Genomic DNA, 238360 nt, shown 5'->3' with positions numbered 1-238360 from the left:
GTACTGAGGACTGTATGCCTCCATGTGCGTTTCCACATACAGACTACATATGTTAGGTTTAAAAGTTGGACCCTATATTTTTAAAAAGAAAAGTAATGATGATTCTGAGGTAACATTAGCTGTACTAATGAGTACATCTTTTGATCAGCCTAGAGAATCATGTACTAATTTTAAAGGCTGGAGAATCAGGGACTTATTAAAAGCAGAGTTTATAGGAAGCCTGTAAACCATGCGTGGCATTACCAAGCACTGACCTTCCTTCTGGCCTCAGGGGTTTTAGCCTTCAGCAAAACCTGGAATGTAAAAGGCAAATTAATAGCTTTTTTTAATCCTCTTCTCTCACTATCATTAAAAAACAATAAAATTAAAATAAAAAGCAATGGCAGTCAAGGGGTTCAACAGATGCAGCTAAATACTTGCAGTTTTGGAGGATCAAGCAACGTTTCTGTAGGCTCCTTATGAAGAAGCCTGCCCTGCACATTTCACCGACAAAATAATACTGACATGGGCCTTCAGATGAACTGGGGGACTCTTCTGCTATATGTTCACCATCCTCCCCCCCTCTGCCTGGCTTCCTTCCAGGGAGATTCCCTTCCTCTATAAATTCCCCCCTTCCTGGCTTCCTGTCATATAACCCAGACCCAATTACTTCAAAGCATCCTGAGTGCTGTAGCTTTTCTGATTTACAACAGTCAGTACCAAGGCAACGTCATACAGTGACCAAACCTGCGATTCATTACAAATGAGGCCTCAATGAACCAGCAGGAAAAGCAGAAATTTACAGGATTTGAGTTAAAGCAAGGACCTGAAGCAAGCAATTTGGCGTGTATGCATCTAAGGCCCCTGTGTAATAACACCACCCCATACCTCTGCTAGACTGCAGTATAGAATGGCATTCATTTAAAATGGAAACAGCAGCACAAATTGCCCACAGGTAAAATTCTAGACAACATAAACATTAATTAACCATGTAGTCCTACAGTGGTAACCATATGACAACAAGCTGCAGGAGTTGGAGTTTGTTAGTTTTATTTATCCTTTGTGGAAAAGCAAACGTAATTCTGGAAAGATCAGCGATGCTCAGACAATTTTACAGCCCCCTCACCGTTGTTATCACAACCCTTTAGAAAGAGGAAATTAAAGTTAATATTCAGGCTGTGTGATAAAGCATGGCTAGTTCTCCTAAAAAAAAAAATGCACTAACTGTTCCACTAAATCTGAATCTACAGCAGAGTGAGCTGATCTAACGCAGCTGTACTCCTTGTATTTTGTCACAAACTACTAAAAATTAACATATTCAACAGAACTCCTCTGGGATTGAAAAAAAATAGAGGAAAAGGTTTGATGTATCTTACAGTGATCATCCATTCTAGATTTTTTTTCAAATAGAGAATCCAGTCCTTCCAGGTTATTTTGTAGCCTGCTGTTAATATCACCAATCTTTTCCTCTCGATGTTGAATTTTTGTTGCTAGGGCTGTCACTGCATTCAGAATTTCCTGCTCGTTCTCCAGAAATTCCTGTAACAACATGGGATAAAACTCCTTTTTTCTCAAAATGAAAAAGACAAAACCAAAAAACAACAACAGCAACAACAAACAAAAACACAAACCACAGAATGCTGAGAAAGTTATCTTATCTTGTTTTCTCACAGCTTGACTAGCCACCAAACCACCATTTCCAAAGGAAATTTTTCAATAATGATCCAATCCTTGCATAAGAAAAAAAAAAAAGGAAGAAAGAAAAAAAAAGTTTGCCTTTCTAATGGAAGAACTTGTGAAAAACTTTCTTACATGATAGTTTGGTTTAATTCCTGTTGAAAATAAGCCCATTTCCAACTGGAAAAAAATTACAAGGTTGATGATCAGCATGTAGAAGCAAGAATGTTAGCAGATACAGGGAGACTGCACAGGTTTAAGAAAGGATCGAAAAGACAAGCAAAAAGAACAGTACCAGGAAAAAATTCTATAACATTAGAAACCACAGGTTTAATACTTTGCCCCCCCATGAATTCAAAAATTGCAGTGCCCTATTTGCAATATGAAATCATTTTTACATCACAAGTGAAACATAGTTATGCAAAATAGTATGACAGAAAATTGAAATTCACCTTTTGAATAAAGCTGTCCTCTGACCATGCCTTCAGAAGATGATCTACAACAGAGTCAACAGTTAAACTACAGTAGATTGTTCTTCGAAAAAGACACAAGGACTGAAAGATATTATTTAAAAATATTACTTTTTGTTTTGACATAGTAATTAACATGTTACCATGAAGCACTGCTAGGTCATTCAGAATTTTGACTGTTGCTGACTTGTGGTTTTCTGCTTCAGAATTCATTGCAAAAATATCTTCTTTCATCTGCACATTGCACTGTAAAAAAATAATTACAGCTGAGTACTTGTCGCAGTTTCCAACTTTTCTAAATAACTTCTGAACAGTTTCACTGTTTCTAAAGAAGCCAGCAAGAATAAGCTGATGTTTAACTTACAGAAATACAAAGGTTAATGTATTCCTCTGGACATGCTTCCTCTCAACAATAGCATCCATTCCATCTTTCTGATTCAATTTTAACAGTTGTCAAAATCAACACAAGCCAGCTATGTCTATGCTACCGAGTAAAATGGGCTATGATGCTGAAAACAGCCAGAACAGCCCAGGTAACATCCAAACCAGGACGCTTTCTTCATCTCTTCCCCAAAATCGTGTGGACTCATTCACATTGGATCAATACTGGCACTCAGCTTGTGCTGTCCCAGCTTTGGCTGAAGTGAGTTAGCCCAGGTCAGACACAACAAACAGCACTTTCTGGTGCGATACAGGCATCAGAAAAAGCTTCTCAGCTTCTGTTAGTCAACTGAACATAAGGAGAGGGAGATTTGTAGCGTAACCAGGGGTTTTGCCTCTGAGTGAAGCCTTTTAGTCCAGGAGGCTATAATCAGAGCTACAGAGTCACTGGTACCCAGCATCTGCAGCGCTAGCATGCACAGATTCACTACTTGCAGCAGTAGAGCTCTCTGCTCACAGGCACCAAACAGTGCGCAGGGTTAACATCATCTCAGAAATTCAGTCCACATGTCTGCACAAATGTGGATTCAAGTCTGGACGGCAGCCTGAAAACAGCTGGCAACAAGACCACTTTTACGATCCTTCATGTGTTTTACAGGGAAGGAGACTCTACTGCTCTGATAGCCCAGGGTCTGAAAGGTATACAGAAATCTTCCAAAAGCATGTATTCCAATCAGCACAGGCCTATTCTACATCTCACTTCCATCTCATGTGGCAGGAAGGCTTTTTCCTACAATCCCTGACTGAACGCAGCAGATACATGATACTGATTATGTCTTAGGCAGATGCCTTGCGCTTGGGTATTCCTCTTTGTTTCCCTCCGAAGTAAACACAGATCTACGCATTCCTTTACAAGACAACGTTTTCCCTGTTGTTTTTGTGTTTCATCATCTTCCGTGGATAGCTCTCTGTGAAATAAAAAATGAACAGAGAACTTCATATTGGGAATAAACACTGTTAAGCTTCAATATACTCACTAATTTGAATCTGCAGTTCTCCGTGTTCACAATGTCAAGTTTTCTATTGATCTCATAGATGTCTCTTTCCAGCAACTTCATACTCTCTGTGTGATTCTTCAGCTGACTAACTGCAGCATCACGCTTGATCTGCAGCTTATTCCTTAGCTCCAGCTGTAAATAACAAAATCTTCACTGCTACCTGACCTTTATACTGGATTTTTGTACTTAAAATGAAAAGAGTTTTTACTACATGGCACCTTTCATTTAAAATTTTCAAAGTAACATCTGAGATAGGTAGCTGTACTCTCTTACCAACAAGTAGGAAGAGATACAGAGAGGGTAAAAGATAGCTCATGGTCCTCAAGAAAGGAACCTGCTCTGACATGAAGTGACCTTCATGCTGCAAGGCCACCCAATGACAGAAGCATCACATTACTGTCACTGGATGTTTGGGTGTACACAAATGTTTTGTTGTGCTTCGCTATTCTAATATGGTTGGAGAAAGAGGTCTCCCTTCTCTGAACGAAGACAGTTTCTGTGTTCACATGGCTTCTATGGAACAGTCATCAGAGAGATTTGCCCATTACCATTACTTGGGCATGGATCCTACAATCTGATCAACTTCAAAACAGAGCCTTTTATGTAGTTTATCAAGTTTCTCTCATGCCCTTCAGTAACTAAACACATTTAAATTCTTCCCATTAACACCAGAAGATGCAACTACATTCCTTTTCCACCTGAAAGTGTTGTTCTGCCAGAGAAACAGAAAGCAAAAGTAATCTGACTAGGATGTATAGCTCACCTGAAGTTCTGGCCAGGCTGCCTGATGCCCACAGCCCTAGACAAGTGGCCCTGCTACACACTGAGACTGGTTGTGCATGCGCTGTAAAAATGGCCAGTGAGGGCTCTGCAGGTCTGATGTGCACTGTGGTACTGTGCTCAAACTCATCAGCTGTACAGGTCTGAAGGTGGCCGACAGGCAGATTCACTGTGCAAGCTCTGTAGGGACACTGCTCAACTGCAGAAGCTCAACAGCAGAAGCTCAACAGCTTCTTCTTGGCCTGTTCATGTGCCTAGGGGCTGCAAACTCAAGCTTAAGGCTGGCTTGATATAAATGCTGGGCCACACGCTGAGCTGAGGTCTTAGGCATCCACCGGATAGGAACATGGCAGGACAAAGGAAGGCACACCCCCAGCCTGTCTTCCCATCTCCATGGGTGCCTGCTTTTTATTGGGAGGAAAAAGCTGCTGGTGGAAAGTTTACAGAACTAGCAGTTAAGTTTTAAGCTGTTACCATGTCCTCCTTGAGCTTCCTAGTAGTCTTGATTGACTGCTGAATGGCTCTTTTGATTCTTAACTCTTCATCTTTCTTTTCTACAAAGCAGGGAAAGGGTTTTTAAGACAGTATAATTACAGTACATTAAAGTTAAACTGTTATAAAGAAAACTAGGTTCTATCAGTAAGTGAGCTGTTTGACTGGTCTGGCATTTCAAAATACTTCATATTTATGTTATAGCCATGTCTATGGATTCTAACTGTTGCCAAGAGCTCGGTTTATACTTGTTTCATAGTTTACCTGAGCTACAGGCAGACAAAGGGCTATGACATGCTCTTTTCAGAAATACCAAGAGAAAGCCCAGCTATGTAAAGGAGCTACTTAACACTTACCTAAAAATGATTTCTTCAGTTCTTCATATTTTGTATACTTCTCTTCTTTTTCTTTCTGGGTTTCTTCCAAGGTTAGCCTGCTTGCATTTAATTCTTGTTCTTTTTTAAGCAGATTGTCAGTTGCAGTTTTGATGTCATTCTTTAATGAAACTAAATATCAATCAATAATCTTTCTAAGCAGCATTTAATGCATAAATAATTCAATGTAACCAAGGGGGAAAAAAAAACACAGAGAAAGGAATACTGGAAGTGATCCCAAGAGGTCATCTTAGTCCATCTCTCTGCTCTACAGCAGAATCAATTAGACCTAAGTACCCATGGCAGATGTTTGACTTGTCCTTAAAAACCCTAGTGGTAGAGATACCGTTTCTCAGACAATTGATTCCAGGGTTTTGCAATTTGTGCTGTCAGTGTTTTCTTAGGCCCTAACTTTTTCTTAAGTTAAATCTACTCTGTTGCCTGCTATTTGTCTCAACAAGTGGACAAGGATGTCATATTGCTATCAAATTTTATTTGTTTGGCAGCTACCGTCTTTTCTTAGATTTACTTATTTTAAATGGAAAAACTGCACATTTCTTCATTTTTTTTTCCTGATCATCTTTGTTGAACTCTCCTTGGATCTCCAAGTAATCTACATCCTCCTTTAAATTAGGTGATCAATACCAGATGATGTGTTTCACCTGTGTCCTACCAAAACTGTGTGGAGCTGCAAGCTTGCATTATATACCATGCCAGTCTATATGCCACTTTGTAGAGACCAGTTCGATATTTCTCTTTTTCATTACTACATGTCTTTGCTGACTTATGTTCAAATTGTTAGCTTTAATCCTATTTATCACTGCTAGGCTTGAAGACCTCCCCAGTGATGAGTTTGTAAAGAACAACTGTTTCCACCTAAACACACAAATACACATTTTTTATCATGACTTTTTTTTATTCGCCTTCTTTTTGTTCCCCTAAATTACTGCTCCAATTTGCTAAAATCATTCTGAATTCTAGTTCTGTCCTGCAGAGGGTGCTCCCACTCTTATCGAGTCTGTCCTCTGCAGATGTGATAAGCATTCACTCGGCCCTATCACCTGAGTCATTAAGGAAAATAGAGATTAATTCCAGTCTGAGAGAAAACTCCCTCAAACTAACTGAGAACATTATTCTGTTCGGTCAGTAAACAATGGGTAACTATTATGTGGGATGATTTTTCCAACCGTTTTTGTACCCAGTATTCTTCAGCCCTGAGAAGTGACAACTGAGGGGACATACAATAAAAGGTATGTAAAATCACATGCCTTTGCTGGAGAAGATGAGTAGACAGCAGCTATTCTCTGTTTCTCAGAACATAAAACTGCAAGATGTTGATAAACATATAAGACAGCAGGTTTAAAACTGAAGAATTTTTTTGTCCTTATTAAACGAATTATATGTTGTGGAGGATAAATGTATACGTGAGCTAAAATTATCAATCAGTGACAGAAGAATATTACTCTGGAGATCGAGCACAGCATAAAATTCCATCAAAAGCTATTAAATGCAGATACCATCATCTCCATCCGAAGAAGTTCCTGACACTTCATTTGTCATAGAGATACTACAGAAGAAGGGCTGTTCTATATTTGACTCTTCTTACATTACTTTTCCAAGCAGCTCTATTGTTCACTGCAGAAGACAGGCTCCTTGTAGGATCAACTTTGTGTGTTACCCAGCATGGCTATTCTGGGAACTGAAGATAATGTGAGCTTCACCTGCTCTTGATGTGCAGTTAAATAATGAACAGCTCTGAAATGGCTTCTGCAACTTAACTACCTGAAAGTGAATTTTGTCAGACTTGGATGATCTGAAGACATCTGAGTTCTCTCGGTACACTTGCTAACTGGTTCCTTCCCTATCCTAGCCTGTGGTGTTATCTTTCTGATACTAGCATTATTTATACTAAATGGCATTGGTTGCACTAGGCAATTGATTCTGCTAACCCATAAATGAAGCAAAATGAATGCAACTTTTTTTTTTCCTTTTATCATCAATATGGAGTGCTTTCATTTATTTCACAGGTGCTTTCCTGGCAGTATTTAATTCTGCAGCTTAACATATCACATGTTGCTTCATGCACAACCATAAGCCTAGTTTTTATTCATATTAATGTTTGCTAAAGACAAACGTAATGCTGCTGCTCCTGAATCTGACGTGTACATCCTCCTACAACAGGGCTTACCAGCCTGGAAATCTTGGCGCTGCTACACCAGTATGGGGAAGGAGGACTATCAGGCCTAAAAGACTGAGCAGATCATCACCTAAATACCATTAAAAATGTGTACATTTTAATCCTTTTCTGCCTCATTCCTTAGCTTTTTTTTTTCCTTAAAAAAAAGACATTGGGTTTTAAAGCAAAACAAAAAGACTAATTCTGGGTATGGGCATCAATCAGCATAGTGGAATCTCATCTTGGTTAGGGCAAAAGGAATGCAAGTCAGGAGTTAAGTTACTTTTCAGTAGAAAAATACATCTATTCTCTTTTGCTGCAATAGGTATAAACAAGGAAAGGGAGAACAGGAACATCCTATATAGACAGAAGGACTTGAAGAACGATGTTAAGAGAGAGACAAGATGATACACGAGAAATAAAGCCATACTAGAAATTAAATTGGGCCCAGGATGTGAAGTAACATTGGGACACTGAACTTGTTTATTTACACGACATTCATGTCAAATGCTGCACTACATGTTTTTGGTCCCTGTGAGACTCTGAAGTCAGGAAAATCATATCCAGTTGTGTAATATAAGAGTAGAAATACCAGAAAAATCTCAAAGTATTGATGTTTGGATATGCTCATAAGTTTTGGTGGTGGTGGTGATTTTTGCTGTTTTTTTTTTGTTTATTTGTTTGTTTTTTTTAAACGGACTGTAGCAGAAGGATGGATAAAAAGAATGCAAAAAAATGAATAGTAAGGAGGAGAACAGACGAAATGGAAATGGCACCCTTAGCGTATTAAAAAGGCAGAGAAAGGAAGGTGATCTAAGCCTCATTTCTACAGAATACTTTGACACCATGCATCACCATGATGCTCCTGACAGAGCAGAATAAATCAGCATAGGATCTGTCATTACTCTTATAAAGGAAATTATTCCCCTTACACAGACTGCCTCCATGAGACAACAGTCAAACAGTCATTTTACAAGTGCAAGAAAATGCTTGAAAGCATTTATAAAGGAATTTATTACCCAAAAGGAAAATAGGGAAAAAAACAAAGCAGCTACAATTGTTTCATCAAAATGGTAGGAAATGAAAGCATAGCAGAAAAACAGTTAAAAAAAAAAAAAAAGGAGAAAATGGTAGAGTGTATCATTGAATGAAAATAAGTTACAATTGCTCCAAACCTGCTTTGTCCAGGCCAGGAAGGAAAGGGCAACCCTCTGATTATGTTTTCCTCAGCACTGTATTAGATGTAGGAAAAACTCTTTTAGTGTAGATTATATTAAAGAAAAGACAGAATGGGAGTCAATGTATATTTAGCAATGACTTTGTATATTCTGAATAGTTCAAGTGCCAGAAAGAGTGGGAGAATGAATCCGGCACAACTATTTACTTATCAGTGACAATCTCAGGCCTGTTTTTTAGGGAAGCTTCAGTAACAACATGGCCCTAACTGTCTTGCATGATATGAAGTCATAACCTCTCCACCAGAAAAATGAAGATCCCCAAGGCCTTCTCTAAATATACCTTTCTCACATAAGATATATAGATACTTCCTACACTCCTGGCATCAGATTCATCCTATTTCAAATCACACTGTTGACCAAGAGTCAGACAGTTTCCCTGGGGACAGAGCATATGCTGCATAGCAAAGATCGGAGAAGCACTTGAAATTTCTGAAAGCTCTGCATAGTTCATATTCAGCATTTCCGTGCCCTACTTTCTTTGGGAAAGAAAGCTCATCAGTGTTTTAAAGAAGACCAACAGTAAGTAGCCTCGGGTTATGTATCGCACACCACCAATCACTCCAATAGATTTGCAACAGCAATAATTCAGAGTAGAATTTGAACAATGTCTAAAACCAAGCTGTCGTATTTCTACATATGTTGGCCTGTTTACCCAAAAATGACAGAACAAATTCTACATTAACAAGTTACACATCGGGTAGCTCACAATAAAGCTAAACTGGATGCATCTCATGACTGAATTGGTCCTGCACATATATTTATTTTAAAATGGGAGGCAACCATTCTGAGAAGAATATTCACTGCATGGCATTCTATTGAGATTGGTGCCTATATTGTACATGAATATATACATATGGGTGTGTGCTGCTTCCAGGGTCTCAATAATCTGAGGGTCTCATCGTAAGTGCTTTTGAGCATTAAATAAACAATCAAAAAAATTCCCAACAACAAAAAAAGAAAAATAAAGAAATTTCTTGAAACAGTTACTGACAGATGGGTCACATTGAAGTGTAGCTATTGGAGCTATGCCCCAACGTGATACATCAAACACTGCCAATTCATCCACCAGAAATCTTTCCAAGGTAAATTAAATAAATAAATAAAAACAGCAAAGCTTACCTCCAGACATTTTATTTTGTTAGTGAAATCTTCATTATAATTCCTGTAATCATTTTCCCTCTTATTTGCTTCTTCGCTCAGTGCTTTGATTCGGTTTTCAGACTGAAGAATTTCTTTCTCAAGGTCTTCAGTCTCGTAATGGAAAACAAAACAAAGGTGAGTAATTTCTAAAATACATAGTGTCTACCTGGACCACTAGGAAATAAGCAATCAGAACAAAATGACAGCAGTCTGCATTTAAAGCACAATATCTGCTGAGATAAACAATTGCTTTTAATTGTTATTAATTGGAGTTAAGGTCAGATCACAGAATGGTTAAGGTTGGAAGGGACCTCTGGTGGTCATTTTGTCCAACCTCCCTGCTCATGCAGGGCCACCTAAAGCCAGTTGCCTAGCACAATGTCCAAACCTGTCTTTAGATATTGAAGATAATTAGACCTGATATCGTGTTTAATAGCTTGCAATGAACTTTAGAGGCTACTTACGTAGGTACCAGTTTACTCCCAATGTACAGCATGAAGTTACTATAACATTGAATGTCACGGGTTTATAAAATCTGCTGTTTAACATACCTTCAGAAGTAGTTCAGCACACCTTTTTTTAACAGCCTCTATCCATTCACTCGCTTTTCTGCTTATATTCTCCTCCTCTGAGAAAAAGAGTTTTCTCTGCTTTTTTAAGTACAGTAGCTTCCACTGAAGCATTACTCTAGTGACAGATACATAAGCAGAAATAAGTTGAAACTGGGTGAAAAACACTGAAGGGAGACATAGCATTATCAGAGGCATAGCAAGCCTAATTTAAGATATTGAAAAACTCAAACATATCTACTGTAACTTCAGGACTATGATCAAAGCGGTTCAGCAAGAAATCTGGTATCCTGACAGAATTTAGGAGAGATGCATAAAAAGACCAGAAACAGCAACAACAACAAAAACACCTCTGAATTTCTATTTAAAATTGCCTGTACTGAACACACAGGAGGACTCTTAAGGTGACTACTCTCACTTAAGTGCTTCTGTAAGGTACTTAAAATTAGTTTATGCAAGTCTGGACCATATAATTTGGCTAATTTTGCTTAGCAAGTTGCAAGGCTGGAAGGGACATGATTTCATGTTCATAAATCCCTAGGGTTTGTAAACTATGAGAAGGATAAAATGACAACACTGATGTAGAAACAACTATCTACATCAAAATGCAAACTAGATGTCATGACAAAAAGATTCTTGGCTATCAAAAGAGAAAGATTTTAGAGTAACTTTTTCAACAATATCACCGGATATTTACATAGTGAGGCCTTGGGTTTATAACACTGATATAAGAGCCGTAACAAGGTGTAGTAATTCATTAATATGCTATTTGTTTTTAAGGACACAATGCCCAATTACTAGTTAGCTGTACCTCATCTTATTTTCTGTCTTCAAATCTTGCTCTAGAGATGCCAGTTCCTTTGCATACATCTCCTTTGATATTCTGGGGAAAAAAAAGGGAAACTTTCAGAAATAATGCTGAACATTTGCTGAGCACGTTATCTCAAATTTTTAGTGGCGTTTTTCAAAATTTCCTTCCCACCAACCAACCTCCAACACTCACAAGTTGGAGATAGTACCTGTGGGTCATATCTCAAAAATACATACATACTAGTGTTCAACCATAGCTGTGTGTTACATATTGTTTCTCTGGTTAGAAACATCAACGTAAAATTAAGAGTGTCTTGATAGGAACCAAGCCAAATGCAGGAGACTTTTTTCAAGCCAGAAACAATAAACAAATCCAAAAGCACAAGAGCAGATGTTTCAGAAATGAACAATTATTCTAATGTATTAGTAGTAAATAGTAAAAAAGAGTACGTTCAGGAGTAGAACTTTCAGCCAGATGGACAAATCAATTTATTTTAATTTCTTAGTATGCATTTTTTTAGTGTATTATGTGTGATAAAAAATAAAATGCATGAATTTTATATGTGTTCAATACATTCCAAGAGAGTGCAATGCAATAAAAAAGGTCAGCAGTGTGAAAACAGTGATTCTCACTCCTTCAAGACACAAAGGTGGTGGGAAGCACCCGCTCCAAACCCTAAAAGCATTTACAAAGAGGTTGTATAGGGATTTCTTCCAAAGGTCTTATTGTTCCAAACGCAAAACTTACAAGTATCAAACCAGCACTCCAAGACATTTTAACAGTAGTGAGATGTGCCCCAAATATTCTTTGGTGGTCCTGTAAAATTGACTGGGAGGTCTGTGTGTCGTATGTTGAAATTAAATTATTTGGGACTTGATATATTGAGATGCTGTTTCTCATGAGGCCAGTGAAGAGTCAAATAACAAGTCTACTATATACAAACATAAAATAAAAACCTAAAAACATATGACAGGGACTGGGAAAAGGGGATTTTTCAATTAGTTTTTCTAAGAGGTCAGAGCTGTGGTACATTTTGCATAGTTTGATGTATTCCAGTTTAAAAGTCTGAAATTAAGAGCTGACTGACTCTGGGAGAAAACTCTTAAAACCCTTTCCTTTCCTATCATTACTGTAGATATCCAATTAGTGTCAAGATACTATGTGATGATTATTCACCTCAGTATATTTTTAATTTAGTTTTATATAGTGTAGAGTTCATTGCACTCCACTACAAGTTCTCATCCTCTTCAGCAGTGTATGGCTACCTCATGGTCTTATTTGTATTCCACATTTACATGGCAACAATATCTCCTTTGTTAGGAAAAATGAAGACACTGCTCCTATCAAAATAGAAATGTACTTCTTTTCCTACAAAACAGAATGAATGTATTGTATGTTTTCGTGTTCAGTATGAAAAGGGAGGTGAGCAATTATTTTCTTACATTTCATCTATAATTATATTCATAAGAAGGACAACTCCATATTAACAAAAACATTCCTCAGGAGGATTTAGAGAGAGAACAGAAAGACCCTAGGAGCACAGCCCCTGTAGTGCCACACTATGAAATGCTGCACAGAACCAGGACAACTGGTGGCACTCAAAATACAGAGTGTATGCAAACATTTGGCACTGCTATGTTTGGGGGACATTAACTGGCTGAACCTTTTCCCTTTATATTGCAAAGGATGACTCTCCAGCAGAGGGAAAAAGAAAAGCTCTCCCCATTGCCAGCCTTACCCTTCTTACATGAGAGAATTTGATTATTAGAGTATAACGTTCAGCCTTCCCGTCCTGATTCTCTAGCAAATAGGCAAACCGGATCCAATGCAGCATGCCCTCACCTATGGCAGCAAAGTCCAAAATCTCTTCCACCAGCTACAGTGCTTTGACCATGCTCCTCCCAGCCATATATCACTGCACAGGGCACAGGAAATCAGTTCTGCTCTGACCACACTCCCAAAGATTTCTTTTTCAGGGCACTTTTGTGTGTGGTGCAAATCTGTGTTTATTTAGATTTTTCTGAGTAAAAGCAGATTTTCTCAGATACCACCACAAAATGGTAGTGGCTTGGACCAAGACCTGGTACCACTGTATGGAGTTTGCAGTCACAACCATTGTTTGTGAAGTTTTACATTCTGCACTGCTTCAGTATTCATTGTTATTTGTATAATGCCTCACCTGGTGATAAGAAACCACAGATTGAATTAGTATAACTGGCAGCTGTATGAAGTTTCACACCAGCCTGCTTGTATAGTTCATAAAGCCATTTAGCTTCCCTACTGAATGTTACATTTCTGAATCTCTCACACCAGCTTTGCTCCTGAGTAAATGGCACTGAGATAATTTAATACTGTCAATATTGAGAGATTACATACAGCAGGCTGTCCTCAAGATTTTCAATTTCCATCTCTAGGTTCTTCTTTTCCATCACAAGATTTGCCAGAAATTCAAGCTTTTCATCCAACAAAGTGGATAATCTCTTCAATCTACCAGAAGAAAACAAAAAATGTTAGATTCTTCATCCGAAACATGATCTCACAATGTAGCAAGAAAAGCATTAGTCATAAAATGACAAACTTAAAATATCTGTATCCAAAAGCTGACAGTTGAAACCTACTTTGCCTCCATCTCGTCCCTTTTTCTAGCCCAGTGTTTTTCTTCTTTCAGTGCTTGTTCAAACTTTTGGCGTGCAGTTTTATTTTCCGATTTAAGTTTTTTATTCAGGCATTCAGCGTTCTGTAGATACTCCTTAGCCTAGAAATAAGGACATGCATATCATAAAATAAGGGCATGCAATATCAAAGTGGAGGGAAATCACAGGTCATGGCTGAAGGAGAATGGACAGGAAGACAAGAGAGAAAGGAAGTAGGAAGCAGGTGACTGGGGTTCTGGCTTGTGCTGGTAGAGTGCAGTAAAGTGCAGGAGAGGTGTGTATGGGATGGGGAGAATGTGGCTCCCACCTACACTGCCTAATGCCAGTAGGGCTGAGTTTTTAATGGACTGACACCTTGACCGCCATCCTCCTGCATACATCTGCCTGCCCATTCTCTTACTGTGCATATACTCGCTCCCAAATTAACATCCTAATCTCACAAGCCTCTATATTTCATTGCATCCCAGCTCACAAGACCACACCTTCAAGTTCACCCCACCTCTTAGTGCCCCCTTAAGTATGTTAACATACTTAACATATAACTTAACATACTTAACATAGTCTTGGTTGAAGAGCAGATCTCACCACTACCTCTGGCACTACCCCCAGAGTCTGGAGCAGAAGGCTACATGTCCTGCAAATGTTTGTGCCTCTTCTACCTGCTTGCACCTATCAAACACAGAGGTATGGCCAAAACAAAGCACCTAAAGTATTTCATGTCACACTTTGCACAGGCCTGTTATTGAAAGCTTTATCGAGACCTAGCCTAGTAAGAACTCTGAGCCAGAATAAAGATCTCTTACCTTCTTAAGTTCCTTATCAAAATCTTCTTTTTCTTGTGCAATTTTTGATTGTAAAAGCAATAATTCAGAATCAAGCTGATTTCTATTAAACAAAGCCAACATGGGCATATTTAGGGGGGGTATTAACACAAGATTATTAAAAATCACACATTCTTATTCTCAGGCCCCTCACGTGAATGTAAGTTACATCAATGTCTGCATGCATTTGAGCTCTATTCCATTCAGATATTCTTATTCATTACTTCCCTCTAATATATCTGATGAGAGCAAAACCTGGAAAGAAGGTAAGGACATACAGAACTACTAGGCTCTCTATTGCTAGATCTTAAAAGACAATCCAAGGAAGGCTTGTGGTCAATATTTTCTACACGCAAACTGATAGAAAAAGTACTCAAAAGAGCAAGCAGACAGGCCTTCCAGTAAATAAATCCTACCAGCAACAGTCTACAGGTTAAAAAAGGAAAGTTTGAGCATGGATTTACAATCTTACTTCTGATGCATATTGTGCAAGTATGTTTTAGTGGATGCAGTTAGTACAAGTGATACTAATTTCCTTTGCCTACTATACAAACTGGGAGCCATGCAAGAAGCACGAGTCTACCTGAAAGAAGTGCTTCAAGAAAGGAATCTGATACAGAGGAAGAGAGGAGAAGCAGCACTGGAGCTAGCCTGCATAATGCTAAATTGAGGATCTCCACACTGAGCTCCACGTGTGTAGTAAAAAAGCCGATAGAATGACATTCAGATTATTTTGCTTATTCACATCATTTGCTACACTTTGCACCTCAGGGAACATACAGAAAAAATAGTCTCTGTGCCATAGCAAATAAGTATTCTGGCTGACAGGAAGATGATAGCATGTGCAGAGAGCAACAGCTGACACATCCACCACATACACTGTACAACTGAACACAGCTCTAGTCCAAAAGGCACTGTTAGTGAATATTTGTTCCCTGATAGCTAATTCAGATTAACCCCAGCCATCCTCTGAGTCTTTATGGTAGAAATATATTTAGAAATATATTTAGAATATAGAAATAATTAATATAGAAATATAGCTAATAGAAATATATTTATCAAGAGACACCTTGGATTTGTTAGCTATTTTACAGTATAAATAGTTCAGATGCTTTATAGAACATGGCTGGTGCAAACTTTTCCAGTGAAAACACCGATGCAGGTAGAGCAGAAAGATCAAATCAAATCATCATCAAATTCTTACTTCTTTTCCAAGGCTCCCAGCATGTCTCTCTTTTTAAATTCCATTTTTTCTTCCAAATGCTCACTCTCTTTTTTCAGTTTTGCTACGAGAATTCTCTCATTACATATAGCCTATAAAGAAAAACAAAACAAAACAAAACAAAACAGACTATACCAAAATAAAATAATTTTCAAAACAGCAGATAATGAATCCCTTTACTACCACTGGTCTTTTAAAAAAAATTAAAAATAAAAAAATAAAAAAATCTTAACATCTGAATGTGATTCTCCTCTACTATTTTCTAGCTAGTCTGAGATTTCGTAGTCAAAATTTCTACTGCCTGCAAAGCAAGAATGTTGAGGAAACAGTGGTTAAGGCTGCATTTTTTGCAATTAATCACTTAAAGGGTTTAAAAAAAATTAATCAATGCAGGTTGGTAAGATAAGAAACTTCAAAAAATTAGCCTGTGAAATCTGTCATTTAAGGGCACCTCAGTGCACAATTATGTTATTTTCACTAATGTGATAGGCAGAAATGACTGTTACTGGAAAGGCAGCAATGCTTCTAACAGAAGTTGGCAAAGCTAGGGCAGAAAATGATGCTTTAGTCTCAGTTTGGATCATCTCATCACACAAATTAAGTTTTGTAGTATGGTTGCTATCAGTAGTGCTCAGGTAACTCAGCAGATGTTAAACTGAACGCACACAGTTTGAGCTAACGCTGCAAGAAATCATAAAAGGAAAGATAAGGACACTGATCTATCCTTACTTTTCTCTGATAAGTTATCCCACCGAAAAGGGAAAAGCGGTTCCAAAGTAGGCAGGATTGATCTGGAAGCCAACATTAAATAAGTGGCAGACAAAGAAAGCTTAGTTGTCTTTTAGCACTATTAACTTTGACTGTCCAGATCTTGAGCCTCCTTAAAGTTATCATGTCCACCACTGTGGACTGCCTTGTTCTAGTCAGTGCATTCAGATGAAGTTCTGTGCAACCGTCACCACGAGCTCCTTGCTCATTCCAATTCCTACAACACCTTCCAATGCAAATTCTTTCATAACAGTTGAGCAAAGTCTTTTCTAAATTTCTTTCCCTGATGTCAGCCTTGAACTACTATAAATAATTACCTTTCTTTTTCACATTTGTGCCCACCAAATATCTCAACTGTCACTTTTCTTTTTCAGCTAGCTCCAAATAGCTGACTTGAGGGTCAAGTAACCCTCTCACTGAATCCTTCCCCTCTCCCTTCCCCTCTTCTTTTTTTTTTTTCTTAAGTTCCCCATAAGTCTGTCCTGATGAATAAATCAACCAGCACAGAGAGTAGCAAACTATTTCATTGTTGGTAAAAACATTCTATATGGATCTTCTATTTTTAACAGAGACTTATAACTGAGTAGTCAATAATGCCAGTCAATTATATACCATATAAGCTCATTTTTCTTCTTAAAAGGTAGTTTGCATTTTACTCTAAACTCCCCTCACTTTGACCAGTTATGAAATTAAATTTTGATCTTTGCACTAACAATTAACCAAAACTATTTTGCATTTAACTTACTGTTGAATTCAGACTTATCAAATGTTGTAGGTCCATTAATTTTATATTCAAGTTTTCAAATTCATCCTTTTTTGCTGAAGTTTTTGCCTTCTGAATATCAAGCATGTTTTTCATTTCTCTGTTCTACATTAAAAATAATACAATTAATTCACCCTGAGCAATTAACTATGCATTGTTTAAAATTTAATACTAAAGAATCTGGAGCCTTTCAAAATTAAGCACTAAATTTACAGTGGAAGAAAAAATTCTGTAAAAAAAAAAAACAAAAACAAACACAGCTATGTACCTAATGAATAAATTCTTTAAGAAAAAGAAACAATAATTAATAAAAGATGCAAATTAGGATCTGTTCTCTCAAAAGTTTTTGTGATTTTATTTCAGTGTAGGAAACAGATTATACCATCCTAGGAACACAGCTACAGTTCCGTTCTGCAGAAAAATATTTTCTACTTGGAAGTTTTCTTTTAATCTATTCTTCTATTTTTATGTTAGCATTCAGAAACGATACCAAATATATGCAACTGAAAGTAGGGCAGAAAAAAATAAATAAATAAACAGTGAAAACTTATCACAGAGTTTGCTGGTAAATATAGGTACCTTTATTTTAAGAAGTGTGTCTGGAGGGGTGAAATTCCAGCATATGATTATTTATCCCACACCCAGTAAAAACGAGTACAGACATGACATTCTGAGATGCGCTACTAGGAAACAAATTCCATATACCATTCGATTCTGATGTACACATTTTTGCGTGTACATATACACCCCTCACGCACAAATACACAAGCACATGTATGCAGAAGTCAAAACAGTCAGTTTGTGCATGTGCACACGCAATGACAAGAGTCATTTTTGTGTTTGGCTGCTATGGAGATCTAAGTCAGCTCTGTATGAGAAAGCTAAACCCAAAATTCAGCACAATTTCAAACAGCATTTCATTTTTGGCACTATATAACCATCTGTAAAACTGTGAAATACATTTCAAAACCTTTACCTTTCCATCACATTCTTCATTCTCTTTCTCAAGTTTACTTATTTTTTCAGCTATTTTTTCTTTTAATTCCTCTAATGCTGCCTTTGCTCTGATTATTTCTCTTTCTGTCTCCCTTGTTTTATTGTAAGTCTCAATTAACAGAACATTTGTGTTAATTTTTGTTGCCATCCTTTCATTCAGCAAGTCTACTCTTCTTTTATGCTGTGTCTGCAAGTATTCTTGTTCCTCACTGAAAAAAATAAAATAAAATGCATATAATACTTCCTACTATTCATTCAGATATTTGATTCAAATGTTTGTTGAAATAATACTTGTCTATCCATATGTTGGCAACTCAGTCCAAGCTATAGCCCTATCTATATAAAGGGCTGGCACCCACTGGCACCATCTAAGACCTTTAATTCTAATGGAACAGCTTTCAGTTATTTATTGTAATAGTTATGCAGTTTTACTTTTTCCAATGTGATTATTTTCCATGAGTTTTAATAAAAATGGAAGGGCTGTTTTCAAGCACCAAACGAATGAAGAAGACTTCCCCTAAGAAAACGCATTGTGATTTATTTTTGAACAGCTCTATAGCAGCATGCCAGAAGGTGACAGTAACATGAAATCCGGCAGGGAGAAAACAACTATCTCCCAAGTCTCTGTATCCTCTTCAGATAACTCTCAAAGAGGAAGAGGGATCTCTATCACAGTTACTGATTCAGAGTTCCTTCCACATTTTTTTTTCAAACCTGAAAATTACAATCTTTGTACTTGTTCCTTAACATAAATTGTTGAAAGAGAAAATTCTCCCTGCCAGTGTGAGAAGCAAAGTTGCAGCCAGTTTTCTCCTAGCAAGCTTATCAGGGCCACAGTGGGCAGGCAGCAGCAAGCAGGCTCTGCTGTTCAAGAAACAAGATCTTAAAAACCACGCTTGCTGCTGCAGCGAAGAGTTGCCTAGAAACATTTGCGGCTAGCTGCAGGGGTGAGGGACAAGCACTACTCACCATGTTTTGATAACATTTCAATTCGCCTTAATCACCTTGCCAGTATGGTTTTCCTTGTTCAAATAAATACATACCACAGTGCAGCGTTCTGTCTTTCACAAAGGGTTTGTTTCTCATCCAGTAATTCAATTTCATAAGCAATGCTCTTCAATGCAGACTGCAGCTGATTTATCTGAGCTGCACTAGATTCACGTGCTGCATTAACAAGAGCTACAAAATAAATAGCAAACACACAGAAGCCTCTTAGATATAAAAAGGCATATCAGAGGTAATGCATAAAGGGCCTGATTCATAATCTTTAGCTCACTACTATAGATACTGTCACCTGGCAAGGGATAGCTGTGATTCTAAGAAACTCACTCAATAACATCCCCTAAATCACACACTTTATTTCAGCAGTTTAGTCTTATCACATTTTCCTTAAGTCATCTGCATCTATCAACAAGAAAAAATCTACTGTGTTCTCAGAGAAAAATTGCTCTTTTTCATACTATATGTCTACAAAATTCCCTAGATGTACAGTGAGCTGATAAAAATTACTTCACTGAAAAAAAAAAATCTCCTGCACAACCAGCTTTAGCAGCCAGGAAGAAGGAACAGGAACACCTTGCTCAATATTCAGTAGCATTTCTCCTCAGCCACTGCTTTGTGAAACTGAAGAGCCTGCATGAAGAGGTGCTGTGGATAAAGCTCTTCTGTGCATGGGCGTTGTACTACAGCATCTTTTCAGCTTCTGAGATAACAGCCACATTAGTGTACATCCACCCACGCAAAAAACACTCGGTGCAGAATGGCAGCAGCTAGTCCAAACAACCGACTGCATAGCAACCGGTGCTATAGGCAGAGAGAAGGGGAGGGAGGAAACTTGCTGTAAGAAACTAACCAACAAACACAGAATGCAGCTGGAAAAAAAATACCAAAGCTCTGGCTGCTGTTTCACAATGAATCTAAAACTGATATAACTCCATAGCACACCAAAAGAAGTCCTGCTCCCCCTGCCTCGTTGCCATCCCTCCCCCTGAGCCCCCACACCTGTAACTATGCAGCCTGGTGGTTATCCAGATACACAAACCCAACTCCCTTGCTTCTCCCCAAAAGAAGAAATCCCAGTATTCATCTAGATCAGTTACTTGACCACTATCCTTTGGGACTGCAGTTAGAAAGAGGTAGCAAAGCATGCCTTGGCATATTCATCTTAAAAGTGAAACCACACCTGAGAAAAAGAACAGATAAATAGAACTCAACCTTTATTTCTTTTAGACACCTGCATCTGAGCTATTGTTTTAGCATCCTTTCATAGCCAGTGGAGAGAATGAGGCACTTCAAGTTCATGATTCTTCTGACTTGCTTTAAATATCTATTCTAGGATGAGATGAATCATGCCTCCAAGTGCCTCTTTCTCTTTACCAACCATATGAGCCAATTGATTAGCATTTGGTCAGATGAACCCCACCCAATAGTGGGGGATCATTATTATGATTATTATTAATGTCACCTCATTATTAACCCTACAGGAGGGAACTCACAGCACAGAGCACTCAAGTGCTCTATCACAAGTACCAGAGAAAGGCTGTAGCACAGCTGGGATCAGACCTGAATGCTGCAGTTCCCCAGTCACTCCTCCAGTGCTCATGCATGGTCTTCAGTGGAGATGCCTCTCATTTACACTGTTTTGTAGGAGAATAACCCCTTACGGCGTCACACATCAACAAACACCCATCTTTGTTCATTAAGAAGTTACTGAAAGCAATTTACCTTTAGTAGTAAGATTCATTTTATAGTAATACTTCAAACATGTTTAAGTGTACAGAAAATTCAATTCTCTCCTTTTTCACAGCTGGTTGGGTCAGTACTACCTGTCATCTCTGCAGTAATCTCTCTTGGAAAATTCTGCAATCTGAAGCGAAGATTGCTGTTTTTTATAGTCTCTTCTTCTAGGCATTCAATGGTGTGCCTTCGAATTTCTTCCTGACAATTAACAAACCCACAAATGAGAACTAATACAACAGCAGATGAAAAAGCACTTCTTCCTTACAAAACCATTTTTTTTCGTATTTGTTTTTAAGCTATTTGATACTGAATATTTTCCACACCTAGATACTTTATTTCCCTTCCTCATACTTGCTCTCTTTCCTCCTTTCTTTCACACTTCAAAATACAAGTAACTTCTTTTACAGGTAGCTGGCCAAACCTATGTAGCTCTAGAAACGTTTGGCTTCTGACTGTTAACAATCTTCAGGAAGCTGTTGCCCACGTCTCTGCTGCAAAAGCTGTGCTGGCAGGGAAAGTTTTAGCTGTCAGCTTCTGCCATTGTGAATGAAGGGTGTTATTAAAGCAACAGAAGAGCCTTATTTCCATGTGGCCTGAAGTGATACTGAAGAACGGAGAATACAGCTGGCCTTCAGAAACACCAGAAAGTCATCTTCTGGTTCATATTTGCTGGTATGAGAAGGGTCACTTAGGGTGAAGGTGGAGCAAGAGAAAACCTGAAGACTGCACCAGTGGTCGGAGGAGCCCTCAAACAACTGAAAAAAGACCCACAAAGGTGTGTGACTGAGAATTGTAGGTGGATTGTTAAAGCCCCCCAATGTCTGGGAAAATAAATCAGTTCTTAAATGGATGCTGCCAAGGGCACCACAGCTTATGCATAAAACTAAACCTATCTTTCTCCTTCATTTTTATTAGCAGTTAAAATCACCAGCTAAGACACTGTGGGAAGAAAAGATGATGTTGAATTTTCTGTCTGCAGAGCAAATTCTATATGCATGCATATAAATTACTAGCCCTTCCTTGAGAAAATGAAATATTTAGAGATATATAATAAATGTGTAGAAGGTTTTTAATTTTGTATGAATTACATCCTCAATTAGCTGAAGCAGTGAGAAAGAAAACAGCTTTATGATTTCAGCATGTTATGTAAAACACTCATAAGACTAATGCAGAGCTGGTCTGAAATAGATGATTTAGAGGCCTACTGAAGGAGAAGGGAGAGTTTTTACAAGATTTACACCTACCTAGACAAACACGTTATGGAGATACTTGTTAAAAAGCCTTCTGCTTGAAGCTATTCTGGCTTTAATGACCTCTGAGGTCTTACAGCAAAAGTTAGTTACCCATGAACAGCCACCCTTAGCTGATAATTGCTGTAAGATCTCTTACTACCATATACAATGCAGTTGTTTCAAAAAAAGGCTAGCTGTTCCAAAACAATCCCTTTGGACCGGGCAAACCACCTCCTTGCTGGACCCTGTACCATCTGCTGAATTCACTGACATCAGTGGGTGTATGCACCCAGTATCCCCATGAGAGAAGCATTCATTTTCTCCCTTGCACAGATGGCATTAAGACCCTTAGGACGAAAAGGCTCCATACAAGCTGCCTTCAGGTGATTTTTGTGATGCTACTACCAAGCCCCTGGGGGTCTACAGCTTCCATCTCTTGAGCAAAAGCAACCTATGAAGACAGGACAGAGCTTGGAACACGCTCCTACCCCAAGTCCTAATTTACTCTGCTGAGTATAAGTCCCTTCCTCTTTTGACTTCAACACAAGTCTGGGTAGGCCTCAAATTTCACTAGCCCCTAGTGAAAAAAGGCATCTACTGGTCCCACATTAAAACACCAGCAGGTGAGCTGAGGCTTGGAAAAGCTGTGTGATCTACTCCACTCAGGTTGGTTTGTTCGATTACAGCCACACTTCTCAGGCAGCAAAGTGCATGTGGGCACCCACCAACTTCACCACAAACTGCCCTTCTCTCTTGTAAGGTAGAATATAACTTACATAAGAGAATACTCATAAAATTACAACTGTAAAAGACTGATCTCATGGTTACAAGCTATTTCTCTGCCATATATCTAAAACTAAGTATGATGTTTTCTTACCAATTTCTTAATAGCAGCAATAGTATCTTCAAGATGCTGCACGATTTCCCCACTGAATGTATAGTCTTCATTTTTCACGTGTTTTTCTAAATTGAAAATACAGTAAAATAAAAATGTATGTTTTTTTAAGGTTCAAGTGTTACTTTACAGTTCTGTGAAAATAATTCTGAAATAAGGATTTGTTTTAAAATTATTTACTAAAGCTCTTTTACCATGTTCTAAAGTTGTCAGTGTCTTTCACACTCCTCCTCGTGCACAGAAAAGGCACATGCACAAGTGGCATATGAGGTCCATGGGACTTGATAAATTTTTCAGTCATAAAATGGTTGTAAATTAAATTCTGCAGAAATAATCTTTTAAAACAGTAATTGAGAGAAGTTTGCAGAGGCTATTAAACTACAGTAAAAGTTGTGGATCAAAATAATTTCCCTTTAAGTAAGATGTAGCTTATCTTTTGAATTTTTCCAAGTAGCCATGGCTTCATTATATCTCTTTCCAACCAAAAATACTAATCTGGATTTATCAAAGTCTGAAGTGATGTTTATGTTACTACAGAAGCTACTCTTTGTGTCATTAAATTTAATTTAGCTTGAGCTAGAATAACAATTGCCCAGAGAGGCTGTTTTTCCCTGGAGATATTCAAAAGCCATCTGGACACAATCCCAGGTAATGTGCACTAGGGGAAGCTCCTTGAGCAGGGAGGTTGGACCAGATATCTCCAGAGGTTCCTTCCAACCTCAACCATTCTGTGATTTGAATTCATCCAAAAGATAGTTGTACCTGTTACAGTGGCACAACATTTTTTTATACCCTCATTTTGTAAAAGAGACTAAATCCTCATGGGGGCAGGGGAGTGCGGAGAGAATACTTAATCTATGCATAAGTGAATTTGTAGTGAAGACAAGGCAGTCACCCTGCTGAGAAGAGAGCTCTGTTTTTAGTTTGACTTACTGACTTGTTGTACACTGGCAACTGTCTAATTTCACTAGGCTCTTTATCCTGAATTAGTGTAAACAAAGACCTTGTGCAGCCACTACCCCTGCTCTACCTGCCCATCTTCAACGCCTGATGATGATCACTTATGAGCATAGGTGATCTGTAATTTATGATCTGTAACAGATGATTCTGTAACTTATGGCTCTCAGCAGGAGAGATGTCAGAAAACAAATCTATGTATGTAGCAAGCAGTAGAGTGGATTGTTTAAGGGCAGAATTTGCCCCAGCTTTGTCATTTAGTAGTAATTCTAGACAATTCTTTCTAATGACAGCAGTCTGAAACCACAGTCTCTTTACCATCTTAAAATCAACAGAACTATTAGCTATTTTCTTCAGAAATATAATTTAGGGCACATTGTGCAAAAATAAAAAAATCCATGTTAAAATCTATGTTTTCCTAGTGAAGTTTTTGGTTCGTTTTTGTTGTTGTTTTTTGTTTGTTTGTTTTTTTCCTTGTCCTTTAGGTCATCTCTCTTCTAAACCCCCTCTTGATTTTTTTTTATTTATTTGATTTTCTCTTTTGTTCTTTTACTTGCTCCCTCAAAACCTGTTTCCTAGATGAAACACCTCCTTCAGAAAGAAATGATGAGATATAGCATTCAGATATTTTCAATTTCCTCCCATGCCAGTTATTAAACCAAAACTAAACACCAAATGTAAACCGACATTAGTGATGTATAGTTTCTCATATACAGCTTTTCTATCAAAAAAAGATCCTTCTGAGAGGTCTTGCCATTTTTTTTCTTACCTGCTGCTCCCAAATTCACCTTTTTATGACACCTACTTCACTTCCAAAACTCTTTTCATCAAACCTTTGAGCCTTTTAAAAGTGTCAAGCAAGGCGACATGCAAAAAATGTCAGCTATCTATTTTCAGCCCCTCTCCCGACCTCTCTCATTCAGTGCCACAAGCACAAGCTTCTCACTCCAAAACAGCGTCAGTCACAGTTTATCCCCTCCACACAGCAGTGTCACTGCTTTGTCACACCTGAAAGCCCTTCTCAAAACCCCTGGTTTCTTAGGGCACGTGATGGACTGCAGCCTGGCAGTGGCAAGGAGGGCAAAGTACTGTGACCACAGGCATTCACTGGTGGAGTATTCCACATCAAATTAGATCTCTTCCTATGGCTTATGTCACCCCAAGCCATTCGCCTCATCTGTGCGTGGCTTTTTCTGACCTCTAGGTTTTAAGCTCTATTAGGAACATAATATCTGTACAGCCTTTGAAACTAAGCTGTTGAGATAATGCCCTAAAACAAATCTCAGAAGTAATGGGGAAGCTCAGGCCCTTGTTCCCTCATCTGACAGCTCAAGCTTCCAAAAGTGAGTTTTTGCGATATACATCCATAACCACAGGCTGTGCCCAATCCTGGCTATTTATAAGAAACCAGTTTTAATAGACGAAAATAACTTTCCATCACAGTTAAACAGACTTGACAGCAATGGAAAGTTTTGAATGTTCTGAAATGGGAAAATTCGAAGTGATAACCAGAGGCAATGTCCTCCAGCATGGAATCCATCCTTTGGGATTGCTCAGCCTTAATATGTCTGCCCCTGCTTCTCAAATAGGAGTGCTCTGGACCCAGATAAAACGTGTTTGAAATCTATCTCCTGTTAGTTAGTTTATTTGGTGCTTTTTATCTGGAAAACTATTACTCTTAGCACAATTTTCTTGCTTACACTTGAAGCAATCCTTCTCTTGCAATATGATTAATCTTTCCTTCTAAAGCAAATTGATTCTGTTTTTAGTCATGGCTTCATCTCCTTTGTGAAGACCTTTGCACCAAGTTGCTGATTGCTGAATTGTTCCAATTCTGCATCTCTGTAATCCATCCAGCTACCCTGAAAGCAAGCTGTATTTCCTACAAGAGGGACCATGATAAATGTGATTCTATAGGTGAAATTTATCATCCAAGGCGGCCCAACAGCTCCACAAGCAGGTTCTTGTCTGATACAGCCCAAGAAAAAATAACATTCAAGACAATTCAAGGGTTTCTAACCTCTCAGGAGCTGAAAAGAATGAGTTTGTTATCTACGCATATTTAAAATTTCTTTCTTCCTGCAGATACTATGCCACATTCTCACTTTGGAGGCTGAGGGGACCACAAGCATCTGTCTCGCACCACCTGCCACAGTGCATTGACATGCCTGACCACTGTGCAAAGCGCATTTTTTTTCTTAATGTGCCACCAGACTGCTGGTTGAACAAAGACTTTTCTCAACACTGCTCCACAACATCAGCACTGTGAGGAGGTTTGTGTTACAGGTAGAAACTGTAGCTGTCAGTGAAAACTCTTTTTAAGCAGTGTTTCCAGAAATAAGATGTAGTAGACAGGCTTAAAGAAAAGCCCTAGACATCTTCTCATAGGTGCTTGCCAAAAAGTCTTGGGAGTCCCACAGAGGAACCAGATGGCCACATATGTGATAATAAAACCAAAAGACAAGGAGGAAATGCATTAATAACCATGGCAGCCATCTCATTTAGAAACACACAGCCTACACAAAGCTCGTCTCCACCAAACACTTGCAGTGTCTCTTTCCTTTAGATTTTCCATCTCCTGTACCAACCCTAGTAAACCAGGCTGCAGGTGACCAGGAAGACAGTCCATGGCCAATGCAGCCATGGGGATAACATTAGCCATATTTTCTTAGGTGGATATTTAAAATGGTAAAAGTGAAGCAAAAAATAATAATACAAATAATAATAATAATAATAATAATAATAAAATCTGCTATTAAACCCCTATCACAACAGTACAAAATGTCGGCATTATGCCGTGCCAGGTTTGGGGCTCTCCCTGCTTCTGCCCATCCTGAGCTGGGGGGGCGCAGTCCCCAGGGAGACCAGTCCTCCTTCCATTATGGCAGAACCCACGTCCTGGCAGGGTGGACTGGAGGAGCCTCAGCAGTCCCCCAGGCCTTGCACTTGCTCACCGAGGCTCTGCAGGCGGTGGAGGGCAGCTGGTGCCACTTCAGAGGGCAACAGCACCACAGGGCCTGGCCGAGGCCTCAACATGGCAGCCGGGCTGGGCCTCAACATGGTGGCCAGGCCGGGCCTTGCTGTTGCCAGGCAAACAGGTTCTGTAGACCCAAGGCCACCCGCTGTCCCCTCAGCCCTGGGCAGAACTCCATGGAGCTCAGACTGGATTCTGAGAGAGATCAAAATATTGCGATAAACCAAGAAGAGTCTTGGACCACATATTAAATGGCTTTCTTGCAAACCTAGCACATACAGTACTGTTAGGTGCTCGCAGTTAAACTTGATAATTACTGGCCTTGGAGGCTTTGCTGGCATCCCAACCTGTCAAAACTTTGAAGACTTAAACATATTAATAATAAAGTTTAGACTCTTTATTTGTTGTTCTGAGCTACAGTTGAGTTATGTTTTGAAGCTTTCCTACGGATCTGTGATATTTAAAAACTATCTTTTTAAATGCAGTTATCTGTGCTTGCCTTATCACTGTAAAAACAGGGTAAAACCAACAAATATCGTCAATTCAGAACTTAAGACAGAATAACAATTGCACGAGTGAATATCAGGTGGCATTGCTGATTATTTCTATGTGAACTAAGCTCAAAGGTACAAATAATCAGCAGGGTAACATCTCTTCTTTTTAATTATCTAAAAGTCTAATAGGAAGTGCTGCAATTTTCCCCTGGAGATAACCAGCATGCTAGGAGATGGCCCCTTTCTTTCCTGCATATTTATGGCTGCTGCCACCTTGCCAAGCTATTACTGGAGACCTTCTTCATTCACAATCAGTATCAATTTATGGCTCAGCAAGGGACAATCAACAAAGGTGGTGCCACCCTTCACCTCTGGTTTCCTGAGAAATTGCTCGGGAAATTGAACCCTGCCAAGAACTACGATATATTAAATGATCTGCTGTTAACCCTATATGTACACTTGCAGGACCTGATCCCAAGCGAGATGAGTGTCTTCTTCTCTTGATGCTCACAGGAGATGTGGGCAGTCAGTGTATGCTGCCTTGCAAGCTGTGGCACACTTTTGGTAATGCTTTTGTGCAGCTTGAATGTGCAAAGTGCCTCCAGTCATCTCCTAGAATAGGTGATAATTTCCACAGTCTTCATTTCTCTGCAGGCAGAACAACAGTATGGCATTGTTTGGTCGTCCTTGGACTAGTAGAAGACCTATCTATAGCTTCTAGGAGACCTATCCCATCCAGCTAATAAAAAGCCATCTGTACATTGCATGACAGCTAATTTGTTAACTACAACATAAAGCCTTGTTAGGAAGAAAGGAAGAGCCCTCTTTTTCTGAAAACCCTTTGAAGTCTTAGGTTTCAATGAACTTACTGGTTCCAGAGAGTAAGCAATTTGGTACCTGGCCAGCAGCTGAAATTCAGGCACCTCTGGGCCAAGTAAACACAGTGATTTCTATAATGCTAAAGTACTGGGGGAAAGTTCTCAATTCTCTCAGTGTATTTAGCCCCTGAACTGGAAATTATACTTGCGGAAGAACTAGAGGTTGTTTTCTTTTCAGGCAATTAAGCACTTCTAGGTATTATTTTAACCATTCTTCCTGCCTTTTTTTTTTTTTTACCTCCCAATATTATGTCCTGCAGTTCTGGTGATATGTATGGTTTGGCAAAATGTATCAGTGGAATTACAGATTTTAATCTAAAAATAATACTAATTTTTCTGTTTCCTAGTAAAATATAACTTTTTTTTTTCCCCTGCAAAAACAGCCTCAGAAACAGGACTTCTGATGTGAAATAGTAACTTCAGTTCCAGCAGATATTTCAAAGCAGGGCTTTAGCAGAATTTAAAGCACTTCTGCTGAGTTGCAAAGGACTCCAAGTTCTTTCAAACTTAATAGAAAATTTCTAGTGGCTCAAGCATGAAAAGTCCTCCACAGGGTTGTCTCCTTTCCTATAGACACACCTTTTTGATTGCTGTCATGCTGCCCGTGCTAGTCCAGAAAGACCTTATCTGCAAATGTTGCTTTTGAACACCTGTCAAAGATGAGTGTGGTAAATGTGGTACAGACATAAAAAGCACATGCATGAGGAAAGGATAGGTCATAAATTAGGATGGTTTTACAACCACAGCAGGTCTTTTAAGCTATGAGATACTTTGATTTCTAGCTCTAGACTTCTAGGAATATATTGATGCCTTGTATCAGAAACAAATTCAGCTACTGTATTGATTACCAAATGGGGAAAGTCAAGTCCCTGCCCAGCTTTATGGTAAGAAGAACAAGACAATGCTTCACCAGCTTGCAAGAGCTAGAATAATAGCTTGGGATATTAGGCCTGAGTAAGCAGAGGTAGTGTTGTCTAGGAGGATCTGCACCCTCGTTCCTTTTACTATTTCAACATAAATGAAAACTTTATATCTCAGAAATCATTTGTTTATTAGAGGGTAAAAACTAAGAAGAGAATTCTAGTAGATTTTCCCTCATATTTGCATGTACCAGGAAAAAAAAAAAAGAAAAAAAAAGTTTTTCACTCATTTCTCTTATTCTATCCATAATAACCTGGATATACTCTAATCTGGTTTCCCTTTTCCCTGCACACAAAAGTATCATAGCAAACAGGATTCATACAGGGAAACACAGAACAGCCTTTCTTTTTAGCATCTTCCTGACTCCCAGGAAATAAGGGGAGACATGAAGCCCCATGTCTGACGAGCCTTTAAAATTTTGTCAAAAGTCTAGTGATGGCTTCACTGGTGTGTGATGTCTCTGCTGAACCTGAAATACCTTTCTTGGGATCAGAAAGATTTGTAATTAATATTAAATGGAAAGACAATCTTTTCTTCCCAAAGAGAGTAGGCCATGTGTAGACTGCTCTGGCTTCAGCAGATCTACTAATCTAAATCCAATGAGCATCTGTTATATTCTCTTCCTGCTAAATAAACACAGGACTTACTAACTGTTAATGCATTAGTGCAATAATTGCTGGGAAAAAAAAATATGTGTGCGAGTCCTTGCAATCATCTCTTGTAAACTCACATTCAGCACAAAAAGAGCCACATGGGGAACCGCCATCTGCTGATTTTATCAACACAGCAATCAGCATTGTGTGTAAACTATATCCTACCTTGGATGACTCTTAGATTCACAGTGCTTGTTTTTCACTCCTCTTTGGGAGTCAGTATTCCTCACCAATAATTAATTTTAATTTCCAAACAAAAAGCATGGAATGCAATTTCTCTTCCTGTATCAGCATTAAACATCTTAACTAAGCCCTAGCTTAGACAGAGTTCAGCCTTAATGGTGTTTAGCCTGATATACATTCAGAGAGCAAAAGTATCCCCCTTGCCAGCCTTCATTTTGCTAGTTTAATGAAGGCAAACCCTTCTGAGCTCCTTTCCTGTGATGGTCCCTACATTCTCTTGAATACCCTAATAGCACTTCTCTGCCCCACTGAGCACAATCATCCTCTGTTCAGCCCTCTGTTAGGCCACTGAGGGTTTTCTTGTCAATACTTGTTTCTAACCAGTGACCTTGTAGCCAACAAGAGAATTTTCTATTATCAATCAAGGACATGTCTTTGTATTTGCAATGCAAAATATCATCTTATTTTTAATGGGCTTCAAGACTGTCCAGTTCCTTCCACGTGGTATCCCATTTGTCCCCTGATACTTCACTACTTTGTATCTTTAACAAAGGTAATTAACATCCTCTGCAACTGGAGTAGTTTATTTCTTTTTCATTTTATGTATAAAAAATTGAAATATGTCTTGTATTTGGGATACTTCACTACTGACCTCTCTTTTTTTTTTTTTTTAATACTATCAATTGCCATCTGCTCCAGAAGATCTCCTTAAAATCTTCTATTAGTCATCATTTTATCTGGTTTACTTGTAATTTCTGTCATGGCACCATATCGGAGACTCGAGGTACATGACTCTGTAGCACTTTCTCTGTCTCATTTCTTTCACAAAACTTAGGTTACAATAACATAGTTCAACCTGCACAGAGTCCACAGCATTTCACTATAGAGAAAGGAAGACTGACTCAAGTTTCTTGTGACTGGAGAGCTGTAGGAGTACCTTTGGCTAAATGGCAGTAGACACAATGTTTTCTTTTAATTTTCACTATTGGCGTAGTATCTGAGTCATAGACTTGTGATTGCCATTGCAAAAGTGGGCGAGATAAAACACTTGGGACTAAGAGAGATTCTTGTTTATATCCTGATGTCAGAATTTAAATTTAATCTTGTTCCTGAAAGTGTTCAAAAGTGACACTAGTAGTATCAGGGTTTTATGCTCCTTAAGTTTTTTAAGGTGACATGAAAACTTGAAGTATACTTTCTGATAGTTTTGTTATCGTTAGTTCATCACAGCTCTCGATTTCAGATGAAAAAGCTTTTAACTCTCTAGGTTTTGAGGGGCAGGAGAGGTGAGGGAGGTTTCCAGGACAAAATTTCTGACTAGAAGGGGTAGGAGAGGTGCTTCCTCAAATGTGTTCTTCTGAGAAAGTCTGTCACCTCTTCCTAATTAAGTGCTGCAAATTTGCTGATAAATGACAAATTAAGCTGATGTTCGGCTGGTAACCATTCAGTAATTACGTTTATTCTGTGCCAGAGGTGATACTTTTTCACTCAGCATAACAGGCTGAGGATGCTGCTTTCTCCAAGCAAGCATCTGTGGAATTAGGAGGAATGAAATTGGGCCTCATGTCTAACTTGGCAAGTGAAGAATATTTTGTATGAAGACATCTACTATTCGAGTCACTCCGCTGCCTGGATATTACTTTTTTGTTGTTGTTGTTAAAGTTACACCTATAAAATACAGACTTTTTTGGCTAGTATGGGCTACTTTACATCACTTTGGCTATATTACAGGGCTGTAAAACGAAGCAAAAACATAACTAATATCCTCTTTATATCTCCCCCAGAAAGGAAATACAGGCAAAAGGGCCTTACTGTGAATGACGATTAGCTTCACTGGGCTGAATTATTTTGCAACTTAAACAAAAAGAGCCATGAGGCTGCATAAATTGCAGCCTTGAGGGTGAGTCACTTTGATATTCATTGAACACGAGCAGTGAGTACGAGTTGCTTGTTCAGCTGCAGACATGAGGGAGCAGCAATAAAAGCACGTCAGGCACACTTTATCTTTTGGCTTTTGTAGATGAACTCTTTCTGCAGTTCTTTCCTATCACTTTGTTTTCATCCTGCTCTCTTCTGCGTCCCCCAGCATTTTGGTTGAGGCAGAGCAGGAATGAAAGGCGTGACAAGAAGATGGGCAATGCAGAGATGAGCAGATCCCAGACAACTGGGGCTTGCCGGAGTGCTGGTCAGTCTACCCACATACCTGCCTGTCCATGTAACCTCAGCTTGCTTTGCACACAGATGGTGATTTTCCCCTGCTTATAAATCTGACCCTCATGTAGCTGCAGCACTCTTTTCAGGGGAGCTGCAGAAGTGGTGAATATAGCTGCAAACTGCAGCAGGTTCAGGGGACGTCCTGGATCTTCAGAGCCCATCCTGCCCCACTAGCAGCTACCAATATGGAAAAGAAGGTAGAGCAGTTAAGTGGCACTTCCCAGGCATCAGACTTGCTAACCTGCAGCTACTTGGACTAGAGGCTGACCAGAGGAGAGCACCAGTAGCAGGGGAGCTGACTGTTCACTCACAAGCAAGTGCCAAAGGCAAGGAAATGCTCAGTTCAGGTAAGAACGAGATCAAGCCCAAGTACCTGCTTATGGTCAATTCTCATTTCCATGCGGATCTGTGGAGGATTGTCCAATTTGAGTATCTTTCCCCTGTCCTGCTGTAAAGCAGGGTTTCGCCACTCTCCTGTAAAGGTGCTGAGCAGCAAGAAAGCCCATCAGAAAGAAAGACTGTTCATTCCCCCCCTCCCCCCCCCCCTTTTTTTTTTCAGACATGGAAGCTACCGACTCTTCTCAGTGATTGTCTCACCCTTATCCAAATACTGTACGTCCCACAGTGACTGTGTGTGCCAGCCAGTGCCACCAGCCTCCCTCACGCCAGCAGCCTCACTCCACCGATTGCCTGCAACCCAGAAAGCTCGTATGCAAGGTCAGTGATGGAGCACCTTTTAATTCTGTGCCTGAGAAGACGACATTAAGAAGATTTGGGAAGAAATACAGAGGACTTGCTGTTTGCAAAGCTGCACTGGGTAAACACAGAAGCTTGCCACGTATTTCACTGGGCCCATATGGAAAAGGAAAGGCTGATGGGCTTACAGTCGACCGGCTTGTAACCCACCAGGACAGGGATGGGAGCCAGCTGCCATCTGAAAGCGTGCAGGGAGATAGCAAAAGCTGCAGGGAAGGAGATGGGCTCTCTTTAACTGGATTAGCTGCTCACAGAATATTATATCATTCTTATCTCCTTCAAATTCCGGGGTTTTCCTGACACTAATGTGTTTTGTGATCCTACTCTAACTAGATTAATATTAAAGAGCAGAGGAAGCGTAAAAGAGATCAGCATCAGCTCAGAAGTAAATAAATAGGCTAGAAGAGTAAAATAGTACTAAGACACTGAGAAGCAGGGAATCAAAGCTAAAGACATTAGAGTATTCCCACTTTGCATTAAATCACTGATGGAGTATTCTTTTCAAGGTACAGACACATATTCAAGTGACATAAAGCACTGACAGTTCTTCTGTAACTCTCAAACCTCTCCTTAATAGGTAGCATCTTAGGAGAAGGCTTATACATTTCCTGGAAGATACAGGTGAAACCACAGAGAATGTGTTTTAAAGTCATGGAGCCTAAAAAAGCTGCATTTGTAGGTGTAGAAGTTCTAACAATGTTTTTCTCCCAACAGCATGCCATTTCTGATTTCACATCCCTAAGCCCAAATTAAATTTACTTTAGTTCAAATGTAGTGCAGTCACTTGGGCTGGCTTTCAAAGGCAAGCTCAGCAAGTTTAGCAGATCAAAACACGATTCCTTATATTGGCCAGCCACTCCCAGCCACAGAAGGACTTCATTCAGACCTGTCCTTACATAGAAGGAAGCCTCACAGCTGAAATACTGACTGTAAAAACCTCTCTGCCTCTTCTCTCTAAAGGGAGTATCAGCATCTCAAACCGCCCAGAAGCAACAGGTGAGGGACACTGCTTGGGTGAGGCATCCAGCACACATCTAACTCCAACCACCTGAGCAAGCTCACTTACCTTGGTGGGTCTTCAAAGCATCCATGCACTTCTGTACCTTGTTAAGCAGCCTTTGGACTGGGGACCAACCTGCCCCCCAGAGCACTAGTGCTCTGGTGTGATTTCCAGGTTCCCCTGACAAGGAATGTTTGGAAGAGACAAAAATGGTTTAATGTCCACACACACACCCTCCAACACACATTTTGTCCAGGTAGTGTAAGCTGCTTCCCCAGCTTCACCTGCCTAAAGCTCTGGCAAGTTTGCTGCTTTTACTTGTCAAGCTGTTCTTCACTTTGAATGCAAATGAATTGAGTCACACATGTCTTTGAGTCACTCGGGTATCTTCAGCCACCCATGGTAATCATACTGAAATATTTTAAAAACCAACCAAACAGAACCAGAGCTCAGTGTTGTTGTTTTCTACTTGTTTGAAAATAAAAAAGAGATGTCAGTACAGCCCCTCCCATTATCCCTCCCTATATGCACAGGGCCTCTGTTACTGCGAGTTGTATAGCAGGACCAAGAGCTAGCAGAGGTTTGCAACAAGTCTTATGGAAGCTTTGGGCATGATGGCTTTTTGCATGCTCCCATCATCAAAGGTATCATGGAAACTCCTGCTGTGATCCCACTGCGGTGCCAGTGGCTGTGGGCAGCTCTAGCAGGCAGCACAAGCAGTCCGAGGTCCTCTGCTCCAGTACATCCCAGCATGGTCCTGCAAACTGCTTCCACCCACAGCACAAACACCTCCCAGCTGCTCAGCACCACTTGCTGATTTGCAGGCCGTTACTGCCAAATATATGGAAAGTCAGGATGGCTGCAAAGAAGCTTGGGTGCTGGTTTGGAGAGGTGTGGTGTGAGAAGAGAGAAAAGTAAAGAGGTCATAGGGGTGACTGCAGGGGTGCAGTCAGGGTGATGGGGCCTGGAGCAGAGGGCTGGGGGTTTTGACAGAGGGTGATGCTGGAGGAGACGAGAACGGGGGTCTTGAGCTCTCTTGATTTGAACTCTGCTATAATTTTCTTTTGTTTTATTTTATTTCCAAATATACAGGAGATTTAGCCTTTAAATCCTGCTTAGGATTCGGTATTGTAAAAAGCTGGTCTTGGGAACAACTGAATTGATGGTGCTAAGGAAAAACACATTTATAGGACCAGTGGGATGGGACATTAAATGTGGTCATTGCCAAAGTTATACATCGTCCATTTTAATGTAAGAGGCAGTTATATCTGGGGACAGGTGTTGAATTTTAAGTCCTGCCTGCAAACTACTCACGCTAAAACAAACATATTCCATTTGATCATAAGCAACAGGTGTCACATTGAGGTGTTCAAATAAGAGCAAAGAAGAATGTTTAAATATAAAACTTAAAAGAAAATAAGGGAATCTGAGACATATCACAAGAATTAACTAGCCTGCAGCCAAACCAATTTTTCTGCTACCTCTTCTTATGCATTTTTGTGATACACTTGTACATGGCCAAATAGCACTGCAGCCTGACCTAGGACAAATGTCACTATGTCCATGTGGAACAGATGAAGGTGAATTAAATGAAGAAATGCAAGAGATTTCAATTCAAAAAGTTCAGATAAATGTTTAAGGATCTAGTTCTTTGTGGGAAAAAAATGTTCTGCATAAAAATGTTCTGTGTTAGAAAATACATAAATGCAATTTGGTGGAAAAGGTTTTGATGTTCATATTTTATTAAAAAAAAAAGAATAAAAGATTTTCCACAGGTATGTTCTACAAATTGGAAAATCATTCAGCACTTAACCAATTTATTTGTTTTGAAGCACTTTATATAGTGCTGACATTTAAAAGCCTTCACCTTTGTACAAGAGCAAATCTTTATTTCAGTTCTCAGCCTCTGGGCTTAGAACTTTTCCTAAGATGTACTAAGATCTTTTTTTTAATTTCTGTTCTTTACTTATCGAGATGTGAAACTGAGGAATAAACTATGTAGTGCAGATGATTGTGTTAGACTGAACCATTTTCTGAGGCAAAGCATTTGTGGATGTGTCCAGTTTGCAAACATCAAGATAATCCCATTGGCAACAAGAGGGAGAACTTTTTACATTTAGTAACATTTATTTCTGCATTCGGTATCAAGTACATAAGTGCAAATATTCAGAGTCCATAATTAAGTCCATTAGGAACTACAGAGAATGTAATACAAATTGTAATAAATTTAACGAGCTGGAACTTTCCAGTTACCATACATTAAATCAGCCTGTCAATCCCTTACGACAAAAGTACTGGGTTTTGTTTTCGTTTTTTTGGAGTTATACAAAACTGATTACCATAAGTACCGATTACTGTTTATTTTATTTGTGCTGGAAAACACTAAAACATCAGTCTACAATTCTATATAGTTAATAAAGATGAATCCAACCAGCAACCCAGTGACGTAGAAGCAATTTTAACTATTGCATCAGTGCGCTAAGCAGGAAAGCCCCTAGCCACATATAACATTAAAAGTTATAGAAGCAATGCCAATAGAAGAAGGAAAAACACTAAAAAAATAAAATAAAAAAGGTCAATATTATTTAGGCTCTCACCATCATGCACTTTATAAGCAACACAAAAAACCACATCTAGTACACTTTTCTCTTTACTATACTTTAGTGCTTGACACAAGTGATTGCAAATATTCTAAGTGCAGAAGCAGCAGGGGAAAAGCACTGCTTCCGAGTTTTATCCTTCTAATATTATGGTGTCGAGAAAAAAAAGAACAATAAATTTGCAGTAAAGTGTAAGAACAGAGCTGTTTCACTCCAGATTCCCCCATTATTCACTACTGTAGGTGATGAATTCTTGATGTCTGCTTTACTCTGCCTTTCTCTTAGCACCTGGGATTTTAGCCTGAATCCTAGAAATAAAGAAAAGAAAAAGGTTTATATGGTCACGCAGCTATTTCATTCCAATGGATCCCCACTTGGAGTCTTAGCAAAGGGTAATTTTATTAGCTTGCATTTTGTGTGTTGTTGCAACAGGTGGGCTACAGTCTAATAAGAAATAGAGATGATGTCCATCCATGTGCTCCTAGAGGCCCCGAGTTGTAAATTCCCCATTTTTTCATGGGATATCCTCAGTGGTATTTTCCCACCCTTTTTTATCCTACTGTGGGCTATTGTCTACTGGAAGCCAGGAATGAAGTTAAAAAAAAAATTAAAAAATTAGTACAGACTTTTAGTCCTTCCTAAGGCTATGGGTTTGCAACATCACAAAAATACTGTCTGGAAATGTGCCCTGGAAGCCTCTGAATCAATCTCCTACCTGAGGCAGGACTATCGCCAATGCTAGATTAGGTTGGCCATGGCTTTGTCTTGCTTTGAAAACCTTCAGGGAAGGAAGTTCTGGCACCTCCCTGGGCGGCCTGCTCCAGTGCTATATTAACCTCCGAATGAAGAAGTTTCTCCAAATATCCAGCATCAACTTTCTAAGCTAGATTTGTGTTGTTGCTTCTTGCTATAACTTTTGCCACTACTGAGAACAGTTTGGCTGCATCATCTTTTAACTTCCTGTCAAGTAATTATAGCCTGCTATGACATAACCACTTAGCTCCCACTCTGTCAGGCAAAACAAACCCAGTTTCCTCAGCATCTCCATGTGGGCCACTTGCTCTCTGTCCCTCACCATCTTGTAGCCTTCCATTGGACACCTGTCGTTCAGTCAACTTTTGCAGAGCCATGTATTCAAGCTGCTGAGATGTATGGATGCACCTTTCAGTAATTCTCAACTGTTAAGAACTATGCTGAGACCCTCACTCTCCTCTTATGGATCCCACAAAAGCTTTTGCTAGGCAATGCATTAGGCCCCAGGGCAGACTACATCAACAATTTCATTCAGTTCTGACCATTTTGATGGTTTGCGACACTCAAGGTCATGGTGATTCCAGATATTTGTTTTCTCTAACAGGGTGCTGTTCTAATTCCCACTTTGTTTATTAACATTATTATTAACTCTAATGGACAGCATCCCTGAATGCAAAAGGGCAGGCTGGGGCAGTCAGTGAGGAAGAGTTAACACATTCCTTGTGGTGTGGTCGGTCCTGGCCAGGTATGGACATCAGACCCTGTTTGGGCTGCTCCATCCTCATCCCTCAAAGGGCAGGGGAGGGGAGAGAAGTTTGCAGGATCACAGCTCTGCCTCAGCCTACACTCATCTGAGAAGGACCGTGTTCCTCCAGGGATCTACCCTCTTGTAGGCTCCTTCATGCCAGGAGCTGGGAGGACATCATTCACGGGACACGTTGTCCCCGGGACCACCCAGCTCTTAGCTACCCCAGCATACCACAACCTCGCAGCAGGACACTTGGTCAAGTCTGCTGCTGAACTCACTTTGCCACAACAGTGTTTATGTGGGTCCGCACAAGTCCCAAGTATTGATCAATCTGTGCCTGCAAGGAGCAAAAGGAGACAAAGTCAGTGGGGCATCAAGAATGTACAACCACCCATGCACCCGAACTGCAGAGCTGCAGGTGGACTTACCTGGTATTTGTCATATACAACAGGGAGAGTAAACATAGACACCACAGCTGAGGAGAAAAAGAGCACAGTGTTAAATTCCTGCTGATCAGATTCCTCCAGAGAAGAGACCTACTTCGAGCAGGGACACACACTTATCATGCCACTTGGTCAGCTGATCCACCAGGGATCTTCCTATTAAAAATGAACTTTGCTCAAACCTTCCAAATACGGATTTTCCCAGTTCTCTGGGACTAGTAGATACAGACGCGTAAAATACAAATTGGTTCTAGCAGGGCAGACAACAGAATAGGAATAATGAATAAGAGAAAATACAAGTTGATGGTTTAACTGTGGGGAAGGCACAACAAAGAGAGGCTGTTTTGCCTACAACAAAATCACCAGGGAATTAGAGTTAAAAATAGATTTAAAAAGAAATGATAATTTTTACCCATTATCAGAAGAGTCAGGCCATTGAAGAGGGCTCCCACATAAGTCAGCAGCCACATTAGTACTGCAAACTAAATTAAGGACAGATCATTACATCACCTCCAGTGTCAGCATAAGAAGGAATGAGTTCACTTAACTAGCTAATATAATGGCACATTAGCCTTTTTTAATGTGTAAAGGGACTTGTTAAGTAAGGCACATTAAGAACTAGGTACGTTTTCTGAGTGTATAAACCCATTTTCCCTCCTGCAGATCACTGCTTCATACTCTCTTAGCTGAGCTTTCACGTATATTTAGTGTTTAATTGCATACATTTAGGACCCTGCATCCAATTTTGATGAAGGCAAGGGTCATCCCACACAAGTTAATCACAACCCCACAGTGATAATCCCAGTGACTGAAAAGCCTTGAGGGCTGGGAGATGGGTACATTTTTCTAAAAACCTTTAGTAATTTAGCAGCCTAACCCATGTCTGCTCCCTTAATGATCTTCCCTTTGCTCTGGAGAACACCTGCTTGGGTGTAAGGCTGAAAATAAATTGCTACCTCAGCAGGGAGGGAAAGAGGGCATTCCTCCACAGCAGGAAAGGCCACCATTATAGGAAAGCCAGATCGCCAGAGGGATTAGAGGGGAACACGCCATTTTGTGGTAAGGTCATAGAGAGCACAACACAGAGATGCTTCCAGACCTGCCGTGGTATTTAGCTGGTCCTGCACCTTTTGTAACTCCTGTATTACGGATAAATAACTTCAACTGCGGATTGCCAAACCTCTAAGCTACTGGAAGCAAGCAGATTGGAAACCAAGTAGGAGAACAACTTTAATATCTAGCTACACAAAACTAGGTTTTATAAGGACAGTGTCAACAAGGGAAGCAGCACTTTGAAATGTAAATTGATCCTCCAGAGAGGGGTTAAAAATATTTAAAGCAATCCTACTTTTAAAGAATCCACGAGGTCCTGAACGAGAAAGAGTCTCCTCAGCTCTTTGACTGTGCTGTTGACGTATAGCTGGAGACAGTCTGTGTACTTCTGAATCTGGTCCTGTGAGAGATTCATTTCCATATCCAAGTAGGCTCTGCCAGAAACACAGGTCTGGTTACAAACCCAGCCAGGTTCACCTGCCTTGCACACTTGTACCTGTCTCCCCATCACTCCCTCCTCCCCAGCCCTCATTTCTTTGCAGCTGGAGCAATGTGTCCCCTTCCTGTGGGCACAGAGCCACCAGCACACACCATTTTTGCCATGCACGACCTGTCTCCCTGGGCAATTGCTGTGCTGGGTCTGTTTGCCTGCAGCCTTGCCCTGTCCACATGCAGAGCCCAGTTTGGATGGTCTCTCTCTTTACTATTCCCAAAGGTGGGGTACAAATCCTAGCTGGGGTGGTTCCCCACAAGTCTGACCTGGTTCACAGGTCACTACTCATTGGCACAGCAGAGGAGAAAGCATCGCTGCTCTGGGGGGACAAACAGCCCAGACCCTGCAGAGGGTGGGGAGAGCTTAACCAGCACCAGCACCCCACAGTGATGCACTGCCCCATCACGGCCTAGCAGGGCTGGAGAAAAGATATAAACAGTTCCCCTATGTGCCCAATAGAGCATGCCCTGAAGCAATACTCTTTCTACTTGCAGAGATTCTGTATCATCAGTAGCTCTAGTGAAACCCCTTTTCTCCATTTACTTATAATTTTTATGATCTTTTGACTTTGAGGAAAAAAAAAAGCCTGTGTCTCAGAGGATGATTGCTTTTGTAATTGTTCTTTCTTTTTTTTTTCTTTTTTCTTTTTTTCCCCCAGAATCTAAGCCAATATTGCCTTACAGCTCTCGAGACTCTGGACAATAGCAAAAAATATTTCCTCTGTTATGAGCAAGAATTTTATCTGGTATAAAAGCAGCAGCTGAAGAAACATGAATTGCCACAAGGAATGGATCCTCCACAAGATAAATGGCCCCCAGCCATGACTATAGAGCACTCACTTGAAGGGATGGCCCTCATCCGTCTTCTGCACGGCCTGTAGGACCGATTTGTAGATTCTGAAGCTAATGGTGGCCGAGAGGCCGGCGAGGGCCAGGTAGGCCACGACGCTGACAACGCTGAACTGGGTCAGGGAGAAGAGCAGCAACAGGAGGCTGCCGAACACGATCCCTGTCTGCTTGATGTCGCGCCAGTACAACAGATCGATAGCTGGGGAGAGAAGACCAACATGTTAAAGGCGGGAGCTGGGAGGGTATCAAGGCCGCTGCGATGCTTGGGTCCTTCGCTGGAGGAGAAAGGGAGGAGAGATGGTCCTGCTCACATCTGTCACCTGGAATTTCCTTTCCTGAGAGCAGCTCAGTGACTTCAGGGATGCATGGAGGAAATGAGGATTGATCACCTGCTTGAAATCCTTGTATTTCATGCATTCGTGTTAAAGGTGGATGATTATCCCCAACCACAGCATGGGGGGTGTCTTGCGAGGGCAAGGCAAATGCAAACTGGGGTTTGTGTTGTTGGTAGGGTTGTATGAAAATTTGCACCCCAACTTGCATTTACCTACTCTCCGACTAAGAAAAGTACCTATTGTACATTGAAATTTCAAATTATTATTATTTGTTTGGTCACAAGTCCAAATGCCAATTTTTTTTCCACTTCTGGATCAAAACATGTTCAAGTTTTGGTTGTTGATAAATGAATGAGATAGTTTGGGGTTAGCCACAATAAACCAGTTTCCCATTCAAACTTATGACAATATAGTTTTGTTATTTCTTTAGTTCTAAGAAAGGAAAAAACTCCTGGTTTTGCCACCTCTTAACAGTTATGTGTGTAGGAAACCATTTAGTTACATGAGTAAGAAACAAATGTGACCTTAAAATGCAGAATAATTCCTCTTACTGCTGCAAATCTGAACATCTCAGAAATATTTTAAAAAACTTTTCTATTTTGTAGATAACTTTCCTTGTCTAGATACATGGGAGGTGTTAGTTAGAACAAAACAAGCATAGAAAACCATTTTCCAACAATATATTTTTACATCTGCAAAAGAGTTCATTTTGACCATGCTTTTTATTCCATTTGTAGAGCTTATCCTAGGCACTCCAGCAAACTATCCTACTGAAGGAATGCGCACTATAAAAGCAAAACGTTAAGAAATTATCATACATGTCCAGTCCACAAAGGTACATTTAATGCATTTGCACCGATAACCTGTTTCTAAGCGACTCCTCATCCAGCCGAAGAACAGGCTCATGACAATTTAAACAAAGCAGCTCTAATTTCACACACTGTCCTCATGAACAGCTTGAGCACAGCACCAGCCAAACAGATTTCAAAGATGCCACTTGTCAAATAATTCTGAACAAAGAGTAAATTCAGGAAAAATGCAATCTGTCAAAAGAAAATTCACAAACACAGAAAGAAACAAAATTAATCCAGCGTAGTAGTTCGTATCATCTAATCTCCAGAAACTGTGATTCACCACTGCCTGTTTCCCTTGAGTCAATGAGCCATTACTCATTACTATTACACATATTAGCATTGCTTTTCAAAGTAATGGGCTTGAGTGCAGAAATTGCTATTGTGTTACTGAACTCTGTTCCCTTCACGCAACATTCACGTCCTACTAACATCCATACACTACATCCACAGACACATCCATATACTACATCCATAGACACAATATAATAACTCTTTGATATTTCTATGTGTCAGCGCTCGACACTGGACTTGTGATCACAAGCGCGCACAACGAGATGGGTGTCATGTGTTGGAGTCCTGGGTGTGAGTACAGAAAATAGGGATCACACTTTCCAGTCATATGGCCATGTCTCCTTCCTGCCCATACCCAGGGAAATGGACTGGTCGATGCTCCAAAAATGCACTTATAGCCTAGGGCATGCACCAACACCAGGGAGGTGCGCAGCAGACCCAGCTGTGTCCACGCGGGCAGCTGGAGCTCCACAGGTTGCTTGCAGGGTTACAGGTTGGAGAGTGGGGCTTGCAAAGCATCCTTACAAAATGGCACCCAGAAGACAAGTGTGTGGTATTTACCGCTCTTGGCACTGTTTTTCAACGAGGACACTGCAAAATTCTGCAGCACAGCACAGTAACTGGTGTGCTTTCACCAGCAAGCATTTGGACAGGAGGTATTATTCACAGCTTGATCATTTTTATGCTTAAAAATTCCTGTCAGAAGATAGCATTGGAAATTTATGCAAATCTCACATTTTGAGGTACTTAAATTTTGTCATAAAATACATTCATATTAAATGAAGTGAGCACAGGTGAGCCAGCTCAGGATGCTGTATGCGGAATATCATCTGCTGATGAAACAAAACAGTCACGCACCGAGCAAGAAGGCAGTAGACAGGCAAACAAATGAGAGCTGAGCCAAAAAATTCCAACAGGCCATTTCAGTGGAGTTCCTTGAGTTATTAGCAATTGCTGATAAGACTCAAAATGTGCAACTAAGCACTCTCATCTTCTTTCTAGGATCTTCTACCTCACATCCCCTCAGACTGGGAGATTTTCTAAATTGCATTTTCTCATTCCTCTCATCAGGGAAGATGCTGAATGACCCAAGAGAGCCTTGTCTGTGTGTGTGGATATCCTGCAACCTGCCCCTTTCCTGCTGTGAGGTGACTGGGGTATATACTAAGCTGTAGCAAGGAAAGCCTCGCCACCACTCCGAGCGAAATGGAGAGAGGCCAAATGACACAGTTCTGGGGCTGTGTGCATGCGTGAGAGAGGAGATGAAAGGCAGCTGGCCTCTTTCGCCAGCCAAATGAGACCTGGGAGAGAGGGATCCTGTGTCTTTTAGACCTGACGCGAGTATTCCCATGTGCATGGAAAAAATTATGTGCCAACTGCTAGGTGGGAAACCTCAGGAGGAGGCAGATAGGGGTTTAAGGGTTCTTACGCAGCTGCCCTGGTTCCCAGGTAGTACCTGTCCCATCACTGTCTGGCATTGTCAACAGATGCCAAGAGGCAAAGCAACGAGAAATCTTCTCCTTCACCATCAGGTGAGCCCAAGACTGGATATATCAACCTCCTCCACACCCCAGTGTTCTGAATGAGGATGAAAATGAAAGGTGAAGTTGTAAGCCACATTTATATGTCTGCTTCGTGTTTCATCTCATCCTATATTCATACAAAATGACTCAGACAGCAAATGGCGTCCTCAAACACTTGCTGGCCCCATGGGTTTACTCCCTTCAACAGCTTATGATGTACAAATGGTGGTCTGGGTCTTTGAGAAAGGGCAGCTGCCTGTTCATCCCTACATATGCCAAATTACTGACCACCCAGGCTCAGACAGAGAGTGCATGGGGACACAGAGAGTGTGAGCTGAGCTGGAGCTGCTCATCTACACCCACCTCTCTGCTTGGCCAGGCTGCAACAGGCTCCGAGTCCAGCTCTCACATGGGGACATCAGTCCCCAGGGAAATCAGAGGAGAGGGCATGAATTAATGAAGTAATAATTAGATGCTTTGGTCAATGCTTAGTGAAAAATTGGCCCACAGGGAAAGAATACAAGGTCCTGGTGCAGGCAAAGGTCCTGCAAGCCTTGGGCATGTTGCAGACTGTGTGTGTGGGTGCGTGTATGTGCCTGTCCTCAACTACAATGGCATGATTCTGAGTGATGCACGCTGAATATGCATGAAGCAGGAGGCTGATGCCATGTGAGCCTGTCGATATGTGATGTGCATGCAATTGGACAGCGGGTCAATCTGTCTGGCTAAGCAAGACACATTTCTGACAGCCAAAACGCCGACTTCAGAGCACCTTTGGCTTGCAGCTAGTATTTGCAAACAGGGGTTTGGACAACAGGCACTGAAATCAGCCTCAGTTTCATTCAAAACCTTCTTTTTTGAAAATCCCAACTCTAAAGTCTGGAGCATGCCCATTAACATGCAGAAGCTGTTCAGTTGTAGCTTTCCATGATCTCCCTTCAACCTCCTGGAATGAGGGAAGCAGAGTCCCTCCTTCGGTCACTTTGCTCTCTTTCCAGCACAATGCACCAGAGCTCTGGCTCGTTTGTGGAGGTATAAAAGGACTCTGGGTTTTGCCAGAACAGTCTCAGACTCAGAAGTCTTTGTATTTATTACGGGGGACTTGCCAGAAATCTCTAAGAAAGCAATGTTGCAGAATGATGCAGGTCACTGCAACCGTCTTTGAAGAGTGTTTCTGAAGAAATGCATTTTGATGAACTATTTATCTGAAAGCATTGCCTGTCCATATATTTTTTTTTAACTGACAGCAGATCTTGTAAAATGTTACTCGAGTAGCCTTGGATTTGAAAGAAAAATCTTTCAAGGATGCCAAGCAGCATCTTAGCTACAATGCATAGTATAATTTCATCTCATTAAATGAATTCTGAGTTCTCCATTTGGGGCCATCCCCTGGACTAATGATGCACAAAGACAAAACTCTCTGATACAAGCAGCCACCTGTTAGTATGAGCAGCCTGTGTTTACGAGGCAAATTAAAAGTAACCTCTCAAATATAAGTAACAGCAGCAGTGTGCAATGCTTGCAATGCCAGCAAGGAACTGCTTGCGAGTATTGTGCCTGAAAGCTCACCCAGCTCACATCACGGTTTTCAGCAGAAAACATTTGGATATTTGGCATCACAAAAGCCAGAAGAGAGACTTCAGGGATGGAAAGGGCAGTGCTGGACGCAAGGGGTGAAAGGTTTGAGATGGCTGAGGGGGCCTAAGTAGTGATGCTTCTGAATCCCTTCTTGTGGGAACAGTGAGGGCTGGGCTGTGGTGGTTTACGTGGTCCCCAGAAGCACCGTGGTGTGGGGAAGCTGCAGCACAAGGCTCCTGGGAGATGATTCCAGAGAAGGCAAATCCAAACCAACCTGTAGCTGAGATGCCCTCCCCTGAGACTTCTGCATGATTATGTTTTTGAAAAATACTGTTGAAAGAGAAATGGGGATCTTTCCATTCCATGTCTTGAAGTGAGCATTTTAAAATGAAAATTAATGGAAAATTAATTGTGCACAGACTGGCCAATTTGCATCTTCCACAGCCTCTCCTTGTCTTCCTCTGAAAATCTTTGTTCTCTCCTTCTGACTTTGCAAGTTGTTCTTTGCGGCAACAACTGAATGAAAAATAAGCATGCATGAAGCAGCATTCACATGGAAGTAAGTATAAAAAGTGTGTGCAAAATCCTTGTGTCCAGCCTTCAAATGAGGCCCATGGACCTTGAGGATCAAATAAGGTTATATGCTTCCAGCATACTAATAAGCCCTTGGATGTGATCAAGTTCCCCTTCCTACAATGGAGGTCCCATTGGGCCTCCTTAGGAGGTAAAATCAATGGGTTGTACAGCTTCGTTCTTTATGTAATATTAGTATTAATGAGAAGTGAGAAAAAGCTGTCTATATACAGCCTTTAATTCTGTATATGGTGCAGTATAATATAGAGGCACTTCATAATTCGCTTCTCAAGCCTACTGGCAGTGAAAAGCCTGGGAAACCCAATTTAAGAAGGGCAGTCTCATTTATAGCATTGTTGTAACAATATTTGTTAACAAACGGGACTACTAGAGATGAGTCTTTGAATTGAAGTAAATACTGCTCATGCTGAAAGAAATGTCATTTTGCAGCTTTCACCACAGGCTGCAGAGCCAGGCTTTCCCTCTTCTCCCCACTGGAGGATCCAATGTGGCCCTTCCTCTGCTCCCCATGACAGATCTGATTCAAATGTAATACAGATGGATACAACATTTAATGAGCAGTCTGGTGCCTTCAGGAGACTGCTGTAATTAACAGCAGAGCCAAGACAGAGTATCTGTGCTGTTTTATGAGGCCTCTCTCCTTAGTCTTTATCTCCAGCCCTGAGGGATCTCTCCATACTTCTACCTCTTGTACACATTTTGTCCATGAACTTCCCATCCTCAGCATGGCTTTATATCTTTATCATCTCTCTGCTCCAAAACTCAGCCTGAAAGTTCAGACCTTCTTGGTCCCCAATTCCTGATGAAAGAGGACCTGGAGATGGGTTAGGACCAGGGAAAAGGAAATTTTTGATACGAGATGCTCTCCAGGTAATATCCTCCTCCATCTGCAAGATTAGGATTGCCTTATGTGAGCAAAAAAAAAGGATTGCTTGCCTTAAGTGAGGCACCAGGCTGGGCTTGGGTAGACAGAAGAAAGCACAACAGGGCTGGCAATAAGGAAATCAGCCCTGCAACCTCTCCTCACGTAAGTCTGCTGTGACTTGCTGTTATTATTTTCACGTGAGAGAGGATTGAGACCAGTATTTAACCCAGAGGCAAGAGAAAGCCTCCTTCACACACCTTCTGCTCATCAAACCATATCACTACTTGCCTTTGCCAGCTTCCATGAAGGATGTTATTGCTCTTACCTTAAGAGAGCAGAGAACAAGGAGACCAAGCAGAGTCCTTGAATGCACTCTCTGAATGCGCATGATGCTATGGAAATGTTAAGATTGTTCTGAGTTACTCCTGGACCAAAATAACAGAAGCAAACCCCTTCGAACTCTACCTAAACATTTGAAAATCTGCAGATTTTCAAAATCAATGTTTCAGACCTACTTCAGTTATAAGAATGACATGGAGAGATTATCCCTTCTGATGCCAAAACAGCCCCATCAAACCCACTGTAAAACTTCCTAGAGATCTGGTGAAAGCAAAAGCAGCCCTCCGGCTACTTCATCTTGCTTCAGCTACTGCCCCATCATCACCCTCTTGATAGAGCTTAAATTACTCCTTAAGGAATATCTTAAAATAATCTTAATTTAGGGGAATGTTCTCCTTATTTTGGCAATGGAAGAATATTGTTTATCTATTCTTAAAAGAAAAAAAATACACTCAGACATGACCCAGGATGTGTACAGAGCATGTTTTGGCAGAGCTAGTGAAATCTCACTTTTGATACCACCTAGGTCAAGATGTTTGTTGGGATGGTTGGCATGAAGCTCATGTCTAAGAGAGTTTATCCTCTAGATTTAAGCTCTTGATCTTGCAGTCCTGTTGGTAACAACAGGAATGTGCTTGAGGAATGACTGACAAAAAAATGAAAGCAAATCTGAAAGTGGAAAAAAGATTGACAAATTTCATTCAAATTTCACAGGAAATCAGCTGTGAAATCAGGAAGTCGATTACCCACAATTTAGTGCAGTTTTTGTGAAAATATTAGCTAAATTGGTTACATCAAATGATAAATTCATTCCAAGGTTTTAGCTTTACCAAGGTCCAACAAAAGAACCAACTTCTGGGACAGATCTTTAGCTGCTGCAAAGAGGGAGCACTCATTTGAGCTAGACAAGGTGATCCCAGCTGAAAGTTCAGCCCACAATACTTTCAGGAAAGCACTGAAGGTATGAAGGTACCGACTGGCTGAAATTATGCTTTTATGGTGATAGCTATAATTAAACAGACTTCAGAACTGTCAATAAGATTATACATTAATAGAATGCATCCGTATTATTGCTATTGAACTTCTTTGTCACTCTCGAAGTGGGGAATGTTGCCATGAATAGCTGGTGTAGCTTCTTGGCACTCTTTAGAAAGCAGTCGGTATCTCAATCAAGAAAGGAAGCCGGTTCCCTGGAAACAGCTGTCAAAAAAACACTACTCAACTCCAGTTCCAGGGGAGTTACGTCAGTTAGGTGGACTTGATGAAATCTGCAGTCCTTGTCCACATTAGTTTATAATCATAATGCGGATAATATTTAGGATCATTCCTATGAGCAGTTCACAGCCTTTTTCTCTTGATCTTTGAGATTTTCTTTCCTAATACGTCTTGTGGGATGGTGACGCTGCAGGAACAAGCATGGCACTTATGCAGGCCACCCAACAGCTGACATGTAGAAGAAATAGTGGAAGAGGAAATACTTGTGGGGACCAGATAACTGGCACCAAGTAGCTCCAACAAGCTGGGGTGCCAAGACCTTCCTAATCCAGAGAAACCTCTCCAGCAAGGCGTGGGGCTGAGCCCTGCGGAGCTGGGCCTAGTCCACAGGCAAGGCCTGGAGACCTGCTGCAGCCTCATGAGCCCAGAGGCCCACCTCATCCTGCAGCTCCCCTCAGCAAGCTGGGCACCATGATGTTGCTATACAAAGGTCCACACTGACCAGAATGCCCAGATGGAGACATTTCTCCGCACACTCATGCAGTATGCATGGCTCCATCCCGGCCTACTTCAAACACACCACCTACCAGTGCGAAAAGATGGGTGTGGAAGTCGGCTGCAATTCCCCAAAGCCTCCTGTGACAATATTTTGAATGAAGCAGATGCCCGGCAGGGACGATTTACTCTCCCGCTCTCCCCGAGGGGCTGTATCATGATCTACCATTGACACAAACATGCTTTACTTGATGTATGCGTCACTAAAACACATTGCAATATTTTAAATGTATTTAGCAGCGCCATTTGCTTCGTTGCGAGGAGAGTAATGGTATGTAGATTCAGTGGGGCAAAGCCAAAGCCTCACCAAGCATCCCTGCAGCTCCTCAAGAGCCCTACCGATTTTTACACCAATTTTCAGTAGTGTAAGGGCAAACCAGTGATATAGCTAGTCGCAGGCATGATTGTTTATTAATTAAAGCTTATGTTAACCTCAACATTTTATTTCCATAATTTCAGTAAAAATATGCTCAGTATTTACTGAGGTCTGGGACTGCATCTGTTACGTTCACAGCCACATTCCAGAGTTTTCAGGGAGGAACCATAATTCCATTGATAATGAACTTGGCAAAATTATACAATTCCAGATTTTCATGAAACTGGTATTCTGGGTTGAGATGGAGAGCACATGAATAACAGATATTAAAAGAATCAGTGAATTGAGTCTTTAGTCTTCATTCCCCTGAATTTTAAATTTCTTCTATTTTATCTGGGACTAATCAAAGAATTTTGGTGGCAGAAATAACACTCTGTCTATTTCGTGTTTTCTGCAGGATCATTTTTAAAGCGTAAAGCACCACCCAAGAAAAAGAAAGATATGCAAATGATGTGGAAGTGAGGCAAGTGATTTATTTCAGCTGCGTTGATTTTTTTTTCAGATCTTTTTTTTTTTTAAATCAGCATGGGTCAGATTGTGTCATATAATTTTCAGCAAATCTGCCTCTTGATTTCAAAGAGGAGAACACAGAAGGAAAGACTACTATTATTATTGATTAATAATTATTAATTAAACAATAGCAGCACACCCTTTGTTATCCCCCCTTTTTTAACTTAATGAATAAATATTCATTTTTTCTACTAAAAAAGGAAAAGATTCAGTCTGCCTCTAAGTACAGGTGGTTCAATAACCTGACTCAGCAAATTAATATTTTTAGAAGGATCAGCAAGATACTTAGCCTTTTTGGAAACAAAACAAACAAAAACCTGAACCCCACCTAACAAGGAAGTTCATGTTTAAATCTCAGATGAAAAGGCTCCCAAGTTTGGCTGTGGCTCTCCTGTATAAGCTTAAGGAATCACACAATCCTATAGAAAACCCTGGCCCTTAATTAAGGTATGGAAAGCCTGAGCTGCTGCAGGCTGGCATTTAACAGGTGCATCTGTTTACATTCCTGCTACTCATTTTCCTGAAAAAACCCTCTGACCATAACCGAATTAAGATTGCAAAAATATCAAGATCTCTAGAGACAAGAGTCTGTCTGTATGTCCCCCCCTGCCTCTCCCCACCCCAAACCACCTTAGGAAGGTTTTCTGGCTTCGGTTACATGTCGCTGCCTTTATGAAACTACGCCTGAAAGCATCCTGGATGATGCTACAGAGTCTCTCTCCCAGGGACCCTGCTGTGAGCACCATATACGATCTATTCAGTGTAAACATGCACCTTAAAATTATAAAATATATTTAAAGAAATCCTGCCCAAAGCAGACAGCAGGCTGCCCGGCAGGATCAGCCGCTAGCTTTTCTCCCTCTAATCTGCCCACTGAGCAGCGTCACAGAGACTGTCTTTTATCAAAACAAAGGCTGGATGCTGGCTAGGAAGTGTGAAGCTGACTAAAAATGGCTGAAAAGCTGTCCAAGGCACCCCGGAAGGTAGCCAGCCCCACCCAGCGCAGCCACCGACCTGCTCCAAATAAGCTGAAAATAAGCCCAAAAGGGAGATGCTATTGTTCCCCTCGCCTACGCGGCAGCAGACCACACCATCACAACATTTTTACCCCGAAAGGGGGCTCAGCAGAGTGCTCGAAAGCACAATAAAGGCTTTTTTTTTTCTTTTTTTTTTTCTCCCAAAGCAACTCTACAGCATATTACGAGGTGGGTGGCGATGCCACGGTGCTATCGCACGTCTCGCCGGGGCTGCGTTTTCTTTGTGTCGACGCTAGGCTAAGCCCTGGCCATGGGTGTGTCCGTGGGCAGGAGGCACCGAGGCGCCCAACGCAACCGCCTCGAACCCTCGCGAGCCCCAGCCGGCACCAATTCACCATCGCCCGGCTCTCCTAAAGCCCAAAAGGTCTGAAAATCCTGCCAGAGACTCCGGGGTGAGGAATGACACCGCTAACGGCAAGGGCGGATGCTTGGGAAATGAGCTGTGAGGTGGGAAGGAAGGTCCTGTATCCTGGATGCTTTCAGGGCGAGACAGCTGGAGATGGGAGAAATACATTCAAACAACACAATTAAGGGCTTTTTCTTCCTTTCCTTCTTAAATTACCCCCAAATAAAAGCTTCGCGGGAAGGGAGATAAAACAGCATGCAAAGGCCCACAGGTGAACAATGCAAAAAATGGATGGATCCTGCCTTTGCCTCCTCTGACATGCAGTCCTTCTAGCATGCAACACTCGAACAGATATAATACCCTGACATTTCCAGTTGCTCCAAAGACAGTCCATCTTGGTGGAGTCGGCGCTGGCTTGCATCTCGGAGGGCTGGGGAAGGGCCGGTCCTGTGGTCGGAGGCACTGCGTTGTTAGCAGTCAGGCATTCCCGAGCATGGGTTGGGTTAGCGGGTATCGCTCCCGTCTCCCCGCTCGGCTCCGGACTGATGCTGTAAGCAGCACAGGCGGAGGGGGGAGGGCATATTGTACGCGCTGCGGTCTCCACTGCAGCAAATCAGCGGTGTGATGTGGTTGCCCTAGGGAGCAGGCTCCTTTGAAAAAGGGGATGCGGTCCCCTTTCAAATCAAAAGCTTGCGCTGGCTCGGCGGCTTAGCCTCCCGAGCCATCGAAATGGTTAAGGCAACCTGACGGCAGAGAAATAAAAACAAATTCGGTGTGGGTGGAGGCGGGGGGGGGCACCGTTTCCTATACGGCTGCACGGTTGTGACTATTCATGTTCCAGAAATTTCTTGGGAGTGATGAAATCTGGTGTTTTCTTCATTTTTTTGGGGAGGGCCAAATTTCCCCGTCCACCCCCAAGTGGTGGTGCCCCCTCTCCTCTGCCTGGCTGGGTGAGGTCTTGGAGCAGGCAGGAGAAAACCAAGAGCAGGACCTGATCCCATCAAAGCAACCCCCATTTTGCTATTTTTTTTTTCCAAAACTATTCCAGAAACAGCAGGAAATAGCAGAGTACCCACACCCCATGCACCGAGCCCTGCCACGGTGGGATGCTGCACAAAGCAGGCTGCTCCTGGGCTGGGACGCGCGGGCTGCAAACGCTGCCCAAAATGCTGCATACACCAGGATTCGAGGTGTGAGACAGCAGGTTTATGGGACAATTTATGAAAAAGTACTCTGTAGTAATTCAGCACACTGCTGGCTGAATTTTAACACGAGCCCTGGCACTCCTGCCTCAGGGAAGACGCTGGCCCTGCCTCAGTTTCCCTGTCAGCAAACTAAAAAGCAGCCTCACGGGGATGTCACAGGTAAGCCATGGCCACATGGTGCATGGCAAACACTGGGAAGAGAAATGCTTTACATTCACCCAGCTTGTTTGCCTTTTCAGATTTCTGCCAGCTTTTACTAATCACAAAAAAACTCCCCAAAGTCGCCCCATTTCACTGAAGAGTGATCCAAGGTACAAGGTATCAGCTTTGGTCTGGTCCCCATCAGCAGCACGATCCCACTGGAGCCCTCTCAGCTCACAGGCCATATTTAATCTTTCAGATCATGCTAACTTATTAAATATTTTTTATTTTAGCCATATTATATTGACTTTATGTTTTTAATATGGAAGTGGGCAGCAGCACAGAGACAGTGGGTCCCATACACATTAGCATGGGGAACCAATTTTGAACGTCTCTGTGTTTTTGGCTCCCAAGCCAGAAGATTTTTAATGCTTCAGTTAACAGAGATCTCCCCAGCTGGCACTACCGGGTCACTTATCCCTCCCTCAGGTAACTCATCCCCCAGAAGAAAGCCAGAATTTAAGGATCAATTGACCACAGTCAGATCCTAACCTTTACCTAGGAAGGTCTGCTAGGTTTATGGAGGGCAGCAGCTATTGCTTGCGTTTCAAAACCATCTCTGAAATCCCAGAAAGACTTGAACTCAGCTTAAATCGCCTAACAGAGAAATAATTAACTAATCGGTGCAGAACTGGCTTCAATCGTCATTGCATGTAGTAAGATTAAACAATCTACAGACAGTATTACAAGTCTTGATTTTGCAGGCTTCCTGGCTTAGTTAAAAAAGGAAGAAACAGCTTGGCAAGGGATGATTTCCCAACATGGTCTGATTGGTTTAGAGCCTTCACAAAAGCAGAAAATATCCCTATTGTTGCTTTTTGCCCTACAACAGGGTCCCCAGCACCAATCCACAATACGAGGTATTTACAAGCAATGTATATGAAAACCACACATATGAAATTCCTAAACCCTGGAGTTCCTGAAATAAAAAATAATAATAATTAAACAAACAAACAAACAAACAAAACCCCACAAATCTCCAACAATGATTCAATGAAACTGATGGCTATTGTGCACAGACCACCAGCAACACTGCAGTGAGAAGACACAAAATCTCACTGTAACCTGCATTTCTTAGCCAGGGATGAAAGACTAATTAATTCCATTTGGACAGATGAGTGGTCCTTGTACATTTAACACCCCGGTCTTGTGGTGATCTCTCCTTTCCTTCATTGTTGGTAGAGATTTTCCTTGCCCCAGACTTCAGGTCTCCACCTCCGTCTTGTCCAAAGAAGGGCTATGAAGCTGGTGAAGGGTCTAGAGAACAAGTCTTATGAGGAGGGCTGAGGGAGCTGGGGTTGTTTAGCTTGGAGAAAAAAAGGCTCACGGGAGACCTCGTTGTACCCTACAATTACCTTAAAGGAGGTTGTAGGGCTTACCTACAAAGAAGGTTACCTTAAAGAAGGCTGTGATTCTGTAGTAAGGTGGGGATTGGACTCTTCTCCCAAGCACCAAGTGATAAAATGACGGGAAATGGCCTCAAATGGTGCAGGGGGAGGGTTAGGTTGGATATTAAGAGAAATTTCTTTACTGAAAGGGCTGTGTGGTGGTGAAATAGGCTGCCCAGGGAAGATGTTGAGTCACCATCCCTGGAGGTCTTCAAGAAACGTATAGATGTAGCACTTAGTAGCATGGGTCAGTGGTGGACTTGGCAGTGCTAGGTTAAAGGCTGGACCAGATGATCTTAGAGGTCTTCTCCAACCTGAGTGATTCTGTGATTCTCCAGGCTAGCAAAATGAACCATACCCTCAGTTTTCCTGCTTCAGTCCCTGCTTCCCATTGGAAAAATGTCTCTTCAGACCTGGCCCACATAGTTCCTGTCCCACATAGTTCCTGTCCCACACTACTTCCAGAGCTATTTTAATTCATGGGCACCACAACCCGCTGCTTTATCAACAGTGACAAGAACACACTCGTGTCAGAACCAGAACCCAACCGGTGCTGTGAGATGAACCAAGTTAGAAATAAAGGATAAGAACATCTTGCGGTGTACACTAACTTACCCGGGAAGCTTCCAGTGCCGAGCTGGGTGAGGGAGAGGGGCAACGCCTGACATTACACCGTATGTGTGTCTACCTAGACTAGCACACAAAGTTTAACAGGATCACAGTCAGCAATGGCTGGATCCAGAGCTAAAATGGCAATTGATAAAAAATGCATCTCTATAATGAGAATTTAAATTATGCATTCGGTAAGAAGTGAGCCAGAATTAGGACTAAGCAGTTGGCCATCACGAGACCGAGGAGCTATTTCCTAGAACTATTTCCTTGCAATAGAGCTAAACCAGGGCCACCGACTAAATCTGTACTGAGCAGAGCGGAAGGCACAAACAAGCCTGCCTGGATCTGAATAAGGCAAGACGTGCACAGGTCAGAGCTATTGGCACGAGCCACTGGATAGTGCAGTGATGGAGGAAAAGGTTTGCTGTCATCATGAGCAGAAGCAGGATTAAAAGCACTAGGTGGAAGTTCCCTCCCTTCAGAGCACGGTCTATGGCAATCCTCCTTCTGCCGCAGGACATTACTGAATGATTCAAGATCTTTAGATGTTTTAGTGAGGTCACCTGAAGTTTAATGTTGATGGCACAGCCGCAAGCCAAGTGGGCTCATCAGTATTTGCCTGTTACATATCTCTGCTAGAGATAATGACCCACGTATGACGGAAGTTAGGGGGAAGGACTGAGTAAAATGAAGTTACCTGTATACTTTCAGCTCCTCGTAACCTCACACTGAGAGAAACCTCAAGTACTTCATGCGTAGGGGACAGCCATCTGCCTCATCTCTTTCCATCCCTCCAGCCCCACCAGGGAGTGCTGGACGAGGTGCAGGCTGCAGCTCAGCAAGGGCACAGGCACCCTGCCACGTGGATGGGGACACGGCAAGCCCTGTGTCAGACCTGGTTCGCCAGCCCTACCTTGCTCTTCTCTGGAGGTCCTTCCATTTTCATGATGACCAAGCCTGCCTGCACCCAGCTGATGAGCTCTGATGAGGTCAGAGTTAGCAACATTTATGGCTTTTTTGGTAAATATAGTTGAATCAACATAAACCATGAGAGCTCAGAAGCCCCCACTGTGTTCTACCACGAGAAGGATCAGACACAGCCTTAACCTCCAGGGCTGTCCCTTAACAACCCTGCTGGAGGACTGGGGTGGAAATCAGCACCGATTTCAAAGAATATTTTACAATAACAAAATCAAAGATAGAGCTAAAATTGTCACCGGTTCTGCTCGAAGTGCAGTGACTTTGAAGACACTTCGGACTGACGATGCTTTTCAGAGCAGAGCTCTGCATCACTCCACGTCAGCACATTGCGGGACACATTGAGGGCAGTGCCGGAGCTGCAGCGCGGTGCGGGAAGATCCCGATGCTTAGGGGAACAAGAGCATTAAGGGAGCTCTCTGTTGTTTTTTGGTTTGTTTTTTTCCTAGACAATTTGTTCTTAGCATTTGCAACAAATATAGAGAGGATGCTATTTTAAAAGTCCCATTATTACACCTCAAAGCTCTAAAGAGCAATGGGGAATTTTTGCCGGAGTGCTCCAAGCCAAGGGCAGCCAGCAATCACATTTTGGCGAGGAGGCTGTCAATAGCGGAGGGATGGGCCAGATCCTGGCTCTGCTGTCTTGCTCTCATTCGTGCTCAACACATTTTCTGGGCTGCAGAATTGCTCAGAGGCAGCTCAGGTGAAAAGGTCAGGAGCTGGGAGATGCTGCTGGCTATTCCAGGTCCATCACCACTCGCAGTTTAGGTGGTACGTGGACAGCTTTGTCCTTGTGTCTCTTGCCCTGGGCTTTGATGTTTCTCTTAGGAGACATTATACAGTGATGAATTACTTATTTTCTCAGCTCTTTAGGCCACCAAAGGAATCAATAAGCTGTTAAAAAGACAATATGGTCTCAAACTGGTGAAATGTATGTCTAGAGCTGAATGCTCGTAACAAAAGAAATGCCATGCTCCAGCACATCACATCATGTTCCAGCTTCCCTGCATTTATTTTTTTTTGAGATACCTTGAAGTGCCTGGGTTTATCAGGGTTTTTTAAGTCATCAGTCAAAATATTTGGGTGGTTCGCAGGGACAAGAAGCGTGTTTTGAGGTGTGTTGCTAAGCTTCTGCTCTGCTGCCTGTTTCACTCTCTGCTCAGCACGACTGCTCTTCATGCCCATTTCTGCTCCAACTCTGAGATTATCGTAAGGCATTTGGCAACAGCCCTGTGACACAAGTCAAAAGAGTGGGTGAAAAATCACGTGAAACACACTTTGCACTTGCTTCCCTGCCTGGGAGCGAGGCAGCCTTCCTTTGAATGCTAGTGAAAGAGCCATGTGGGGGGAAACCCTGAGATTTGGGTCTATTATTAGGAAGCAGTTTTCCATTTTGGATTTTGAACCACTGATGGGAACGGATCCTCTTCACCGACCATCCCAGGGATGCTGGCACCCCTGCAGTGCCACCAGAGCTTGCTGACTAATGCGGGTGACAGCACATCTAAGACGTAGGAATCAGTTGTGATTTACTCCTGGCTTTTCAGCAGTGGATGATTTCTCTTAGCTCTTTAATGCTATTTTTGAACCAGAAGGATCCTAAGAATGAAGGCTCTATTCCTGCCATTGACCTAGAAAAGTCTTTTGATTCTTTCCAGTGGGACTTCTTTTTGCAAGTGCTGGGAACCTTAAAATTGGGCATCTCCCTCCTCTGGGGGAGGCAATTGGTACGTCTTCATTCCTTCTTCAAGATGTGATCAGTAAAGCTGCGGAGACCCCAAAACTCTGGCTGACCTACTGCATTCCCCCGTCAGAGCAGGCTCGTGCACCGCTTGCAGCCTACCCCTGTCTCCAAGTCCATGCTTTTAAGTCTAGGCTGCTAAATTTGTCTCCCTTACAGCATTGCTGGTGCTGCAGCTGGCATTATTAATTCCATTTCATTAACTGATCTTCTTAATGGACTGGAAGACAAAAGAGAAGACAGTCCTGAGACCACAGCGTTGGCTGGGCCTCGGGAGATCTATGTTCAGCCCTCACGTCTGCCAGAGGCTTCCTGCGTGACCTTGGGAATCCTCTCTCTTGGGTCTCTGGGTCCACTTGGTCTATTTAAATTTGGGTCATCATCTGCTTTTAAAGCTTTATTTCTGCAGCACCTGGCACAACATCTGCTGCTCGAGCGAAGCAGCCTCGTGCATTTTTGTAAACAAGCTGCAGGCAAGTGTTGCTGGCTGGCGTTCTTGGGCCAGTGGAGACTAAGCAAGATGGTGAAGATGAATTGGGGTTGCATGGCTCTTGGAAGGCGTGAAATCCTGCCCAGTGCTGGCAACAGAGGAGCCTCCCCTTTGGCCAAGCATGCCTGGCAGAGGAGGGGAGGACATTATTATTATTACCTCCCAAACTGCCTCATCCCATGGGTCTCTCCACCACCATTTGCAGATGAAATGGTGCCCAGGACTGACGCTGGAGCTACTGGGGTACAGCACAGCCATCCTCACCCCCAGCCCAGTGCTGATGCCACCAGCCCCTGGCACGACCTGCACTGCCGGCCCGCTGGCACAAGCCACCAGGGGCCCTGCCCCTGCCCCGCCTCATCTTTCTGGCTGTCCCCCAGCGATTCAGGGGCTGCAATGCTGTCCAAGTGCAAATACAACTACAAACTGTGCAAACATGACTGCAAATTAAACTGACAGCCTGCGGGCAGAGGCTCGGGAGACAGAGGTTTATTTTGCAGCGGTGCCACAAGCCTCTAGTTCAGGCTGGCATCCTCGCAGGCACCCAGGGGTGCTGGTGAACGGGCTGTGGTTTGCACCGTTTCTGCTGGCTCCTGTACCCACCAGCCCTCCTGCCAGCCCGACCCCAGTGAGCAGGTAAAGGTGCAGAGCATCATACCCGAGACCTCAGCTCCCATTCCCAAAAAAAGCCATTTTCTTTGGGGAAGGGAGTCATTTAACAGGCCCTCAGCTGCCCACCCCTCTGCACCGCTTCCCCCATCCACTGCGTGGGGGCAGGCGGGATAAATGCGCTGGTGCCAGAGGTCTGCAGATGCTGTGGCCATGCAAGCACCACTCGACCATCCCACAATTGTCACGGCAACCCTGGCTTTCCCTGGAAAACAGCAGCAGACCATGAACACGCTGCTGGATGCAGCAGCCACAACCAAAGCTTATCCTGTAGCCCTGTTGCTGCCTGCTCCGTGGCTGCGATGCACCTGGGGATGAAAATGCTCTCTGCACAGGGAGGGATGCTGCTCGAGCCCATTCTCAGGCTGGGGGGATGCACAGGACTTGGCTGTTAGGCAAAAACGTGGCTGAGGAGCGGGGAACAGGTCAGAAGACAGCCAGTCCAGGGTAATCAGAAGAATTGCATCGGGAAACGATGTGCCAGGAAAGTGGTCAGTTGTGTTTGCTGGGGAAAAGTGCAGGGAAATTGGTTTTGTGGGATATTTTAGGCTATCATCTGGAAGAGCAGCTACACAGAAAAGCAGCCATGGCTTGAATATGGGGGGGGCTGGCCCTGCCCTACACATCCCCCACAAGGGGCAGGGGGAAGGGGAGTCAGAAGGTACCGTAAGGAAGGTCAAGCAAGCTTCCAGCATCACATCTGCAAAATATGCAGCGCAAATCCAGAACCTGGAGCCAGCTCATTAGGGACTTAACATCAGTCATCCCTAAAACTAGGCATTTTATACATGGAGATATAAAATGAGGAAATAGAGAAGGAAAATAAAATGCAGAGTCCAGAATAATCGACTGAATTTGTGGAAGTGGGTTTCTCTCTGAAAAACAGATTCCATCTCTGAGTACTCGAATAACACGCATCCTCACTCCCCCTCTCTGCACACAATGAGAAAGCCTTGATTTGGATGCTGATGTCAAGTATCTGAGAGAGGACAATTTCATTTTCCATTCTCAAGGCCGAAGGATTAAAGACACATTGGCAAAACCATTTCCCGTTTAGAAAACCCAGCTAAAAGGGCTAAGGAATTCAGATATGCCCGACAATGTCTTTAAACACCACACACCACATTTTCCTGATTGCTTCTGCAAAGGAAAGATAACCCTCTACTCCGGATGAGTGTGAATATATAATAGGAGGTATTGAGTGAATTTGAATATATATGTAAAATGCAATTATTTTGCCATCTTTGTGAATTAACAAGTGGGATGGAAGTTCTTTGTGAATTAATAGGCAGCAGGAAAGTTCACTGGACAAAACTGAAAAAGGGAAAACACTCCCCTTGTATCGCAGGACATCTAACCTCTCTGCTTCAATAATGAACAGCGTGTGGGTATGGCAGAAGTAGCAGCAATTTCAGAGTGGCACTGTGGATATACAGGGTACAGAACCAGCCCTTGTCCCAGCGCAGTGCATGTGAACAGTGCAGGGTGGAAGAATAACATACCGTGTTTTCTGTATGAATAGTGAATTCCTTGCCACAGGTTTAGCTCTTGCAGAAACTGAGTAATTCCAAAGAAAATAGCAAAATAGGATGGGGAGAGCGTTGCAAAAGGTCTGCGGGGACCTAAGGAGCTGCTTCCCCCACGTCTTTCACTCCTTGCAAGCATTTTAGCGTGGGAGGCTTTGCTGAAACTCCCCAGCTCAGACAGGTACCACCGAATACCCCTTCATACTTGTAACTTATTTCACTCTAAACAAAAACATCCAGGTTCTGAAATCATCACATCCCTGTGTCCCATCCTAGGGCTCTTGCATTTCACATGCCAGATACTTAAAATTAATTTATTTTTTTGCAAACAGAGAGAAAACATAATGGCATGACATTACTTTTGAATCGTGATAAATTCAAGAAAACCACAATCTTTGTATATGCAAACAAACAAACAAACAAACCAAACCCCAAGTGGTGCATTTCACTTTGGATGGACCTCACCCATCACAGGTAGGACAGGCAAGGGCAGCTGCTGCTGAATGCCATCCCGGTCCTGGGCCCCACTGCTCGCCAGCACCCGCGGCTCTGGGCTTTGGAAACCTCAACCTCTGAGCAGCCCCAGCACAAAGCCAGGAGATAATGGCCCCCTAGACTAGGATGTCTGGTGCTGGGGCCAGAAGAGACGAGACAAGAGACTTCATTTTGGAAACAGCAGCTGTTACCTTTTCCAAAACTTGCTTTTTAATTTTTTTCTATTTTTTTTTCCAGCTTGTCTCGCATTCAACGCGATCAAAGTTTCCTGCGAAGCACAGCCTCTGAGTTTCAGATAAATATAGCCACGCTGCTCTGCGTTTGTTTGTTTTCCCCAGGTTGCAAACCTGCAGACGAGACCTACTTATTTCGGAGCAGGGCGTGCACAAAGCAAGGGGAGGCATGATGCACGGAGACCTGCTGCTTGCAGGGCTGCACGGAGGGGAGGATGGACGTGGCCATGGCTGAGTGTGTGTGACGTGCCCAGCCCATGCCACCACACAGGAGGACAACCCCAGCCCTTCCAGCCGTGGCAGACCCCTTGGGCTCTGGGTGAAGCCACACACAAGGGCAGAAAGGTCCCAGCCCCGATCCCCCACCCACCCCGGGCACCTCCACTCATCCCACCACAATTTATTTCGGCTTTCCAATTAGCCGGGAAGTAAACGCAGCAATTACTTTGCACGTCTGAAGTGTCAGAACTCTTCTGGCACATTTCCCTGAAGCAAAATAACTAACGAAGGGCTCTGATTAGTGCGGAACCAGCAGGTAGTGTGGACCAACATTTATTTTTACCTCTTGACGCCTGAGACAGAGCTTGGTGAAGAGGATGGGCTTCCCGGCCACTGCAGCCAGAAGGACTTGGCGTAGGGGTAGTCTCAGAAGATGATGTTCCACCCTGTTTTGTCCTTGGGCTGCCACTGAGAGAGGAAGCCTTCAAAATCTGGACGCTTTGCATGTGATGGAGGATAAAACACAGCTTTTTCCATCCAGGAATGACACCCCGCATAGGTCCCACTCAGCACCTCCTTCGCCTCCATGCCTCTCCGAGGGTTTTTGCCCCCTCGCTGGCAAGCAGGGGTGAAGTAGGAGACGCTTGCTGTGATGCTGCCAGGGCTTGGGCTCAGCCCCTGCAGACCAGCAGGACCTGGGGTCCCACAGCAGGATCAGTCCCCATGGAGCTGTGCCCACACTTACCCAAGCCCTGGCAGCTGCAGCTTAAGGCCCTTTTTCTCCCAAAAGCTTATTTTTTTCTGAATCGTTTCTCCTGCAAAACACACCAGCCACCTGTAAAAGCTGTCTGGAGCACAGACTGTGCCATGCAGGCTTGTGTAAACCCCCGCCCTTTCCCCAGCCCTCCCTTGTTTTGCCCTCAAACCGCAAATAATCTGTTTTTCACCGTGACCCGTGAGGGGAGAGGCTGCCCAGGGGATGCAGGGAGCAAATTGGGTAGCTTCAGGGTGCCGAAGTGCAGAGCAGAGGATGGTTTCCACCTCCCCAGGGAGGAGATGAAGGAAAAGCGAAGGGATTACATTAAAGCTGAACCCTCCCAACCCCAAATGCCCTGGCCATAGGGACAGCAGCTCCAAACCCCTCGTGCATTGGGTGCTGAGCAGCAAAGGGGCACATTCACGTGCTCGGGGAGGATGCTCCCAGCCCTGCGGCAACAGCAGCCGGGCACCTCGGAAAGTTGTCCCTTTAACCAGGTTTCCTCCTCATCCAAATTTTTGCACAAACAGGAGGTGCATGACTCCTTGCAAGGAAAAGCAACTATTTTGGAAATCATCTGCTCTAAGCCTGTGCCTGATTTCGCCTCATCCAACACGTGTTTCCATGGAAGCAGAGGAGGGAGCGGGCAGCCTGCGGCTGCAAATCGCAGCTAGTTCACCGCCTGCTCCCGAGCCTGAAGAGATAAACGGATCATTAAAAATAAAACAAAATCAAAATTTTAAAAAAAGGCCCTTCAGATAGCTGATAGTCAGTGCTGCAATGGTGCTTTTGGGGTCCAAGCACATTGCAGCTGCATGAGACCGAACTTTGGCTCATTCTCAGAGGAAATGGAGAATGCGGCGAATAAAATGATTTGTGATCTTTTGTTGATCGCATCGGTGTAATGATTGTGTGAGCACAGAGAATGGCAGCGCAGCACACAAAGGGAGTTATGTAAATGGATTAAAAAGATGTTTTCGGTATGGTTTGAAGGACTGTATTGCAGAGAGAGATCGAAACGAGGACGGTCTGGGAAATAAGCGTGGTTTAGGAAACACGGTTTATCTGCTGATCCAAACCTGGTTCAGACCTCAGGAGTGAGTCTCCTCAAGTCACTCAGTCTTATCGATGACCTCAAGCAGAAATGTATCATAAAATCATAGAATTATGGCTTGGGTTGGAATGGACCTTAAAGATCATCCAGTTCCAACCCCCTGCCATGGACAGGGATGCCACCCACTAGATCAGGTTGCCCAAAGCCCCATCCAGCCTGGCCTTGAACACCTCTAGGGATGGGGCACCCACAGCCCCTCCGTGCAACAACGTGACTATACGTGACTGTAACCACAAACACAAAGTTTTCCTGCCCTTAACTAGCGTCTCGAGGTGTAACTTCATTCAAACACGCCATTCCTAACAGCCCGTGAGCACGCTGCATCATGCTGCTGAGCCAGGCACTTTGCACTGGGAGCAATTACCGCACCTCCTCGGGTAAGAGCTGCCTCCTGCCCAAAATGCTGCGCCCTCTCAAGCGATGGAACTGGATGTGCCCGGGCACCTTGCCGGCTCCCAGCAAAGCAGCGGCGCTGATACATGTGCAGCCATTACAGGAACAAATGCAAAATGTCCTTCCTGCATTAACTCCCCCCTGCCCAAAAATATATCCATTTTATGGCAGTCTGCCTTCTCCCTAGAGGTAGCAGAATTTCCCACCAGTTGTTTTCTTCTTTCTTGAATAGCAAGCCTAATAATAATGATAATAATAATAATAAATTAAGCAGACTTACAAAAACTACAAATTACAAAATATAGTTGCAGACTCAGCTGAACGGGTTCGGAGTTGTTCCATAGAGCTGCCTGAACGCTGAATTTGTGAATACTGCGATCAATACTGTATTGAGCACTGATACCTCTGATCTAATGACAGCTCTGGGTAGGTCTATTACTTAAGTTCAGTAGGTGGTTTTCAGGGGAAAAGCAGCAAAATGGAAAGAATGAACCAAACCAACTTGAATCTGCTAGATTCTACATCCAAACAGGGAAATAGATGAGATGAAGGTAAATCTGTTGGGGAAAATGAAGTGCTTTAGCTTCGTGCAGGACTGACCCTATTTCAAGAACACGCAAAGCTCCAAGATAACCCTGTATCAGCAATTCCCAATGAGAAAATGGCAACGTCACCCAAGGTATCATTCTTGCCTTTTCTAACCTTGAAATTCATCTCAAGCCAGCAGACCCAGCCAGGGCAGGGCCCCACAAACTCCTCCATACACAAGCTGGAGGCAAACTTTGTGGTGGTGCTGAGTACCAGTGTTGCAGAAGGATCAATGTGCAGGGAGCAGCACGGGGTTGGTTTTCACCTCCAGTTAGTGCCTGGTTTCCTTCCGCGTCCCACCAAGAGGAACAGGCTGGTGGTAGCAGGTTGTGCCAACCTGGGGATCCAGGACTTGTTCATATTTTTAAATAGAGCCATCAAATTACGAAGCTTTTCCAGTTTTACAATGTGTAACTCGGAAAAGGAAGAACAGTGCACCCGATTTCTTGGACCAAACAGGAACCAACTGGAAGGCAAGAGGGAAAATGGTGCGGGTGATTCCGGAGGATATCAGGAAAGCGTTTGCCTCTAGGCAGTGCAGGAGATCGATTTGCAGAGTCACACCACAGCACAAGCCGGACAGGAGGCAGCCAAAATGCAGCAGAAACTGGCTTGGGGAAGGGGAGAAAGCTGTCAATGAAATAAAGCAGGGAGGCACAGGGAGGAGGCAGGAGGAGAGAGGCTCGCAGGGCAGGTAGCGCTGCAGCCACGGGCACTTACCTCGCGCTGCGTACCCGTGACCTTGAGACTGATGCCATTATCTAACGGTGCCAAATTGTAGGAGGCACAGAACAAATTAATTACAAATGGGAGATTAGGCTTACGGTCTGATAAGCAGCTCACGGAGTTCAATGAAGAGAAGTTTTAATGAGATTAAGTGACAAAGCCATCACTTAGAAGGAAGCATTAAAAAGGCTACAGACAAGGAGAAGGAACTGGGGGCGAAGGCAGAGAACTATTAAACCCATCTGTGTTATGAAAAAGAAGAGTAAACAAGGCCTGTGTCTCTCAGAGAGAAAAGGGGATGGCAGTGAGCGTGCTGGCACCGCCATGGGAACTTTTCCCCTGGGTACACAGCGGCTGAGTCAGGCTCAGGGGGAATCAACGGCACGCAGCAAGGGAAGCCCAGCACCCATTTGGGACCAGCACGAGGAGCAAAGCACTGGCTGGCTCTCATGAATTACTGCAAGGAACAGGTCTAAGGGGTGCTCCAGGAGGGCTGGGGTTACTGGGGGTGGCAATGGGTTGGAGCTGGACTTGATAGAGAAGACCTTTGACCTGGCCTGCTTCAAAAGTGAGTGCAGCAGGATGGCAGGCGGTAGCAATCGAGGAAAGAAACAGGCTAGCAGTTATTACTTCAGACCAAGAAGGGTATATCTTAAATAATAATAGCTGCTTCTAACGATGAATAATTAAAGCAGACCATTTGGTCCGCCAGCCCTTACATATTTCCATCCCTCTAATGTACAGCTGAAGGGCTGGCTGTGCTTCACCTCCTACCAAAACCACCCCATCCTTCTACATGAGGTGTATCTGAAACTGAGTACAGGCGTAAGGAGAAGCTGAGCATCTTCAGGTCAGGCTGGTGAGGGACCTGCTGAGTAAATGCAGCCCTGATTACTGCACAGCAAACAGCCGGGCAGCTCTGTGCAAGGTTTGCAGGTAACATCCCCTGCTCACATTGCCAACAAGAAATGGGCCAAAAGGGATTGCGCGTATCTTGGCCAAACAAAGGTCCTGATCGTGACTGGGCCTCCAGACACTACAACTGAAATAAGGTCTGAAAACAATAACTGCAGAGGTTGCTATTTCCTTGTGAAGTCAGGGAGCAATTTGTGTGTGCTAACAAACGTGCCTAGCACAACAGCCTTTCAAAGTCACCTGCTGCTCCCCTGACTTCTCTTGCAACGCAGGTTATCCAAACGTGTATCCCTGGGTGCTGTCCAATCCACAGTTCTAGTAAATATTTACATCCCTTTCCTTCCTATTCTCATTTAGAAATGCGCTAAAAGGATGCACGGGGGTTACCTCAGCATTTTACAGATTCTTCAGCTCTGTCAGCGAAAGCAAAATCCCACAGGATTATGCAGCTGAGAGCATGATGCATTCTCCCCTTTCTGGGAAGAATCCAACTACCACAGTTAAACCTTGTTAAAAAAGAAAAGAAAACAAAACCCATAAAGCCAAAGTGTGTGGCAGAATCTTCTCCCTTGATTTAATTTTTCAAATCTCATTGCACTTCAGTGGGATCAATTGGCTAACAGAGATGAACTCTCTACATTTCTTAGGGTCTGTTCCTGAGGAGGGGAGAATACCAATGGGGAATCACTGAAGACTGGGACTCTTCCATCTCTGGCAAGATACAGCACCCATGAGATGCTCTGGAGGCCTAACAGAGGCAGAGCTCACACCTGGGGACAGCACCAGGAACCCTCCCACTGAGCAGGCGCAGAGCAGGCAAGAGGAGATGGGAAGGCTTCGGTACCAAATTATACATGTAGGTATAGTGTGTGTACACGTCTGATTCAGACCCATGAATAGTAACTGCAGATTTAACTCCACCCTTGCCCACAGAGCAAAAGCAAAGCCTGCATCTGAATAAATCCTGACTCGGGGCAGGAAATCTCAGTTGCCAGCATTTCCAGGTCGGAGCAACAACAACAGAAGCTGAAGCCAAGTTCTCTGAATATTTTCTTGTGGAGTACCCAGGAGAGCTCAGCTATATGTAGCAGAGCCATTTGTGTGGTGTTTGAGGCAACATTTCTGTCTTAGCAGACAGAGAGGTGCCAGGGAACAATCCTGCTCTGCAGGCAGGGCTCAAACCACCACGTAGGCAGGTTTGTGAGCCCATGATTATCCCACTGATCTTTTTTGCCTGCCCCACGTGGCATGAAGCGTGTGCTAGATGGCAACTGCTCATCCCAGGCACTCCTCTTGCTGCTGCTGTGGGTTGCAGTGAAGTGAACACGAAGGGGCTCTCACCTGCAGGAGGAGCACGGGGAGAAGATGCTGCAAAACTGGTGACTGACTTTTAACCAGTGGGGCAGGAACAGCAGAAAGTGACTCTTTTAAAGGGAATAAGGAGAGACGGCAAGTTCTTCAGAGAGATGCAGCAGACAGGAGTTAATCTTTGACTTCATGGCTCTGCTTGCTGCATTGCAGATGCCCTGTCAGTGGGGCCAGCCCCTGCTCCTTGCAACACCTCCCTTCAAATGAAAGTCATCCCACCACAAGGAGAGCTAACCCAGCCCCACGAGCATCACTGAAGTCACACCTAAACGCATGGCCAAAATGTTCACTGTGCAAATGACTTGCACCAGGCAGCAACCGGCACTGAAGGGGTGAGATCCCACGCCAGGTCCTCCATGAAGTCTGTGACACTCAGCCGTTTGGCTGACATGTCATTTGGCATTTTCTCTCCAGCACCCTCATTTATTTCCCTTTGCAATGTCAGCTTGGCCAGCCAGCTCCATGAATAATTCAGTGCCATTAAGCACGTGTCAAAGCCGCTCCGGCACTTAGGAGGATTGGTTCTTTGGCTCTTTTCTCCATTTAACTGCATTCCAGCATAATCTCCCCTTCACCGCTGCTGGAGGAGCAAGCTCTACAAGTGGAAAGCACATTGCCACAGATATATGGAAATACAGCTGTATATATGGAAATTGTCCTTTGATAGTAGTGGTGTGCTGCTCACCATTCTGCTCGATGCATGGTCACTGCCACTTTGAACGATGGTGAAACCTGCTTTTTTTTTTTTGAAGACATCCAGTGGATGTAAGGGTCAATAACCAGGCAATAAGGATGAGCTCACAAACCAGGATTTGGAAAAAAGAGGGGTTGTTTCCCAGTTCTGTTGTGTATTCATGGTTTTATTGCACCGAAATCAATTCACCTCACTCAATGAACCCATTAATCATATGATAAATTAGTCATTCACAATCCCTTCCTAACCAGCTTTCTTAGGCAAAGGGGCTGTAAGACGGGTGTGCACGTGTTTCAGCATCCCATCTGTAAAATAAGGGTAATATCATCTCCTTTCTTGCTTTGTCTGGAAATTTAGGTTGTTTCACTGCCAACCTGCAGCACCAACAAAAGCAAGGCTCTGAATAGAGATAAAACCCACTAGCACTGTCACCGGGACGGAGCCATCTTTCAGTCTGCCAAAATTGCTCCACTCAGACCCTTTCCCTGCGAGGAGTGCAGGCTGTTTCTCTGAACGCTGAACATAATTGCCCACGCAACTTCTGACCTGGATTGTGTGTGCAATTACCATGTCTGAGAGCACCAGGCAGCACAGTCAGCACATCACATCCAGCCGCAATAACTGCTTGTGCAAATAAACCGTATAGGTGAGTGCTCATTTCAGAAGGCACAATTGCTACTACGGCTTTTATTAAATCCCACACTTTACAACTCCCTGGCTGGAGCAGTAAACCTTGTGCTTTCAGCTAAGGTTACGCACGAGCCTGCTGTTTCAGCAGCAGCAAAGCTCCAGCAGCTCCAGTGCAGGCGTCTGAGACAAGCCATGGATGCAGCCTGTTCTCTCCCTTTTTTCTCTAGGGAACCTGCTTTGGCAGCGGGGTTGGACCCGAAGATCTCTCGAGGTCCCTTCCAACCCCCACAATTCTGTGATTCTGTGATTTAGGAAGTGACTTCCATGCTCTGGAAAAGCTGCTGCACTCAGCCTAAGCAAGTAAGCATAGCTGCTGTTGTCTCTATGATATATTAGCCGGCAAAGTGACCCTCAGAAATCCTGGCTATTAATCTCTGCTGGCTTTTCTATAAGCTCTTGTACCCTGCTCCTTGCTGGTTGCCCAGGTACAGACTTTGTTTTGTGGATGTTGACAGCATTTCATTAGGATGTATGCAGTAATTCCCCCCTGCCTCTGTAAGGAGCACTCTGTTTCTGTAAAAGAGAGAGCAGAAAGCCCTGTCTGTGCAATGCCTGCCTCTGCCAACAGCACTCACCGAGCGAGTGCAGCTCCTAGGTTGCTTATAAATAAGATGCTGTGAAAACAGTGCCTCCAGGACCGTCAGAGGCTGGGTTTTGATCTTACACCACTGCGGATCCCAAGGAACTCCGCACATGGCAGAGGTTTATGCCAGCCAGGCTTTGGGTGCTGTCAGACCTGAGAAACCTGCAGTTGTTTTTTTCCCTTAAATCCTGCAATCTCATTGCACCTGCTGTTCAGAAGATAGGAGGCAATTTTAAAATATTCCATTTTGCACATTTATATGAAATGTGCTGCTCTAGCAGTGTTTATATTTAGCCAGATGTGATGTAGCAATGCCAAGACCTGTTTCCCTGACAAATTGTTCTTTAGGGATCCAGTTTGGAAGGGGATGCTCTTTACTGAGATTCCTACTTTACCCAGCAATTTGGATGGTCTAATGTCAAAGCCTTAATGCAAGCTAAATTTGCTGCCTTGAAAGCCTTCCCTTTCTAAGACACAGCTTTTTGCAAAGGCAGTACTGATTATCTGTATCCTTTCTGTTCCTCTCAAATTACCTGAGCTCTAGAGGACTCCTGAGGTCACCTCTCTGCAGTTTGCACTCTTATGACCTGAGCTGTGGATTGTGTCCATATGAACTGTGAAAAAGCTGGCACATCTTTTCCAGAGGCATTGGGGAACCGCAGGAAAGTACTGGAGGACTGGCAGCACCTGGGACAACTTAATTAGTGCCCACCTTACCTCCTAAGGGGAGCTGTGGTGTAAGGCAAACTCCAACATCAGCTGAAAACTTTGGACGAGATTGCTGATGCCATATAAAATAACACGGCACCAGGTGGGAAAGGGTTTCTGTGAGCAGGTGGTATCAAAGGGCTGTGAGTCAAGCTGGAGTTGCAAGGAAAATAAACCCAAAAAGGAGGCTTCTGGGAAAGCAAAAAGCAATCCAGCTGCCGGGGGTTTTCCTCATGAAATATTCACTGCCACCTGATGTTGCTTGCAAAACACTAATGTTTCGTGTCTGCTAAGCCCTGAATATGCAGAAGACAAATGCTCAGTCCTCTTGAATGGAGAAATGCCTGCCGCAGAAGCATGAGGATCCAGGTATGCCTGGTTTTCGTCAGTGATGCTTAGCAGAAGCCTCCCAGCCTCACAGCACTTGTGAAATTTGTCATCGCTGCCAAAATGACAAACCTTTATTGTCATTGCTAGAGCTGATTTCAGTGACCTTGACATCACCAAATGTCCCCACCACAGCCAGGCTAGCCTCCAGCAGACCCGTGGTGCAGGTAGGTGACTACTGCCATCCAAAGCAACCTGTCCTCTTGTAACAGTAATTTCTTCCATACCTATTTGTATTCCTCACACACAAATGAAGTGCTGTGAAAGCAGAACACCAAAATGACGTCTCGCTGCTACAGTTCTCCAGTAACCACTGAGCTGCTGTCAGAGACAGGGGGAAAAGAGAGGAAATCTGTGATATCTACCTGTAAAAAAACAGTGGGCAAAATTACCTGAGTTGGGTAAAGGTCAAGAGAGTTAGAAAAAAAAATCATTGCAGAGAACTAAACAAAAGAAAGTGGAAATCAAGATAAGATTAAGAGTCAAAATGACAGAAAGACCAGATGCTGTTTCTTTGGAGAACAAATCAAGCCCTTTCAATTGTTGGATCTCTGTGTATCTCTTATTTCCTATGTGGTTCTGAATTCATACGAACACAGCAGCCTCCCCAGAAAATAAAATCCCCTTTTCAGTCAATATGGCCATTATGTCCCAATCAGCAATGCACTCTCAGAAGCGAAGGAAAAGTACCGGTAAAATCAATACCCACCTCCAGGTTTTATTCCCAGTGGAAGAGAGCTCCCATCACACACTCCCTTCCTTCAGTACAGTCAAACACATCAATTTTAACCTCATGCTATCTACCAGACAAATAACAACATCCAGGGAAGTCCTTATTCTGCCTAACATCTGAAGAATTACTGGATTAAGCCTGAAACAGGCTGAGATGTTCAAAAGCTGATATTCCACCTCATCATGAGAACTAGGGTTGTATTTTATACCACCAGACCTTAATCTTAAATTTAAATCTGACCTGAAATGAGTCTAAACATTTCATTAGAATTAATCTATAAAACTGGTGAAAACCCGTGATTCCCAGCTCACAAAGCATTGCAGAGGTTCAGAAGCAGCATTTCTGGCAAATAAGAAAACAAATTATGCCGAACATCTCCTACAAAACACTACATCAAAAAAAATCATTTGAACAGGCAAAATATCCTGTGTTAATAAAACCAAAATGGTATATTTTGATTTTTACTTCTCCTAATTTCTGTTACAGTATATAAACTCCCCTAAGCACAGTCAGAGCTAAAAGCATCAATTGTTATGGAGAAAGCTCTTTAACATCATTTACAAAAAAGCCTCGCAGGTGGTATAACTTCTCCCCTTTTATATGTTTTTTTTTCCTTTACAACCAATATAAATATTTTTTCTTACCATATATATAGCCACAGAAAAGCTATCAGTAAGTGCTAGATTTCTCTGTCAGTAACAAATCTCTGAGATCTGCCCAGAATATCCAGGCAAAGCTTTGCTATACCAAGGCATCTGGGAAAAACTGTCACTGCGATCAGATCATCAACGTCGCAGCCACAACAAACAAGCAACTTGGCCTTAAAAAATCACCTTGCTCAAAAGCTGAGTCACTGCTGATGCCAAGAGACTCCAAAAGGGACACCGTGTCAAGATTTTAGCTTATAAAATTTGCTTCAGCTGTGAGCAACTCTGCAGTCGAGGCTTGTCCACAGGAACAGAAAATCACTCGTGAGCAGGGTGGTTTTCTCCTTGAAGCCCTTCCCGGGAGCAGGACTGAGCCATCACTGGGTGCTCAGTTTGGGAAGGCATGGACATGGACAAGGGCAGAGCAAGCAGTGGGTTTGTGCAGCCCAGCCTGCAGAGAAAGAGACCTTCACATGTGAAGCATCTTTACTCCTTGGACCTGTTCTCATCAGGTTCCTGTTTATATACGGATACCCTTGGCTTAGACTCTGTCATTCATGTCTCTGATACTGACACATTTGACGTAACCACCCAGCACCTGTATACAGTTGCACAAGTAGCTCTTTTTAATTTTATTTTTTACTGGTCAAGAGGTAATCTCATAATCTTGACCTTACAGAAACATTTATAAACTCTGTTCTGTGCCATATCTTTCAGGAAGGTCTGCATACCTGTGTTTGAGTGCTCTGACTTTTGATGACTCTTCAGAGGCAGTCCTTTGCTCTAAAAGGGAAGATATATGAAACAGGAAGGATAAGGTCTGTAAATTTTTATAGCTCTGTACTTAGCTCACGCGCAGGCAGTAGAGTAGATGACAGTCCCGAGAGAAGATATATGATCTTCCTACATTAAGCTACATCGAATTTTAAAAGCACCTCTGAGTATCCAGCCACAGTGTTTAATATGCTTTGGCACTCAGGCATTGAAAGTTTGGCCTTACTCAACACATGGGGATAAATCTTCAAGAGTACAGCCAAAAGTCAGGGAACAGGTGCCAGAGGTGCAATGGTTCAAACTGCTGAAGCTATGGACAATACTAGTGGAGACCTGAAGGACGTGAGACTTATTGAGATGTTTCTGAAGGTCATATCAAGGTCATGCTTTGGTGTACGTGTACTGTGCTGGTCACAAGAGGACATCATTGCCCCACCCACGTTTTAGGAGAGGAATGAGTTTGGCTCTGTCTGCCCTCAGGAGTGTTTGCAGACATTTCTTCTCAGAAAGAGCAGTTAGGCATTGGGATGGGTTGCCCAGGAGGTGGTGGAGTCACCATCCCTGGGGGATGTTCAAGCCTCAGGAGCGAGACACCATGGATTGAGGCCATCTGAATGCGTCTGCAGAGTCTGTGCCATTACAGCTCACTGCTTACATCTTCTCAGGTGTTCAGAGTCATTTTTAGATTCCCTGAATGTAGCAAAAGCAGAATTGCAAAGCAACTGGTTCTCAAAACCACCCTGTCTACCAACCTACTGCAAAACCTCCCAAAATATTAAGAACACACTATGGAAAGATGGATTACTGGTATGAAACAATTTGCAATAAGAAAATCACCTCTTACTCCCAGCTGTAGGTCTGCATGCTGAGATACTTTCTCTTAAAACTATCCTCTTACTCTTTATTAGTTATTTTTAGCCATTTTTACCGTAACTGTAGATTGCTAAGCCACAAAGCCCAGGAAGAGCAGAGAGACAAAAGCAGACTGGAGCTTACCTTAACTGCATTGTCTCCTACCCACTGCCTCAGTCTTAAATTCATCCCTGACCTCACATCAGGCCAGTCAGGCAGAGGTATGGAAGGAGAAAACTGGCCTGGCCAGCAGACTGACTGTCAGTGCTCCAGGTGTGGCCCCAGCATGGGGTTTAGCAATGCAGGTGTCATTTCTTCCTGCGAGACCCTCTATATTTAGATGTTTCACTGAGCTGCAACTGCAAAGGAAGAGGAGGTTTGTGAACAGAGTGGGCTGTGGGGTCAGACAGCCTGGGAGGAAAAGAGGCCATTTGGCTCAGGGAAGGGGTTTGGAAGGAAAAAAAAAAAAAAAAGGTAAGTCATGTCTGTAGGACCTCTTTCACTCAATATCTGCTCATGGTTCTTGGGAAAGAGCATGGCCAAAAGTCTCAAAAGCCATTTGTAAAATGCCAGTCCACCCTAGATTCATCTGCTCTGCATTACCCAGGCAAGCCCAATTCAGCTGGCATTCAGCCATCTGAGCAGGAAGTCACTCAAGTGCTCCATGTCTTCGAAATCATAGAATCACACAATGGGTTGGGCTGGAAGGGACCTAAAAGATCACCCATTTCCAACCCCCTGCCATGGGCAGGGACACCACCCACCAGATCAGGTTGCCCAGGGCCTCATCCAGCCTGGCCTTGAACACCTCCAGGGATGGGGCATCCACAGCCTCTCTGGGCAGCCTGTGCCAGGGCCTCACCACCCTCTGAGTGAAGAATTTCCTCCTAACTTCTAATCTAGATCTCCCCTCTTTTAGTTTAAAACCATTCCCCCTTGTCCTAGCATTATCTGCCCAAGTAAAAAGTTGCTCTCTATCTTTTTTTGCAAGCCTCCTTGAAGTATTGAAAGGCTGCAATGTGCAAAGATAATCATAATTATTAGATTATCATATCATGTTATTAGATTATCATAATTCATGTCATTTTTTCTACTTGGGTTCCCCAGCCCCTGCAAAAATTCCTCCATGCCCATTTCCATGCAGAAAATTAAGAGTCCAATGAGTCCAAGCAGGGAAAGATGGAAGAAGTTGGAATTGTTTAGCCTGAAGTAAAGAAGGATGAAGAAGGAACGTCAACTGCTTTCAATAGACGCTTGAGGGCTGGTGGAGGATGTGCCAGGAGAGGCCTATCCAAAGGAGCTCCAAGCATCTGACAGGAGCGCTCCGACACTGCTGCTGGCTGAGGGCCAGGACGGGCTCTATGGGCCTTGAGAAGTCCCTGGCAGGCTGGACTGCCAGACATTTCCATGCCTGCTTGCAGCTCCCGGTGCCGACGTAGCATGACAGGACCGACCCAGACTTGTAGCTCCGGCCCACCCCCAAACATCTGCCTTTGCCCAGAAGGAGCAGTAGGCCAGGCCCTGAGCAACCTGACCCCACTGCCTTGAGGAAGGGGTTGGACTAGAGACCCCCGCAGGTCCCTTCCCACCTAAATTGTTCCATGTGCGAAGCAAGTGCGTAGAGGTTCACCGATGTACTCCAAGACTGTGAGGCAAGGCCAGGCCTAGATCAAAGTGTTCACCTCTCCGGGCACGTTCTATGAGTGAAAACGCTCCGGCTCCAGGCCCAACATCCCTCTCCACCACACCTTTTCCAAGCAGGGATTTTTCAAAGGCTGCAAAGCTATTGCAGCCCCATAAAAAGCAAGCTGAAACAGGCAAAACAGATGGGCCGGAGTGTGGAGGCACTTACAGCAGATGGCACTAAAATATTAAACTAACATTACCGTATGCTTAAGCCGTGGCCTGGCTTGCTGCTGATTGCAGAGCCAGCCTGGTGAAAACATGCAGATGAGAAATGAGCCTCGTCTCACTAAATTACCCTGCCGAACATCCCCTTCCCACAGAAAAATGCCTCACCAGCGACTCCCCCAACAGCAGGGATGTGCTAACACGATGCAGGCTACGTTTTGGTGAACAAAACCCATTCAGAATAACTTAAGGTCTCTCCCAGATCCCTGCTGGAAAACAATCTCCTTGAGAAACTGGGCTTGTCTGCAGCAACAAGCAGAGGTGGACACAGAGGGAAAAAGCCCAAATTGCTTTGTGCTCGTCCACTGCGACAGCTCTGGGCAACACGGGGTGACACGAGAGGCACCAAAGAGGATGGGAACGTGCTCTTCAACCAAGGGCATTTGTGTCACCCCAAAGCCAGAAGTGGTCCTGACTGTGGCTTGTGACACTCCCTGGGGGCCACCAGCCTTGGGTGGCCATCAGCCTTGGTGTCCCTCATGGGTGTTTGGAGCCAGAGCAGCCACAAAGGGTGGCACACAATGGGTGCGTCAGATAAAATTCAGCATTTAAAATGCATTTCCTGGCTGGGGACCCTGCCTGGAGCCTGGTCCTGCCCGTTGTGCCATCTAGTGTGTGAGAAACAGCACGACCTGTGTGGTGCCAGGAGTCGGACTTGATGAACCTTATGAGTCCCTTCCAACTCGGGATATTCTATGATTCTATGACCGTGCAGCTCCAGGCCAGGGGTTCCCTTTTCCTACACTGAATTGCCATAAAGGAAAATAGACATAGAGCATTATGATATCCCTCTGCAAGCCAGAAGGTGAACGTGGTCACACTAGAGGTACAATTGACCTCTGAAGTGATAACAGCAGACACAGGTGACCCTGTAGATTTATTTAATTAGTATCTTGCAACTAAATATATCACCCAAAACCACAGGCAGCTTCTGTGCATGGCCACTAACTTGCACCACAAGCCTCCGCTGGGACTGCACAGAAGAGGGGCTTGGGGCAAATTCAGAGACCAGTGGATGGTCAACACCACACATGTTCATACTACTCTGGCTGTGCTCCTGGTCATTCAGAAATAACCAACCGGTTTTGAAGAACAACTCTTGGGGCTACGATATTTCCAACAGACCCAGGCAGTGTCAGCCTCTTTGCACCACAGGCAAACCTGTGCACGGCTGTCAGAGAGGCCCGCTGTATCCCCTGCAGGTTTTGTGAGCCCAAGCATCTCAAGAGATGCCCACAGCAAGTTTCAAGTGAATAGTCCTGGCTGACCACAGAACAGCTGAAGTGCAACAAGAGATTTAATTTTTCAAATGGTAAATCTAAGTGCAGGTTGCAAATATGTTCCTATGCATGGTTAAATTATGCTCATTTATACACTGGCGAGTTTCTGGGACCTTTACTATGAATTCCCACATTATTTTTTTTTTAAACCTGGGCTCAGACATTTGATCTGAAGGACAACAAGCTGCTGCATGTTCCATTAAACCGATCAAGCAGAAGGAATAACACTGTCATTGAAGCAGAGGCTGGAGAGAGACATGATGCCCCAGCCCCAGGGAGATCTCTGGCCAGGACAAAGCCCCCAGGCTGTTGGACACCAGTCTTGGGTGAGCCAGGCCACGCCGAGCTGGCACAGAGCATCTGACAGGACAGCAAGAGAAGAGACAAAAGCACTCAGCCAAAATGCTGCTTCTCTGTCTGCCTTGGTCCAGGCTTCTCTCAGGCTTCTTGCAAACTGCCCTGCTCCAAAAGAGACATGCTCTCAGGAAAGCAGGTCTTTTCTGAAGTTCCCCGCGTGCCCAGACCATGTGCAAACCCAGCCTGGGCATCACCTGAACTAAGCAGTGTCACGGCACTGTGCAGGCCGTACCAATCAGACGTGTTATTTTCCAAAGTTTGTGAAAATCTGTTGCTTTTCTTAGAACAAACCTAAAAATCCACATCGCTTGCTCTGGCTGCTGGAATGCACAAATACTTCTTACTTCTTACTTCTTTGTGGCTCAATATTTAAAAACAAAAAACACACACAGAAGAATAAAGCTGAGCTGGCAACCTCCTTCCCAGAGAACCACAACCAGAGAGGCTCCAAGCCCTGTTGGGTATGGGCTGTGTCCACCTCTGGGAGGAGATGTGGGGGCAATGAGAGCTGAGCAGCAAATGTTTTGCTACAGCTCTGCCTTCCCCTCTTTGCTTTGCAGGAGGCAGGGGAATTGGTAATGCTAACGTAGGCAGTGACTGCACAGCTCCGGCCAAAGCAAAGCCTGTGTCGCAGCAAGGATTGCAGCCTTTCTGACCATGTCAAAAAGTGAGTGAGACTGACTAGCAGCTAACAGCACGGGAATAGCTCCATCCTCTATTTCAAACTGTGTAAAATGGAGGCAGGCAGCCACTGCCCGTTTTTGTTATTGCCACTGGATGGCAACAGATGTTAAGCAGAGGCACTGAGATATCACTGCGCAAACCTCACGTCCACTTGCTGCGCTCTGCCTTGATGGAATCACAGTATCACATGGTGAGACAGTTCATACTTACACATGAAGCTGACAGCTGGCTACTTTTAAATTTCATATACCTGGCTACGAGCCAGCCAAGGGCCACGGAAAGATCTGAATTTGGGTGTCCAAAGCACAGCCAAGAGTGTCGAACAGTTTCAGCTGATCCATCGCATTCTTATGAATCTCCAGAAATGCTGGGCTTGCACTTACCAGAGCTCAGGTGGGACTTGCCATGGCCATAGGGGGTCAGTCCCCACCCCGACTCTGTGAACCTCACTAAAACCATTTTGTTTTAATGACAACGTGTGGCAGTGGCACAGCACTCCCGAGATGACAGGTAGCAAGGCGGTAACATGAAACATTGAAGTTTTTGTTTTCTGTCTTTTATCTAAACAGTCCCATCTTGCTAGTCTTCTCTTAATGATAGATACCTATAATTAAGATAATTCTGTTAATGATGATACTGTTCGTTCTTTGGGTGGCATTGTTCTGCTGCACTTCCACTGAGTGGCACTGCAGCATCTCCCTCTATTCTCATCACTCCGGCTGAGCCTGGTCCATGCCAAATGCCTGGCGGGTGAATCGAAGCTGGCGTATGGCATGTATTTGATGCCCCTGTTGAAAAGCTCTGCCTAGACTTCAATTCAGTGCTACGAAGGCAGTCACTGCCCCCTCGGACATGCTCTGCCTTGACATTTTTCTGCCAGCTGATGGAGCCTGGCGGGACACAGTGGGGATGCTGTGGTTCCACCAGGCCCCAGTTCACCTCTGATGACCCTGAAAAACAGCTGAAGAGTTTCATGTGAATTCCCGTGAATTCTCCAAATGAGGAACAACCTCTCCTTTCCCAGGTCAGGAAAGACCCATGATCTTCCTTCAACATAAAAATTTAACTGGCACCCAGACACGTGACTCACGACAGGAAGGTGATGTAAGCCAGACCTCAAGATCATCCACGTTTTCAAACCTTGAGCCCACCTCCCCCTACCTTTACACCTGTTTCAAAAAAAAAAAAAAGTTTTAGCAATAATCTTCTTGATTGGTTTTCTGTTCTCCTTGGTTTTAGCACCAGAGCATTGTGAGGGAGAAAAGCACATACTGTAAGTATGGTCCTTATGCACCACCGAACAGTCACCAGGTGTCTTGCATCGTCCTGGCAGAAAAGTTCCTGCCACTGTTGACCTACGGGAACATAGGTAGGAAACACAGACACACTGTGACACAGGGAGAACGTCATGTACACGGGATTTTCTCTGACCACCGCATGGGAACAAGCCTCTGCTAGCATCAGATTAAACAATGACAGAAAGTAAACGAGAGGCAAAAGTTAGGCCAAAACCCATGAATATGATCAAGGGGGACTGGATTCGTACCGTGTGTAGCTGCACTAAGCTTTGTAAGGCAGCAAGAGGGATTTTTCAGGAAAGCCTGTCTGTTGATAAGTGTACATATCCCTGCAAATTTTATTAGGCCCTGAAATTGCAAAATCTCAGGACAGAGAAATTAGCTGCCCATCTGGTATTCCCCAGCTACTTTCCCCAAATCCAAGACCAACTCGTTAGTCATCTGCCCAGAGCAGCACGCAGGACATGTCATGGTGCCAGACGTCAGCTGGGACCCAACGTCGGGCACTGCAGGAGGAGTGTGCAAGGGAATTTCACCCAGCCCTGTAGCTTTGAGGGTTTGGGCAGTGCCTGGGCAAGTTCTGCGAAAGGAGAATTTGGGAAGAGAGGAGAGAAAAGACTGGAACTCACCCATGTGTGAAAGAGCTAAGAGATGCACAGCACGACATTGTGTGCTCTGAGAGCCTGGCAGGAAAACATACCAAAAAGCAATAATCATGTTTCTTATTCAGCCTATTAATGTCATCAATTCATTATCGCTAGGAACATCAGTATTTACATACCTAATTGCACTGCAGCTCTTGCAGTAGGCTCCCCAGCACATTGTGAAAGCTCAGGCTGTTTCCTTACTAGACTTGCACGCTTGGGTTCACAGCGCTAGATAAATCAGTTGTAAAAGCATGCCCCAAACGTGCCCGCCATGTCTCCAGGCCATCATGTGGTCAAACATCTGCACAAACACGGAGGGATGACAAAGATGCTCGCAGAGCAGCAGGGGAGGGGATCACCCCCCTGACCCGTATCCAGCTGTTTGCAGGGAAGCTGCAGCTCTCTGACCTGCAAACCCCAGCTGACGGAGGAGCTGTGGACAGCCTCTGTCCTCCAGCCCAGGCAGGGGGACAGCAGAGAGTCCCTCCCTGCTGTGCCAGCCTGCAAATCTGGGGGCACACGAAGGTCCCAGCTATTCAGAGCTGCTGTACTGCAAAGAATAAAATGCTTTTTTTCTGTCGTGTGCTTTGTGAACTGAGCCAGTCATGGCTGCTGGGACCCCCAGCAGTGCCAGTGTGCAGTGACCGTGAGCTGCCACTTGGTCCTCAAGATTCAGCTCAAGATTCACCAAAAGCTGGTGGTAGCTCTAGAGGTTTGCTGGGTCCAGCTGGACCTTGGTGCCTGGCTCAATGCTGGCTTTGAAGGCATCCTGTGGGGAGCCAAGCGCCCCTGAGCTCACCTGAGTACCAGAGAAGTGTCCTGCTGGTCCCCTCCCAGAGCTGGATTAGGCTTTCAGAGGCCCCCAGGATGTTCCCTGAGGCACACAGAACTGGAGCAAGCTCTCCCAAGTTCCCCTCCTCTCCACACCAGCCCATGAGTGCACACAAACCCCTGTTTATTGTGGATGGAGGGGGTCAGCCACCACCACAGAGATACTGAAGCTCCACCAGCTTCAGAAACACCCAGACTCACCAAAGCCCAACCCCTCTCCTCCTCCAAATCACCAGAGCCTGACCCTTGCATTGTCACAGGCTTTAAGATGTGGTTACCCAGCGCCAGCAGCATCCCCAGGTCAGCAGTGCTAACACCTCCCCTGCAAGGAGCTTCTCCCTCCTCCCCCTTCTTCTCAGCAGCATTGCAAAAATCAGCATAAATATCTGCATTTACCTCTCTGCTTATTTAAAAACGGCAGTAGGGGTGAAGCCAAGGGACTTCTTTTCCCAGAGTCCTTGGAAGACACTTTGCTTTGGTTAACAACAGTTTCTTCGATGGGTTTCTTCAGGATTATTCTTTCCTTCAGCTCCTCAGTGCTGACGGCAGAGGTCGGGGGCTCAGCACTTATTTTCGGGGCAACAAAGGAGCATTTCAGGTAGGACGCGGAGTCTGCCAGGTTCTCCCTGTTCATCCTGCTCTCCGTCGTTTTACTGGCTTCGTAATCCAAGGCGTCGGCGCGCGAGCCATTCTCTTCCTTGATAATGTCCATCGCCATGGGCTTCATGAGCGGGGAGTCCTGCTCCCTCTTTGGGCTCTCTTCGGAGGCCGACGAGGCATCGCAGGACTCGATGATGAGCTCACTGTCAAGCTCAGCCTCCCGCTCCTCCCGCAGGATGCTGTACTGGATAGAAGGGGAGGCGGGCGACGGAGGGGGCCCTCCGATGTGGCTGAAGGTCATGTAGTTGGAGTGCAGCACCTCCTCGGCGGCCAGCGGGTCCTCCGACACCAGCTCGATCTCCGAGTCCCCTGACTCGGCGCTGCTGGCTTCGTTATCCAGCGGCGCGGGGACAGCGGGGCGCCCAGGCTTGCCTCGCTGCTCTTGCTTCTCGGCGGAAAGGGCTGGCGACCGCTGCGCCTCTGGGGTCTCGAAGGAGTAGCTTTTCGCTTCCTTAATGGCGCTGATGAGCTCGTCCTCCGACAGGCTGCCTTTGCCCTGCGACTCTGAGCCTGACGGTTCTGCCACGCAGAAAGAAAGGGAGAAAAAAAATAAAAAAATACAAATTACATTTTCTGGCTGCTTAGGCAACCAACAACAGATTTCACACCAGCACGGAGCCCTCTAGCAGGGCTGGTAACACAGGCAGAAAGTCTCCCCGTCTGTGATGACTAACAGTCATCAAGTTTGTCCTTACAGAGCATTTCCCATGCACATTCTCATTACAAAAGTAGTACCATTATCATCATTTAGTGAGGGACAAGCTGAGGAACTAGGAGGTCGTGGTCAGTGCTTGGCCAGTGGCTCAGCAATCCACCCTTTCACCAGGAAAATCCCCAGGTGTGAGGAACTCAGGGTCTGGGGGGTTCCTGGCACTCCTGTTTGAGACAGCCCACGTGCAGTTACCAGTAATGTTCTCAAACTATAGTTAGGGGGTGACTTTTTTGGGAGTGAGGGGTGATGGCGAATTCTCTCTTTGGTCTTATCACAGCTGGGTTTGAGAATGAGATTCAGATTTCTACTGTAATTCATTAATATTATTCTAAAGAGATGTTAGCTGTTCAATTAAACCTACAAGAAAAGAGCCCCTCGTGTTTCCTTGGTAAACAGAGAGGTTTTAGTGACGGCAGCTGAGCCATGACGTCCTGCTGGGAGATGGGCAAGGAGAATTACCTCCTCTCTGCCCTCCAAGAACTTTCGGATTGTGTGATCTGCTAACACACTTCCATCGGTACTGCCGTATCACGAGCAGGTCTGCAACCCTGCTGACATAACAGCTCGCTTGTAACACACCCATCTCATACGAGAAAGTCCCTGTCAGCCAGGGACAGGCAGCAGAAAGGATTAAGGCGTTTGGGACTGCCAAACCACACTGCTGTCCAGATGCCAGGAAGATCCTGTTGCATCCGACGCGCTAAGCAGGAGCCCACGCATCCTTTCACTCCAGCTGCAGGATGCCTGCGTGAACCATGCAGCTCCCCTGCATTACACCATGTAAAGTACTCGCTTCCTGAGCTGGTGTGAGATGATTTAATCCAGCACACATCCAAACAGGAATGTGACCATCAGCCCTCATAGCACAGCAATGCCCCGATCCTCTGGTTCACCCCAGTGTTGCCCACGCAGGCAGATTTCTACTGGGTAGAAATGGTAAGGGCAGGTTTTACATTTCTTCTTCATTTGTGGAAGTGGAGTCTGGGTGCAGGAAGGGGTGGGCATCCAGAGAAAAAGCCCTGCAAGAGCCAGCCCCTATGGGACGATGCCTGCTTTTTTAGGCGATGTTTTTGGCCTTCCAAAACCTCGATGGGACATGGTGGTGAGACTCTGTGCTGCTCAGGCAGCACTGGGCATCGGCTGTGCCCATGGAGAGCAATGTTTCCACGCCACCAACCAGACAGGGCACGCCACGTGCCGTTCACCCGGTACGATCAGATACAGTTATCAAGTGCCATTCAGTCCTTTTACAGCTGCCAAGGACTGCATAAATAATAATTAGTGCCTGAAGTTCTTAATTGCCTCTTAGTGCCAAAAGTGTAAATCAATAAAAACTGGAATGCTGCAGATGTAGCATGTGATGTCACCCAGCCAAAAGAAAGAAGAAAAATGTGATCCTTTAACAGCTATTTATTACCTAAAGATTCTGGCTAACACAGGCAGGATAAATTCAGAGCTGCTGGGGACTCCTTCAATCTTTTTTCCTGAAAGTGTGCAAATGCGCGCTCAGTTCTGGAAGGTGTTTCTCTAAGTGTAGGTGTTAGTGTGGGTGGAAATCCCAAGCTGCCATTTTATGGAAATCCCACTTGAATTATAAATGCTCCAAGAATTCATCAAAGCAATGGAAATTTCAGTTTCAAGATGGTCATTGTCAGATATCAGGGGTTTGATCCAGGATGCTGAAATTTAACTTCAAGTCTCAAAACTCTGCTTCCTGTCACAGAATTTTATTCCTTTTTCACCTGCTATACTGCTCCCATATTTTAGTGGTGCAGAGCAGTGTATAATATGGGAAACAAGGAACAAATATCATATACCACTGCAGTAATCAGATGATAAGAAAATGTGTAAGAGAGGATCTTGGTGCCTTCCACCCCCACGCCCAAGAGTAGAAATCAGCAGCCTCTAACAGAAATTGGCCCTTTGTCCCTCTGTAAATGAGATGACATTTCCCTCACCAGCATTTTCCAAGAGCAGCACTCGCACATGCAAGCAGTGCTCATTTTAACATCCCAGTGCCCTGCTAGGGCAAAAAGGCATTAAGCAAACATCAAAATCTAAAAAATGAACCCAGCCATTCACAGCACCCTGGTCCCATATGCCCCATTTCTTCTGTGGAGCATGGTCAGCTGGGGTGACCAGGAGACCCCAAAATCACAGGAATCTGACCCAAACTATTGCCTGGCTGATACCAGCCTTGATGGCACCCCTGCAAAGAGGTGCAAGAGCAGAGTAGAAACACCTCCACCCATGAGACATTACAGATCCCACAGCACACAGGGCTAACATTGCAGCCACTTGCAGAACAGCAAAAAAAAAAAAGGTGCTGGTGGCAGCGTTACCTGTGCCGGAGGATGGCGGTGTGACAGAGCCCGGGCTGTCATCTTCTGGCTCCGACACCGTCACGGTGGGCACCACCTCATGGCTCGGCTTCAGGCCGGTTTCGGGCTGAGTGGGACTTGCCTCTTTGCTGGCAGCTTCCCCGGTGCTGGGTATCTCAGTCAGCGTGATCTTGACAGGGGTTGTCACCAGCGAGGCACTGTGTTGGTCCCCAGACCTTTTGTCTTCAAGAGGGGCTTGCTCTTCGGGAGTCTTTGTGCCCTCCAAAGTCGGTGTCCTCTGAGGTTCGGCAGCGTGGCTGGACCCGGTGGGTGCTCCCCGGTACTCATCGATACGGTCCGGGCTCTCATCTTCCGAGTTTGGCTCATGTTTTTCTTGGTATTTTATTTCTTCTGATCTACTTATGTCCATGTATTTATAACCTTCTACTTTCATGGGATCTGCTAAGGTTTTGTCAACTTCGGTAGACTCTGCAGGAGTCATCTCTATTCCCGAATCGGAGCTAAACAAGCCGCGGGACTCGAACCCAGTCACGTCTTGAACAGGATGCCCCAGCGTGTTAAACCCCTCCGTGCTGCCCGAGCAGGGAATGGGGCTGTTCTCCTGCTGGTAGATCCCTGTAAAGTAGGTGCTGTCCCGGGGAGTGGTGTAGTGGACGTCGGAGATCAGAGAGGTGTAGAAGGAGCTGTCGGCCCCGTTGGCGGCGCTGGAGCTGTAGTCGAAGAGGTGTGACGAGGCCATGACACCTAAAGCAAACACATAAAAACGACACAGTGAGGAGACGAGAGCCATCAGTCTTTCTGCAAAGCCACACACGCCCACTGCTGATGTTAGACTGAGTTTGTGCACCAGGCTTGGGTTTGCTTGCAAGCTTTTTGGGGCTGTCACTTACTCTGCCTTTGGGCAATACAGTGCACATCTGGCAGACGAGGCTTCCAGCTGCTGCTGCATCTTAAATAGCTACAGCAATCCTTAAAACTGCTAGGAGAAACCCTATATGGGACTGAATCCTTCCTCTCAGCTCCCACATCCCAGCAAACTGAGCAATGACCGTGCTGGTAAAGACGCCAAGTCCTCCAGCTCACCCCTTTTCCGCAGGGCATGATCAGCTTGACCACGTTGTTCCTGGCCAATGCTTGCCCAGCCTGTGCATAAAAATCTCCGGTGATGGCAATCCCACAGCCTCCCTCACCTTCTGGCCCAACTTCTGCTCATCACCCTGCAAGAGATACGGAGCTCCTGGCCCACTCCACGTGTCCCTGGTCTACCAAGCACAAGGCAACCTTCACAGCAATCCTAAGGGATGCTGCTGCAGCTGCAAAGCCAGAAACTGTAAAATATCAGCAAGAAAGCTCCAGAGCTTCTTGCACGTGTTTATTTTCTTTCTCTTTGCACATGCATAACAACACCATCCTTAAATACAGTTGCAACTACTTCTGTCCCACTGCACTCCATGCATTAGGCACGTGCAGCTCATACAGTGAGCCCTGAACAACATTTTTTCTTCTTAGCACGACTCAGCATCCAACTACAGGCTTTATTTCACTGCACAGCCTTGCTGGATTTCACACGCACAGTCCCAGCACTGCACAAAGGAGGAATGACCAGCTCCTTCACGTGTGTGTTCGTGCTGCTCAGTGCTGTGATGACTTGCAAGCAGCACGCAGTTCCTCCTCCCCAGGCTGCCTTTGCAGCTGGAATGGCATGCTCCCCCTTTTGCGAAGGGAAACCTGGCAGCATAGAGAAAATGCAACCTGAAAGTGCCGTGCCTCACTTTTTAGCCTGCCTACCCTACCTGTGAGCCCATCGCCACCGACTTCAGGTGCTGGGGTGCTGCTGGTCCCCCCCAGCCCTCACCAGTCAGCTGCCACCACGCGCTTTGCCTTCTGACCACTGCGGAGCCCTGCATTGAATTTCTTACAGAAATTAAGCCAAGATCTTGTTATAGAGCAGTGAGGGTCATTGCAGAGACTTTTCCCATGCAAATGGAAGTTCTTTCCTTTCCACCCAGGTAACTTTGCATTTACCTACTCTAAACACCTCGCTCCATCTCCCTGCCAGCTCCCTCAGGGCTGCACGACCCCTGTGCAGCTTGCTCCTGTCTTCACTGCTCAGGCCGATCAGCAGAGAGCACAAAAACAAAGCACAAACAGAAAAACAGTGGAAAACCCCAAGAAATGAGGGCTAAGGGGGGCTGCCCAGCACCCCATCAGGTCCTACCTGAGCTCATTTGGTGCCTCGGAAGGACAGCTCATCCACACAGAACACCAAAAACATTTCAAAACCATCAGTAAGCAGAAAGGGACAGGTTATTTTTCTTGCTCGTATTTTTCTTGCTGAGCTAGCCTTTTTGAAAATTATCCATAAACAGGTCTGGGTTTTCACGAATGTGTTGGTTAGCTGAAATTATCTGAGGCATTGTTTATGCCAACATATTTCAGGCTGTGAATTGCTGACTGCAGCCTATCCGTGCCTGTTGCTGCCAGTATGTGCTGTTTGTAATTTACTGTTTGTACAGGGTGAGTGGCTGCCTAAATCATGAGGTTTCAGGGCTGCTCTTTCATCAGCTGGTTCCTCGGTGCCTTCTGGGGCTGATCCAAAGCCCACCGAGTTCACTGGGAAAAAACAAATCCCACTGATTTTGTGTGGCTTGGGATCAGCTCAAGATGGCTGGGCAATACTTGGTGCTCTGGGTGCTCACAAAAAACTCACCAGCACAGCACCAGCACCAAACATAAAACCTTTTCTACAAACATCCCGAGATTCCTAGCAAGGAGTAGGCACAAAATTAGTCAAAGGGAATTGAAGTTGCCTCCAAACCAGCATTCACAGATGCTGCTTGCAGCTTTCGTTTAGGCTTTATCCGCAGTATGAAGGTGCCAGAAGCATGGGCTGTTGGAGCACTTGGCAATGCTGATGGACAGAGCAGAGAAAGGGTTTGGGAAGTGTCTGTGTCAGGTGCTTCATCGCAGGAGTCACAGCAAGTCAGGGCTGCTCGCAGGACAGCCACTGTCACACGGACAGCCTAGGAAAACGTCATCCTGGTCTTGGTTGCTCCTGAGCAGAAAGGAAAAAATACGCCTGCAATGGTCTCTGAAAGAAACATCACAGTTACTAATGCTAGGAAAAGGCATGCTACAGATTTTATCCAACACAAGAGTAGACTTAAAATAGACTCAGTCATAATCCTTTTTTTTTTTCTTCATTGCAGCGGGTTTGCAACCACTGGCGAAACGATAAACGTGTTTCTTTCTGGGGTTCAGGGCAAAGAGTTCAAGGGTGTGCGAGTGTGTCCTTGCACACACGTGAGCAGGGACGGCTCGTGTCAGCAGAACGGATCGGTCCTGGCTCTCAAGGCAACTGCAGAGTCAAAAGCTCTAAGACAGCTGAAAGTGCCTAATTACGAGGATTTAATGCAACTCCGTATTTCCACAGGGAATGATTTAAAGCCATCGGTAAAAAATGCCTCTCAGTGGTGAAGTGTGAATACATCAGCTATTAGGCTGGCTATTAAAGACACGGAAACCTGAAATAGCTGAGCATATTTTTGCTGAAGAATGGTGTGTTCAGAGCCCGGTGATTCAGCAATGCCCTCCCCGATTTTAAGTTTATTTAGTTCAATATCCGTGGGAAGGAGAAGCCTTGAATAGCACTGCTGACGGGTGGCAGTATCAGCTCTGAAGTTACCCTTGTTACAAAAGGTTTTTTTTAAAAAACTGCACGTCCCTCAAATGTGCCCAAAAACTTGCCTGCCAATTCAGGTAAAGCAAAGCTATTCAGTGCTGAGAGCAGCCGCCGTGTTTGCTTGTAACACAAGCCCTCGGGAACTAATTTCACTTCCTGCAGGCAGCGAAGCAGTAATGGTCTGGTTCAACCACTCTGAGCACAGCTGAGATCTCAGTAAGTTGCACGCATTTTCATCAACTGTAAAGAATTCTTTTTTTTTGGAAAATGATTGTTTTCTTTCCTCGGAATAAGAAATTGAATGCTCCAGAAGTCCCCCCCTACAGCGTTAGATTTAGACTTTAGCAATTGACACATGAAAATAAAATTAAGAAATCACTGGCTCCACGCAGAGTAACTCTTAATTTAAGGAAGGGAGCTGAAGGCCGGCTGGGATCAATGAAAGCTGAGGTGCTCCAGCACACTGGAAGAAGAAATCGAGAAGTTAGATGAGGTTAACAGACAAGGAAAACAGCTAATTTAAACGACAATGATTTTTTCCCCAAAAAAATAAGGGTACGCTCAGTCTTCTTAAAATTGATCACTTCCAAGAATCGTGTTTGATTTCCTGAAGTCACCTGGATGCCGAGCAGTCCCCGCGTTGACCTGCCTTTCCTAACCACCGCACACAGCCCCAGGGACCTTCGGTGGCAGGGACAGACCGACATGGGACATGGCACTTGGCAACCCTGCAATGCAAGGCTCAGTGCTTATTGTGCCAGTGGTTCGGTCAGAATTGTTCATTTCTCAGAAGAGGAGAGGGGGAACTGGTCTTTAATTAGCTGATGCTATTTTTACAGCCTGGAGCTGCACCAGGAAGCCGAAGGATCTTCAGGTGCACTTTGAGGAGTCAAGGTTCCAGTGACCTTTCCCAGATAAAAGCAGAACAGTGTCAGCACGAGGCTTCCAGCAAATTCCCATAGGTCTTTTAAACAGTTGGCTCTGACTTTTGCTGTGGATATTGAGCCTCAGGAGCAGGGGCTCCAGCTCTGCCCCGTGCCCACGCGGATCACAGCCTCCTTGCACCGAGGTCCCTCCGTCCCCTTTGGGCAGCCCCCAACCTGAGGCAACTTCTAAACTTGAGACAATAACGCACGAAGTCCCATGAAGAAGGGGACCGCTGCTGTCAAATTCATCCAAATGATGCCAGGAGGTCTCTCAGGCCAGGTGCCACAGCCGGGTCCCAGCACCTTTCGGTGTCATGCAGAGGCTTCAGACAACTGAGCTGCCAAAACCACACCATATTTTCCTTTCCAGCACGGTGACTCTGCTGTGCTCCAAGACTCCCAAAGGCAGCACAGAGCTCAGGGATATGCTGTGACTTCCCTTCAGCACTCAGCCTAAAGCCTGGCTCTTAATTGGATACCCAATATTGTCTTAGAGGCTCAAGGAGATGGCTGAGCGCTTCACAGAATCACAGAATCACAGAATTGAAGGCGTTGGAAGGGACCTCGAGAGATCATTGTGTCCAACCCCCCTGCCAAAGCAGGTTCCTTAGAGCAGGCTGCCCAGGTAGGCGTCCAGACGGGCCTTGAATATCTCCAGAGAAGGAGACTCCACAACCTCCCTGGGCAGCCTGTCCCAGTGCTCCGTCACACTCACCGTGAAGAAATTCTTTCGCACGTTGGTGCGGAACTTCCTGTGCGCCATTTTGTGGCCATTGCCCCTTGTCCTATTCCCACAAACCACTGAAAAGAGGTTGGCCAACTCCCTCTGTCTCCCACACCTCAGGTATTTATACACATTGATGAGATCCCCTCTCAGTCTTTTCTCCAGGCTGAACAGGCCCAGGTCTCGCAGCCTTTCTTCATAGGGAAGATGCTCCAGGCCCCGCATCATCTTTGTGGCCCTCCGCTGGACTCTTTCCAGGAGAGGACTCTTTCCAGGAGAGACTCTTTCCTTTGCCAACCTGTTTGTTGTACCATTGCCCTCTCTCCTCAAAAAAATGACTTCAAACCAAGGCTGACTTTGTCCGACACCAGGGACCCATCACAGGCCCTCAGTGCACCCCCAGTCCCTTTGCCAGACCTTGCCACCACCTGAACGCCTGCACCCGGAAAACAAATCCTTGCTCAAGCTCCTCTCTCACATCAGAGACATCTTCCTGCTTTCTTCCAAACACACAACAGAAGTAGCTATTAGGCAGTCCTGCCTCTTCTGTACCAACCTTACAATTTCGGCATCAGCTGCAAGCCACAAGCCTGTGTTTGACCTTTGCTTCTTCTTATTCCTAATGCTTCCTTGCAAAAAAATAAAATAAAGAGGATAAGACTTCCCCTATTCTTTTGACCCTCATATATGATGGTTTCTTAAAAAAAAAAAAAAAATCCCATTTACCTCCATTTTTCAAATTTATATTCCTATGTTCTCCTGTGTAGAATTTTTGTACAGACATTCAATGTTTCATCACTTTCCCCCATCTTGCAGTACCCAGACAGACTGGTAGTCCCAAGTCTCTCTCCAAATTCAAAGCACACACCATCATCTTAGATCCACACCCAGCTGCTTCTCCCTCTCTGCTTGGTTTCAAGTCCAACCTCAAGCCTCAGGAAAGCTGTGGAGATTTCCAGATGCCCTTCACTGGTCCTGCTCCCAGCAGGACACCCCAGTGGCAGACATCCCTCATCCCCGTGCCAAATCACACAAAGCTTTGAAGTGAGCTGGGTACCCCTGGGGATATCTGAGTGCACCACTTGGGAGCCACACGCTCGATTTTTACGTGACCCTTCTCTACGAAATTCTAACCCAAGACACGTCAGCGTCCAGGCAAACCTCACAAACACTTGGGTGCTTGCAGGCCAGTTCAAACAGAGCATGAAACCCAAATTTCTGAGAGCTCTTCTATCACCGTACCGTGGATAACTCTTAAATCAGCCTGGATTGGCCTTCATGGATAGCCCGAGCCAGCTGCCAGCCCCGAGCTGTGCTACCTGGAGATGCTGCAGGTGAGGAGCTCAGAGGGCTCCTTGCAGCCCAGCTTCCCCCAAGCACAGGCGGTGCCGGCCATCCCCAGCTGCCAGGAGATGGTGCTCTTTCTTCTAGCTCAGGGTCTGCAAAGCCAGCGTGCAGGTTGGCAACTTCTCTTCCTCCAAAGCTCTCCTGACGGGGGAAGAACACGGCTCTGCAGCGCACGGCGTTTGCAAACGTGAGTGGCCGCCTTCTGAAAGTCATTTTGGGACTCCTTTGCATCACAGACGCTACAAAAAAAATGGATGTACCAGAAGGATGCATGCTCCTATTCTATTAGTATTTCCCCTGGCTCTCTGCATGGGTCCTGGGAGGGGGTCAGGGCATCAGCTGGGCAAGTGGCTTGTCCTCAGGCCCACATCCCGCAGCAGCCCAGAGGAAGGCACACGGAGAAGCAGCTGGCATCTCCTGCACAGGTAGGAGGGCAAAAGGACAGGGTGGAGAGTGGGAACAAAACCCCAAACCAACCAAACAGAAAACCCCACAGGCTTAATTCTATTTACATTCCAGTTACTCCACTGAATTCATTGGCACCACCTCAGATTCATTCAGTCTAAGACGGAAAGCAAGCCCTCAACTCAAAGGAATTGGTTTGGTGATGCTGAACATCCTCAGCCCCCACGGACACCCACCGAGCTCGCTGGTGGCGCTCAGCGGGTGCCCCAAAGCCTTGCAAAGCCTTGCAAACCCACAGCAGATGATTTAGCAGTTCCCATCCCCACGTGCCCTCCAGGCTTTCTGCTTCAATAAATAGCTTCAGAGAGCTCCCATTCGACCCAGCAGTAAAAACCTTCACTGAAGTCCCTGACGACCCTCCTCCAGCATGAAAAATGAGAAACACTGAAAAAAAGAACCTTTAGAGTAGCATAAAACCCGTTAAAAAGCTCACACGGTTGCATGTGTTCCCGCTAGAAGTAGAGCTGCACCAGATCTTCACAATAGGCAGACCAGGATACAAATACCATTTTGTAATTTTTAACAAAAAATCTGCTTCAGGAAGAAAAAAAGACACAGGTTGCTGCAGTAGTACCATGGGGAGTGACATGACTGGTCAGTAGGGTTCAGTGACACTGAGGCACTGCCTAAGACGCTATCAAATGCGCTTTGCTAAGGCTTATTAAAGCCCACTAATAAGAATAATCCATTCTTATTTCACTGAACTCACATTTCCCCTGCAAGATCAAACTCCACCGAGTCCCACAACAACAATCTTCCGAGCACAGAGTGAATTAGCACCTAAATCACGCTTTCCAAAAGGCTTGAAACGAAGCCCAATTCCCTCTAGAGCACTAGCCGCAGAAATATCTGAAAATCTGGATGCGTTTGGCCAAGTCCCATTTCTCTACAAGCTCTCAAATACTGAAATTCCATTTCAGACATGATAGAGGAACTTCAGCTCTTCACTGCTTTTATCCCCAGGCAGTCAGGGGATCACCAAACCCAGACCAGGTCATCCCTTGATGGCCTTGCGGAGACCCCCGTCCCCTGGCCAGCCCCAGCCCCAGGCACCTCCAGGCAAGCCACAGCAGCACGGCTGCGGATTCAGACTCTGCCTGGAAAACACAGAAATGCCCATACTGGCTGCTTTTGATGCTGCAATAAAACCGGGACAGAATTCGTTGCCCTACAGCTTGAGGCTCTTCTACAGCTAGGGAAAGAGGGCTCGGTGGCAGGGGGGTAAGAGCTGGCACTGGAGAAGGGCTTGTGCTGAAACACGAGTCTTTAAGGCAGAATGTGATACACACCGCTGGGTTTTCACTCAGACCCGACTGCAACATCTCACAGAAATCCCACTATTAAAAATGAAGAAGAGGAAGAAAGGAACATCTTGCACTTGGGCTTGGCTCCCTGTGCTCCAAGGCTGCGGCCGGCCCAGCAGCACAAATCCTGCAGGGAGACAGAGCGACGGCTGCAACAAAGTTCAGCTGTGAAGAAACCACTGAGAGCTCTCGAGAGGAAAATTAACTTTGCAGCAACGCATAACACCTCCAGCGATGTGTCAGGCACGATAATTCGGGGAGAAATCCAGCTGGCAGGCACCGAGGGCTGGGGCAAGGCAGGAGCAACGCCACCAAAGGCAGGAGAGAGAAGCCTGCAAGAAACTCCCTGGGCAGAGAAGCACGAGGCCCTGGGAGCCAGCAAAGAGCATCAGAAGACAAGACGCTATGAGCCACAAGTCAGGATCAAGTCTAATTTTCCATGGAAATCTAGGTCTGAGAGGACACAGCAGCATGAGGCTGATGCAGGCAAAGAGCTGGGGCTCAAGAACCCCCCTCCTATTGTCTTTTCACCCAAAGTTTCCCCATCTCAACGTGACCTATGCCAGGAAGACCAGAGGACCGGTGCATGCCGGCTCCTGGTGGCTTCTGGTATTGGCAGCAATAGATGTGTAGAAAAAGATAGGAGAAAAGACAGTAGAGCCCCAGCTAGGATCCAGACTCTATAACATCAAGGACTGAAGGTATAACATACGAGCAGCATCAGAAAAGACTCAAAAAGAGACACTGCAGAGGTTCTGCTGAGGCAGGGGAGGCAGCAGGATCTGATCCAAGCACTAACGTGGTTTCCTTCTCCATTAAGTGATTTCCTCCTGTTTCTAGAAGGTGGGGGCACCCCGGGTACGTCTGAAAGTCAATCAGAAAGTTATCAAAAGTGTATTAAAAGTTAAAGCTCTCACAGCAGCGCAGAATATGGGGCAGAGCCACTGCAGTCATAAATCAGCATCAACCTGCTGGCTCCAGCTTATGCTTAAGGAGGATCGGGCCAGATGTGCTATAACTAATGCTATAAATGTCCTCGTCTTCAAGGTCTCTCCTGTATTTACCTGCCACCGTGGCTCTTCTCCTGCAAAAGATGAGTTTATGCCAAGCAGAGACGGGAAGAATCCTCCCCAGACATCTCACTTCCCTGAAGGACATTTTCAGAGACTTATCCCATCCCTTGCTCTACTTCATCGAAGAGCCGATAGGACTACAAACCCGATACAGCTACAAACCCCTCCATTTCCTGACTGCAAATACGTGGCACCTGGAGACCCCACCAATATTTGCCCACCCAGGAGACCAACATCAAGTTTGAAGTCTGTACTTTGAGTGGAGGCATAATGATGATTTTGGGGGAGCACTGGGAAGTTGGTCTGCCCCCTTCCCTGAAAGCTCGGGAAGTTCCTGCTCCTTCCTTAGCTTCCTGGCAGCTTCCATCTCTTTTCATTTGTAAAGCCTGAAGTCCTGCGAGGGTGACGTGGACCTCTGCGGTGAGCTGGTGAGCTCAAGATGCTGGCTTTCACCTTCCACGGACAGCTTGGATGTCCCCTCGGCTCCCTGCTCCTGGAGATGCTCACGGGCAGGGAGGAAAGGAGCAGCTCCTCTCCCCTCTGCGGGCTCACCTGGGATAAGAGCAGGGCAGGGACGGGGCAGATGCTTTGCTGTAGGGCAGACGGCTGCCAGTCACTGCTTTTCTGGAAGAGATCAAAAGCAGAGGCAAAGCCGTGCCTCTGCTGCTGGCAGGGAGACACAGCTCCCTGCGATCAGTCGGTGGCTAAATCACAGCCTTCTGCTGATTTAGGGACAGCGGAGGCTGGGCTGACGAAAGCTTTCGAGGTCGTGGCACAGCAACCTCGATTCAAACCATCCATTTGCTGGGATGGGTGCTGTTAAAGCAGGACGGAGGCAGCAGCTGGACAGCAGAGCCAGGACCAGCCTCTCCACACTGCATTCAGCAGCACAGCCTGGTGTTGGGCTTTGCAAGCAAAAAAATGAGGATAATTACCCAGATTGTGAGGCCTCATGTAGCTTTCGCAGAGTCCCTGCCACGTGGGAGTTGTTGGCTGCCAGGTGACTGCGGAAGCTGCAGGGAAAGGCAAGGGCAGAGACCTCTCCTCCTGCTCTCCTCCGTGGCCCCATCTCTGATCCGTGTGCTGAAGCTGCTCCTGTGGTTATTGCACACCTCAATTGCAAGTTTTCTATTAAAAGCCGCAATGAAAACTTTGCTTTTTCAGCCAAAAAGAGCCTCCAAAGCATGTCCCATCCCCCAGGGGAAGGTCCAAGACGCCAAACCTGAAAACATCCCGCTTTGCTCCCAACCTGACCTCAGAAGCAGCAGAAAGCACTGAGAGTTTCCTCTTCAGCCTGGGAAGGGTTCAGATCCTAAACTATCAGGAGCTTTTAAGAGAAGTTACACCGGTAACTCCTGAATGCTATGGGTGCAGAGGCACCTACACCCATAGCTTACAACCGATGTTAAACAGAAAGAGCAAGTATGGCAAGAAGGCTTTGTTTTTAATGCCGTGTTTTCAGAGAGATGGAAATGTAAGGCCAGAAGACTTCACGGTGAGCAAAGCACTACGTCCTCTGGGGAAAGCCCATTTTGAGAGTCTACCAGAGCGAGTGAGCCAAAGGGCATTTGGAAGAGCAGCACACGATTACTAAGATTAAGCACTAGGTTGTGCTTAAAAAAATCATCTAACAGCCTTCTTGGCTACAAGCTTGGTGTTAGGAAGCAAAGGAAATGTAGTGGCTGGGGGGTAGCCCACTTTCTCTTGTGTTTTCAGCATCCAATCCTCCCTGGTAGGCAACTCTTAAAGTACGTATGGAAAATGGGTTAAATGGGCAAAATGGTAATGAGGGAATTAAGGCATTAGGGAGGCAAGAGGCAGCCCAGGAACAGACAGCAAGAGAAATACGAGCTGATGGAAGCTGTTGCTTCTCTGCAGCATGAAATAGAGAAGGTTCCACACAGGGACAGGGCAAGGAGAAGGGACTCCACTACCTGGCCATAGCTTCTCCTCTGGCACAAATGAACCAAAAGCTGGGTACTTTTGTGGGTTTCTTCACTTAGAAAAAGCACAGAAAGGTGCTGAGAAGCTACAGGAGGAAAAAATGCTGACGGCATAAGAACTGGAGGGCAGGATACCTGGGACCAGCATGGAGGAGGGAATGAAGGAGATAAATTTATATTGTAGGGGGGAAGGGAAGGGGAGAGCAGGATCAGGCTATAAATACTCACAAGGTACTGACTTTGGTGAAGGGAGGAATTAGTCACAGTCTTAGAGGTTGGGAGGAAAAAGCAAGAGCTTGAAGTTAAGATATAAAATTAGGCTACGTGTCAGGGTGTATTTCTTGATGGAAAGGAATGGAGGAGCAGGACAGGGAGCACAGGGTGTGCCCAGGCTCAAGCCCCACACTACACCACGGATGGATGGATGGATCTTAGCAGGGAACGAACTGCTCTGCACTGGGAGCAGGTTGCAGATGTCTGCGTGGCACCACTGTGGCTGGCCCGATTTTGCCTCTTGTACAGCAGCACTTGAGTTGAAAGCTGGGCAAACAAGAGATGCTTTGGTCTGCCAGGAGAGAAAATTAAATGGAAGTAATTCTGCTTAGTACCAAGCTGTAACAGATTTTTTAATGATTTTTTTTTTTCAGTCATACAAGAAGACAAACCAATAAAAAAAATCATTTTAAGTCAAATCAATTTAATCTGACCTGAGGCTAAATGTCACAGATCTGGTTTACAGCAAACCCCCTTTGAACCACGCACCAGGGACCCTCCTGGAAGCACACAAAATGCAGCACACGTGCCATCGACTTCCCTGCCCCTCCTGGGCTGCAGCTCCCTTCAGAGCCAACGGAGAAGCATCTTTCAGCTTCTTCCCTAACTTCTTCCCAAGTCCAACCACTTAGGGCTAGCACCCGCACAACCAAAGATCGCAGGCAGTCCTAAATCACGCTCAGAGCCATTTTAGCTCCCAGCATTTTGGATTCGAGCCCACGACATTATTCACCACCCCATATAGTTGCTATAGTAACACCATATCGGGTATTATTAGAAATCACCGTCCCCAAATTCCATATATTGAAGGGGTTGTGCAGCAGGAGCCATCTTTGCGTGCACAGCTTTCCCTTTCCCTCCCAACGCCGCTGGTGGATGCGGTGCATTAACCGGGCTCTCTCCTACCCCAGCAAATTCAGCTGCAGCCCTGGGCTGTGCAATCCAAACAGCAGCGTGCACCCCGCTTCTAGTTGGTCTCACTTCCTCAGCACAACTTGTTTACACATTTCCTAGGAGTGAATGAAGAAAATACGCTCCAATTTAAACGCAGACAATGGGTTGTTGGTTTGTTATTTTTTTAGCACAAGCAAACAAGGAAAACCTGCGCCGTTCCACTCTGCTGTTCGCAGGACTTCACAGCACGACCTTGCGGAGATTAAAGGTGCAGTAGACTTTTCTGAACATTTCCCGTTTGGTAACGAGAACTACCAACATTTTTTTTCTGCAGTTTAATGCCAAAGCAGTGCACATTCCTTAAGAAATATGAAATTAAGCTAGTAAGGGGCTGAGGATGGACAGAGAGGACTTGACTGGGGAAGAACCAGGCTGCACCTTGCTCTAGGACAAATATCACTACATTGCTCCACTAAGCTCCTCCTCCAAGAAGCAAGCTGTATTTTGTATTTAACTGCTGGAATTCAGTCAATTAGGCAATGGCTTTCCACAATAAATTAGAGATTTCACTGTAGAAGGGCAGGCCTCAGAGTAACGCACTAACAACGCTGCAGTGGTCACAGTGGGAGGTGCAGGCTGATCCCGGTCCCCTCTCCATCCTCCCAGCTGCCCTCCTGGGGTCACCACTCTTCCCAGCACCAGGGGGAGTCCCCCTGCATCAGGGACTGATGGGGTGTGGGAGTCCTGGACACTCACCTTGACAAAGCCAAGCTACTTCATTTCAATTTTAGATTCTAGTTTTTCAGTTTACAAACTCTCACTGGCATCCATTCTGCTCCAGATTAGGAAGTTAAAAAAGAAAAACAACAACAACAACAACAAAAAGCATTGTTTATAAGCACCTTTTTATCCAAACACCACCCAGCTCAGGTGCAGCATCTCCTCCTAGCCCCGAAGCCAGCAGACATCCCCACACCACCGTGGGGACACAACACAGAAAGGGCTCCTGAGGGCTGCACAGCTCCCAGCTTAATCTGAAACAGCCCAAAGACAGTAACTGGTATTTTGCTCCTTTAAAAATTGGTAACCAAAAAGAGGAGAGGCTGCGCGGAGAGTATTTCCAACGGGCTATTTATACCACGACTGGCTCAGCTTTCCCTTACCCTGAAGCCATTTAACACTGCTTCGCCTTCGTGTGGATGAGCATTCAGGTCTGTCACTAAGGCACTCACAACATATGGGCAGACTCTTCATTTTTAGCGTTTTCATCCACTTAAATGCATCAGATAAAGGCTCCGGGACTCTGGGCCTGCTTTTGACCAAGACAAGTGTAAATAGGCATTCTGGGGAGATTTCTGTCCGCACGCCCTGGACACAAAGAAACGTGTCCCCAGGCTGCCAACCCAACTCCCAAACCAAAGGCTGGGCTGGCAACACGCACCAGGCTCCCACTTTTGGGGGAAAACAGCCCCCATCTCCCACCCGGACCTCTCTCAGCTCCCACCCAAGCCATTCTTTGCAGAGGACAGCAGAAATAGGTTTTCTGTCCTAACCACGGGTGGTCACCTTGATACAGTGCGCTCCATCCCCAGCCCAGGTCACCCAGTCTCTGAATTTTTTAGCTCGCTCTCAGGTTAACTAGAGGTTTTGGTCATCTCCGTACCGGGCAGCTAAACTGCACCAGAGATCATCGCTGGTACCTGCCTAGGGGCTGCACTGATTTTGGCTTGTGGTGAGAAGGAAGCAGCCAGGAAAGGAAGCAGAAGGGATCAGAGAGAACAGTGCTAAGAACAGGGGAGAGGAACTGGGAGAGAGGGATGAGATGGGGCTGTGTGGGAGCAGGGTGGAAAGGACACTGATGCGGTGAGAGCAACGAGCAGAGCAGCATGAGAATAAAGAGAGCGATGCAGAGAAGGGGAAAAATAGCAATGGGAACAAAGGATGAGAGAGGTAAAGAGGCAGAGACTGAAGTATGAGATGGGGATGAGAAGTTTTAGACACACATACCTGTCTCTAGGCAGTTTGAAGGTTCCTACACCCAAGCTGTATTTCCCTCATTCATGCTTACCCATCACGTGTTGCTGGGACACTATTTTTAACCACATACAGAAACACACTAGGAGCCTTTCTCACTTCCATTTTGGAGGTAGGGCCAGGCACTTCCCAGGCACAAGGCAAATCTCTTTTTAGATTAAATACAGGAAAACTATCAGAGCAAGCCCAATGCCTATGAATAAATAACTCCGTTCCTGCGGAGGAGGCTGTGGTGCGGAGCTATTCTCAGATGTGTGCGCAGCCCCTAAAGAAATATAAGAGGATGTTGAGGAAGGAACGAGGAGGTGGTGGCCTCACGCCCTGCATGGCTGCAGGCATTTCATCTGCCCCCTGCAGGGAAGGAGCTTTTCCAGTCTGGACCAGCAAGGAGCACAAGAAGCAGCACAGGCACAACAGCAGAATAACTTGAGCCACCTGCAAGGTGTTGCGTGGGTCCCCCTGCCCAGACCAAGGTGGCTCCCCGTTACAGAGGGCCAGGGACGGCTGTGGTGTACGGATGCCACACAACAGGCTCCACAGCACCAGCCAGACACTATTCTCACTCCACCTCAGGAGTGAGGATGAGGATGGAGAAGCCCCGCTGCTGGAGGGAGCGTGCAGGCAGGAGGTTGTTGTCCGCAGCAGCAGGGCTGTTGGGCCACAGCACAAAACAGGATTAAGGCAGAAATGTGCTGAGTGAAGGCTGGGCCTTTCCCAGCGTCACCTCCATGCCCGAATCGGCCAAATCCAGTTCCCTGTAGGTTCCAGCTGCTCTGCCCCTCACCACACACAACACCCCAGGTTGATTTATCCACTTACAGGAGTAGAAACCGAGGAGTTTTGCTTGCAGCACTGATCCCTTGTTGGGCACAGCCACAAGGAAGGCAGGGACTGGTTTCTTCCCTTTAGGACTGTTTGTGGTTGACAAAACCTCACCCTGTCTCAAGGCTGCTCCAACCAGCAGCACGTGGAGTTGCACAAAGCCATTCCCACCTCCTGTACGTTGCCCCCTGTGCGATTTGACCATACTACTCCACGCACGCAGCCTAGTTTGCAAAGCATCTCCCCCCACCCTGGGATGTGGCTGGGGACAGCCCTGAGCTGAGCCACAGAAACTAAAACAAGGTCTGGCAGTACTCATGCCAACGCTTTCTGAGTATCTATTTACCTTCCCCCTCCCCTCCAGAAGCTGTATTTCACTGATGACGTGTTATGTAGCTTTATTCACCTGGGAGCACGTGAACGACATTGGTACTTTTATGAGGTGGCCCTGGATGCTTCATTTGCATGAGAGGTGGAAAAAAGACACTTGTCCATCTGCAATCTGACTTTCTTGACTCCTACAGCAGCTGGGCTGTCAAGGATGCATCCTCCTGAGAGCTCTGACACTAAAAGTACCCGGGATGTGCACCAGTCTGAGTGCTGCACAGTTTATACTCAGTAAAGTGATGTGAGGCTCCCAAATCCCTTCGCTACTCTTCCAGAAGACAGATTCTTGCTTAATAACCGGTAGGTTCCCCAGCTCTGGTCCATTCCCGAAGTTTTTGGAAGCAGAGCCCCAGAGGCCTGACCGCAGCGGAGATGCTTTAATGAAGTTACCAGGCTGGGCTGTGTGCCAGGGCTGAAGGCAAGTGCCGGAGACTCCGGGAGCTGTTAGGAGGCAGAACGGCATCAGCAGCACCGGGCAGGGCTGTGGGGCAGCAGCAGAGGCTGTGAAGATGCAGAAGTGCTGCTCAAAGCTTGGAAGAACAGGACACTGGTGACTTCAGTCCAGAAAATGGAGAATATGCACATGTCCAGACGGCGATCTGGACCTCCCATGGCACTTCTGTCCCCCACCCCATGCAAAGCCACAGAGAGCACAGGCAACACAGGGACAGAACCACAACAGGGCTGGAGACGTGGCAGAGATCTGTTGCAGAGATCTGTTGCAGACTTGCAAATGTTCTGTCTCAACGCCACACCTGAAGGAGCCTGGATGGCCCAGATGAGGCTTGGTGCCACCCTTAGGGATGACTGCTCAGCCTCAAAAATAATCCTATTCCCTACCACAGTTCAGGAGGAGTCTGGAGTTACCTGCATTGCTGGAGGGCACAGCAGCCTGCTCAGGGGGCTAACGGCAGTAGGGTCAAAGCTTCCCAGGTGTGCACAACACAGTTCAAGGGCAAACGAGACAGCTTCAACAAAATGTAAAGCTCTCAGTGGGGATCATTTGGACCACCGAGTAGAGCCACCCTATATCCCAAAGGGGAATACTTTGTTACAGGGCCCTTTTCAGGGCATCGATCTGTCTTAGGACATCTGACTCTTGACTCCTTGTACCCGTCACAAAACTCTTCCAGAGCATGACTGCTCTGGTGTTTAGGAGTCTCCCAAATTTCCAGCCTAAATTTATTCGTCACCAACCTACATCCCATAGCTCTGTCAGCAGCGCCCTTTGCCACTTGAAAATATTTATAGGAAGCAATCGCTCCCTTGCAGCTCTCATTTAGTGAGTCTGAGCAAATTACTCTCTCTCATCTCCTAAGGAAAGTTCTGCAGCCCTCACCCTAAATCTCCTGAAGAGTCTGGGATGCCTGGTGCTGCACTGAGAATTTTATTCTACTTTCCAAGTTCTTCTTTGGAAACATCTTAAGGGTGCTTTAAAGCACACAACAACGCTCTGATGAGCAGGGCAGACTCAGACTGTTATTCTGTTTGGCTGGGGCAGCGTGAAAACACCCCGGCAGCAGTAGGTCAGCTTTTGAAGCATTATTCTTCTTGGTCCAACCATCAGTTTCTGCTCTGGTAGCACAAGAGAAAGAAGAACAGCGATCAGGTCTGAAGCGATGCAGAAGCATCAAAGAATCAAACCCTGAGCATATTGCAAAGCACAGCCATGTGTACGTGTGCACACCTCTTTTCTGAGCTGAAGTCATCACCTCTGAGCCTCTCAAGGTTCGGGGAAATCGCACTTCTGGATGATGACCATCCTGCTCAGCACCCTGGCCCAGTCCCCGCATTGCTGTATGGAAATGGAGAGCTCTGTGCAAGTCAGCACGCTCGCGCTGAACTTGAGCCAGAGCATCCAGACCCAGCTGGTGGAGATTAGGACCACAACGGAGCAGAGCATTAATAAGTGATCCGCAGTTCCTACCCTCCTCCACTTTGCGACACTGGGGAAAAAAATATTCCCAACACCAGAACGCACTTTCAGCAACAAATAATGATAATGATTTGGTTCAGAATTAAGCGCACAAGAAGAGTTTAATGCAGAATCTGAGCACCAGTCTGTCTCACAAGGCTATTGTGCCGGCATGAAAAATTATGTAGGGCTTCGTCTTTTTATTAGATGAATTCAACTCTTCAGCTCCTTCGACTGCTCCCGTATATCCTGTCTAAATTAAGTTTGGTTTTCAGTACCTGCAGCTATGGCTATCCTGGGTATTTTCCTGTGTATTCCGCTGTGAAAATCGTGATTAAGTTCATTTGTCATAAAACAAACATGATGCCACGAATGATAAATAAGCAGAGCACGCTGCAGAGACTGGCAGAGCAGCTCGGTTTTCTCCGTGCTCAGGGGGTGGGGAGGGTTTTGGAGTGGCTCGTGTCCGAGATTAGAAAGCTTCCTAATGAAGAAATCTGCCTAACAGGTGATGTCATTTCTGGCAGAGCCACAAGCCTCATTTGCAGGGAAAGTGCCCAGCGACCCCAGCACCACCTCCCCGGGTGCGCAGAGGAGCTGCCTGTGCTAACTGCATGGCGAGGGAACAGCAGCAGGGGCTGCTTGCCTGGCTCCTGCCCCTCGGTCTGAGCTGTTTGCAGGTGGCACCACCCTGGGGTGTCCCACCCCAACCAGCTGGCTGTGCTCCTCGTCCCCTTCCATGTCTCAGGCTGCAGGAGGTGCCAAGGCAGCCTGGCCCACCTCCAAGAGAGTTGCTTCACCAACCTGAAGAGATGAAGGGCACGGATAGATGGGATCCAGGCCCTCAGCTCCCCGGGCAGCCAAGCTCTGCACTCACCTGCAAGCTCCTGTGCCACCAACCTCACCTGCGGGTGCTGCACAGGGCAGCCCCATGTCCTTGTGAACTGGGTCTGGGGGACAGACTGGGTAATGGTGACAAAAAGCATCTTGAAATTCCCTCCTCTGCCTCCAGGTCACCTCCAATTTTTCCAGATTGGCCTGGAACTACCCATGGATTATTTAAAAAGGTATTTTAGCATGTGTGTGCATATACAGTTGCTTGCCTGGGGACTACTGCAAGCACAGTGAGCCCTGCACGGAGGCAGGGTGACATTATCATGTTTTGCACCAAGTGCTGCAGTATTGCTGCTTGGGTGCAGCAAGTTACTGACTACGTCACACTGCTCCGAGCTTAGAAAAGATCCCCGGAAGACCAAGTGAGCTGCCTCTCGTCACCCTCCCAGTTCAGCACTTCAAACCACAGAATCAAAGTGCATTTTCTTCATCAGGACAATTTAACGTGGGACAGACGCAGCGCCAAGCTCAGACTCAGGAGGCATTCAGTGCTTTGTGGCACCTGGGCTGGAAGGTGGGGTGGACATGGGCTGCAGCTCTCCATCTGTGCTGCCCTGCTCCTGCTTCCAACCCTTGTGGTGGCGTTCCTGCTTCCATAGCCTTTGTCTGCGGCAGCTTGCTCGCTTCTGCGGAGCACTCGGATCCTGACTCAGACCCCTTAATTGCATGTTTAACATAAGAGACAGGAGGAGCCAGAACATAAGCCCATGTTTTGTTAAAACAGAGCCAACAGAGCTATGACCCACCGGCTGAACTGAGATCTTTGCTTCCTACAAATTGATCCTACCCAGTCTTTTCCTTCTCTATTCTCAGCTTAGGACATTCCTTGCTCTCAGCACTCTATTTCCTCACCCAGCAGGCCTCAATAAAAGCATCCTCCCCCTGAACCTCCCCCATTTTCACTGCCCTTCTGCTCCAGAGATCACCAGGCCCACTGACATACCACTTCCCACCAACCTCACACCCCAAGACATCCGAGGGTATTTGTGTTCACCACCACCTCTGGCACAGAGGGATCCTCAGCAAAAACCCCGCAGAGGCAGCCAGCTACAGACCTGCTAAAAGCCTGCAAGCCAGCTCTGTAGTACTGTATAGTACTGCAGCCACGGGGATGGAAACCCACAGGAACAGCCTCCGGACCCAAGGCAGCCCTCTCTATTTATGAAGGATGAGACTGAGATCAGGATCACCTAGAGAGAGTCAGAGCAAGTTCCTGACCTCCTCTGTGGGTTGTCTGAGCACCCCCTCTATTTGATTGTAGGCTGATCCTGCCACTTTTACCTTATTTACAAGCACCACCACAGCGTTTGCTTCACTCCTTAGTCCTTTCCACTTTGTGTTTCACAGCAGCTCAAATTCAGCGTTCCCCATCCCCAAAAGCCTTTGACTTACTCACTTCGTAGCCCTGTCACCTTAAAAAGTTGAGCTGCAGCTCGCAGCTGTTCAATACCTTCCCATTAATGCAATATTTTTCCTTCCATCCGTAATGGCAGCAAGATGCAAACACATCCTGCTTCCCTCTCCAAAAGCATCATCTCCTCTCTCTAGAGCCCATCAGACCTCTACTTTCATGCCTTTCCGACACGCTGATTGACAAGGTTATCCTCTCTCTCTCTCTCAGAGCCAATTGCTCTAATTACACGCTGTCTGCTGTGACCTGAGGAGCTGTAAATAAAGAAGCAGTCACAGCATCATCTCACCCATACTGTCCTCCAAAGCGGGCCCCGCGGTCTCTGCTTGCAGAAGCTGGGCGTAGATTTTGTGCGGTGCTACCTAGCTGCAGGTCTCTAACAGAAAGAGGCAGACGATACCAGCTGGGGCATCCTGAGGCCACAGCACTGGATTTAGCTGACTGTGGACTCGTGCTGTATGACCAGACCTTGCTGCAAAAATGATTTTGAGGAAGGAGATCGGTTTTGCAAGTATTCACTTATTTGCGAGCTAACTGAGAATCCAACGAAGCCAGAGCGAGTTGTTTCCATTTAGCTAAAGATCTCCATCAGGTCACATCCAGCCCCGACAGGGACAAAACAGGGCAGAAATTAATAGGTTTCTGCAGGTATTATCCCAGAAGTGGTACAAAGACATTCTAGCTACAGGACCCCCTGGGACGATGTGAACAGCTCAGAGGCAGCCAGAAAACCCGCGCTCAGAGTTTGGGAACATTCCCATGGCCGTTATTGACCAAGGAGAGGAACTCACAAGGGGGCACGCTGCTCGTTGAACCCAGCCTCAGGAAAATCCACCCTGGATCAATGCTGCGTCTCTGCTAAGTGCAGAGTGGGAGCTCCCTGAGCAGCCGGTAATTGGGTTTGTCGGAACAATCGAGCTGGCAAATGCATTTCCAGGTGTCACCGAGCCATGGGTAACTGCAGTGAGAAAGCCGGTTAAAAAAGCTAACAGCCTGCTGCTCAGCAAGCGCGGTGAAGGCAGCGATGCACGCAGACACCCCCAACACTGAGCCACACAAAACCGCAACCAGGTTCGGGGGAAGTCGCAGCTGTTTGAGGCAGTGCCCTGGGTCTGAATCCCCTCTTCCCGAGCTGTGGAGCATTTGCGGAAGGAGGACTCCTTGCAGCCACAGAGCAAGCACTGCTGGGGCCCTGCATCTATTCCAGGTCCTGAAAAAGGCAAGTTTTAATTTCAAAACGTCTCTTAGTGCATAGCTCTGGCATTTAGATAAAGCAGCGGCAACGGAGAAGGGGTTATTGAGTTTGGTACGATTAAAGCAGAGGTTTTTCCCCCCAAAAAAGGAAAGCTCTGGCACCACCACTTAAAAGTGGAGGTGAATGGGCTCATAGCAAAGCAGCCAGCTCCTCAAAGCAGCACAGACTTTGTAACCCACTAACCTGACATATGACAGCAGAACAATAATACCTGGCTCTTAGGCAGTCCTTTGCATCAATAGATCTAAGCAAGCCTAAATGCTGGTTGTGTCTGCGTTTGTGTCTGCCAGGAGAATAGGAGGGGAGCAGCGAGAGCTGTTTCAGAAGATCGCTTCGGAGCTCGAGGTTTTGATCAGCGCCCTCCTGCAACGGGAAACCCGACTCAAAGGCTGCTCAAATTCCACACAGCCATTACACGGGCTTCAAGGGGACCCAGAGCAGAACACCGGGGGTTACCGTAACTTTTACTACGATCTTTGCACCAATGAAGCCACACGACAGTGAGCCTTACATGCCTTGCTTGCCACGTGCACCCTCACGCGTTCAAGAGCAAAGAGCGATCCGTCGCTGGCTGCTCCCACGGGCACAGCTGCAGCACTGCTCTAGGTGTCGTACATCGAGCTGTAAGCAGTGCCACGGATCCTGCAGCGGGCTGAAGAAGCTCTAAGAGTCCAATTTGCAAATTTCCTTCTGAAGGTCCAGGGTTCATCAATACCTCGCACAGAGCATTCCTCAAGCCATTAGAGCGAAGCCGTCTGTCACGATGCCACTTGTCCTGACCTGACTTCAAGGATGCGAGAGTTAAAAGCACCTCAGCCCCACTCAGATTTCACACCTCAGTATTAAAGCAACAACCAACTTCAGCAAATAACTCACACAGATCATGATGCCCATTAAGTTTGCTGCCTTTTTTTTTTTTTAAAGGCACAATATCACACACCTGCGTGAAACCCGTTCCTGACAGAGAAGAGCAGATACACCCTTTGGATGCAGCAGGCCCTCTGTCTACATTTTCCTTTCAATTATATCTGCAAACCAATGGAGAAGAAACCCTAATTTTCAGGATACCTTAACTACACAGGCTGCGAGCAGCAAAATAATTTTAGGAATACACACGTACTGCTGAAGTGATGGCTCTTTTGCAAGGAAAATTAAAACCAACAGCGCCCTTAAAATCACATCTGCCACTTACCAGCAAGGCTGGCAGGGGAGACTGAGCCATCTCCAGCCAGCGTGACCACAGCCACCAGCAGTCCTGGTGGAAAGCACCCCATAAAATACCCCACACAGAACGGGAGCAGATTTGCCAGGATGCATTTCCTTGCTGATGAAGCGTGGGGCAAAACAAAACCAAAGCTTTGGTGCTCATCACTTTAGCTGAGCCCCACGCTACAAAGGCTCTGTGCTGATGTCAGGGGAACAAGGACAGTGCCCAGCATGGGAAAATGCATCAAAAAAGGCACACAGGAAAGCAAGCAGAATCTGCAACCAGCCAGCGCACTTGGAAGCAGAGGCACGGGCTCTGCTGCCTGCTCCAAAGATCACTTCATACATCTTTCATAGCTTATAAATAAACCAGCGTATGAACAGGGACTGAAATTCAGGCCCATGGCCCCAGAGGCCTGCCTGAAGCACTAACTCCCTCTGGCTTTGCACCTCCCGTCTCCAACCCACTGCTCACAGGTGCGTGCGCTCACCCCAGCGGGTGCGGGTTGTGCACAGCCCTCCTGAGCCCCCAGCACGGCACCAACACCCGGGTACAGACCGATTCCTCAGCCCAAACCAGCTGCACTACCAACATCTGGGTTTCCCAGGTGGCCTCGTACCAAAACCAGGTGAGCCCAGCACCTCCAGAGGCCCCACGGTGCTGGATCTCCGGGTCCAGAGACGCAAGCAGCCCCGGAGGAGCACGAGGCTGGGAGCACAGCTCTGCTCCCCATCACGCTTTCATTACGACGTCCTTAAAGCCAGGTGGGTGAGGCAAGAAGAGTAAACAGGACGATGCATTAAGTGCTTTTACCAGCCCCGTGCCAAGAACAAATTAATGAGCATAGTTCTGCAGACAAGTAGCACACAGCACATTCCTACCGAAGCTAAGATTTTTTTATTCTGATGAATAAAATAGTAAGCTAAAAATGGCTAATTTTTAAATCAATACGAAATTCACTCCCCGGCACGACTGCATAAACGATAACTCTTCGGCTGAGCCTTAAATATTACATGAAAGTGGATGGAAAACTGTCTCGCTGAGGATGTTCTCCCCCTTTCCAAGCTTCAGGCATGCAAGCGCTCGGTGCGGGACCTCCCCGGAGGAGGAGAGCAGAAAAGTCACCGAGCACAGCGAGACGCAGTTCACAGCACCATGCCGCTCTCTAGGACGAGTCCAGTACAACCAGTATGGCCCTTCCCTGCCATGTCCAGTGCAGTGGCACCAACCTGCCCAGGAGGAGAGGTTTGTGGCACCAACCTGCCCAGGAGGAGAGGTTTGTGGCACCAACCTGCCCAGGAGGAGAGGTTTGTGCACCGGTGCAGGCAGAGGAACCATCGGGGCACCAGGTCCTGGGGTGAACCAGGAGCACGGGAAGCAGGGGCAGGGTCTTGCCTTCAGCCCTGGCACGAGAGCAGCAACCTCACCAGCCAGCTCCTGTGATGCTGAGACTGTTTAACCAAGAGAAGCGTTTCAGAGAAAAGCCATTCCAAGCCAAGAAACCCCTTACACTTACGCCTGCTTTATCAAGTAGCTGCCCATCCCTCAGGCAGAAAGTCACATTTATTCCTCTGCTCTCTCATCACCCAGAGTATAGCACTAAATAAAACAAGAACCAAGTCACCGCGCAGCATTTGCCCTGTGATTCCTCTTAACCCATCTGTAGCCAGAGAGATTTTTGGGTTTAACCTCTCTTTGCAGAGCATCTGCCAACACGAGCACCGTGCCACGCAGCAGAGCTCCAGGAGCGCATCACCTGAGGCTGCACACTCAGAAGGGTGACAGGAGGGCACCCAGGGTGGCTGAGGGTATAAAACCATAAAACCCTCTGGGCTGGAAGAGCCCCCCAGCCTTCCTTATCTGATAAAGGTTAAGGTGACCATACTGCATGTATCCATCACCTACCTGGTCACCGCTGGGCAGGAGTTTCCTTTGGATAGCAGCAGGATAAAGGGAATTGTGCAGGTGTGCTTTGACTTGAGGCACCAGGTGTGCTACCCACGCACACAAGCAGCCAGCAGCACACGGACAGCACTGCCTTGCTGGGCTCTGCTCCCTTCTGCAGCGTTATGAAGAGCACCCAAACCACCTGGAGGGATAAATCCCAGTTCCCTTTCACTGCTCTGCACTGAGCAGACAGACTTTTCCTTAGAGGTAAAAGAGCATAAACATATTTGGCCCCCCAAAACACAAATTAATGAATTGAACTAACACAAAAGAAATATAATAATCCTCACAATTTAAGGGAGCGATTGAAAACAAAACAGTTTGCTTTCTGGGTGTACCTCATTGTCATTTGTCTGCAGACAGACCTCATTCAAACACATTAAACCAGAGCATCAGCTTTTGAACTACTGAAGTCAGGCAGGATGAGTACTACCCCACAGCACAGTATTTGGGGTTACGAGCGCACCGGTGCACGCAGGATCTGAGCCAGGCCACAGCTGGGGCTCCCTAGGAGCACCCAGCACAGAAGAGCAGCGCCCACGTTATCAGCGCTCCTCCCGGCCACGTCCCCAGCCGGCAGCAGGCGACAGAGCCCAGCCTTAAAATAGACACAGATGTAGGACACACTCCATTTCCCAAGGCAAACTAGGAGCAAAATACCATGGCCAATATTAAAAAATACATTCGTAGCAAGCTCAAAGGAAGGAAACGTGTTATGAATAAGTCAGTTGCCACAAAGACCTAGTGCAGGCACTGTCCAGCTCAGGCTTCAGCCAACAGCCTAACCCAGCCCAAGGGCAAGTTCAAAGCATGCAGAAGTGAAGACACACTATGCAAATCTCCCAGCAAAAGCTTTTCCTGGCTCCTTCACCTATATCCCTAGCTCTGGGCTCTTCACGAGCTCAGAGGCAGCTGGGGGAGGCACTCCCATTCGGGTGCTAATTAGATAAAACTGAGCTAATTAGCAAAAACTGGCATTCAAGTCAAAGGCTGGGCCCAGAGGGCTGCAGAAGAGGAAATCCTGGTGTAGATAGATGAGTGCTGTTGTCCTGAGCAGTTATGTTATTTCTGTGCGCGTTTATATCACTTAGGTTAGCCTGATGGAGCCGCTATATCTGGCAGAAGCGGGTAGGGTATGGGGCTGAGGAACCTCCTGTGGCTATGGCTGCTGCAGTGCTGCCTGTGCAGGCGCTGGCCCCTGCACCCCAGGGAGATGCCGGCTCCCCTTGCACGCAGGCAGCTCTGCAAAGCTGAGACGTGGAGCTGCAGATGCTGTTGCTGCTGAGGAAGCCCCACGTGGTTGTGTCCCAACAAAGGCACCTTTTGCTTGCGGCTCCGTGGACCCAAACTGCAGCTTCTGCATCGGCTGTTTGCAAAGCTGCACGCGAAAGCCTTGGTGCTGCAGTCTTCTACCAACCCAGAGCCTCCCTGCACCACCACAAGGCACCTAGAGCTGCCACAGAGCCTCTGCATTTGAACAGCAGCTTCTGCTGTGCTTCCTTTATTGTGTTGCTCTGTGCAATGGCTACGAGGTGTTTTCCAGTGTGATTTCAACACCTCGAGTACATTGATGTGTGCAGAGAGCCACCGAACAGACAGGGACGCTGCCTCTATCATGCAGCCAGCACGGTCGCCCCAAGTCACGCAAGTAAAAGGTGGATGTCTGGGAAAAGAATCAGCATGTTTAAACCCAAATAGATCATATGCATGATGCACTACGCCCTATGAGGTGTATTTTATTAAATATATATATATGAAAAAACGAAACCCAATACAGAAACAACAAAACCCCAAGAAATTGTATAAGCAAGTTACTGAACCCCAGGACGGGGGGTTTTGTGGAAGCAGCATGTGGGAGCCCCCCATAGGATTCCCAGCAAGCCCCACAGGCTGGACAACAGTTGTAAAGTCCTGCGTATGTTATCTTGAGATTGTTTAATTCAAGTATTACGCTGCCAGTCTGCATTAATGCCAGGATGTTAATATCTAGGGAAGGCAATCTGACTAAATAGCATGCTGCTCTAATGAGCAATTTTTCTGTATTCACCAGCAGTAAGGCTCTGTTGTCAAAATGTATTTCTCCGTAATTAGCACCCACTCGTCACACTGCTGTGAGCTGGTGTCTGAAGGCAAAAATAAGAAGGAAAGCCTCAAAAGTTGGAGTGCTCCTTTAATGATATCTGTATTAGGGATAAAGATGCTTTATCTCCCTTTTTAGCACAGAAAAGGGAGAGGGATGGAGGAAGAAGTGAAGGTATCTCCCAAAGGATAGGGAGCACCTCAGCAGAGTATATATTAGGCTGAAAAATGCAGCTGTCCCTTGGAAGCTGTGTCTGTAGGTACCTACAACGTGGGCACATCCTCTGTTTTCAGCTGTCAGTTGGGTTCCCCGCTCTGAGCTGAGGAATCCCAGTGATTCTTTCCTCTCCTTGTGACGAGGGGTTTGGTGGAAGAGGCTGGTAAGCAAATGAGCCCCTGTACCACACAGTTCACCTGCAGTTCCCAAAGGTTTTACAACGCTCGTTAGGACAGAGCACCTTTAACAGGCTCTGGCTGACCCCTGGAGCGGGTTGTTGCACGGCTCAGAGGCTGCTGGTAACAGCTTCGGACGGTTTTGGTCTCAGGTGCTGCTCGAAGCAGAGCTCATACGAAGCAGAGCTCGTGTTCCTCTCCTCTGGAGCCACACCGAGGGGTACAGAAGTGCTTGGCCTGAGACGCAGGGGGAGAGAAAAGAGTTTCAAGAAAGGGAAGCACTCAGATCCCTTTGGCTGGGTGGAAGAGGTTGCGCAGAACCGCTGGCCCCAGCACTAGTGTGCCCCCTGCTAGCCCCCGTTAGCCTCTCACGCCCTCCCTGCCCTCGGTCTCTGAACACAGGAGCCAAAAACACTCTCATGGATTTTTCTCGTTCTTTGAAGATATTTTCTTGAGGTTTTTAGAAACAGCAGCTACAACATAATAAAGCAATCTGCGGACCGGTAAGCAAATGCTCAATAGTTTAGACATCTTTTCCCCCAGATCCCTGACTCATTAACTACTAAAAAGCTCAGGCTGAGAGAAATTATTGTATAACCAAATGTGGCGCTCCTTAACACTGCTGAAGGAAAATAAAGGACCTAAGATGCTCTTTAAGGTTTCCAAGTTACAGGACTGAGTGAAGGGGACCAGTAAATCTGAGTGCAGCTCCATCCACAGGTGATGCATTGAAAACATCAGCTCCCCATTTTTGGCAGCTTTGGCACTTGTCCTGTGGAAAACCTTCCCCCAAAGCCATGCTGTCTCAACAGCACCCCCATCTGAAGCCTAACAAGCCAGTGAAGGACCAGGCACGTGTTTGGGTAAGCTGTGAGCTTACCAAAGCCGGGTGTAGCAGCTGAGAGCTGACACAGCAGGACGTGCTGAGTCCAGCCCCCATTTAGCCCAATCTCCAACACGCATGAGACCAGCCAAGTCACCATCTGTAAAGGAGGGAAAGAGCTGGCCTTGGGTAGTGACATCAAATACTTTCCAAGCAAAAACTTGCCGTGCTACAGGGTAGTTTAACTTCCCCTGATACAGCCCCAGTACCGGGCGTCTCAGTCCTCTTGGTCCTCTCCTGCAGGTCAAGGTTATAAAGCAGACAAAGAGGTGGAAGATCAAAAATCAAATCACCCTCTTGCTTCCCCTCTCCACCCACATCCAAAAACCCGCACCAAAATACCAAGTTCCAGAAGATCATAAACGATTTCCCTCCTGTGAAAGTCAGGGACAGAGGAGATGGAGGGTCTGAGGGAGGCAAGAGAGGCGCTGGTGGCACGGCCGGCCCCAGCACTGAGACACACGTGGACCATGGCCAAGAGAAGCAGCGCAGGAGGGGTGAGACATGACTTCTTTTTTCTGTCTCTCTCCCTCTCTGCAGTTGCCTCGTGTGAAACCAATGTCCCCGAGTGCCTCCGCTGTGCAGTCATCTCTTGGCCTGATCCTCTCCTTACTCATGTCTCTCGTTCAGCAGGCATTATGCTCGTACATTCATAAAAAGTATTTATAACTGCATTCAAGCATACATCACGCTATGCACAATGTCACCATTCAACTGGCTTTTTTTTTTTGTAATGCTGTCTCTTGTACTATTTTGCTACATTTTCTACTGTTTTGTGATAACTCCAGACCCCCATGAAGACAGATGCATACCAATGGGGCTAAGATACACACACCTCTCCTAGCAGGACTAAGAAAAGCCCAGAGATTGCCAAAAAAAACCCTCCTCCTATCCCTTACTAAAGCAAAATAGAGAAAATAAGCTGCTTGTGAGCCTGCCCCCATCAGCCATTTGAACTCAAGTGGGCTCCTGATTTGAGAAAACAAATGAAAAAAGGTTTCTCCCCAGGAATGCAAGAGCATCGTTCACTTCGCTGAGCTTGAGGAGCTGGTCCTTTATCCCTGTCGGCAGGAACTTTGTGCCCTGAAGCTGCACATCCTCGTTCTGAATGCCCACGATGCTGGAGATGGGCCCCTGGCAAACAGAAGGAGACACGAGGAAGTGCTTGTGCCCGAGAGCCTGTCTGCTTTTCCTACCAAATGTGATTTTGCTGGTCCATTAGAAGTTGTTATCTCTCCTCACCAGTCCTGCCTTGTGTGTCCTCAGGCCACCACAGCTGCAACACTGCTGTGACTCTGCAAACAGCTCTGAGGGCCAAGTTAGTACAGATGAGGTGTTAATAATGACATCAAGGCTGGCTGAAGGGGAAGGAAGAGTAAAAGTGTTTCTCAATCTGTGCGTCATTTTCCAGACCTCACTGAGGTTGCTGTAAAGCTTCACAGGACGATATTCTCATCATGTTTCTTGTTGGTCTGATTGGGATTCACTTAGATGTAGAGCTTAGTGATATGGTTTAGTGGAGGACTTGTTAGTGTCAGGTCAGAGGTTGGACTAGGTGATCTTGGAGGTCTCTTCCAACCTAGATGATTCTGTGATTCTGTGATCACTTCTTTCCCAACAAGAGAAGTTTGAGCCCTTCCTTCATCCTGGTTGTTCCTCTGTTTGCTAAAAAAAAAAATATAAGCTGCAAGTTTTCTCTCTCATTTTTTCACTTCAACCACCAAACAAATAAAATCCTCCTCTTACTCATACCACATCCAACCAAAGAGCTGATAGAGGCAGAGCTTGCCATATGGAAAAAGCGTTCAGAGCATAGACATGCCTGTGGGGACCTCACGGAATCTGGAGAATAAGAAGAAAATTTGTTTTTTGGAAGACAAATATCCTTCGCTCCCCATCAGTGTCCTCACCCCCGAACGCAGTGTCTGTGATGACGACCACGACCTATGCACAGAAGGAAAGAACATCCGGTGTACTCAGCAAGGAGCAGAGAAAACTAAAAACAAATGCATCATCCTGAGAAAAAGACATCTGGATCCTCTTAGGAGAGAGGCAAGAGCAGTGTTTACTGCAAAGCAATAGTGGCGCTTGCAAATGCAAATGTGTGTGTGTGACTCTGAAAAAGCAACAGACTGCAGGAGCAACACGAGTGCGTGGGATGCGACACAGCATTAGCTATATCTGCTTGAGGGTTTTTTTAGGGATATGGAAAGAAAAAGTGAGTTAGTAATGCCAAGGGAATTCAGCACACTAAGCTTTGTCACTATAATGATTGATTCTGGCTTGGGTGTTAAAAAGAAAGCAATCATCCAACTAAATCATTTATCTTTCACCTTGAAGACAACGGCTGTCACCCTGTCAGGTGTGGCTAACGTCTCTTGATCAGCCCGGAAAGACTTGCCCATGTCCTAAAAGGTGAGGTGGGAAGTCCAAAAGCCCTTCCAAGGCTCTGCTGCGCTGACTAAAAGGGGAGATGGAGCAGTAGCAATTGGTGTTGTTGATAAAGGTGAGATACCGCTGCACCCCATTTGTGCTCCACCACCGTGGATTGCAAGTGTTTGTTGTCACATCCAGTGTCAGTAGGACATGAGAGCTTCACCTACCTCCATACAACACTGTTCTTTGGATTCGTAAGTAGGGTGCTCAAAACAGGTTCATAATGTTGTGTCTTTTTTTTTTTTTTTTTTTTTGGTCAAATAGACAAGCCTGACTCTCAAGCCACAACTTCTAAAGAGAAATGCAATCTGCTGCTCTGGTGCACCAGGACCTGAAGCCTAGGAAAACACATGCACTTGCACACAAGCACACTACCCGTTAATTTTGGCTTGCATACTGTTATTACTAATTACGTGAATTGTAATAAGCTCTAAGAGTCCCAGTGGTGTCTTATACTCCTATATGCTGAATGCTGAGCAAATGCTGGTCTTTCCCCAAACAGCTACAGTCTGAAAAGTCAGAGTCAGATACCAGAGGAGGAAAGGGGATCTCTAAGAAGCCGTGTCAGTGGAACTGGGACCATTTGATGTTTCATTTGTGTGCACCTCAGAGAAAGGCTCTCTCTTACTGCACGTCTGTAGAGTAGCAACCTCAGTTGTGCCTCGACCTTGATTGATGTTATAAGCTCGTTAGGATACGAAATCTGCCAGAAATATGCCAGAAATATGCTGAATACGTGCTCACCTGGCATCCGTGTTTTTCTGAGGGCTGGACGAAAGAATCAGGCATTGCCTTGCTTAAAGCTTGTCAGCAAGAAATTTGCTTAGGAGGGGACTGCATCACTTGTGCCAGATGAAAGGGCTGCGTCGCTTTTAACCAGACGCTGAACAACCATGGCTCTCCCAGGTGATGTCCTCCCGCTGTTTTCAACAGGACCTGCAAAAGGCTTGAACTTCTGAAAAGCTGGGAATTTCATCTGAGTTCCCAACTGGCATATGTACGTTTTAAATCTGGATCTCCTTTACTATCATATTGTTAGTTCGGAATAAATTATCCAGACACCTGGGCCTTTTTATTGTCCCTCAGTAGCGCTTTCCATAAATATGCTCATTATTTGCGTGTTGTCACTGAACACTTAATACTCTCTCTCCTGCGGAGCTATGGCAAATTGTTGGTTTGGAATATATACACCCCTCATTAGCTGCTGGGGAACAGAATAATTAACTCACACGACATCTCCTTCAACGGATGATGAGAATAACCGGCAGCAGATTATGAATAACAAATCTCCCTATTACGGAGGCATATCCCTGTACAAATGGAGGGAAGCTTTGCTCTCGTGCTGGTGCTCGGGGGTCTGGATGATCCGCCCAGCACTTGATGAGAACTTGAGCCGGCCCTCACAGCGCTGCTTCATCCCATTGTCCTACCTGCTTTATTTTTAACCGCAGAAGTTGTCAAAGAAGATTAAAAGGAAAAATCACTTCCAGCTTTGAGGCAGAGAGCAGAAGAGGATAAAGAAAAAATTCCTGTGCATGGTACAGAAGAGTGATGGGGTCAGTGCACAACGCAGGGCTGCAAACCCTCGTGCTGTGCCTGGTTTGGGGAAAGCCGTGTAGCTTTGGGCACCCCACTTAACTTCTCCATCTGTTTTTTCAGTTGGTCGTGGTACTTCCACACCTGCTAGGGGAGGGGGTATCACGTGTGAGTCACAATCTGTATGAAAATCATGGAATCACCAAATCAATTAGCTTAGAAAATACCTTCCAGATCATTGTCAAAGAATCACACAAAACAGGGGGGTTGCTTATTTCAAATACACCAGACACTGGGAAGAAAAGAAAAGGCTTCTTCTCTTTCCCATCCCTCTCAGATACAGACATGCACAGAAGCACACACCTACTTCCAAGGTAACACCTGCAGAGTTTGACCTTGCTATGGCACCGTAAGAGGAAATCTTTAAGCACGAGTTCTGGGGGATGTCAGGTTAGAGGATCTAATGTTTTCTTTTGATTTAAATCCATGAAGGCACGTTTCCTTCCACCAGTAACCCCCCATCCATAAAATGCAGCTGATCTTTAGCTTCATCCTCCTTTTTTTTCCCTTCTCTTCAGGTTACTCCCCAGCCACTACAGTGCGTGCAGAAGGCCATGTGCTCATCGCCTGCTCCGCCATCTCATCTCTGCTGTGTCCCGAGCCCCCCCAGTCACGCGTGGCAATTCCCAATGTACTTGCAGCTGTCCTGGATACCTTACCTCACCAGGAAGGTAACTGCGTCTTGGAGCTGTGTAAACCTGAGCCAAGGCCGCTGCACTAATGCACTAGGGCATCTCAGGGGGAGACCTGCCGCGGCACGTTGGTTATTGCCTTTCAGTAATAGATGGACTCTGACCTCTTCACGTGGTTCTTAAGAAGGAACGCTGCTTTACTTTATCAAAATATCAGCAGCTATCAAGGCTACAGATGTTAGCATGTCATTATCCACCTGTAACACGGCCCAGGCAGTGCGGTCTGCAGCACATTAATCCCACCGATGGTGTCAGCCCCAGCCCAAGACCCACAGGTAAACTCCGTCCCCATGGGCATCACCACTGCACCTTGCTGCTCTGTGCTCCCTGGCTCAGCCCCTGACAGTGACAGAAGTGCCCCAGAAGGACCCCTGAAGGTGTGCTGGGACGCTGCAGGGTGCTGGTGGCATCTGTGACTCACTCAGGTTGCACTCGCAGCTGATGCCAGCAGAGCCACGTGCTAAAAATGCATCAAAAGTCTCAGGCGCCACAGGACTGTTTGGAGTTCTCACCTTGAGCTTTAAGAGAAGTTACGGATATTTATTGCTTACACGACTTGCCCATGTCCCTTTCATCCCACAGCAGTTACAGTCCATTACTGGTCCCCACCCCAAGGGCAGGATTTGGGTGCCACGTTGCAGGGATTTGGGCTGAAGACCCAGCAGGAGCACAATACACCAGCAAGGGAAGGAGCTGCTCCAGGCAGGGCAGTCAGGCATGCTGTGATGACAAAAGAAAGAAATTCCACCCAGGTATCCTATTAAAACTCCCTTTGTGGCTTTAATCTGGTCGCAAAGCCTGCTTCAGACCTGCATACAGCCTCAGAGCCAAAAGAATAAACGGTGTTGGTTTGACTTAACGGGGAGGTAAATCCCAACTCACCCTTTAAAACCACGCTAGGGACACATCCGCACCAAAAACCAGTACGTGAGACAGCCCGTAACGACTTATGCACGAGCAGCAGAGGTATTTTACACGGGGGAAGAAGGGTCTCAGGTGGTTCTCATTGCAGGTGACCACATTTTGCTCTGTGTAGAGCTCTCCTGCTGTTTGAAGCGGACGTGTTACTGCTCTGATGCATGCGGTCAGCACCATAGCTCCGTGGCACTGCTCCTCGGGCAGCTTAACGTTGCGCCGCACAGCAGCAGCTCCAGAAAAACGGTGTCTTTGTTTTTTCCTGCTTGCTTTGGTGTCAAAGCCTCTGTCAGAGGAAGCTCTGGATGCCTCGTGCACCAGCAGCAAGTGTTTATCTGAATGTGCACTGCAGACACACCTGGTGTTCCTCGACGTCCAGTGGCCGTGGCAGAGCTGTTACAACCCGCGGGCTGCCAGGTGTTCGTGTGCATCAAATCCCCCAATCCCTTTCGGACAAGATTTCCAGGTGGGAAGGGAAGCTCAGCTCAATATTCAGACGAGCTCTGCCCTCTGTGCAAGCCCTGCTCCGGCTGCCTCCGTCCCTGGGGATCTTGCCCTAATTCTGCCCTAATTACGGAGAGCCCGACGGTGTGTGGGGTCAGGCGGAAAGGACGGCCGGGGGGACCCAGCTGGAAGGCTCTGCCCTACATGGCAGAGGGCTCCTGGGAACAAGGGACCCTGCTTTCTCTTCCTGGCCGCACCAAGCAGCGGCGCCTCTCGCTGCCGAGCGGCACAGCCCGCGGCGGGGATGTGCAGATGCCTCCTGCTCTCTTTGCTGGCGTGAGATTTTATTCCTTGCTGCTTTTTAAACAAGGTGCTTTGGCGGAAGGACAAACTCGAGCCAGGATTGTCTCGTTCTTTCTCGGGCATGAATCTTACACTTCAAATAATGAGTGCATCTTTAAAAGAGCTACAGTAGGAGGCTTTGAAATGACTCAACGCTGCATTCTGAAAAGAACTCGTGAATCGCTTGTGCCTCAGAGCTATTTATACGCTACCTGCCAGGGAAATTCACAGACGAATGAACCAGCAAGAAACACACTATTCAAGAGACAGTTTCTTAGGATCTGGAGTCAAAAAAAACCACCCTCACATAATTGCATGAGGGTTCTGGTTCGGAGGGCTCTGCTCGCTGGAGAGAAATTCATCATCATTTCTTCGTGTGCTGCTGACGAGGGGCTCTTCCCTCTGCCAGAGGGACTCACTATCAGCAAGGTTTTGAACCCAAAACATGCCAACAATTTGTTACTGCAGCAACATTACCTATATCATAGCTGTCGTGTGCAACTGGGCTGCAAAAAAAGAAGACCACAGGAAAATGCACAAGCACCCAACTGATTTGTGGCCCACAGTTACTCCTTTCCCCGGTTGAACAGCAAGAAACAGGAGTGAAAATCCAGCATGCTTCACTGCACTCCCTGTTAGATGAAGGCTCCATTTGGACGGGCACGGGCTCTTTGGGTCCCTTTGCTCACCACCTGACAACGTCAGGAGCTTCCCCCCAGAGGGAGAGCTGGCTTTAATGGGCTGTGGTGCGGCCCGAGAGATGCCAGAGCAGCAGGGAAGGAAATCTTGGGAGAGGTGGAGAAGCAGAGCTGAGGTTAAGCTCCAAGATTAAGACACAGACAGGGCTCCTGTGTTAAACTCAGGTGCTTCCACTGGTTTCAACAGCAACGGGATTAACACAAGGCACGTCTCCAAATCCCCTTTGGGGTGGCCCTGACAGCCTGAGCCTGGGCTCCTAATTAGCAGCTTGGTCCCTGCCCAGCGAGCGAAGGCAGGGGCTCTCCCACACACCCACTCCTGACACAGGGCAGGGATTAATTTCCTGCTGACGCCGACGCAGAAAGCAGCCTGGCGCTGAGCGTTAGCAGGGAACCGAGGTTTCGGTGCGGCACAGCGAAGGGGAAGAGCAAGAGGCACGCTGCGTTGGCGACAAGGGACCTTCTGGGGACATCCCCCCACCACACTGCAGGGGAGTCCTTGGGGACGGGGATTTCTTCCTCCTCCTGCTCCTCCTCCTCCTCCCTGCAGCAGGGACAGTTCTGTCCTCATCACCACACTTTTCTCCTTTCTCAGGTCTTCACCTTGTGCTGGGGAAGGGCTCTTGCTGGTCGCTGCGGATCCCTTCTCCCTTGGTGTCAAACACCTTCAGCTGACATCTCTCTCTCTCTTTGCCCCCCAGGTTTTATCAACCCGCAGCACTGCCAACCTGCCTGTTCCCAAGCCGGCAGTTGTTTGTGTGTGAGCTCTCTGCAACCTGCTTCACATGCACAGGGCTGTGGAAACGACGCTCGATAATCTCTCAGCTGCAGAGCTCTCTGGAGGGACGAGGCTGGGCAGGCTGCGGGGCACTCCTCCACCTACAAAGAGCAAAAACCATGCTGTTCGCCAGACCCGCCGCATAAATACTGCACGAGCTGCAGACACGGAGGCCGTCCCCGCGTCTCATCGAGGCAGAGGAGGCTGATCCCTGCTGACAGGTACACGGAGGCTGCGCTTCCCCACACTGCTGCGTGTGGAGGACGCCTTCCCGGCAGCAGAAGTGCTCTGTGCGGCACAGGCAGCCCCAAAACCCCCGTGCTCCTGCCTGCCACTGCTCGGAACATCTCAGGAAATATCTCACCCTCCCAGACCTGGGCTGATTTGCAGCAGATTTGCATCCAGCCTTCCCCTCCGCTCCCTGGGAGGGCACATGAGGGTGCTTGTCCCTGGGAGGTTGAGCAATGTGCCTGCTATCTGGTACGTGCTCCGTAGAGGAGCTGCTATCTACATATTTCAGGTATTTCTGGTATCCCTCAGCCTGCACGCAGTCAGCAGGCAGGGTCTGCCACCCGCAAAGGCGCAGGGTTGATGAAGTGCACGGAGAAGGGGAGCAGTGCCAGCACCGTAAAGCTGCGACGAAGCTCCCATCGCACCAGGAATGGCGGTCAAAAGGCACAAGGCATGCCAAAGCAGAAGAAAAGCCTTAGACTTATTTCCACCCATCTCTTTTTTTATTACGGCAGCGCAGCTCGTTGCAAGCAGCAGAGGGTCTGGCAGAACTGCTGCTGGGAAATACACTTCAACTAAAAACAATAGGGAAAAAATCCCTCCCCTTGTTTCATGATCAGCTTCTCTGATTTGGGACTTGACGGGGTCCTTTTCTCATACAAAACCCCTTCTCCGTGCAAACTCTACAATGGGCACGTTTTAAAGTCATCAGGATTAGAAGCCTGTGGGGATACATCCCTTCCTATCTACACCCCTTCGTGCTGAATGGCAGGAAAAGCAGTCGATCTAACATTGTTTCCCTTCAAAAAGGTATTTGAGACATTTCCTTAAGAGCAGCTTCCCATTAATGTTACAGGAGCGGTGCACAGAGGACAAATGTTAGTGGCCAGCACTGCAGGCTCGGCCACAGAGCTGGCACCAACGCCTACATCCAGGCTCTGCAAGGGGACCTGGCTCATCCACGAGGAGAGCAGCAGCCCTGGACCCCGCTGTTTTTTGTGAGCCCTTCCCAACAGGCACCAGACGTGGCTCCTGAGGACACGCAGTGCCCCTCACATGCTTGTTCCCTGGTGTTCATAGTCTAGCAGGGATGGAGGTGAGCACCTAAGAGCATGGCAAATAAAAGAAGCCATTCCAGGCTGGACTTTCAGCTTTTATTGAGTCAAAGCCTTCTTTTTTTTTTCCTTCTAAACACAAAAAAGTTGCAATCTGATGACAAGGAAACTAACCTGGGAAGCCTGTCCCCCTAACCCCAGGGACTTCTAACTCCCCTTCCTCTCCCAGCCCCGTGCTGTGTCTACATGTTCTCTCAACAGCCCTAGATCAAAGCATTTCCATGTTCTGAGCAGCAAATAACTGGAGATTTGGGCTTCTGGGAGCAAGCAACATGAAACATGTTGTGGAAAACGTCAACACAAAAGTTATGGCAAAGAGTGTGTTCTTTCAAACACCTCCAGGAGCCTTCCCCATTACGGGCAGGGAAAACATCCCCTTGCTGCATTTACAGGGATGGTTTTTGATGCCTGTGGTGACTGCTGAGGCAGTGACGCTGTGCATGCTACGAGGCACATCCAGGTACCAACCTGGGATCCTCACCAGCTCTGTGTTCGATCAGGAGCAGGGGAGGGGGGCAGGAAAATCACCCTTCTCCAAGCTCTGCCTGCTGCAGTGGGGTTTTCCCCCCGTATTCAGCATCCAGCATGAGCCCCCTCGCACAGCTCCATATCTTCCGGACGAGACACCTTCCCCAGATTATTTCCAAACACAGAAACAGCAGCCGATTCCTCTTTCAAACAGATCAAAGAAAGCAGCAGGCATGTTTCTAAAACTTTCCCTCAGGTCTCAAGGGCCATTTATTTTTCCTAATTTACCTTGCACATCCAGTCAACTATTTTGGAAGTCACAGAATCACAGAATCGAAGGGGTTGGGAGGGACCTCGAAAGATCATCGGGTCCAACCCCCCTGCCAAAGCAGGTTCCTTAGAGCAGGTGCCTGCCCCGGTGGGTCTGGGAGGCCACACGAGCCATGCCTTCTGCTGCAGAGGTGACCCTGACATCCTACTCCTACGTCTTACAGCATGTGCCTTCAGCTGCAGCCACTGCCATAGGGCAAGCAGTATTGTATGGGGTGATCTGGGTGGGTTTTCTTGCCCTTCAGTAGATAGAGCAGTGAACATGAAGCATAGCCTTATGTCCCTGAGCTCCCAGATCTCCTGCGTGGGAGCTTTACCAGTTCATTCAGGCCTGTGGATGCTGGTTACCTTTCCTTTCCTCTCCTTTCCTGGCACACGTGCCCTCCCCTCACCGCCGGAGCACATCTGAGAGCACCTTGCCCGCTCCCTCTGTCCCACCTGCTCTGCAGGAGGAGCTCTCCTCTGCATGACCCTGCCCGTCACAGCAGATAACCACGCTCCCCGTGCTTTTCCCCAGGGGACAGATGGGGAAGAGCAAAGAGGGAGGCACCTCTGAAGGTGTCAGAAGGGTCCGGGTGTGCTGGGCTGGCGGAGGCTGTCTGACACCACGGCTCTGCCAGCCGGTGGCAAGGCACCGACCGGGGACCCTGCGACTGTCACCTTGTGCCTAGGGAATTACAGCAGTGTGTGAAGGGGCCTCCAGCTGATGCCCAGGAGAGAAAGGGAGGAAAAAAGGAGCCTGATGAGGTGACAGTCCCCAGCAGAAGCGGAATCGCAAGGTTGCTTGCAAGTAGGACGAGCTCGGGTGCTAGGGATGACCTGCAAACATCACATCTCCTTGGAAATGGCCCGGATACCACACCAGCTATTAACTCCTACAGCAACAGAGCACAGCGCCAGGGGCTTTACCTTCCCCATAAGAACATAAACAACGAACCTCCTGGCTTTAAGCACAGCATTTAAAAGAGAGGGTGAACGCTCCTCACGATGCACACAGCTAATTTTACAGCAGGGGAAAACATTCCTGCTCCAAGCCGGTGCCGAGCTCAGCCACAGCAGCTGATGGCTGGCCTTCAGATTTTATCCTTGCTGGAATAATCCGAGTTTCATAACTACAAGATATATCAGACAGATTTCTCAATTTGCAGATTAGAGAAAGGTCAACCCTGGCTTAATCTGCTGCTGTGACAGGTCAGGAGACAGAGCAACTCAGGAACAGTGTGAAATTACTAAAAGTACTCAGCGTATTGTGCACGCAGGCTTCCATGCCTGCAAGCCAAAGGAAACAGAAAGGGGGGACACCAAGAGCATTCCAGGCAATTGCCAAATATCCTCTAGGAAAAATCAAGGTAGGAAAGTAGTAGGGAAAAGTCAAAATCATGGCCAAGGGGCTGGGTCCGCCACCCCACGTCACTCTCAGTCCTTCCAGCGAGGCACTGCCCGTGCTGGGGCGGCAGAGAGGTGATGAATTTCTTGGTCTTCCTGGAGGAGTTCCAGCAGAGATTTTTCCAAGGAAACACCCAGAGATGCAGCCCCACGCAAAAGGAGGCTGTAAATATCTGTGGTAACTGTTTCTGCTTTATTTAACCCCCCTTTCAAAACATGTTTGGGGCTTAACAGTAGGCTTCATATTTTGCTCAGAATTCAAATATATGTTTTCTTCCACTCCACCCAATTTAAGGGTTCCCAGAGTTTCTGCCATTAGAAAACGATCTGTTTTGTGCAGCTGAGTGGCACAGCGGATTACGTTTGGGGCAGGCTGCATTAGGTTACTTAGGAGATTAACGCTCGGGAGCACAGCTTGACTTCTGGAAAACTGAACTCCTGAATGAAATGTTACAGAGCAGGGCTGCACACCTCGCAGCTTCTATGAACCAGCAGCCAAGTGCCGTAGTGGTTCCTGACGTACCTTCATGCCCCTGTCCTACAAGTTCTCTCTGCTCGACCTACAACCTCCCATGCAGTCCCCTGTAATGGGACCTCCTGATGAGCCTCCTCCTGTTTCCCAGACCTTCTGCGGGCCAGGCTGGAGGCCGGCTGCCTTCTCAGACACACTCCCCGTTTGCAAAGCAGATGGTGGAAACGTCCTGGTTGTCCTCGGGGCACACGTCTGCACTGCCCAAGGACACGCTGCGTCCTCACAGCAGCGCAGCACCAAGCCTCGGCGACTCGGTCCTGCTCAGAGGCTAATTCTGTGCAGGCAGAGTAACGAGCTGGGCTCATGGGGCCACGCTGACACCTCTGCAGGACGGACAGACAGACAGCTGAGCCCTAGTGTGCTGCCTGCTACTGGTCTCCAATGCCCTTGTCTCAGTAGCATCTGTTTCCACTTTCCCATTTGTTTTTGTACCCGGAAATCCTGCTTATGTCTCCTGCACCACGCGCATCCCCGCCGCGGCAGGAGAATCACACATTGCTCCTGGAAATTAAACCACGAAACGAACAAGCCAGCCCGCAGCAGGAGAGACACGGCAGCCCCAAGAACTTGGTGCAAAGTGCTGTGCAACTGGAGGAACCTTCAGAGAGGGTGGATGCACAGCCAGACACCTTTTCCCCTGGAGAAATCAAGCTTTCTCGGGTGTTAATTGAGTTTTGCATCCACGAGCCAATAGCACAACACGTGAGAAAACAGCAGCGCTTTTGCCACTACCTCGCCCTTGTTCCATTATCACCACCCATCCGTGCAAAATGCTGCTGGCGAAGAGCTCCAGCCCCGAGAGGCAACTGCTAGTTAGCTTGAAGGAAGGAGAAAAGAGTGAGAAAGACGGCACAAACCTTAAATTTAAAGACATGCAGAAGTTGTTAGCACTTTGGACAACGGGCAGCTGCCCCCATTTCAGTCCCCTGGTCAAACTGGCCCCCAGAAAACTCACTGCACCTTTCTCCTTAGCTTCACTCCAGCTTTTCAACCCTATAAAGGACAAGAATAAAGACTCCTTGTATCATCTTGTTCCTCCCTGAAACCAGTGGCAGCGTCTCCAGTGCAAATTTCTGCCTTACCCTGCTAAAAAATTGAGTTTGTAGGACAAATCTGGGATATGGGTCTCACTGCCAGAATTGAAGATGGGTGAGATTTGGGGGTTCGATAGCTCACTTGGGGAAAAGCTCAGACTTGACTGACGCCAGCATTTGGAAGTTTCTGCCAAATTCAGCCAGTAATTCTAGCTAAGAGAAAAGGCCTTGTTAAAAAGGTCTACATTTACTGCACTGTGGTCGTGGCAAACCGTGCTGTCATTTGTTTATGTTCAAACAGTGCCTTTTGCCAAAGCTGACTTTTCATAAAAAGAGTAAAAATTTTCCAAAGTGAAGTGAAACAGAACTGGGGGGAGAAAACTGAACGCCTGGGATTTAATAAAAACAACTTTTGGCTTGTATTTTTTTCTCGAGGAAACTCAAAATTCCTTATCTCGGGCTGACCTGCAAAAATATTTATAATTCATTAATTCAATCTGTGCACCAGAAAGAGAGAAGGGACACACTCAGCAGAGCAACAAGGCACCCAGCTGAGCTTCAGAAGCAGCCCAAGGCCTTGGTTAGTGCAGAAAAGCTGTAAGTGCCGGCAAACAGCTTTTAAAATAGCCCTAAGCACCTTATATTTATAAGGGGAAAACAGGTGGAAGTGGTCAGGAATACTGGATAGTAGCATAGCAGAGGAAAAATAGGATATAACAGGGTCTTAAAAGTCACAGAATCACAGAAAAACTCAGGCTGGAAGGGACCTCTGGAGGTCTCCAGCCCAACCCCTGCTCAAAGCAGGTTATTTCAAGGCCAGCCCGGGCTGCTCAGTTTTTCCCCTCTACCCACTCGTGGCTGACCAGAGGTCACAATCTCTCCTCTCGACTCGCTGGCTCTGCTCTTGCTAATACCGCCCGCGCTGCCAGCTCCAGCTCGGCTCGCCACCAGGAGCCCCAAGCCTTTTCCCTTCCCTCTGACAAAACAATTGCACCATGTGTTTGCAATGTATGCACATACGTTTGAGCAAGAGATGCATTATTCAGGCTATGCTAACAAAATTCGAATGGGTTTTAAATGAATAAAAATCCAGTGAGATCCAAGAAAACTCCTAATAAAATTAGGGCACACGAGGAGTAAAAGAAAATGTCCCCAATAAAATTAGGGACACGGCACAGGGCAGGACCACGAGTGTGATGAGGAGGGTGGCTCGGGGCTTGAAGAGGACAGCAGACCATGCCACGTCCCCAGCTCCCTGCCACACATGGCTGTCAGCAGGTATCATCGCACCTGGGGGGCCTGAACCATGGCAGCACAGAATCACTAAGGTTGGAAAAGCCCTCCAGGATCATCTGCTCCAATCATCCCCCTACCACCAATGTCACCACTAAACCATGTCCCTAAGCACCACGTCCAACCTCTCCTTGAATACCCCCAGGGACGGTGACGCCACCACCTCCCTGGGTGACTCCACCTAGGTTGGGCTGGGAGCGTCACCCGGCGATGCCTCAGCTGCAGCATCCTCAGGAGCAACCTCAGGGAAAGGAGGTGGAAGATGGCAGAAGAACTTCTGCAAACTCTTCAGAGATTGTATTTTTGCCCTATGGGATAACAACATTAACCATTAGTCCTCCTCAGACCCCAACATTTAAATTTCAAACTGATCAGAAGTCCTCAATCTTGCATACAATGAAATGCAGAAATCCCCACTGCTCAACACTGATTCAATGGCATGCCTATAAGCATTTGAAAAAGTTGAAAACTACGGATTTGCAAAAGAAAACCCAAACATTAGGCAGAAAACACATTCATTGCTAATTGTAGCTTTTCAATGTTATACAAAATGGATGCGTTCTCTTATCTACGTGGAAAACAACGTTACCCCAAAGCCATATAACAGAAATCTAGGGAGCTATATAAAAAATGGATTTTGGCTTGGGCTTATCTCAGCAGTTGATGGGGAAAAGTGTATATTTGCAGTTGCAATCATTTAATGATGAAGTGTTCAGCACAGGCCAGCTTTCATCCCCTTTCCTACCAGATTTCGCTGTGGCAGGAACATAAGCTGAAATTTTCTAATCACGGGTGCCTGGAGTTTGCTCCTCGAACTAAAAGCCGTTCTGTAGCAGGGGTGTAGCATTCTCGGATGCCACCAACTGGAAAAGGAGTTAGGCGTTCCCAGCACTTCAACATCTCAGGCCATTTAGGTTGAGTCAGCAAAGCGCAGAATATCAGGCTTATTTTAAGCATGCTCAGAGTGCTATTTGAGACTTTATTTTCCTCCTTACATAAAGACTGGGATCTGTAAATATTGACAAACATGAAAATTGGGTCTTCATACTCCATGAAAAAGTACCAGTCCTATCAAAATGTCAACAGCCATCTGGCACCACTCCTTCCCGATGTTCTCCTAAACATTCTCCCTTTTTTTTCCCCAATGTGTGCTGTCTGCGTGCTCAGAGGACTGCCACGATCCCCTCTTGTCTATCAATGCCCAGCTTCAGATTTCCAAGCCTGTTATTTCTTTCCCATTCTTTTTTCACTCAGTATCTTGTTCCTTGGTCAGTGAGTGGATCTATTCAAAAATGAGTACTGTGTTTTGGGAAAGAATTTGCCTTTTGTGAAGCTTGTGGCTCAAGGGGTTGTGGCTGGTTTGGCAGCAGTGTTTGGAAGGGCAGCTTGTTAATAATTTAAAGCAAGACACAGACCAAGGGATTCTGCAAATATCCGTGCCACCAAGATGAATTTACAAAATGTACTTGTATTGGGAAAAAATCACTAACGATTGGTGGAATCTCTGCTGTGATGGAGCATAAGCGTGTTGTACCCATGGAGTCACTATCCAAACAAAGCAGATAAAGTTGCATATTTGGGCTAGACAAAGAGTCTCCAACCTCAGGGATCAAAAAGATCAGGTGTCTTGGACTGCTGCAGCTGGAGCGGCCTTTACAACGTGAAAAATGGAGATTATTTCTCAATCCAGGCAGCACCCTGACTCTGTTTTACATCAGCAGCAGCCTTCACTGCTGAACAAAAGGAAGATCACATATGTAACGCTTCATATTCATGAAGCAGATCTTTAAATTCATTGAAAACATCCTTCAGGGAAGGCTCTTCTGAACTTGGTTGTAACTGAACGCTTCAATGAGATCTTCAGGAAAGACCGGCCTTTTTCCCCCAATTTAATGAACAAACTCTTGGCGAACAACTGTTGCAACAAGCAGCGTACCACAAATGGCAAAACTAGCAGTCTGTTCGTGTGACAAGGTCCAAGTGACCTTTTGTGGACCTTGTGCTTCCCCATGTGCTGTAGGCAAGGCAGGACCCAGGACCAGCAGGGGCTGTGGCGCTGGAGGAGCTGAATTAGTGCCCCAGCACTCGCTCTTGCTTCCAGGGAGGAGAGAATTACAGCTGCCGTAGTGCCATGGAGAAGCCTAAACACACAAGAAATGTGAAAACCCCCAAACTCCAACCTACAGCAGAGCTCAGCAAGCCCTCGGTCTTTCCAGAAGCTGATTCTGACTTCACCTCATGAAACCTCCACGGCTGGACACACACAAAGCTGCCACCCAAACGTAACTCACCAGTGAATCTTAGTCTTATTTTCTCAATTTTGGTACAGAGCGGATGATATAAGCATTTTGCAGCGGGTATTACACTCATTTAAATGATTTTATATTAGCTAAATCCATACCTCGTTTTCCGTCAATGCTTGAGAAGTGATTTTTAGCAAAGAAGGGTTTGCCAAGGCTGATGACAAATATGCATGTATCAGCACCAAGAGAAAACAAGCGCCAAAAATGGCCCAATCAATTATGTATAAAAGAAGTGTTTGTTCATTCTTCCAGTCAAGGATCCTCATCAAATAATCATGGGACTCCTACAAGAGGGTACAACGAAACACCAAGGCTCACCTTTCAAATATTCATGGTCAGGCCAGAGCCCAAATATAAATGGAATCGCTTCCAGGTTTGGTGGATGAGTCGGTCCAAGGAAATGCTGTTTGCTCGCTGATACTAACACTGCTGGGAAGAGGTGCCACTTTTCTCAAAACAACTTTTATTTATTTTTTCCTCATCCTTAGAAATGGCTGGATAACTTTCACTGGAAGAATTGGCTGGGAAAAGTCAAAACAGTAAACCCGGACCTTTTTATGTTTTTGTCAAATTAAAATAGCTTCCAAGGAAATGTTGGGGATTTTTAGAAAAACGCTGAAAACAACTGCCAAGTTTTCAGCATTTCACTTCAATTTTTTCTCCCTGATGCTACACTTATTGCTTTCCTCATTTTGTCAGAGGGCAGCAGAGCCTCCAGCGCACCCCGAGCGCGGGGACAGCCTGGCAGGGAGTGATGGTGCTGCTGAGGCCGAAGCAGAAGCTGCAGCAGCACGTGCCCAAAGGCCCTGCACCTCTCTCAAACGGATACACCTCAACGAGTGCTGCTGATTTCATCCTCACAGGGTGTCAGGGTGCATTTCCCTCACCCACAACTGCCTGGTTCAGCGAGCTCCCGCTATCAGGTGCTCCAGCCACCTCTCACCCCGACTCCTGCCATACTCCCTTGGGTTGCTCAGCCTTTTGGTGCCAGACATTTAATGAGACAGGGCACAAGACTGGCCATGGAGCCCTACCAGCAGCTCCTGAGCATTTCCTTTCAATAAGCTGTCTGCTCTTCAGGCAGCAGCCGGCGTGCCATGCCGCCATTGCTCTCCACCTTCTCCATCACGGCCAGCAATTTTCTGCGTAGTGCTGGGTTTTACGTTTCACTGAAATCCCATCATAAAACAATCGGGGTCTTATTGAAGTAAACTACCAGTCTTGTCTTCACAGCCCACATTTATAAATCAGTGATGTATTCTTTCCATTTTCCATTTACCTTAATGTTTTTAACGATACTAATTAGATCAAATTAGTATGTGCTGTATCCTTTGCCCATTCCTACTTCCTTGGACGCAGGCTCTGTGCTGCTGATCTCCAACTATCACTGCATGTTTCACCTGCTGTAATTTCTTCCTGTCAAACCTGCGTTTATTAAAAACCTTTGTTATTACTATTTCCAGCTGAAGATTGCTCTGTGTACCCAACCTGAGCCACTGAATGCTATGTTTAGCTTTGTCTGCGGGAGTCAATTCACCCCCCAAGGAAAGCAGGGCTTTCCTGCAAAACAAACACTAGGCTATTTTTATAGGAAAAAAAAAATAACATCAAAAGGCACTGAAACACAAAAAAAGCAGCCATTCTGAGCTTTCTGACACTCACGTTTAGTGTGCACTTTCAAGGGGTAACAACACAAGCTGCTGGTTTGACCGTCACAGAGACCAAAGACAAGAAAAGGAGGAATTACTGTTTATTTCCTGCTGCCATCTCTCACCCCAGCTTAGAGATTCCTGGAAAAATAAGTCCAGAAAGGCCTGAAAGGCATCACCTAGCTCCATCGCTGGTGCAGGCAGCAGCACAGCTTCCTGCCTCACCTGGGCAATGATGTCCCTCTGCGTGGCCCACACAGCCCTCCAGCCACAGGGACGCAGCCACCCCCAGCAGCCCATTTCAGTGCTTCTCTCTCCTGCAAGCCTACACTCTCCTGAAGCTTTGTCCAAATGGTGAATCCCATTTTTTGTGTGCTGCAGCTGAAGCCACATCCATTCCTGTTCACTGTGGACCTGGAGATGGGGTTAACTCCAGCTCCTTGCTTGGGGTTTCATCCATTTTCATGTAGTTCTCTGCTTTAGCTTAAAAAAGAGCAGTTCTTTCAATCTTCCATCCTAGGACGTGCTTCCCAGACACCTGATCACCTGGTTGCTCTCCTCTGGCCTTTTTTCACTTGTTTACGTCGCTCCTGAAGCGCTGTGCTGCAGACAGGACCCCCACTCCTCCTCAGGCCATTTGCTGCGTTCTGCCCACGAAACCCCCACTGCCATCTCTTAGTGGGGCACCTGCCATTTAGCAACAGTTAAACAGCACAAACTTGCAGCCTACACTGCAAGTATTTGGCTTGTGACCCTCAACAGCCCCAGTCCTTTCTAATGGCTTCCCATTCGAAGAAATTCTTCACTCTGAGGGCAGTGAGGCCCTGGCGCCAGCCGCCCCGAGGAGCTGCGGCTGCCCCATCCCTGGCAGTGCCCAAGGCCAGGCTGGATGGGGCTGGGGGCAGGGGTCGTGCCCATGGCAGGGGGCTGTCAGGTCCCTTCCAACCCAAACCATCCCGAAATTCCTTGATTCTACGGTTCTGTGTTTAGGAATTTGGCTAGGCCTGCTGAGAAGCCAGGTCCTGCTCGCTGTGACAAGGCACTCCTCTGGGTGGTACTTCCACGGCCAAAGGCTGTACAAAGTGCTCCCTGCCTTGGAGAATGGGGATCTAAAGCCCTTTGGGTTGAGTAAAAGAAGTAACTGAAAAAGTAAAATTAATTCAAAAGCTTTTTTAAGATGAATTACATTAATAGCTCCAAGTTAAAAGAAGGGGTGTGGGGGTGTGGGGGTTGCTAGGAAGTCTCCAGAGCTCATGAATGTGGGAGAAGCAGACCAGAAGGCACCTCCTGAGTTTCTAAGCTTAACCCCTACCGCTGCAAGCATCGCATTTCCCATTTTCCCCCATAAACCTCAAGTTTCTTTTGAAAGTAGTTTGGATTCCTTCCTCCTGCTATTCATTTCTCTCTCTGTCTTCACTTCCTCTCCTCCCTTGAACCCTCCTGTTCGATTTATACAATTCTGTCCTTGTGCCTACACTGACTTTTAGCCTAGCCCGTTTCTTCTGGCTGCTCACCCCAAGCACCAGGAGCAAAAACCCCCTTCCCTTTTAGCTTTCTGCCCGGCAAGGTCAGAAACCAGCCCCTCTAACACATCTCCTCAGAAACTGGACATGGCACAGCAGAAGAGAGGTGACCACAAGCCTGGGCAAGCAGCACTGCAGGCAACATGGATCTTGCCCACACCTAACTTTTCCATTTCCAAAGGCCATAAACATGCAGGGCACCTGGTGCTGAGTGCTGGCAGGAGCAGACAATTCGCAGGCAGTCTGGGGTAACCTGGCAGTTACCACCGACCGGCTAAATGGGGCTGGAAACGGTTGAAAACTTTGGGAACAGCCTGTTTTGTTTTGTTTTCCTTAAAATGCTGGTTAAAACACACAGCCCAGCAAGGCTGAGGAAGCGTTTGTCTCTGCAGCTCCTGTGGGGTTGGGAAAGGAACCTGACAGCACCGAAAGATTTCTCTTCCCACTCATGGAGGAGCCTGCACTGCTTTCATGCTACACAAAGTGAGAAGAGGGGCTTTTAAAAAATAAATTGTCTTTGTATAGAGTCTGAGAAGAAAGAGTCCGATTTTCTGTCTTCATTGGTTTTCCTTCCTTTGCTTGGCACCGATATGTAAGTCATGGTTTAAGCAGGTAAGGGAGGGAATCCTGTATAATTATTTGAATCTGAGGATGCTGTGCAGCTCCTGGGACAGCGAATGCTGGTGGCTTCATGCCTTCCATACCACTCTGGTGGCAAAGTCATTTGTCAAACAGAGAAGAATCTGCTTGGTATTACAGCTCAGCAGCCATTAGATGGGCTGGGCCAGGAGGCAAGTTCATTGCCACCAGCGACAGACAACCAAGGGCACGCTCCTGCTATGTCCACTAAATAGCTCCTAACAAATCCCACTTGCTATTGCACTTGCTCTCGAAGCAATGGGTATTTTCAAGCTGAGAGTAAGGTGTGCTGGTGTCGTTGCTTTTCAGACAGCAATGGCAAAGAATAAATCATAAATGTGGGGTTGAAATTAAGCACGCTGACTGTGGTTGTTTGTGTTTTTCCTGACATTAGCTGGAAGTGGAGCTACTGCAAAAGAAATTCTGTCCTGTGGGAAAAATTCATATTATTTTCAATTTTCATCTCAAATGAAGGGGAAAGAGCAAACCTTTCTGTGGAAGAGAAAGCTCCACAGGAAAAACGTTTTGAACTGTTGAAATACATTGCTTCAGCAAATTTAGTAATGTCAGTAGAGGCAGTAAATAATGCATAGTACTTACAGGATTCTCTCTATGTTGTTCAGCTGGAAGGGTGAATGCCTTTGCAAAATGTAACTAAGAATCCTGAAGAAGAATTTAAGAGTGAAAAACAGGCAGAAAAAAAAATCCCTACCTTCATGCACCTAAGTAAAAATAGCTGCCCTACATTTTTCAGGAGAGAGGAATGACTTTCTGGAGCCTCAACCTGAAAGGCCCCACAACCCGAGTCACTGAGGATGAAGCCAAAGGCGCTCCCTGGCCCTCAGCAGACCCACATCTACTTCAGATGCTGCTGCTGGGGGCTATTCGTAAGACCCTTCACTCCATCATGCATCAGCTGTTCCACCAGCAAAACACCAGTAACATTGTCCTCTTCCTCACGTCTCCCCCAGCCACAAGCGGAGGAACACTAGCTCAGTCTTCCAGTCTGTGCTTTTCACCATCTCTTGGAAAGCAAAGGATGATGTTGGCAGAGAGCTGGCAGAGGGAAAGCAAATAGAAACACAGATGTTACAAAGCAAAGCTCCAAGTACTCCAGTCCTGCTAAGCTGCTAGCTCCAGTAAATACCAAGTGGGATACGGGGAGGGGAAGGGGAAAACCGACTGCTAAGAAAGTGCTGGAAGAAGTGGCACTTCCATTTCCATTTCCAAGCCGTTGCTGATATGCTGAAAAATCCCTTTTCTGCCCACTCAGAACAGCTGGAACTTTGCTAGAATCAAACCCTCCCTGTGAAATATTTTTTTTGCAGATCAGCACATTCTGCAGCACGCTTCTCTTCCCTCGGCGGGCAGGAAGGCATCGTGAGTTACCACCCGGCTGTGATGACACCTCGTAGGAACAGACCACAGAAGATCACAGCAAAGTCAGAAGAAATTCCTGAAAACCTTGTTGCTGAAGCCCAGGCTCTGACCAATGTAGCAAAGGGACCGTGGCCACTCGCTGCTCGCAGCTGAAAGCAATTATCTGCAGGCTGAGATGGGAAAACACGTAACATATTTTATGCGGCTGTCAGAATAAGAGAACAAGTAGTAGAAAAGGAGAGACCGAAACAGTACTTCTGGGACCAGTTCACAGAACTGTGGAGAAACAGTTCGAGATTCATCCTGTGCAGACAGCATTAGAAATTATCTTGATGACAAAGGAAAAAGAAAGGAAGCTATTCTGTGCGTCTTCCTACTCTTTAGGGTGCAATCAGCACACAGCTTCAGCATTGCTATTAGCATTCCTCCACCAAAGAAACCTCAGCAAAGCATTGAGCTCACATTTTCAAAGATGATGCTGGAAAGCTTCCCAGATTATACATTTTCCTCTTTAATTTATACCTCTGAGGATAACGCTAATCAAGGAGGCAGTGAAAGTGGTGAAACATCCTCAGACCCGGCTTGATTTATTAACAGTGGTTGCATTCTCCTCGTTTGGAGAGCGACGCTAGTACCCCAAGCTTCCAGAAAAAAAACACCACCCTTGTTTGCTGGTAGGTTATCAAACACAAGCTGACAATGTACTTGCGCAGCAGATATGCATAAGTGCATTGCACAGTATGATTCATCTGCAAAACATCCAGCATGCTAGATGCTCGCTTTAAAGTAGGTTAGAAGAACGATTCGTTCAAAAGCAACAGCAGAGAGAGAAGGGAGGCAAAAGGAGTGCAAACTCCAAAATGTCCTCCTGGGAAATGGTATTTTCTTACGCTTTGTTCAGCCCCCCCTCCTCAGGTTGCTTTTGAATAGAGTTTGGATGGCACAGGGCTGGACAACCATGTAACAATGCATGTAGCTAGACGAATATTACAAATGCCATCTTCATGGCCTGGCAGATCTACTAAATATTCCAGGGATTATACATGGTCTGTTTACCATGTTCAAAGTGAAAGCAGATTGCATATACTTTACACAGCGCAAATCCCCAAGCCTGTCTCCTTAGCTCTGACCTGAACTTCTACAACACAGCAATTGAATTATAAAGGCTAATGTCAGAAAGACTTTGAAGAAAAAAAATAAATCTCAAAATGGCAACCGGCTTTTACAGTGATAGCTAATCAAATGATCCTCCATAATCTGCAGTGCTATTTTTTAAGGCAGGAAAAAAACAAAAATGTGCATGACATTGCAATTCTGAAGTAGAACAGAGAACTCTACAGGCCAGAATTAATCCTTTTAAGATATAATTTAGATGTATTTGGAATAAACGACCTGCTATAAAACCAAATGTGGACATGATACGTTTCTGAATGCTGCTGGAAGCCATATTGTATAAAACATACTAAGTGATTTGGGGAAAATTTGAAAATATATACACTGATTTCTAAAATGTTGCTATTTTTTTAATATTATTTTGATCCATGTATCTCTTGTGTGAAGATTTATTGCTTGGTGTTGAATTTATCAAAAAAAATTAAATTTCAGGAATTCCAGTCCTTTTCTCCTGGCATTAGCAGAGAGCAGTATGCATTTTCAAGGCAGATTCCTACTTCACCCATGTAAAAATAACCCAGTTTTCACTTGGTGACTCCACATTTGTGCATGCAAACAATGATTTGCTTGCTTGACTTCTCAGTCCTGCATGCTCCATACCCACATTAAACACACACGAAACTTTAAGTAGTGAATTAGGTAGCACCTACTAAAGATCTACTCCAAATCGTTCAGCGATGTAAAAATCCTACCTGGCCTGTAACTGAGATGCCACTTACCAGAAATGTTGGTATAATGGCCTCTGACTAGTGAAAATGATAAACAGCTCCTGCATGGAGGCTCCAGAAGCCTATTTTCTTTCACAAACAATGTCTTCAGACGAGGTTGACTCCCCTGGGATTTCTCTTGACTCTCACACATCTTCTTGGAGCTTCTCCTGCAGGCTCAGCACCCTTCCTATGAATTAATTAGTCTGAGAGTCACAGATTATACGCACAGGCATTCAGGATAACAAGGAAGTCCTGAGAAATCATTTCTATATTCAACCATAACAGTATTTTTGCTAGAGCACACAGGAAACAGCAGCGATGTGAATGCTGCATTATGACTTTTTAAAGAACTGCAAATGCTGCAGAAGAGAGGAACCGACCTCAGCTTTGGGTCAACCCCTCACCGAAGGAAACTCTCCTGCTATTAGAGCACAGCATTATCCCACTTCAGAGCATCCACTAAGTCAGTGATGTTTACCAAAGACAGGAACCTCTGTTATAAAAGGACAACAAATAAAAACACCAGCAAACTTAGAAACACGGTACAACCTCACTCAGAGCTGAGCACTAAGCAGGGAATTGGGAAACGATGAGCAAATTTGGGATCCATATTTTTATAAGTTCTGTAAAGGGTGGGAGAACACATTTCCCTTTTTACTATGGTAAGCCTGCAAATGGGTATGATGGCAGTGCATATCATACAGCAACACCTGCACGCAGAGCAGTTCAGCTGAAGTGCACGTCTAATTTCCAGCGTGCTGCGTTGCGCCTCATTGCTGAAGTCAACAGGAATGAAAATACCCCGAACTGCAAAATTCCCCACGCACACGAGCAGCAAGTGCATCTCTTCTGCCTCGAAATTAAGGACGTGAAGGGGAAGACCTAATTAAGACTTACTGAAATTCAGGCCCCCCCTGTACATCAGGGGTCTGCCACATGTGTGTCGGGATCCTTATGGAGTGAGGGACTCCTCACCTCCCCGGCGTGCAAAATGCTGTCTCTGGCGGAGCAGACATCCTCCTTCCTTCAGCCTTGCTACCTCCAAGCTGGGGGGCAGGATTAGGCTTGCAAATGGTCAAACTGCCTTGTTGATTGCCAGCCATAATTGCAGTCTCTCCATCGATTCCTTTAACGGTGCCTGCGAGTGCTTTGGGAAGCAGCATGCAAGAGGCAAGGCTCAGCAGAAGGAAATCAGCACAAACCCCACCGGCTCAGGCTGCCCGCAGCCCCGCTCTGCACACAGCTGCTGCAGAGGCTGCCGAGGGCGAGGGTTTTTAGGCTGTTTAGGTGGGGAGCATTGGTCAGGTTTATATCTTCTGCATTTGAAGGGTGCTTTGAAGGGGTGGGGACAGCCTCCTTGGGCTGCATTTGGGACCCAGGGCACTGCAGGTGGTTGCGGGGCTCACCCAGGGGTGCCCACGTTTGCAGCCAAGACACCGACCACTATTCGCATGGAAAATCCCCTCTAGGACAAGACAAACTGGGGGCTGGCAGTGGGGAGGTTCCCAGCCTGACAAGGCTGCCCCATACATTTGTTTTTTGATGGCTGTGGTTCTCAAGCCCTCCAACATCTTTCAAGCTCCCGACAACCAATCGGCTGCAGTACCTAAATTCAGCACAGCTGCGAAAGCGAACGGACCTGAGTGGCACAGGAAAGCCTGGAGCTGACACAACTGCAGAGCTGCCCCGGCACAGAAAGCTCGTCCTTCAGCGAGCAGCCTTCTGTGCGCCGTCCTCGGCGGTACCCAGGCGAGCATCTCACTTCATAAGACAGGCTTATGAAGGCTGCAGTCATTTCCAACAATTTTTAGTCTCACCTGAACAGACACAATAGATCAAATTAAACAGTAACAACGTTAGAATGATTTCCATCCCCAAATTTCAGTGTCTTCTATAAATGTTAATTTTCGTAGCGCTGTAATGAGACAGGTAAGTGCTGACGCAGCCGTGTTACACGCAAGTGACCCGAAGCACTCTGGCCTAATGGGTAATAAAGCCGATTTATCCGTGATATATCTCTTACATCATTTATCCCTAAATTCAGCAAAACACGTGCTCACCTTTAAGCATATGCTGAAGACCATCCTATTTTTTTAAGCAGTTAAGAATGTGATTCTGTTTCATAAAGAACCTTAAATACTTTATTGAAATGAGGTCTGAAATAGGCGATTATGGTGCCCTCTATTTCAAGGCTGGTTTTGCAAGTGAGTGCCAAAAATGTTCTCACTGGCATAGCTATGGGGTTTCTTAGAGGGTCAGGCTGACTTTAAAGCAGACGTGTCTTCAGGAACACAAATACAAAATGTGGGATGTGTCCCTCGGTGCTGAATCATGCTGAGTCTACCGCAGCATGTAGATTTACTTCCCCTGAATTAGAAAACTAATTACAAACAACGCTTCATTACTCGCTGTTTGCCAAGTGACAGCTTTCTTTTGAAAAACAACACCAAAACCAAAGAAACCCCAGAATTTTGTAAGCATCTCCAATCTGGCAGCAAGAGAACACAACACGAAAACCAGACAGAAGGGCGTAAATGTCACACTGAGGATGAAAACGGCTCAGTGAGTTCCTGGCCCGTTTTGGAGGTACAGGCTACTCGGGAAGGCAAGCGAGGCAAATTCCTCCGTCCCCCATTTAAAAACCTCCATTCCCTGTTAATGATGCGAAACCCCAGCACAGCTCCCTAGCTATTTCAGGAACTTTGAGTTAAAACACACACGCACAAAATAATCAGGGCCTGAAGCACACCTGAGGCACACACCAGTCCTGAGCATCGCAGGGTCAGGCCGGGCCACACGGTTGGGCCAGTGTCCCCTCGTGGGACAGTCTGTGGGAACACGACAAGCAGACGTGGGGGTTTGCCCAAAGCCTTCCAGGACCGAGCCAGAGGCAGCACAAGGCGGTCAAGCAAGGGCAGGCGCTGCTCTTCCCTCCTTCCCCGACGTGCAGAGGTGTAAGACGTGGCACGAAATGGCATTTACCAGAGCTGCAGACAAAAAGGAAGCAGACGTGCCTCCCGGGAGCCTTACACCGGTGGGACACACTGAACCACGCAGCCCGGGAGATGCTGCAACGCACGAAACCCAACTGGAACATCCACAGTGCTGCTCAACCTTCCTCCTCTGTCCTTGCCTATAAATAAAACATTTCATTACCGAGTGACGAAGAACAGAATTCGGCAGGTGAGTCACCCTCCCCGGTGCTACTTCTCTCTTTCATCCGCCTCATCCTCTTCCTCCACCCGTCTGCAGCCCCGAAGGCTGAAAGAAATCCGTCGGCGCGGAGTCAAAGGGGGACGGAGTCACCTGCATCCCTGCAGGGAGCAGGGCGAGGACAGCTGCATTTTGACCCGCAAGGATTTCAGAACTACATTGCTGCATGGATTTTAAATCAGATTTTATGCTCCTTCAAGAGTATTTTTCACCCCCAAAGGCAGAGCTCTTGCTGGAGGAGCCCAGCAGGAGCCATTGCTCCCACTTCACGCAAGTGGTGATGAAAGACGTTACTTCCAAAGGATTTTTTTCTAGACAACTGTGACAAAATGGCCCCTCTGTCAAGTTTTATGAGAATTACAGGAACAGAAGGGTCCAGGAAGAAATCCACTGTCTTTCTGTCCATCTCTGCAAAATCTGCACTCACTCATACAACGCCAGGGAGAGCCTCCACCAAATGATCTCCATCACCCTCACTCCAGAAGTATTTCTGAGGTTTTGAGGGCCCAGTCCAGGGAACGGAGTAAAAAATAACAAATTCAATTCTCTACATCAGGAAGGACTAAAAAGTCAATAATAAAATTGGTGTAGATCTATATTCTTCCAAGGTGAGATTAAACCTGGCCTCAGCTGGCTAAATCTGAGTAAGACTGCCTGGCAGTTGCAGACATATTTAGGAACAACTGCTTAGACTCCCCTGCGGCGTATGCTTAGGTCAGTGAATCCACCCTATCAAAACTCTTCCTACAGCAACTTTAAAAATAAAATAATAGTAATAATAAAAAAATACAGCTTTGGGATTTCAGCCTTTACAGCACACATGGCCTTGAACGGTATTTTGCCATGGATGCTTAGGGAGGGGGAGCTCTTGCTAACGCAATACTTGGAAAGGGGTGGGAAGGCCACAAAGAGCAGCTGAGCCAGATGTTCTCGGTACCATGCTGCATTTGGTTGTGCACTGACATCCCTGAAAAGTGTTGGTGCCTAACCCAAAAAGTGAGGACGCTCACATTCATGCCTGCTCTTCTCCACGCAGGTGAACAAGAGGGCTCTCAGGCTGCCTGAAAACCTCTTTCATGCTGAGGAGTAAAGCCACCAGTAGCTCACTCTCTCCAGTAACTGGAGAGAAACAGAGACATACAGGTGAAAGATATCAGCACGAACACAGGCTTGTGCTAGGAGCACCTCACTGCAGGCCCTCGCTGGCACGGTGTTTTGGTGGCCCAATCCATGGTGACATCTGGGCACTTGGCACACATTTTCAAAATTCTGCCCTACAAATCTTGTGAGATAGAAACGTTTTTTAGAAATATCTTTTCTACAGGGATGAAGGGACACACGACCACTCCTGTAAGTCACCCGGCAGGTATCCACCAGAGCACAAGGCCGTGGGCACCTTCCCAGATCCTACCACAGGAATCACCATGTGGATGAGCTCCTGCTCTCTTTTCCCCTTTTTTTCCCCCTAAACACACCTGTGCCATGGAAGTAGAGCCCATTCTTACCTTCTGCCATTTCTCTAAAGGAAACCGCATTTATTTATTCTGGGAAATGCCTGCTAGCCTGTGTAATATTTTTGGAAATAATGCCTTTCAAGGAATTTTAATCACTGTTGATGTATAAAAACAAATAACACAATCTGCGACCAGATGGTGTGTTGGGTGACAGGGGGCTCTCTTCCCCAACGCGCAACTGCTCACCAGCCTTTCCGTCGCTGGGCCTTGCAAGAGCTGCCTGCAAGCTCCTCTCACCCTGAATCAAATTCATCTTTGGGAAGGAGTAATCTGAGGGAGTGAAACGCTTTCAGCAAAACCTAGGGGCCAAGAATAAAAGCAAGAGGAACTCTGCCTTGCCCCTGCCCAGAAGCTACAGGAGTCGATGTATGTTGCTGGAGGAGGAGCAGATTTGGGATCTGTAGCTCCTTATTACCATGGCTTTGTTTGAGAAATCTCTGAGTTTTCCACTCCTTGTGGGATTTTTTTTCTGCAATCCCAACCACTGCTGGTTTGGGTTGATCCAAAGAACAGGCAGCGAAATCCATTGCTTTTCATCATTCAGAAACCACTCGCAAGGTTTTGACACGAAGCCAGTTTGGCTCAAAGCCGGGCCCGAGGCCAGCTTGAAAATATTCCTGAACCTTTCAACAATCCCTGGCCGGTTTTCAAACTTACAACAAAAGCCCAGACCAGGGAAAGTTTGCAAATTTTTAGATCGTATAAGAAAACTTTTGTACATGTTGTGTGTAAATTCCCATCATTTATTTTCATGCTGGGAGAACCTCAGTCTCCAGACCCCGCTCTTGCCTCAAAGAGCACAACTGTGTTTCCCACAGAAAGGGCTTGTCTGAGAGCTGTAAAGGAAGATATAGGATGTGTCAGGAAGCTACCTGGAAAACAGACGGATCAGTTTGCTCTTGTTTGGATGCCTTGTTCCTTGTCCAAAGTGTCCCCAGGTGCCCCATTATATAGGGAGAGTTGTAAGTGTATGGCTCTTGCTGCAGGCGGGTATCCCTCGCTGGATCCATACCTACAGCTCAGCAGCATGCAGGAGTACTCTCTAAGCATGAAAATTAAGGAATTTTCTGACACACTTGACAGTTTTAGATATTCAGCAGTATGACAGACCTCTTACTCAGCAACTTGAGAACGTTTAGTCCCACAGAAAGAGCAGGGAAATGCTTTACTTCCCCGGTGAAGGGAGAGGGCAGCTGGAGCTGTGTAGGTAGTGGAACAGAAATGCAGGTGCTGCAGCCACAAATAGAGCCTGCGTGCACAGGGCTTCACTGGTCAGGATGCTGCTCCGGCTGGCACAGCTGGGCAGGCACTCAAACACACAACAGCTATCTATTAAACAGGTAAAACAAAATGGAAAATATGTAAAACATTCTGTTCTGTGATTCTAACATATTACTAGGCTCAGGATGCTGCTGATCAGACTGTCTGCTATCAAACATCAGAAAAGGTCTGTGTTGCTCACTTTATCTCTGCCTTGCCACCGTTTGACACATGCAAACAAACACATCTGAAGTCCCTTTGCAGATGATTCCAAAAGCAGAAAATTGTTTTTTCTTTCCTTTTTTTTCCTTTTCTTTCTTCTGTTTTTCTTCCTTTTTTCTTTCTTACCTTTCTTTCTTATCTTTCTTTCTTTCATTCTCTCATTCCTTCTGTCCTGCCTTCTGTACACCTGAATCCACCAAGCCTGCAGAAGCCTTCTTACTGCCTTCATGTGTGCAGTAACACAGCCGTTCAACTTAATGGGCATTTACACTAGTTAAGAGACCACCCCTCTTTGTTCTGCACGCTGAGATTCAGCATGGCCATATTTTTATCCATCAGTGAACAACAAAAGCTCCTGAGACCTCTTGCCCCTTTTTCACATCGGTACGCCATCGAGGCGACCCTACCTAGGGACCCCAGTCCTGCCCTGCTTCACGCACACATGCCCTGCACCGCAGGCAGCCTCACGACGCGAGCCATCTGCCTCCCTCTCCAGCAAAAAGTCACGTTTCACAACCTACCACCCAGATCCGCGAACGAGCGGCACATCAGCAGATTTGCTGCCTGCCCAAAGCTACGAAACAGCAAACCACTTCCCACATCAGCCGACGGGCGTTAGATCCCATTGTACTACTGAACTCGGCGGCAGCAAGCAAACAGAAAAGCACCAGGGAAACATCCATGGCGAGAGCACGCGCGCGCACAGACGCACCGTCAAATCCTGAAAAAAAAACATGCAGACGGGTATCAGTGGAATAATGTATGGAGCCACGCAGGCTCGGATGTTTCTGGCCAGCTACTCTTTGTGCTGATTGACTGAGGGGGATTAGGAAGGACTCAGCCCAAAAACGCAGTTCCTAATGCTCCTGCAGCTATTGCATAACACAGACTGATTCCCGTCCCGAGCCCTGACCCTCAACTTAACGCAAGTTTAATGCTGTCAGGTTGCATAATGGAAACATCTCCTTCCCAGGAAAGAGGAATCTAGGTGGGACCCACTAGCTTCCCAGGGGCTGGGTTATTTGCTCATTTAGGTTCCCAGATGGGCAGTAGAGGGGAGGGAAGTGGGCAAGTGTCACCAAGAAGGAAATAGAGCCACTTTCCCCCTAATATTTCTACCAGGACCTACTGGAAGCTGAAGCCTTGTGGGTTTCATTACGAGATATGCACCTGCTATTAACACACCCACTAAAGAAACAAATCCTAAGACAAGGGAAATCAAATACATCCCGAAAGTAAGCTGCAAAATCCATGAACCCACACAGCCTAGCTAAACTAAATGCACCTTCAGTTCACCCAAAAAGCAAAAGGAGGAAAACACAGCAATGAAAACATCCGTGATTAAAGGGATATGTCTCAACAGCATGCAGAAAATACAGCAACACTTCAAAACAGTCACTCCACTAAATCTGCACGTTGGGATAACAGACGGGGCCATGCAGGGATTTCGGGGATATCCAAACTCCGAAATGTGCCACTCCAGATGTGCACAGGTGTGCGACAAATGAGGACAGAGCCCCACCACGCCAGGCTGCAATCAAACGCCCTTCGAAACGCGGACTTTGCACGCCCAGCAAACTGCACCGAGCGTTAGGGAACTTGGTCCTGCGCCCCAGCTCCCCCAGCTCAGCACCCACAATTATTTGCAAAGGCCGCGGTTGCTCCTTATTCCCTCTCTCGCTACCTCGCAGGTAACACCTCCGGGCTGGGAGCCGAGCTTGGGAAGCATCGGGACGAACCCCGCTGGGGATGCTGCACCCAGGACCCCTTTTCCCGACCCCCCCCCCCCCCTCCCCCCGAGCCTTCCCCCCTATTTTACCTGGGGCTGAGGTCTCCATGGCGACGGGCGGCTGGTCCCTGGCGGTCCCAAAAGCCAGCGGCTCCCCCTGCCGAGCCCCGGCCCCATCCCGCTCCGGCCCGGCCGCAGCCCAGCGCAGCCCCGCGGCCGGCAGCGGCAGGTCCCGGGGGTCCGGGGGGGCTGCCATGCTCCGTGCCAGGCGGCCGCTGCGATCCCGGGGACGGGGGGGGGGGGGGGACGGAGCCGAAGAAGGAGCCGCGACGGTGGCCGGGGGTGGGCTGGGGGCGGCGGCGGCGCTGGGCTCTGGCAGCCCGGGGGGGAGCCGGAGCCGGAGGTGGCGGCGGTGGTGGCGGTGGTGCTGCTGCTGCTGGCGCTCCCCCGGCGGATTACGCAGGTGGAAATGGCTCGGTTCGGCGGAGCCTTCCAGCCCCTGCGTCACCCTGTGGCTGGCATATCACAGGGCAGCCCGGCGCTGCTCTCCCGTTAACCGCTCCGGCTGGGGGGGCGGGCGGCGGGGGTGAGGTGCCCCGGCCCCTCTCACCTCTCCCCTTTCCCCTTTCCCTTTTCCCTTTTCCCTTCCCTTCTCTCCTCTCCCCTCTCCCCTCTCCAGCATCCCACAGATCGAAACACGGCACTTGGCAAAATAAACTCACGGTGGGTGTCTGCGTGTCTTTTCTCTCTCTTTTTTTTTTTTTTTTTTTTTTTTTTTTTGTATTGTAATTTCTGGCTTACTGATTCGCAGGAGCTAGCAGAGGTGGTGGGACCCGCCAGCGAGTGAGAGGAGCAGGGGTAGGGGCTGTGACGCTGCCCAGGTGCACTGGGGGCCGGTATCCCTGCCATCCTTTGGCAGAGGAGGAAACAAAGAAACAAAGTCGGTGAGGTGTTGTGGGAGCATCCCTGCTCTGCGTGGAGCTCTGGTGCTGAGAGGTCAGAGGAAGAGGAGTTTGAGGTCTTGCTGAAGGGGCTTCTCCAGGATCTGTCTCCTGTGACGCAGGAGGTCACGCTGCTAAGCAGAGAGCAACTGCCCCAGCCGGAAGATTTCACCCCAGTCTGGCTCTTCGCTTGTTGCATCTCCAGCTGTGATCTTTGTGTCACAGCATCCCCAGGCACACTTCAGATCCTCTCCAGCTTCAAGAAGCCATGCTTACACCCGGGTTTGAAAACTTAATACACTTCTACTCTCCCCACGCAAAGGGCTAAGCCCATACTGCAAGATGAAGAGCCATTAACTCCAGCATTAACTCCATCTGTGCTGCCTTCTCAAGGAACCTTCCCTCTTCTCCTGACTCCAGGACCTATTCCCAGGAGCCATCCTGCTGCTGCCCGAGTCGCTGCCATTCAGTACCAGCTCCCCTGGGCCCTTCACAGACCAGCTCCTCAGTGGTGGTGTTGACCAGGGACGGGGAGGTCTTTGGGGAGGTTTGGAACCAAAGCACCAAGGTGCCAGCATGAGCAAGGCGCTCAAGATCTAGCCAAATCACACTGGGAGTCAAGTGACTGCTGTGAATTCAGATAAACTGTGTGCTCTCAAGCTCTGAGCGGCAAGTGTGGTTGCAAACAACAAGATTTCTTCTGGCTGGGGCTCCACGGTGCGGCTCTAGTGTGCAGCTACTGTAGACTAGACAGCTGCTAGTACTTGGGGCAGACCTCAAAAGACTGTGTGAACGTAACCATCTCATTTTGAGCTCCCTAGTCTGATCAATTACTGAAAAGACACGGCATCAAACCCATTTCTCCCTTTGCTCTGCTTTGCCACTCTTTCTAGATCAGCAGTTGTTGTATAGGTCTTTTAATTTCAGGGCAGCACCTGCCTTAACACGACATGCGATGCCACCTGGGCTAGAAGAAGGAAAGGACTCCCAACCACTTGGCTGAAATGTGGCTGTCCAGAGGCTAAAGGCTATCAGTGAGTCTCCTACTGAGTCCCTGCTTTGTTAAAGCATTTACAGAAGTATGTCACGCAGCAGAGTCTACCAAATTCAGTTTTACAGCTAGTTCCAGGTAATCCATTCCCCAAAGCCACCTGAGACAGAAAATGCATCTTTGCTCCCAGCTCCAATTTCTGGATGCAGCAGATCTTTCTGTATCTGCAAGATACGGAGAGCTTAACTTGTCTGTGTTCCCGCAGCACTCAGCAATATCCTGACTCCCACCAGTGCCTTCCGTGCAGCTCCTCTGAACCCCTCGTTATGAAGGCTGACTCATTTGTACCTCACCCAGGAAGCATTTATCAGTACCAACATCTTCGTGGAACAATGGCGAAAACACGTCCCTCCAGTGTGCTCAAGTTGTCTTACGTGCACCGGCTCATGGGATTTGCTTTATTTGTTTTTGTCAGGATGAGGTGGTGTTTGCTCCAGTTTGGTAGCATGATTTTAGTCATCGTGTTCTCGCTGCCAAATCCCACATCTAAAGCTCACCACATGAGCAATGGAGACAAATTTAAGTTATTCATTGTTCCCCCTTTGACATATAGTGTAACATGCATGGTACATTGTCTGATTATGATTCTGGCAAGATCCTGGCAATTTCAAAGTTACTATTAATAATGTTAATGATATGCAGGATGTATTCAAAAATATGTCTTCCTGGAGAGCTTAATATATGTTCTTTTATCATACTCTCCAGTTTTCTTTTACATCTGTCACTCTCTGGGGTGACCCTGCGATGCAGTGTGTACGAGCTGGTAACGGACTGGAGAGCTCAGGAGAAAGCCAGCTGCAGCGCCGAGCCCCTGACAGCTTTGCTGTGTGAGCAATCTGCGATCACAGAGGTCTTCCGATAATGCAGCAGCATCAGAAATGTGTGCACACACTAGGAGTTATTCATTCCTACAGACCAAAAAGGTTATCGTGAGCTGAGGGTTGCTGGCACGAACACAGGCAGTGTTACTAAGTAGGAGATGTGGAGGGAGGAGTATGCGGTCTGTGTCCCCTGCTTATGGAAGAGAAGTGGGGACAAGGAGGGACAAGTGCCTAAATAAAGCACAATTGCTTCAGGGATCCCAATGGTAAAGTAACCCAGGACTTTATTTCAAGAGATCCTGTACAGTCCCCAGGCGACCTGGAACAGTCTCCTGCAATATAACCAGCCCTGCTCATCACCACGTTATATTGGGTGGGGATCTACAAGTCCCATTTCAAAGCTTGGGTACAAATCCTGGGCTCCCGCTGACTGTCGCAGGTGTGGTTCGTACATGTGACAGCAAAGTTGAATGAATGGAAAAAAATAACAGAAACAACTGAAGAGATACTCTGGAAGCTTGACCAATCCATTTTGCATGCTCGAACAAAAAACTTGGAAATCGACACAACTTGGGCTGTTGTGTGTAAGGTTAAGTCACGAGAGATTTTAAAGGCTTTTTTAAGATCCCCCCAGGAAGGTCAGGCTGCATGAAGATTTAATCAAACGTGTGCTTAACAGAGGTGTGAGTTTAAGTAATACTTGGCACGAAGGAACAAAGCTGATTTCTTTCTGTTTTCAATGAATTTACAAAAGCTCCTGGTAGTTTGTGTGAATGGTGTTGAAAAGAGACTTGTGCAGGGCTCGTCTCTCTCTGCTCATTGGTATTTAGTTCTCTCACTCTTCCCTGTGGATGTTGGAAGTCTTTGAACGTACAAAGTCTGCAAACACATACACACAAATTGCTTCTCTTTCTATTAGAGTCCTTTGGGCTCTGGGGCTGACGTATGCTGCTGCGCCAAAGCGACTTTGAGCCTCGAGGGGAGTTTTGGCCCCAGATGTAACATTACCAGCAAAGAGTATGGGACCTGGCGGGGTATATCAACTGATTTAGTAATATTAAAAATAATCTTCTCTTCTTTCAGGATTTATTCTTGAGGTTTTAGAATAAATTAATTAGAAAAAGCAACATGAGAAAGAAAAGAGGCTTCTGATACAAGTAGGAAAACAAAGATAAATAAAACAACCTCCCACCAACCCACAGAAAGATGGCAGCACTGTAGCACCTAACATCTGGTTTTAAATTCAATGCGTCTGCACTGCAGACTGCCCGGGTTCCACGCATGTCCCATACCCTGTCCTCCAGAACAGGCAAACCAAGAAGTGTACGACAGCGCTGTCCTGGGTTGAGTTGTTGAGTTGCCTTCTGCAGCATGCACTCACACCTGGTTTGGACGCAGCCAGGTACAAACCCCAGGATAAACCCTGCTGTGGGGTAAACCCTGCACATTCCTGCCCTACAAGGCACAGGTTGCTATTGGGACTCCCAAGCTGAGGGTGGGCATCCCGAGATGAGGCTTCAAGATGAGGATAAAGACTTCTCCTGGGCAAGCCGAGCTACCGCAGGCTGTCACTACAGAGAGAAGCTGAGCAGTGGTGACGGCGCTCCCCACCCCAAAGGCCACCTGCATCTTTCAGTGCACCAAGCAGCTCCAGCACAGCGGCCCTCCCTAGGGTGCCCCTTGGACCTTTGGTCTCCATACCTTCTCTCTCCATCTCTACAAGCCCTGGAAATGAGGCAGGGCCAGGCAGCCTCTTCAAGGTCCTTTACATGTGCTCTTCCCGTTGCTACAACTGCCAAGGCAAGAGCTTCAGGCATGTTTGGAATAGGCACCCCAACCTCCTGCAGAGCTTCGAGGTGTCACCCACGTCCCCACTTCCCCCGCAGCACCCCTGGGGCCAACCACACAGGTCGCATCCCAGCTCTGCTTTGTAACCCGGAGTAAGTTTCTGCGTCAGCCCGTGGGTGTGAGATGCCATTTTGCTCCAGAAAGCACAAACATCCCAGTGCCAGAAAGGCAGCAGCAGAACAGGTTAAGCCCAGGAGAGGCAGAAGTTTGTGTACCGGGGTAATACCACCAGCCTTGCCCAGCAAACACAGGGTCTGTGCTCGTTTGTAATGAACAACTGCAGAGATAAGACAGGTACACGGTCCAAAACCGCAGCTCTGAAAATGATCTCCTTGACAGAGAGATTCCTCTTACTGCACGCTGTAAAATACGGAGATTGCTTCAACTTGAGCCTCTAGTAAATGCAATAGCAAAAATACTAGAGTCTAAATAGCGGCATTTTTACTGCTGATTGTGTAATTTAACCTTCCTTCACTCTCAAAGCTCACAGGCACAGTCTTTGCAGACAGCTCGTTGCTCTGAGGGCTGCCTGGCTGTGGCTGTACCGCAGCAGGATACAAAGCCCCAGCCTGGCCCTTTAATTCCAACATCATGCGAGAGCTCTCAGCATCTCCAGCCCTCCGCTGTAATGAAATGTGATTAAAGGCGGTGCCTTCCCCCTCTAAGCCTGACTGACTGCTCGGTCCTTCATCCCCTCCACATCAGCCGTTGCTCTAGGAGCAGTGAGGATTACCTCTGTTTCTCTGAAAAGGGAATTTTACAAAGAAATCTAGCGATAGGAGCTTAAACAGCAAAATTGTTGGCCGTGTGAGCAGGCACAGCCATGTGATGTGCACACAGCAGGTACCAGAGAGGAGCACACCAGCAGGACCCTGGCCAACAGAACCTGTTTCCCCCTTCTGCCCAGCTCCAGCCCCTGTGCAGAGGAGAGCTGAGCAGAGTAGACGGATGAGTAGGAGGGGGAGCTCTGCATTTGCAAGATGCAGTCAGTAGTGGCCTAGTTTCAGCAGTGCTCGGTAGCTGAATTGCCATCCAAGAGCTGAGTCTGAAAGGCTCTGCACTCACCTCCAGAATATATAGCTATTAAAACGATCCCCTGTCCTGGAGTACCCCGGGCCAGGAATCTGGGTCTGAATCTATGATGTGAGACGGCGATGTTGTTTGGAAGTACATCCTCCGTGTGGCAGAAGGATCTCCTCATGCTACTGCAAGTGCTGTTCCCGAGCATCTTCAGAGCAGCAATTTTTTTCTGCAGTGCTCATCCCCATCCTGGGAGCCTAGCCCAAGGTTATTAAAAGAAAAAGCATTAGAATTTGGCCTCTCAGAGATTCCCAGCTGCAGGGAACGGGACTTCCTTCTTCCAGCCCTGGCAGGGCAGTTTCGGAGGCCAGTTATCGCTGAGAAAAACGCTCAGACTAACACCAATGTGTCTGCTGCTATTTAATGTCACTGCTGAGGATCCAGCTGAAAAGAGAGCATCAGACAAGACAGTCTGCAAGCTCCGAACAGGTCATGCAGCGGCCAGAAGTTTACGTGCACAGTGATTTGATACTGATAATACAGCAAAACAAAAACAACAACATCAAAAATATCCGCAGATCTGCTTTTGGGAGAAGCTGAAGAAATTGAGACAAAGGTCTAGCCAGAACTGCTTCCATCGCAGAACATTACATCGGTACCACAAAGGCACAGCCAACAGCCAGAGAAGCAGAAGCAGGGTTTTTTTATGAATTCTCATCCACTTACATTACATCACACAGCGTGCACCGAGTGCTCTGTGCTCTTACCCAGATCTACAGCCAGCCCATTAGAGGTTACCATTTGAGTCCTGATTTATGCTGATACTGTCCATGCGTTTATCTGACTCCGAGTGTTGATTATGCACTGTCTGCATGTCTCTGGAAACTCACAGAGGCTAAAAATTACACTTTGCGTGCTGGAGGAAAGAGAATCGGCCTGATATGCTTTTACTTAGGATTTGGCATGGCACAGAAGGTATCAGAGAATCAGCCTGTGGAAACAAAACCCGCAATCACTTTTACAACGCCCCAGAGATCACACCTTCCAGTGTAACTGAGAGGTGCATTCGCCATCTCTAAGACCCAGAACTCCTGCGATATGCGACTATGGACAGAACTGCAATGAAAGGGAACACATTCCTGATAGACACGCTGCTTTGTGCCCTCTAAGCAATCGTCACCTGTTAGTAAACAGCAGTGCTTGTAAGAGCTGCTACGAGGGTATCTGTGTGTGCCACAGGTTCCTGGAAAAACAAGGTGCTAATAATAGGTAACCCGAGAGACCGAGCCTCACGTAAGAGGCCTGAGGACAGGTAAGGCTGTCTGTGATAAAACCGAGTACTGCAAGAACTGTCTCAGTGTAACCGTGATAGCCGGGCCTTACATTCAACAAGATCCTCACCTGGTCTTCCATTTTTGACTGCACAGATCTAATTTTCTTCCTTTGTACACAAATGGGAACCAAGAACATCTTAACAGCTGCCCCTGGGGCCAATCCATAATTCAAGATCAGGCTCAGAACTCCTCATTTCTAATTACTCATTTAAATATTTCTTATGAGAAGAAGTTATCCGAGCAGGGGGCCGTCGCCTGTTCATTCGTGGGCTTGTGCCCAGCACAGCCTGAGCGTGGCTGCCCTTACCTCAAAGCTACACAGCAAAGGTTAGATGTGTCTAGCTATCTTTTTGAGCTGGCTCTACCTGCCCAAAGGTTCAGTGGCATGATATCGAGTAGTCAGGCTGTGACACTGAGCTTCGTCCTTTGCTGGCCGGTGCCCACACACCTCCTCCATGATGTGAGAAAAGTGTAATGTTCTGCAGTGCAAGGACTGAACCTCACAGCTGCGAGGTGTTTGGGTGCTGGAGACCCACAGAGAGCTGAGTCAGGCAGCGGCTGCATTTTGCCAGTGTGAAGCCAAGCAAGACCAGTTCTGAGACGTTTCATCTATTTCTTACTTAAATTTATGAAATTAAGCTCCTGTTAGCGGAAGTGCTGTAGAACCAGGCTCTATTTTATATTTGTAATTAGCCCTATCAACTTCAAAGAAGCTGTTTTTCTATAATATTTGCAGGGCTGGGATTTGTTTTTGCATTTAATTGATACATCATTTTGCACTTGGTATCAGTACTTCAAAGCGAACATTATTGCTTTACACTTCAAAATCACTTTGTAGTACATTCTGTGTATTGCATGGCTGAAATTGGAGAGAACAACCGGCAAATCCTTACCAGCTCCAATCATCTGCGGCTTTATTTCGTGAATTAAATGTTTGTAGTGAACACGAGCCTACATTCCTCAAACTCTAGCTGATGTCAGTGCTGAAAAAGCAAAACCAGGCAGGAGTAATCCCTGCTATAAACAACCCTTAAAATCATCAGTTTTATTCTTAGCATTTTGCAGTGGGGTGGGTAAACAAGTGAGTCCAACTACGTGCTTTTGTAACTTGGGGCAGGCTCGTTTCTTAAATTAACTTGACATTTGCAAAAATCAAAACCCAAACTGAAAGAGGGCTCTACTGGTTTCCCGTGATCCACCCCATTGTATAATTTAAGTCAGTATCTTCTGCCAAAATAGTGAAATAATGCCCAGGGCCCTCTGCTGGATGATGAAGAACATATCTCCTTCCCCAAAGTGCTGAGATGAATCCCTGTCTTGGAGAAGTTCATAGCACGCCTCAGCATACAACCTTGGCCATCGCCATTGCGTTTTTGCAAACAGAACTACAGGTTCCCACTCATGTCAGTGGTAACAACGTGCATTTTACCACTCACAAACAACATTACAGGGAAGGTTTCCCAAACAAAGCATCAAGAATTTGTCCTCATTGTGCTCAAACTGAAAAAAAACAAAACACGTCCCATTCACTGTAATTTCCTAATCTGAATTCTTATCAGCTCTTTACAGCCGAACATGGTAGAAAAATAGATAAGAAAACAAAAACCTCTGTAAAAGCCAGGGAAAGATGCTGTAAGAGGAAATGAGCTCTTGCCCTTTGCACAGCTCGGGGAGAAGAAAAATTCAGCCAAATGAAACTAGTTGAATACTTTCTGAGCTTTAGATGTGGAAGTCTTATCAGCCCTTTGTAAGGATCACCTTCTAGTGGCAGAAGGAGCATGTGGTCCCACCACCCTGTCACCTATCACAAGCAGCAGGAGCTTTTTCAGCTCCAGGACCTCAATGAGCAGAGCAAACAGGAGACAGGATCAAAGTGGAGGGGTGGAAAACAAGAAAACGAGGCTCCCATGACAGCATTAGAAATGCTGACTCCAGATGGAAGGTGGACTGTGATGCTAACAGAAAACAGTTCAGATCAGCACTGCAGTGTCTCTGTTAGCAGGAGAGGTTTCAAAACACTGTTCTCAACAAAATTAACCTGGAAGACGATTGATTCCTCTTTATTATATGCACAATTCTTGTGAAATTTCTAAAGAGGCTTCTGAAAAAGGTGTGGGAAGGTTAACGGATGACTTTGAGGCCCTCCAGACAGGAGTGAGAAATCAAGATGACACGAGCACGTAATACGTGACCATACAATATAGACTTCAAAATGGAAATGGTTTGAAGAGACCGCTTGAGGTTTGCCTTGTGGAAACAGGGGTGACTCACTTGCGATTTTGTTGTTCTTCCTGACTTTTCAGAACTTTTTAAGCATCTTGTACCTGCAGCTGTTCCCTAGCTTAATTGCCTTTGTGCTCATTAATGGCGCATACATGTATTTCTTCTACATTTTTTTTTAAATAATATAAAATAAGTTCAGTTTTTTAAATGACGCTATCTCAAAATAGCGTTTTGGGCTCTGGATTTGAATTTCTATCTTCCAGCTGAAACAGTTCAGCAGAATCACTAGCACATAATTCATGATTATGAAACTGCATTTTTTTGTGGGAAAAGTATTGCTGGCAGGGTTTTGTCCAGCTCTGGTATTCTCAGTATTGAAAGCTACATCAAGTGAGCTCATGAAAAAGGAATGTGAGAACCTTGTGGTTTTTACCTTAATTATTCATCCATAGGTGTTGGATGGAGCCCAGAATATCAATGGTTATTGCAATTCTGTTGTATATTAAGAATAAAGGGTAACAGCTTGATGTTTGTTTTGTAAGTGGGCTTGGCCAGATACTAAATGCCCCCACTGCATGCTTGTTTAATCAAGGAACGCAAATGTCAAGGGGGAAGATTAAAAGATCTGAAGACAATGAAACAACATTCTACTGATACACACAGGAACAACTCTTAAAATGTACGGATTCAAAACTTTAGTTTCAATTAAAATCAGAAAATTCATTAGAAAACTCACTCAGAGAGCATATTTTCCCAAAGATGTATAATTTTACTATGGATTATTTTCCACTAAAGCAGGAAATACAATCAGTTAAGTTAAAATTTGTACCTTCATCCTATGCTAAAGATCCATTCTATCTCACTAAAAATCCCCGTGGGAAGCCATTACCCACGGGTATATTAATGGTACTCTAGGACATGCATTGTGCCTGGTGACACAAAGGTACCATATAAAGGAACCAGTTTTATTTTTCAAAGATGCACTGAAGTTAAGCACCAGTGACTGTTTCTGTAAGAGGAAAACATTTTGACCTGTTCCTCTGTCCAACTGTATTTTCTGTGTGTTCCAGTCTCCATACCATCACTTTCACCATTGTTCAGGAAAACAGTGTTCCAGCAGTGCTGAAGAGAAAACCCACTGCTATTTTGTCATTCAGATGACCGTGAGTTTTCCACTTGCCTGAGAAAGAGGAGAGGGGATCATCTTTCCAACATCATATTTTACCCAAAGTGATACCCAAGATTAGATGGCAACTTAATATACAAAAGTCATTTTCAGAGGCAAAAAGTAAGCTCTTTAAAGATAAATGTAAAACGTGCTGCCAGTAGTCTCTACTGCTTTGTGCTTATACATAAGGTCTGATTTTTAAGTACTGACTTCCATGGTTAGTGCCATAGTTATGTGAACTTTGCTGAAGCCAACTGATCTCAGAATCTGACGTTTTTGTGACATTTTGAACCAGCTGGCTGGAAATGTGAGCCCTGAAGCTCCTCTTGTAACGTACACTTCCTTGCAGGCTTTTCTCCAGGATGCAGACCCTACTGCTGCCAGCTACGTGGAAGTCTGATGATGCTTGCTCTTGGGGTGAGCTGTGCAGGTAGGAGTCCCCAGAGGAAAAGTCGTGACTTTCAGTCACTGTTTCTTCTCTTTCAGCACTGGGTGAAGAGAATCCATCTTTCTGTGTATCATCTCTTGGTCACCGAGCTCCAGGGTTTGAATAGTCAGGGCCCTGCTACATGACTTCTGAGGAAGAGAGACTCGTTCATTACACCGGCCACTGCAGGACACATCATGGCAGTACCTTGATTACTGATTCAGTCTTAATTTAGACAGCCCAGGTAAGTCGTCCATGAGTCCCTTTGAGTAAATATTGCATAGCCACTTCCCTCACAAAAAGTTTCTCAGGAGAGTTCTCCCTCTGCCCTTCAAATGTTTATGTTCTCAAACCTATCTTCATCTTCATCTTATAATATAAAATCGCTTAAAACACAAAAATATAAGGAACTTTGTGGCTTGCCAGGTACAGTCTTTCTCTATTTTAGGCAACAGTATCACATAAACTATTCACTGCCATTTTAAAATAAGGTCAAGTGTTCTGTCCCTCTTCTTTCTACTGGAGAGCTGTTCCAAAATTTCACTCCTCTTGGTGCTAGACAAATTCTTCTAATTTCCAGCCTAAATTTATTCATGGCCAGCTTACAGCCATTTGTTCTCATGCCAACAGTGTACTTTAGCTTAAGCAACTTTTCTCCCTCCCTCTTGTTTTCTTTGCTGAGATATTCATAGCTTCCCATAAGTCATTCCTTTTTTTCAGTTTGCTGCAGATTTTAAACTTTGTGTGATTTGTTCTGCTCTTATTATTAAGTGTCCTCTGAAATTAGCTGCAGTGTTCTAGAAATGCTTTTACTACAGGTTTACCAAAAGAGACTTCATGACTTCATGCCTCTGCATATGCAGATCAAATTGACCATCCCTAACTCCAATTCAATACACCACTGTCATTTCATTTTCGTGTTATTCTTCACTTAACCTCTGGTTTTCTGTGTATGCACTAACATTTCTACTTCCCATTGGCAACAAGAGTTTGAGGAGGAGGAGCATGGGGAGGTTCCCAGAAGTATCAGCTTACGAAAGAGAGCTCATTTTTTAAACTAATTTCCAGATTCCATTTCCTGGTTGCTTTTTTCTTCTTCCCCCCAATTGGTGTTTGCATCCTGTCCCACAGCTGCATCGTTTACACGTTTTATAATGCTGCCTTTAAGTGCACTTTTAGATAATGGAAATTCATTCCCAAAGAACAGCTCCAAGTTCTTTTCAGCCTAGTTCAACTGACTAACTAATGTCACTGCACACTACCAGTGCCCTTCCAGGAGCACATCACCAAGGAGCAGATCTGGAACTCGGGTCTCATGTCTCAGATCACTGCCCACGCTTGCCCAGCAGTGTATGCAGAAACCTTTCAGGAATGTGTCAAGGCGAACAAATTCTACATCTCATGTACCCAGGAGCTAATAAAAATCCCCCCATTTATTTTCAGGTGCTGAGCCTTAAGACAAGACGTGGGTAAACCATCCAGCACTCCAGGAGTTACAAAGGATTGAAAAGACCCCGGTCTGCCAGGAGCCATTGAACTGAGTCTAAGCTAATCCAATGGTTTGGTTAGAAAGAAATGAAGACATGTAAAGGGAAGGGGGAAAGGAAATAAAGTAAGAATTATGAAGAGCCATAATGGGTCAAACCAAAGGATTACTCAGGATCTTGTCTCTGAGAGGGTCCGGTTGCAGATTATTAGGGAAAGTGCACACAAACAGGGAAACCAGGAGTTAAAATCACTCCCTTTCACAGGGATTGGAAATGCCCTGCCCTCCTTCCTCAATATATCCTTGCAGATTTCCTGCAATGTGTTGAAAGATTTCCCAAGTCAGCTATTGAAATTGCATCTTTCTGCTTAACTACCTTTGATGGAGGTATATCCATAAATTTGTCTAATCACATTTGTAATTCGTTTATGCTTTCAGCATTCATGACATCCTGTAGTAACGACTTCCACAATTTAATTATGGGCTGTTGAAGAAATACTTCCTTTTGTTTGTTCTGAGCCTGCCTGGTGATTTCATGATGTGCTCCAGAGCTTGTACAGCAAGAAATAGTGGCTATTGTTCCCTATTTACATCTTCATGCAGCTTGTGATTTTATATACCCCTGTGATTAGTCATTTGTTTTCCAAGGTGAGCACTTCATACAAGTTCTCATATGGAAATTATCCCATACTGCTGGTTATGTTAAGTACCCTTGCCTTAGCATTTTCTAGCTCTATTTCTTTATTTTCGTGATGGAGGAACTGTGAAGAGTCCAAACTGCTTGCACAATGCAGGGTGTGGGTACACTCGGTGGGTACTGCTACAGTGTGATATTTTGTTTTGTTATGTTATCCCACCCACCACCCAGTGGTTTCTAACATTCTGTCTGCTTCTCTTATTGCTCCCAAACGTGGAACTGGTATTTTCATTGAATTATCCATAATGACTCTGAGATGCTTTTTCCTGAGATGTGATAGCTGACTTAGAGCTCATCAGTGTGTATCTATAGCCATGGCTGCCTCTCCTCATGTGCAGCAGTCTGCAGTTTCATCTAGTGTTTCATCGACCAGATCCTCAAATTTTATGAGGTCCTTTTTGCAACTCTTTGCAGTTGCTAGTCTTGTTCTGTGATCCAGGAAAAAAAGGTTAGATGAAAAAAAAGAAATATGAGAAAGAAAAATGTTTTTTAGGATTCCCTTACGCTGATGATGTAGGAAGTCCATTACTCAACTCCGCCTTTTGATACATCAGTCTTACATTAACCGTGTACTATGAATTATGCTAACAGCTCTCATCATGACAAGATGCAAATATCTCACTTGCTGATATATCTAGAATGCTTCTGTCGTCATCTCTCTCAGATTGGGATGATGGGGCTTGGCCCTTTTTCATCCATGCAGCCAGACCAATTAAGGTATTATTTCATCCGGGAACGCTGACTGCACTTGTTCCAGCCCAGCAGGTTTTCAATTTCCATTGTGCATCAGAGACAAAGAGATGTGCTACTCACCATGGAAAAATGCAAGAGAAGAAAAGTCGGTGAAAATTCCTCAGTATTTCATAGCTGCTTTTGAGTGCAATTCGTTTGCCCCAGATATTAGACAAAATGTTCCAATGCTACTTCTGTGATATTTTTGGGGTTCACATTTCCTACAGACCACTGGTGACTGACATTACAGTATAACTGTTGAACGTGCTCAAGAACTCTCTTGAATACTTTTGTTTGTTTCTCCCTACCTCTTTGTAACTAGTGGTCTCAGTGTAACCAGGCTCTGGGAAAACGTAATTCATAAGGGTTCTGCTGTGGTCAGACTAAAGTGATTCTACCACACCTACTCTAGTGGCTGGGTTTTCACAGGTTTAATTCCCCGTGTGTAAGGAAAAAATAATAATAACAATAGCAGGCAAGAATATGACCATAAAACAGTTAGTGCCACGTTAACTGGCATCATTTTATAGGGTTCAGTGGAGCTACAGGAGCACACACAAGCTGCAGATTAGAGCCGAAATTGCTTCCCTTGTAGCTTGATGAGCCTATAATGACACTGTCTCATGGACGATTTACTTTTGTTTCAATGGAGCTCGTTCAGGCCCTTGATACATAGAAGGAAGTGAAAGAAGAAAAGGACGGATGCAGAAAAAGATGATGTTTTCTAAAGTACTGATGCAAGTGGGGTTTGTTCTCTTATAAAAATTGGAAAATATTCACCACTAAGCTGAGAAGCACATTTTCATTTCTTCAGAATTTTCATTTCTGTAGATTTCTTCTGCATTTCTGCAGATCCTCTATAAAAAGGATGAAAAATTTGATCCCCCTCTTGGAGAAAGGATTTACTTCACCATTCATAAGCAGTGAAAAATAAATATTGTAAACTTTAAAGAGCTTAATGGCTTTGGATATTATTGATAGATTACAAGGAATGAAAAGTTAAAAAAAATCAACAGAAAGCAAATCTTGCAACTTCTTTTTACAGATTGTCCATGAAAATATCAGGAAGGTGTTTCACAGGTGCCAATTTCTAACCTAAATCAGACCCCAGTGAGATTCAGAGTACAGAAGAATTCAGCACGGGCACAACACTACCCCCCACCAATGTTGTCAATAAACTACATGGATGTTTCAAAAGTTTGTTCAACTTAATATTTCAGTGACTGGATCTTCTCGTACCTTTCTCCGTCAGACTCAGAAGCCTCTGCTACCATCTGTATTTTTTTCTGCATATACCTATACACTGTTACGCAGCTCAGTCTTAAGCTTTCTTTCATCAATGAGAGTCTGACAGCAGTGCATCACCAGCTTTGTTTTCCAGTCAATGGCTAAGTTTGTAGCTTCCTTTCTTGGAATGAAGCCACGTCAGATGAACACAGTGTTGCAGGAGCTGTTTTACCAGTGCTGCATACAAAAGAAAAACTCCTTCTGTCTTACTCCCTGTGTCCACCTACTTGTTAAATCCACAGATCATGCGGGTTGGTTAATTTTTACTCGAGACTTACAATGGCAGCTCAGGCTGAAGCGGTTTGCTGTGATGACCTTGTATTCCTTTCCTGAGTCAGAGCATTTCAAGATGGGGTTTCTCCTCCTGTAGCCGTAGACCATCCAGCCGCAGTGTATCAGATTGCATTTAGCTGCATTGAAGTGCTTATTGCCGGACTGTGACCATTTAATTAGGTGATTCAAATCATCGTGTAGGTATAACTTCGTTATTTACTACTCAACAAATTTGCGCCATCTGCGGATTTAACTGGCTGAGACCTATGTTACCATTTGGATAGATTAGATAGTTTCATTAAATTGATTAATAATCATTAAAATGATTTCCCCCATTTTGAGATCTGCTTTTAAGCCAATTTCTAATCCATTTAATGTGTGCCCTGCAAATTCTATTTTACGCTACACTGCTTGTTTTCATATATTTTATGTTTATGGTGATGTTCCCCTGTGAGTACCTAGTTGCTGTGGTTTAACCCTGGTAGGTAGGAAAGCACCACACAGCCTCTTGCTCACTTCCACCCCTGCAGGAAGGGGGAAAAAGAATCAGAAAGGTAAGTTGGAAAACTTATGTGTTAAGATAAAGACAGCTTAATGAGAAAGACACGAAGAGAAGAGGAGAAGAGGAAAAAACAGTCAAAGATAATAAAAAAAAAAGAAGTGCATGTGCACAATGCAATTGCTCACCACGAGCTGACCGATGCCCAGCCAGTCCCTGAGCCCCTGCAGCACCCCCCTGCACAACTCCCCACAATTTTTATTGTTCCACATAAGGCCATATGGTGTGGGACATCCCTTTGGCCAGTTGGGGTCAGCTGTCCTGGCTGTGTCCCCTCCCAGCTCCTTGTGCACCCCCAGCCTCCTTGCTGGCGGGGCAGTATGAGAAGCTGAAAAGCCCTTGACTCTGCATAAGCACTGCTCAGCATGTTATTAGCACTATTTTCATTACATATCCAAAAATGTAGCGCCATACAAGCTACTAAGAAGAAAATTAACTCTGTCCCAACCAAACCAGCACACTACCTGATGGTTTCTGAACAATTCCCTGCTTTCTTTGATATTTTCAAGTTACGCCCACTGTTGTTTGTCAGAAATTGCTGTAAAGTCTGGGACAGTGACCATAACAAAAAATAAAAAATAAAAAGAGGCACATTTCTATTACTGCATAGTGCTATTTTTTGTTTGCGTAAAGCAAGTGTGCCAGGATCATGAGTCACTAGGCAACTGCTAATTTATAGATCAATGCTGAGCTCATTTCTGTCTGTTAGCATAACATCCGGTCCAGAGCAGTCACTGCAATAATAAAACATTCTATAAATAATGCCTTACCTATTGTTTCTAGAAGCACTAATGAAGTTTTATCATTTTGATTTTTGTTGTTGTTGTTGTTTGTTTGTTTGCTTTTTAACCTCCCTGCAGGAGACTTTCAACAGCTATCCCCAAGTCAAAGTCATCCGAGATAACTCAAATTTTTTCTTCCTACATGTCACTGACATATACATACGAAGCAGCTTGCCCTGCGCCATAGGGAAATCTCATACAGATGCCCCGTGCCCATCTGAGCTCACTCCTCGGTTTTTGTGGCCAGTCTTAAAAAGCACTGAGAAAATACAGTAACTCAGATAATCTAAAAACATGTAAAATGTAAAGCACAGACATATTTATTTTTATGCTCCTATTTGGTTCATTTACTTTAGAAAAAGTGGTGAACAGTTGTCTATAAAATCAGGTGAACTTTAAATGCAGCAGAGAGGGCAGGGCCCTGCAGCACTGGCATCCATTCTGCTGCTTGAGCTCTGTGCCAAAGGGATGCAGCCAGAGCTGCAGGGAAATGGCCTTGCCCACCCAGAGCTCAGACAGTCAGGAGTTATTCTCGATAAAATACTCATGCATATGCATTTAAAGCCATGATTCTGTCTGTCACTGGTGACATACTTGAGACAACACACTTTTATTCCATTCCATCCTGCAGGTCAAACTGTAACTAGCCAGGGATACACACTCCCCAGGTAACACCTATTTTTGGCAGTGCCAAGAGCAAGCAAGTGCACTTCTCCCCATCACACTTGTGCTCAGGGTTCATGGTACTGACACAAACACAGTGACTGCATCACCAGTGCTGTGTCAAAGCCCAGAAGCCTTTCTCAGGCTTGTTTCAGCAACATTCTTCTTGACCCCAGGAGGAGTAAGGACTCTGCATTATGGAGACATCAATGCAGCGAAGTATCTTCATTTTTCCAACTACTGTAGGTGCTTAACCTGCTAACCTACCAACTTCTGATCACAAGGGCTTAATGAGAAGTCTATTATTTTTAAACTTCAAAAAGCATAGACACATCTCACATCAAAATATTTAGACTACTAAAATTATTAAAATAAAATAAAATTCCCAAACTGTCTCATTTATCTCACCTGATACTAAAAGTTAAAGTGTGTACAGTTTTATTAGCAAGAAGGAACAGAGAGCCTAGTTTCTAAAACGTAATCTATTTTAAACATTTACATGAGGTCTATCATCACTGCTTCTTGGCACTTAATCTGATATTTGATCCAAATATGCATTGGTTGGCAGAAATGATACTGGAAGCACTTGAATTAATAAATGACGCAGTCAGAAATATTCCAGTGATACAAACAGAAGCAGCCAAAAAGCTGCTCATAGTTTACAAACGATACTTTTTTAACGATGGAAATTCTTCTACAAACAAACGCACCGGTCACTTTTAACAATCCCCGAGAAACCAAGTTGTCTACCACCCCATAAAAGTATCAGTAGAAGGCAAAGGCAGAAACATATGTTGGTGATACACAGTGATCTATCAGAATCTAATGAACAACAGTTTCAAAATGTTTCACTGACAGTCAGCAAAACTACCAAGACAATTCCGAAAGTAAACCTACAGCAGCAAGGCACCATCAGCACTTAAATGCTTGCTTCGACTATGCTATGAAATGATTTAAAATTATTCTGAAAGGCTTTAGCAGAATTAGAGCAGAATGTGCCACAGCAGAAGGTGAAAGATAGCACACTTGAAATGATTAATTCAGTCTGAGATAGGTCTGAAAATCCTTTATGTTAAAAGAAAAACCTAGCAACTGCTACCAGACTTTTTTTAAATGTATGTGCAAATATACATTTGAACAGCTTTATAAACCAACACTGAATTATCTAGCAATAACATTATCTAGCTCTTAATGAGCTGAGTTAACAATTAATATCGTAATACTGCCCTGCACATTTGCTGCAGTTGAAGAGATTAAGAATATTATATGCACACAGATTTTAGGCTGCCAAAGTGGGTCACCCTGAGATGATTCAGTCACCTAGAAAGGACTAAAGGTGTTCCACAAAATGTCTATTTTCGTAATTATTCCCTTCTGGTAAGAGAGGAGTGTTTTCCAGTCAAACAGAAATCCCTACACCCAAATTAGATCATTTGGCTTTCCTCATTGCCAATAATGAGTCATTCACTTACACGCTCAGAAACAAAAGCAGTTGCATTTTGCTACTGAGAGTACCAATGAATATCTGGATTTGGATGCAATGTCCAGTTTTACTGCTTCATCATTCAACTGCTTGCTTGAGAATACTAAGGAGATCACAAAATGGCATCAACAGGCCTAGTTGCCTAAGTTACTTTACTGCGAGGGTTGCCCATAAGATTCTTTGTCAACAGGAAAGGAAAGGAGTAATTTGCTAAACAAGACCAGCTTTGTTGCATGATCCAGTATAACACAACACACTCCCCTTAAACAAAATTACATAAAAGCTTCTCTGCAGGAGGCTGAGTAGATGACCGTGTTGGTTTTACCCTTGAAATAGAAAGTGAGCACAATTTTCAGAGCATTAACATCCCCTTTTTAATTTAAAATCGTTCCATTATGTACTTGTTACAACATGTTAATTTGCCAGATCATATTTGGACTCGTAATTTTACCTCATTACAGACTTCCGCTGAAAGAAACCTACTAAATTTTTGTCTTTGTAGCACCTATAAACAGGGAAGTCTGAGACCATGCGGCAACATCTTTCTTTTACAATGGAGAAACAGATGGAAACTGCCTGCCTTATGTGGAATTGGAGTGACACCTGGTGACATCGGAAAGCAGCGCAAGTAAGGACTGATCAGCCTTTGAAAAACTACAGAAGCTGCTTATTCCATTTCCACCCCTTCAATTAAAAATGTTAAGAAACATTAATGCAAAGATTTTAACAGAAACCCTTGAAACTTTCAATAAATCTAACCTCCTTATTCACAAATCTCTGACGACATCTGAGTCAGCAGGAATCCAATTTTCTGCTGAGAAATCCTACTGCTGGAAAATTTTCATCTAGCCTCACTGCATGGGAAAACAAAACAAAACAAAACAAAGATAAAATTAAGTGCAAGTGGCTGGGTGAGCAGTTTTTTCAGTTTGACTGGTCTGTTTTATCTCATGCTCACGTTTCTAGATGATTTTAGCGAAGCCACAGCAAGCTTCTGTGCTGCAAGTTGGCAGTCAGTTCACATTCCTCCCGAAGTTAAACCACTGCACGGACACAATATCCCTCTGACCAAGAATGGTATGTGAGACAGAATAAAATACTATATGCCCTCTTTTTTTCACATTTCACTAAAGCACCTTAACAGCTCTTCTCCGCTACTCACACTAAAGTCACTGCAGCTTAAATTAATTTAATTAAGCACCAGCACGGGGTCAGATGGATAGAAAAAGGCTGGGGAGAGCCTCCAGAGTGTTATGGCAGACCCCTGGCCCCGCTTAACTGGGATAACCGGGATTACTAGTGCCGTGCCCCAGCCCTAACTGGAATTACTGTTTCCGCGCCCGAGCCCGCTCCCTCAGGTACCCAACATGGCCGCCGACATGCCCACCGACATGGCCGCCACCGCCCTCCCGGCGCCAAGCCTGCCACTCTCGCCTCCCATTGGCTGTCGGCCCGCCGGTGGGCGGGGCGAGGCGGTCTCCTAGGCGACGCGCCCCGCCGGCGGCGCTCCGGGCTGAGGCGGTGCTCAGGCCCCGAGTAGGCCGCAGGGGGGAATCGTGGGGGTACCGGGGGGGGGGGGGGGGAGCTCGGTGTGTGGGGGCGATCTGTGGGGTCTGAGCTCCAGGGGTGGTGCTGGCAAAGCTGTGCCCTCCGTAGGCGACGTGTGCTCGCCCGAGCTTCCAGAGAGAGCCTAGAGGAACTGGTATCCACCCAACCTAACTAACTTCCTCGAGTGTTGCAACTGGAAAAACGCATTCTTCATTTCCAGCCTCAAAATACTCACCAGAGGGACTGTCTGTCATCAAATACTGTGGCAGAGATTCCAAAACAGCAGAAATGTGGTGACATATTAAGGGTATGCTCTATGCATCCTGTGCACAAAGCCATTTAAGTGATTCAAAAAGGGAAAAAAAAAAATCTTCTGTGTCAATTGTGGTTTTATATACTGTTTGATAATGCTAAAGATTAATTGTAGTAGCTTTCTGATTACCTTAAAAAATTGCATCAAAGGTTTTATACTCTCAATTGTATTCTGATAATCTGCAATGTTTGTGCAAAAGGGGCCTTTACTGAGGTTTTTGTGGTGAATTATGAGCTCTGGCTGGCATTCTTATCTTTATGATTTGTGCAAATATAACTTAATGCATGAGTAAATGGGTGCACTTCCTCATCCTTCTTTATGGAGGTGTTCAGAATAGCCTGTGCTACAGTGCTTTATGGAACTTTAGAATCTAAAAATGTTAAGTAAAAAAGTAAATCAAAATATCTCTGGCAGTTTCAGCTTTTTTCTGTCATAATCTCCACTGTGAGACCATTAGAAATACAGATTCTGTAATTAAATGTAGGAATTTAGATCTTTACAAACTTGTTGGAAATCCTGTGACTCTATATGGGTGGCTACACAGCTAATAAAATTAATGTCTTTTTTCTAAGAAGTTACTAAGAAATAATAGTCACAGCAGAGAACTCAAGAAATGGTGCAAAGTGATAACCAAACCAAGAACCTTGAGGAGATAATTATGGAGTTGGTAAGTTATTCATTCAATTTTGTTTTCTAAATTTTTTTCCTCTCTACTTCTGTAAATATCAGTGTTCTTGCTAGAACATAGAGCTAGTTTTGCTTTTCTAGAGGTACCATCTGTAGTGTAGCCTCCATTCTGGAATACCCCAGAGGTGGTATAGGGCATGCATTAATAAGAGTCTGTGGTGAACTGAATGTTTCAGAACTGTAGCAAACACATTAGTACTTAAGAGATTCTTTGTCTTAAGAGAATATCTTTATTTAAATTACTTTTAATGTATAGCTCCCTGCTTTGTCTCTGTTTCTCGTGAAGTACCTTGCAAAAATATTTATATATAGAAACAAAAACGATCTTGTTATATACATTTGGTCAAAATAAATCTTTTAGTTTTGACTCAGTCACATCTTTTTGAAGATTCACAGATAATTGTGAACAGAATCAGATGATAGATGAAGTTTCCAATATCTTAGTTTACTATGAACTGGTTAGAATTTTAAAATGGGGTCCCCCTCCATGTTCATTTAGGTGTCTACATGTTTACATATGCTCATTACAGTCAGTGGAAATAAAGGATAGGATTCAGCTGCATTGATACAGCTGTTTAGTGCCATTTTACTGACTTAAGGTGTCTGGGATATCAGCTGCAGGATACTTTTAAGACCTCTGAAATAGCACTATATAGTCTATGTGGCCAACTGTATGCTATCCTTAGTATATGTTGTCCAGGAAACTAACAGAATAAGTCAATTTAGTGTAAATATCTCCTGTATGATCATCAGAATGGATTTCTGGAATCTTTTGGCCTTGGCTGTATTGATTGAATCCCTTGACTAACATTGAGAGCTTGGGCAAGAGGCATGTGTGTAGATGCCTACTGTTTTGTCTTGTTCTCATCCTGAATGAAATTCCATGTAAACTTTTAATTTTTTCGTGGCCAAAAACTTGTATTGCATTTACTTCATACAGTCACTTTAGAAGTGGAAAACTACAAGAGTGCTAAAACCCACCAGCTGTTCGCATACACACACATGCATGAACACATACATGTACTAGCTTATAGATAAAGTTATACATTCCTGGGTTTTAATCCGAATTAAAATTATCATACTTGAAAACTATGTTGTTTTAAATTTAAGGTACATTTTGAGGTTTGGTAAGAAGATTTTGTGTAATACTTTGTGAGCAGAAGAAAGCTACTTAACAGTTACATACTTAATGTAGTTAAAATTGCAAAACCATTTTAATGCAAAGGAAGTTTTAAAAGGCACAACTGCTGTTAAGCAGTACTGTAAAGGTAGTAAGACATTGTGCTTCGTAGTGTATTTTTTTACAGTATGAACATAAAGAGAATAATGGCTTCATTTCATTTCTAGTGCATATGTAATGGATTGTCTTATGAGAACATTGATCAAGAGGGACTGAAAACAACTGCACTGGAGATGTTCTTCTCAGGTTATTCCAGAATTGTAGGCATGAAGTATTTCCCCAATCTAACTACTCTCACGCTCATTGGACAAAGTATTCAAAACATTACAGATCTGGAGCATTGCTTATTGCTCAAAGAGCTGTGGATTGCTGAATGTTGTTTAGTGGTAAGTTAACTATGAATTTTCTTTTTAGCCAGCTTTAGCCAATTTCCAGTCCTTTGCAATGACTGTCAGATTCTTTTGAAAGCACTCCTTTTCTTTGTTCAAGGAAGAAGGCACTTTCTGAAGGAGTCTAGATCTGACATTTCTCTAAGTATCCAAAATCCCATTTTAGATATGTATCAAATTAACTCGTTTTTTTGTTATTATTTATTTTAGAACTTACTGTTGGATTTTTTTTCTCTTTCATTAGAATCTTTTTTTTTTTTTAAATAACTAGAATAGTTATATTGAAACCTTTTTCAGGACACTGGTTAGAATGAAGAAATTTTAATGAAAATAACGCTGTATTTAAAAAACACATAATTATTTATTGTGAAGTATTGTAGCTGCTGGTACTTTTTATTTGTTGGCTTAATTGAAAAGCTTTCTAAATCATGAAAATTCTGCTCTGAGGGTGTGATCTTAAGTCATTTGGAACTACTTAAATTTCTGTGCAAGTTGATAGCATATTGACAAAAAAAAAAGAGTGACATTTTGTTGTTCGGTGCTACAAATACATTTTCTTCTATTGCAGAAAATAGATGGTCTACAAAAATGTGTAAATTTAGAAAAGCTTTACCTTTATTGCAATGAAATTTCCAGGATTGAAAATCTGGAAGCTTTAACGAAACTGAGTGTACTCTGGCTGAATAATAACCTGATCAAGAATATAGAGGTGAGTCTGGTGTCCTTGTTATGTTTTCTTGTCTTCTATTTTGTCTAATGTATGGTATATTAATGGTGTGGAATTAAAATGTGTTAATAACTAAGGCTAACTTTTAGAATAATTGAACAACAGAAAGAGCAACGTTAAAACTTAAGTATATAAGAGTTAAGGCTGAAACTTTATTTGGAACAGATTGACTGTCAAGGCTTTCTTCATATGCAGAGTTATCTACATCAACCATTTTCATAACTCTGTGACTTCTGATGAGGAAAGAATTTTATTTTTTTTTAGCTTTCTTATAACTGCAGCCTTTTGCTTGTATTACATGAAACTTTTTCCATTTAATTTTAATATTCGTGTTTGGCATTTTTGTTTGGAGGGATCAGCTCCTTTTAAGGAGAACTTGTATCCTGGGTTTTCCTCAGGCTGTTACATATGAAGTTTGCTCCAAGGGGAAACTGGTTTCCCCTGTGTCCCCTCAAAATAAAATTCTACCCTTTGGGCTGGAGGTTGGTCCAGGACCAGCAAGAGTTCTGAGATTACCAGTTTGGCAAATAAAGGGAGAAGAAACGTATAGATGGCCATTTCTAGCAAAAGACCACATAGCATTCTGAATTACCAGACTCCCATCGGGGGACAGAATGCTGCAGCTTAGTCCACTTTAACTTGAGAGAGTGCAAGAAAACAAAGCAGAAGGAGATACTGATATCAATATAAAAGTAGTTAGAGCAGAAGAGTTTATTATAAGGATCAGATTAATGTGAGTCTCCAAAGCCAGAAAGAAGAGGGAAGAGAAATCAAAGTTGAGTGTGTTGATGGGGAGAGGAACGAGATGCTGATATATTACACCTGACAGAGAAAAAATGTAAAAGCAGTAGAATGTTACAAGGTAGAAGTTATTTATTAGTGGGGACACTGCAAACAGTAGTGGCATCTCTGCAAAGAACTGCAGTGTCGTCATGGAGACAAATGACTGACATCAGTGATATAGTTCTTACGATATATATCCCTAGGCCAAGACACGGGCTGCAGCCAAAAGCTAATGAGTACTTACGACACAGGGCATGATCTGTTAGATTTCTCATACACAGCTGTGAAACTAAGGCTGGGGGACTAATTTTATTTCCATTGCAGTATCATTTACAAAGGCTTTCCAAGCTCATTCCCTTTGGGCCAAATGCTTTCTCTCTTTGCATGTCAAAAGAAAGCTATAGTTTACAACAGAGGCAAACATTGTTTAGACTCCAGTCAAATTTATTTTTACATTTGAATGATCTGCCTCGTAGCCTAAAGGCTTTTCAGCATTGGCAGTGCTATATTAGATTAAAACTGTATTGTTTAAAACATTCACAGGGCTTACGTACTCTGCAGAATTTGCAAGAGGTCAACCTTGCTGGAAACTTAATAGAAAAAATAGGTAAGTGATGTCAGTCTGGTATTTCTAGAATGAGCATTCTGGTTACTACTGAGGATTTATGTATTTAGTTTAATCCTTATCTCATTCTAATAGAAGAATTCTTACCAATTTACATGGTTTAGAGCAATACCCAGTAAGCACAGCCCTGGTCATCCCAAACTCCCTAGGGCTCATCTCTGCTTACACCAAACTCCTTTCCATTGCTGTAGCCATATCAAAGAAGACAGAAAATCGGTATTAGTGGTATTTATGCATTTTTTCACCACCTCTAGTATAAATGACTTTTAGTTTGAATCTATATTAAGCCTGTTTGATTCTAAATGGAGATGTAAATAATTTCTGCATTTCTACACTAATACTAGAGAATCTTACTTTTTCTTGATTTATCTTTATCTGTAAAAAAAAAAAAAATCTTCCAAATACTATTCCTATTTTTTGAGTGAAAATGGAAAATAATATGTGTATGATGTCATTGTGTTAATGAAGTAAACATTTGCGTGGGTTTGTTTGTGTGGTGAAAACTAGTCCGGAAGATGAAAATGTAGATATCCCAGTAGACAAGGGTAATATTTTTTTTTTCTTGATTGCTGTTTGTCTTTATGTTTAATTTTAGGAAGTTGCTTAGACTTCAATGTACAAATTGAAATATTAAACCTCTCTGGTAACAAATTATCTTCCTTCAAGGTATGTTCACACTTTACATTTCCTTTAGATGTGTTTTGGTTTTGTTTGGCTTTTTATCTGTTGCTGGGAAGAGAGCTGACCTTTCTTTATGATATTAGAGGACCCATAACATGTGGCTGTGATGGGAAATCTTTTTAAAAAAAGAAAATACTTCAATATTAACTTTCATTGTTTTCATACACTTTTTAGCTCTTTTCTTTTGCAAAAATTACTGCTTCCAAATAAACTGTGTTACAAAGACTTAGAATTTGTCAGAAAATACCCATTATGTGTTTTTACTTCTTTTACATGCTTCCTGTTCAGTGTGGCTACATTAGAAGTCTCAGAAAAATCACAGCACGCACATGTTCATTATCGACTGTTCAGATTTTAGCAGCTACCATCTTAAAAGAATCCGGCCTCTTTTAACCTGTCTGCTCACTGTCCTAGCAAACAGAGCAATTCCTCACTCAACTCCTAAATGCAATCAGACTGTGAATTAACAGTTTGCAAATCAAATAGGCTTCAGGCAATGGATACAGGTGCTCAGCAAGAGGTTCCCCTCTAGTCTAATTCCTGTCTTCTGATGATGATGTTTGGATCAAATTACGTTCTGCTTCATCTGCTAAGCACTCTTTTAGAGAAGGCCACTGGATTAAGGAAGGAACAAACTGGAGTTGAAAATGATAAGAAATAGCCTGGGACAAAGAACATAGGGTCAAGAGGAGGAAAGGTAGAACAAGGAAAAGAAGAGGTTAAATGAAAAAGGAGGCAGAAAAACTCAGAGGAGGACTTAGGTGGGGCAAATGCAATGGTGAACTAGGATGGCAGCCAAGAGAATAAACAGGCTAGCCAGAGCCTAGGAGAGTTACATGGGGAAGAAGGACAGTTAACATGAAGTAGGAACAGAGCCCAACAGGGGAGGGACAGGGCATAGAAGGTGAATTGAACAGGGAAGAGAATATTTTTAACATTGCACGTAAACAGACAATGTCACTAGTGACATATTAATTTTGAGATAGTAAGTTTAGCCAAGTGCTGGGGATTGTAGGATATTAGGAGGTATTTTAGGAATGATTAGTGAATTCATCCTGGGAATTGAGAATGTTAAATTAACTATAATGACATTTAGCTGATCGCTTTGTACTTTAGGTATGTAGCCCTTTGTGTTATTCCTTATTTCTAATGAAAGTCCTTTAAATCATGTCTTTATCATAAGGAAGGATTTCAAAAGTTTTGTTGACAATGGCCTCATGATTTTATTTTAAGCTTGAGGAAGATCAAGGCTTTTGAGGACAGGTTCACTTTTTTTCTAGATTTATTTCTTCATAGAGCCTGACAGACTGACCTTTATTTCACACATCTGCTTTGCTTTCTTTCACTGATTGGTTGTAGTTTTTTTCCCAGCATTCATGAAACCCCCAGAAAAAAAAAAATCCCAATGCACTATGTGAATCCTGAAAGGTCTGTAAAGTTGCATGAGCCCATGCTCATGAAAGCTACTGCATCTGTGCTGTATTCCTTTCTCCCTCAGTTTGTGTATTTTTTTTTTCTGTATAAAACCTTAGTGAGTAATATCCCATTTGATCTTTGTGCTATAATGTGCTGAAATACTCCCTTTTAAAATAAGGTGTATTGAAATACATTGTGATAGCAGTTTGCTTGTTTTTCAGGAACTCACTAGTTTGTCAAGACTACCTAATTTAAAAGATTTGGGCCTAAATGATCCTCAGTATGGGCCCAACCCTGTTTGTCTTCTTTCTAATTATGCTATCCATGTGCTGTATCATATACCACAGCTTCTAAGGTTTGATACATATGATGTTTCTCAAAAGCATATCAAGATTCTGGCAGAGGTAAGTTCAGATTTCATGAATGAATTTGTTACTGATGGTATGTGTTACTATGGGATATCTGAGTTTCAGCCAACTACAGTGAGTGCTTTATGTTACTGCTCAATACCATGTTAGGTTGTCAAAATTTTGAGTTTTATCATGGTCTCACAATTTCTGTACGCTTCCCTTTATGTATGGTATTGGATTGAAATAATATACATTCTCACTGAAATCTGAATGTATGCAATTTACTACCAGTAAAAACATTAATCTTTTACTTAGTGCCAGTACTCTTTCATAGAGTTGTTGCATTTCAGGCTGTTGCTATTTAATACTGAAAAAGGATGATGGAAAAAGTTGCACATGAAGTTGCATACATTTTTGTTTTAAATACTAGTCATCTCAAGTGTCAGTAACCTAACATCAAAACCAGAGTGTCATATTCAAAGGACATGGAAGAATTTACTGAAAATATGGGTTCACGTGTTGTGTTTTCAAGTATGCCAAGTATTTTACAAAAATTATTACAGATTCATTTTCACATTAGTTTGCCACGTAATGGACTTACTTTCAGATGTCTTGATATCCAAGCAGAGTATCTTTAAATTGCAGGAAATTTAGCTTGATGCTTAACAGAGTATAGGAAAAACTTTCTGAATAGATTCCACAGTTTAGTGAATAAAGTGCACTTTGTGACTTGCATGTGGAATATGTGGCATCAATCTTATGGGTAGCTGTTAAGATTCTTGTCTGCAGAAACACGTGGCAGTTAATTCTTCTTGCTTTGGAAAATGTTCCTGGTGGGGGGAAAAAAAAGCTTCTAATACATGAGAGGAAGTGTTCAGAACAGCAACTGGTCTCAGATGAGAAACGTGTTTGTTGATTTATCCAGAACACTGAACAAGTTTTCCTAATGATGTTATTGAACAGTTTTGAATAGAGACTAGAGCTAACTGAGATATGTGGAATGAGTCCATAGTTTGATCAGTAGCTACAGCATAAAATTCTTAGAATGTTCATACAAGCAGTATTATTGGTTGTTTAAAAAATAAATATAAGAATATGTTCATCAGACAACACCCAATGTCTGATGTTCAAATACAGTCAAATTCAAATATACTAAAATGATATTTAAAAATGCAAATGCAATTTGTGAAGCACAATTCATAGGTATAATGTTGTGTTTTGCTTTGTTCTTCAGGAATAAGCTCTGTGAATAGTTACAACTTGTTAATAACAAATGAATAATTTCCTTTTTTTTTTTTTTAAAGACCACGGTTATGAAAAAAATAATGTACTATCATATGCGTGTAAAAAGCGTTCACAGACAGCTCCATGACAGTCTTGAGGAGCTAAAAGAAAGCAAATGCAGACTGCAGAATTTGCCAGAAAAGAAGATAAAGTTGTTCAGCTGCAACATAAAGCATGTAAGTTGAAATAGCTTGAAATGTCAGCAGAGATGTATCATTTAAATCATCATCCAAAAAAAAGGTTATACTCATTTATGTTCAATAAATTATTTCATGAAAGTACATCAGCTCTTACTAATCCTTGTAATCCAGGAGTTTGTAGGACTCAGTTTCTGCCTGAAAGATAGCTCTTCTTCAGAGTAGCCAACAGTCAAGCATATGGGACACTTAATGTGTTGTAAGGGATCTACTTCCAGCTTCATTTCTGGCAGGTTCATAATAATTTCAATCTGCTGTCTTAAGCCCTAAGTGAGTGCTTTGACCAATGATTTTCTTTTTAATGGAACAATCCTAAGGTGAAAGCCTGAGAGATCCGCCCTAGAAGTGTGGGCTAGATAGGATGTTCACCTAATGTGGTAAACTGAATTTCAAATTGCTGCTTTTATTCATCCAGTACAGGTGTTTGCAAAGGACCTTTGTGCTGAGTTCCCAGATTATTGTGGTTATTGCCTGTTCTAGGTTGATACCATGAACGTTTATGAAGGATCTGTGCTCATTCTGATATAGGACGCTTTTGCATGTTGGGAAGTGTTTTTTTTTCCTCACCTAAGCTTGGATTTTGTGTGTTTTTGTTTTGTTTCGTTTGTTTGTTTCTGATTTCTAATTGATTAGTCTGTTCCCCTTCCTTTAAGAACAGTATAATCAATGTAACGGATCAGATTCCAGTTGCATCGGTGCAACCACTCTGTACAGCAGTTTGTAAACATTCCTAGTAGGTCTTCAATGCTCTTTGCACATCTGTCTGTATAGAAATAACGGACAAAAATATTGCTGATTGCATAAATAGGACCCCTTAAAAGTACTTTGATCAACAGTCAACAGATTCTAAAGGTTTACCTTTTAGAAAATAATGCAAAGAGTTTTGCTTCAACTCAACAGTGAGTAATTGTTGTCACACGATGATCAAAAATGGGGAGAGAAATGATCCCTGCCCTTAGGTGTTTGAAGGAAAGCAGCAATTCTATTTTAACTGTACCCTCTAATTCTCTTTTACTTGCTGATACTTACATCATGATGAAGTCACATTGAGGAATTGGTCCTGCCTAGATAAAACAGTGGTCTAATTGATATGAATAGAACTCGGATTTGAGCCAGGATACAATGGAGAAATACATGCAGCTACTCAGAGCAAAGCTGTCCCTTTGGTTGAGTAATTCAGCTTTTTCTATTGACAAAAGATTTTGAATTTTTAGAAATAATTTTCTGACTTAATGTTTACAGGTATGCTTTATAGTACACACTTAGAGGGCTTATCTATTGAGAAAATGTAAGATAATTTTCCTGCCATACTTTAAGTTAGTCTCTTGCCTCTGAATCATGGTACGGTATTTTTATCAGCTGGAACATGAACTGGCCAAGCTGGAAATGTTGGATAAAACATCAAGGAACAGATCTCCAAGGAGTAAGGATTTGGAAACTGAAAATTCAGTTCATGATACTGAAGATACAGAAAAGGCATACCTTGAAAAGGCATTCATAAAAAAAATAAGTGCCATGAAGGAAAGAATAACATTCTGGAACAGAAAACTGGATGAGTATGTTTACTGAATTGTGTAAGAACAGAAGTCTGATATTTTCAAACATTAATAATTGGGTATGACAGTGGTTGATGGTTAGGAAATTAACAACAGGACATGGAGCCTGTTTCCTACTTGTTTTGGATGATGTCCAAACTGAATATTGCAAATATTAAAGTGGCAATTCTTATGTGGTCTCAGTTATTAAACTCAAGCCAGTTTCTAGTAGATAGCTGTTGCCATGATAGATGTTGCCATTCATGTTATTGGTGGTCTTAGTATACAGGGAAAGAAAGGTTTGAGCAAAAACGTCTGGGATGAGTAGTTACATTGGACTGGTGCTTGGAGAAGATTTCTGGGCCTTTAAACAAGAGAGAGATCCAGCGAAATGCTGCAGTTTTTGTTTTTCCCCTTGTAATTCCAATGTGGTTTTAATGGCTGCAGCTTCTTGTCATTGTTTCTGGCTTAGTACTTCATGAGTCAGATACACTCTGAAGTCAATTGCCAGCACGAGGCCTGCACACAGTCCCTCACAGTAGGGCATGTGAAGGATATCAGGGATACCGCAGACCTGGTGGTGGACGCCAGCATGGGTCTGAAGCTCATTCTACAGAATTTTCATGAAGGAAGAATTGGCTGGCTTCTGAAGGGTAGAAAGCTGTCCACTCTATTTCATGTTTTGCAGGACACTTATGGCATACCACGCATCTTTCAGTCTGCCTAGTTTTTGCTTTGGTTTGGTTTAAAAGACCAATAAAGACTGTTCCTATTGGCAGGGGTAGTATAAAGACTGTTGAATCATTTAGTTTTTACATTTGAGCGGAAGCAGTATCCTGAACTAGCACATTTTAAAAGCCTGCTCATAAAGAGAGGGAAAGACTGCTGATCATTTCAAGGACGGAATAACTGATGGAGGAATGGGAGAACTTAAACATACTGTGAAATTTGTTGCCTTTACTTGCCACTGATTTCTTCCAGTGCCTCGCACTGAACCCAAGCTCAGCAATTTGTATTGATATCATGAATGCCAAATAGCAAACTGAGACCTTCTCTTACTCAGAGGTGATTCCCGTATGTTAAGGATTACAGCACAGTGTCGAGGGTGAAATTGATAAAGTTTGGTGTTATGATCAGTAAAGGACCTTGCTATCCACCGTTGTAATCTGTCATCTGTCACTTTTAGATTAAAAATAAGAAATAAAAAAAGGTTGTTTGGGGGAAAAAAAAAGGAAGAAAAAAACCCACTAAATTAACTCCTCTCTTATTATGTTAATTTATGCATGTCCTTGATGCATTGTTCCAGGCAAAATTCTTCTAGTTTCTTTTTGCAGAATTGAAAGAGATTACCAAGTGGAAATTAAGAAGAAGAAGAAGAGTTTTAACTTAGTAGTACAATTTTTGTTGATGGAATTGGAAACAGTGGGAAACATTCGCTTTGAAGAAGGCTTATCAAATAATCCCTGGTAAACTTTTTAAGATACTCCAAACTAGAGCAGGTTTCTTATGATTCCAAGTTAATCATTTTTAACAAAATAAGTGTATTGCAAGGATCTGGACTGCTCTAAAGCTTCTGTGGTCTGCTTTGACACCATTTGCAGACAGCTGATGAGAGAGGAAGCTTGTCCTGAAGCCTTTGATTAAAAAAAAAAAAAAAAGGGGGGGCACAAGAATAAGCAAGGTATTCAGTTGTTTTATAATGACAGTGATAGTGATCATTCCAAGTTCCTAGAGACCTTTACTTGTGAAGAAGCATTAGAAGTTGCTTACATAATCTCTGTGTGAATAACCTTGATGCTCAGTTGAGGGGAGATTCAAATTTAGGTTGGCAGTATTTCAAGGACTGTTTTCTGTTTGAGTACACCAAGCTTGTCCACCTCAGCTAAGCTTTCCTTTTGTGTTCAGGGATGTTTATTAGAGCTGCAGGTAGTCCTGTGCATACTTCGAGGTTGTTTATAAATAGCATTCTGCTTAATTTTCATGCTACTTTCCAAAGCCAAGAATCTTCTTGTTTAGAAAATTAATAAATGTTTTTGCTTAAAAATTAATAAATTACTATTGTAGGGGTGAAAGCCAATCCCAAGCTTTTTGAATGAGTAATCCTAGCACAGAATCTCTTTGAGAAAGATAACTCTCACTGTTTGTATATCTTCTTTCTAAAAGAAAACTTTCCACTCATTGAAAAACTGTGGAACCTCCTGCATTTCTAGGTTGGAGTTCTTCCTAAGGTGTCTGACTATCACATAATCAGTAAGGAATTTTACAGTACCAGATGGAAGCACAGGAGCTTATCATCTTACTAGGGAGACACAGAGAAAATGGCCACATATTTGTTAAGTGACCTGACTTCTGTACCGCAGGACATAGGTGGCAGAACAGAACACTGAGCTTCTGCCCCCAGGTTCCCAGCTAGCCAATGGGCCATCTCTTCCTCCTCAAGTTTTATTCTAGAAACTTGCAGGTTCTTGCAAACCATGCTCACTTGATGCATAATTGCACTTAGTATGGTAGAACTACTCATTTGAGTAGTGAAGTAGGACTTAAACAAATTTTAAATACAACAGTGCAAATAGAGGAAAGGAACACAGTGAGTCACAGATGACAAGGTATTGATGGTTGATGCTTAACTTTGAATACAGCATTCAAATAAGGCTAGGTAAACTTCTATATCTCCATTTGAGAAAATAGTTGAAATGAAATGCACAAGAGGTATTGTTTGTGATTCTTCCTTTTGAATAGGAAACAGAATAAAATCATGTAGATTGCACTGAAAAATTCAGTGCAAAACCAGAACAAATTATTATTAACTTACTGTCTTCCTCTGTGCATTTCTGCACACAGGTTTAGTTCCTGCTGTGAACTAATTCAATCACGATTTTGTACCTGGGACTTCAGAGCATACAATATCATGGGAGTGAAAATAAACCGCATCTTTAGAGTGCACAATCAAATTCTGAGGCTGAAATTTGAAGAGAAGTTTCAAACGTTTCTGGAAAAAGAAGTTTTCTGTGTAGCAGAGTAAGTGCCTAAGTTTTAAGTGCTATTTACTGTAGCATTGGCATGCGAACAAAATAAACCTTGTGATTTCAAAGAACAGAAATATTTTGCAAAGCATCAAATAATTTAGGATTATTAAGAATTTTGAGCCACTTTTGCACAAGTAAAGGTGACTCAAAGTTTGTCACAGTCCCTGTGTTTGGTATTTCTCTGACTGGCTCTTGGTCTTCAAAGGTCCATAGCTTGACAGAAAATACCAGATAGAAGAATTGGTTCAGACTTACAGTGTTAGCATCTGGGTCTCACCTCATCTGTTCCTAATAAGGTTGTGAAAACAGAGTAAATGTTGTTATGAATGGCCAGATTCCTGAAAGCTGAAAGCAGCAGTAAATGAGCAATGCAAAAACAAACAGAACAAAGCCCACCTGGATGTATATGCATCTGTATTTCATTTGTATCACAGGAGAGCGTATACACATGTCAAGACGGTCACAAGGTTGATTTATATCCTTGCAGATTAGCCCTTTTTTTTTTTCTGCATAAGTATTAATTTTGAAATTTGTGTCATTGTGCCCTTTTATTTCACTACTTTCCAAGAATCAAACTGAGCCATGATGCAGCTGTGGTTTTTATTGTAAGCACTGGTAATTATCTGCCCAAAGCTGCTTGTAGAACCATGTCTCCAGTGGAGCACAGCATCTCCAGTCTTAAGACACCTGGTTGCCCACTTGTAGCTATGAGACAGAGCTCCTGCTTGCATCCATTTCTTTCTTTGCAATACCAAGGAGTTTGATGATTAGATGTGTGACTTATTTATGTAAGTTATGATTTTTAGTACAGTTAATACAGTGCTTTTAATCTTTTATGTGCATTTACTATGTTTATGTGTGTGTGAAAGCTTATTTTACGTTATATATAGATGTGTGTGTGATTTCTATGTGTGAATAAATAAAACAGGTTAAATATAAAATCCATGGCCTTCAAAAGAGCGTGAGAAAGTCGGGACATACTTCCTAGTTCTGTAGGTCCTGGGAGACAGCAGCTGCCTTTTACAGAAGTGTAACCATGACAAACGTTCAGAGGAGGGCAGAGATGATCTTATGAATCTACTAATTTTCTTCCTGTAAGTCTGTAGCTTAAAGTTATTTACCTCCATAGCTGAAACACCACTATTAAGCTTCTGGTTCATTCCAATACAACAAGAAATAGATTTGTTCATCCCTTGATGTCCTTCTCATAAAGTTGGAAGCATGAGATGACCCTTACTCAAATTATTTAAACTAGTAATCAATATCAGATTATTCTATTACCCCCTTCCTGTGATTTTTTTCTGGCCATGGGAAAGTCAGATTGGCACAGCCAATGGTTTTGAGAGTTCTTTTCATATTACCTAGAGAGAACAAAGTTTTTCAGGTAGCTCCTCGATGCATTCTATAAAACATTGGTAGGATATCCTCCTGTATAGCTGAAGAACTATCTCATTGTGTTAGCTTCTAGAGCGGATTAGCCAGATTAGATCTGTTCATATGTATTACAGCCTGTTCTTGTTGATCCCAAACAATTTATACATCTTCCCTAAGATGCAATTATACAGGGATTAGGCCGCTGTTCTTAAATTGAAACCTCATGGTCTGATGCTTGTTTTGGCAGATAAGTCCTGCAGGAATTTATCAAATGCTCACACTAACCTGCTGACACTCAAACTGCAGTGTCGTAAGCCACCAGAAATTGCATTCTTTAGGAAAAAAAAAAAAAAACAATTGGGAGGAAAAGAGCAGTTACCAATAGCTATGTAGTGTTTGTATGGCTTTCCAGATCTGCTGTCAACAAAGACTGTGTTATCCTCCTTTATCTTGAGTTATTGCTGTCTTCCTGCTAGGGATCTTCAGCAAATTTAAGACTTGTTCTTCCAGAGGTGTTGTCATTTAACCCTGGCAGGCCACTAAGTACCACACAGCCACTCACTCACTTTCCCCAAGTGGAATGGGAGAGAGAATTGGAAAGGTAAGTGTGAGAACTCCTGGCTTGAGATGAGGACAGTTTATCAGGTAAAACAATAGCCACATATACAAACAAAGCAAGAAATTAATTTGTTACTTCCCATCAGCAGGCAGGAGTTCAGCCAGTTCCAGGAAAGCAGGGCTCATCACGTGTAACAGTTACTTGGGAAGACAAACAGCATCACTCTGAACATCCTGCCCTTCCTCCTTTACCCCAGCGGTTATTGTTGAGCACAGTGCCACTTGGCATGGGGCATCCCTTTGGCCAGCCTAGGACAGCTCCTGGTTGCGTCCGTTCCCAGCTCCTGGTGCACCCCAGCTCCCTTGCTGGAAAAAGAGCACAAGGAGCAGAAAGGAGCAGCACAAGGAGCTCTGTGTGAGCATTGCTCTGCAACAACTAAAACATTCGTGTGTTATCCATGGTGTTTACATCAAAAAACTGAAATACAGCATCATATGAACCTCTACAGAGAAAATTAACTCTATCCCAGCCAAAACTGTGATGAGCTAAATAGATTGTTGGTTTTTTTGTGTTTTTTTTTTTTTTTAATATAATAAAGGGAATGGAGACTGCTTTAACCAATTATATAGAGTCAGGAAAGAAAAATTTCTCTTGTGATCTTGTGATTACTGTGAATGTGAATATTATAGAATCAGCATTAATTATAGTCTGTTATTCTTAGTAAATATTGTGCGCATGTATAAACTTTATCTGGTTAGAATAGCTATTCTTGCCTTTTGCCTGCTTTTGCAACAGCATAATGAAAACCTGAAGTCTTTCCCTCTGTCTTTTCTTCTTAAGAAACTACAAAGAGAAGATGGAGTATCTCTTCTATGTATTTAATCCTAAATTGCCAGTTAAGGAAAAGCAGCTGCTGCAAATACTGGAGGATGGTTTCCAGGATCTGGAAGTACATACGGTATGCTGCATTGTAGACAGAAGAATGTTATTGCTTAGGAAAGGACAGCAAAGAGAGCAGGCAGAAAAGTGCTGCTCTATCTTTCTCTCTTCTTTCTTTGATTTTTCTATTCATGCATCCTTTGGTTCTTCCTCTGTTCTTATCATATTTCTCCATTTTACTTCTGCTTCATTCTTCACGTCTTTTTGCCGTGTGTGGCAAAGTCATGATTAGTGCTTTCCAGTTTTCCTTTGTCATCTTCTTGTCCCTTCCTTATCAATTCTCTTTTCGCTGCAGATCATCCCTTCTCACTCACCACTACTCATCAATTTCCCCCCACACACCCTCAATATCAATAGAGTTTGATGGGACTCATGCAGGACTACTTTGGAAGTCTCCACAGTATCAGATGCAGCACCTGTTTGCTGCCTGTGGAACACATTAGTTCAATGGTTTCTTCAGTCAATTTACATGGTAATTTTCATTTCTGTTTTTTTGAACCGAATACTATCTTCCTATTATTTTGTTCTTCCTATTAGTGTTATCAGAAAGCATATCATGGATTTTCAGTTCTTTCAGTCTCAGTTGTAGCAATACAGCATCCTGGGTTGGGATTTGCAAGCATTGTCTTAAATCTAAATCACTGCTTCTTTTGTCCTTAAATATACTGGGATTAAGACTAGGATTATTTCTGGAATCTCCAGATACCTGACCCTAAATATTTGTCCCTACTGGCATGGATCCTGGTTGTCAGCCCAGTCATAACCCTAGAAACTGTCAGTCCTGTCCCAGTGACCCCTTTAATCTCTAGACGGAAAAATAGACAGATGGAATACATTATTTCATGATGAGTAAGAAATTATGAACAGAAGAAGCATTTTCACAGACTCACAGAATGGTTGAGGTTGGAAGGGATCTCTGGAGGTCATCTTGTCCAATCCACTTGTTCAAGCACAGTCACCTAGAGCAGGCTGTCCAGAATGATGTCCAAAGAGCTTTTGAATATATCCAATGATGGACATATTTCAGATAAGGAATTTTTCCATCTGATTTATGAAGGAAAAGAATAGAGAGTAGGAAAATGAATTCATGGCAGCTCATCTCTCTTCCCCATTGCTCTCATTTTCTTCTTGCCAACTGTTTGCACACCTGCCTTTCTCTTTTCACTCTGAGAAAAGATCGGATTTGGGGACAACAAGATTATGTCTTCAAATACAGTATCTATTTTCTTGTTTTGCTTTATTATTGTTTATATCATGCTAGTTTATAGAGGCCCTACTAAGATTCCTTCTTGTGGTATTACATGTTATGTAAGCCTACAGAAGGATGGGCCCTGTCCCCAACAATCTGATCTCATCTGTTTTTCTCATGCTGTTAAAATAACGCCACAAATCATCTTTTTACTCTTTATTCTTCACTTTTCCTGCCTGCCATCCCTTATTGTAATTCACATGTATATTTGCATGCTTAAATTTGTTTGCATTTTTAAGGGATGCTTTTAGTGGAAGATACTGGGGCCTTGCTTTAATCTTTGCAGCAGCCTGAGAGAAATGAAGCTGTTCCTCTCTGTAACAGTCTAAGCATATGTGAATGTCCCAGAATAGAGTTTCTGAAACAACAAGCCAAGGCTGAAGGCAAAAACAAGAGAGATCCTGAGGAGTCATTCAGGCATGGTAATTCAAAGTTGGAACAATATTGTAAAACTGATGATATATGGCTTGTCTAATTGCTGCATTTTGTGCTACAGGTCAAAGGACGTTTTGTAAATACTGTAAGTGGCCATGAGTTGGCATATGTAACTTGAAAGGAGCTCCGAAACTTTGCCGAAATCTGTTCCAGTGGGATTTTTGTGTATTAGGAAGCTCCACAAAGACCTTGGGCTGCTGGGAGTAATTCCCAGACAGGAGTTTGAAGCCTCTATGGGAAATGTCCTCATCTGAGATATAATTAGATATGTCTGATCTTTTCAAAATGTAACATCTCTAAAAAGAGCAGAGTAAAGAAAGGCACAAATACATCAGGTTAATTTGTGTCCAGGACTGGGCACTGAAATGAAAAATACCAGCCTTCTCTTTTTAGCCTGGTTTCCTAGAAAAAAGACTTAGGCAGTCATGCTGTGTGATGCTGTCATTTTAGTAGCTTAGGAATAATCAAGTTTTGGCCAAATTTGAAAAAAAAAAAAAAAAAAAAAGGCTTAGAAGTCTCAAAGATAATTATTCACAAATTTTGTAGAAATGTGGCTTAACCTAAGTTAAGTCACCTCCCCTCCTTCTCCCAGCCCTGCTCCCCGCTAAAGAGGCATTTCTCAGCTCTTCTAGAGTTCCTTCAATGTTAGCCAACAGGGCAGTCAGCGTGGACTTCTCAAACATCTTTCAGCATATATGTAGCTTGAAACTATCCACAGCATATACTACCTTTTGCTTGGCCTTGGTGTCCTGGAGAGCCTGGAGAAGATGGGTTTACTGTAGTATGGAAGGAAGACATTGGAGGTCACAAATCCACATGTTAGTTGCTCTCAAGGCTTTAAATATTAGCTAGTTAGAAACTTTGGATATCACTGTGTATTTTTTTTTTTGCCAAAGAATATTTGTTTTCATGAAAAACGTAAATACTAATAAAGATTCAGTGTTTATTTTACATATATATGTATTACATACATATTAGACCATTCATCATCCAGACCAAGATGTAGCTTGCTTATAATAACAGTAAGCATCATTTTTTTTTTTTTTTTTATTGTTCTGTCCCCATCCCCAAACCAGAATTAGAAGCATTGTATCTTTTCTCTCTACACTTAGGGATAGTGATAATTGCAAAAGTTTTCCTTGGCCGCAGTGCTCCAGTTTGTGCAGCAAGTCCCATCTGTCAAATCAACTACCCAGAAGCTAATTCAGTATTCAGGCCATGGAAATTCCTGGGAAGTGATGCATCTACTTCTAGTAATGGTATGTATTTGTAGGCACTTGTTAGCATAAAGTTAAGGTTAAAGTAACACTTGTATTCCAAACTCGTCATTCACTTCGGGTTGTGTCAAGAGGTTTCATTCCTGAGAACTCAGTCTCTGCTGAAATGCATGTTTTCAAAGGCAATAACAAATAAGAAGATCTTTCTGTGAACTAAATGAGAACAAATATTTATTCAAAGGGTGGAAGTGAGCTGTGCCATGCTGCTTTTATCATGCTTAGCTTACCGTCAGTACTGACTTACCGTCAGTCCACGCTAAGTGCAGCTTAATTCATGGAGGTTCATATGCACACTTCCGCAGGGGGATTGAGTAAGTGTTGCAAAGGGTCATACGTACATACCACAAAAGAAAGCTTCACCCTTAAAATCCACAGCCCTTATTTTTAAGCAAAGTAAAAACGGTTGCTGCTGATAAATGCTATGTTACAAGTATCGAGATTAAATCTGCGTATTATGTGTCCTCTTAGTGATAAATTCTGCTTTATGCTATTTTTTGCAAGAGAACACCAAGTGGGAATTGACTAATAATTTTACCTTTTCTCTCTGGTATGTCCTCCAAACTTTCAGATGCTTACAGGAAGCAACGGCTGTTTCTTTATAAAGGAATTAGGATTGTTCTGATTTCTTAGGAGGAAGTGAAAGCTAATTCGGAAGATGATCATACCACAGTATGATGGAGTAGTTTAGGACAGTGCAGGAATGAAAGCAATGCAGGAGAGCTGTTGGTGATCTCAGAAGCTAAGCTAGTCTTTCACAGGCTGTGACCTTTGTACTGGAATCTGACAGTTATGTATTCTACATGGGGGTTTAGATAACCAATTTAAACTCCTTTATTAGCCTGTGTGAATCTGTATGGCAAAGCAAGTCTAATGGCAGAAAGGAATAAATCTGAAGCGTCTTCATGGAAGGAGGTATCTTTGACTTACTAGCATTCTGAAATGAATACCAAGCTTAGCTTGAAAGCAATAATGTATTTGTTCTGTTTCCTCCACTTCAGAACTGTGGGCTTCCTTGGAACAGAAAAGTTGTGACTGCAGCGGCTGGCAGTGCGAGTGGTTTGTATTTGACCATGAGCTGGTCCTGCCAGAATACATTGCTGAGTTTGAGTATATTACACTGGTATGAACTTCTTTTTCCTACTGTGATAGTAGAGGGCAAGCCTTAGATTTCACAGCTCAAGACTTAAAAAAAAAAAAAAAAAAAAAAAAAAAAAAAAAAAGCAAGTAGGTAAAATGAAATCCTGTTCTACTCACAGGACCTGTCGAGCTTAGGTTTAAGGTTGGTTCTCTTCTTTCTAATCTATCAGATACAGATAAAACTTCTGTGGAAATCAGTGAGAAACTTTCTACTCATAGTGAAAGTTGGGGGAAGTTTTTATTTTGTAGTTGTAAAAGGTATAGCAAAGAAAGCAAAAATCCTCTAAGTTTCAACAGATAAAGGAAACGCAGATGAAAACTACGTCCTCTGTCAGTAAGAATTCCTTTCTTTGAGGTACCAGGCAAGGTAAAAGTGATAGTATTGGCTGTGCAAAAGATCTTGTTTTCATGGAGTCTTTAGGGAGCAAATGATTTTTAGTTGTTTAATTTAAATTGTGATATGAAGCTTTGGAAAAAAAAAATATATATATATATATTTTAATCTCAGCTGGTTTCCTGAACAAGCTTTCTTTGTAAGAATTGCTTCTGTTCCTTTTTGTAAGCCATATAATGCTACTCTTTCACTCATCTAGCTTCGTAACTTGCTGCCAAGGTGAAAGGTGAAAAGGGCCATTTCAGACTCTAAGCTACTCTGGGGAAAGGAAGGAAAAGTGTGGAATTCACTGATGTCTGCCTGGCCCGTGGTCCAGTTGTAGACTGCTCCATGGTAATTCTTAGGCTTAAGGAATTTCAGTGTACAGTTTTACTTTTAACTCTAGCCAGAGTTATGCGTGGCATACAATAACCTATAAAAGGAAAAACATCTTGCAGTGCTTTGATTAGGAGGCAATTAAAACCCAATTTTTAGCAGGTCTGTGTTACAGAAAGATGATTTCCTAACTTAATTGCCATTAATTTCCTAATCAAACTTCTCTTTTTATGCTGAGTATTAGATTTATTATTTAAGTAGAAATTAGAAGGTTTACGAACTTTTGGTGTCTCTTATTTTATATAGGTCAAAGACAAATCTCTGTTTTCCACATGCAATGTAATTGTGGAAGAGGGAGAGAGAAGCACAGAAATATTTATTCTGTCTCATGATTTGCAACATGATGATGAAGTTTTGAACATGGAACCAACAGTAAAAGTGAGGCCTAAGATTGCTTACTTAGATGAAAAAACAATATTTTCAGTGGCTAAGGTCAATATCTACAGTCAGGTACAGGTGAGGTATTGCTGTCAAATTTGCAGTAGAAGAAATGTATTTTGTAATTGTTACTTTATTTTTCAGGTTGGCCCATGACCTAAACCAAAGACAGTACGTTCATTTTTAATTTTCTGTTTGGGTTTGTTTCTGATGTTGCTGACGTTTACTTGACATCAGTAGAACTTGTGTTCCTCTGCCTGTCAGTTATTACCGATGAGAATAACAGTAGCTTTCCCTGTTGTGTAAGGGACAAATAATTTCAATGAAAAACAGGTTAAGAAGAATGGATCTGAGAATAGGATATGACCTATTATCCTTTCCATCAAATTTTATGGAATATGTGACTGTATGCCATTATACCGATTGTTCTTGAAAAGATTTTGGGAGTGGGGGGTGGGTCAGATTTGACATCAGAAGAATGTAACCCGTGGAGAAAACACATTTTTTAAAAAAGCTGCAGATTTTAGCTTAAGAAGTGCATGTTGTTATAGTAGCTGCACAGAAAAAACACTTCTTCAGATGGGAATTCGTATGCATAATTCTGACATTGCATTCATATGCATAACTATTGTGTGGAATCTTCAGAAGCCCCATTTTCTGACGAAGTAGCCCTGCTAAATATCTGATACTTTAAATTATGAAATAGTTTCTGAACTGTCACATTTTTAACTTCAGTTTGTGAGCTGATCCTGCTGGTTATGTTTTTGATCCCATTTTTATATATCTTCAAAACATCTTCAAATAAACTTTTTATTTTCTAAAACTTATTTAGAGACAAGAAAAGGAGCGTAACAATTCTGTTCTTGTTTTATCAAAATGCCATCCTTACAGTGATCTGTTTGCAGAGAAATACTAGCAATTCTCCCTCACTTGGCCTTTTTCTAAGGATCTCTTCCCTGTGTCTGCTTGGCCCCTTTCTTCCCATCCTGTTTTCTAAGAATTGAAAAGCTACCAGTTCCTTAGCAGCATCTCCATTAAACGGAGAACTTATTAGAACTTATTGTTTCCTTCTGCTGTGAACTGATTGACTGTCTGACTCTCCATCTTACCCAGGCCATTTTTATTTTGGGAAGAAGTTATAAAATAATTAAGTTATAAATAAATAAGTCTTCAAATAAGCGAAAAAAGAGTAATTGTAGCCTTTAGTTGTGTTTTCATTGTTTTATGTTACATTCACCTTTCGCATTCGCCTTTTGTACTCTTTTTATGGTTTGCCAGTAGGATATTGTTTATATTTGCACTCCGTCAGTTGAAGCTTTTTCACTTTTAAGGCAGCAGTGGAGTATTACAGAATTTGTCTGCATGTCTAGTAAAATCACAATTTCTGATATACTTTTGACCTAGGTTTTGAATTTGCACGGGAACAGCCTGAGTCAGCTGCAGAACATCTCTAGACTTAAAACACTTCGAAAGCTTATCATCAGCTTTAATGAATTTACTTCCTTAAATGATGTTTATGACTTGGTGAGAAATTAAGCTTTTTTTCTTCTTTAAAAGAAACATTTACTCACATAAATATTCTTGTATAATGGAGTGGGCTTACAGGACAGAACTGGGCCTGGAGGTGCACTGTGGAACAAAACAGAGGGCTGAACTAGAATCATGAATGCTGTGGTAATATTAGCAGTCAGCAGTTTTGGTGCCTGTTAATGTTGTCTCCAGTTTGAATCACAATATTACAGTGGTATCACTTTATCACCCATCTGTCCTTTGTAGTTGTCATTTCATTTTAACAAATAGTGATATTTGGGGTGAATGGGATACCAGAATTCTCCACCTGGCTTAGCATTGGCCTACTTGATTTGGGTCACGCTGCTTTTCTCCCCCTTCCTTCCAAATATGTGGAATGAAATAAGTGTAAAAATATCAAAGTAGAGGTGATTAATAGGAATAAAAAGTTGAACTACATGGACTTGGAGCAGGATGGTAAAGAAGTAATTCATCTTCAGCCTGAGAATGCTACATGGTACATGGCTGGTAAGTCCTAGCCAGGACCACTGGGCTTTTCTGTATTACCACTGGGGATTCAGGGATCCAGCTCCTCAGTTGTCTTTAGGCCACTTAGGAGGCTCTTGATATGAGCTCTAGATATGGTCTTCTCCTTTCAACAACTTCCTGGCTGGCAGTCAAGTAGACATTGTATGCCAAAGTGCTCTGCCAGGTAACGGCTCCTCTGTTGTCTTTACTGGGACATGGCTGGAGCACGCTAGATCTCCCTCAACAGAGACACTAATGAGTGAGGAAAGTCCTAGGCATTGGATTTGATAAAGTCTGTTGAAAGATTAAACGTGTCTGATTACTTTAGCTGAAGTTTATCTTGCTACAGTTTTGGCCACACTTCAAATCTTTGTTTTGCAGCCCAACCTGGAGTATTTTGATGCAAGCCATAACCATGTGATTACTCTTGAGGGCATAAGAGGCTTAACCAAACTGCAGTGCTTCAACTTGAGCTGGAATCAGCTGAAAAAATCCTGGGAAGTTATAAACATTTTAAATGAACACACTCCCAATTTACTAAGTCTTGACGTCACACACAACCCATGGTATAAGGTACATAGTGCTTGAAGTTCCTGGGAAACTGTTCTAACCAGGACCACAGTTAGGTCATAAAGGTTTAAAGTCTGGACCTGCACCTTAATAATTCTAAGGTCTCGTGTAAGTAGCCTTATGATCATGTTATGGCGTCTTTGTTCTCAAAAGGACTTCATTCTGTAGTCACAGCCTAAACAAGTGGTAGCGAATAAGCTGTGTGGCACTTCTATTTAGAGATGTCTCTGAGGCATAATTTCTTTCTTTTCAGTTTCCAATAAGAATTTTTTTGGTAGCCTGTGCCAAATGTCAAGAATCAAGCCATGGCTTTAATTTTTGCTGGCTCAGCTGCACTGAATAAGGGATGGGAGCAGAGATCTTTCCTAGCATTGGCGCTGATTACATACAGTTTGTCTCTCTCTTACTGCATGCATCTCTCAGCAGCAGCACAGATGTGTTGGCTGGAGCTTCACAGAGAGAGCCAATACTCAGCCCTTTTACTGACTCTCATACGTTGATATTGCCCAAACAGCTTCTGGAACAAATGTTCTTTATTCCTTTTGAATCAGTACATTTAAACATCAGTTCAGAGCAAAGCAGAAAATCCTTATTACTTTTCAGAGGATGCATGCTACCATCTAGCTCATAAAAGATCGCATTTGGGTTATTTGACTGTCAAAATATATCTTTATACCATCCACAAAAACATTATTATTCAGCATGTGAGAAATGTGTAGTTCATTTATTTTATATTAAACTAGTGGGAAGGCTAACCTATTCCCTATGTATAGGGTAGGTTTGTGGTGATGTCTTGAGGTTTCAGCGACACCTCTAAATCCTTTAAACATCTTTCACATGTCCTATGAAGCTTTTGGCTTTTGCAGTATTTCTAGATCATAAATGAAACTCACAGATTATAAAATAGACAGTAATACAGCTCATATATTAGTGAGCTTTGTAGGATTAGTAACCTTCTGAGTTAGATCATGTGACTTTAGAGCAATTTGTTACCATCAGTGTCACATAAAATCAGAATAATCAAAATTGGCCCAAAGATACATTGTCTTACGTGTTTTTGGCAAACTACATAAGCAGGGATGACACGGTGGCTCTGTTGGAGATCACTACCAAGCTCTAACTCTTGACATCCATGAGCTGACGGTATGCTAAACAGAAAGGAAATAGAAGTCTCTGGTATGTACTGTCACATTTTTTATTTTTTTAAATAATTGACGGTTTATTTCTCTCTTCAAGCCAGCCTCTTTGCGGCTGAGTGTCATTGGTCAATTAAAAGCTCTCACTAACCTAAATGGAGTCATGATTACTAATGAAGAAGCTGCAGAAGCATTACGCTATATTGCAGGATCAAAGATAACCCAGGTTTGATATCTGTTTTCTTGTAACTTACAATGGATGCTATGGAAAAGGAAAGCTTTATGAATATATTTTTTTATGTCATTCTATGCAGTTTTTTGTTTGGTTGGTTTTTAAAGACAACTTGGCACTCTGATTTTTTCTGAAGGCAGTCGTTTTGTCTTTGCTTCTAGCAGTAGACGAGAAATTATTCAGTAAACACATATCTTAAAAGATCTTTGGTACCAAAAATTGTGTTCTGGCATGATGTTGGAATCCGTGTTTAGGATCTGCTGAATTCAGAATGCAAGACAGTTACTATGTTTGCCAAATAGAAACAATAGAGGGAAAAATAACAGGCTAAAACAATAGTACTGTATGCTTTTTTTTTTTAATATCTTGTGCCAAATCCCTTGTTTGAAGGTCTTTTCAATGGGTAAATTTTTAGAGTATTTTACAAGCATATATGAAGCAATTCTTTGCAACCCCTGAGCACAAACTTTTTTTATTAGAACTTTGGACTATATACTCTCCTGAATCTTAGGCTGAGCCTAAGCTAACATGCTTCATGAGCTGTCTAGGTTGGAACTCAATATCATGCTGACACAACATTTATATGATCAGAGCACAGTCACAATGAAACTGTCTGCTCAGTCAATGCTGAGTAAGATCGTGACTTCCTGCAAAGAAAAGGACAAATATCTTCCCAGAAAACAGACTAGAGGTAAAACAGAATGTTTAATACAGTCTACCTTCTCTGTTTTAAGTGCTGAAAACTCTTTAAAAAATATATATATATATATGTGAAGGTTCTATACGAATCTTGCAAACAATTAGGCTTAATAAATCTATGATTTATTATAGAATCTATTTATCTGCTGATATATCACCTTTCCCTTTCAAGAATAGCAGAATTTTTATGCTTTTTGCTATATGCTAAGATGTGAACTATGTATCATAGAATCATAGAATGGCTTGGGTTGGAAGGGGTCTTAAAGATCATCTAATTCCAACCCTCCAGCCATATGCAGGGACACCACCCTCTAGATCAGGTTGGCCAAGGCCCCATCCAGCCTGGCCTTGATCACCACCAGGGATGGGGCATCCACAACTTCTCTTGGCAACCTGTTCCAATGCCTCTCTACCCTTACAGTGAAGAATTTCCTCCTAGAGTCTAGTCTAACTCTATCCTCATTTAGTTTAAGACCATACCCCCTTGTCCTATTATCTATTTTAGATAAAGAGACCTACTCTATCTTTCTTGTAAGACCCCCCGTTAAGTACTGAAAGGTCACAATGAGGTCTCCCCAGAGTCTTCTCTTCAACAGGCTGAACATCCCCAACTCTCTCAGCCTTTCTTCATAGAAAAGATGCTCCAATATAGTAAATCTTGTTATATTATCTACTTAATACAGTATTTTCTTCTTTTTTTCCCCCCAGGCATCGCTGTTGGAATATTCTAGGACTGATGAAGAGACACCCCCTATTCTCAGTGTATTTTCTTGTGCTACGATTCTGTCTCAAATCAGCAAAAACAAAGTGGATTCACAGATGCATCATAACAACTGGTATTCAATGGTAAGGCTGAGGCTGTTTAATATACTTATGTCAAAGTTTAGATTGATCTATATAAAAACTTTCTTTTGTCATGTTAGTTTAAAGGTTTTATGCTGTTTATATATATATTACTGAAAACTTGCAAGTGTAACCAATAGTTATCCTTTCTCCAGTAGCCATTTCCAGATGTCTCACAGGAAGTTCCAGATACCCTGAAGAGGGCATTTAATTTACTGTTTTTGCAATGCAACTTTCTTTTTAGCGTTAATAGATTTTTAAGACCAAGGAGAACCAAAAACATTTCCTAGACTGACTTTCATAGAATCATAGAATATCCAAGTTAGAAGGGACCCACAGGGATCATTGAGTCCATTTCAAGTAACAGTAAATCTACCAGGTCTCTCTTATCTCTCTATCATTTCTACCTTGTTTTTGAAACAAATTTAGCTACTCTCAAATTTCACCCACTCATTGGTCTCTTTCCAATGTTGTAAAGGACTAGAACCAGATGTTCTAAAGGACTAGGAATCTTTTAGTTATTTTGCCCAAATCATCCCACTTTTTACTTCTTAAGATCCATCCTCTAACCAGTTTTTCTCTATTAAACAAGAGATAAGTTTGCTTTTGGATATCATTATTTTTTATTACATTCTCAGAAAGTAGCTATTAAACTTTTTAATACACTTAAAATATCATTAAAAACACTTCAATATTAGTTTTTGTTTCCTGTGAACTGTCCTGTAATCCAGTAACAAAGCCATTAACTTTTGATCGTTTACTCTGTGGCATATAAGCCTTTCTATGGTACCTAAGGATTACATCAAGCTAACTGAGTTATTCTGGTCATCCTATTTATCCTTAATACTAGTATAACTTCAGTTTGTTCATAAACCTTTAGAACTTCCCAAGTTATGCTATGATTGTAATTAAATGAATTGATGAGTGGCTCAGGGTTCATAAATGTCCTCAAGTGAAAAATGTCTTTTAAAAACATTAAGATGAGTAGTTCCAGGTTTGGGTTCTTTTTAGTAGCTGACAAAGTATTTCCTTATCCATGTAAATTATGAGCATCTCATCCTGATCCTCCCCAAAGGCAGAGGAAAACATGCACTGAAACTATCCTTCTCTTATGTATTCTGATTGACCATTTTACAATCCTTAGATAGGATCAAGCCTGTAGCATTGCTTGAATTTCATTAGGTTCTGATTATGATCTCTCTGATTATATTGGCAGTCAAATTTGTATTGATGTTCTTAGCTTTCATTATCAGCAATCTGTTTCTCACAACTATTTTATTCTCATGGCTGTCATTTTTCCTATTTTTCATTTGTTTCCGCTCTACTGGAAACAAAGAGCCTGATCCAGTAGGGCTCATGAACATTTGCTTTTGTCTATAAATGTTAAAGGATGAAGATTTTTTTTTAACTGTAAGTGAAAAAGTGTGTAATGATAAAGTGTTTATTGTTTAAACTTCTGCATATTTAAGCCTCTCATAACTAGCCTTCACATATTTAGTTACATTTTTGTGTCACTCGTTTTGTTCAACAGCTTTTGGCATATGAAAGTTGCCCTTTCTACAACAATAAGGGTATATAACACAAATATAAGCACACGCTTATAAGATGTACTTGCATGGTTTTGTGGTGGTGGTGTTTTTGTGTGTTTTTTTTTCCAAAGAACTATCTCTAAAGGCAAGACAAAGTCCTTAATCTACTTGCTTCATTTAAGAATTTGAGGAATCCCAAATGTTGTATAAGTATTTCAAATGAAAGTGACAATGAAGCTTTATGAACATTGAGCAAGTTTTTAAAGAGCGAGGACACTGGTGGCAAGGATGATGAGAGAACCTGACTGATTTGGGCAATTGTAGTCAACTCCTTTGCATTATCTCCCCGATCAGTAGAGGCTGGCTCTAAGAATTTTTCATTAGAAAATTCAGTAGCTATGCTTAGCTTATTTATTCTTCCAATTTTGAATCCGATCTGTTTCTGATGTCACAAAAGCACAATATTTAAACATGTTGAAGTATGAGTTCTTTTAGTAAATTGTATAAACCTAAAATCTCTACTGCATATAATAACACAGCTTTCTAATACTAACCCTTGAAATATAGTCCAGACTAAAATTTAGACACTTAGGCATGTTCCAAATCTAAAGCCAAATGATCTTTTCCATGTGTATATTGAACTCTGTACTAATCAATTTCTTGTGGTCAGGCAGGATTAACATTTTTGGAGAATTCTACTAAATATCAACACGAAAACTGTCTTGCAAGAAAAGAGCCAATACATCTAATTTCAAACTAACAAACGTTGAAAAATAACCCTTTGAACATTATCTCTCACCTTGAAAGACTATGTCAAGACTATGTTATGAACTAATTAAGCAGTTACTAACCAGTTCCTAATTGGGTCTTTGCTCTCAAAATGTCTTAGGTCATTCACAACAGGTCTCTTCTGGATTCTCTAGCGTCTAGCATTGTAGCTGAACCTTTCCTTCACTGGAATCATCAGTTTGTCTCTCGTTCAGCTGTTCATTTTCATGGAGTTTGGAGGAAGTCAGTATCTTTCAGTATAGTGCTCGTCTGACAGATTGAACCAAATGTCACCAATAGGTTTGAAAGTTAGTTGTAGGGCTAGCAGATGGATATGCAGGCAGCACAATCACACTAGCCTTTTTTTCTCAGGAAACTGAGCTAACAGAAGGCCGCAAGAGTCAGTGGAGGAAGATCCAAGGTCATCCTAACCTGTTGTGATCCATCAGTTGAAATCATGTTAATCTGCCCAGTATGAAAAGTTAAAAGCTTCTCTGTCAGTTTGATTTGTTATTAGAATATGGAATGGCTGGAGGAAAACACATTTCTGTTGATGAGCAGAGCATTTCATTCTATGTGCATTAGGGAATTCATGTTTGCAGAAATTGCCAGGAAAGTATGCTTTAGCATATGTCATATATGTTTTGTGACATCAGAGAGAAAAGATTCATGGAGGGTAAGATACTATTTTGGAAGATAAAATACTATAGCAAAAAAAATATTTTCCAGTCATCAGCAAAATAACTCCACTGGCACTGAGCGTTTTCATGATTATTTGTTTTAGGCTTAAATACAATCCTTGATATTTTGGGTCCATACCATACAATCTAAATTTTTTTTGTTTGGGGCTTTATGATCCTGTTGTTTCTTCATTGTGCAAGGGTTGGCTAACATACTGCAGTATCATCAAAAAGCAGGGGAGTCATCGTCGTACAAACAGGTTGTGGATAGGTTTGTTAATAGCCCTGTCTTTACAGGAAGCTTGCTGCCGGGTGTCTGAAGTCAGACCTTGTGTAAGAAAGTCCATTGACAATGTGGGCAGCAAGATATCTACTTGCTACCTAGCTTTATTTGTTTCTGTTCAAGACTGTTTAAAGAAAATCACTGAAGTTGTTAATCTGTGATATAAAGAGTACTTTGTATATAAAAAGCATGAAGTACTACAAAGTTAGGATAAATTCTGCTCTCCCTCAGCCTCTGCTAAATCTAAGTTTAAATAACAGTCTCTTAGCGCTAGGGTGGAAATCCTTTTCCCATTGCAGTCCTGTTGTAGAATGAGGATCTGTAAAGCAGACTTACCAATAAAAAAATCTTATTACATTGACAGAAGATTTTAAGTGAACCAAAGCTATCAAAGGTCTGACACAGATGAGGAAAAGAAAAAAAAAAAAAGTTATGTTCAGATAGCTTCAAGTGCAAAGGTATGTTTGGGAACTGGCATTCTTATGTTATAGAGTCCTTGGTTTTTGAGGAGAAGCTGAGGTTTTTTGAAGTGTATTAAGATATTTTTTTTTTCTGTTGCATAATGAGGAAACGTCACATCCTGGGTTTTTTAATTATTATTTTATTTGTATTTTTTGCAGATTACTGTCTTAAATCTGGATGGCCAACATCTCTTCAAAATTTCGAACCTGGAAAAATTGGAGCACTTAAGATGGGCATCATTTAGCAACAACAATCTCACACAAATAGAAGGGCTAGACTCTTGTCTTAACCTCGAAGAACTCACTTTAGATGAAAACTGTATTTCAACACTGGATGGTACTATATTTACCATGGTAGTGGTAATTCAGGCTGTTAAGCCAGGTCTCAGTAGAGATGTTTCTTTATAGGAAAATATTATAGATGCTAAGATTTATTTGCTGGCAACTGTACGAGTTTTTCAAATATTGAAAAATCTGATCTTTAGTTTCCGAGTGTATCTTTAACAGAACTGAAGTAAGGGTGGGAGGCAGAGCAGTTATGTTGCAGGAAAAAAAATTATTTTTTTAAATGGCGTATTTTAATGGCATATTTATGTTTAATTGATCTAATGATTAATAGTCTGGTTACCGTTGGACCTACTAACATAAACTTTGTCACTTATGTGTTTTACCATCTGTATCAGACATCTTTTTCTATTACAGCTAAGTGCATTCTGTTTATTTTTTGAGGAATTTCAAAGCTCACCAAACTTACAAGACTTAGTGTAAATAATAACCATCTTACCAGCCTCAAAAGACATGTGTTTGAAAATCTGTGTCATCTTCATTACATTTCTGTTGAGAACAACAGGATCACATCTTTAGATGGTTTAAAGAAAACCTACTCCCTAATAGAACTGTACATAAGCAATAACTGTGTTTCTACCAACCGAGAGATGTATCATTTAAAGGTAAATATAGATTTACTGATTCAGATATGATTTATTCATTTATTTATTTTAGCACATTAGAAATAGTCTTCCACCACTTGGAACTCGGGAAGTTTTACTTCAACACATAGCTGGAGGTTTTGCCTGTGAGTGCTGCATTCATATATCTTTACAGATGAATCTGAAGTGATAAAAACCCCACTCTAACCTCTTTGATTATACTTATTCCTGAGAAGGAAGGTACTAAACCTTCTGGCTGGATTGGGCTCAAAATTTTCTGCAGTTAAACATCACTTGTACTGCATAGGCTTTAAGGCTTAAAAACCATGGAATAATTCTACAACTCATGTCAGATAACAGCAAACCACACCTGCAGCAGCTCCAGTTCTTTTCAACTAACACATGTATGACAAACTTTGTTGGCTGGATTCGGACACTTACTAATGGGAGACTGAGGCCCTGGTTCTTATTTATGTTCAGACTCTCTTAAAACTTTGTGAAAGCACAAAGGCTTTTTTAGGGAATAGTTTTCACTTACTTTAAGGGCTTTATTTGTGGTTTAAGTGATGCCAAGTGCTTTTAATCTAAATGAAAATATCTGGGTTCTGTTAAGTGGTTTCTTGGTGTTGATTCATGCAGATGACAGCTGAAGAAATAGCTGAAGGTGGGGGGGGGGAATGAATAGCTGAAAAAATAGCCTGAAAGCACGTATGTGTGTATATTTTAAAGTGATACTAATAAAAGTGTGTTTTTTCTTTTCTCAGGGTTTGACTAATCTGATAATTTTGGACATGAGTGGAAATACAATAGTCTGGAAACAAGATAACTACCGACTATTTGTATTATTCCATCTTCCGTCTCTAAAAGCTTTAGATGGTATCAGAGTAGTAAGTTATTCTGTATGTGGATTATTACTATAATTTTTGTTAAAATTATTCTTCTATAAATAAAGACCCAAATGATCAGATTTATTAATATCACGTGTGTAATCCTTTAATGTGCTTAATAATACTCCATTTTCTCTTTCTGTCTCTTTTTTAATCATTTTGGGGTAGAAATTGCTTTCCCCCTCCCCCCTCTTTTTCTTTTTTGTAAACGTTCCAACCACAATAGTGTCCTGGCACATTGCTAGAGTTCTGGGGACTTTAACTGTAAGTGTAACTGTGGAGCATCAGCATTTCTAACACTTATGAAATCAGTATATATTATTTACAAATCTTCTTTATGGACTAACTGAGAGAACACAGACTGTCTCCATTAATCTGTTGCACAAGGGAAAATGTTAGCCAGGTCATGAAGACTAAATAACACTTTTTAAGTTACTTCGATTTTAAGCATTTTTAAATCATTGATTACCCTCTGTGCTAAAACGTTTCTTGCCTGTATTACTATAATAGTTCTAGATCTGTCTTAATATAGCAGAAATCAGTTGAAATGCATTTAACAGGAGCCAACAGAAGGAGAAAGTGCTAGAGATTTGTTTGGAGGCAAACTTACCTCTGATATGATTGCAGACAGACTGGGTCATTCAGACTTCACAGAAATGCAAGAATTAAATTGGGCAACCTCTAATATCAGGTACAGTTTGTTGTTGTTTTTGTTTTGTTTTGTTTTCGGAAATGCATTATCTGTTAAAAGTATCGTTTAAGACTGTGGTTAGAATGTGAAAATCTGAAGTTAGGACTTATATTTAGCAAATGTGCCTGATAATTCCATACTGTTTGTAGGCTGAATTATCTCAACTGATCCATAAAATGAGAGTAATTTTTTCATCGCAAACGGTTACTGTCCAGAGTTTTATTGAAGATATGTTCTTTCTCTAGACGTTTCTACTTTTCATTTAGGGAGTGGTACTGCTTGTATGCAGTTTGACAGAAAATGTCTAGGAGACCTAGAACACTGACTCTAGTCAGAGAATATCAAGAAGAGAAATTTTCTTTGATCAAAACCCATCTGCTCTGATTCCTTTCAGAACAAATTCAGTCAAAGTGAGAACAGATGCATATACATGTGCAGTGCCGTCTAAGTTTTCTGTAAAAGGTTGTAGAGCAATTCTGTCACATCGACCATGTGCCTTTTAAGGTCTTAAAATGGCCAGCCTTGATTTTTCTTGAAGAGATTTATCAAAAGCTCAATTATGGATTCCCTAAAATCACTTGAGGAATGTGTCTCTGACCAGTAGAGTATCCTGATTCTAATATTAACTAGCAACAAGTAACATGAAAGCAGGCTTCGACTCAGATGAGGTGCACAGTTAGAATCTGGGTGGTGCTTTGGCAAGCCTCAGGCTAAGTGGAGAATGGAGTACTCCATATGAGCAATTGCAGTTCCAGCACTACCAGAAAGCAGTGAAAACAGCCCAAGAGGTGTGGAGCTGGTATTCCAGCAATGAGCTGTACAAGCAAACAGAATAGATTGTTGCAAGTGCTTGCCTTTGATGTTAGAATCAAGCCAATTTTTTATTAGTGGAAAAAGAACTGTGAATTTGTTGTGAGGTTTTCGTCAGGGTGCATCTTTCATAGGAGTGCATTGCATTTCTTAACAAAAAGCCAGTACGTTAGGGATCCCATGCTACGTATGTCATTTATAGCTTATTTTTCTGTTATGTGTATTCTAAATATCTGATTATATTCTTTCCTTAATCCAGAGCCGTAGAGCTGGTGCCAGCAGATCAGTTTAGAAATGTCTACAGTGTAAATTTACAGAACAATGATCTCACGTCTTTCAGTGGTTTAATCTTCCTTCCTAATGTCAAGGTGAGTTCATGACAATTTTTTCTATTTTTAGTAATAATATTAATAACAAAATAATTTCCTTTGATTGAAAATGTAACTTTAATCACTAATAAGCTACTTGTGTTTTTTTAACAGTAGTCAATCAGCACAAAGTTGATTGCAACCACTATTGCAATTTTCCAATATTGTTGCAGTAAACTGATCCAAAAAATCAATGAACTGCACTAGACTTTTTAAAACACTGTAGGTTGACCCAATCATATTTCTAAAATACAATCAAATTTCTGGATCAGAAAAATGTAATTGGCAGTTCTGCTAATGAGTTAGCAGAGGAGCATTCATTTGATCTACTGTGTTTCCTTTGTAAGGTATTATGTCTGAACTACAATCAGATTGAATCGATACTGCCTGGACAGAAGTCTCCAAATCAGGTAACAAATAGGCAGCACCTGTATCGAAGGGTGGCCTCTAGTGGATATGGACAGCAAGAACTTGCCAAAGGAAGAAGGTACCACCAGCTTTTAAAATACGATTATATCTCTCTTTTACTCCATTGAGGAGGAAAGAAGTCTCTTCAGAGTCAGTAGCTTCAGATCTCCTGCTGTTTTTGTTTGTTTTGTTGTTGTTTTATTCATTTTGCACATGTATGGCGTGTTTGGTATCATCTAGTTGGTTTTGCTTTCCTAAATTTCCACAACTTGTTAGGCTAGTTCTTCATCAAAATAACAATACCAAGCTTTTGCTCCCCATTCTTTGGATCTTGCTACATAGACATTTAGGAATATGTTGAAGGTTATTCACCTTCCTACAAAAAAATTAATTTTAAGTAAGAACCATCTACCTTTCTCTGGCTGCTCATTTGATCAGGGACAGTGTGGACATGTATGTCTGATCAGATTGATCATTGATGTTCTGTGTTTGCGTTCTTTAGATAAAATCATACAACATTAAACTACAAAATTTTAACAATATAAGAAATGCATTGAGGTAGTATTTCAGTCACTTGAGCCTGATCTGTGAAAATACAGCTGCCTTGTGCTGTCTAGTATTCTGATAGCAGTCACAGCCACTTATTAGAATAAATGAGTTCAGCCAGTTCAGGCTACACTACTTTTTGTGACCAAAAAGAAGGCTTTTGTATATTCAGCCAATGTTCTTCTGCAGTGTTGTCTAATCATTTATTCTGCCATTAAATCTCCTTTCCTTCACTCATTCCGTGAGGTTCTTTTATTCATCTTCTGAAGGAGATGGTCACACTTATTTCTTCATCCTTTTGCTATCAACATTTGGTCAGCTTGTGTCCTAAAGAGTATTTTCAAATTAATTTTCAGTTTGCATTTCTCATCTGCACACTCCTTCAGGATTAAAATTTCTGAAACCTGTCAGGATTCATTTACTTTTTTCTGCATGGATAAGGCAAGATCCATAATCAAATTCAGTTTTATCGTATCAGACAAGTCTTGTAAAGTCACTATGCAGAGTTTCGTAGACACATTAGTCAAGTTTTATGAAAGTAACAGAGCATCAGAGCATCCTGCAAAGCCTAGCTGTTGTGTGCATGCTTCTCAAGAGCTCACCCAGCTCTTGTCTTTATTCTCTGCATGTGCACAACATCTACGGTGTAGGAAAACATGATTGGTTTCAGATTTTCTGGGGGAAATGGGCATGGGCAGAAGCACACATAGATATAGTGTATTTGCGCTTCCCTCATAATGTGCTCATTTTGCACATCTGCTTCCTTGTGAGAGATGAACATTCTTTACATAGAATGGGGACTCAAAAAGGGCTTGCAATAATTGTTCAATAACTGTAGGAATGCCCTTCTTGTTAACAGAAGGGTTTCTGATTTTTTTTTTTGGTTGGTTGGTTTTGTTTACTTGCTTATACCAATACCTTCTAGCTTTCTCCCCTTTTCCTTTTTAAATATTGATAACTTTAGCTTTTGTACAGGCTGCTGAAGCTTGATTCATAACTTAGTGCAAGTCAGCTTAAATAGTCTGTGATGTTTCTCAGCCATCTTTCTCAAATGTGACTTACTCAGAGTCGCTGACTTAACCATGTTAGATTCTAGCTCAATATCTGCTACGTAACATCCTTGAAGTCAATACTGGAATGGAAATTATTTCATTATTCATTATTATTATTTCATTATTATTATCAATGACATTGCCCTTTTTTTCCCCATAGTTGTAGCACGGAAGTATTTAGTGGACACCTATGCTTTGTTTCAGGTTTATTGACAGTTCTGCTATCTTCAGCTAACAGTGATCCAATACCATTGTCAGGATTGCTTCTGTAATTGATACTACTTATAAACTTCCTTTTTGTATGTAATGCTACAAGCCACTGATATCCCGTTAAGTGCATTTGCTCTTTTCATCACTTTTTTACATATTTTTACTTCTCACTGGCAATTACTTTATTTTCCTATTTATTTTAGCTGCTTTTAATTTCCCACTAGGTGGATACTGGCTTCTTAATGACAGTTGCATTCTTTCTAAGTTGTGGGACATTCTAGGAACAAAGATGTTTTTAAGCTTTTCCCAGTTGACGTTTGACACAGTTTCACTGTTGACATTTTCTCCACAAGTTGAATTAGCTCTTATTTTTTGTGGTCTTGTGAGACAAACTTGTGTAAAAGATGAAACGTATGTATTACATATTAACATATGTTAACACAAATTAATTTTACATACAAACATGCAGTTGGGATATCAGGTTGTAGTGTATGACTATAATTAAGTCATGACCATTAGCTGCTCAGTGATCACCAATATTTAGTGTTTTTATGAAAATTGAGGTTGCTAAGCACATTGTGTAATTAACTGGGTTGCGAGGAAGTAGCAAAGCTAAAATTGGAACCTTTTTTACCCTTCTCTTTCTCAGTTTAACAACTCGTGCTACCTAATTACAGGTCAGATGTAACTGAAATGAAGCTTTTACAAGCAAATTGGTGGAACTGTGCATGTTGTTTTATTTTGCCCTACTGTCATCCAGCTGTTGTGAGAATACACCCAATAGTTGTCATAAATATTTTCCTAAATTAAGCAGCAGTTTATAGCTGTTTTCTTTTCATGTCCTCAGATTTCTGTGAGCAAAAGTGTTTTTTTTGTATTTGTTTGATTTCCATAGTCTGGATCCAGAAAACTTGACCTAGCATATGCAGTAATCCTAACTCCAAGTAGTAGATTTTTCATTTCTCATCAGATTTTCTGTATATGGGTGTAGTTCTTATGAAACCTGTTCTAGTGATTAGTGAAAGTGGAGTCATCCACTTATGCTTTTTGTAATTGTTTTTTGGTGGGAAATGCTGAAGTTCTTTTGTCCAAGGAAAACTGTGCTGTTAACACTCTTGTTTACTTTATTGGTTTAGGGATGCAGGATTTGGAGAAAACCTGCCTCCAATAATGCAGAGTTTGGAAGTTCTTCATCTGGGTCATAATGGAATTACTGATATGGCCCAGCTACAGCTTAGCAGGCTAAAAAACTTGAAGCTTCTGTTTTTGCAGGGTAGGTGACGATATCTTTTTCTGTACATTCATTCAAGCATATGACAGTACTTCCCTTATGCCCAGTCTTCACTCTGTGTCTTGGATTTGTGGGAGACAGTCTTCTCTGGTCATGACCCCAGTAAGAATGATGCTCTAGCTTTAATTCTCGCCCTGGTTCCAAGATCCTTTAGCTATTGAACAGTGAAATTCTTCCATAGTGCACTAGTGTGTCACGCTTGTCTTTCACATGTTCGTCAGATTACAGCCAGCGAGAAGTTCCACCCTAAGAAATTTCCTCCTTGCTATAAGCAATACTGAAGATAATGATTCACATATCAAGATGCCCAGATTTGAATGAGGAAGTTGTTTTGCTTTAAATAGATGTGGCCCACAGACAGAAGAAATCAAATACACTGTCTTCTAGTGTCACTGAAGTGGTCCAAAACAAAAAATAAGTAGTGCAGAAAGTTTGAGCTGCTTTTGCTTATGGTGATTTTTTGCTAGAAAGGAATCCAAATCCGTCAGAGACAACTCCATGCATTTACTCTTGGTATGTTAGGAAATTACATCAGCCAAATTAAAGGACTTGAAGGTCTCCAGTTTCTGCAGGAGTTGGTGCTGGACCATAACCGCATTAAAATAATTTCACGAGACTCCTTTGCTGGACAGAGTGGTCTTTTGGCTCTTCATCTAGAGCAAAACCAAATACGAGAACTGAAAAGTTTACAACCCTTGGTAAAATTACAGAAACTCTTTCTGGACTTCAACAGAATTCAGGTACAGTTTATTTTTGTTAATGCTGTAGATTCAGTGAACTAAATGTTGTGGACTATTTTCAGACAAAAATTCCCATTTTTTTCTGTGGATTTGCCTCAGTAAAATTACCTGTGTTTTCCCCAAAATATATACACCAGCTACAAGATTTCTGAGAACTCTTGATGTGCGTTGCTGTTTTTTGTTGTTTATTTTGTTTTAATTTTTTTTTTTAAACTTTTGGACAGGAGTTATCTGAACTAGAGAAACTTCAAGTTATTCCCAGTCTCAAGGTGCTCTCAGTACGTGGAAATCCAGTGAGTATGTTAGTTTGCATTGTCACATAAACCAGGTATGTATTTCACTTCATACACAGAGTGTTCACGCTTTATAATAACTGAGACTATTAAGAATTTCGCCATAAGCTGCTCGTTCTGCTGTTACTGTTTTAAGGTTGAAAGCTTCATAGCATGCATGATGATCACATTGCCTCACTGTGCCTGTCTCAGTGCCCTACTGTAATCAGAAGGCACTTATTCTTCAGCATACTGTTCTTCATAGTGCTGCAAGATAAATTTAAAATGCATGTGTTTGCATGAGTGTATTGCAGTGATGGGCTGTCCTTTCAATATTCCAATACAGGCCAGATCTGTGAAGAAAGATCAAAGAACATTAAAGGATCTCTGAAATACTTGATTTTATTTTTAAAATGGCTCAATAGCAATCTTTTTTGTTGCTTTGCACAGCACTCCTTGAAAAAGTCCTGAAGGGAACTTTGAGGTTTCTTTCTTTCCAGACATGCCCCTATTTTTCAGTGTAGAATTTGTTGGTTTACCTTTTTTTCTCTCTGGAAGCAAACTACTAGAACATGGTAAAGAAGACTGTAGCCTTTCCGATTTTATGAATACAGACTATGGGACAGAAGACAGATGTTAATTTCACACAGTAGAAAAGGCTTTATTTCTGAAGTGCAACTCAGTGGGGGCAAATGTGTAAAGTTTGTAGGATCTCAGCTTTATGTATTGAAGTATCTTAGCACTGCTGAGCTTTAAAGTAGCATCAAATGTAAATATAAACACTATGTTTTTTTTCATTGTTAGTTTGAGAACAAATATGGCTTTCTAAATTTCAGTTAAAAATAGAGCTCATAGGGCTTGTTTTCATAAATGGACCCTTGAAGGCTGGCCTGAAAGCCCAAGTTCTAAATGCTTCTTAAGAGTTTTTTACTATAATTCTGCAGTTTATGGTCTAGAGCAGCAGCTAGAAGCACATGGAAGAGAGAAGATAGGCATGTTGGATAGGCATGGTGCAGTCATGGACTCTATTTTCAGTGATTGACTCAAAAGAATATTTTCACAGGACATTTTTCAAACCAACTTTCAGAGGCTTATACAAAATGGTAAATGAACTGGTTTCCGAAATGGATGATGAAATGGTAGGAGCATGTCGAGCAAACTGAATGTCACCCAGTAACGGCCAGAATAGCGATTCCTCTTGGGAAATTGCTGTTCCAGATTTTACTTCTTTAAAATTGCAGGTCTAGACTTCCCCCTCAAGGGGATGAAGATGATAGTCTCAACTCTTCCCTATACAATGTGGCATTAAGGAGAAGTATGTCTCAAGTGCATTAGTAAGTGTCAGTATCTGCCACCATGTTCCACACTTCAGGCATTATATAATCTTTCCTTTTCAGTAACATTTTATATTAAAATAGAAAAATATTGCTAGTGCTTTCTGTCTCCAGTACAGCCTGCATCTCAACACTTGGCCTTCTGTAAGGCCAAGTTTCCTAGTCACGTCTCTACAGGGAGCACAGCACGTTTGAATTCTTATATGTACTGAGAGCCGTGAGAAGCTGCTGGGGTCCAGACTAACACAATGACAAAGGTATAAATATTCCCACAGCGTGCCATTTTGTCAGTACAGTCGTTCATGGGTACTTAAAGTTGAAAACCATTGCTCAAGATGTACAGTCATTTATGCCGAGTTTGGATTACGTTTCTAGAAGAGAAGAGTTGGTATAAGGTTTTGTTCAGACATTTAGTAGTGTGGCTCAGATACTATCATCTTATTGGACAAGGATCCAGTTTTGGAGTTAATTTATATTTCCTTTATACAGGTTTCTCTCAAGAAAAACTATCGTTCACTGCTTGTTATTCGACTGCCAGCGCTACAAGTGCTAGATGGAACAGCAGTAAATGCAGAAGAGAGGTTGAAAGCTGACTATCAGCGCCTAGAACAAGTATAGCAATCATTACTTAAACTCCAAAGACAATATTCATGTCACCTATAATGGGTGCCTAATGTGGTTATCGTAACATTAAAATAGATTTCTTTCTAGATTCCTTCAGAGAACGTATCTCAGGTTTTGTAAAGTCAGGAAAAAGAAAAGACATATCTCCTCCCTTTCTTCATCACCAAATTTAGTGAGCGTAAGAACATGTAACAGGTTCTTTCTGTCATCTGGTCAGGAAGATGCCTACAATTTGGGTGTTGTGCTACCTTCATTGAGTGGCCTCTGACAGGAAATTGCAATACAAACCAAACATTTAAAAGCTGTGTAAGACCTGTTAGTCTTCAGGCTCATCTCTCTATAGATACACAGGACACCATCGACTTTATTGACCAGAAATGTAAATTTTACCCCCAGTAGTAAATTGTATTTATCCAGAGGTTCTATGCTTTAGCAAATTCACTCATTTTTCCAGCCTGGTTCACCCTCAGTTCATACATGCAGTTAGACAACGTTTGGATGGTCTAGACCACAGGTGGAATGAGGCCATGGGGAGAAATTCATTTTGTAGTTGCAGGCTTGATGAACCTTATGCAAAGGTTAAGCAGAAGCAATGCCCATGTCATTCAAGTATGTCTGTGGTAAACAAGAATGTACATATTCTTAAGTACTTGTGCTTTCGCAGGGTGTCTGCATTTGATACATTTTTGTAAGTTTCAATGAAAGCCAATTCTCTTAACTCATAATGTTATTATATAATGCAGTATCAGCAATGCTGCATGAAGGTTTTAAACTACAATTTCAAGGTGCAGTAGTCACTTATAACTTCTCTGTCTATTTTTTCTTGGTAAATAAGATTCTTGCCGCAGTTTATTCCGATTTTTCTTCTTGGTGATAGTTGAGAATAGTTATGAATGTAACTATATTTTGATAATGCAATATCATATCTAGTCTTGAAAGAGTCTATCTTGTACCATCTGCATCCATTGGAAATACTTTGGCACAGATAGTAATCTTCACTTATTCCTTTGCTTATAAGCCTGTTTTGTGTTAGCTCTCCCTGTCCCTCCTCAAGGAAGTGCATGTATTCCACCTTTGTGATTCAGTCCTGCATATCACCGTGCTTATTGACAGTGAGGTCATCTCCTAATGTCTTGAAATGCAATTGTATACCTTGAGCTGACTAGTGTTACCAGTAATCAACAGCCTTTTTCATTGCCGTATTTGTGTTGTTGAGAAGGGGCTCCCTGGACAAGCTACCTTGTTATTCTCCTGCAGACCCTGCCCTGAAATTCTCACTGACCATGGAACCAGAAGAAAGCTTGACAACAGTTGTGCATCTGCTTTGACCATTGTCTGTCACACTGACCAAATTTATTGCTCATTATTTTCTTGTGCTCATCCATCTGTCAGTCTGTCTGCATTCATTGGGTATGCCTTATCTCATTTTACAATATAAACTCACTGGAACAGAGATTTTTTTGTAGGATTCACTATTAGGTTTTCTAAATACAATAATAACTATAACAACAGCAAAGAGAGAGAAGGCTAGCTCAGCACGTGTCTCCTGCAAACAGAAGGTTCATTGTCTCTGTGGTTCTCTTTATCACTAGGACTCCACTCACTGTGAAAGAGTTTGTTGTCACCATAGCAGACCTGTGTTTTCTATATCACAGCATGAAACTTCTCTAGAGATTTGTTTGATGAACAGAATTATTTCCTTGCAGCTCAAAAGACTGCAGTTTAACCATCCTTTTCCACACAAGGATCAGTTGAAATAAATGGCGAGATCCAGAGTCTGTTCCCACTCTACATAAGGCAGTTCTCTTAATTTCTCTTTCGTATTTATGGAGCACAGAAACAGTTTTTACACGTTTGAAACGCAAGTACTAAGGATGATGAGAAGCTTCAGTAAGATTGGCTTTATTCTCATCACCCTGGCCAGCTTTTCCTCAAACCTCTTTGCATGGTTCTTTATAGATGAAAAGCTCTGTCAGTAGACACCTACACCACAAAGTTATTCTACTCTAATTATCTCCTTCAGATTTCTTTTATTGCCACAGTACTCTCAGCACACCCAGCTAAACTGTTGCTGAGTTGAAAATACTACTTGCTGCACTACATGCAACCCTTTTGCTCTTATGTTATGCTTCCCCATCTATGGGTTATGCCCATATTGATCCTTAATTTATAAGTTCTTGTCATAAATTTCTTGGTGTAAGTATGTCATTGTATAAATCAACTCTTTTAGCATTATAATAGCTTCCTAGGTAGTGGAATAAATACTATTACTGAGCACTGATATTAGTGGTATCTTCATTATTTTGCCAGATCTGTCTTAACATGGATAATAAGTTACTGACGAAACCATATAGGTTAAAATCCATGTACATGGTTCTGTTTCAGAACTTGATCTGTCAAGAATGCATTACCACAGTTACATTAATCTCTCTGTTTGGAGACTCAGGAGTGTCCTAGTGAAATACATTTTCCCACTTGAAGCCACAATGCTTGTATACAAGAGTTCAAAGCACTTTTAGATTGAGTAATTTCACGTGTAAATGCTTTATTTCAAAACTGACCTGTGCTTTCATTCATTGGACATCACTTAAATAAAAACATGGCAGAACAAGTAAAGTAATAGAAGCATGTTAAGACTATATCTTTAGAGAAATCTCTGTTTTATATTCAGGTTCAGTGAAGATGTTGTACCTCATTAGCTACAACAGAACTGAGCCATTTTCTCATTAGATCATTCAAGTGGAACAACACAAAAGATTTTTCAAGTTTGTCAGTTGCATTTTAGTTGTGCTTTTTAAAGTGCTTGTTAGAAAGCAAGAATTGAAACCGTATGGTGGTGTTTAAGCTTAAAAAGTGCTTTTGATCTTAAGCTTCAAAAGAGATTTTCCCAGCAGAGAGTAGGCTAGCACTTTATTCAGTACTATTTTAGGTGGACACCAGAACACGCTGTACATAATATTATTTTCTCTTTTCATGCTGTTGATTAAATCTCTTTTTAAAGTTTTCACTGCTGAATTGCAGATGATTTACAGCAGGCAATCAATTACTATTGTCGTTGTACTGTGTACACAGTCTTATCAAAATTAACAAATTGGCATAGAGCTTTAAATCAGTTGCTACAAAAAGTGGTAGCCCCAAAGTGAGACTTATGAACTACTAAGTATTTCTAAATATTATAAAGAACCTTCCAAAGATGAATTTTTATCAGCCCTCTGTCAGTCATCTGCTATAGTTGATTTAAATTTGAAAATGTACTGTTTTCCATCTTTCTCAGTAAAAACAGCTTCAGTGCATTACAGGTTTGTTCTTAAGGGCTTACAATTTTCTGTCAAGCATTTTGGTTTCATAGCTACTGATTCTTTTTGAGGTATACAACTTGTGTAGCTTCTGTGTTTGCCTGAAAGCTTATCTAGAAAGTGCAATAGTGAAACCTCAAGCTCGCAACAGTAATTTGAAGACCTGATCCTATAGTTCTTTAAGTTGATGATTACTGTTTATACTTCTGTAAAGCAAATGAACAAAAAAGACATTTCTATCATAAAGACCAAGACACTTCATCTTTTTTTTCTTTTTTTTTTTTTTCCCCCCTTATGGAGGATTTCCAAGCTGCAAATTCCCCAAAGGACTCTGGATTTCCTGCACTACCAGCAAATTTTACAAGACAAACTCCTCTCAGAATAGCAAATGTGAATCTGAATGAAAACATTAACCGTTTCTTTGACCCTGATTTTACATTTGGTCATGAACTTGAAGAGCTTCTACCGAATAAATCAAATAAAAGTAAGCATAAGCAAACATCATTACTTGTTTCCCTTTCCGCAATACTTAATGTTGTTATACTCTGTCATACTGTATATTCTATGGCCCGAATAGAGCAGTTTTAACAAGTAGATTTTTATTTTTCTTAAGACTCTTGCAGGTCTAAGTTTCTTAAGTTCCTGCAATCCATAAGTTTCTAACAGCCTTCCCAAAGCTGGAAAATGCTTGTCTTTTCTGAAAGAATATATGTCTTTGTCAGGTGTTCTTCACATTGGGATGGATCTTCTAACAGTGATTCAGACTGAATTTGATGAATTATCCCTTCAGTCCTTTCAAAAGCTTTGTTGTGTTGTTTTTAATTTGTTAACCAATTTCAGTCTGTAAACTAGAGCTTAAACTGTGCTAGAAATTGAAAGGAAATAATGTAACATAATTGTTCTGGCTAGGAAAATTAAGAAGAAAAGAGGAATGAGTGCAATTCCTGATGACTGGTAGATGGGCTTAGGTTGTACAGGAAGAAAATCCATGTGCGTTTTGTGTTACAGGTAAGTCTAGGAACCCAAGAATTACAACATATAATCTTCAAAGCATCTATGTAGAAAGAACTCCTAGGCAAGCCAAAGGAGCATCAACTAATCTAAACCATTTGGTGCATCACAGTGCTACTTCTAAGACCAGCCAAATGAATCAGAGCAACAGAGAAAATACCAGCAGGTGAGGCTCCCACTGGCCCTAAGCACAGCTTCTTTTTCTTTCCTTTGTTAAGGGGAGGTGTGGAGGGGTCAGAGCCAAAGCACCTCGCTTCCTTCTTCCTTTGCCTGATATGGATTTCCACATCCACCAAAAATTTTTTCTCTTTCTTCTTATAAAACTCGCAATGCATCTAGGAAAACATCCTAGAAAACAATTAAAATTTTTACTATTAGAACAATGATTATTAAATGGAGTCAGGCATTTAACAAAGATAAGCTCATATCTCCTAAGTCCATGGTTAGCCCTGTTCTGTCACTAGCTCAAGACTTTGGGGATTTTGTTTGTTTTGTGTTTTTTGCTTTGGTTTGTTTTGTTTGTTTTTTGGTTGGTTGGTTTTCCCCTTTTTTTTCTGTTGCCTGAATTCTAGTTTTTTTAGTAATTTTGTTTAGTAATAGAAGTAGTTTCCAAAGGATTATATATTTTTGTTGACCCATATCACCAAAGCTCTGGAGGTGAAACACTTTATTTAAACCTTATTTAACCAGGTAGTGTTGTACTGTCTCAGATGTTACAGACAAGAAAACAGAGGTGTCAGAGGAAGTGATGTTACTCACTAAGACTGATCTATACAGTATAAAATTCCCCTTAATCTAAATGTAAGCTGGCCTCTTCATAGGGATGTATTCTACCTTTAGTGCATACTGTTTAGCATCCTTCTACAGGCACTTCTTTTTCACTTATAAAGTGGGTTTTTCTTCAGTTAAAGCAGCGTGTATGACTGTTTCCCTGTGTTGTAGATTGATCCTCACACATTTAAAAATAAATAAATAAAAACAACCCTCACATGGAGGCCATGTAGTTTAAAATAAGGTAGATGAAATGTTATAGCAAGCATCCTCTATTAGAAGTTGTGTTTTCATTTCTTCTCGTGCCACATGTTCTTTGATCTCTTCCCATTCCTCTCAGCATGTTGTAATATTGCAGAACTATGCATGGAGTCTAGGTGGTTCAGATTTATTCTTACTTTTTATAAATTCAACATGCTAAAGTTAGAAAAACATGGCAAAGGCAGCGAGGTAGTTATAGTAAATGTTTGCCTCTGATAAAGCAACAGTAGTCGTGTCATTCCTGATTAAGAAGAAATGATGTTTTAGGACAGATCAGGCCTTTTTTCTCCTTTTCCCTCATGGCATCGCTTCAGGCAGAGTTAAAGCTATTCGTGTATTTTAACAGCATTCTTACATTGCTGTCATTAGATTTCTTTGAAATATTATCTTCCCTGAATTTCTTAATTTTATAATGAATAGCTAAAGGATATTTGTAGCATCTCTTAGTGTTTTCCATGTAAGTTACTGATGTTTGCTTTTTAATTTCTATTTTAATTGAACTTTTAAAAATACTGATGAATTCTGCGTACAACCCTAAATTAAAAATGAAACAGGAATGCTGTAATGCAATATTTTTTTCTTTATTTCTGTTGTACAGGATTTGTCTTTAGACAGTATTTTTTGAACTTCAGGGAAGATTCACTGATACATCAAAGCAGAAAAACTAACAATGTTTTTTTGCCTTTCTGAATATGACTGTCTTCCAGGCTTCAGTGTGTTCAATTTTCAATATTGTAGTTATATATTTCAGTAGAAGGCAAATTCCACCAAAAAGAGATTATCAAAACCAGATAATTTGGACTCCAGTGAAAACACCTGTTTTTTTTTTTTAAGAGTGTTGGCTTTTTATCCTTTCATGGCCCCAAACAGTAGGAGGTCACTCTATCAGCTGCTTGTAAATGAGAGTGATAATAAGATAATGCGTTATTATCTAAAGGGTTCTTTCAGGTCACATAGTGGGTCGTGTGCTCTCTAGCATTAGGTCAGTGGTTTTTATGTTATCACAACTGGAACAGGGTTAAAAGCTTTCTCCATATCCAGAGAAATCCACAAGTTGGATCGGAATTAACAGATGCAGCAGGATGTTTATGAACCACTAGTGGCATATTTCTTTGCTTGTCACTTTTAAATCACCTGTTTACACGGAGAAAGCGATAATTGACTTTCAGCAGGTTTAAAACTCTCAAGATATTTAGGCTCTGCAGGGCTAATACAGCAATACCTGGCTATGGTTACAATTCTGATACTAAAGGATTTCAGTATTTGATATTTTAGTGAATAATTTCTTCATAGCGCACACAAAAAAAAGTTTTTAAAATACTTATAAAGAGAGGTACTGAAGTACATGGTAGAATCTTGGATCTATATTAGTAGTAGATCTCAAAGTTACTTTAGCAAAGTCCTATGTTCTGTTCATCCATTAAGAGTGAATAATAAAGCTATAGTCATGGGAGCACATGACAGGACTGAGTATCATGTTAATGTACTAAATACGCTAAATATGTATTATTAATTCTCTAAGTTAATATATATATTCAAAAAAAAATTTGACTTGAAATTCTTTTTTTTTCTTTTTTTTCTTTTTTTTTTCAGGAAGCCAGCCCAGTAGCCTCTCCTAGCTAAATCAACCATAAGAGTCAGTAGTAACTGTGAACATGAGAGAAATTACAGGAAAATTCTTCCTCGGGATTACTACGCAACCTTGAGTGGTGTTACAGAAGCGGCATTTTGTACTTTCATTTTAATGCTGTGATTGTGAATGCATAATGAATGATATGAAATGTCAATTAAGTAATGAAATTATTTAATTCAATGAAGCAACCATTTACACACATGTAGAATATCTGGATCCCTTGGGACACAGAGATCCCTTTGTCTTGTTCTAACTCACACCGGTATAAATCAGGAGTCAACCTTCTGAATTTAGACAGGAAGTCTGAATTCAATATGATTTCTTCATATTTGTACTGGAAAACTGCATAGAGTCAGATCTCTCCATCTTTACTATTTAGTGGTGTTTTCTTCTAAGATCTTCATAATCTGATTACTGTTCAATTTTTACTAAACTGGGAAAATATCGTGGGTTACAGTACAGTGCACTTTCTTGAAAAGGTGAGGAACTAAAAAACAACAACAAAATCAGTGTGTACCATATCAAGGTTTTGTGCTGGTAAATTTACTGTGCAAAATTTTGCTTTGCTGTTCAGAAATAGGGTTTTAGACAATTCCAAAAATTGGTTATAACACATGCCTTTACTATACCTATACAGCCTGTCTCATATATATACATTTATATCTGTGTGTGTATTTGTGCGTGTGCGTGCACTGATGTAAGGAAAAGCAATGGAATTACATCTGAGTGTAAATTATGGACTTCAATATTGCATCTTTTAGAAAAAATGCATTTCACTTTTCAGATTATTTTTAAAAAATATAAGATTGCACTGGTATACATGACAAAATTATAGACATGTTATATATTTGCTCATTTCTAATAAAATTCTAACAATTTTAAAAGTAATTGTTGGTAATTTACCATATTACTCTGAAATTAAAGGACTTAGATGTTTAGAGTACTATTTCTAATATCAGAGCTTACTTCCAGACTTGGTAAATTTTCCATAGCATTTTCACCTTTCAGGTTAAATTAAATGGCTACTGAAGGTAGGTATTTATTTATTTATTTCTAAAATTTTCTATGCTAAATTTGAAAACAAACATCACATTTCTATTAGCTGTATGTTTTAATTTTTTTAAACTAGAATATCATATCTTTTTGTTTGTTTGTTTATCCTAGGTGATTTGAAAGAGCTTTCTAGTGTTAATTATACTTAAGTATATGCCAGGTACTAAGTGTGAAGGTTGTTAGCAGACCACAGGCATTCGTGCGGTCAAATTCGCTTTCTGGCTGGTAAGTTTTCTTTGTCTCCTGTGCAGTTTGCGGGACAGCCACAAGGTGTCTTTGTTGTACTGTTGATTTTCTAGATCAGGGCTGCTGTGCTGGCACTACCCAGGATAACAGAGCCTCTCCTTTTACTTCAGCTGGGTTAAGGCAGATTTGCACCAGAAGAAACCAAAGCTGCTGGTCCCGTTCTCGCATTTTACAAGGCAAGAAAAAGCCTCCTGTAGTGTTGCAGAGCTCAACAGGGGTTTGTGGGGATGGCACAGCCATTGGGAATGTTCTTGTTTTCTGATTAATTTGGAGCCCTGACTTCTTGGGAAATGGGTCTGAGTGTGGCCGGTTTAATTTTTGTACAGTTTGAATCACATTGCATCTAAAAGTCACTGCCAGCTAACAGTCAGGTTTGTTCATTGCAGGAGAGCTAGAGGGACCTGAAGAAGGAAACTGTAGTGTTTTCAGGGGAAACATTTCATACCTAAAGGAGTTCATACCTTAAGTTGAGCCTGAGGGGGAGAGAAGCACATGTGCAGCTACTGGATGTAGACACACAGCACAGAACAGAAGATGGCCCCTCATGAGTGAACCAGTTGTAAAGGTACCATGTTGAGGAAAATGAAGAATAGGACTGCTTATGCAGCATGTGCTGGTGCTCATGGCCGTGTGTTACTGATCCCTGTACAAGCTCAGTCCTGGCCCCACATAGGTCACAGCTGAGTTTTAAGGCAAGACTTAAAAATTACCCTTAAATGAGGTGTAAGGGAGGAGGAGAGGGATGAGAAAGAGCTCATATAGTTCTCTGCAGGGACTGCTCAGTGCAGCTTTTTGCTTGTGCTCTCCATGTAAATTTGAACCCTATAGAAAAACCCCTTGTATAATCCTGAATGGAAATATCCTTTGGCATGCTACCTCCATCCAAGATGGAGAGCATCGCTCTAACAGCCTGTAACAGGTGAATAACTTTCCTTTCTGTAGGCTGTAGAAGCACAGCATGGTGAACATAAAATTAGAAATATGTGTGTACTCCCTCTAGCTTTACTTTTTAATCCTCTGAATATATCTACGTTAGTGCATTCTTTTAAATTTCAATGTTTCTCAGCAATTTAAAACTCCACCTTGGCCAATTGCCAGGGCTTTTTAAAGTGCAGTATTTTACAATGGAAGCCTAATTCTGGTTGTGGGGCTAACTGAACTCCATTTAAACACACTTCCAGTATGTTCTAGTTTAGCAAAATATTCCTTTGTGAGAAATGGTATTCTTAAAGATGGCTAAATGCAGAAGCACAATAAATATACAGGACACTTGTGTTACAAAGCTTTTCTAAGAGATCTCTCTATGTTGGGGAGACTTGGAGAGATAATAGCATGTGAGTTCCAGGAAATACAGATTGAAGCAGTGAGAAGTTTCTTAACATTTACTTGTTGTCTCCAAAATCAAGTCGAAATATTTAATAATGTTTTGTTTGCAAAACATGCAAAGAGGAGGAGTAAAGGGGGACAAAGGGGATGCAGCAGGAAAGAGATAAAAGCCTTGAGACTGCAATCCTATATCTGTGCTTCTGTACCTTCAAACCGTATCATCCCTGCTGTTCAGGTGTAAAATTCAGGGTTATTTTGAGGTTCTCTAAACGATGTTGGAGCACACAGGATGATGGACACTCTCCTCACCACCACTGACCTGCCTGTTCATGCTCACAACGAGCTCCATCACAGCCTTGGCAGTGGTGAGGCACTAGTGGGGTATCACCATGCCCAGTCTTGCCAGCGCAGACCCAGATTTAAGTGGTCAAACAGCCCACAGACAGTTCAGCAGGAAGGCTATAATTAGGTTGCTGACAAGAAAAGGGATAAACCTTCAGAGTAAAATCCCAGACAAGGATTTAAAGGCTTTCAGTAGTTGACATGCTCAGTTCTTTGGCTGGATGCGCCCAGGATTGTCTGCATTTACTTGTCAATCTCTTCCGTGGGAAGAATCACAGAAGAAAGCAAGCCTTCTTGGAGCATCTTTGTTGAATCTCATTCAGCAGGCCTACTTCCAGTGACAGGAATGACATTACCTCTGCAATCACCGTTAGTGAATTTGGCCCACTGAACTGTAGTGGTGCTGCAGCAGAGTAATTTTGATCCTGTACATGCATTGAAATCAATGGGATGTTTTTCCTGATAACTAAGGGCCACTCCTGCATCCTTTTTTCTCCTGACTCCTGAGTCTAAAGGTATAAATACCATTTGTGTTGGCTTGTTGCAAACATTCCTTGTAAAATAGAAAATGAAAGCTTAGAGCCTGAAGAGCACAGGCAGATCTGCTACAGAGGCCTCGTGTCTGCAGCAGTCCCCTGGGCAGAGCTGTGAATGCAGGAGTCTGTCTATTGCCTTCTTATTTAATTTTGTATTAAGTTGATCATCAAAAAAAGCAGACAAAACTTTGAATCTCCCCATCTGTGTGTGTGTGCAGACATTTACGAGGCACTGGTACCGCACCATTTCAATAGCTTTTGTCTGTAAAGTGTCACACTTTTCATCTACCATTTAATTCTTCTGAATGGATGTTGCTCTTCTTCCCATTATGGACCTCCATCGCTTCTATGAAACGTTATTTGCATAAAAGGAACTGAATAATTGATAGAGGATGTGAGCAAGAGCTAGCACACATCTTGGTAGGGGTTTGCTGGTAATCCCAGCGAGTCTAACACATAGCTCATAGCTTGTTTAATGGGATGGAAGCTGACAGGGTTTTCTTGTACCTCTGCTACAGAACTCATAGCTTCTGAATGACCTCCTTGTACTTAGCTACTTTTCTTGTTGATCTCGCTGCTCTTTTCCTCCATTAACGGGAGAATTCTTAAAGGGAATGATACAGTATGCTACAATTTGTGTTCACGTACACCGTAAAATAACTACTGCATCTGAGGTCTGGTGGGCTTAGTCTATTGCTTTTATAAAATAAAAAGGAACAAAAATCTTACATGGATTGTACTATTAAAGGCAAAGTCTGCAAACAGCTTTCATTTATAAGTGTGTTTGATCTTGAATTTAAGCATGAGTTTGATCTTGGAGTTAGTTTTTTTTTCCCCATATTAAGACTTTTTTGTTGGAAAAACTCTTATTAAAACTGTAAAACTTACAGTATGCAGATTTTTTGCTACTGTTCTGTAACATAAGTTATATACTGAAAGGCTTCTGCATTTTAGATGTCTCCACTTCGTGAGATGCCTGTCAGAATGAATATATATATATTTCTGAAAAGAGAAAAAGCTAGAGAAGCAGTATATCCTATAAATAAAGCATGTTTGGCAGTTGTCTGAAAAATTATCTAAGATGAAATTAGAATTGAATAATTATTCTTTTAGAGATTTATACATTTCCAAAGTGTACATTTTTTAATGATAAGCAGCTGTAATAGGAGGGTCTGGAAACAGCTGGACGATTAGTATTTTGTTTGGTGAGGGAGCAGTCTCAGCTGCTCTGACAAGCAAGCTGCCATTTGCAGTGTAATCACTTTTGATTCTAAAGCACTTGCTTTGCTTTTAACTTTCTGCAAATCCCTCTTGATATTTCTCTTTTTAAAGTAAGATGCATTTCCATATGTCCATAAAAGTTTCCCTGACAATTCAGCATGCGGTTGGCAATGACTTGCCTTATTCCTGTTGGCTGATTTGTGAAATGAGGCTGCTTTGTTTATTAAATGTACATGAGCATAATGTAATACATACTTAATATCCTCAACTACTGCACAGATGTTTTTGTGCTGAAAGGAGACTCAAAGTTGCGCTGATTTAATTAACCTTTCATTTTCTCCCATTTGGAAAGCAATTTCTTAAGAACTACTATTCCTGATAAACATGTTATTCCATAGTTTAAACGTTCTTCGTAGAAATAAATAGTTTTCAGTATTCTCTGAAGAGAAGTATTTGAGAATAAAAAGAATTTTAAAAAAATAGTATGAAAATCACTGGTCGAGATATTTCTGTTTGTTCTGCCATTTTCTCTCAGAACTGTGCCTGATGTTTTGGGGGAAAAGGCTTTCTGTGACAAAAAGCTGCTGCATAACGTATTTTGTTAATGTGTCGATATTTTATTCCTCAAAATATTCTACATGTTTTTTTTATTCTCATAAAATTAAGTAGCAAATATATATCAGTAGCATTTTAAAATTTCAGTTCTTATTCTTTCCCATCAATTTGGCTGAAAACAGGTATTTGCAAACACTGGTAGCCTAATTTCTTATGGCCTTTCATTTTTTATGAAGTGTTTTCAAAAGACTTCAATCAACCTTAATGGTGCATTTTTAGTTAAGGAAACAGAATGGAGAGAAGTCAATTTAAGCTCCCCAATGAACAAGTGTGTACAGGAAAAAAAAGGCATAAATGGGTTTAGAAAACAGCCAGTACAAGCAAAATGCAGCGAGCAGAGCGCTCAGGGAAGCCAAGATATAATGGAAAGAGTAAAATACTGCAGAGCTTTTTAAACTATATACAATTGGAACAATGGACTGGACCCAGACATCTATGTTAAACTGTTAGAAGATAGGTGAAAAGCAAGCTGCAATTCTGTAACCGGGGCTAGAGAATACTAGAATGGAAGGGCTTAAAGCTGAAGCAAATGAATATAGGGTAGTTTAGCAGGATAGAAATCAAGTCAAAATTGGCATATTTCACTGTTTAATTTACCATGTGAAGAACCATCTCCTGGCTTTCTGTATTAAAGGACTATTAGTACCAGCCTCCTTAATAAAGCTTCCTTTATGCCACCTGTGAAATAATAATACCTTTTCTGCACACCTTTTTTTTTTTTTTTTTAAACCAAAATACCTTAAAAGCATTGAGTAATTAAGTAAGGTAGCCTCTGCGAGAATACGTTATATATCTACAAAACATATACAAAAGAAATACACCTGGGAAACAATTACACAGTGATTGTTTAATTGCCTCCCATGATTTAAACATGGCATTAATAATACATAATATATTTTTCCAAAGCATCGCAGCCTTGCTGGTAAAAGGATAAGTACATAAATATTAAAAATCCAGACTAAAATAATTCAGTCTTGCTAAACCCGACGGGTGCATACTCTCAGTTGTCTGGGCCCAATCACCTCTTTGAAACAAACTACTTTACAGGGTACCAGCAATTATTATCACTTGTATCGTAGCGTATCAGTTATTCTTTGCTTTTATGCATGCTTACAGTTGAGTGCAGTTGTTTTTAATGCCGGCTTTACCCAAATGGATTGAATCATAGTGTAGCTTAATGCAAAGATTTCGTAGTGTACACAGGGATGAGTAGCACTAAGGCAACGAACATAGTCCTCATTATTCTTTTAAGGGGAATGTCAACAAGAAGAGAAATTAGAGAGGAAATCGTTGTAACTCCAAAAGAACATCTGACTAACCACTACAGATGACATGTTTTTTTCCCTTTTTATCCTCTTCGCAATCCATAAAGGAGGATTTTTCCAAAACAATTAATTTGGTTGCCAAACCCTTCTTAATTCTAAGGAGATTTAAAACTCATCTACTTGGAGTCTGTCTCATGGAGCTAGACCCACAACCGGATTACAAGCTATTCCATCATATGGCTGTTGTTAGCCAGTTGCTGCTATGTGGTACGTAATCGGACTGCTAAAAAAAAAAAAAAGACGATATAAGCCCCCCAGTCTTCTTTACTAAGCCTGCTGGCACCTCCACCATTTTATTATTTGTATTACTTTCTCCTCAAAATAAAAGCTCAGCAGCCTGAGAGAAAAAGGATTTCCAAAACCTCCTTCCACGTAACCTTGACATGCAGTCCCTGGTACAAACATTAATGCTCTAAGCTAAACCAGTCAATAGCCAGCGTTGTGTGCTGCAATCCCGCAGCAAAACTGAGGTTTAACTTAGAAAAATGGCTGCTGTTTGTGTCTAGTGTTGGAGAGCATACGGCAAATTTCCACTTAACAGGAATCATGGTTTACGGCACAAAGTCCTGTGTTAATTCTTTTAATTAGTGTGTGTGTACACACAAGTATGTGTGTTGTTTTGTTTCTTTAGAGAGAATCCGTGACCTTAAACAAGCCAAAGAAGACTTAAACCCTGATTCACCCTTTTGCAACAACACTGGGGTCATGGCAATGTTTTCTTTCTCTCTGCTGGCAGTGCACAATGGTCTGCGCTTGGTCTTTGCAAGCCAAGACAGGGCCAACAGTCAGACAATGTCCACGCTTACAGCCATGATCTTGGTCCTTTGGCGTTCCAAATCAGACAGCCCCCGAGCACAACACCACTGCCACCTAGGCTTTGCACGTGTTACCTCTGTGTGGGAACTGTGAAGGTCGCAGAAGATGGAGGAACATAGCAAGGGCTTGTCCTACGGTGGCACCAGAAGCATTCCTGGTTCAGTTGCTTTAGAGGTGCTGTTGGAGCGCTCAGATTAGGTTTCACCCTACAGTATTAGCCCAATTGCTCCACTGGCAGCTTCATACCCTTTGTGTTCTTTCAATGTAATCATTTTATTTAGTGTACTGTAGGCATATAATTGGTATTAAGCTTGTAAGCATAATCTGCGGAAGCCCAGAAACTGCAGCTGCATGCCCATCTCAGCACCAAATTATGGGTACAGGTAGTCTCTGATAAAAGAACAGCGGTCTTAGGCAAGTGCATCACTGGAAAGGCATTTCTTTCTACATAAACTTAAAAATAAAATAAAAGATCTGTAACATGTTAATATTGATTAAAAGTTGCTTTTTTTTTCTTTTTTCTTTCCACTAACAGAATCCAATCCTAATGTGTTATTCTGTGATTGGGATATGCATGGCCCTACTCATATCCTACATTAATCTGATGACGTACTTGTGTGAGAACAAAAGTTCCAGATCAAGTAAATATGCTTCTTCACCTTTCTTTTGCAAAGATCAACAACAGCGGTGTCAGCTAGTGTCATTTCTTCTGTTACCCATAAAAATGAGCCTAGCAATAAATCAGTGCTCTTAGCTGGTAATAGTTTTCTGATTTAGTAAATCTAAACTATTTCCAAAAATTAGAAGTTTGTGCCCTTTATCAATCCCTTCACTCATCCTGTTCCATTCTAACCCAATTTGTGACTGGACATGATCTCGAGTGCACTGATTGTGTTCTATCTCCCTCTTTTTCCCTTTTTTTTTTTTGTCCTCGTTTATGTGAGTTGTTTCCAGGTTAAGTATAAACTGATTTAAAGCACGAACAAGAGCTGACTCTAGACCTGACTGCCCAATATGGATCAACACTGGAAAACGCATGGGACAACCTTGTACTTTCAAAGAAATAATACATGAATCATAGAGAAGAAGTGGAGTTTGACATGCAGCACAGACTGACTAGTAAAAGAGAGAACGTAGCAGTTGGGATAGGGTATCTGCCTGGGAAGGTGCTAGGATGCTGATGCATGTGAGAGCCAATCATTCACATTCCTGCATAGCAGCCCCAATTTTATCTAGGGTTCAATGCTTTAATTTTCCTGTCTAAAGTTCAGTGTGCCAAGAAGGAAACTGCTTAAAGCTAAATATTTTAAATTCAGAGAATCTTTTTTAAACTATTTTTTTCAGAAGTAAAATATGTTTGCACCAGATTTTTGCCTTTGAGTTTCAGTTTTCCAGCTTGCAATAAGGCAGGAGGCCAAGTGTATCCTGTCTGGTAAACAGTACCCTTGTGCTGGGAAAGGAGCTGCCCCACAGTGCCCCTGCCCTGTCTCTGATCCTCTTTGGAGAAAAACATTGAAGTGTGAGTTTGATAAATTCCAACTTCTGAATCCAGGGTGAGATTTGTCCTCCCCATTGCTACCAAGAAGCTTTGGCGTTCCTGCTGTTGCTCTGACAGCAGTGTACAGGATCTGTTTTGCCCTATGACAGCAAAGCAAAGGGGAAATCCATTACTGTTCTTCATTCTCACTCTGTGCAGGGCTCAGAGAGAATGCCCATTCTTCGTTTCCTTCTTGTTGTACAGCTCAAGCCAACTCTAGCAATACCCCTTCCTCTCCCTGTTCTGTTCGGTACGTTACGTCATCTAGAACCAAACAACCTGCAACATTTCCTAAAACAGAAATTGTTTTTAAAAAATGCAGGCTAGCCAGCTGTTTGGAGTCTCCCCGCTGGGAACGCTGCCTTCAGAATCCACACTTGATGCTCCTGCACAGCCCCTGCGCTGCTCACCAATCTGTCCATCTGCCTGCATGGCATGGCGCCAGCTCTTTAGTTGGCCTGGTCTTTATCCGAAGCAACGTGGATTTGGACTGACAGTCTCGGTAACCCCAAGTGCCACTTTGTCTGACAGAAGTCCCTCTACAGCGACACCACTGCTTCTCTTGCTAGACTGCTGCCCCTGGTTGGTACCTTGCTCCCGGTGGCCTTTCAGCTCTCAGGAAAGGACAGAGATTAATTCAGAGCCATAAAGTTACTAGTCAATATAAAATAAAAACATTGCATTTTTATATACATCAATGTTATGTCCATCACTAGATTCCTTAGATTAGTAGTTATGTATTTGAGGTACATGAAAATGTAAGAAAAGCTGTTATCACGTAATGTGCAAACTAAGTCACAAAACTCCCATTGGTTTTACTGTGACCAGCGTTTGCCCCCTGAATTTATTTTTGCTAAAGCTGTTTTAAAGCAACAGAATGCTCCAAGGAAGTCCCACTGAAATGAATGAGGTTCCTGGCAGAGACATATCCAATGTGAGTGTGGGTACCAGGGTATGCTTCTGAGAGTAGAGCATGTAGCTTTTCAGTACTTGTCGTTCTTTTGTGTAGTTCCGTACATGAATGATTATTTAGATGCACTTACTTTCTGACACCACACTGGGAAGGAATTTTTGGGTTCGTCACAATTTATAAATGACTTCTGCAACCCTTGCCTCAGAAGCAACCTCATTCGTTCCCAAGCTCTTCTTAGTTTCAAGAAGCATATTTGCTCTGCAGTCTTCACAAATGAACATAGCATTACTTTTTTTTTTTTTTCTCTTTTTTTCAGAGATCTAGGTAGCCTATGCATTACATGGAGGAAATCAAATACCAGGTAGTCATTGTAATGATAATTTATCTCTCAGTCAATTGTTATTTAGTGAAAAGTAAAAGTTTACATTTTTCATCTGGAAATAATTGATTTAGGTTCTTTTTTTCTAAGACCACCTGGTGCATGGAGTTGATCATATCCGAGTGGAGAGGTCTTATATATTAATTTCTTTATTAACTTATTTAGAGCTGGTATTATCGTTTTAATTATTTGTTTACATTTACAACGTTTTGCATTAAAAAAAAAAATCTTTGAAAGAAAAAAGTGCAAAGAAAACAGTAAGATAAGATTGACTTTGATGCTTCCTTAGGAAAACTGCCCTAAGACAAAGCTTGCATCACTTCTGTGTCCACAACACAGCCCCTCCATCTTACAGTTTCCTTGACAGTGAGCAAAGAGGTCAGGGCAGGTTTACTGGGCACTGTCCAGGCAGCCAGCCAAAGCAGACAGAGCCCTGCATCCTCCTGCCACCAGCAAATGACGGCCACTGCTCGCCCCTTGGCACGCAGCCGGAGATCAGTGGCACTTGAGATGGGTTTTCTGGGCCCCCCGGGCTCTCCCAGGCTGCACCAAGGGGCAAGGATAGGCGCAGGCATTAGCTGGGCACTGCTCCTGAGCCAGCACAACTGGGAGCTACCTCTAGCACGTGTCCCTGCTCCAGCCCCTCTGTTTCTTTTGAAGTATACGGCTGTCTTGCATATTCACTGATGTAGTAAGGAAATCTTCAGTGTGCTCAGCTTGCTTCCCAGTTATGTTTCAGTCAGAGCTGACAGGATAAACAACAGGAAAAGGTTCTGTGTTACACAAATGATACGCAGACAAGCATGACCCAAGTAACAGAGTAAATAGCATCATCGCTACTGATGTTTTGGAGGAACCGATGAATATCCAGGAGTGCTATCAGAAAATGAAGGGTGTCATATCAGGTGATGAACCCCAGCCAGATAAGGCCCTGGGCTTGATAAAGGATGAATTTGTAGTTACTCTTAAAGACATAGCTTTGTCATAACATGGCAGCAAAAAAAGAATGAATTTATTCCTAAATGCTACAGACACTGATGAAATACCAAACAAAAAGGAAGAAGGGACTTCACTAGGACCAGAAGGTGCTGAAAGAGCCAGTGCATTGGCTAGAATCAAGTACAAGTCTTACTCTGTGGTTGTTGGGGCCTCCAAATCCAGAAGACATCATCAAGTAAAATTAGAATCTTCTGAATCAGGACTGGATTATTGGAAATCTCCAAAGTAAAAAGTAAACAAAAACAAACAAACAAAGAAAAGCCAACAATATAAGACCACAGCCAACAAGGAGAAGAAATTCTGTGGAAGACAAAGGTGAGATGCAAACAGTAAAGAAAACTGTTACTCAGCACATCGGGATGCCTATAATCACAGAAGATAATTCAGATGAAGAAGAAATATATTTTCCCAAGAGGAGAAGAAGGTCGAGGATCCATCTGGAGGAGCACTGATGTGACTTTCAGTGATAAAATGTAAATGTCAGATGTAACACAAACTGCTCATCTGGATGCCTGTGAACAAAGAAGCTGGTGAAGGGACTAGAGAACAAGACCTACGAGGAGTGGCTGAGGGAACTGGGGCTGTTCAGTCTGGAGAAGAGGAGGCTGTGGGGAGACCTCTCTCTCTACCTGAAAGGAGGCTGCAGTGAGGGGGGTGCGGCTCTCTCCTCTCAGTTGGCAAGTGATAGGATGAGAGAAAATGGCCTTGAGTTGCACGAGGGGAAGTTTAGACTGGGTATTAGGAAGAGAGCGGTCAAGCATCGGAACAGGCTGCCCAGGGAAGTGGTGGAGTCCCTGTCCCTGGAGGCATTTAAGAGATGTGGGGACGTGGCACTGAGGGATATGGTTCAGTGATGGGACTCGGTAGGTCATGTTGATTGTTGGACTTGCTGATCTTGAAGGTCTTTTCCAACCTAGATGGTTCTACGGTTTGCATCATGGGAAACTCAGTCACTTAAATCTGTATTTAAGCACCTTTAAAAACTGGGGTGCTCATTTCTAGGCACCATAACATATTATGACAAATCAAACCAGCTACAAGATCTCTGACAGCTCAATGTGCTCCCGTCTTTTCAAAAAAAAAGACTACCAAAGTGAGGCAACTTTACCACTTCAGAACATTTCTCAGTTATGTACTGAAACCTTTCCATGCTTACCAGAAAGTTCTTGAAAAATAACTTACGGTTATAAATAGGGTTATAAAATAGGGTTATAATTAGACAGGTATCTAATTATATTATTTCCAAAATTTCCTATTTTAATTCTTTCCATTTTTATGGCATATTTTCAGCTTGCCTTTATTTTCTGTTTCCCCATTTTCTGTTATTTTTGCTACTACACAGTCTTTCTAAGATTCTTCATCAGACTAAGCTTTAAAAGAAAGCACATGCACAGCGTAGCACACAGTTCCTCCGCTGTGCAGGGAAACAACATGGAATCTGCAGCGGCAGAGCTACCCTAAACTATCCCAGTATTTATTCTGGTATTCAGGCTCTGTCAGCCTTCTTCAGGGGCAGTAATAACATTATAATGGGACCAGGAGACAGAACTGTCAAATTCTTTCCGAGACAATCTTCTAGGCTCATCAGCATAGACAATCATTCCTTTCACTTCTGGAGTAATAGGAAGATTTTAAGCAATATCTTTTGATTTGACTTGGACTTGAAAAATGACATAGCTGGGGGCCTTATTTTAAATGCAACGAGACTGAAATGTAAAGTGCAATTTCCCATGCAGTCTGTGGAGAGAATGAGGCACTTGTCCCAGTTCTCTTAATTGTCTCTGATTGCTGTTTGTGTAGCACAGTCACTTCCTCGTCTTCGAAATCACCTTCAAGGGCTCCAACATTTTTCACTTCACTGTTTTAAATCAGGGAGGGCTGAACACCCACCCATTCAGCCATTATGGCTCTTTTATGTTATTTATGTGGTTTATGCTATTAGGCTTTAAAATTTTGTTTATTTAATTGGCCTTAACAAGTACTTAAGTAACAGTTTTGAGGACACATCAGTGGGACTCAGCACATGTTGATTAAGGTGTGCTTAACCTGACAGTTAATATTTTGTACCATTTTCCCAGCAGCCGTAACTGTTATGGAAGAAGTGCTAATTTTCCAAAAATGTTTAGAGCTTGATCATTATGTTGTTTCTTTATTCACATGGCTTCATTATTTTGTTGGCACTGCTCTGTGAGAGATGAAGTAGTGCTATTATTTCTCCTCCCAACTCCTTTCAGTCTCTTGCAATCATTTAGGCACATGTGTGACATTACTCAGATAAGCAATTCTGTCTGCCTGCAATGAGACTGGCCAGATGAATAACCCCATAAAACAGCTGCCCACCTTCAGGAGCGAGCACTGTATTTTCTGGCATACACCTGGCAAGGTGAACAAGAAACGGTAAAAATCACAGTCATATGTCCCACCAAATCTTCTTTGTTTAAGTAAACAGCTTGCATTCAGAAGAGAAATTCTGCCAGTCGTAAGCTCTAGAGACTCGCTTGTTTTTGAGGGGAGCCCAAAAGGAGGGAAAGGTAAGGTAGCAGAAATTGCCAAGAAAGGTTGCAGGTGAGTGGAGGCCAGAGAGGCCCCTAAAAGTAGAAAGGGTGCTGTGGTCTGTGGCTGGACTATTAGAAGCTGCTCTTAGGTACTCCTAAGTTATCCAAGACCGCAGAAGTCCAACTTAGCTTTTTACATCAAATTATTCATGAAAGTCAGCAGGAGCTGGAGATAAACGATTCATTCTCTGCACATCTACGTGAAAGGAACTCTCAGGAGAGATCCTTAAGGTCCTGCCAAGAAAACAAGTGGAACCATTTTAAGAATGGGAGGAAACATTTATAACTGAACTCACCAGAAGTGTATTTTTATTAGTTAATTCTACCAGAATAAAGATGCCACCTTTCCTTAGATAAGTGGGTGGCACAGAGGGGATCAGGGGAGGATATGAGGGCTGGAAGGGGTGCGGCTATGATGCCAGCCTGGTTTTAAACATGACACCACTGAACCTCTGTGGCCCTAATCTTCAAGACACCCTGACCCAACCAGAGTGCTCAGGTTACACCCGCTGCCTCTCTCCTTCCATTCTTCCCTAGTTGTCAAGATGGTACTACTAATTGTCGTACCACTATTGGCTTCTAGTGGAGATGCATCTAAAACAATTCCTTATAAAACCTAACACTCATCCAGAAGGTTTCCAAGGTCACGTAGCATTAAGTAGGCTCTGATTCCCTAGCAGCGTAGTTGCAAAAGCCAGCAGAAGCTGGCTTTCTTTTACCTTTCTTCACTGAAGAAATAAAAATTTGAAATGCTCATTGGACGTTGTCTTATTTTTCACAGCTTTTTGTTGTTATTTTTCAAGTTATCTTAACAACGCTGTCCATTCATGGATCTGAACGTGCTGTACAGGGGTCCTGCCCTAAAGAGCCAACAACAGGGCAAAAGACCACAGATGGGCAGAGACTAACAGACCACAGGGAAGGAAACAATCAAATAAGCCAAGTCTGCATCTGTTCAGGGGGGCTCAGAACACCTGCACTTTCATCTTAAAGAAAATAAGACTCCAGCAATATTAAAGACAGTGGCAGTTTCAAACCATGTAAGCCAACTCTTTCTTTTTTCCCCACAAAAAGAAAGTTAGTGCCACATAAAATGTGCATTTTCATTAAGGCACCTAGAGTAGCAACAGGGGAAGGGAATAAAGGATGTTTTTAAAATGAACACTTTTGCTTTAAATACAACATTTGAAATGAAAAGTATCAACTGTTTTTCATTCTCTACCTTTAACAACATGTTAAAGGGTTTCTTAGCAGTACTTGTGACAATGGGAGTAAGTCAGGGTTAACTTGGCAGAAACCCCATACCACACTTAGCTGGTCCCTATTGTAACAGTGAACAAAGGTTTTATTAACATCTTACCCCTTGTTGGGCCCAAGAGTCCTTCTTTTCAACACAACAGGAGCTTTGAGTCTTCAATTTACAGCTCTGTGGAGGGGATTTATGCTGTCAGATTCAGCATGTTGTTCAGCATTTGTTTACATTTATTTCCAACCGTCCCCATCAAAAGTTATCTATGAGAAGCAGAGACTATTTCTAAAAAGGGTATTTTTAAAATGTGTCCAATATGGGCACAAAATCAATGTTTGAAAAGCTTTCCAAACTCCAAAACCAAGCTGCACATAAAAGATGGGATGGAGGAGGGGCTGTAGCTCATGAAGGCTGCCTTCTATGCTAACAGCGGAGGAAAATCAGAACAAAAAACCCTTCGTTGAGAAAATCTTGCTCCCCAGGTGCCTACCAGTTCAGGTGCCTGAGAAAACCACAGCTGTCAGGAGGAAAAAAGGTGTTGCATCGCTTGCTGGAGCAACCAAGGAGAGCTGCATTCATCACCCCACCGCGCTGGTGGGCCACGTGCCCGCTGAGGCTCTGTGTGAGCCACCTCCACGGGGTGCCACAGCCTCTGCTTGCTCCAGGTCTGAACGCGAGGTCGTGTCGAGCCCTCTGTGGCTATCCGGCCTGAACGGAGCATCAGAAACAGAGAAACAGAGTTTGGGGTCAAATGGACAGACTTCCTAGTGACTGTCGCTGTCGGGGCATCCAGAGATTGCCTCCTGTGTCTAATCTCAGACCCCTGTACCAGCACCGAAAGGGATCAGCTAGAAGTACCTTGGACTGACTCAGAAGGATCCCGTGAAAGATGACAGCAGAGGCTGCATACTGAGGTTAAATATATCTCACTCAACAGCAGGGGGGCCTACTAATAACTCAGCATGCACCCATAGTGTAGTCACCTGTCAAATGGGATGTCCCTGCTCAGGACATCCTCACTTTCAACCCTATCCCAGTCCAAAACAAACGTAATTCATTCTATGACTCTAGAGGACACAACGCATTGCCAATCCTTGTGCCTTGTTGGATTTAAGATGCATTTTTGGAAGGACAATCTGCTGTCACCTGGCAAGAGATGTTTCCAGCCCAAGCATCTGATAGTCACTTTTGAAGTGACTTTCTTTTGAAGTGACACTTTTGAAGGCTACAACTTGCAGTCCTTCACAGAATGGTGGTGATCAGACACCAGGAGGGACATACACAGGTTGCTTTCCCCACAAGCACAGCGCCCTCTAACTTGAGCCCAGGCGCTGGCCTTCCTAAAATGTCGAGGTTTCCTAATTCCTTTAGTATCCAAACATGTCCTGATGCATTTTGTGCTAGACTTCAGGGCACTGCGAAGAAGCATCCCTTGTGCTTTTTGTGTCCATCCTCGAGTTCAATCTCATGGAAAAGCTGGTGGCAAAGGGATTGGCATACGCTTTTACGCAGGATCCCCAAACCACTGATGTTACATGGAGTTATATCAATTTTTTTCCCAAAGCAAACGGTGATTTCTCAATTTCTTCACCAAGGTCTGTGCTTCCAGTTTCAGTTCCAGCTGCTGTAAAGCAGCGAATAAAATGGGCTGCTCTCCTACCTCGAGAGGGCACCACGAGACAGCTGAAAAAAGGAACGGAAGCAAACAGGCTTTACCTCAGGCACTACATTTTCATGTCATGATGTTCAATCACAGTAATTAGCAATAATCACATAAGCAACAGGAACTTCCCTTACCTCCCTTCACCCCTCCAAAGAATGGAGTCTGTTTCATTAAAACCTCTGCTTTCTTCTTAATCCCACGGTCCAGTTCACAGGCGCTTCCTTCAGCGACCGGAATTCAGCAGTTTTGCTGACAAGATATCAGGTCAGCGTGTGAGCCTCGAAAGGAAAAACACATTATTCATGAATAACCTGACTTCAAAATGGGATTGTTAAAAGGGGGAGAAAGTCTTAAATGCTAGCAGGACTTATTCAACAAACTGAAACCTATTGCTACTGTGACTGCTGCTATGTTTTCCGTAACAACTATGACCTACTTACAACAAATGAGCTGTGTCTATGAAGCAGCATTTGTGCCTTTTATTTAAATAATTATAACACAAAGAGATTCATACCACCCTGCTGTGAAGACCCTATGGCCTGACCTGCTCAAACAATGGAGGTAGGAGTGAGTAGATTAATTGTAAATATCCTAAATGAATTTTAGCAACAATTTTACTTCCTTTCTTAGATGCGTCCACTTTATAATGTTATCCTTGCATATCTTATTGACAAATCTAATTTGGGGCATTATTGATAATATTGTAACATAAAAATTGAAGAAAACCAAAGACATTTCAAGCCAAAGAAGTATATTAAAAAACTAAGTAAACTACATTTATCTGTTAAAAATACTCAATGAGTTTGGACAATGAAAGGAGACTAGAGGGTTTTGAATGGACTTCAATTTCTCGGTGTAGATGAAAGAACAGGCCTGGGTACTCCTGACCTCCAAATGGGCTGAAAATACAGGCTGCCTGCGACACAAAGGCATATTCACTACTGAATCCCCAGAAACCAGGATTATGCTCCCAAAGTCCTTAATGCACTGTCTGAGCCCTCCATTATAGACCAGAAAGTGTGCATTCGAGGTAGGGCCCAACATAAGAAGTCTTCGCAGTTGGATGTAAATCCATGTTGGGAATCGATGACTATTCAGTGTGAGTGGCACGGTTAAAGGAAGAGAACGGCAGCCCTCTTAGTCTGCTCCTCGAGGCTCTAAGTCCCATTTAACCCAAAACAACATGTAAAATGATAAAGGCAAAGACAAAATTGGATGTATTCAGAACATCTGGCAACCTGATGGAGATAGCAGTCTGTGACATTTTGCAGCCAGCATTTCCCAACACTTCATATACTCAGGAAACAACACACACTACTTCCTCACTGTAGGTGAGCCAAGGACAGAATCAGTGAGGCCTTGTTGTTGGAAAGAACCTTGCAGAAAAAGCATGGTTGACAGAAGAAACTATGTTGTATAAATATAAAGAAAATAAATGTTCATAACCAATAGACTTTGATTTACACACATTTATTTTGGGGCAGGTATCCTGTTGGTAAAACAGAAATGCTACAAATACAATATTTTAGAACTCAGATAACAAAACAGAGAATTAAATACCTGCAGTTTCTTTTCTGCATAAACTTTAAAAGTTAGTAATTTTATGGATTGTTTTTGTCTTCTTTTCAGATTTCGGACAGCATCCAGAGCTCAGGATGATGACATGGTCTTAGTGATGTGAGGGTCACAAGTTAAAAAACAGATAACTAATGGTGTGTGGATTTTGTGGGAACCTGAGATAATTAAATCTTCATCCCTCCAACTCTATCCCAAATGGTTCTTTATAAAGATTTATAACAGGCAAACAGCAATTTCATGAAGTTCAACAAAGAGAATTGCAAAGCCGTGCAGCTGGGGAAGAACAACCTCACGTACCAGTGGGCACCAAACAGCTGGAAAGCAGCTTTACAGGAACGGCCACGGGGGTCCTGGTGGACAACAAGTTGAGCATAAGCCAGCAATATGCCCTTACAGCAAAGAAAACCAACAGCCTCCACGGCTGCATTAGGAAGAGCATCTCCAGCAGGCCAAGGGAGGTGATCCTCGTCCTCTCCTCTGCGCTGGTAAGGCCACATCCGCAGTTCTCGGTCCAGTCCTGGGCTCCCCAGTACAAAGGAGACTAGGACATACTGGGATGAGTCCAGTGAAGGGTCATGATGATGGTTAAGGGATTGGAGCATCTGCTGTACGAGGAGAGACTGATGGAGCTGCGACTGTTTAGCCTGAAGAAGCTCAGGAAAATCTTATCAATGTGTACAAACAACTGAAGTGAAGGAGTAAGAAAATACAGCAAGGCTCTTCTCAGTGATGCCCAGTAAGTGGACAAGAAGTAATGGAGACATTGAAATAGAGTAAACTCTGTTTAATCATAAGAAAAAAAAATACTGTGAAGGAGGTCAAACACTGGAACAGGTTGCCCAGACAGGTTGTGCAGTCTTGGAGCTACTCAAAACCAAACTGGACACAGCCCTGAGCAACCTGCTCTAGCTGACCCTGCTTTGAGCAGAGCTTGGACTAAAACACCTCCAAAGGTCCCTTCCAACCTCAGCACTTCTGTGATTCTGTGATTGCTGAGACATTTTTTTTCCAGGTTATCGATGTGTTCTGCAACAGGAAGAGCAACAAGCTGTATCAACAAACTCTTGCCACTGGAAGAGCTGAATTAGTTGCTAGAATCACACCAGCCAGCTGGAGTGAAAGTGAGTTTGTGTTCAAAGTCCTGCCAAAGTAAACATTATTGTTGCAGAATTTGAGCTCTATGTGTGGGTTATATGCTGTATTTCTTAATGTGCCTCAAGAACACGAACATCATTAGCCACAGTATTAGCACCCTGATGAGAACCATATGGGATAGCAATGAGAAAAGCTGGCTGAAATGGTGATTGAGCCTGTGCTGTAGGCCCTGCTGCACCAAAAGGGCTATAGATGCCTTAGCTTGGCCAGAAAATCATCCTGTGACTGAAACATGTGCAAGGTATTGTAAAATTGTGAAACCATTGCCATGTACCCAACATAGAGGCCTGTGATAGCTGACCTTCTTGTTTTCTGGGGAAAACCATCAGCAACCTCAGATCCTTCTGCCCATTTCTAGTCTTCCAACCAGCTCCTTGACAAGAAGCATTTCATGAACAGTCATTTAAGTAAAAGTATTGTGCTGCACCATGACTGTAAGTGGTGTGGGAGGAATGGCCAAGCACCAGAGCAGAAAGAGAAAAGGGATAAGCAATACTGGGCACTGCCGGGAAGGGGAGGGCTGGCAGCCATGCATAGATTTACTGTGGCAATAGAGGGAGGAGGACGAAGGGGGCAGTTGTCCCTCATTCATGCCACCTGGTGCAATGGGCATGGACAACTGCGTAATGGGGGCAGCCACACCACTGAGCAGCCACCACCATTCAACATGCCGTATTCAGTCCCACAGGCTGGTACAGGACATTGTCCTAGCTTGAACATGGCATTTAGCTGAGCCTCTCTGTGAAAACATTTAAACCTCTTTGGGCATGGAAAGCAAAAACAGGAGAGAAATAAGGATGGGTTCGTCCTTTCCTTTCATTTCGTGGTTAAATGATGAGGTACTTGGTGAAGAGACATGGGATATTTCATTGCAAACCCTATTTAGCACAGGGCTTTTTAAAGCTCCATTTAATGGAATGCATTTAAGCTTTTCAATTTTTTTTCAGGCTTAATGATTCCAGGAAAAGCAATGTAAATATATTTCTAAAGACAGAAAATTCAGAAGCCATACCCCTTCAATCTCAAAATTGTTCAGCCTAGTTTTTAAATCAGTCACGAGTTAGAGTCATGGAGTCATAGAAGCACAGAATATCCTGAGTTGGAAGGGACCCACAAGAATCATCAAGTCCAACTCCTGGCTCCACACAGGACCAGCCAAAAATCAGACCATGTGTCTGAGAGCAGTGTCCAAACACTTCTTGAACTCCAGCAAGCCCGGTGCCGTGACCACTGCCCTGGGGAACCTGTCCCAGTGCCTGACCACCCTCTGGGTGCCGAACCTTTCCCTAATGCCCAGCCTGACCCTCCCCTGTCCCAGCTCCATGCCGTTCCCTCGGGTCCTGTCGCTGTCCCCAGAGAGCAGAGCTCAGCGCCTGCCCCCCCGGTTCCCCTCGTGAGGGAGCTGCAGGCCGCCATGAGGCCTCCCCTCAGCCTGCCCTGCTCTGGGCTGAACAAACCAAGCGACCTCAGCCGCTCCTCATACGTCTTGTCCTCCAGACCCTTCCTCATCTTTGCAGCCCTCTTTTGGACACTCTCTAGTAGTTTTATGTCCTTCTTATACTGTGGTGCCCCAAACTGCACACAGTACTGGAGGTGAGGCCGCACTAGCACAGAGCAGAGCGTGACAATCCCTTCTCTTGACCAGCCATCAATGCTTTTCCTGACGCACCCCAGGACACGGCTGGCCATCCTGGCTCCCAGGGCACACTGCTGACTCACATTCAACTTGCTGTCAACCAAGCCCCCCCAGATCCCTTTCTGTGGGGCTGCTTTCCAGCCTCTCGTCCCCCAGTATGTACATATACCAAGGGTTGCTCCATCCTAGGCGCAGAATCCAGTACTTGCTTTTGTTAAATTTCATATTGTTGGTGATTGCCCTGACCACTAACTGGCCAAGAGCTCTCTGAAAGGCCTCCCTACCCTTGAGGTCGTAAACGGCTCCTCCCAATTTAGTGTCATCTGCAAACCTACTTAGAATACCCTCAAGTCCTGTGTCCGAGTCATTTATGAAAACACTGAAGAGAACTGGCCCCAAAATGGAACCCTGTGGAACCCCAGTAGTGACTGGCCACCAGCCCAATGTAACCCCATTTACTATAACCCTTTGAGCTTGATCCATCAGCCAATGTTTCACCCATTGCACAATGTACTTATCTAGATGTACGCTGGACATTTTGCACAGAAGGTACTATGAGAAAGAGAATCAAAAGCTTTGCTGAAACCCCAAAATTACAACAACTGGCTTCCCTTGGTCAACTAGGTGGGTAATCTTGTCACAAAAGGAAATTAACTTTGTTAAACAGGACTTTCCCCTCTTGAACCTGTGTTGGCTGTAACCAATGATGGCATTGTCTTTCAGGTGTTTTTCACTAACTCCTGGAATAATCTTCTCTATAATTTTACCGGGCACTGAAATGAGACTAACAATCCTGTAATTACCAGGGTCTTCCTTCTTGCCCTTCTTGAAAATCAGAATGATGTTTGCCAGCTTCCAGTTAAGGTAGGAGGTCTGCCTAATTATTTATTGAGCATTTGCAGTTGAAAATACTATTCTAAAGTACATTGAGTGTATTCCAAAAACCAATTTTAGTCCTAATAGTGTGGTCTGTTACATCAAAGGAAGTTATTTTAACATGAATATGGTTTCAGGCTTTACAGATTTAATTGCAACGTTTGCCAGCTCCCTTCTATATAGATGACATGAAACGAAACAAAATGAAACAAACTGAAACTAGATGTTTAGGAATGATTTATTTGAAAACATGATTGTCCATTTTTAATCAAGATTGAATTAATTTTTTAGATAGACCTGTTCTGGAACAAAATAAATCTTTATGCTGGCTTTATTTTTCATCTTGTAATATATTATGTCTCTAAATGTTGAGCTATAATTCATTTCTAATCATACTGGTGTTTTTACGGTACTCAGTAAATAAACATATGGGAAAAGATGTTGGCATTTTGTTACTGCTCAAGCAATTTTCACTTCAAACCATGTTGCTTTTTATTCTTTGCTTTCTTGTACAGTTCTGCACATCAGTTATCTGTAATTGCCATCCTCCAGATTGCAAATACAGCCTGTTTATTTCTCAGATCCAAAACAGGAGCACAAGAATAAAGGTTGCTTAAGACAAACGTAACTGTAGTTCACAAGAACAATCCCCTTAGATCCAAATCTAGCGAAGTTTGTAAGCATATCTTTAATTTAAAACATAACGGTATTTCTATTGCCTTTGAAAGAATACATTTTATGTTAAGGCTTTCGTAGCAATTCTTATACTTAAATTATGCACAGCCCAGAGAACCTCAGTAGGTACGGGTCTGACCACCTTGCAAGCTGAACGGACCTACAGCACTAAATGTAACCTTCTTTGTCTTTCAGAAGCTAAATTCTCTAATTGTCTTCACACTGTAGTGTATTTCTTAGACTCCAACTTTGATTTAAGATTTAAAATGGATAATATAAATATGACATATATATTAAGTGAAATTTTGGATATATGGTTTTCTGACTTCCAAAAACAGCTCCACTGGAAGTGGTTCATTCTCTGAAAATTGCCTATGACAAGTCAGAATTTCACTGATAAACCTCTCAAATACTACAGCCTCTGTTCAGAGGAATATCTGAAAACTCATCATGCCCAGACCTTGACAATGAACAAGAATTCAATTCAAACTGAAAAGACGCAGTGTTGGGAGAGGTTCTGACATTCAGAAAGGGTAGGAGGATAAAAAAGAGAGAAAAATGACAGACTCAGTCTGCACCATTACTAAAATTAGATCATTTCTTTTGTTCTCCTGAACCTTCTGCTCTATTTGCCAGGAATCATATTAGCAACAGAAACTGTGAGAATCTGTCCAACCTTATTAGAGAAGCTGGACACAAAGAAATTATGAAAATCCTTTTTAAATGTACTTGCACATACAAAGAAAAAAAGGCAGAGTTTTAGAATTCTGAAAGATTAGATCAAAACCCACGTCAGAAAAACTGGACATCAAACTAATGAAGCTTAATTAACAGTATTGTATCCTGAGCACCAGCAAAGAACAGCACTTTACCATTTATGCATGTGCATGTATATATATATATATATATATATGTATATGTATAGTTTTACTACTTAGGACAGACCTGGACAGGCTTAAACACAGGCATGCTCACAACTTCTTCTCAAAAGCAACCAGTTCATCCAAAATATTCATTTACTGTCCAAGTACTGCCACCTGTAAGAGCTCTGCTCTTCGGAAGCATTTTGGTGGTTGGCTCGTGTTCCAGAACAGAGAATCTCTTCTCCACTGTCTTTCCCTAACCCCTAGCACCCCAACACAGTCCTGTCCCCTAACTGTGATTCTAGCAGTGACAAAAATCCATTCTTCGCTGCTAGCAAGATGAAGAATGTGGATGGATGTTCTAGGCCTTTAACTGGTAGGCTAAAAATGCTTTCCTTTACATGAAGTGGGAGATTCACCAGCGGGCCTAATGGTCTGTACTGCTGTAAGAACAACTGATGATTGTGGTGTATACTAAGACACAACAGCTGCACTCCTAAATATCGTGGGAATTTCACATGAGAATCTTCACACTGAGATCTTCCCTCACCAGTCTGCTTTTTTGAAAAAGAAAAAAAAAAAAAAAGCAACACTGCTGAGTGCATGGAGGCACCTTATGGACAGCCAGGAATCAAGGGCACGAAGCCAGCAGCTCAGACCAGCTCCTGGAGTGATGTTTCCTAATGGCTAACATTGGCAGCTATCTGCTTAGTGAGTGCTGACATCCTCTAGAGACCTCCAGACACCTACTCCTCTCAAATGTTCCACTTAAACCTCTGCATTAATTTGGGGCGGGTCAAGAATCTGTTGCAAAGTTAGATGCCTGATGGAGGCGATCTGAACCCAGTCTTCAATAACTAGTGTGTGTGAATATGATCATTCTCAATTGGGTGAAGTGCTCAAGGACACAGCATTCACTGGCTTACATGCAGATGATACAAACTTTAATACTACTGCAACAGCTACAAATTGATCTGAAGCTCTAGCAGTATGAGGATGTGTGGAGCTGGAGTGGCATGTCTTGCACACAGTCTGTCTCCATTTATAACCACAAAATCTACGTGGCCATGGATTGTGGTATAAATGACAACTGTGAAGTCTGTATGGCCACAGGACTGTTACACCCTGTCAGACTAAACATCCCATAGTCAATCCTGGGTTGTCACTTACGATTCAAATAGTACAGAAATTTGCAATTTGTAATTCTTTCTCTGTCCCCTTCTCCTCAGATCAGTGATAGACTCTCAAAACACAGCAATTGAAAGAGACTTCCAAGGCAAGTGAGTCTTTCCCAAAACATAAAATATTTAACTAGATTGCTTCCATAATCAAGATGTTTTCAGCATTAACTGCAAGCAGGAAAACCTTGCTTTGTTAAACAAAAAGAATTCAGCTCACAGCTCTTGATTTTAGACATATCCTATACAAACTGAAAGCCAAGGGCATCTTCAGTCTCACAGACTGTTTTATCCTTCACAGGCAGTAATACTGGAAGAAGACTAGTACTCTCAAAAAATCCAAACCACATTATGCACAAAAAAAATTGATAAGAAATACTTTTATATTGATTTAATGCCACAATAAATAGCTATGTATCAACTTTGAAATTACTTGCAGTATATATTTAGCTGCCATAAAGGAAGGGTACCTAAATTGAAGGTTATACTTCAGTTAATAAAACTCATTACATGGATGACTGTTGTGCTCGCACACTTAATAGTAGTTCAGAAATGTCATGAGAAGCCTTTGCCCCCTGGAAAACGTAGGTGTCTTGCACATATAGGAACAGGGTACTTTTTTGTAAAGTAGATGGTTTTATTTTAAAGGGATAGTCACCCAGAAAGAAGCAAACTACCTAGTATGCCACATTTTTCTGCCAGCCTAAGGCCATATTGTCTAAAGGAATTACTTCCAAAGGAGCCACAGAAAAGTAGTTGTGGATAACATACATCCAGCATACACAGCTTTCCAGAAAGCCACACTGCTGTACAAATGATGGGGCTGGTATGTATTGCAGAACAAAAAGACTGAGTAAATCTGAGGAATCAGATTTCATTCTGACATCTTTTTTTTGGGAAAGCCATCTTACAGATCTCAAAATAGCAAAAATTAACTTCAGGCATCAGGAGAAAGAGAATAAATAACTCCCATGATCTGACTTGAAAGACAGCTTTTTTTTTTTTAACTTACACTAATTCTCTTTAAAAGAATAATGTCCTACAATCTCCATCTTCCTTAATGGTTAGTAAACGCAATAAAGCATCTGTTTCTAGTGTTACTATCCATATATATAGAGAGACATTCAAAACCAAAAATCACTTTTTCAGTTTATCTTTAAAGAGTAGAAAGGTCAGTAAGAAAAATATTTACTACTGCATTCATCATTCTAAAGAAAGTAAACATAAAAACTATGGAAATACACACAATGATTACTTGGAGGTTCAGGATTAATATCCCTTTCACAAACTAAAAAGAAGCAAGCCAAAAAACAAGTTATAAGTCTGCAAATAGTTTATGTACATCCTAACTTAAGCAGGTGAAGACTCCTATTAGTTCCCGTAGGACTATTCACATGCTTGCAGTTATATATTCTATGATAATCTGGAAAAGGCAGCCAGAGGTTGGCGGAATTTACTTTGAACACTTTTTTGTTTAGTAAGTTTTATTTTATATGACCAGGAAAACTCTTAGAACTTACAGAGAAATAAATTAGCATGCTCCCCTTTCCATTAAAAAGCTTAAAGTTTGCACTGACTTACATTCTTTTTTATTTTTTTTGAGTATAAGAGAAATTATAGGAAATAAGGGCAGGCAAGAACCCTTCTCTGAGCTTTGAAACACAAACTGCAGAGCTTGTAAAGAAATAAAGCTAATGTCTGCTTTCCCCTGCAATTCTTATTTAAAATTTACATATTCCAGAACAGAATCATCACCTTTGTAAAACTGTAGTTGGTTTGGAAAATGAGGACTGGATGAAACTCATCAGCCAAAAAGTAAGTATCTTCTACAGACCTTAGTGAATTGTACAGAGAAGCTATTTACCTTACATTTAGTTTTAATCAGATTGCCAGAGATACATTTCAAGGTCAGGGTGAATAAATCTTAAGTCAAGGAACCTGGAGAACACACACAGCTTGAGATATGTGCATTTATCTTCCAGCAGGCTGGACACTTATTATTATTTATACCATTGAACTTCATTTAAAAGAAACTCAGTAAATGTTAATCAGCATTTTGTTTTGGTAGTGTTCCCCAGGTTTTACACTGGATACCCCAATCTGTCTT

The 238360-nt window shown here is 43.4% G+C and overlaps 3 protein-coding genes across 4 annotated transcripts; 2 read left to right on the top strand and 1 right to left on the bottom strand.

The window, feature by feature from the left end:
- Positions 1 to 36372: 36372 nt before the first annotated feature.
- RTN1 (reticulon 1) lies at positions 36373 to 163532 on the bottom strand. Of its 2 annotated transcripts, XM_035551218.2 has the most exons (10): positions 163246 to 163532; positions 163047 to 163141; positions 84030 to 84773; positions 80712 to 81494; positions 41195 to 41402; positions 40158 to 40296; positions 39222 to 39291; positions 38795 to 38841; positions 38645 to 38703; positions 36373 to 37173 (listed from the first exon to the last, which is right to left on the bottom strand). In XM_035551218.2, the coding sequence occupies exons 3-10, from the start codon at positions 84766 to 84768 to the stop codon at positions 37131 to 37133; spliced, it is 2088 nt and encodes a 695-aa protein (XP_035407111.1). In that variant the 5' UTR covers positions 84769 to 84773; positions 163047 to 163141; positions 163246 to 163532; the 3' UTR covers positions 36373 to 37130. The 2 variants fall into 2 exon arrangements, with proteins under 2 accessions (XP_035407111.1, XP_035407112.1); XM_035551219.2 differs by lacking the exons at positions 80712 to 81494; positions 84030 to 84773; positions 163047 to 163141; positions 163246 to 163532 and adding an exon at positions 51982 to 52286.
- A 1220-nt stretch (positions 163533 to 164752) lies between these two features.
- LRRC9 (leucine rich repeat containing 9) lies at positions 164753 to 209022 on the top strand. The gene is made up of 31 exons (XM_035551412.2): positions 164753 to 164815; positions 166183 to 166401; positions 166973 to 167113; positions 168458 to 168521; positions 169135 to 169205; positions 170858 to 171040; positions 172291 to 172446; positions 173827 to 174023; positions 175337 to 175468; positions 176844 to 177020; positions 179802 to 179919; positions 181436 to 181571; positions 182697 to 182843; positions 183860 to 183981; positions 185014 to 185223; positions 186550 to 186669; positions 187564 to 187755; positions 188989 to 189114; positions 190528 to 190665; positions 194543 to 194720; positions 195113 to 195333; positions 196077 to 196199; positions 196760 to 196890; positions 197960 to 198068; positions 198416 to 198555; positions 201421 to 201557; positions 202098 to 202315; positions 202540 to 202608; positions 204411 to 204533; positions 208142 to 208325; positions 208850 to 209022. Exons 1-31 carry the CDS (start codon positions 164762 to 164764, stop codon positions 209020 to 209022), a joined length of 4509 nt encoding a protein of 1502 aa, XP_035407305.2. The 5' UTR covers positions 164753 to 164761.
- Positions 209023 to 221411: 12389 nt separating this feature from the next.
- On the top strand, positions 221412 to 223277 carry LOC118250410 (snRNA-activating protein complex subunit 1-like). Its single transcript, XM_050711140.1, is given in 3 exon segments — positions 221412 to 221478; positions 222624 to 223050; positions 223082 to 223277. Coding segments are annotated over 3 exon segments (690 nt in total).
- Positions 223278 to 238360: the final 15083 nt, after the last annotated feature.

Source organism: Cygnus atratus, chromosome 5 (assembly GCF_013377495.2).
Source record: "Cygnus atratus isolate AKBS03 ecotype Queensland, Australia chromosome 5, CAtr_DNAZoo_HiC_assembly, whole genome shotgun sequence".
In the NCBI taxonomy this organism is placed as follows: Eukaryota; Metazoa; Chordata; class Aves; order Anseriformes; family Anatidae; genus Cygnus; species Cygnus atratus.
Note: the sequence above shows the minus strand (reverse complement) of the source record. Positions and strands in the feature narration are given on the sequence as shown.

Bases quoted from the DNA above. Each gene is read 5' to 3' on its own strand.
- LRRC9 (XM_035551412.2), top strand. From the start codon at position 164,762: ATGGTGCAAAGTGATAACCAAACCAAGAACCTTGAGGAGATAATTATG. The intron at 179,920-181,435 runs GTATGCTGCATT...TAATCTTTGCAG, and splicing joins AGGATCTGGAAGTACATACG to CAGCCTGAGAGAAATGAAGC. The intron at 189,115-190,527 runs GTTTGATATCTG...TTTTCCCCCCAG, and splicing joins CAGGATCAAAGATAACCCAG to GCATCGCTGTTGGAATATTC.
- RTN1 (XM_035551218.2), bottom strand. From the start codon at position 84,768: ATGGCCTCGTCACACCTCTTCGACTACAGCTCCAGCGCCGCCAACGGG. The intron at 40,297-41,194 runs GTGAGTGCTCTA...TGTTTCTGGCAG, and splicing joins GATGAGGGCCATCCCTTCAA to AGCCTACTTGGATATGGAAA. The intron at 39,292-40,157 runs GTAGGATTGCTT...TCCTTAATTTAG, and splicing joins ACCTCGTGGATTCTTTAAAA to TTTGCAGTACTAATGTGGCT.